Source organism: Gopherus evgoodei, chromosome 4, assembly GCF_007399415.2.
Source record: "Gopherus evgoodei ecotype Sinaloan lineage chromosome 4, rGopEvg1_v1.p, whole genome shotgun sequence".
NCBI lineage: Eukaryota > Metazoa > Chordata > Testudines > Testudinidae > Gopherus > Gopherus evgoodei.
The window spans coordinates 31236540-31472314 of record NC_044325.1 but is presented as its reverse complement, the minus strand read 5'-3'; the positions used below and the strand labels follow the sequence as shown (position 1 = coordinate 31472314).

Here is a 235775-nt window from a genome sequence, read left to right as displayed (position 1 = left end):
ATTCATTAATTTATTTTCACACCACCTATGTTAGATGATGGAGTGGTATTAACCCAGGGTACCTAGTTTGGCATAGCTAGGTCCTGATTTTTCACAGTACTTAGCATTATACAGCACTTTATACGTTCAAAGCACTGCTCCCATTGACTTCAGTTACTGCTTGAGTGCTCACCACTTTTGCAAATCAGACCTCTGGATCTCAGATCAGGCACTCAGAAAATGAGGAACACACAGTTAGTGACAGCCTGTGAAAAATTTGGTTGAAGTGACTTACCCAGTATCACACAGGAACTCTGTGACAAAAGCAGGGATAGAATCCAGTTTCTCAGGCAGCATTCAACTGCCTTAACCATGATACTGTCCTCTTTCTTCCTGTAATCCCCTGTCTCATTCATGTCACACCTTCCAGCTTCTGTAATAAATGAAGCATGAGTCCTATAGACAACAGACTCTTTCACTGCACATCCCTGATTCATCCTCATAACAGGTCTATCCTGTGCACTGAAGGAGGCAGGGGTCCTGTGGAAAAAAATAGTATCTGATCGTGTTATTAAAGAGTGTATCATAATCCACACACACAGGCGGGCCATATGAAGGTTGCCCAGGCATTTCTTAACTTTTGAGTTTGTAATCTTAATAATTATTGACAGCCACATAGTTCATTGGCAGGGTTGAAACCTTTAGATCTCCCACACAAACCTCTGCCACGTGAGCTAATGGAATAACTGATAGCAGCAGTAGGTTGTCATTCTCTGAATGGAGCAGAACTAGTAAGAAATGAGACACTGCCAGTGAGACAGCTGAGGAATGGTGTGACTCATGATTCTTGGATTCCATTTCGGGCTCTGGAGGAGAGTGTACTCTATCTAGCAGGCAGTCTGTTTTACCCATGTCCCACAAGCTTGACCCAGCTACGCTATCTCTTCCACTCTGTTCCTTCCAGTCATAATCTTCCCACCCTGCTCCCTGTATCAGTCTCCTTGTTCATCCAGTCCCAGTTTTCCTCCTCCTGGCTCCATGTTCCATATGTCTCTCTTTTCTCTGCCACCTCCCCATCAATGTTTCCCATCCCCAATGGCTCCCAGTCCCAATCCTCCTTCCTGGAGCTCCTCACTAACATTCTACCTGCCCCCCAATACTCTTTGTCCTACTCTCTTTGTCCATCCAATCCCAGTTCTCCCCTGGCACCCTGACTCCTCATCAGATCTATCTTCCCTCCCACTTCACTTTTTCCCTCACCCCACTGAGTCCCACTCAAAGGCCATATCTACACTACAAAATTGGGTCAGCCTAATTTACATTGACATACAGCCACTGCAGTTATTAAATCACTTGTGTATGCGCACGGTTTTCTCCTTGTGTCGGTGGTGCGCATTCTCACCAGGAGAACTTGTATCGATTGTATTGTCAGTGTGGGGCATTATGGGTCAGCTCCTGAAAGCCAGTAACAGTTAACGCCATAGGCAATGCAGTGTCTATGCTGACACTATGTTGACCTAATTACATTGATCTTGACTTTATGCTGCTTGAGGAGGTGGTATAACTAAACTGGCGTAGAGAGGCACTTATGTTGGCAGGAGCCAAATTTAAGTGAAGACACTCCCACAGCTAGGTCGATGCAAGGCAACTTATGTTGACTAACCGCATAGTGTAGACTATCCATTAACGGTGAGAAAAATATTTTTTATTATTTCTTTAATCTGTTTTAATAATTTATGACTTGATCTGGAGAGGTGCTGAGCACCTTCATGTCTACTTGAAGTCGATTGGAGTTGCAAGTGCTCAGCACATCTTAGGAAATATGGTAACATAGTGGTTGCTTTATGCTCTGCTTTCTTTTGTTAAATGCCTCAGGATAGTATGCCAGAAACCACACAAAGACCTTGGAGTTGAGGCTTTCTCTTCCTACCTTTCAATCTCCTTGCCACACTTGCTGTCCCCAAAAATAACTGCTGGCTACAGAATTAATAGAGTTCTTGTGAAATCCTGTCTAATATTGCAAACACAGTTTTCCAGACAGGGTCGGACATTACACAGCAACCATATCATCTCCTTTGTTTTGTCTGCTTACAGGTTGGGGATTTGTATCCCCATAATCTCTGAATGGAAAAGCAATCCAAACTCTGGCTGTGTAAGCAAATGGAAAAAATTTATCAATATAGCTAACACTTTCACAGTATTGCCAGTCCCAACCATTCAAGAATCAGGAGTCAGGCCCCCAAAATCATGAGATTGGGTTAAAATCATGAGATTTAAAAAGAGAAAATAAATTTGGATTCTTTTTATTTGCGTTCTGGTTTTTGAGCCTTCTGGATACATTTGGGTCACATTTTCTTGTTTTCTTTGCAACCGTAAGAACTAGAAACTTTTCTTGCTATTCACATATATTCATATGAGTTCAGGAGCTGGGGCTTTAAGAAGAACACCACATGTTGCAAGAGATCAAATCATGAGTGCTAACATTGCTTTCACCTCAGGATTTATGGAGCCAAAAATGGGCAAAGTGAATGGTCTTCTACATCAAAATCCTATGTTAAAACCCTAAAAGGCTGTAATATGAATCCCTTACTCGCACTGGTGAGTAGTCACATGAGTAGTCCGATTGTCTTCAGTGGGATTACTCATGGGAACTGCTCATTAATGGGAATAAGGGGCTCATTTTCTGGTCCAAAGTCATTACAATAACAGGCTAGAATGTGCTGCATGGGCACATTGTGAGCTGAGCATTTAGAATGGATAATTACTCTGAGACATTTTTCATATTAATTCCTCTTTTAACACAAGTATCCAGAGACTAGTTAGAAAACAAGTTTCAGACACCAAGCCTAGAGGTAGTAGAGGAGTAGGCAAATATTACAATTGTTAAAGGTGAAAAGTAAGACTATAAGAAAGAAAGCATTCAGTAAAAAATAAAAGGGGGCCTTTCAAGTGTAAGGAAGAATGACTTTTAAATAACAATTGAGAATGAAGCCCTCAGAGTGTGGCCCTGGAGAGATGTCCTTCCTGTAATAATACATGGCTTAACTATAATGTATAAGTACCCTCATGGGAAGAAAATACCAGGCACTAAAATGCTATTTACTAGGATGACCAGATGTCCTGATTTTACAGGGACAGTCCTGATATTTGGAGCTTTTTTTTATATGGGCTCCTATTACCCCCCACCCACCTGTCCTGATTTTTCACACTTGCTATCTGGTCACGCTACTCTTTACTGAAGAAAGGCATAAGAAGCAGCAATGTCTGGAAGCTGAGGCCAGATGAATGCAAATTAGAAATAAGGCAGTGAGGGTCCTTAACCGCTAGGGCAAACTACCAAGGGAACTGGTGCATTCTCCATCTCTTGAGTTTTCAGATCAAGGTTAATAGCTTTTCTGGAAGATATGTTTTCCCAAACACAAATTATTGGGTTCAGTAGAGGGGGAAGTGGGTGAAATTTAATGGCTTGTGATATACAGGGAGGTCAGATTAGATGATCTAATAGTCCCTTCTGTGAATCTATATATCACAATGATGCTGTTTCCCAAGAGTTAATATTTATCTTGTGCCCTTAGACTGTAGTGCAGAGTGATTGTAGGAATAGTATATGGTATCATAGAATATGAGGGTTGGAAGGGACCTCAGGAGGTCATCTAGCCTAACCCTCTGCTCAAACCAGGACTGATCCCCAGACAAATTTTTGCCCCAGATCCCTAAATGGCCCCATCAATAATTGAACTCATGACCCTGGGTTTAATAAGCCAATGCTGAAACCACTGAGCTATCCCTCCTATGATACTTGCATAGCACTTTTCATCATATGGCATTTCAAATAATTTTGCAAACTATAGGGCCAATCCTTCAGCCCATTCTCTGATGAATTATCTCATTATTTCAGTGAGACTGTTCCTCTGCATAAGGGCTCCAAAGATCAGGTAATATGGGTAAATTCTCTAAGATTCCCTGTGGCAGAATTCACTTTCGGTGCTTAGCTCTCCCTGTATGGGTAGAGCTACTGCTATCAATGGGGGATTTGTAGGTAGAGTAGAATACTGAAGTTGTGAAGTGTCATGCAAATACTGAGATGCATTTAGCCCTATGCCTCCACAGGCCAGAGTGCAAGCCCACTGAAGCCAACAAATGGGCTTTAAACCAGGCCCTATATTCAGGGGTCACCTAATCTACCACTGGGGTGGAACATGGCAACTATTTAAGAACAGATGTAAAAATTTTATTTAAGCAAATATTTAAAAAATTATGTAATACATAGGTTGAGAGAAGAGTCTCTGTACTTCTGGGTATAGTGTTTAGATTATCCACAAATAGAAAGCTAGTTTTTAAAAGTCATATGATACATAGAGTACATAATCAGCAGTAACCCAAATTTATGTGAAAAGATTTAACAATACAGTTTAGATATTAGAATACTCGGGTACATCACTCATGAAAAGTTGTACAGAGATTTGGTTGTGGAAAGCAGAATATATCAATGAGTGGAGATTGTCCCCCAGTAATTGAGAATTGGTTGATAAGAACAGATTTAAAATTTTTATTAAAGCTAATGTTAAAAAAATTATATAATACATATTTTGAGAAAAGAGTGCGTCATAACATTTCTTCCCAGATCTGGACCTTAGCGTCCAAAATATGAGTGTTAGCATGAAAACCTCCAAGCTTAGTTACCAGCTTGGACCTGGTATTGCTGCCACCAGCTAGGAATTATACAGCGCCTAGCTCACTCTGGTCTCCCCAAGACCTTCCCTGGGGGACCCCCAGACTCAAATGCCTTGAGTCTTACAACAAAGGGAAATAACCCCCTCCCCTTGTTTCCTTGTTACTTCCTCCCAGGCTCACCTCCCTGGACGACCCTAGGAGATTCCCTGCTTCCAGTCCTGGAAACACAAGTACCAAGAGATCTAATCTCTTTTCCCCCTCACCCAGAGGGTATGCAAAGTCAGGCTTAGTAAATCTAAGGCCACGTCCAGACTAGGTATTAAAATCGATTTTAGATACGCAACTTCAGCTACGGGAATAACGTAGCTGAAGTCGAATTTCTAAAATCGAGGTACTCACCCGTCTGGACGGCGCGGCACCGATGTCCGCGGCTCTCCGTGTCGATTCCGGAACTCCATTCGGGTTGATGGAGTTCCGGAATCGATGTAAGCGCGCTCAGGGATCGATACATCGCGTCGAGACTAGACGCGATATATCGATCCCCGAGCAATCGATTTTAACCTGCCGATGCCGTGGGTTAGTCTGGACGTGGGCTAACACAAAGAGATTTTCCCCCTGACTCCTTCCTCCCACCAATTCCCTGGTGAGCTGCAGACTCAATTCCCTGGAGTCCCCACTAAAGAAAAACTCCAACAGGTCTTAAAAAGAAAGCTTTATATAAAAAGAATGAAAAAAGGACATAAAAAGGGTCTCTGTATCAAGGTGACAATATACAGGGTCAATTGCTTAAAGGAAAAAAATGAATAAACAGCCTTATCCAAAAAGAATACAATTTAAACCATTCCAGCAACTACACACATGTAAATACAAAAGAAAACAATATAAACCTATTGTCTTACTATCCTTGTACTTACAACTTGGAAACAGAACATTAGAAAGCCAGGAGATAGAAAAATCACTCTCAGAGCCAAGAAAAGAACAGACCAAGAACAAAGGACTCACACCCAAAACTTCCCTTCACCCAGATTTGAAAAAGTCTTGTTTCCTGATTGGTCCTCTGGTCAGGTGTTTCAGGTTACTGTTGTTACCCTTTTACAGGTAAAAGAACATTAACCCTTAGCTATCTGTTTATGACAGAGTGTCTGTACATCAGGGTAAAGTGCTTAGATTATTAGTACACATCAACAGTGGCAGATTAGGCCAGAAAATGAGGTTGGATGATGCGATGGGGACTCTTTCTAACTGAAATTGCAAGGAATTTTTAAATATGTTCAGTGTATTTATCCAATCTGCAATTTGATAAGAGCACCAAGACTTGAACTCCTCTTTTTGCAGGAATGCCTTAACATCTTTAATGACTAGGAGCAATCAGGACCAGTTTCAAGTTTCATGTAAAGACAATTTGTTGAACAATCAAACTATGGGCCAGATCCTTAGCTGGTGTAAATTTGCCTAGTATCATTGTCAATGGAAGTATTTCAGTTTACAGCAGCTAGGGATCTAGCCCATCATTTGCTTATTCAACTGATTCTGAGGCAGAAAAACTAATAGTGCCTGGCTCTTTTAATGCTTTTCAGCCATAGATCCCAAGCCACTTTACAAAAGTGGGTAAGTATAATCTCCATTTACAGATGGGGAAAAAGAGTCATAGAGAGGTTATGGCCAACATTTTCAGACTTGGGCACCTAAAGTTAGGTTACTAAGTGCCTGATCCTGCCCCATTGAAATCAATGGAAGTTTTCCCATTGACTGCAATGGGTGCTGGCTCAAGCCCTAATTCCACATATAGGAACCTATATAAAGTGACTTGATTTCCAGAGGTATTGAGCATCCTGGAACTCCCATTGAGTTAGGCATTTTATTATTTATTTGTATTAATTATTATTAATTATTAATTATTATTATTGTAGCACCTAGAGGCTGCAGCTGCGTTGGTGTCTCATTGTGCTATGCTCTGTAGATATATATATAGTAAAGGGAAAACACTAGCCCAACAAATTTACAATCTGCTCAAACACTCTGTAAATCAGAACACTTTTTTGAGATGCTTAAATATGGATTTAGGTGCCTAACTTTAGACACCCATTTTTGAAAAATTTGCAGCTGCCTAAGGTCACAGAACAAGTAGAACCAAAAATAGAAACCAGGGGCTCCACTAAAGCTTCACTTTGCAGCTTTACCCCCCCCCCCCCGCCCCCTGAATGCTTTACCAAAAACTTGGAGGTAAGAGGAATTGAAGTGCTATACTGACTTACACAAGGGGAATTCTGGGGGGACAAAGCAATCATGACATAGGGTAGGATTGGTCTCTGATTGCACCTGGGACTTGACTAGCTCTGAGATGAGTCAGGATTAGTGGAGGAAAGGTGCTACTCAATGGGTCATACTACCTACTGTTTTTATTCCAGTATCTCAGTTGCTCCGTCTGGTGACTATGTGGTCTGGGTTTCCTGAAATGTATCAAATATTAATCAGAAGTGTAACAGAGAATAATTATGGTTCTTAGGCCATGTCTACATCTAAAATTTTGCAGCGCTGGTTGTTACAGCTGTATTAGTACAGCTGTATAGGGCCAGCGCTGCAGAGTGGCCACACTTACAGCAACCAGCGCTGCAAGTGGTGTTAGATGTGGCCACACTGCAGCGCTGTTGGGCGGCTTCAAGGGGGGTTCGGGGAATGCGAGAGCAAACCGGGAAAGGAGACCAGCTTCGCCGCGGTTTGCTCTCGCGTTCCCCGAACCCCCCTGCAAACCGCAGGGAAGGAGACCTGCTTGCTCGGGGGTTCGGGGAACGCGAGAGCAAACCGGGAAAGGAGACCAGCTTCGCCACGGTTTGCTCTCGCGTTCCCGGAACCACCCAGCAAACCTCAGGGAAGGAGACCTGCTTGCTCGGGGTTCGGGGAACGCGAGAGCAAGCCGGGGAAGGAGACCAGCTTGATTACCAGAGGCTTCCTCAGGTATGCTGGGATACCTGCTTATTCCACGGAGGTCAAGAAAAGCGCTGGTAAGTGTCTATACTTGATTACCAGCGCTGGATCACCAGCGCTGGATCCTCTACACCCCAGACAAAACGGGAGTACGGCCAGCGCTGCAAACAGGGAGTTGCAGCGCTGGTGGTGCCCTGCAGATGTGTACACCTCCTAAGTTGCAGCGCTGTAACTCCCTCACCAGCGCTGCAACTTTCTGATGTAGACAAGCCCTTAGTTGTGAACAGATCTTTAATGGTTTTAATCCCACTTGCTTAGTTGTATTAAAATCTCATCTCTGACTCGCACAACAAAACCAAAACATATCATATGCACACTCATACAGACATGGATAAATGTGATTCTGCCTTGTACCACACAACAGTTTAGCACCCCCTGCAGCAAAAGAGGGCTTTTGGAAAGTGGGCAGTGTGTCAGAGCTGTGAATTACAAAGCAAAGCATGACTTTTAAAAATGTAATCATCTCATGTTTTTTAAATGCATTAAAGATATGAGAAAAGGTCGCTAGAAAAATGAAATTACCATCATGTATAACATTTCTAAATTAGCAACAGAAGGGTCTGTGTTGTTTAATATGCTTCATGCTTTTAAAATAATGCTTTACTACAACAGGGATCAGTGCGTTCATCTTTTGAAAGATTTTTTTTTCATTTTTCTTCTTTGTTTCGGGTACTGTCGATCAAACCAGTGTGATTTCCATTACAGCTAAATGACAGAATTAGACAATCCTCTTATCCTCTTCCTAATTTGATCAAAGCAACAGTTTTCCAAGCCTACTCCAGCTCCCACTAAAGTCAATGATAAGATTCACATTGACTTCAGTGGATCAGGCTCAGGGTCCTTGTTAGGTAAGTTCCATTGCTGTAAGTGGTTTTCATTGTCCAGTTTATTCACTCCAATGCTAGAAGCAGAATTTCACAATTCAGAATGCTGTACTATTGACTGATGCACATTAACATTTTATTATCTCAAACATTTCTGCCATGGAAATTCTCTTGCACTTGACTTTCTCCATTATCTTTTCTCTTATGAACTCCCTGCCCTGTAAGTCCAGTCAATGAATCAAAAGATTTGTTCCCAGTTTGATAATCTGGATTACTTCATTCCCTCTTGAACAGTCCTGCTCTGAGCTCTCTAAACCTGGCATCTGTTCAGTGACGTGTGTGTATATCTTAAATATAATTTGGGACAAGTGCAAAGTACTACACTTTGGAAGGAAAAATCAAATGCACAACTACAAAATGGGGACTAACTGGCTAGGCAGTTGTACTGCAGAAAAGGATCTGGGAGTTATAGTGGATCACAAATTGAATATGGGTCAACAGTGTGATGCAGCTGTGAGAGGCTAATATTCTGGAGTGTATGAACAGGAATGTCATATGTAAAACACAAGAGGTAAATATTCTGCTCTACTTGGCACTGCGTCCATTTCTGGGCATCACACTTGGTTTAGGAAACATGACATGTGAGGAAAGATTAAACAAACTGGACATATTTTGCCTTGAAAAAAAGATGTGGGAGGGACCAGATAACAGTCTTCAAATATGTTAAAGACCGTTATAAGGAGGATGTTCTGCATGTGCATTGAAGGTGGGAAAAGAAGTAATGGCTTAATCTACAACAAGGGAGATTTGAATTAGATATTAGGAAAAATTTTTGAACTATAACAATAGTTAAGCACTGGAATAGGCTTCCAAGGGAGGTTGTGGAATCCCCAATCATTGGAGGTTTTTAAGAACAGGTTAGACAAACATCTGTCAGGGATGGACTAGATATACTTGTTTCTGCCTCATAGAATCATAGAATATCAGGAATGGAAGGGACCTCAGGAGGTCATCTAGTCCAACCCCCTGCTCAAAGCAGGACCAATTCCCAACTAAATCATCCCAGCCAGGGCTTTGTCAAGTCTGACCTTAAAAACCTCTAAGGAAGGGGATTCCACCACCTCCCTAGGTAACCCATTCCAGTACTTCACCACCCTCCTAGTGAAAAAGTTTTTCCTAATATCCAACCTAAACCTCCCCCACTGCAACGTGAGACCATTATTCCTTGTTCTGTCGTCAGATCCCACTGAGAACAGTCTAGATCCATCCTCTTTGGAACCCCCTTTCAGGTAGTTGAAAGCAGCTGTCAAATCCCCCCTCATTCTTCTCTTCTGCAGACTAAACAATCCCAGTTCCCTCAGCCTCTCCTCATAAGTCACGTGCTTCAGCCCTCTAATCATTTTTATTGCCCTCCGCTGGGTTTTTGTTGCCCTCCTGCCTCAGTGCAGGACTTCTTGAGGTCCCTTCTAGCCCTACATTTCTGTGTTTCTGTGATATTGAATTAATATATAGACAATTGGATGTGAATTCATCCTAAGCTTTTAGAAGTTGGAGACTATACTCTAAGTCATTCCAAGGACAATTCCCCCCATTTCTGCAGTACCTTGATATCCAGACATGACCCATAACAATGATCTCCATCAAGGGATGTACAGACAGAAACTCCTTTGTTTGCAAGCACAGAGATGTTGTGCAAAATTAAAAGGATTTGAGCGCAAGGGCTGGAGCAGCAGCCCCAGTGCAAGATCTCCCTACTGCTCCCCCCATGCAGACATCAGCACCCCATTGCTATCTTCTTTCTTTCTTCGGCTGCTGCTTCTTTGTATTCCTTCTTGGAATCTTTTGACAGTAGCATATACCTTTGTGGATGGAATTATTGTTCTCTTGTGTCAAAATGGAAGCCTTTATCTTCTGCTGATTTTAATCAAGTGATGTTATTTTTGTAATATTGTGTAATTGAGTAAACAGAGCAGTTACCTGCTTGAATGACACTGGAACCCTAATGGGCCACCTTCTTGCACTCCATTCTGTCCCCCTGTGATTCTCCCATGTTGCAAAGTAGATGGAATGTTGCCTTAACAGGGCATCTGGGAATTCTCAGACAGAAAGGGTGTAAACCCAGGTGGTGTAAAACCAGTATAACCAGCTCTATTTTACCTTTTCCTGGCCCCTGCTAGAATGGGCATTCTGAGGGTGTGCCAGGGTCAGAAACTATGTTGCCTGAGTATCCTGTGCTCTGGTGATCCTGGATCATAAGACCCATTCCAGCTGGCACATATTGGAGTAGTCCACAGAATCCCCCATCTTGTACTGGAAACTGAACTGGTACCATGCTGCCTCCAGGATTGTTGAGGTGCTAAGTTGGCAGAAAGCCCACATCTCTCTCAGGTGCATTGAGCAGAGCTCCAGCATGGCTGAGGATTCAACCCAATGTATAAATACATTGCTATTTATACTTTCCTCAATATCACATGACAAAATCAAGAACAGATCCTCTGCTCACAAGCACACTACATGGAATATGTTTGTTTACGGATTAAACAAAACCAACCTTTTCTCATTTGTATCCATTTTGATTCAATATATACATCAGCCTTTCATTTTGTTAGTTTTGCATTTTGCTAGATCTCTGATGCAAATTTTAAATCTATCGCTTTTTATCTAAAGAGCTGGTAGGTGTGGAGATTCAGACTCAGCCCAGTGCAAAAGGCTTGTCAAAGCCTGTTGTAATAACTGAGGCCTGGCTAATTCTTTGACATTTGCAAAATTAAGTGAATGAAATATGACAACATCAGTTATCTATAACAACAACTGTTGTCAGAAAGGCATATAAATGGAGACGAGGAGACTGGAGACTAGTATATATATATCTACAGTAACTCCTCGCTTAACGTTGTTATGTTCCTGAAAAATGTGACTTTAAGCGAAACGATGTTAAGTGAATCCAATTTCTCCATAAGAATTAATGTAACTAGGGGAGTTAGGTTCCAGGGAAATTTTTTTCACCAGACAAAAAACTATATTATTATATATACACACAGTATAAGTTTTAAACAAACAATTTAATACTGTACACAGCAATGATGATTGTGAAGCTTGGTTTAGGTGGTGAAGTTAGAGGATGGAAGAGGGTGGGATATTTCCCAGGGAATGCCTAACTGCTAAATGATGAACTAGCATTCGGCTGAGCCCTCAAGGGTTAACACGTGGTTGTTAATGTAGTTCACACTCTACAAGGCAGCACAAATGGAGGGAGGGGAGACAGCATGGCACACACCTTGTGTGAGAGAGAGAGATGTGCATTGCCCCTTTAAGTACATTCTAAATACATTGCCTTTAAAAAGATTGGTAAGTTGAGACAGCAGCTATGGCCAGCTCTCTGGTCCTGAGCCCTACTGTGTATCCCCCCTTCTGTATAAGGAGAAGGGAGTAAGCGGGAGAAAGGAGTAGGGGGGAAGGGGATACCCTGACATTAGTCCCCCTCTTTCCCCCTCCCCTGCACAGCAAGCAGGAGGCTCCTGGGAGCAGCTCCAAGGCAGAGGGCAGGAGAAGCACATGGCAGTGGTGGGAGGAACAGCTGAACTGCCAGCAATTGGTAGCCTGCTGGGAGCAGGAAGCTGATGGGGGGCTGCTGGTCCACCCTGGTCCCTAGCCCCTACCAGCTAGCTGCAATGGGCTGCTCTTCCTGCAAGCAATGGACAAAGCAGGTGGCTGCCAAGCAATGTTATAAGGGAGATTGCGCAACGTTAAACGCTCATGTTCCCTAATTGATCAGCAATGTAACAACGAAACAACATTAACCGGATGACTTTAAGTGACGAGTTACTGTATATCTAATTGATGAAAACATGCTAATGAAAATGGTCTTTATGGCCCAGCAAGCCTTATTGGGCTCTTTAGAAAAGAAGTTTTGGAGAGCCTTGGGATTGACTGGGGAGTTTCCCTTGGGAAAGCTAAAAGGTTTCTGATCTATTTTGAGTACTCTTATCTTTATTCATGGACTTTGTGTATACTTAAACATCCAGGTCTCAACACAGCTGGTGAGGACACCAGACCCTCAGTGCTAGATCAACTTGCTCCCAGATTGCCTCCTGGATGTAAGATTTAAGATGTTTTTTTTTTAACTTTCCCTCCCCACATATGTCTCTTTTATTTACCCATTAGTCTCTTCCTCCTTTCCTAACTCCTTCCTGGCTACTATTCAGATCATCTGTGCTATCTACAGCATGGCACAAGCACAACAGAATGAGATATCATTGTCCAGACCTGCAGAGCATAACATGGATCAGCTGGGGGAGACTGGGTTGGGAAGAGACTAACCAAAGACCAGTGGGATGTCATCCCAGGACCTAGACTTGCATCTGTTCATGGCTGAGCTGCCAGCACCAATTCTGTAAGCTTTGGTGACAGAGTCATATTTTCCCCACCTTTCTCTCCTATTCTCCATCCTACTCACATAAGCCTGTGTATCTAAAAAGCAGAGATAACAAGTGACTTGAAGCTAAAGACAAAAATCAGCAGCAAAATTAACCATCCCCTTCTTTTTACTACGAAGGCGTAAAAGAAAAAGAAGCAAGGGATTATAATCAATATCCCCTGTATAAAGAATTTTGCTAAAATTAAAATGACTGTTTTAAATGAATAAACCTTCCATTTTTACTCTTTGTTAAAAGATGTTTTGAGGGCTTTGGGTTTCTTTTGCCTCTTTATTCTTAATACACTTTAAAAATGTACAATATTTGCTTAGTAACTAATCCCTCTGTGTTTAGAAACCCCCCATATTTAACTATTTAACGTGGTAACAATAATAGGAGTGTCATTAACATCTTTGGCTCACTGAGCCTGCTACTTCATTCCTATTAATACAAGGCCCCACTTGTTACTTAAGTGAAACTTAAGTCCCAATAGAGAGATTGAAGTAGTGGATAGAGGTTTGATTGGTCCTGTGCACTAGGGTGTGGACTTCCACCCAAAATGAAGTCATGAATAGCAAAGAGCCAAAGGTGCATATCCAGATCTCGATGATGGTGCAGTCTGCCTGTATCTTTCTCCCCCTAGAATACAGTGTTTAGATATGAGTAGGCTTGGCAGAATTTGTTTTTTTAATATAATTTTGACAGATAATATCAATGTTTATTTTTAAGCATTTTAAAAATAATTTAAATTTAAATAATCACAGTTGTGGGAAATCCCAGGGGGATGGAGTCATGCAATAATGATTTAAAACATAAAAACATAAGAACGGCCATACTGGCTCAGACCAAAGGTCCATCTAGCCCAGTATCCTGTCTTCCAACAGTGGCCAATGCCAAGTGCCCCAGAGGGAATGAACGGAACAGGTAATCATCAAGTGATCCATCCCCTGTTGCTCATTCTCAGCTTCTGGCAAACAGAGGCTAGGGATACCATCTGCCCATCCTGGCTAATAGCGATTGATGGACCTATCCTCCACGAACTTATCTAGTTCTTTTTTGAACCCTGTCTAATGATAGTAGATGTTGAGATTCATAAAGTTAAAGTTACCTGAGTGGTGTCCCACTGCAGTTCCCCTCACGCCAATATTACAACACATTTCATACACATCCAGTGGGACTCTAAAGTTCTCAAACAGCATTTTTCTTACTTTGCCTATCTTTAAATTTTGATCATTATTGATAGAAATATGTATGTACATGGTGAAATCACCATTTATTGACATTTGCCAATAAACATGGAATCCTTCCAAACCTAGATATAGGAGAAGCAGAACTTTTTTGCTGGGCTGCTGTAGGCTTCTGGGGGCAGAGGGAGAATGGTCAGAGGAGCAGGCCAGCTAGAAACCCCAAGAAGATCCTGGCAGTGGAGGGGAAAGAGGTCCTCTGGAACACAAACTCAGAGGAAAGATTTCAGATGATGGCAACAGGTAAGGGAGAAACGGATCCAATTAGTCAGAAATGGGGCTGTATGGGAAAGATAGCTTATATGAGCTGACTAAAGCCCAACCAGACTTCTCTCAGGGTGTGTGTGACACTCTGTACCCCAAAGCATCACCCTGCCACCCCCATATTTACCATGGTGACATGATTATGATATGTTTTGTACAATTAATATTCTGTTAAATTGTATGTGTTATCATTGTATGTGGAGTTATGAAGTTTTGATATGTCTATGTTATTGAAATACGTAAGCTGGAAACACCCACAACCAGCCTTTCAGGTACAACAATGGGACAGCCAGACACTGATGATGGTTCACTGGGGGGAATACACACTCACAAGGGCTACCCCAGGAACTGAATATAATGGAGACCTCTCAGAGAAAGCACATAAACAATGGAAACTGCTTGACTCATATCATAGCAAGAGATCTTTCCAGCAAGCTATAAAGGAGGGGAAGTGCCATTGTGATTTGTCTTCAGACCCCCCCCCCACCACTTGTCACCTGGAAACACGTCTGAAGAACAGTTTGAATGGGGGAGGTGGTCTCAGGCTGGAAAGGAGAATCCGAGCTTGCGTAGTAAGGAACTATACCATCAGGGTGAGCCACTGCTTGATTCAAATCCTGTCTAGTTAATAGAACTCAGATTGCAATTTTATTTTTTATTTCTTAGGTAACAACTTTCGTCTCAGAGTGGTAGCCATGTTAGTGTGTATCAGCAAAAACAATGAGGAATCCTTGTGGCCCCTTAGAGACTAACAAATTTATTTGGGCATAAGCTATTAAGATTCAGTCTTCACCATGCAGAGTTTGGGAACTTCTCGGGGCAGATAATTAAGTTAGAATATATAACATGCCATGAGTGCTTTACCATTGGGCAAAGACAATATCTTCAATTAGTTAGCCATGGATGATAAACTAGTTCCCACTAAATACTTGATCACTAACAGAAATAATATATAGTAACTCCTCACTTAGCGTGGTAGTTATTTTCCTGAAAAATGTGACTTTAAGCTAAACGATGTTAAGCGAATCCAATTTTCCCATAAGAATTAATGTAAATGGGGGGGTTAGGTTCCAGGGAAATTTTTTTCACCACACAAAAAGCTATATATTATATAGCTATACACACTGTATACATTTTAAACAAACAGTTTAATATTGTTCACAGCTATGATGATTGTGAAGCTTGGTTGAGGTGGTGAAGTTAAAGGGTGGAAGAGGGAGAGATATTTCCCAGGGAAAGCTCTACTGCTAAATGATGAACTAGCACTTGGCTGATCCCTCAAGGGTTAACACATTGTTGTTAATGTAGCCTTTCACACAAGGCAGCACGAACATGAGGGAGAGGAGACAGCATAGCAGACAGAGAGAGACACACCTTGTGTGTGGGAGGGAGAGAGAGAGATGCACATTGCCCTTTTAAGTAAGCTGACCCACTCTTAAGTACATTGTCTTTTTAAGTGGATCAGGAAGTTGAGACAGCAGCTGCTGCCCCAAACTCTCTCTGTCTCTCTCCGTCCATCCGTGTCCCCTCCCTGCTCTATATGGAGAAAAGGTAAGCAGGGTGCAGGAGCAAGGGGGAGGGGGACACCCTGATATTAGTCCCTTCCCTTCCCCACTGCACAACAAGCAGGAGTCTCTGGGAACAGCTCCAAGGCAGAGGGCAGGAGCAGCACATGGCAGTGCGGGGAGGGACAGATGAACTGCTGATTGATAGCCTGCTGGGTGGCTGCCGCACAGGGAACTTAGGGGAGCAGGGAGCTGATAGGAGGGCTGCTGGTTCACTCTGGTTACAAGCCCCCACCAGCTAGCTGCAACGGACAATTCTTGCAAGCAATGGACAAAGCAGGAGGCTGCCAAATGATGTTAGAAGGGAGCATTGCACATCATTAAATGAGCATGTTCCATAATTGATCAGCAACATAAGAACAAAATGATAACTGGGACAACTTTAAGTGAGGAGTTACTGTAATTAATATGAAAATAGGTGTTTATACAAAGTGAAATGGTGACTCCATTGTTTACTACGGCTGGTTTCATACTGCTCTTGAACAAGAGATATTTTACTCTTGATTTTCTCCTCTAGGGTTTCTAGTAAACACTCAGGACCTGATTCCCTCCTCACTTACACAAATCAGGAGCAACTCTATTCAATTCAATGGAGTTATGCCCAGGAGAAGCTGGTTGAAAGGAGAATCAGATCCAGAGTCCACCAGATGGCACTGTTTGCACTGAAAAGAAACAACAAGCACCAGTGTGGCAATGGATAGAGGTATAAATATTACACCATGAATTAAAGATACTGGGCCACATTAATCCCTAATATAACTCCGATGGCACCTGCAGAGTTATGCTGGGGCTGAAGTTGGCCCAATCTTTTTGCTCAATTCATAAAAACACTTTAAGCAAAAATATTTGCTTATATTTCCATCCACCTTAATCAAGCAAATACTTACTGGGGGTTGCTGAAAGGAATTCACGTAACTCTTATTAAAACTGTCATCTGGATTATGACAGCCTGCAATTTTAAATGATTATTCATATGTAACATGCAATGTGTGTTATGTACCAGCTAGGGGAAGGGTTACCACTTAAAACATCAACATTTGAGCACAGCTATTACAGGTCTGAAACTCAGAGGAAAAGTCTGGTATCCTTGACATCACAGTGTAGTAATTGCTGGTAAATGTGGACTTTATATTGGCAACCACTGTTACTTTAAACTTTTCATCCTAATAGAATAATAGAATATAGACCTGGAAGGGACCATCTAGTTCAGTCCCCTGTACTCAAGGCTAAGCATTACCACCCCTGACAGGTGTTTGTCTAATCTGATCGAAAAAATCTCCAACAATGGAGATTCCACAACCTCCTAGGCAATATATTTCAATGCTTAACCCCCTGACAGGAAGTTTTTCCTAATGTCCAACCTAAACCTCTCTTGCTGCAATTTAAATCCATTGCTTCACGTCCTATCTTTAAAGGTTAAGGAGAACAATTTTTCTCCCTTCTCCTTGTAATAACCTTTCATATACTTGAAAACTGTTATCATGTCCTCTCTCTATCATCTCTGCTCCAGACTAAACAAACCCAACTTTTTTTCAATCTTCCCTCATAGGCCATGTTTTCTGAACTCTTAATCCACTTGATATGCCATTCCAGCTTGACTGTTAACTACTGATAAATACTCTCTGGGAATGGTTTTCTAACCAGTTATGCACCTAGATTATAGTAGCTCCGTCTATGTTGTATTTCCCTAGTTTGTTTATGAGAAGGTCATGTGAGACAGTATCAAAAGTCTTGCTAACGTCAAGATATGCCACATCTACCACTTTCCCACATCCACGAGGCTTGTTACCCTGGAAACAGGAGCGGTGCCAGGGTTTCTGATGCCCTAGGCGGATAGCCATTTCGCTGCCCCCCACGGGTCCGGTGGACCTACCGCAGTCATGCCAGCGGACCGGTCCGCTGCTGGAAAAGCTCCGGTGGAGCTGCCGCAGTGATGCCAGTGGGTGTCCACTTTCTAAGGCTCCGGTGGACCTGCCACAGCCATGACTGCGGTAGGTCCGCCGGAGCCTTTAGACCAGCGCACTGTCTGCCGAAATGACTGCAGCAGCTCCACTGGAGTCTTTCCAGCAGCGGACCATCCGCTGGCATGACTGTGGTAGGTCCACCGGACCTGCATGCCACCCCCCTGGCAAAATAGCACCCCCCAAAAATTCTAGCGCCCTAGGCCATTGCCTAGGTTGCCTAAATGGTAGCGCCGGCCCTGCCTGGAAAAGAAAGCTATGAGGTTGGTTTGACATGATTTGTTCTTGACAAATCCATGCTGACTGTTACTTATCACTTTTTTATCTTCTAGGTGTTTTCAAATTGATTGCTTAATAATTAGCACCATATTTTAAAATAATAGCTGAACTAAGTCAAGATAACCTGAGATCTCCTTGGGAAACAGAACTGATTTTCTTAAAAACAAAACCTCAACAGAAAAGCCATAGAATTTGAAATTGGCCCGCTTTGCCTTGTTTCATTCACACTACAGTAGACTAAATATGGGGCAGTTTAAAAAAAAACAAACAAAAAATACTGTGGCCAAAATTTCTGAAACTGGATGCCTAAATCCCAGCAGACTTCTTTTGGTGAAACTCCATGGATTTCAATGGAATTATTCCAGATTTACACTGTTGTGAAATCACTGTTTTAGTCCTATGAGCCCGCTATCTCCTTTGAACATATTTTTTGAAGATAGTGATGTCTCCAAATCTAATTAAATCTAACTCTGCACAACTGTCCCATTCTGCAAAAAAGAAAAGAGAATTAGAAATGGATAGTCAAAGATAATCTTCAAGAATATATCTGGGGAGAGTTACTGAATCTAGATGAATCAGAAAGAGGAAAGAAGAGAAAAAGAGATATCAGTTTTGCACAATTTCTGATGGATTTGTAGGTATTTACCACTATTACATTAGAAAAATTGTGCAATTCATTTTTCTTAACATGTTATTAATGTATATATTGCCATTGCAGTCTGCATTATAAGATGAAGATGTACCTACATTCTGACTGATAGATGTCCAAAACTTTTACACATCAAAATAATAATGGCATAAAATCATGCTCCAAAGAAAATGGTTCTTTAAGCCTTTTGATACATAACCAACTCCACTACTGAGCATATCCTAATCAGGAGGGAAAATATAACTGCAGACATGCAGAAGAGAGCTAAAAACAAAACTCATGGACTAATTGTTCTCTTGCCAAAGAATTAGTCAAGTGGATGGTGGTTATTAGATTATGCAATCTAATAAAGTGCACAGATTATTGGAAAACGAGACAAGGTGGGAGTCCAGCTGTACCACATAATGGTGTCAAGTTAGAATTATATCATGATTTTTATATGAAACATTTAAACTTAGAAATGAAGAATGCTCTTGAAAGGACCATCATAAATCTTTTGACTTTTTCCTCCAAATCTAAGGCGCATTTCTTTGACCTTGCCTTCCATAAAATAAACATAGCTGTGTGCACATTTTAATAAAATCCCCCCAAATAAAAAAACAACCAAAATAAAATACCTCACTATAGATACAGATCTCCCTCTGGGGAGAGGAGGCACTAGTGGGAGGCCATCAGATACTATGGTTATAAGGGTGATATAAACCTGTAAAGCATAACATAGAATTTCAAGGGGTTCATAATCCATCCTCACAGCTAAAATGTGAGGAAACTGTACTAGTTACAGTGAACTAGAAGATGGAAAATGTCATCTGTAGGACAGCTCCAAATGAAGCAGCCAAATTGCCGCAATTTATTCCAGTGATGTGACAACCGCTGACCTCTATGCAAAGAATACGGCTGACTAGAAGGATCTATTTCATGATCCTGAAGACCTACCAGTGTGTTCCACTTAGAGGTGGCCTTGAAGGTGAAGCCAGTATAATCTCAGCCATGTAAAGTATGAGCAACCTTGGAAGCAGAGCTCAAAAAGAGAGAGACAAAAAACCAGCCTTGTGGCATTAGAAATGCAGTGAAAAAAATCGCAGAGTGGATCAGCAGTACAGTGGGCAGTGAGAAAGCTAGGTGAGCTGATGATCTGCATTAACCTTAAAGAATGGAGTAGAGTACTATGTCCTCACGCAATCTCCCTGCAACCCATAAAGAATTATTGCTGCAACTAGCCAAAGCAAAAGCTTTTTCAATTCTTCCAACAGTGGCTGGCTGCAAATACTTCAGAGGGAATGAACAGGGTAATTAGCGAGTGATCCATCCTCTGTCATCCAGTCCCAGCATCCTGCAGTCACAGGCTTAGGGACATCCAGAGCATGGAGTTGCATCCCTGGCCAATCTTGGTTAATAGCTATTGATGGACCTATCCTCCATGAACTTATCTAGTTCTTTTTTTAACCCAATTACACTTTTGGCCTTCACAATGTTCCCTGGTGACATGTTCCACACACACTGTCTGTGCACTATGTGAATAAGTACTTCCTTATGTTTGTTTCCTTACTCTGTTGCAGCCTTGCAATTACAAGTTCAGAGCCTTTCTCTATTGCCTCCTGCTGCTGGAGCCTTTCATTTCAAAAGGAAAAGACTCAAGCATGTTGGAGGTCGTGGGACACTGCATTGCAAAAAAAATAGCACTGTAGATGTGGGAGGCAGTGCTTGGGTGTTGTTATAAACTCAGGACAGACAGCTGCAAGGAAGGGGTAGGAATCAGTCCCAGAGGGTTAAAGGCCCTCCTCCTTATCAACTGGCAGGCAACTATAGGACAGTCAGGTTCAGCTGAGAAAGGGTTACCAAGCTAGCAATTAGAATCAGCTGAGGAGGAGCCACCTGAGGTTAATTAGGATCAGCTGATTCCAACTTAGGGCTGCCTGGGACCTTTTTAAACCCTTCCCTGGGAGGAAGGAGGGGGGAGAGCAAAGAGAGAAGGAGCCCTGCTGCCAAGAGTGTAGGAACAGCAAGCCTCACCAGGAGGAGAGGCAGTACTCTCTCCCACAAGGGAGTAAAAATACTCTAAACAGGACTAGTGGAGATAGGGGGAGCAGACTTCCCCTGTGTCCCAAGGAGGCACTGCATTACCCAAGCCTGTCTCAGCAGGGCTAAAAGCAGCAGAGGCTGGGGAGACTGAGAGGGTGCCTTACAGTGTGTAGAGAACTGTGTGGGGTACATACCTTAGGGTTCAGATGTGTAGGGCACAGCACTCTACTCACCTAAGCAGTGTCTCACCCTCTACACTGCTATTTATACCCATGTTAGCTGGATGTGCAGTGTCTGTACTCTACATTGGCACCACAAGTGTAGACATAGCCTAAGAGTACATCAACACGAGCTGGGAGCATGCTTCCCAGCACGAATAGTTAGATGTGCTCTGCTCTAGCTAGCACACTAAAAATAGCAATGTAGCCTGGGAGTAGTAAAGGTGACGGCTCAGGTTAGCCACCAGAGGATGTATCCAGGGGGGTCCTGAGAGGTCTTTATTCAGGCAGTTAGCCCAAGCTTTAGACTGAATTAGCAGACATTGTTACTGAAGGCCCTGAGCCAAGTAAGTGTAAAGTTCCTGGCACAGAAGAACATGCTAAGGAATATGTGAAACTTAGACATAAACACACTTTTCAGAATTCATAAAAAGTTAAACATTCCATGGATCTCATGCAGAGGCAGCTCTGGGTATTTTGCAGCCCCAAGCACAGCAGGCAGGTTGCCTTCGGCGGATTGCCTGCGGGAGGTTTCCGGTCCCATGGATTCGGGTGGCAGCCAGCAGGAGGTCGCGCCGAAACCGTGGGACCAGCGGACCCTCCGCAGGCATGCCACCAAAAGCAGCCTGCCTGCTGCCCTCGTGGCGACTGGCAGAGCCCTCCCAGTGGCTTGCCGCCCCATGCATGTGCTTGCCGTGCTGGTGCCTGGAGCCGCCCCTGATTTCATGTCTGAAAGTCAAAATGTTTTGTATAATTTGGAGAAGCATGAGAAACATTCTGAAAAGGGCAGTTCTCTGGGAAGTGGGTGCAAGACTTTTTACATCCGATTCCTCAGATGTATCAGACTGCTTTTCTGCTCATGTAAATGCCTACAATAGAGGACTTATTTAGTTCAATTTTTTTTCTGTAACAACTACAAACTTTTTCAAAAATTAAAATTTTTGCAAGCAACTTTTCCTTTAGAAGGAAATGTCATTTGATTTAGTGGAAAAAAAAGGAAATTATTTCAGTTGTTGAAATCAAGAAGCTTTGGGTTTTTCAGTTTCTGGTTCCTCTCTTCCTCTTTTTTCTCTCTCTTCCCCCTTTCCCTTCAGTGGCAAAATGGTGGGAAATGAGGACAAAGGAGAGTGCCGAAAGTTAAATACATGTCCAAGTGTTTTGCTGAATCGGGGCCAAAGAAAGAGGTGTTTTCTCTACCTATATTGTGAGTGAGAATCGACCACAATGGCCTGGATTACCACCGCACCCTGTGTAGTCATTTACATCTGTGTAAAGTCAGTGTAAAATGATATCAAGTCTCTAATATCAAGAATGAATATAAGTCAAGAAGTGAAGGAACAGTGAGATCTGGGAATTAATTTCTCAAGTCTCTGCCCTGAGGATGAGGTCATTATTTTCCAAATCTTCCATACAACTGTCTAGTACAGCATGTGCAAAACTCCTGTGGGACCTTTGTAAACTAGCCAGGGCTTATGGCCACATTCCCTTCTATATACAAACAAAATGAAGACTAACAGGGAACAAAAAAGCTCTAGGTATTAGAAAGAGCACAAGTAATTAATAAGCGTTAACAAAAATGAACAGAATCAAAGACATACGGAATAACTTATTAAAATACAAACAAGTCAATGATACCTGCCTCAAATAATGAATGAGGCATTTTCAATGTTAAGGTGACAAACTACATCTAACAGAGTTGCAAAAACTGTAAGGCAAATTTGTTACTGCTCAGTCACGTTGCCTGTATGTGGTTCCCTTGCCCGCTAATCTTTGTCTCCATGCTTGTCTATTTATATGGTTATCTCTTTGATTTTCCTACATGTTTGCAAATTTCCTTGCCCACTTTTGGAGAATAATAACAATAACTCAAGAAACAGTTGCTCTCTGAGATGTTCCAGTACAGGACGTAAAGGACAGATTAGCGTGTGGATCCCATGTATGCATGTACACCTGTCTGCTTCTGGCTTCTTTGTCCACCACAGCAATTTAGAGTAATCTACTCCCAGCATCTCTGGCCATGCCCCTTTCCTTTAGTCATGCTCCTGACATACTTCCTATGACAAGGCTAGAGCTGAAGGGGCCAGCTGTATGTTACCTGGGCATTCCCCCTGCTATGGAAATCTTTTAACTGTCCAGTTAGGCCACTTTACAGCCCCTTTGCACCACTGAACGCAATGATATTTGAGGGAAGAGTGCTGAAGGAAGTATGTTGAATGTCTGAAATAGAGGATAAAAACATTTGGAGGGGGCTGGTTGTTCGTTGAGCAGATACTTTCGTAGGGGAAGATGATGGGCTATTTGTTGTTGTGGACAGATAGGAATTTTAGGGAATATATAATTTTGGGGAGTGATGGTTCATTGGGGGGAGTGATTTCAAGGGCCTAATAGTGATGGGGGACAGATATTTGTGAGGCGATGGGATATTACAGTTTAGGCTCCCTTCCCTTTTATCAGTCTCTCTCAGCTGCAAGGACTGACTCCTCCTGTTCCCTGGGCTCAATAGCTTAAGCAAGCTTGTGGGAGGTGGCTGCAATAATCCAAAGGTCTTTCTTCCCTTTGAAGAGCAGACACAAGCATTCCGGCAGATGCTGAGCCAGAGGCTGCAGTTCCACAGTAGGTTCTGGTTTCCGTTGATTTTTCATGCATGCATCTTAAAAATAAAAGGACTTGGTTGTTGAGCACAAGGACTCCTTACTTCTTCAAGAAGAACTGCACACCCAACACCAAGCTCCTGGCAGTAGGTGAGGAAACAGACCCATCTAGCTCTTCACAGCAATAGTTGCTGCTTGGTCAGGATTCCCCAGCTGTGGCCTCCTCTCTCACCTGGAAAGGACGATGGGCCCTCCTGTGCACCATGGATCCCAACTTCTTTCCAGCTATCTCTTCTGGAGGACTGTCAGCAGGGGCAGCCGCCTCCTTCACAGCCAACCACCCCAGGACAACGTGGGACTAGTGGTGAGTTCCTTTCCTTCATCTACCTGGCTTCAAACCTCACCCACAGCTGGGGGCATCAGTATGTCCCAAGGGTGCTCTTCTTACACCTTCCATATAGAGAGGCCAAAAAATGTTTTCCCACAGGCACTCCTGTCCCCACAGGGTGAAAGGGCAGGCCAGTTTTTCCCCAGAGCTCTCTTTTCTTTCTAGGGGAAGGGGAGTTCCACCCAAAGCTTCCTATTTCCCCGCAGGCTGGAAGGACAGGCTCCTCATCCGTGGGAAAGGGAATCTTCCTCTCACACCAACATAGATACCTAGCAAAATCCTGTTTACCTGACATGCCCTTTTATATGAGTCTTAATTACATTACCCAACAGAAATCACTCAGTAACTGCTCCCAATTATCCTAACACTAGATTGTGAGTCTAAATGACATCCTCCCCCACAAACACCTTACCCAGCAACTCCTCCCTATTGTAGCATCCCCTTTTTTGTCCCACCGTGTTTCATGGATGCACAAGGCGGTCTTGTGTGACTCATTTTGAGGTAAACATCTGTGCAAATGTAGCTCTCAACCAAAATAATATTATTTCTGTATAGATTTTATGGAAAACAGAAAAATACACAGAAAATGCACTGTATTTATAGAAATAGCTGCAAAGCTGATAAACCCTGAGGACACTTTTGAAAGTTCTTTGTGTTTGTAGTGGTCTGAGATTTAAAATCACAGTTTGTTTTTTGGTTGATTTGAAATAATTCTACTAGTGAGTCTCATTTAAATTTGTATAATAATTCTCTGTTGTTTGTTCTTCCTTTAGAATCTATCACATTACTGGGATTAGAGTGGTAGTAATTCAGTAATATATCATTTGGTCGGCAACAGACTGCTTCCTTTGGAAGCGTTCCAACTTTTCTAGCTTCAGTTAACCTTCTTTCCTTTGATTCAGGAGACTGTCATTGGTTTATCAGCATTTTCCCTGGCTGTCCTTGGACCAGCTGGATGGTTCCTGTTCCACCTTCCGAGCTATAAAAAGAAGTAGAAGATGTGCTTTCCTATTTAAGACCTGGCGCCTCAGATCTGCTGTAAATATTCCTTTATGGAGCATCTTTAAAGCAAGAGTGTCAACCTGAAGTCTAATCAACAAAAAAAATAAATGAGTTAAATGCTAGTTTCAGGTTCTATATCAACTATGTTGTTACTGTGTGAAAAACTCACACAAGCAGGGAAAATTACTAATTCAGGTCCCCATCCTGCAATGCCTCATGCAGGTACTCAAGTTTATGCTCTCTGAGGAGTCTCGTTGACTCCAGTGGGCTAAGGTTAAAAGTTAAGCAAATGCATAACTATTTGCAGGAGTGAGGCCTGACCATATATGGAAAACAGTAAAACTGACACAAATTGCCATAGTGTGGCTGATCTAAGTGGGTTCAACTACACTGACTTCAACTGAGTTGCACTGAGCAGACCCAGACTGAGTTTGGCCCAGTGTGCTTTCAAAAGTGTAAGCTAAGCTAACTGAAAAAAATACAAAGAAATCATTATTTTTAAACTCTTTTTCTCCTTTACAAATATTAGGGGTTCATTTTAATAATAGGAATAAATATTGACAGAGAAGGGTGATTTTTAAGTTGATTGTTTCTCTTTAACTCTTTGTGTCTCTTCTGTGTCAATAGAAAAACCTGTGCATTCCCACTAGAATAAATGTATCCTGCAAATTGCTGTTGGCAGAAACATCAATTTGTTTTAAACTTTTATGTTAGATTTATGTGAAGGATTTTGCCATTTTTTATGTTTATAATGGATAGAATGGAAATATTTTAAAATCTAGTCTTCATTTTAAGTAAGTAAAGATAAGGGTTCAATATGTCACACTTACATGGTATTATTCTTGGTTCAAGTCATATCTCTTAATGAGTACATTTCTGGTTTGCAAAAATATAGAGTCCACCCTCTATGATGCTTGATACAAATCATATTCTGCTAGCTGTCCGTCTCCATTAAGGGTAAAACAACTCACTGTAACATGAAAATACAGCTTCTGAAAACATGGATTTCAGTGCAACTTCTTTCTCAGCGAAGTGAAAGTATAAATTCTTAGTATGCTTCTAAAATGTAATTTTCAAAAAAGCTGAACTGTCTGGTTCTTCTCCACCACTTTAAATGCTTTTAGACATTTATGAATTGGAGAGAATGGGGGCTCTTTAATAGCTTATAAATAGTGATGCTGTTTTATTCTTCGCAGAAAAATATAGCCCTGTCACTGTAATTCTACCAGCGTGATTCAACGTTCATTGATGTTTATGGAAGGATTCCCACAGATTTCAATGAGCTTTGGATTGGGGCCTAGATTCTTGATCTCCAGAGAACAAACCATGCCAGTATTGATTAGATGAAAACAGAAAGATAGCTGCAGGAAGACACTGTGGAGCACTGATTTTGTAAACATAAGTAGTCAATGGGACTATTCATCTGTATTAAATTACTCAGTGTGCATATATTCTTGCAGGATCAGGGGCCTAATTTGGTTATTCCTACCTCATTTAATATACAAGAAATAACTTAGTAAGACATGATATATTTTAGTTACTGTATTTGTCCTTCTAAGATATGATAATATCTAGTGAGATTGTCTGTTTAAAACAAAGTAAATAAAGTAAGTCAAAAGCTCATTGAAGCAATTGGAATAGCACTAGATGAAAGTCTGGTAAAAAAATTGTTTAACATTTGGAGACATAAGAACATAGACATATTTATCTTTTAGTAGAAATGCTTCTAGAAATCAGAGCAGTTATCTGGAGAATTGTTTAAAATATAAGCATTTTTCAGAAATAAAAGAACATTCAAATATCCAGCCCATCTTTAGATGTGTTTCTCTTTCTGCAATGGGAATAGGGTTTCACGGTTCATTAACAATATTCCTTAGCTCTGATACAGCACTTGTCACCAGGAGGGCTCAAACTCCTTTACAAAGATAGGTGAGTATCATTGTCCTATAACCCGCATCACAGGGTACGTCTTCATTACCGGCTGTATTGGCGGGTAGCAATCCATTTCTCGGGGATCGATATATTGCGTCTCTCTAGGCACAATATATTGATCCCCGAATGCGCTTCTGTCGACTCCGGAACTCCACCAACGCAAACAGCGGTAGTGGAGTCAACAGGGGGAGCCGCGGACGTCGATCCTGTGCTGTGAGGATGGTAGGTAACTCTATCTAAGATACTTCGACTTCAGCTACGTTATTCACGTAGCTGAAGTTGTGTATCTTAGATCGATCCCCTCCCCTAGTGTAGACCAGCCCACAGATTGGGAAGCTGCAGAAAAGAGTCTTGCCCGAGGTGACATAACAATTTAGGGGTAGAGCTGGGATTAGAACCCAGGGATAAGATTCTGTTCTGTCTCTCTACAGGGCACAGCACAAATCTCATAGCCCAGTGAGGGTGCAATGGTGGCTTTAAACCACCTTTGTGCCCTCCCAATCCTAGGCTACTCTGGGGCAGTGGTTCCCAAACTGGGGTTTGTGAACCCCTGGGGGTTCGTGAAATGTTACAGGGGGTTCTTGGGGAAAAATTCCCTAATGGCAGACAGAGCTGTACCTAGGGATCCTGGGCAGCACAGGACCAGCAGCCCAGAGACCCTGGACTTCCAAGAGCTAAGCAAATCAAAGCAAGCGTATCTATCACATGAAGGAGATTTAAATTTCTAGACTCCTTATAGAAAATGGAAAGGGAGGTGGATATTTTTTGCTGTTTTTAAATTAAATAGGCAGCTAGTATTGTTTTTAAAATTATTATGAAGAACAAGTTTAAGCTTTGTTGTAACATGTGTTGTTTGCCTGGACTGCCCAAGACCTGAATGCTTGTGTAGAAGGAACTCTTTGAGTTGGCTTCTTAAATACCTTCATGCTGTTTCACATCTTATACTCCTTGATGAAACATAGGAGCCTTGTCTTATAACAAGCTTATTCAAACTGATACAAGGTACGAAAGTGAGATGTTGGAAGGGTGTTGCCATTTCATAATACAATAAAAATACTGTAATGATAAATAATAATAAATAGTGTGTAATAAGCATGTCATAAAAACAAATTTCATATTTCCAAGATCACTGCTCTTACAGTTTATACTCGGTTAAAGGAGAAAATCCTGGCAATATTCATTTTTAGGAGAGGGTTCATGAGACTTGACATTTTAATGAAAGGGGTTCACAGGTTGTTAAAGTTTGGGAACCACTCATCTAGGGACTAGTGGGGCCCTTGACAAACTTTAGACAACTGTGGTGCCTGTCCAAATTACAGCAACCTCCTTGGAATGCCATAGGTGCTGCAGTGCCGCCTGGAATTGTTGCAGAACTGTACACAGTGTGTCCCCTTCCTTAGCCCCAGCTCTGGGATACCCCTATGCCAGGAGTTGCTAGGGAGTCCTCAGAAGGCAACATTATGGCTGTCTGCTGCAGTTCCTGTGCCAGCAGAATGCGCTCGGAGCTGGGGCTTTTAGTGGTTCTCTACACCAGGGTGGTGCTTTTACCAGGTGCAAAGGGGCCAGAGCAGGAGTGAAGAGGGTGATTTTTTAAACACTTTCCCTCTCAACTCATAAAATGCACAGGTCTGCTTTTGGTCTACAAATAGTTGGTTTGGCCAATTTTGGGTAAAGAGAGGCATAGAAGAAAGTAAAATGAAATTCATGCTTTGTGGAAAAGTCTTGTGGGTGACATGCATTTGCACAAACATGGCATGGTTAAATGACTGTTCCTAACACTGTGTTCCTTAGGGCTAATCTGTTAATAGTCCAAGTCTATGTTCATCAGGATGGTACTAATTCTCAATGTGGGATGTCACTTACTTCTCTGAACCCCTCTGCCATGGCAACAAACTAAGTATTTTGATTTTTTGATGGCTAAAGAAATTACTCAATAATTAAGAGTATTTACCATAGCTGTTAGGTATTTTTAGCTCACAGATACTGGCATTTCTCCCTGGGTGAAATTCACTCTATGCAGGGAGCCAATATGAGATCTAACCCACTTAAGTCCTATTTCGAGGTCTTAAGTGATGCACAAACATGTGCTGGTCCTCTGCACAGAAGTGAATTTCACTCACTATGATCACTAACAGAATATACTGCTATTGATGCCCAGGCATTCATCTTGCTGATGTCACATTAACCCAGAGATCATGAGCCCAAAGGAACAATTCCTTCCCACAGCTCCTCCTGAGTCAGCACATATACGTGTTGCCCGTTATTCTGGGCTGAGCCTAATGACTCAGTTTAGCCCTACATCACATGGATGTTTTCCTCAGCTGTAAATGATAATACCTATCTACCTCATAGGCATGCAGTGAAGATTAATGCTTATTTAGGATTTAGGGACAAATAAAATCAAACAGGATCTGACCATTGTTGTGTGTTGTGTTGTGTGTGATGAGGTGTACAAACATTGCACCACAAAGGAAGGGGTTAAGGAGCTACTCTGAGTCCAGCTAATCCCTCCCCACTACACCTGCACAGCATGCCTGGGGTGGAGGAGAAGCTTAAAAGGAGAACAAACTAGCTCACTAGCAGTGGAGGATAATAGCCTTGTATTCTGTTAGCTTTTTGTAGTGAGTCCTGTGAGGGTGTTCAGCTGCCTGGGATCTCTGACTCTGTGACTATCATAAACAGATAGTTAAGGGTTAATGTCTCTTTTACCTGAAAAGGGTTAACAAACAGGGACCTAAACAGAGGACCAATCAGGAAACAAGATACTTTCAAATCTAGGTGGAGGGAAGCCGTTTGTGGGTTTTGGGTTTGTGGGTTGTTCTCTCTGGGTCCTGGACGGGACTAGAGGTGCAACCAGGTTTCTGCCAATCTCCCTGATACAGTCTCTTGTCTATTCAGAATAGTGAGTAAGTACAAAGGCGGTTATGGTCTTTTAATTTGTTTTTCTTTATTTGCAGATGTGTACTTGCTGGAAGTAGCTTAAATTGTGTGTCTGCTGGAGAAAGCTTCTTTCTATTGTCTATAAGCTAAAAAACCCTGTATATTTACCATCTTGATTACAGAGACAGTTTTATGTTTTTTCCTTCTTTATTAAAGTTTTCCTCTTTTTTAGAACCTAACTGATTTTTTTGGGGTTATCTTTTGTAAGACTCCAGGGAAGGGAGTCTGCACTCACCAGGGAATTGGTGGGAGAAAGGAAGGGGAGGAGGGAAGAAAAACCTACTCTCTGCATTTATCTCTGTATCTCTCTCTGGGGAAGAAGGGAGGGGGAAGGTAACATTCCTCTCAGGGTGGGGATTCAAGGAATTGAATCACGGTGGTCTCCTAGTGTACCCAGGGCGGGAAAGAGCTGGGAGGAAGAAAGGAGGGGGAAGGGAAATGGTTTATTCCCCTTTGTTTTGAGACTCAAGGAATCTGGGTCTTGGGGGTCCCCAGGGAATGGTTTGGGGGGACCAGAGGGTATCAGGCCCTGGAATTCCTGATTGGTGGCAGCGCTACAGAATCTAAGCTGGTAATTAAGCTTAGGGGAATTCATGCTAGTACCCATATTTGGACGCTAAGGTTCAGATTTGGGAATTATACTATGACATGTTGGCAGCGTGTGGGAAAGTAGAATCCAAAAGCCAGTAATATTATTATTTTTCTTTTTATCTGCTAGCTGCTTGTAGCAGAGAGAGGGTTTTCAAAACTACAGCCAGAGATTTTTTTTTTCCTTGCTCCGTTCTGGCTGTGCATAGAGATTGCCTCAGGCAAAGGCCATTAAGTTTAACAAGGGTCTTTTGTTAGACAATAGAACTCCAGCTGTGAGTCAACTACACCAGCAGAACACACATGCAAATGAAGGTTTCTTTTGTTCTAGTTTTCTCCAGGAAGGCCAGTTAGAAAGGCACTGTTGCTAGGCAACCCAAGAAGTAACAGAAAAGCTGCAGTTCAGGCAATAAACACCAGAGGGCACCCCAAAACAAGAAAGCAGGAACCATGACTACCAAGGATGCCCTGAAACAGGAACGAGTGAGACTGGAGGCAGAGGAACAAATCAAAGACGCAGACCACAGGTGAGACATGGAAAAAAAACTACAAGAGATGGAGCTGAGAAAAACAGAAAGAGAGGCTGCCCACAGGAGAGAGCTGGAAATAAAAGAGAAAGAGTTGGAACTCCAGAGGGAGGCCTACCAGCAGACCCTGGCATTAGAAAAGGCTAAGCAACAGAACCCAGCCAATCCTAACAACCCGTCTCAAGTTGTTGTTTCACATCCCCCAAATTTTCCCACCTACAAGGCAGGTGATGACACTGAGGCCTTCTTAGAAAATTTTGAAAGAGCCTGTCTTGGGTACAGCATCCCTGAAGACCAGTACATGATAGAGCTGAGACCACAGCTCAGTGGACCTTTAGCAGAGGTGGCGGCTGAAATGCTTAAGGAGAAAATGAACGACTACAAACTTTTTCAAACCAAGGCCAGATACTGAATGGGGATCACACCTGAACATGCCCGTCGGCGGTTCAGAGCACTAAAATGGAAACCAGATGTGTCATTCCCCCGACACGCCTACCACATTGCAAAGAATTATGAAGCCTGGATATCAGAAACAAAGGTTAACAATCTGGATGAGCTGCACCTCCTGATACAAATGGAGCAGTTCTTAGATGGTGTTCCTGAGGAAATAGAAAGGTGCATCCTAGATGGAAAGCCAAAAACGGTAATTGAGGTGGGGGAGATTGAAGCCAAATGGATGGAAGTAACAGAAAAGGAAAAAACCTACTGTCAAGGGGAACGAATACCCCAGGGGGCACATCGACAATAAACCCTATAACCGAGGGCAGCCCAAGACCCCACCTACAACCCAAGGAAAGCCACAGATGCCCTATTCTTCCACCTCACCAGTCTCCAGTAACCCACCTCGGCCCAGTGACCAGTCAGCTGGGCGATGCTTTAAATGTAATGAACTGGGACATATAAAGGCCAACTGCCCAAAGAACCCCAACCAAGTGCAGTTCATTACACCACCATCACATCAAAGATCCCCAGGCCCAGATGCCTCTCAAATACACTTGGAGCGAAGGGAAACTTTGAGAGTGGGCGGAAAGAAGGTTACCGCATGGAGAGACACGGGGCACAAGTGTCAGCTATCCACCAATCCTTCGTCGACCCCACATTCATCAACCCAAAGGCCCAAGTAACAATTTACCCCTTCTTGTCACAAGCTGTAGACTTGCCTACAGCTGAACTTCCTGTCCAGTACAAAGGCTTGTCAGGAATGTGGACTTTTGCAGTTTATGACAATTATTCCATCCCCATGCTGCTGGGGGAAGACTTGGCCAACTAGGTGAAGCGGGCCAAGAGAGTGGGAATGGTTACCCGCAGCCAAACCAGGCAAGCTTCCAGACCCATTCCTGTTCCTGAGCCATCCACAGAGGCCTCGTCTGTGTTACCAGAGACCCAGACAGAGGTAGTGGACCCGGATCCCCTGCCAACGGCTAAAACAGCCACAGTGCCTCCAGTCCCAGACCAGGAACTGGAAAAGCAGCCAGCACCAGAACGGTTGCCAGCACTGACGACAGTGCTTGCAAATCCATCTTCAACCCCAACACCAGAGGGCGCCAGCGAGCCTGAACTGGCAGAAGCAGCAGACAACCACACCCAAGAGGCTCAGCCAGAACCTGAAATACCCCCTGGTGCACCAGTGGAGAGCGGCTCACCAGCAACGGAAACAACCCCATCACCTACATCACTTCCAGAGGGACCAAGCCCAAGTCCACAGTCTAAGGAAGAACTGGTATCTCCAGCTTCAAGGAAACAGTTCCAGACTGAGCAGGAAGCAGATGACAGCCTTCAGAAAGCTTGGGCGGCGGCACGGAGCATCCCACTGCCTCTCAGCTCTTCTAATCAATTCCAGTTTGTTGTAGAACAAGGACTTTTGTACAAGGAAACTCTTTCTGGTGGACCCCAGGAAGACTGGCATCCGCAAAAACAGTTGATGGTTCCAACTAAGTACAGGGAAAAGCTCTTAAGCTTAGCCCATTATCATCCCAGTGGCCATGCTGGGGTGAACAGAACCAAAGACAGGTTGGGGAAGTCCTTCCACTGGGAAGGGATGGGCAAGAACGTTGCCAAGTATGTCCGGTCTTGTGAGGTGTGCGAAAGGGTGGGAAAGCCCCAAGACCAGGTCAAGGCCCCTCTCCAGCCACTTCCCATAATTGAGGTCCCATTTCAGTGAGCAGCAGTGGATATTCTGGGTCCTTTCCCAAAAAAGACACCCAGAGGAAAGCAGTACGTACTGACTTTTGTGGACTTTGCTACCCGATGGTCGGAAGCAGTAGCTCTAGGCAACACCAGGGCTAAAGCTGTGTGCCTGGCCCTAACAGACATTTTTGCCAGGGTAGGTTGGCCCTCCGACATCCTTACAGATTCAGGATCTAATTTCCTGGCAGGGACCATGAAAGAACTGTGGGAAACTCATGGGGTGAACCACTTGGTTGCCACCCCGTACCACCATCAAACCAATGGCCTGGTGAAAAGGTTTAATGGAACTTTGGGGGCCATGATACGTAAATTCGTCAGTGAACACTCCAATGACTGGGACCTAGTGTTGCTGCAGTTATTTTTTGCCTACAGGGCTATACCACATCCCAGTTTAGGGTTTTCACCGTTTGAACTTGTGTATGGCCACGAGGTTAAGGGGCCATTACAGTTGGTGAAGCAGCAATGGGAGGGGTTTACGCCTTCTCCAGGGACAAATATTTTGGACTTTGTAAGCAACTTACAAAACACCCTCCGACACTCTTTAGCCCTTGCTAAAGAAAACTTAAAGGATGCTCAGGAAGAGCAAAAGGCCTGGTATGACAGACATACCAGAGAGCGTTCCTTCAAGGTAGGAGACCAGGTTATGGTCTTGAAGGCACAACAGGCCCATAAGATGGAAGCATCATGGGAAGGGTCATTCACAGTCCAAGAGCGCCTGGGAGCTGTTAACTACCTCATAGCATTTCCCAATTCCTCCCTAAAGCCCAAAGTGTACCATGTTAATTCTCTCAAGCCCTTTTATTCCAGAGACTTACAGGTTTGTCAGTTTACAGTCCAGGGAGGAGATGACGCTGAGTGGCCTGAAGGTGTCTACTACGAAGGAAAAAGTGACGGTGGCGTGGAAGAGGTGAACTTCTCCACAACCCTGGAATGTCTGCAGCGGCAACAAATCAAGGAGCTGTGCACTAGCTTCGCCCCATTGTTCTCAGCCACCCCAGGACGGACTGAATGGGCATACCACTCCATTGACACAGGTAATGCTCACCCAATTAGAACACCAACCTACCGGGTGTCTCCTCATGCCCAAGCTGCTATAGAACGGGAGATCCAAAACATGCTACAGATGGGTATAATCCGCTCATCTACCAGTGGATGGGCATCTCCGGTGGTTCTGGTACCCAAACCAAGGGGAAATACGCTTTTGCGTGGACTACCGTAAGCTAAATGCGGTAACTCGTTCAGACAACTATCCAATGCCACGCACCGATGACCTATTGGAGAAGTTGGGACGTGCCCAATTCATATCTATAAGAGACTTAACCAAGGGGTACTGGCAAGTACCACTAGATGAACCTGCCAAGGAAAGGTCAGCATTCATCACCCATGCGGGGGTGTATGAATTTAATGTACTTCCTTTCGGGCTGCGAAATGCACCCGCCACCTTCCAGAGGCTGGTAGATGGTCTACTAGCAGGACTGGGCAAATATGCAGTTGCCTACCTTGATGATGTGGCTATCTTTTCTGACTCCTTGCCCAAACACCTAGAACACCTGGAAAAGGTCTTTGAGCACATCAGGCAGGCCGGACTAACTGTTAAGGCCAAAAAGTGTCAAATAGGCCAAAACAGAGTGACTTACCTGGGACACCAGGTGGGTCGAGGAAATATAAACCCCCTACAGGCCAAGGTGGATGCTATCCAAAAGTGGCCTGTCCCAAAGTCAAAGAAACAGGTCCAATCCTTCTTAGGCTTGGCCGGGTACTACCGGTGATTTGTACCACACTACAGCCAAATCGCTGCCCCACTGATTGACCTGACCAAAAAGACCCAGCCAAATGCAGTTAAGTGGACGGATGAGTGTCAAAAGGCCTTTACCCGACTTAAGGCGACGCTCATGTCTGACCCTGTGTTAAGGGCCCCGGACTTTGACAAACCCTTCCTAGTAACCACCGATGCATCTGAGCGTGGTATAGGAGCAGTTCTCATGCAGAAAGGACCGGATCACAACTTCCACCCTGTCATGTTTCTCACCAAGAAACTGTCTGAGAGGGAAAGCCACTGGTCAGTCAGTGAAAAGGAATGCTACACGATTGTGTACGCCCTGGAAAAGCTACGCCCATACATTTGGGGACGGCGGTTCCAGCTACAAACTGACCATGCTGCGCTAAAGTGGCTTCATACTGCCAAGGGAAACAACAAAAAACTTCTTCGATAGAGTTTAGCTCTCCAAGATTTTGATTTTGAAATTCAACACATTTCAGGAGCTTCTAACAAAGTAGCTGATGCACTCTCCCGTGGAAGTTTCCCAGAATCCACTGGTTAAAAATTGTCCTTAAAATGTAGAACGTCTTGTAGTTTACATACTTAGTAGTATATGTAAAGGTGCATGTGTTGTATTAATCTATTTATTCTAAAGTTCTAGGAAGAAATCACCGTCAGTGAGGTTCCTCACTGTCTACGATTTGGGGGGCGTGTCATAAACAGATAGTTAAGGGTTAATGTCTCTTTTACCTGAAAAGGGTTAACAAACAGGGACCTAAACAGAGGACCAATCAGGAAACAAGATACTTTCAAATCTAGGTGGAGGGAAGCCGTTGTTTGTGGGTTTTGGGTTTGTGGGTTGTTCTCTCTGGGTCCTGGACGGGACTAGAGGTGCAACCAGGTTTCTGCCAATCTCCCTGCTACAGTCTCTTGTCTATTCAGAATATGGAGTAAGTACAAAGACGGTTATAGTCTTTTAATTTGTTTTTCTTTATTTGCAGATGTGTACTTGCTGGAAGTAGCTTAAATTGTGTGTCTGCTGGAGAAAGCTTCTTTCTATTGTCTATAAGCTAAAAAACCCTGTATATTTACCATCTTGATTACAGAGACAGTTTTTATGTTTTTTCCTTCTTTATTAAAGTTTTCCTCTTTTTTAGAACCTAACTGATTTTTATGGGGTTATCTTTTGTAAGACTCCAGGGAAGGGAGTCTGCACTCACCAGGGAATTGGTGGGAGAAAGGAAGGGGAGGAGGGAAGAAAAACCTACTCTCTGCATTGATCTCTGTATCTCTCTCTGGGGAAGAAGGGAGGGGGAAGGTAACATTCCTCTTGGGGTGGGGATTCAAGGAATTGAATCACGGTGGTCTCCTAGTGTACCCAGGGCGGGAAAGAGCTGGGAGGAAGAAAGGAGGGGGAAGGGAAATGATTTTTTTCCCCTTTGTTTTGAGACTCAAGGAATCTGGGTCTTGGGGGTCCCCAGGGAAGGGTTTGGGGGGACCAGAGGGTATCAGGCCCTGGAATTCCTGATTGGTGGCAGCGCTACAGAATCTAAGCTGGTAATTAAGCTTAGGGGAATTCATGCTGGACGCTAAGGTTCAGATTTGGGAATTATACTATGACAGTGACCTACTGAGCAAAGGGATTCTTGACACTCAGAAGGTCTGATATTTCCTTTTGATATATATTGTTTAATGTCTTTGCTTGTGGAGAGAAAGGGATTTGTAGAAAGTAATTCAGGAAAGTAGTAGTACAGCACCTTTGGGTGCTGACTTTGGATGCCTTCCACAGAGCCATGAACTGGAAGCTGGTGGAAAAGGTGGGCCTGGGTTTCCCTACTTACACCTAAGGGGTGCAGAGAGCTGCAAGCCTTCCCTGGCAGGGGAGAATCTGGATGGGCTCCTGAAACCAGAGGAGTAGAGACATTGAGGCATAGATTTGGGGGAGGCCAGGTAACTTCTTGACTGAGCCTATGATCATCCTTTGGCTGGACTGCTTTGTACGTCTTGCATGGAGCAAGGCCCTATGTGACCTGGTTGGAGGGTAGAATGTCACTGAGCCTCTGAAGCTAGTGTCCTGCCTGTGAGCTCCCAATGAGTAACTACAGCCAGACCCATTGTGACCTGATACAAGGGGGTTTTCTGCTGGTGAATTGCCTACTGCATTGTCACATGCAGTATTGCAAACCCCAAGTAAAAAATAATGAGTCAGCTCTACAAAAATCATGAGATTTTTCTCTCTGAGTTCTTTTATTTGCCTCCTTTTGCTGAATCTTTATGGTGTACTGGGGCCTTCAACCATGAGGGTTAGGAATGTACTTTCATTTTTTTTAATGAAAGTTAAGATTCTCATGTAATCCCATGTTTCCAAGAGCTGGAGCTTTGAGGAAAATATCAAAGATTTATGACACTTCAAGGAATTTTCCATACAAGTCAAGGTAAAATGGTCTGATTTGATCTTTTTTGTATTTTTCCATAAGAATTACCTTCCTTAAAGCAGGCTTGCCAGCACAGTGTATTAAAACCAGATAAATAAAACTGCATGTTATGTGGTTGTTCAGAGTTTATTAGCAAGAAGTTGCATCCACTGTAACAGTCAAATAAATACCGAATGTAGCTTTGAAAACCCAGGCCACTTCTTATATCTTATAATGAAATCAAACTTTCCACTGTTATAGCAGAGATAATGTTAAAACAACTATATATGTGGAAAAAGAAACCTATACACACACTAATCAATGGAAAAAAATCTGTGAATTAAATGTGTCTCTTGGGACAGCAAAGTTGAACTTGGCCAGTAACAAATTTGCCTGATAGAGGCAGATTTTGCAGCTCTGTTAATTAATTAATTATACTTCGCACCTTAACATCCAGAAAATTTCACTTCTTATATGAGGCAAGTATCATTTATTCTTTTGCATTTTTAATAAATTGGTCCAAATGTCTTTGCTTCTCTGTTCATTTTTTATTATAAATATGTCTTGTACTAATTACTTATGAACTTTCTAGTACTAAAGCTTTTCCTGTTAATTTTTAGTTTTCACAAAGCAGTAAAAGGCATGTGAAAATAAACCATTAACTGTTTTTTAAGAAGTTTCCAAAGGATGTGGATAACGAGCCTTGTGGATAAGGGAGAAGCGGTGGATGTGATATACCTAGACTTTAGTAAGGCATTTGATACAGTTTCGCATGATATTCTTATAGATAAGCTAGGAAAGTACAATTTAGATGGGGCTACTATAAGGTGGGTGCATAACTGGCTGGATAACCGTACTCAGAGAGTAGTTGTTAATGGCTCCCAATCCTGCTGGAAAGGTATAACAAGTGGGGTTCCGCAGGGGTCTGTTTTGGGACCGGTTCTGTTCAATATCTTCATCAACGATTTAGATGTTGGCATAGAAAGTACGCTTATTAAGTTTGCGGACGATACCAAACTGGGAGGGATTGCAACTGCTCTGGAGGACAGGGTCAAAATTCAAAATGATCTAGACAAATTGGAGAAATGGTCTGAGGTAAACAGGATGAAGTTCAATAAAGATAAATGCAAAGTGCTCCACTTAGGAAGGAACAATCAGTTTCACACATACAGAATGGGAAGAGACTGTCTAGGAAGGAGTAAGGCAGAAAGAGATCTAGGGGTCATAGTGGACCACAAGCTTAATATGAGTGAACAGTGTGATACTGTTGCAAAAAAAGCAAACATGATTCTGGGATGCATTAACAGGTGTGTTGTAAACAAGACACGAGAAGTCATTCTTCCGCTTTACTCTGCGCTGGTTAGGCCTCAACTGGAGTATTGTGTCCAGTTCTGGGCACCGCATTTCAAGAAAGATGTGGAGAAATTGGAGAGGGTCCAGAGAAGAGCAACAAGAATGATTAAAGGTCTTGAGAACATGACCTATGAAGGAAGGCGGAAGGAATTGGGTTTGTTTAGTTTGGAAAAGAGAAGACTGAGAGGGGACCTGATAGCAGTTTTCAGGTATCTAAAAGGGTGTCATCAGGAGGAGGGAGAAAACTTGTTCACCTTGGCCTCCAATGGTAGAACAAGAAGCAATGGGCTTAAACTGCAGCAAGGGAGATTTAGGTTGGACGTTAGGAAAAAGTTCCTAACTGTCAGGGTAGTTAAACACTGGAATAGATTGCCTAGGGAAGTTGTGGAATCTCCATCGCTGGAGATATTTAAGAGTAGGTTAGATAAATGTCTATCAGGGATGGTCTAGACGGTATTTGGTCCTGCCATGAGGGCAGGGGACTGGACTCGATGACCTCTCGAGGTCCCTTCCAGTCCTAGAGTCTATGAGTCTATGAGTCTATGAGTTCTGTGCATCCTATTAGACAAAGTCATGGGGAACTTGCTGGAAAATAATGACCTCTTTTCAGTGGAAAGAGATGAGAAATAAATCCCCAGAGCTCACACTGTTCCTGCAGCTGCTGCCTGCTGATATTAGAGCACAGCTTAAAACATCTGAGTGACCTACTCCCTATAATGACATTAATAAACTAGTCCAACCTAGTTTCATCAAATAACGTGTGATCTGGATTTAGTTGAGATATAGACAGTGTCCAGGCTTGCACAAAAATTATGGGTAGCAAAAACTGTCTTCTGGATACATGATTCACAGGCTGATGGGTGTAAGACCTTGTTCAATCATGTAGAAATAGCTGTAATTTTCCTGCACTCTGTGAGGGAATAATTGTTATGTTAGAAGAGGAACACATGTTTTTCCCACCTGCTCCTGCTCACCTATCTGTCTAGATTTCTATAATGGCCCATCACTATAGTATGTGGATACTATATATATTTAAAGGAAATGCTCAGAATCTGTTTTTCTCTGTCCCATGTGCGCCTCCATGCTCTGGAGTTCATAGTTAGGGCCCTACCAAATTCACAATCCATTTTGGTCAATTTCCCAGTCTTAGGATTTTAAAAATTGCAAATTTCATGAATTCAGCTATTTAAATCTGAAATTTCACAGTATTGTAATTGTAGGAGTCCCAACACAAAAAGGAGTTGGGGGGTGGGGGTGGGGCGTAGAGGTTGCAAGGTTATTGTAGGGGTGGGTTGTGGTACTGCTACTCTTACTTCTGCGCTGCAGCTGGTGGCAGTGCTGCCTCCAGAGCTCGGCAGTTGGAGAGCGGCAGTGCTGGTTGCTGGCTGGGAGCCCAGCTTTGAAAGCAGAGTCACTGTCAGGAGCAGCACAGAAGTCAGGATGGCATGGTATGGTATTGCCACCCTTATTTCTGTGCTGTTGTCTGCAGAGCTGGGCCCTCGTCAGTAGCCACCACTCTCCAGCCATCCAGTTCTGAAGGCAGCATCACAGAAGTGAGGGTGGCATGGTATGCTATTGCCACTCTTACTTCTGCGATGCTGCTGGTGGGGCGCTGCCTTCAGAGCTGGGCACCCAGCCAACAGACGCCGCTCTCGGGATGCCCAGCTCTGAAGGGCAGTGCAGAAGTAAGGGTGGCAAGTGATTTACTGTTATAACAGGCAGGAAACTCACTCTGCAGATGAAAATTGCCTGAGGAGGCCTGCTTCTGTCAGATCTGCAGTGCATCTTTCTATATGTACGGCCACGGAGGGTTGCCAACTTCCCAATTTCTTAAATCCAGACACTACAGAACCCCCACCATCTCCTGCCTCTGCTTGCTCACTCCTCCCCACTCACATGCTCCTCCCTCCAGAACCCAGCAGAGCTAGGTGGGGAGCTGAAGCGGAGTCTACCCACAAAATGCAGGTAGGAGTCAGCTCTGGCTGAGAAGGGGCTGGTGCAGGTTGATGACCCAGCGCCTCTGGTCTCCACGCCCTGGGCCAGGCTGGCAGTGAGGTTTGCAGGCAGCAGTCGTGGAGGGAGCATGAGGTGCTGTCAATCTCTCTGGATGAGCTGGGCCAGGCAGGGGGAAATGCCATTTCCTCCCCGTGCTGTGTGTGCGAGCTGGGTTCCAGACTCCACAATGAGAAGCATGACCTGAGTTTTAAGGGCGCTCCTCCCCCACCCTCCAGGGCTGGGCCAAGCTCTCATCCAAGTGGCATAGGGAGGGAGGCGAAGCGGGAGCTGGTACTGCAAAGTCACTTCTCATAGACTCATAGACTCATAGGTCAGAAGGGACCAATCTGATCATCTAGTCTGACCTCCTGCACAAGGCAGGCCACAGAACCCCACCCATCCAATTTTATAACAACCCCTATCCCAGGACCGAGTTATTGAAATCCTCAAAATTGGTTTGAAGACCTCAAGCTGCAGAGAAACCACCAGCAAGCGACCCGTGCCCCATGCTGCAGGGGAAGGCGAAAAACCTCCAGGGCCCCTGCCAATCCGCCCTGGAGGAAAATTCCTTCCCGACCCCAAATATGGCGATCAGCTAAACCCTGAGCATGTGGGCAAGAGTCACCAGCCAGCACCCAAGAAGGAATTCTCTGCAGTAACTCAGTTCCCATTCCATCCAACATCTCCCCGCAGACCACTGAGCAGACCTATCTGGTGGTAATCCAAGATCAATTGCCCAAATTAACGATCCTATCATAACATCCCCTCCATATACTTATCAAGCTTTGTCTTAAAGCCAGGAAAGTCTTTTGCCCCCACTACTTCCCTCGGAAGGCTGTTCCAGAACTTCACTCCCCTAATGGTTAGAAACCTTCGTCTAATTTCAAGTCTAAACTTCCTAATATCCAGTTTATACCCATTCGTCCTCGTGCCTACATTAGTACTAAACTTAAATAATTCCTCTCCCTCCCTAACGTTAACCCCCCTGATATATTTATATAGAGCAAGCATATCCCCCCGCAGCCTTCTTTTGGCCAGGCTAAACAAGCCAAGCTCTTTGAGTCTCCTTTCATAAGGCAGTTTTTCCATTCCTCGGATCATCCTTGTAGCCCGTCTCTGAACCTGTTCCAGTTTGAATTCATCCTTCTTGAACATGGGACACCAGAATTGCACACAGTATTCCAGATGGGGTCTCACCAACGCCTTGTATAACGGTACTAACACCTCCTTATCCTTGCAGGAAATACCCCGCCTGATGCATCCCAAAATCGCATTTGCTTTTTTAACAGCCGTATCACATTGGCGACTCATAGTCATCCTGCTATCAACCAGTACCCCAAGGTCCTTCTCCTCCTCCGTCGCTTCCAACTGATGCGCCCCCAACGTATATCCAAAATTCTCCCTAGTTGCGTCTCTGGTGCTGGTCATGCATGTCTTGAAGCCCCTGGAATGGCTTCCCAGGAAGATGCGGGGTGGGAGCAGAGCCAGAGAGGAGGGTGGAAAATAGGACGTGATCCAAACGCAATCCCGCAGCATGGATTGGCACCCCCCTGGCTCACAGGGATGCTGCCCCCAGCTCTCTGCAAGTGCCCTGCTATGGTCATACATGCTGCAGTGGGCGGTGCCTTTGCACCCCCTGTTCTGGCTCCCCTGTGGGCAGTAACTGAACTTTTGGTGTCCAGTCAGTATTTCTGACCAGACACTGTACAGGTCCCTTTTCGACTGGACTTTCCATTAGAAAACTGGACACCTGGCAATCCTAACAGCAGGCCCGTCCACTATCAAGGGGTCTGTGTCTAGTGGGGCTGGAAATATCATAGTACCTTAGCAGCTGCCTCCATCCAAAGCTCATTGAAATTAATGGAAAGATTCCCACTGACTTCAATGGGTTTTGGATCACCTCCCAGTAGCCTATTTCTAATAAAAGGCATGAACTTGCAGCATGTGCTTCGCCTCACTGCGCCCACCCCCCAAACCACACCTCTGGGGATATTACAGAGAGCAGGAGAGGGGAATGATGGCAGATGGGAACAAACCTATCCAATGATCATTATTGTGGAAACTAATTCTCAGGACCATTGAAAGCTCTCCTCCCCAACTATGCTCAGGCTTTTCATTTGTCACCCACTCTCATGGAGGTAACTGCTGCTTATTCCGATCCAGTGGCTCTATTGTAAACAGATTCCTCTTCCTGTCAAGGGTGTAAAAGCTGCAAGGACTACGGAAGGAAGAACCTCGCAAGGAGCTGGGGGAAGCTATCAGATAAGGGAGGTGGTGATGGCTGTGGGGGAGGGGAGAATACATTGAGGATTCTAGTGTGGAACTAATTATTTGGGCTGTGAAGTGGGGAAAATGTGGCACATTCAGTATTTTTTAATTGATATGAAAACAAATATAACTAGTTAAAGGCCAATGTATAGATCTGCCTATTTACTGCAGCCCACCAGTGACAAAGGCTCAGATCCTCACAGGTAGTTAGGAACCTCCCCCCCCCACTGAAATTTGAGGATCTGGGCTCAGTTGTTTACTGTTCCCAGTCCTGGGCAGCAGTAAATTGGATACGCTGGACTCTGTGCCATGCTTCTGCTGCAGTGAGCATGGTGGTGCTGACATTTATAGGGCAAGCCCATGTGCTTATGTTTGGAAGTCTTGGGGGAAGCATTGGTGTATTGACTATGCAAATAGGCTGTTCTCAGGCTCCTCTGCTCCTGTTGCACAGCCCTCTTTGGCTTCCATGGCCTCCCTGTTTTCCTGCCTATCAGCTGTTTGGGGGTAGGCTGTTTCCAGCAGGCTTTTTATATGTAACCCACAGCTCCTCCATGTCCTTTGCAGATGGAATCCTTTTGCTCTGTCACATGGATCTTCCCTGTGAAGTTCTCCACAGGAGAGCAGCCTAGAGCCCCTAGAGATGTCCTGGATGGCAGAAATGAAGATATGTCCCTAGTAAGCCCAGAAAGATAATGGGAGAGCACCTGAATTTACAGCTTAGGTGGTGACTGTCCTGGAATAACCCAAGAGATACAGCAAGGCACAGGGATACATTTGCTTTCTGGAACACGTCCTGAACTTTCTTACACTACCCATCCAAACCAGCAGCTTCCCCAGTGCTGGAGGAATATCCCTCACCCACTTTCCTCCTTCCTGCCATATAACTGGCACTCCTAGCTGGGAGGTGGGGGAACACTGCCCCCTACCTCCTGGAACCAGGGCCAGATTAAGGTTATGAGGGGCCTAAGGCTAATGGGAGGGAAGGGCCTAAGTATTAATTGCATATTGCAAAAAAAAATTATGAAGTTATCAAACATTGATTTGCATACATATTTACATATTATTTATTTATGTAAAATTAACAAGTTTATTCTATTCTCACTACACTCAATTCTTTGAACAATTTTTTCCGCTAGCTTAGCAGTGGCAAAGCCATGAATGATGTCATCGTAATTCAAAGACCAGCCAATTGCATTCTCAGTGCTCAAAAGGGACAAAGCGCTGAGATGCTCTTGAGTCATGGTGGATCAGAGGACATTTTTGACCCTTGTTAGAAGACAGGTGGAACATTCTCCACTACAGTTAGTGATCATTAGCAACAAATACAGCCATAAAGCAGTTTCAACATTTGGGAAACATTCTATCACATTGGATTCAGAGATAACTTGGTACATCCAAATAGATTTGCTTTCATCATCTTTTCTCTATATATCTGAGAGTGATGTGAATTCAACAAATTAAAGAAATTCTTTGCAAAATCTGCTGTGAGATCCTCTGGGTACTTCAGACACAGATATTTGATATCCTCACTGACCTTGGAACTTGAAATGTTAGGCAAAAAATTTGTCAGTACACTAAAGGTTTTGTCAATATTTTTGTAAGCTTTGATCCGACGTTCTAATGAAGTCTTCAGTTTGTTGATGATTGTGATGAAGGTATTAACTCTGAAGGCCTCCTTGTCACTGAATGAGTGGGCAGTTGCATCATTTCATTGTCTTCTGTCTTCTGGGGTGTTTGGCTGACTTATACTCATGGTTAGCAGTCCTTGCAGCCTCCTGAATTTCACATTCATCAAAACTATCCTGCATTTGTTGAAGAACAGTTCCAAGACTCCTCATTAGGTTTACAGTAGTGGAAAGATCAATTTGAGCACTTTGCAAGCTTAGACAGCACCTGCTGAATGGCTGAAGTATATCATTCCAGAGCCCACACAAAATGCCAGTTTCCAAAGTGTACATTGCATCACTCAGGATCTTTGCATCTTTTCTTGTTGCTGATTTTTGAGATTCATCATCCTTGATGCTCTCTAGCACTTCAAGGATGTTGGGGTATCCCAGAACAACTGCATTCACAGCTTCAGCGCTGGCACTCCACCATGTCCCTGAGAGTGATTTGGACACTGGGCATCCCTTTGGTAGTGAATCTCTAGGAATCATCCAATGACTGGTTGATGCAGTTAAAAAATTGTACAATTCTGGGACAAATCCAAAAAAAGAATCTGTTTCAACACAACCACCTATGGCAGACTGGCCAACAAGGCTGAGTGAGTGTGCAGCACATGGTATGTAATCAACCAAAACATTGCACTCTTTTATCTTTGCCTGCATCCCTGAATATTTGCACTCATATTACTTGCATTGTCATAGCTTTGGCCACGACAAAGGCTGATGTCAATCCCATTTTCGGTGAGGAAGTCATGTAGGTACGAGGCAAGACTCTCCCCTGTGTGGCTGGTGATGTTTATGAAGGTCATGACATGCTCAACTGGTCTGCTGGGTAGCACATTATGCAAGATGACAGTCAACTGATCTACATGACACATCTAGTGTTGAGTCAATGGACACTGAAAAATATCCCACATCTTTAATCTCATCTACAATGGCTGACAGTGTCTTCTTTGCCAGCAGTGCAATGAATTCGTCACAAATAGTCTTTGATATATATGATGTATGGCCTTTTACACAATTTGCATGTTCATTGATGTGCTGAGCTAAAAAAGGGTCGAACTTAGCGATTAGCTCTAGAATGCCAAGATAATTGCCATTGTGTTTTGATCCCATCTGAGCCACGGAATGGCAGACCATACTCTGCAAGAAAAACTATTGTTTCAACTATGCGTCTGAGAACATTCTTCCAATAAGCACAATCATCCAAAAACTGGTTTTCCATTTAGGTATCAATTCTGCCACTTTCTTTCAGACACAGTAGCTGCTTACTGACAATGTATTCTGCTTACTCATTGCATGATTGGTAATGTATGCAGTATTCTTCCAATCATTGAAGCCTTCACAGAACATTCCCCACTTTTTGGTATCAGAAATCAGGCAGCAATAGAAACAGTACACTTTCTTCTTAGAAGGCGAATAGATGAGCCATTCTCACTTGCCAATCTGTTTGCTAGGCTTCACATATTCAAAAAATGATTTGGTCAGATAACAATTCTGATTGGTGTATTTGCCAATGAAAAATCAGTATCTAGATTCTGGCGTTTCTGTGGGCCCGTCTCAGTCCAGTATGTAATGAGATCTTGAGAAGTCGTGTCCCACTCACCTGGATCATTGGAGAAGGATATTTTTGTATTACTATCACTGGGAAAGTGTTCAGAGGAGTGGGGTGAGACTGCAGTTGGAGAAGTCACAGGAGGCTGCTTCTTTTCATCAGGCACAGGCAGAGCAGGTTCACTTGGGCTGGTATTCATCTGGATCTTCTCACCACCAGACTAGGGTTTGGCTACACTTGCAGGTGTGCAGCGCTGGGAGTTAAGGCTGTCTTCGTACAGCTGTGTAGGGAAAGTGCTGGAGTGTGGCCACACTGACAGCTACCAGCGCTGCAGTGTGGCCACATTTGCAGCATTTGCAGCGCTATTGGGAGTGGTGCATTATAGGCAGCTATCCCACAGAGCACCTCGTCCCATTTTGTCACCATTTTGGCGCCGTGGGTTGTGGCAAGGGGGCGGAGGGTGCAGGTCATTCTGCTTCCTGTCCCAACGCCCTGTGATGCATCACTTCACATCCCAGCAATCCCTGTTATTCCGTCCACGTTTGGCGCCATCTTGACTCTCTCAACGGTTTCTGTGCAGCGCGATTTCTGTGGGAAATGGAGCCCGAACTGCTGAGGAGTATGCTGATGAGTCTCGCCAGCACATCACGTTTGGCAGTTGAGCTATTCCTTAAGATACAAAGTGATGAGGAGTCTGACGATGACAGCGAGTCACCTGACACGTATGACACTAAATTGCTTCTGGCATTCACGGAAATGCTTAGCACCGTGGAACGCTGCTTTTGGGCTCGGAAAACAAGCACTGAATGGTGGGATCACATCATCATGGAAGTCTGGGATGATGAGCAGTGGCTGCAGAACTTTTGGATGAGAAAAGCCACTTTCATGGGACTGTGTGCTGAGTTCGCCCCCACCCTGCAGCGCAAGGACACGAGATTAAGAGCTGCCCTGACAGTGGAGAAGCAGGTGGCTATTGCAATCTGGAAGTTGGCAACTCCAGACAGCTACTGATAGGTCACTAACCAGTTTGGAGTGGGAAAGTCGACCATTGGAATCGTGTTGATGCAAGTTTGCAGGGCCATTAATCGCATCCTGCTAAGAAGAACCGTGACTCTGGGGAATGTGTAGGGCATTGTGGATGGCTTTGCACAAATGGGTTTCCCTAATTGTGGAGGGGCAATAGATAGGACGCATATTCCTATTCTGGCACCACCCCACCTAGCATCCAAGTATGTTAATCGGAAGGGGTATTTCTCTATGGTTCTCCAGGCACTTGTGGATCACCATGGGCGTTTCATTGACATTTACACAGGCTGGCCTGGAAAGGTGCATGATGCAGGCATCTTTCGGAACACTGCCCTGTTCAGGAAGCTGCAGGCAGGGATTCTTTTCCCAGACCGGAAGATCACAGTAGGGGACGTTGAAACACCCATTGTGATCCTTGGCGACCCCGCTTACCCGTTAATGCCTTAGCTCATGAAACCGTATACAGGGAAGCTTGACAGGAGCAAGGACCGGTTCAGCTACAGGCTGAGCCGGTGCCGAATGACTGTGGAGTGTGCTTTTGGCCATTTAAAGGGGCACTGGCGATTTCTGTATGGGAAGCTAGACTTGGGGGAAAGCAGCATCCCCGCGGTTATATCCGCGTGCTGTACCCTCCATAATATTTGTGAAGGGAAGGGTGAAAGATTCAGTCAGGCATGGACCTCCGAGGTTCAACGCCTGGAGGCTGAATTTGCACAGCCAGAGAGCAGGGCTACTAGAGAGGCCCAGCAAAGGCCTTCAAGGATTAGGGATGCCTTGAGGGAGGAATTTGAGGCTGAAAACCAACAGTAATGTTTGGTGCCTTGCACGGAAGTGAAGTGCAGTGGTTACAATGTTAGTAGGAATCTGTTTTTCCTAAGCTGATTTGCAGTGCTTGTTTCTTTCCTGGGCTAAGGTATCTTTGACTTTCTGCAATAATAAAGACTGTTTTCAAAGCCAAGAATTCATTTATTGAAAAGAAAATAACTTTATTGACAGACACACAACATTTTGGGAACCTAAAAGGGCAGGGGGGTGGGGTGGGGAACTGTACAGTCACAGGTTTGAATGTGTCCTGTCTGGAGTGCTGTGCAATGACTGCTGCACTTCAGGATGCCTATACTGCATGGTGATGGGGGTTGAGTGCAGAGGGTAAGGGTCGTAGTTCTCAGGGCTGGTTGGTGAACGTACAGGTTTTGGAGGCAGCTGGTGTTGGTAAGAACTTGGATGCTGGGGAAGGGGGTTTTGATCTGATATTGGGGCACAAGGGAAAGAGCTTTGGGATGGGGGAGGGGTGACATGGTAGTGCTCTGCCTGCATGGATATGAGCGCCTGGATAAAGTCCGCTTGGTGCACCAGGATGCTTATCAGCTGCTTTGTTCTTTTCTTCCTGGCCGCTGTGTTTTTCTGGCAGATCCTGCTTTCCCTTTCCCTCCAGTTCTGCAGTTTTTTATTCTCTCTGGCAGAGTGATCCATAACTGCTTGCAGCAGGTCTTCTTTGCTTTTTCACAGCTTCTTCTGGAGGTTTTGGAGTCTTTGAACTGTTGATAACATGGGCAGCCGGGAACTCAAGGTTGCTTTTGGAAAGGCAAAAAAGGGAACAGTTAACAGAGGCAGCATTGTTTATATCTCAGACAGTTATTCCCACACAGTGAAGGAGTAACATTCTTCACAATAGCATAATTTTTCCATACCAAAGAGAGCGCACATAATCCACAGGAGCCCCGAAATGGTGAGCAAAGGGGACTGATTGCTTCCGGACTGTACTGTCCTCGGGGTTTCTGTGTGTTGGGGAAAGCAAACAGCTGCAGGGGGCACCTACAGTGAACACTCTCCCAGCATTTTCCACAGGAGTTGATCCTGGAAGATATCTCGCTGCTGCGGGTCACCTGGGAAGAGCGGGAAGGTCTCCTACAGCAATGCGGATTCTGCCCTGGCCCCTATGCAGCTTGCCTGTGTGCAGCAATGGTCCCCCCACCCCTCGCTATTCCACATCTAGGCATGCATACATAACCCTCCCTCCTCTCCTGAAAAATTTCCATCCTGAAAATAAAAGCTGCTTACCAGGAACCCGCTCCTCTGTTTGTCCTCCACCAAGTACCGGCTGCTGCGATTGGCTACCTTCCTCCTGGCTTGTCAAGAGCTCCTGGCTGCATGCTCCAGGGACTCCGGGGTGTCTCCCCCCACCCCAGTACCTTCACTCTCGGTTTCCTCCTCCCCCTGCTCCTCCTCCTCCCCCCCCACTCTGAAGTGTCCATTGTGGTCCTCAGATTGGCGGTCAGGTCACCCCCAAGTATCGCGTCCAGCTCTTTGTAAAAACGGCAGGCTGTGGGAGCAGCACCAGAGCAGCGGTTTCCCTCGCGTGCTTTGCAATAGGCACTCCGCAGCTCCTTCACTTTAACCCTGCACTGCAGCGCGTCCCGGTCATGGCTCCTTTCCAGCACGGCCCTTGATATCTGCCCATAGGTATCGTAATTCCTACGGCTGGAGCACAGCTTCCTCCCCCCAAACACTGATGAGGTCCAGCAACTCGCCATTGTTCCATGTTGGGGCTCGTTTGCCACGTGGAGGCATGGTCACCTGGAAAGATTCACTGATCGCACTCCACACCTGGCTGAGCAAACAGGAAGGGGATTTTTAAAATTCCAGGGGCATTTAAAGGGCGGGTCACCTGAGGCCAGGGCAGTAGAGTTCGAACTGATGAGCAGAGTGGCTGAACAGGCATTCTGGGATACCTCCGAATACCTCTGGAGGCCAATAACAGCGCTTTTGGTGGCCACACTGGCGGACCAGTGCTGCGTCACCAGCGCTGCAGTCGTTATTCCCCAGGCCAAGGTGGAGTACAGCCAGTGCTGTAGCCAGGGAGATACAGCGCTGTATATGCCTTGCAAGTGTGGATGGCGAGTGAGTTGCAGTGCTGTAAAGCCACCACCGGTGCTGCAACTCTCCAATGTAGCCAAGCCCTTTGTAGGAGGAAAAAATGTTAGGAGAGAAGGAGTATCTTTCAGCACTACATCTTGTCTTTGCCGTCTTTCTTTGGCCTCTTTCAATTTCTGCCATCCTCCTTTCTTCGACATGGTTTCTATTGTCCAGCATAGGCCTGCTGTGTACAAAGTTCAATACTGCTTGGGCCCATGCTTACTTAGCTGACATAGACAAAATCACAACCACCATAAATTGAATTCACGATCTTGATGGATTAATTTGTACAAAGCACTAACGAGACAAAAAAAATTCGGAATGCCCTGCTACCATGGCTCAGCTGTTACTTCAGTGTGGAATGGACCTAAAAATTAAGGCCTAAAAATAGGAGGGGCTAAGGCTATAGCCTTATTAGTCTATGGGTTAATCCGGCCCTGCCTGGAACTAGTAACTATTGGGGGCGTGGAACACTGATTCATCCACTGAATTAGCCTCTCCCCTGCAAAAAAAAAATGAATGGAAGGGAGATGATACTCATACACCTTGGCCAGCCCACCCATCTCCCCTTGGTCCTGAGCTGAGGAAGATTTGGGGACGCAGAGAGGTTGGAGTGAGGAACTGAGAAGTAGAATGGAAAGCTGGGGGGCTGGCTGGGAGCTGCCGCGTGGGGAAATTATCCACAGTGGGATGTGGATGGGGCTGCAGGGAAGCAGAGGCCTCCACTGCTTAGGGGAGGGGAGCCAGAGCCCTACAGAAATGATAAAACCAATGCACTAAAGAATGAAGGGCCCAGGACTGTTCGACTGGGGCTCCTCTGGCCGGGGGCGGTGGGGCCCGTGGTAGCTCCCGGAAGGGGGGGTGATCACGCACCGCCCATGTCCAGGGGCTCTGCATTTGTACATTATCCGCACTCAGGAGCTGGGGGGGGGGGTCCAGAAAGGCTCTGTAGTCAGGTCCAGAACAAAACTCGGGGTGTGTGTAAAACAGCCGCTGCAAGCCTGGGGGCGGGGGAGGGGGGTGTCTGTTGCAAAACAGCTCTAAAGAGTATGGGGCGCGTTCATTTCCATCTTCTCCGCGCCCCAGTTTAGGGGCTGAGCAGAGCTTCCCCTTTAAGAGGCTGTTCCTTGCGAAGGGAATCGCTGCCCCCCACCCCTCGCTGGTAGCGCTCCCTGTGCAATTCTCCAGGGCCCCCCGGCCACGCCTCCTTCTCCGTTCTCTCTCCGCCCCTCCCGCCAGCAGCGCGGGCGCGTCGGGCTCCCAGCTGCAGGCCGGGCCCCCGGAGGGTTGCTCGGGGCTGGGTTTGCCGCCCCAAGAATGGTAGCGGCAGAGAGGCGGGAGGGACGCAGCTCGGCCGGCCGCGCGCGCCGGGGCAGCAGGGAGGGACCATCGCTCATCGCCGTCTGAGGGGGAGAGAAGAACCCAAAGGCCACCGACATTGGGGCGAACCATTTCCACCCGGACAACATCATGTCCACCAAAGCGGAGCAGTGTAAGTAGCGGGCCCCCGGGGGTCGGTCGCGGCCCCTTCTCTGGGGAAGGAGGGAGCAGCCAGGGCTGGGGGTTCTGTGTGGGTCCCGGTGCGGCGGGGGAGGGGCGCTGCGCTGTCCATGGTCCTGGGAGCCGGGTCACAGGGGCGGATGGCAGGGGGAGGGGGGCGTGTCGGGGGGATCTATTACACTGCGCCTTGCAGTTTGTCAGCTGGCTGCCACTGCGCTCGGAGCTGCGTCGGGGTGTCTGGCTGTCTCTGCAGTGCGATTTGTTTCACTCAGCTGCTGAGAAACCCTGTCAAGGGTGCCCTGTTTGTGCTCTGCATGATATCGGAGTTAAAAACCGGAGGCTTTTCTGTCTTCCTCCAAGACCGGAGGAAGGAGGAGAGAAGGGAAGCCAAGCCCTGGGACCTAGTTCTGGTTAGGGCCTGGTTTTAGGTGTTTGATCCATCTCCTTTGCTGTAAATGGTAGCTGTGGGTTAACGCTTCCCAGCCTTTGTTCAAAGCTGTTCACATCATTTTCAGTGCAGGTCCTCTTCCCTATGTTGGGTGACCAGATGTCCTGATTTTATAGGGACAGTCCTGATATTTGGGGCTGTGTCTTATACAAGCGCCTATTACCCCCCACGTTCTATCCTGATTTTTCACACTTCCTGTCTGGTCACCCCATGAAGTCTTGCACTTGGTGATTTTTCAATCCTCATACTGATACAAACTGCTTTTAATAGCCCTTAAACGTTTCACTTATTGCTTTGCATGCTTACCAATGAGATAATATTTACATGCTCTGTTAAAAGGAAAGGAATATAATTTAGTATTGGGGGCGGGAAGGGGGAGGAATGATTGATTGGCTCGGTTTGGCTTGTGGATTTAGTGATAAAATACAGAGCCTAACAGTTCTGGATCACTAGCCCTGATCAGTGGTGTCCCAAAGTGAACTGACAGCTTCATTGGTTTGTATGAATTGAAGTGAGGGTTTAGTTTAGGTCCTAGGGTCTGTATCAAAAGTCACCCAACTAATTGGTCCAAGAGTCTCAACAGAGAGCCCACAGATTGAACTAACATAGAACGTGATCTGCCCTTCACAGTCTTAGAAGTGATCTACCTATGAAGAAGATCATTGATGGAATAGGGAAGCTGGGCTGCTGCTCTGGCTCATGCCATGCATCTTCTGTGCATATACAGAAGTCATCGTTCTCTTACCTTGTCTACTCTATTGTTTCATACTATTCTGCGCTGCTGCTAAAAAAACACCAGAGGAGCTCCATTGACTTACCCTAGAGTGGATGCTAGCAGTCACTGACATTTTAACCACCATGTTTTCTAGATCTACTCTGCCAGCAAAGTCAGATGATGGTGATAAGAATGCAAGCAGCTGGCCCACATCAGCACTCCCACTATTGTTACTACTGTTAATAACTGGCATATTTGCTAGTGCAATAGTGGGAAATTATAAGAAAAATGCCACTGTAGACCAGCACTGAATCCATATAACCTTTTCTTCTGATGCACTATCTTAATGATGTGTTGGGATTGCTCTGTGATCAAGGGCTTAGAGTGCTTTTGGCTCAGCTGGAATCATTTCACCCGGCATTCTGGATGTTGAAATTCACTTCCCTCTTTGGTCCATGTCTATTGATCTTCAGGTTATAGTACAAAGCCTTTGTGTTTTTACAGGCCTTTGCCTGATTAGGACAAAGGGACATCTTTTTTTTAACTTTTGGAGTTAATCTCTAAATTACAGTAGCTGATATTTTTGTCTTTTAAGTGTTGTGCTGATGGCCTAGGTGCATCCTTTATGTAGGGTGCATTTTTATAAATCAAGGGATGGTGCTCCTAGCCTCTGTTTGCCAGAAGCTGGGAATAGGCAACAGGAGATGAATCACTTGATGATTACCTGTTCTGTTAATTCCCTCTGGGGCACCTGGCATTGGCCACTGCCAGAAGACAGGATACTGGGCTAGATGGACTTTTGGTCTGGACCCAGTATGACAATTCTTATGTTCTTAAAAATGGAAAAAGAAAATTCTGTACTCCCTCTCTGCACGATTGCAATGTTCTGCTCTCGCCCATTGTGACTACTTTTTTCTCTGTCTCTCCCACATTTTCTGAACCTGCTCCTCCTTCTCATGCTACTCTGTGTCTTACTTCTGATTACTTCACATTACTTCCCGGTAAGTCTAACGTCACTACTGGGCAAATTAGTTGAAACAACAGTAAAGAATAAAATTATTAGACACATGGAAGAACATAAATTGTTGGGCAAAGTAACATGGTTTCTGTAAAGGAAAATCATGTTTTACTAATCTATTAGAGTTCTTTGAAGGGGGTCAACAACATGTTGACAAGGGTGTCATGGTATCTTTTCCCAATCTGAACCTTAGAGTCCAAAAAATTGGAGTACCAGCATGAATTCCTCTAAGCTTAATTACCAGCTTAGATCTGATACACTGCCACCACCCAAAAATATATAGTGTTTTGGTCCTTCCAAAAACCTTCCCTGGGGACCCCAAGATCCAAATTCCTTGAGTCTTACAACACAGAGGAATAAACCATTTCCCTCCCTGCTCTTCCCCTCCAGGTGTTCCCTCCTGGGCTCCTGGAGAGAGAGACAGATTCAAGCTCTGTGAATCTAAACAAAGGGATTCCCCCTTCTTCCATCCTTTCCCCTTCCCTGTTAAGTACAGACTCAATTCCCTGAGCCTCAACAAGAGGAAAAATCAAACAGGTCTTAAAAACACAACTTAACTTTTACTTTTTTCTTTCTTTTTTATTATCTCTGTATTTAGATGGTAAAGTTACAGAGTCTGTCAGCTTATAGAAACTGGAGAAAAGCCTCCTCCAGCAGAACTACAATTTAAAATACTTCCAGCAAACTACACCATTTGCAATACAGAAAACAATCAAAAGACTATAACCGCCTTCTATACTAACTACTCACTATTCTGATATGTAAGAGACTGTAGCAGGGAGATTGGCAAGAAACCTGGTTGCACATCTAGCCCCTTCCAAGACCCAGAGAGGAACAAAGCAAAACCAAAAACACAAACAAAGGCTTCCCTCCACCAAGATTTGAAAGTATCTTGTTTCCTGATTGGTCCTCTGGTCATGTGTCCAGTTCATTGTTTTGTTAACCCATTACAGGTAAAGAGACATTAACCCTTAACTATTGTTTTATGACAAAGGGATCAGTGACATAGCGTATTTAGATTTTCAGAAAGCCTTTGACAAGGTCGCTCACCAAAGGCTCTTATGTAAATTAAGTTGTCATGGGATAAGAGGGAAGATCCTTCATGGATTGAGAACTGGTAAAGACAAGGAACAAAGGGTAGGAATAAATGGTACATTTTCGACTGGAGAGAGGTAACTAGTAGTGTTCCCAATGGTCAGTCCTACAGCTGCATCCTATTTAACTTATCCATAATGATCTAGAGAAAGGGGTAACAGTGAGGTGGCAAAGTTTGCAGTTGATACTAAACTGCTCAGGATAGTTAAGGCCAAAGTAGACTGTGAAGAACTTCAAAAGGTTTCACAAAACTAAGTGATTGGGCAACAAAATGGAAAATTAAAATTTAATGTGGATAAATGAAAGTAATGCACATTGGAAAAAATAACCCCAACTATACTACAATATGATGGAGCTAATATAGCTACAACTAATCAGGAAAGAGATCTTGGAGTCATCGTGGATAGTACTTGGAAGAGTCCACGAGTATGCAGTGGCAGTCAAAAAAGTAAACAAGATGTTAGGAATAATTAAAAAAGAGAAAGAGAATAGATGGAGAATATCTTATTGCCCGTATCTAAATCCATGATACGCCCACAACTTGAATACTGTGTACAGATGTGGTCTCCTTATCTCAGAAAAGATATACTGGCATTAGAAAAGTTCAGAGAAGGGCAACTAAAATGGTAGGGGTTTGGAATGGGTCCCATATGAGGAGAGATAAAGAGGCTAGGACTCTTCAGCTTGGAAAAGAGGAGACTAAGCGGGGATATAATAGAATATATAAAATCATGAGTGGTGTGGAGAAAGTGAATAAGGAGAAGTTATTTACTTATTCCAAATATAAGAACTAGGGGCCACCAAATTAATTAATGGGCAGCAGGTTAACACAATAAAGGAAAGTTCTTCTTCACACAGTGCCACAGGCAACCTGTAGAACTCCTTGCCTGAGGAGGTTGTGAAGGATGGACTATAACCGGGTTTAAAAGGGAGCTGGATAAATTCATGGTGGTTAAATCCATACAATGGCTATTAGCCAGGATGGGTAAGGAATGGTGTCCCTAGCCTCTGTTTGTTCAGAGGATGGAGATGCATGGCAGGAGAGAGATCACTTGCTCATTGCCTGTTAGGTTCACTCCTCTGGGGCACCTGGCATGTCACTGTCGGTAGACCGGATACTGGGCTGAATGGACCTTTGGTCTGACCCTGTATGGCTGTTCATGTTCTTATGTTCACATTAATATATGGAGCAGTTCCTTCTGCTTCATCCACCCTCTCCATCAGCACCATTTTTCATGTTTTCCCTTTCTGTTTTCAACCTTCGTGTTCCCTCACCCCTAATATTCTTGGCCTGTTCTACTTTGGGCTTCTTTCACTCACTTTGCTGGCTGCTATTTACTCTCTCTTCCCCCACCCCTTGTGCTGCTCTGGAGCCCTCACACTGGCATTGCCTTCTCCTGTTTCTTTTAGTTTTAAGGACCACCCCCCCTTTTATTTTTATTTTTTTACAGTTTTGGTATGTGCATTGGTTTTAAATGGGATTCACTTGTGGATCCAGATCATGGATTTCTCCTCTGTTCCTGTCCTGAAGCTGGCTTTCTCCTCCACATGATGCTTTAGGTTGGGGATCCAGAAATTCCTAACCGACTGAACTTTTGTTTTATAATATGTTTATCAAGGCTCCTCCTTTGCCTAGTTCTTTATGGCATTGTAAAGTATATTTATTTCCTCTTTGCATAATTCCAATTTTCTTTCACTTGCACTTTTTGACAAATGGTGATGATTTCCAACAAGAATTACACTGGCTTATGCACCATTACCAGGCTATCCCTCAAGCCTCAACTGATGCTGCCACTGCTACTGTCCTGCTAGACTGACAGGCAAGAAACAGATTGTCTCACGTAGGCGTAGCGAGTAATGATGACTCCAGAATTTGCCATGAAACAGCAGAAAAAACTAAAGTGAAAGAATACACTGACCAGATCAGAAGAGCAAAAATTCCAGTCCTAATCATTGGTGGTGTGGAACTCTGCAGGAATACATGGCCAAGTAACAGTTCGTCTCCTACTGCTCTGAGCAATACCAGGTCATCCTAACAAAAGGTATACAGCCAACAGAGGGTCACAGGAGGTCACCTGCCATGCTACTCTTCTTTATCCTCTTCATCCTTCTGGGTACATTCTGAAAAGTAAAGTCAATGATTAGGCCTAACATCACAGCACTCCAGTGGACTTGTTAATTCCCTTTTCCTCCAGTAATTAAAACTGGCATCTGCTCATGGTAAGTAATGTTCTGGGAATGCCAACTCCCCTCCATTTTCCTGTCCAGGACTTTGAAACAAACAAGGAGACCATCTCCAAAGAATCCAACGCAGCTTTTACACTTGTGTCAAAGAGGAATTTCAGAGTTTAGATGCATGTGCAGTGTGGAGATAAACATTGAAGCTAGCAGATATTTATGTCAACATTTTAAAACATGGATAGCTAAAGCAAGGCTCCTAGATCCATATTTAGACATAGCAGTACAAGTGGCCAGATTTTCTAAAGTGCTAAACACGTGCACTTCCTGTTGAAGATATAGGATTTATGCTGCAAGGCTTTTCAAAATCAGTTATTTATAATCCAATGCCTGCACTGGATTTAGGAGCCTATCTGTAGGTACAAAGGTTTGCAATATGATGTAATGCTTTCATTCAAAAAAGCTCTCATTACCTGGGACATGATATAATTACATTTCTATGGGAGGTATGGTCTGATAGCAAAAGAACGTGAAGTGACTCATTTTACAAACAAAATTATTATCTAGCTATTGCATTTATGAATGTTCTTTTATGTTGATTGATTTCATTTGGGCACTAACTCGCTTAATAGAAATAAACAGGTTTCCTACTTTGCACAAAACAGCTCCCGACATGCTTTTCCCTCTCTTGAAAACACGTGGCTGTAAAGATGAAGGAGGCTTTTTAAAATATAGCTTGACTAATATCTTTGGCATCGGTTTTCCTATTTCAGTTATGGACATCTGACTGCGTAGCATGGCACCTGCAATGAACTATAAATCCAGCTGTGAGTTGTACTTTGGTTGGGAAATCTGATTTGTGACCTGATTATTTTACAAATCTACTAGGCTTCATATCCTTTACACCAGGGAGACTGACAACACAAACAACATTAAGTAAATAGAAAAGGCTCTTTCCTAATCTAATTCATGTATTTATACTGTATAACTCTCATTACCATGGAATCTGAGCACCTACGCAAAGGATGTTCAGTAGTCTAGTTGTCTAAAGAGATTTTGGGAACAGGGATCCGTATTCTTACTTATTTGTAAAGGGTCATTTACATCTATAAGGCTGTATCAGTAAACAGTAATAATATACATTATACGCAGGGAGAATACATGGTGTACTAGAAAGCTCTATCCATTTAAATCTGAGGCGACTATTTTGCTCACAAGTGGAGGCCTCAAATGCACCAGTTCTGCTAACCAGAATGTCGTAGATATTATAGTGGAGGGAAAGAAAGCCTTCCTTGCCTTGCGTAATCACTGAATAAGATTTAACACGTTTATTCTGTAGTCATTCAGAACTCAGAACATGATTTTTGCTACTGGATTTTTTAGCCTTCTATTTTGTTGGTCCCACCCATCTGTATATTATTTTGAGTCCACTGAATAGATAGTTGAGGACAAAATATGACTAGTATGACCCACAAGGCCATCAGTACCCAGTTGGATGCACAAATGTAGCTTGTTTATGCAAAAACCTTGCTAGTGCAAAGATACAAACATGAAAATTTGCACACTGGAAAAAAAAGGAGACTTTGAGGGGACTTTTTTTTTAAATTATGAAAGTTATCCATAAAATTAGAGAGACAGCCTCCACCTAAGCTCCCTTTTAGGCATACACAATTTTGTGCAGAGGTCCTTGGAAAAAAATAAATATGATCATGTAATTAAAATCAGTATAATAATGCATACATCCAACAGGGCTGAATTCAGGTTGCATAGGCAACCTTAATTCTGGCATTTCCTAACTTTTGAGTGCTTGACTTTGCAACTTGAATAATTATAGCATAGTTTTTGTATTTAATAAATATATAGGATTGTTCACTGGGGGAGCTGATCAAAGCAAAATGTATACAGTAAATGTGTTCAAGAGATACCTACGTTTAGCTGTAGTCTGGCATGTTGTGATGGATGGCCTTACCTTGTTCCTAAATTGTTTTATGTATCTATAGGGCAGGATTTTCACCAGTGCTAGCACTGCCCAATTCTGCTTCCACTGAAGTCAATGGGATTTTTAACACTGACTTGAATAGGAGCAGAGTCTGGCCAGTTCTGAGTGCGTGGAAAATCCCACCCATAATGTTCCTCATTGCAGAGAGAATAGTGAACATGCACTTTGAAGTTCTCTTGCTTTGTTAAAGAAGAGTTAAAGCATTTAAAATCTTAAGCTGTGCTGACATTTATTATGTCATGTTGTCCACTGTCAGAGAATGACAACAGTAAAGTGACATAAAGAAATAGCATCAGTATTTCATATTAACAAAAGTTTTGACCTTTTTTATAGCTATATTGTATTTGTTTGCTGTGGTATTGTACAGAAAATAGGTGTGCCCTCTAAGCTTAGGCCTATAACTGATTTACATGCTGAGTTTTCTTTGTAATTAACCTTCTTTATAATCAAGGTGACTTCTATGGTCGAAAATAGAAGACCAGCAGTCCATTTGCAGTCCATCATGAATAGGGAAAGGAACTTATTAGAATAAAAATGCTATTCTTCCTAAAGCTACGATTTCGCCTCCTGCACTTCACTGTAGAAAAGCTGCTTTGAACCATCCCTGACACCAACCCACTCTGACCAGGCTGCCTGCTATAGATGTAAATAAACTGTACATAGAGTCTTACACAATTGATTCACTGCATGGCCTAGAGCATACCACTGAGTTTCTCTTTCCCTCAGGTTGTCCATCCATAAATTGACTGTAGTAATACTTACCTATCTCATATGAATGTCGTGTGACTTACTGAATCAATAATTATTGCTTACCATTTTTGACCTGAGTGGCTAGTCAAAATGTGGAGCCCTGTACATGTTCCAGTTGGGAGTAGAAATTGGTGGTAGTCAGGTATTTCTTGGATACAGTTTATTTTGTTTACAAAGAATGTACAAGAAGGAAACAAACAGCTTATTTTGCCCACAGTACCAAGAGCACTCTTTTCAGCCTGAGCCTGTGACCCAAAAACCTCTCCCTAGATTTCTTCCAGGGTGAGCCACATGCCTTCAGCTTCTGCTGCAGGTGATCTCTCTCACTCAGTCTGTTCTTGGCTAACCTTAGTTTCTGTGTGATCTCTCTTCCCTTGTACCCACACACCTACCCAAAACAACCTTCAGACAGGAGCTCCCGGGGTTCACACACACCTTTTGTCTTAGGTGGGGCTTATGCATATAGTTATAGGTCACATCTACCAATCTCAAAGAGGTTTGAACTCAATCTATGACAAGGTTTCATCCAGCTCATAACATTATAAGTGAGGCTTGAGATCCATGAATGGAAAAAACAAGACAGGCACTATGTGTTTGTTTGATCTGTTAGCACAGAGTAGGCCTAAACCAGATTTTAAAATACTGTATACAATTTTTCCTTTTTCTTCCCTCCTTCATCAAAGGATTCAATTCATTCAGCCACTATAAAGATTGGAAAGACTTGTCTCTTAGGTTTAGCTCACTGCATGAATTTTAACAATACAGTAGGAGTAGAAAACTGGTATGGTGTCTTAACCTGAACTAAGCTAAATGAAAGTCTCTGTGTGTGTGTTTTTTTTTAATCCAGTTGCTTCCAAGATCCGCTACCTACAGGAATACCATAACCGCGTTCTTCACAACATTTACCCTGTGCCCTCTGGAACGGACATTGCAAACACTCTGAAATACTTTTCTCAGACTTTATTGAGGTAAGTTTTAAATTATGCTATTCAAGAGAAAAAATGTTAGGTGATAAGTATTGATTTCTTCTTGGTTAATGGATCTTATGGATCAATGCTCAACCAGAAGGAGTCAGAGCTCAATATAATTAAAAGTACGGTATGGTATAAATAAATTAGAGCAGTGGCTGTTGCCCAATTTGCCCAGTTGAGCTGCTTATTGAGTGGCTGATTCTAAACAAAACCTGGTTTGCTTGACTCTGCTATAAGTTAGTGGAGTGCACACATGCTTAAAGTAAAGAAGAGAGAAGGTTGCTATAAAATTTCACAAGTTTGACTGTGACCTCTCTGAGAATCCTAAAGCTGTAGGATCCTACTGCGATGAGCCTGAGCAGCAAAACTAGAAGCTGAGCTGTCCCATAGTTCAATGGGCTTTCACATCTGGATTTTTGTCCAGCCTATTATAGCAACGGGCATAAGCACAAAGTTTGGATCCAGATCTGGATCTGAATGACATTAATGGTTCAGAGTTGCTCTGATCTAGTGATTTGGTTTAGTCCACTCTAGTTGCAATATAAAAACCAATAAGTACTAAGTATGATTAGAGAATAGGTTTAGGTAGGTGATATGACCTTTCAACTTGTTAAAGAGAGCTGTTATAGGTTTGGAACTTCATTAGGAACATTACTTGTATTCCAATTTTCCCACAGTATAATGGATTCATTGACCTGAATTTTCAAAGTGGCCTTCAGATGGCCTTTGATATTGTAGATATAATTTTTGTATGCCTACATTTTTGTGGTTCATTTTTCATATGCAGATAGTTTTGAGTTCACGGTGTATTTTTGTGTATAACTACGTGATTTGCCCCTAGAAAAATATTTACGCTTAGAAAATTGCACCCATACTTTCAGAGGCTGCTTTTGAAGTTAGACCATTTGTATAGTATGGAGAGAAGAAACATTCTCTCTTGCTCTAAAATATGTTAACAAGCAAGTATTAAAGTTGAATGAAAAACTCATTGGGGGAGCCCACATTCAGAGACCATGGAATTCAGAAACACTTCATGTTCTATGTTAACAGGAAAATACATGTAGAAATACACATTACCTGCAGAATCCCATTTGGGCTGCAAACTCTCAGGAGCTGTGTTTATACTTCACATTCCCAGATTTCATGAATAAAATCATTTAACCATCATGAAATGTTTAGCTCACTGAATATTTTAGGGTGCTGAACGCACCTGTGTTAACTTAAAAGGCTCTTTCAGGTCCAACAAATGGAATGATGTTCAATTAATATGTTACATTAATAGCCAAAAAATCTTTATAGGGATATTGAGAGTAGCTAGGAAGTGTGGTTCTTATTCCATGTCAGTGTATTTTCAATTGGCTAATCAAACAATGAAAACATTTGAAAATCAGGCAAACACTGCACACAAGACTCTGTGTGCAGCAAAACAGCCTCAGCATGAGCTGAGTGGACCTCCCAAACTATTCAGCCATGCAAATTGTCCTGGATTCTGGCACGTACTCTCCCTCTCACCTCTCATTAGTGACTTGCTCAAAGGTATACATTAGGATAATCCCCATTTGGGTGGAACTCCATCAGTGGCAGCACCGTTGGAATTTGCAGCATAGAAAAGGTGCAAACATTTTACTGCTGTGTCACCTAACTCTGCACAGAGCAATACATTGCATAGTGTATTCTTGGTGAGAAATTCTTCACACTTTATAAGCATTCAAGTTGCTGGACTGAGTGAAGCAGATAGTTTTATAGGTTACAGAAGCAGAATGTAGAGGTCTGCACAACTCCCTTTTCTATGTGGCTGTTTTAAATCTGCAGAATTGTTAATCCCATATGAAGGGAGCAATTCCATTTAACTTCTTTATTTCATGCTAGAGGTTGGACTGAACCAAAACCCTGGTACTGATTACCCTGAACTTGATAAGGTTTGAGGTGGTACTCACAGTGTATATTCAGATCTGGATATAATTTCTTAGATGGCCTCTTTCTTTATAATGGGCAAATCAAAATGCTGAATCTGAACATCCCCCAAATTAGGGAGAGGGCATTAGAAATCCAGCCCTGGATCCAGACCTGAATTTCATATAGGCCTTTGCCCGTATCCTTAAAATAGGCCAGATCAAATCTCTAATTCAGACCTCCTTTAACTTTGGAGTGTTTGAAATCTGGTTCTGGACCTGGGTGCTGTGGTGTGAGCCCACCACAACTTCATACACATGTTCACACCTAGACAGGGATTAGACAAAACACCTTACCCTACACTGAGTGTGGCAAGTGGAAAGAGAGAAACTCCTGTCCAGCGCACGCAATTCCCTTTTCAGGGACCTTAAGAAGGCTTATCCTAAACAAACATCTCAATACCCTGGGCTTGCTCAGGATTTTGTTCAAGAGTTTCCCTGAATGCCATGCATCCCAAGTCGTCTTTCTGCCTCTCACACTATGAGCGCGTCCACACTCATTATTGCACAACGGAGTATAAAACACAGCCAGATATATCCCATTCAGTTGTTAGCATACTAGGCCTTAGCAGATGTAGCTTTTGCAACTTGTTGTACTTTGACAGTACAGTTACTTTTGAGTTATAACATATTGACTTAGTTCTTCCGAGTGGGGCAGTCCCACTGTTTTGGGTCAGAGTCATGTCTGGTGTAATACCGGTAGCTTCAGTTTAGTTGCAGCAGGGATTAACTTGGTCCTTTGGTTCATATACATTTGACTATGTAACAGGCTCGGGGTAGGGGTGGGAAGAAGTGGCTATGGTTGAAAAAAGTGAGGCATTTACCTTTTATGAATAAACATCACATACAATCACCATACACAATGCATAACATATTGATTCATTTAGCTCCTCCTCAATTTTCTCTTTGGGCAGAAGCATTTCTTTACATTACAGCACATGAATTTAAGTTTCATGCATTACTCATTTCCAGCCTTTCCTCCCTCGCTTGAGGATTGACCTAAAACAACATAAACCTCTTACAGAACATCTGCTTTTTTCTTGTTTTCTTAGGAAAAAACTCCTCAGTGCATTTCTTAACTATAGACAAAATTCTTTATTTAATGAACAGTTATTAATGCACAAGATATTTTTATTGCTTTCTCGAGTGTGGAGAGATGCAATTTGTCTGGCACCATGTCTCAAAGAAACACCTTGGGAAGGTAGTAATTTGGAGAATGGTCTATGTTGTAGCAAGGGAGCCCAAACTTTGACCAATTAAGAGATGCATTGGCAACTCATTTGCATATAGTGGGACAGATTCAGTTTGGAGGTGGCCTGCAGATACTACAGGGCCCAGTGTACAGTGCTCTATATTGAGTAGAAAAGGGAACGAGCTACAGTGGCCAGATCTGAATCTGCAGCAAAACTTTCTCAAAGTTCAGGATTGTTATTGGATCTGGAGTTTTGACTGGTTGCATTATAGAACTTGGCATCAGCTGCATATCCAGATCCAGAGATCCTCTGAGTTTGGGGGTGGTAGGAACTGAGGCTTTGGTAGGGGCACATCCCTAATACCTGAATTGAATAGAAGGCCTCTGTGGTCAAGATGGAGTATTGTATGCTGGGACCTGTAGTCTCCATGGCTCCCACCCCTTCATATTAAGGAGAAGGGAGGTGAATGTTAGCCATCACTGCCTTACAGTTTCCAAAACAAGGATTTATTAATGCTCTAATGTCCCTCCTGGAAGTATTGCTCCCAGGGGGCAGCACTTCTGGGTAGTGATGTGTTGGCAAGTGAAGGAACTGGATTTGGTGGGTAACTGGGTAGAATTTGTTCACAGAGAGGGGTTGACTGTAATTTAATACCTCCACATCTCAAATCAGAAGCTGCAAAATGTATCATATGAAAGTCAAGCAAATTAAAAAAAGCAAATCCAAAAAAGAGGAATCAGCACTCTGATAATTCACTTTTAAAATCCTAATAGAGCCTAATAGATCTTTGTTGGTTTACTGAAATGATTTCATAAAAACTGTCAGAACAATCTTATTACCACTTTTCTTAGACTGGACATTGGGTAACAGAAACCAAAATAATTTACAGGCATCCAAGGCACAATAAGAAAAAAAACAACTACTACTATGCAGTAACTTTTCTTAGGGTAGTTTATATTGTATCTATATAACATCTGTATATTTGAGAGATCAGGCATGCCTGACTGTACTTATAAAAATTTTAATAAAATTTATATGGCAAATAAATCAGGCCCTCTCTTGCAAACACATAAGCATGTGTGAAGCTTCCCCATGTGAATTGTCATACTGACTTCTATGGGACAACATGTGAGTAAAGTTACACATGTGTTTAAGTGTTTGCAAGATTGGGGTGTGAATTCTGTGTAGGGTGGGTGGAATTTTCAAAAGTGCTTTCCATTGACCCAGCTCTGCTCCACTGAAGTCAATGGGTGTTTCAGTGCCCCACCTATACTTTACTAGTTTTAACACTGACTTCAGTGGGAGTAGAGGTACGCCAACACTGGCCACTTTTGGAAGCTCACCCTACGTGTACAGTACATGTAAAGCAAGTTGGTCTGTGGTTTAATATATTAAAATAGTATATGATACTTTTATAGGATCATGAAAAAATTATAGATACCTGTAATGCATATTCATTTTCTATTAGGCTAGCGAAAATATAGCTTTGTTGCTTAAGCAGCAATTTATTCTATTTTAAAAATTATTAATCATTTCAGAACAACTGGACTAACGTTTATAACAATTTTTAAAAGATATAACAAGCTGGTTGATTTTTAGCCTCTATTATGATGCCCACTAATTTTAATTTTAATTTTTGAAATTATCTTTCCTTTAGTTTGTAGTGAGTTTTGTTGAATAATAACGTAAGTACATAGCAGCAGGATGTGCAGTTCTATAACTGGTATTGCTTGCTTAGCCCTTAGATTTGGAAGTGACTATTTACCAAAAGAGTGTTTGTATTCATAAAATAAAATGTTCCCTCCCCAAACATGGGCAAAATTAAAAACACACATAAACAACCATTATCATTAGCTCACAAACATATGCTAAAGATCATCTACTATATATTATTTTATAGCTTCTCCAAATGTAGTTTAGTTAACATTTTAGAAATATATTATTTCTAAATCCATGTGCCTGTTTAAACTTCATTATTTCAAATGATACTGACGGAATGTCATGAAACAGTATCATAAAATACATACAGACATTATTTTAATGCGATAAACATGTGATTTTTAAGACTATCTTAACAAACCCACATGTTTATTCTTTGCTAAAACATGTTTCTGAAAGTGCCACACCTATATTTTACAAGTTTTCACTCCCTTGGTTCAAACAATCTTACTGAAAATGTATTTTTCCCCCAAACCTTCTCAGAAGCAAATTCTCCGGCTATTTGAACACAGCTATTCTTTGCATAGCAAGCAGCTCAATTCCCAAATTTTGCTTAACTGTGAAACATGGGTATGGTACTGAAACATGCATTTTTATATTTTTGCTCCTTATGAACCAGATAACACATGAGATGCAATGGAAATTTTTACAAATGGCAATTTTTAATGTTACTATCTTGAAGCATAGAAGTGAATGGTTGCTAGATTTGCCAACACACTGGTATTGGTAGAAATTGCATCTTATGTGGGGTGTATCTGGTATTTTATTATTTGTTTTATAGTGTCATTTCAATGTAATGTGCTGTTCTTTGTGTCTTTGTTGTCTCTTTTTTTTCTTTGTCCCCCCAACAGCATTTTGTCCCGCACAGGGAAGAAGGAGAATCAAGATGCCTCCAATTTGACAGTGCCCATGACCATGTGTCTTTTTCCTGTGCCATTCCCACTCACCCCATCTCTAAGACCACAGGTCAGTTCCATCAACCCTACTGTTACTCGCTCCCTCCTTTACAGCGTCCTGCGAGATGCTCCATCTGAACGCGGCCAGCACAGTCGTGATGCTCAGTTATCAGACTACCCATCATTGGACTATCAAGGACTTTACGTGACATTGGTGACTCTGCTGGATCTAGTTCCTTTGCTACAGCATGGTCAGCATGGTAAGCAGGCCTTTGAATCCTTACCGTACACGTAGATCCAGTGCTTTGAATCCATGTGTGGTATGTAAGGCCTGGTCTATGCTACACAGTTACGTTGACGTAAGCTGCCTTGTGTCAACCTAGCTGTGGAAGTGTCTACACGTAAATTTGGCTCCTGCCGACAAAAATGCCTCTCTACACCGATTTAGTAGCACCACCTCCCTGAGTGGCATAGTCACGGTCAATGTGATTAGGTTAACACAGTGTCAGTGTAGACGCTGTGTTGCTTAAATTGACTGTTACTGGCTTTCAGGGGCAATCCCACAATGCCCCACACTGACAATTCAATCGATACAAGCGCTCCTGATGAGGAGGTGAACTGCCAACACAAGGACCCAAATGTGCGTGCACACAAGCGATTTAATAAGTGCAGTGACTGTATGCTGATGCAAGTTAGATCAACATATTTTGTAGTGTAGACATGGCCTTAATAATATAACAGAGATGGGCCTAAACCTATTCCAAAAATGGAAGTATTTTTATCTGGCCTTTTTGTTTGACTCCATTGAAGAGTCAGGGCCTATTTGCAAATTGTGGATCTGGCTTTGGGTTTGGATTCTGAAGCCCACTAATGCTCAGGGATGTGCAGATCAGGCCCATCTCTGAGTAAAATGTAAAGTAGATTTGATAAAAGATCTTAACAGCATTTTAAGAATGTAATAGAGCAGTTGTTCCCAAACTTGTTCCGCTGCTTGTGTGGGGAAAGCCCCTGGCAGGCCGGGCTGGTTTGTGTACCTGCCACGTCTGCAGGTTCGGCCAGTCGCGGCTCCCACTGGCTGCGGTTTGCTGCTCTGTGCCAATAGGAGCTGCTGGAAGCAGTGTGGGCTGAGGGACGTACTAACCGCTGATTCCAGCAGTTCCCATTGGCCTGGAGCAGCGAACCATGGCCACTGGGAGATGTGATCGGTGGAACCTGCGGACACGGCAGGTACACAAACCGGCCTGGCCCGCCAGGGGCTTTCTCTGCACAAGTGGCAGAACACGTTTGGTTTAAAATGTCACTGGGTAAAAAGAAAGGATTGTAAGTCTGAATATACAGAAATAGAGGGTTTTGCACAGTGCTTTGAATCATCTCATCACAAAATTTATTAGATTTTGATCACATGTTGCTATTTATATTGTTCTTAGTCAACTCCTTCAGTATGCAATTTTGTAGACTGCGGTTATCTTTACTGAAAGCCTGGGGCCCAGTTCTCCCCATCTCAGAATACCAGTGTCTATCTTGATTTCAATGAGCGTCACTTGTACGCTGAGGTGGAGAGAACTGTGCTCCAGGCTGTTAAGCTTTGGTAAGTATATGAATTAATTTTGCAGGAAAGATTTCCCTGTTGCTTTCAGAATTCCTTTGGATAGATAATGTATTTTGATTCCAGTATAGACGTAGGAAGAGATGATATGATGTCTGTACAGTGGATTAAAATTTGCAATTAAACTTATAATTTATTCCTTCCTTCATTTTAGTAATTTCTTTAATAAAATGTAGTTATCAGAACAACTTAGATCTAGAACAATGCTGTTGTGCCTTCAGCCACTTGTATTTTGATTCTGTCAGATTTCACAAGCTAGGCCACATCTGTACTTAGTACTTTTCGTGAAAGATGCTGAGCATTTATTGCAAGAGAGAGGCACTCTGCATCCTGCAGTATGTGACCCTTGCATGGAGGACCTTTGAAGACACTAAAATGGAATACATTAATGATTGTTAGAACTTATAGAGTGCTTTTCAGTCATAGATCTCTAAGCACTTTACAAAGGTAAGTATAAATATCCCCAGTTTACAGATGGGAAAACAGAGGCACAGGCTGCCTAAGTGACTTAAGGACACACAGTGAGTTAGTCACAGAGCTTGGACTAGAAACCCACTTGCTTCAGTAGGAGGTTTTTGTAATTCGTAGGAACATAGGAATTGCCAGACTTTACATCAGACTCAAGGGTACCTCTAGTCCAGTATTCTCTGTCAGTGGCTGGCACCAGATACTTCAGAGGAAGGCAAATGTGGGAGAATATGCCTCCCTCCCGACAAGTCTGATCCTGATGTCTAAAGATTGGTTTAAGCCCTGAAGCACAAGTTTTAATATCCTTTCCACAATTTTTGGTATAATTAATTGTAACTCTGAATATACTTGATATCCATATAAATATCCAATCTCTTTTTAAATCTTAGTGAGTTCTTGGCGTCAATGACTTACTGTGGTAATGAATTCAGCAGTTTAATCACTTGTAGTATTGAAAATACAGTGACATTCTTCCCTCTGAGTCAGCACAGAACCAGTGCCCCAGTCTGGTGTTCTGGAGACACTTTGCTCTTTGAATGAGATTTAAAACATAGGTTCTGATTTCCTGTGGCTATGACAGCTTCTATGGCACTTTTTGCAAGAATAGGTTGGTTAATATACCAATGTCCTGGCCAAATTCTAACTCTGATAGTGGCATTCTCCCTACCTAAACCCACGCCCCTATCCATGTGTTGGTTTCACAGAGTTCATTTTCCCTCTAGACCTGGGGTGGGCAAACGTTTTGGCCTGAGGGCCACATCAGGGTTCCAAAACTGTATGGCGAGCCGGGTAGGGAAGGCTGTGCCTCCCCAAACAGCCTGGCCCCTGCCTTCTCCCACTTCCTGCCCCCTGACTGCCCCCCTCACAACTCCCAACCCATTCAACATCCCCTGTTCCTTGTCCCCTGACCACCACCTCCTGGAACCCCCTGTCCCTAACTGCTCCCCAGGACCCCACCCCCATCCAATCCTCCCTGTCCCCTGACTGCCCTGACCCTATCCACACCCTCGCCCCCTGACAAGCCTCTGCGACCCCCTGTCCCTTATCCAACCACCCCGCTCCCTGCCCCCTTACCATGCTGCTTAGAGCACCAGAACTGGCAGCCACACCGTCTGACCGGAGCCAGGCATGCCACTGTGCAGTCTAGAGCACCGGGGCAGGCTCGCGGCTCTTGCAGCCACGCTGCCTAGCAGGAGCTTGCAATTCCACTGCCCAGCACAGCTAGCTGAGGCTGTGGGGGAGGAGGAACAGCAGGGGAGGGGTTGGGGGATAGCCTCCCTGGCTGGGAGCTCAAGGGCGGGCAGGACAGTCCTGGGCTGGATGTGGCCTGCCAGCTGTAGTTTGCCAACCTCTGCTCTAAACTGTTGCTATTTGCTGTTAAACAGCTGCCTCCTTCCACCCTAGAAGGAAATTCATTATAATGGTTGGTGAAGTGATTCCGGCGTGTTGTTTAAATATCAACTAAATTTCTAAACAATTTTGGGGAGAAAGGCATAATTTAAGTTTGTTATTATGATCGTTTTGTAAACAGTCCATAAATCAAAAAATACATTTTTTAAAATAAAATATAATGATGCTCTGTTTATTGAATTTTCTTTGACAGATCTTGGACAGTCGATTTTTTACACAACCACATGTTTGCTTCCTTTTCTCAATGATGACATCCTGAGTACTTTGCCTTATACAATGATTTCAACATTAGCCACCTTCCCACCATTTCTGCACAAGGATATTATAGAGTATCTCAGTACCTCTTTTCTGCCTATGGCTATATGTAAGTGGAATTCATTCTAATAATGTTACATTTCAGAAAGTATGTAGGTTTTTTAAATAACATTAGACCATAGTTATCAATGTTTTATTTACCATGTGGATGTGGTTACATATTAATCTACTTGCTTGCTACAAAATGTAATTCAATTTGGCTGCTCCTACCAGAGGAAGAAGTTAGACAGAATGTCTACTTTTTATGTTGTATTACTAGGTTATTTCTTTTCACTTAAAGGGTGAAATAAAACATCTTAAAGTGATATACTGTACTAATTACACAGAGAGCTTCCAATGGTAGCAATGAGAGTCCTGAATACAGAGCAAATGTACAATATGTTCCTGAAAATACGGATGCAACAGCAATATGTATAACATTTACTTCGGGATGCACATGAACAACTACTGCCAATATAACTGATGGACATCCAATAGCAGAATTTGGCTCTATTTATCTTATTGTTTTGTACTAAATATTTATGGGTGCCAATGGAATCTGATAGGTAGTTGATTTTCTGCTTTTCTTGAATGGATATTGAATTACTGCATAAAGTTAAAATCCCTGCAGGCTGTGGATCCAAAGCAGTACTGACTAGCTGTGTTTTGAACAGCCATCTATGTACCTGATAAAAGCTTGCTGACCTTTCTGTAGCTGCTGTAAATACATCTTTTTTTCACATTTCACAAATTTGGGGACTGGGGACGACTTTGGAATCAGTTGCATCATAACCAGCTAAATTCCCCTTTCTTATCAGCCCTATAGATCTTTGTTGTATGCAGTATTGTTGTGTAGCCATGTTGGTCCCAGGATATTAGCATCCTTTATCTGACAGTATGAACTATTTCTGCATTCAGAGCTCCATTAATGCTACTGGGAGTTTTGCACAGCAAATCTCTACAGAATATCGGAAGAAGCATGGTCTAGTGTCCTAAAGCATAGGACTTTGAGGAGGTCTGTTATCTACTATTCCTGGCTCTCCCACAGATTTGCTGTGTGACCCTGGGCAGGCCACTTAACAGTTGTGTACCTCATGTTCCCCATTTGTAAAATGGGAATAATAATACTTCCCTATATCATGAGGGTCTTGTGAGGCTTAATTCTATAATGTTTTCTAAAGTTCTTTGATATTGTGGATGGAAGGTCCTATAGAAATACAAATCAATATGCAATAGTCTCACTGTGGTTTAAAGAATCTTGAACTAAAGCCTTTATCTATCCATTATGCTAGATTGTGAAAAATATATTCAACGTAGAACTTTCTATAGAGTGCTCCTCCAATCCTGTATTTCCTCAAATCTCTGAAACTATTCTCCAGAACAACCTGTTAAGCCTAATTCTCCCTTTAGTTAAATGGATACTAGTCCCGCAGTGGATATTGAACATATGTAACTGAGAGCAGTAGATAGCCAATTGCCTTTTTCTCACACAGCTTTCTCAAATCACTGTATAAATCAATCCAACTCTATATTTTGTTTCTAATACCGCGTGGTACCTTTTCTGTATAGACCATTTTTAAATGCTAGGTCAGAACTGTGGGAGAATACGTATTTCGCAATATAAATTCTCACAAACAGATCGTGCCATAATAATTTGGGGATTATTTTGAACAGCATGTAATTACTGGGCTACTGACGTGGCAGAGAATAGTTCCAGCAGAGCAGTAATTAAATCAGAGGTAATTACACTTGTGGCATGTACACTCAGGGGTATCAATTATATTCATTATCTGAGTGCTATGATCTATGGGTCCGGCCATCTATAGCACATTGCTGAACTGTTTCACAGCTTCTCTTCCACTAACCCCACTTGCTTAAGCAGCTCATAACCCCAGAAACAGGCTCCACTAAACCTTTGCTTTGTAACTCTGTTTCTGCAATCGGTGTCAGTAGATGAATGATGGCAGCCCAATAAATACCCTCAATCTTCAGGTCTTTCCCAGGATCCTAGCTGGTGGTGACCAGTAGCTCAACATTGATCAGCCTACTAGGAGATCAGCAGAAGCTCCAGCTACGGTCTATTAGGTCTTATCCCCTACAGTCAGAATCATAGCACCCATGTTTAAATACTGCTGTTGGTATCAGTGTTCTAGTATAGTTATCCCAGCTAGTGAGGAATGGGATTTATAGTCTGAGAATAGTGTTTAAAATCATGCTGCCTAGGGACTAATCTATACTGTAGACCAGCAACAGCCAGCACCCTATTCCACTTCAGCCCCACCCACCATTCCTCAATACCAGTCCTCTCATCAACCCTGTTACCCCACACAGTAGCTCCCACAAGCTTCCCATTGTTTCTCCCAGGACCTGAATCCTAACAGCAAAGGATTGTGGGATATGGTGTGTTGTGAGCTGATATTTTGGCCATTTTGTAGGTTGCAGACTGAAAACATTTCAGAGCAATGGTTCTGGAGAAGGGTTTTGCTAGCACAGCTCTCAGACAGAAACCTTGCTATTCAGGGGAACTAGGCTAAAACCCTGGGAGCAAACACCACATCTACAATAGTCTTTCTTTTGCCATCAGAGAGCTTTTACCCCATCACGTTTTTTTTTTTAAATACACGCATCCCTATGCATTTTATTTGCATCAGTCAAAATCTACTGGGTGCAGTTTTTTTCTATTTTTCTTGCTGTACACTAGGAGATATTTTTTGCTTCCCTTTAAGTGGGATCTTTGAGGAGAGAAGGAGTGCCTGCACACGTCAATCTATCTGCATCTTCAATGCTAATGATTGCAATGCAGTACACATCAAATCCCGGTATGTATAAATAAATATGCACCATTGTTTGTATCTCTCTGTCCTTGTAAAGGTATGAGTCATGAAATATTACGTCAAAGAAAGTGTTTGAGAACTCAGCTCGCTGGAAGTTCAGACAATTGGAAATGCTGCTCCTCACCATGCTGGAATTGCAAAAATGGATTTAAAAATAGTCCTTTTAGTTAAAACTTGGCATTTCTGAGACTGGTATTTGAAGCAGCAGTGTTTCCAGACAACTAGGCTCGTCAGGATTCCATTTTAATTTTATTTGTTTATAATTTTTATGGATAATGTTGATTACTTGTAAGTAGTCTTTCCTATTTTTATCAAATTAAATGTTCACAGATGTGCAGAATTATGTGTTTTAAGCATATTTTACCAATTTCTATTGATTTAAAGTTCACAGTTGTGGGTATTGGGGGGGGGTCAGAGAACAGGGTCAGGAATCAGACTATAAATATTTAGTGACAGTAGATATCAAGACTGAAAAAAAACTACAGCTTTGTAACCATTAAAATATGAATTGTCAACATCACATGTCAAAACATACAAAGTACATATTCTTAAATCCAACTCTAGTAAGTTCTCAAGCAGTATTTTTCTTAATCGAAATTTACAGATAGGAAGATTATTATCAATGAAAATATTTTTTTCGTTGGTTTGTGCATGTACGGTGAATTTGAGACTTTAAAACAGTCCTGCTTATTCTAGCTTAACATCGGAAAATGGAACATTCTAACATCAGTGCTTAGCAATAATTACTAACCGCTATCAGTCATAATTAAAGGTCTGTAGGATCTGTTATTGTCTCATATACTGGACTCCTGATCTGCTAGAATCACAATTGTTGTCACTTTTTTAGCAAGACAGAGATCGCTGTCTACTGGCTCCAAAATAAACTGTAATGAATTTAATTGTAATTAAAAAGCACCTGAAGGCAAAATCTGCCCTCTCTAACTTTGGCGCAGCCCCAGTGAAGTCAGTGAGATCACACTACTGTCAAGTGAAGATAACACTTGACCCATAGGAATTGTCTCTCTTTGCCATAAACAACTCTCTCCTATTCTATTTATTTATTAAGTGGTGTAGATATTGAAATGCACTGGGCTGTCTGTACCATGAGCATGTGAAGAAGTCTCCCACAATACAAACATAATTAACCAAAGCTTAATAAAAGTAGGCCACAACATAGAAATAAGATATTTTTATGACAAATTTTAAATATGAATGAGATTTTTGTATGAAGTATTTTGCTTTTTGACTCCCAGATCCCACAGCACTGTTACACCAGAGCTGAATTTGGCATCATATATATTCATATACTGCCATAAAAACAAGATCTAAGTAAATAGGCAGATAAATCAGATGTAGGCAAAGGGAACTACTCTATATCTGTGCAAAGAGTAAGTGCCAAAATTTGGTACACTAGTAATTCTCATCATTTACTGCATTCCTCAGCATCAACAAACTACTGATATTTAATTTCTGACTCTCAATTATCTACTCTAACCCCAGGACAATGAGCCCTTAGCAAAGTGTTCACTTTGTAAACACTGAATTAAACAGAATGTAGATTCAATAAACTAAACTAAATGCGACACAAGCCATTTCTTGAACTTGAGTTTCCATTTCAGTGTCATGCTTATATGGTCTTTTTTCTCTCAGTGTATCATTGTCAGTTACTGGAATGCCTCATGAAATATAAGCAAGAAGTATGGAAAGTAAGTTTGTGACCAAATATATCTTATATAGACAATGATGTTTACAATAATGAAAACCAGATGGCTTGAAAACTGTAGTCGCTTTGAGCCAGAAAGTCAGAAGTAGTGATTTTCATATATGATCCTCCTGCTGAATTTGGGGCAAGCATGTGTTGGTTGCTCAGAATTGGAATTTGTAGATGCTGTTCCATCCCTTCAGATCAGGGCCTGTTTTCTGAATACTAGTTAAATGTTGCTCATGTTGGGAAAAATCTTGTAAGAGCAAGAGATCTTACTAATTCATATTGGACTGAATTTTTATGAGGATGGTTTGTGTGTAGTATCATTGAGGCCAGAGGTAATTTAGTCCCATTTAACCTCAAATCTGGATTCTTATCCTTAGCTTGAACCAAATCTGGATCCAGTTATGGATCCAAACTCCACCTTTTTGGTTTGTATCTAGATAGAAGGCTTAATTTGCTTGACGTTATTATATATTATATGCATTGTGGTAGCACCTGAAGGCCCCAGTCAAGATCACAGATCCATTGTGGTAGGTGCTTTACAAACATACTGGTAGAGTTGCGATCTAAGCTCCCCTAAAGAGTTTGCAAAAGGTGATGGGCAGGATGTAAAATGTATACAGTTGATATATGTGTAAGTACGTTTGAAAACATACATAAAGTAATGTTATGAAATGAGTTGTGTTTCATTACCATGCAAACTAAACAGGCTACACATGTTGTTCCTTAGGACTTGCTGTATGTAATAGCTTATGGTCCTTCTCAAGTAAAACCTCCGGCAGTACAAATGCTATTCCACTATTGGCCCAATTTAAAACCGCCAGGGGCCATAAGTGAGTACAGAGGATTGCAGTACACAGGTAAGTGCAAAAATGTTTGTATAAACCCAAATAAATACAATAAACGAGATGGTTTGGTGTGTACTAGTGTTAGCTGTTAACTCCTGTCAGAGGGATCCTAACTACAATATTCTATAGGCAGATATATTAAGTATAGGCAATGTCTATTTCAGTGTGCTTTCAAAAGGTGATGATAACCGGTAGAAGTTATGGGCAGTAGAAGATGGGATCAGATCCAATAAATGTCTATTTCAGTGTGCTTTCAAAAGGTGATGATAACCGGTAGAAGTTATGGGCAGTAGAAGATGGGATCAGATCCAATAAATCCACTGTGTCAGTCCCAACGCTCAGTGGATAACCTCTCCCCATAAACCTACAGTGCAAAGTCCCGAACTGAGATGTAAATGTACCCTGTAGGTACCCAGAAGGAATCCACTTGATGTCCCTTTCTACTCTCATGTTGGATGCTACTGACGTCTCATTTGTTATAGCTGCTGCTGTTGCTATGACTCCTCTTCTAGCTATTACTGTCACTGGAGTCAGGTGCAAACAGAGCTCAGTAGGAAAGTTCCCAGGGCCGGAAAGAAGGATGTGGGAAAGCAGGAAGAGAGAGACAAAGCTGAGTAGGTAGATGGCACGAGGTCTCACGCTCACCTTCCTCTGTGCTGTTTTGCATCTATATAGGTAGGGGACTGTGCTTCTGCTGGGATGGTTCTTAAGGGTGGAAACTTCCTTTTGCTGCTTGTTGGCCTTAACCCCATCTCTCTGCTTTGAAGAATCGTATTTTTAATGTTGTGTTGTCTTTTTGGTTTTTTTTTCCATTTTGGAGTACAGTTGGGCTGGCACCAGAACCCCACACTCAAATGACCCTGAGCTTTGGGACATTCAGAATGTGAATTTGGGTCTGGATCCACTGGAATGCACCTCTAATATTTGATTACTGTCACCTTCTATGTAGCATTCACTTTCCCTTTTTAATGAGGTCAGATTATTGGGATTTAAATGTTGCTCTGGTTTGTATATTACTGATCTCTGACCTTGTTCATTGTATTATTATATTTTAAATTGTTGTGCGGCTCATTTAGGGCTAGATTGTGTCTCTAGGACACAGTATTACCACCCTCAAGAGAGCAAAAATAAAGATTTGAACCCCAACAAATCATGAGATTGCCCCCCCAAATCATGGGCTTTCTAAAATAAAATATTCTCTTCTGTGGTTTTTGGTCTGTCTTCTGGTTTTTGAACTGCTCCTGCCCATCCCCAGTGTATGCATGACAGTGTTGCAGATGATTCGACATTTATTGGGTAAAGTGATTTTTGGCTCCCGCTACAGGTGCTCTCGCCCCTACATTTGCCAGTCCCTCCCTCAGCTTCCCCTCTGCTACTCATGGATTTTCATCTCCCTCTCCCAGGCCTGGAGGACTACAGCAGGGTACCCTCTCCCCCCTTCCAGTCGTGGGGGGCTCCTGCGGAGGAACACTCATGCTATCCTATCCCTCACACTGCTCAGAGGATGGGATGGAGTTGCCCTGAGCAGCTGGTCTGCTTAGCTCCTTCCTTTCCCCTCCCCTCCTGTCAGAACAGTTTTGAATTGCTATGGGGTGGTGGTGGGGAGAGCTTTTCCTGTAGCAGTCCTGATTAGTTACTCAGCCCCAGGAGGCAGGTGAGTGGGGCAGACAGCTGATTACAGGGAGTTTCCCCTCTAGGCATGGTTCAAATTCCCTAGAGGGCTGGAATGTGTGACAAAATCTGAGCATTGAGGACACAGCCCTTAGTAAGGGATTGTGTGTTGCTGAGCTGCCCTAGGAACAGCTCATGAACAGGTCGTGTCTTCCTTTGTATTTGTACAGCAGCTAGCACAATGGGGCGCAGTCTGGATTGGGGCCTCTGGGCACTAGCATAATAGTACCTATGAATAATGTTTTTTGTTTGTTAATCAGCTGTGTTTTGGTTTTGCAGCCTGGAATCCCATCCACTGCCAGCACATTGAATGCCATAATGCAATTAACAAACCAGCTGTGAAGGTACTGTTATTTCCACAGGATCAGAACTTTGCCCAGTTGAGGGCCTTAATGTAAAATTTCTGTAAGCCCATGGGTTGAAGCTAGGGCCCCATTTTGTCTCCGGTCATACACGGAAGTCGGTAAGACTTGTATGTAATCAAGGGCTGAGTCTGGCATGGAAATCGCTTGCAGTTACCCATATCTTTAATGGCCTGCTTTTGCTTCTACTGAAGTCAGTTGCAAAACTCCTATTGACTTCCATAAGATCAGATACAGGAACTAAGATGGCAGCGTGGCCTGTGGAAACTAAAGGGCCTAAGAATACATCTTGATCTAGATGGCCTATGTAGCCTGGCTGCTCAGATGAAGATGGAGTATTTCCTCCATGAGCTATGTCCCCATATTAAATATAAGGATGGTTGCGGGCCACATGTAGGGTTACCAAGTGTCTAGTTTTTGACCAGAACTCCTGGTTGAAAAGGGACCCTGGTGGCTCCGGTCGGCATCACCAACCAGGATATTAAAAGTCCGGTTGGTGGCACAGCGGAGGCCCAGGGCTAAGGTAAACTCCCTGCCTGTCCTAGCTCTTTGCAGCTCCTGGAAGTGGTCATCAGGTCCCTGCAGTCCCTGGGTGCATGAGTAGCCCGGCAGGCTTGGCATGCTGCCCCTCCCCTCTCCCTGAGGCCTAGCTCTGCAGTTCCCATTGGCCAGGAACCGTGACCAATGGGAGCTGTGGGGGCGGTGCCTGTGGGTGTGAGGGCAGTGCACAGAGCCTCCTTGGCTGTGTCTAGGGGCTGCAGGTACCTAGTGGCTGCTTCCTGGGAGCCATGGTAAGTGCCGCCAGGACTGCGCAACCCCTCCCGCATCCCAACCCCCTGCCCCAGCACGGAGTCCCCTCACACACCCAGTCTCCCTCCTGGAGCCTACACCTCACACCCCAAACCCCTACCCCAGCCCAGTGAAAGTGAGTGAGAGTAGGGGAGAGTGAGCGATGGAGGGAGGAGAGATGGAGCAAGCAGAGTGGGGCGGGCCTCAGAGAAGGGGTAGGGCAGGGCCAGGGCCTTGGGGCAGGAGTGGGGAAGGGGTGTTCAGTTTTGTAAGATTAGAAAGTTGGCAACCCTATCCACATGGAAAATCTCTGGAGTGGTCTCTGGCTACCCCAGTGTTATGTTTTCTCAAAAATATTACTAATTATTTTCTCCAAAGTGCTTTAGAAAGGAGATAAATAGCATCATCCCCGTTTTACAGGAAACAGGAATCACAGAGAGGTTAAGTCATTCAGACCCCCGGGTCATTCAGTGGGCAGTAGGAGAGTCAGAAATAGAACCCACATTTTCTGAGTCCAAGTCTGGTGCACACTGCCTGTAGTAAAGCTATTTATTATGGACCTAACCTATATTCCAGGCACCGTATAAACATTAAAACAATTAAACTGATCAAAATGACACGTGATAGATCTCTCTCTCCCAGCAAACTAGTCTCCAGTGTATTATAATGGCAAAAAAAGATGTTCATACTTGACTTCAGAGCTCCCAACATTTCCCACCCAGCATACTTCAACCCCAGCCCCTCATCCAGCCCTTCCCAGTCACCCCTCGTTAGGTCCTCCCATCGCCAGAGAAAGATAACAGGCAGGTGTCACATTGTGACTTAAGGGTCACCCCATTTGAACTCCAGCCATTCAGTGGGGAGAGTAATTCTTAGTGAGATTTACAGTTCTAAGGTTTGTACATGTAAATACTTAATGCTTAAAGAGTCTTGAATAGACTTTCATTTAAACTACTTTTTGCTGTAGAATGAAGATCCGAGCTATGTAGAGATATATGAATTGAGGCCTATTCTCTCTTAGATACATGCCCAAAACTCTTGTTAATAGAGAGAGGGTGGAAGTTACATCCAAAGAAGAATCTACTCTCTGTCATTCACAGCAAGATGAAGCTCTTTGCTAGATTAAGAAACACTTTAGTTTAGAAGTGATACTATGGTATCTGTTAGCGATTGCCTTTTGTCTTTACTGCTCCCTTGTGGTGGAACTGGGTGACACAGCAAGGCTGCTCAGTTTTCATTCTACTCTGATGGATCCCCTCACCATCTAGCCCGCTCATGGGTCCTTTGTCGTGACCCTAGCCCTCCGGCTGCATGGCTGGTAGTCCTTTCCCCTTTCAGGGTGCTAAAGAGTCCAGTGCTTCAGGAGGTCAGTCACCTTAGATGAGAGTCCTACAGTCATTGATCTCTTTGAGTGTGGCCCGCTTGCTCAGGGCATTAGTAAACCCTCCTGATGGGTTTGGTAGGGAAGCCTAAGGCCTGGCCATTTTCTGGGTTCCAGGCTAGGAACCCTGTATAAAGGAGTTTATGTCAATTTCTTTCAACCCTTTACTGTTTCCCTGGTGTGCTTTCTAACATGCTGCTCCTGTAGACTGTTCCTCTAGTTCACATCTTGTGGTCCTCTCCTCTAGAGGGTCTGGTTTCCTAGGTGGCTTCTCATTTGTCTGTTACAGAGACCTCTGTTCTCTGTGGCTCTATAGCCTCTTTGGCACTCCCCAGGCTGTGCTCCAAACTGTCCTTTTGGTTTCCCTTCTGGTTTCCCACATCTAGAGGAGTGTGCCCCCAGCCCTCCTCTTGAAACTAGGTTTGTAGTTCTAGTCATCAGCATGTTTCAGGTTCAGATTAACCAATGTGCACTTGGTTAACTTGCACAAGACCTACCAGAACACAAAACAACACCTTTCCCCACAAATCCCACATTCGATTGGTGCTGCGACCCTGTGTGTCAGGTTGCAATGCTACTCAAATTTGGTCCAGCCACTGTCATGTCCAGGGCCGGCTCCAACCAGTCCAGCAAGCAGATGCTTGGGGTGGCCACGGGGAAGGGGCGGCATGTCCTCCACCAGAAGTCCAGGGGAATGCACCTCCTCGTTTGAGAACCTCTGCTCTAGAGGGTTGGAGCAGGGCAGCAAAATGAGGTTTTGCCTAGAGCAGTGATTGTCCTAGCCACTTACTCCTTTCAGGCCTTGTGTGGCGTGGACACCCCATCACAGGGCCATGCCTTGTGACTGGGGTGGGCTGACCTCTAGGCACCAGTACCCGTAAGAGAAAGATCAACCCGTCAGTATCCATGTGCAGACCTACGACTGTCCTGCTTCTGAGTACTTAAATAGTGTAATGTGTCTGCTCAGATGTGTAATCATGTTGCCATCTAATGGCTAACCTACAAAAAGGATGAAAGCTTCGCCACTAGTGCAAGACAATGGAGTTATTCTTTTAGCTCTGGTAACAGAAGCCTGCATTTTGAGAGTCAGAACTCCTGGGTTCTATCTCTGTTATCACATATGTGCTGTATAGCGAAGAGCCATGTTGCTTGTATACTTGCAGCATATAGATGTTGCAAGTGACACCACTGAGATTGAAAGATCTAGAATTCTACCTTAGCTTGGCCTAAAAATATTAAGCCAAATTCTCCTGTATGAGAGTCTGCCTCTTAAAGACAGAACTGCAATGACCATGAAATATAATATGTGTTTAGTTATAGCAATGTAACAGAAAGACATACCTGTGTTATTGTGTGTAGACCACTCCCATAGGCCCACTTAAAGCAAGAATGCAGAAAACAGGACTGACAATGCTCTCCTTTTACACAGACTGGTTCCCTGTTTTGAGCTTGTCTTTGGCAGAAATCATTTGGGACACAACACTGGCAGGTGCTGGGTGCCTCCTGCAAGATGATGAGTGCCCTCCACAACACTGATGCCAGTGGATGCTCATTACCTTGTAGCTTTGGCCCCTTGGATTGTTATGAAACCAGACCACTTTCTTCCTGTGTGTTTCAGATGTGCATAGAACCTTCCTTGTCTGTGGCTCTGGGTGATAAGCCACCCCCGCTTTACCTGTGTGAAGAATGCAGCCAAAGGATTGCAGGGTGGGTAGACTAAGATTCAGAGATGAACGATGATCACAAATAGTCAGTTAAAAACAACCACATACAATGAGTATACAGCTCCAGATTCTAACACCCTCACTCATCTTGAATAGAATCTTACTCCACAAATAATCCAACTGAAGTTAATAGACCCACCTGTAAAGTAATCTGCTACCCGGTATGAGTAATTGTAGCAGAGTCTGGCCCAAAGTGAACAGCATTTGCTTTTAGTTTGCACATTAGTCTTAAAGATAAGATTTGTGAATGATATGATTTTATGTTATGAATCCACACCCTTTTTGCACAAGAACAATGTCTCTCCCCGCTCCTTACCGTTAAGAGCACTATAGTGAGGTCTCCCTTGCTGAGGCATCATTACATTTATGGAAAATGTACTTCAGAACGTTCTCTAGTGTACATCATGAAGCAACTGCATAAGGAGTTAAAACTAGATCACACTTGTGAAGTACATGCAGAAATACATTCTGACATGATTTATCCTCACATTTTAAGTTTTGTTTGGAAACTGGTTAATTTACAAAATCCACTAATTTGCAATGTGTCCCCAATCATTAGTGCAAATGAGTGGAAGTTCTGCTTAGTTCAGAAGCTGTGCATATTTGTTTTTGGCTGTTGTTTAACTGACACCTCTGTATCATACAGCTGCAGGGAAAAGTATTAAATTTCACAGAAGTCATCTTTGTTTTGAAGTCATCCTTGATTTAAAGCTGCAGGGAAAAGTAATCAAATTTAGTGGCAGCCCATGGCTTCTAAACAGATATACAGTGTATGGAACAGGTACTTTCCTTTTTTCGTGTTTGTCTCACACTGTTCACCATCAGTTTTTAATCTCAGGATATACAGAACACACTGTATTTTCTAAATTGCTAAATTAATGTCTTCAAAGTAATATTTGAAAGTCTTGAACATGGACAAATATCAGCACAGTGGTAATTTGCAATCAATAGGGCATAACCAAGAGAACTGATTTAAAACAGCCTGCTGTTTATGATGTGCTATTTACAGAAAAGCTTTTTTAGAACAGTGTAGATCACTGACATTTCTTTTGTGCAAAAATAAAAAAAAAAAGGGATGTTAATTAAATATTTGAATTATTTTAGGACCACAGTGAATGGTTGGTTGACGTTCTCCTGCCACAAGGTAAGATTTACTTTAAGGATGAATCACAAGTAATTGTGACTTTACAGTCATAGGTATGTTTATTTTTCTCTGTTATCTGAGGTATTTGTATTATACTTTCAAGAAACCACACAGAATCCTAAAAGATATAATTGTTTAGCACTTAAATGCTCCTTAGCATCTTCAGAGTAGTGTGCAAACTTTTCTAGTTGTTATTATGTCTATTATGGTGGTCCGTAAGGGCAAACCAAGAGTGAGGCCCTATTATGCTGGGTGCTGTACAAACAGACTAGCAGATGGTCCCTGCCCCAAAGAGCATCCAATACTAAATAGACAAGACAGACAGAGGCTGAGGGAAGAAGTAGAACACACAAGCGGAATGAACACTGCTAGCAGCAGACATGTTAATTCTGCCATTTGGGATGCGTGTGGATTTACTTGGAGAGGATCAGCTAAATGGAAAGAAGGAAGGGAAGGGAAAGCATGGGTGTAGGCAGGGGAGAAGAGGGTAAGAGGTGCAGGTGTGGAGTGAAGCTGAAGTGAAGAGAATGTGAAGGAGAGGGAGGTGGAGGGGGTAGAGCAAACAGCCAGTCAGCACAGGGCAAGAAGGTCCAGACAAAACTAGAAAGTTCTCTGAATGCCTCGACATACAAAGGACCCTGCTTTGGCTGCTTCTGCTCCCACCAGCTGCAGTCTCTGCTCTGGCTCTGCCTCCTTTCTGTCTTCTCCCAAGCCCATATAGTGTGGGGATGGGAGTCACCACACTGAGGGCATTGGACCTAGGTGGAGTGGCCTCCCTGCGCAGTTCTGGGTGAAGAGGTATGTTGGGGGAAGGATAGCTCTGGGTGGGCCCCATTTGATCCCTTTTCTCCAGTGCAGCAGTCAGTATTGCCAACTTCAAGAGATCAAAAATCATGAGCCGGACTCCCAAAAATCATTGGCCTCAAAATCATGACATTTTAAAAGAAGTTTATACTGTGTTTTTTAGGCCAGTCTTTTTATTTCTGAACTTCCCTTGTACATTCCCAGGGGATGTGCACGTAACAGTGTTGCCCCACTCTCCACATGTAATGGATAAGGTGATTTTTGGCCCTTGCTGTAGGAGCTCTCACCCCCACATCTGCCCTTTCCTGCCCGACAATTAATCCTGTATCCCAGTCCCCCATCAGTTCTCTCCTCACCCAAACCTCCTCAGTACAACTCCTGCCGTCAGTTCAGTCTCCCAGCCCCCATTATCACCACCCCAACAGTTCAGCCCCCTACCCTATCCACCCCTACTGCCCTCAGTTCACCTTCCTGGCACTCACCTCATCTGTTCAAAACGCACCATCAGCCCTCACCCTCCTCACTTCAGCCCCCTCTGCAGCCTCCAGCCTCACCTCTGCTCCTTAAGATTCTTCACCCTCCCCAGACCTAGGGGGCAGCAATGGGGTCCCCTCTTCCACTTCTTAGGCTGGCAGGGGACCAGCCACCCAGGTCTGACAGCTGAAAGCCACAGCTGTGCCTGGGCAACTGACAGGATTTCTAAGTAAAATTAAGCCTCACTTTTAGAACACTCTAATGTCAGGATTTTTTTCAGTTGATGCTTATTTGAGGTTTGGCCCTCCTCCCCTTCTATCAGATGAAGATTCCTTCCTTGCTGGGTAGAGCCGGCCAGCTGTCTCTTGTTAGTTTGATAGCTCTGCTTACCTGATATGTAAATGAATTATCATTGTCTAAGTACTTTTGAATTAACTGCTGGATGGAGAAAACACCTTCCTTTGTTTAGAACGGGGTATCTCCTGTTTGACTGGAAACACATGATTTGTGCCATGGCTGACAAAAAAAAAAAATCCTGACTTTGAGAGGCCTCCTGCAAGGTGGGGGAGGGATAGCTCAGTGGTTTGAGCATTGGCCTGCTAAACCCTAGGTTGTGAGTTCAGTCCTTGAGGGGGCCATCTGGGGATTTAGTTGGGGATTAGTCCTGCTTTGAGCAGGGGGTTGGAATAGATGATGATCTCCTGAGGTCCCTTCCAACCCTAGTAATCTCTGATTCATGAGTGAGGCTTAATTTTACTCAGAAATTGCAACTCTCGCCATCAGTTCACAAGAGTTGGCATGCATGAGCAGTCCTTGCTTCGCCTATTTCAGGACCTACCAGCTCTCGTCTCTTGCACACCCTATAGTTTACAGTATGCAGCTACCTAACTTGGCCGAAACAGCCTGGCACTGGTACTGTACCACACAGTACTGCACTCTTGGGATGACACATCCATGCAGGAGAGAGAGGCAGTTGTGGCTCACGTTTAGATTTCAGTGGTCTGCATTTTATCAGCCCTTGTACCCAGATGTTATGACTTGCTGGTAGAGAGAAAGGGGCACTGGTTTAAATTGTGCTAGTATAGAAAGTGAATGTAATTATGAAGAACTTTCCTTCAAATTACAGGGCCTGACTTTGCAGTCCCTAGGCAGACAAAGCTTCCATTAATTTCACTGGAATTTTCGCTTCTAGAATTTGGCCCATTGGCTGGGTATAGTTGACATCAATCATCTGATGTGTTCCAGATACAAGTAGAGAAACCTACCATATAGCTGGAGGAAAAGGATAATATTTGGAAAGTCAAGTCAAACCCTGGAGGCTCTTTTTACACATATGTTTCTCCTATGATTGCCATGGTAAGGGAGAAAGTGATAGCACTGTGTTGATATTTTGTATACCTTCCCCTTACAGCTGAAATTTCTGCTATATGTCAGAAGAAGGTAAGGCTAAGTTGTTTCTGTGATGGAGCATGATTTGCTGTGTTTGTGCATAACATCATCCCATTACTGTGTGATATATTTGTTGCCATCTGAAGTTTTTTCATTGTGTATCCATTGCCACATTTGTTAAGGGGAAATGAAGGTGATTTAGCAGTGAGATTTGTTTTGGCTCAGATTGCTGCAGTATGACTCTTGATTTTGAGATGTTTCCATTAAAATGATAGCTTAACAAAGCAGTCTTATTGTTCAATTGATCTTACTAGTCTGTGTATAATACTGCTGTAACCATGCGGGACTCACCTCTGCGGCACCTCCTGCTGGTACTTTCTGGGAATTAGCTCTCCAGCCATTGGAGCACCCTCCACAGGCCAGTGTCCTGCTTTCGCCAGGCCCCCATGTCCCTCCCAAATCCAGTGCCCTTTGCACACCGGGGTGCTGCCCTCAGTCTCTGGGTCTCCCTTCCCTGGGGAATCCCCACCCCTGCCTCACCTCAGTATATGGCTACTGCCCAGTCCCCATGTAGCTCCTGTTCACTGGGGCAGACTGCAATATATAAGCCACTCATCACAGGCAACAGGGGTTTGGATCTGCTGCCTCTGCCTACCTTTGGGCTGCCCCCAGCAACCTCAGTACCTATTTGGCCTTACTCTGGGCCTGCAGCCTGCGGGTGGGGGGAGGTTTCCAGGCCGGAGCTTCTGTGGCCCTTTCCAAGCCCTGCTCCTCCTTAGGTACGCTTCCCAGTAGCCAGGCCTCTCCCTCTCAAAGGCTAGAGAGAGAGTGTCTCCTGCTCCTAGCCCACTGCCCTCTTATAAGGGCCAGTGGGCCCTGACTAGGGCATGGCTACAATTGAGACTGCTTCCCCAATCAGCCTGGGCTGCTTGCCTCCAGCCACAGCCCTCTCCTGGGCTGTTTTTAACCCCTCCGGGCAGGAGTGGGGTGATCACTCCGCTACAACTACTTATAAAGAGAAGGAGTATGAACTATTAATTTAAAATCCAAGCATTTATATATTCTGGGCCACAATATTGAGAACTGAATTAGTCCTTAATTAAGCACAACTGCCATTACAGTCAGTGGATTTTGACTTAGGTAAAGACCAACTCAGTCTTCAGTATTGGACCCTACACAGAGTACCAACAAACCAATCTATTTGCAAAACATATTAGCAACATTTTCTTAATAGGATAATATTAAAGGATAGTATCAGAGGGGTAGCCGTGTTAGTCTGGATCTGTAAAAGCAGACTATGCATCCGACGAAGTGGGTATTCACCCATAAAAGCTCGTGATCCAATACTTCTGTTAGTCTGTAAGGTGCCACAGGACTCTTTGCTGCTATTAAAGGATAGGATAATATTAAAGGATAATATTTGGAAAGTCAAGTCAAACCCTGGAGGCTCTTTTTACAAGTATGGATAGACATGTTCAAGGTCTCATGTGCTAGAAAAAGCTTATACATTGAGCCAAAATCTTAGCTGGTGTAGACTGGCATAGCTCAGCTGGTGTAGACTGGCATAGCTCAGTTGAAGTTAATTTATATTTCAGAAATTCTGAAAGTTATCTCGAATGAGTTGGTGTAAATTGGCATATCTCCACTGAAATCAATGAAACTATATGGATTTAAACCAGCTAAGGATCTGGCCCTGTTATGTGTAACTTTCAAAAATTCTGAACTATAACTGAGGAGTGAGAGAATTTTGCAGGACACAAGTATTAAATATTCAGCAAAGCGAACTCCTTTTCCTTTCTGTATTTCTAGTTTGTTTCATAGGCTTGGTCTACACTGGGGGGGATCAATCTAAGATTCGCAACTTCAGCTACGAGAATAGCATTGCTGAAGTCAATGTATCTTAGATCGACTTAGATTGACTTACTTCGCGTCCTTGTGGCGCGGGATCGACAGCCGCCGCTCCCCCGTCGACTCCACTTCCGCCTCTCACTCTGGTGGAGTTCCGGAGTTGACAGGGAGTGCGTTTGGGGATCGATTTATCGCATCTAGACCAGATGCAATACATTGATCCCTGATAGATCGATCACTACCTGCCAATCTGGCGGGTAGTGAAGACATACCCTAAGAATCACACTGCTACGAAGAATGAGGGGAATGCTCTGAATCAGAGTATGGTTTTGCTTAGAAATAAATTGGGTACAGGTGAACTGAAAATCAGATGCTGTTATTACCTTTAGAGATTGGCCCTAGCCAGAAAGCTGAGGCATTGATTTGGCCCATTCCAGAGAAAGGAGACTATCCATGATATTCAGGTCTAGATCTACATGTATCTTTCCTTGAAGTTTGATAATGCTTTGCTCCAGGGGCATGTTTTGGACCCATCTCTAGTGAATTTTAAAAAATGCCAACATGTTAGCTAGCTCTATTATGTTGATTTTCATTCTCGTTTTCAGTTCCACTTATTGCCACATGTGGCATGATAAAATCTGTTTGTTTCCAGAACTGTAGCTCACATGTCAGAAGGGCTGTCGTCACCTGCTTCTCAGCAGGCTGCTGTGGCCGCCATGGTAACAGGCCAGTGCGCTACTGCAAAAGATGCCATTCGAATCATCACAGCAGCGAAGTTGGGGCAGCAGCAGAGACCCACCTTTATCAGACATCTCCTCCCCCAATCAATACGCGGGAGTGTGGGGCTGAGGAACTAGTTTGTACTGTGGAAGCTGTGATCAGGTAATGAGGCAAACAAACACAGGGTCAGATCATTACCCTCACACCTGTACTTGCAAATCCTATGCAAGTCCTAGGGCCAGGTTGTGATCCTAGTTTCACCAGCATAAAGTACACTGACTGCACTGAAATCATCCTGGTGTAGCAAAGATGAGAATCAGGCTGAGGGACTTGTACACATGTGTCTGAGTGTCAGAATTTGACCTTGAAAGCTGGGACTTTATCTTATTTCATTATGTGTTTTACCCTTCAAGGACACTGTGCACAGGGAGAGGAATGAAATCTAGTGCTTTAATTTGTAATAGTCACTGACCAGCTAACTACTTTTAGTGCAGAAAGGCTGAATTACGAGCCACATTCACCTTGTTTTGCAGCTTGCTGAAAGAAGCAGAGTTCCATGCTGAGCAGAGGGAGTATGAACTCAACCGCAGGAGGCAGATGGGCCTCTCCTCTTCCCATCATTCCTTGGACAACACTGACTTTGATAACAAAGATGATGACAAGCATGACCAGCGCATCCTGAGCCAGTTTGGAATCTGGTTCTTAGTAAGTGTTCCTTGCTGTTTCTCCCTCTCCCCTCTTTCTGCAGGGTCATCTGTCCTATCATTGACCTCACTCTTAAATTCATTTAGCTTAATTCAGTCATTTACCAGGACAGGATTGATCTAGTTAAATTGGTGCCATTTTTATCATACAGACAAGCTCTCCGGCCACATGGCAGAGCTGGGAAGAGAATCCAGATTCCCTGACTGAGTTACTTGCTGTAATCATTGGGCTACAAGTGCACTTCTATATGATGTTACATACCGTATCTTTGTAACTGTTCTACATTGATGTGTTTTAACCACTTTTCTAGGTAAAGGCAAAGGTATTCATTTTTTTTCTAGTATGGCTAACTTGTTTGTAGAGTTCAGTCTCTAGAGCTTCTACTTGTCTCAAGAACTTTATGTTTCTGCTGACACATCCCAGACAACAATTTTTTACTATGGTATTATTGCTCCTTTCATTCTGAAGGATGCTGTCCACAGATTTTGTACCTTTATATAAGCGAATACTTTAGGCTCATTATTCTTTTCTCATAATTTTGCATGACTGGATAACAAGAGGAGTTTGTCTTGCTAGTAGAAATGTTTTCACTCTTTCTGCTTTCTACAGTCTACTCCTTTCTTCTGTTTCAGACACGGACATTTTTATTGAAGTGCTCCCAGCACTGTTCACATTCTCTTCTCCTTGTGTAAGAAGGTTTTTCCTTAAGTTTAGTATCCAGAAATTCAGTAGTAGTTTTAGTGACAAACGTTAACAGGAGCACTTTCGTATACACCAGAGTGCGGAAGCACACGATACATATAATTTTAGATACCATTTGATTTTCATTGTTTTTCATTACTTCTCCATTGCTTGATGTCTTGCCACTACACATTTCCCAAATTAATTGTCTTTTTTCTTCACCATCCCCACTCACTTTTAAATCTGTTGAGTCTTGAAAAGATGCTTTCCAGTCTCTGCCCCTGCTTCTACCAAATAAAGCTCTGGGAATGTTTGCAATGCACCCTCACAGTCCATATTAAACTCATCCACTTTAGAGTTTTGTTTGTTACAAATTTGAAATTCAGCCCATGTTAATTCAAGGTTTGCGAAGGTTCATGCACTGCTTACTTGAATCTGTGCTGATAAGCCCCCCAAAGCCAAGTGTATCTGGATCAAAGTAATGGGCATTTGTACTTTAAAAGATTTTTTTTATCTGAAACCAGGTGAAACAGATTTTGATTGAGTTTCACTTTGAATTTTGGTTTGATTAAAACCTGCAGTTCAGAATGAAACTCAGGAGGTACAAATCCATATTGACTAAAGCTGATGAAAAGGTTTGTATTAACTGCTATAACTACTTAGGGTATGTCTGCATAGCAGCTGGGAGTTTGCTTCCCGTGTGATTAGATAGACATATGCTAGCTCTGCTTCAGCTAGTGCACTAAAAATAGCCAAATAGTCGTGAGTTTACCCATGCTGGGAAGCATGCTCCCAGTTGCAGTGTAGACATGCCCTCAGTTTCATACATCTCTACCATCTGGGCCTATACCACCAGTACAAACTTAGCCAAAAGCTCTTTCCTCGTCCCTTGAGGAGTTCTCAAAATTTTCCATAGCATGAACCACATCTTAAAACAGAAATTATCTTGTGGACAACTCCCTTCTTGTTTGCAATCACACAGGCCTCGTCCCTCCCCATGTGGACTGCATAACATCACTGTGACAACTACAGCAATTGCCCATATGGAAAAGTAATATTAAGCAAATATTTAATGTGATTTAAGTGTCTTCTAATGTGGAAATAAGGATGAGGAGACAGCGCCATGTAACCAGCCAGCTGTCTCCTTCTGCTCTAGGCATTTTAGACCAGTAGTTTAACCTATTTTATCTGCAAATTATTTGTAGAGTATGAAGTAAATCTTCCTGCCTCAGAGTTCCTTTTGGAGGAGAGAACAAAGGTGGTGTGTTGATGGTTCCACTCAGCCTGTTGTGTGTGGCTGTAAGAAGTTGCCTAAGGACTCTCTGCTCTTGTCTCCTTTAGCCCTAGCCATGTGTCTGAGTACCCTCCTTCCTCATGCCACACCTGCCTCTGTGCCTTTTTTTCATGCAGCCCTATATGTCTGGTCCCCATTTAAGACTCGGGCCATCATGCCTCCACCCGCTGTACTGTTGAGTCCAGTTCTTCAAGGCTATTGATAAAGTACAGTCTTGAAATATATGCTTCATATAGAACAAAAGAAATTTAAAAATCCTTGTGGGGCCTGATTCATCTTCCACTGACTGTGGTGAAAAACAGGAGTAACTTTATTGAATCAAATGAATACACTGCTTGTAAAATGGGTGTGAAAGGAGAATCCACACCTGCTAACTCTCTGGGTTTTCAGACCCAGCTAGGGGAAAACTCATAGGCTACCAGGAAGTTGCCTCTGATTGGCTGTTCTTTCCCATTTACCCACCTCTTGGGGAAGGAGATCCCAGAGCTGCTGCATAAGCTAAATGGACAGCTCATTCCATTAGCCTGGGTAGCAGGCAGAGGTCACCCCTGGCCTCCCAGCTGGGTAAACAAAAGGGCTGAGCTCTGGTGAACTCCCCAGGCCTTTGATCTCTGAGCATGCTGGGATGCAGCTTCCCCCTGCTGGCTCTGCAGCTCCCCATATGCCTTATCCCCCATGTATTTTTAACCATTTCCCAGCATCCCCATATTCCTCTGCTGCCTTCATCCTCCTCATTTACCTCCAATCCACCATGTACCTCTGACCTCCCATGTTCCTGTGATGCCCCCACCTGATCCCCAGCATGTCTCTGACCCCCTGTTCCTAATAGCAAATCCAGGGGTACCAGTTTCCGCTCTTAATTCAGAGTCTTCTGGGAGGGACCCTGATGGGCTGCCCTCCCCTCCTGGATTCAAGGGGTGCCCAGCTGCCCTTTCCAATCTCTAGCCTTTAGGGGACCATCAGGGGGGAGGTGTCACTATCCTCCAGCCAATCCAGAGAGCACTTGGGGATTGATCACAAGGAGCAGAGGGCAGGGATGGACAGAGTCCTTCACTTGCCTTGCTGTGCTCACAGGCTGAGTCCTGCTGGCCTGGGTGTTGTTCCAAAGGGTGATGAGGATGGTGAGAGGTGTCTCCCTTGGGTGGGTAGGGACGCCTTGCCCAAGAAGTAGACATGCCCCAAGCCTGCAGGGTGGGAACGGGCAGGGCCCAGAGTGTAAGCAGGGCTGGGACCTGCTGGGTGAGGGTAGAGAGAGTATCTCCCAGCCCCTGCTGATTGCTCCTGGGGTGTTCTCTCTCTCTGAATTGCAGGGAGGTAGTGATCACCCTTGGCAGTCCCCCAAAGTCTAGAAATTGAGGGGCAGCAGGACACCGCCTACAGCCAGAAGAGCAGGGCCACCTACTGAGGCCTAAAGATGGGTGCTGTCCCAGGGCACCCCCACATGATCTAGGTGGCCCTGCAGGTACCCTGCCTTAGTTTCCCACTGAGTTCCCAGAATAATCCAGTCAGAACAAAGTCTTTGAAACTATATCACCCCTCTTCTGGAGTCTAACTTATTAAGTAGCATTCAGCTCCCTGAATGACCCCTTTCTGCTCACTCCTCAGGTTTAGGGTCTCACAATCCTTTTTGGGACTGTGTTGCCAGTCCTGGCTTCCCTGGCCTGTAGACTCTCTCTCCTCTGGTTCAGGGATCTCACTGCCTCCCTTCCTGGGGTTGTATCCCAGCTGAGCTCTTCCCCCTAAGCGGCTGTGTGACATCAGCTTGTCCCTTTGACTGGGCTTGGAGCCTCTCTGTCAGCTAATTATACTCTGGGCTTCACCCATGTGGGTCAAAGAACCCCAAACCTTTCCGTGCTGGCTGGGGTTGCAGGGAGTCTTGCCCCAGCCAATCTACAAGGCTCCTGATCTCAGCCCTTAAAGGAGCACTGGTCTGGGAGGGCCCTGTACTATCCCTGTCCCTAGCTACTCCCTGGGACCATCTTCCTCTCCCCCATAACTGCTTCACTTACTTCCCAGGACACGTGGAATGTAGTGACTACCTCCTCGGACCTTAAAGGGCCAGCACCCATTTACAAGGCCTCTTCCAGAAGGCTGAGGAAAGGGGAGGGGAGCTAGGGCCCTGGGATGTGGTATTAGGATATGGTGTAGGAAGGCAGAGACATTTATGGAAATATATGTAAATGAGAACCTATGGCTTTCTGTTTACCAAATGTTGGCAGGTCTGAGAGTAGGAGGTGTTGCACTACTGACTCAAATGACCATGTGACTTTACTGTCTTCATCCTCCTAATATCTCCATGTCTAAACTTTGAGTGTAAGCACTTAGGGACAGAAATTCCAGTCTTGTTTTGTATGTTGTTGTGTCCATCTATGGTGCTTAAAACAGTATTCTTGAAAGCTGAAGGTTGCTTTATATTCACAGGAGGTGTAGCATATGGGCAACAGCAGTACAAGCTTACCTGCTCTGTTCTGTCAGTGTGCCTCATTTCTGACCTTGAGGGAACATCTCTAGATGGCAGAGTGAAAAATCAGCGATTTTACTGAATGCCTGTGCAATCCTACACCTCTCAGAGACTGACAGCAATGGTGCCAGTTAGCATGAAGTGAACACTTTTCCATTAGGAACTGGACAGAGTTCAGCAATTCATTTCAAAGAGACTCTCAGATGATAATACTTTTCAGTTAATACACACCTGAGCTGTATTCATACAAATACTGAGAAATAAGTAGCTCCATTATCGCACTATCAAGATGCAGAGTGGAATCTCAGAGAAGATGAAGAATCGTATAGAAAATGGTACAGTCCTTTCCCACCAGCAGTTACCACAGTATCTTGGGATAAATTGAAAATTAGGTTTGTTTTTACTGTCTTCCAGGTGAGCCTTTGTACTCCCAGTGAGAATACTCCAACAGAGAGCTTAGCTCGCCTGGTTAGTATGGTCTTCCAGTGGTTTCATTCCACAGCTTATATGATGGATGATGAAGTTGGTAGCCTGGTGGAAAAACTCAAACCTCAGTTTGTCACCAAGTGGCTGAAGACAGTTTGTGACGTTCGATTTGATGTCATGGTTATGTGCCTACTTCCTAAACCAATGGAGTTTGCCAGGGTAAGAATATTTTCTGTATTTTGTCTGGAGGTTCTGTGAAAGCCATAAAGCTTGAAGTCTTACTGTGGTATATTTAGAAACTTTAAGGAACAAATTCTGCACTCAGATCAACGTATACAGGCCCAGACCCATAAGGGTATTTAGGCACTTAACTCTCTGAGACAGGGTGCTCTACTCACCACAGGAGGGCACCTCCTCCTGGCCATTTTGGGGATTAGTTTAACATAACCAGCGGTCCTTCTTGTGGTTGCATTCCATCTCTCTGTTGCTTGCGCTTAGTGTGCAATCCTTCTCTGACCCCAGGAGCTGCTGCTGCCTCTTCATGACTCAGCCCTCCAGCTAGGTCATTCAACGTTCCTCCCTTCCGAGGTTGTGTACCAAAGTCCCTGCTCACCAGCAGTTTTAGGCAGTCCTCCCACTCGCTGCCTCAGATCCCAGTCCTTCAATGGCTAATGGGGAACCTGAGCCCACCCTCTACTCCAGGTTCCTGCTGTGGGACCATCTAAACATCAGCCAAGGTGTGGTTCCCTCCTGCACCTTGCTGTCTTTCCCTGGGCCTCTTCCTTATCTCTGGAGGGCTGGATGCAGAAAAGAAGTTAGGCATAGTTATGCTAAGTGTCACAACACCTAACTTTAAGCACCTAGAAAATCACTGTGGTACACAATGCCTGAGTTAGGCACCTAAACTCCTATACAATGAATGTGCAGACGCAGACACCATAGAATGAAATAAAACAAAAGCCCCAGTATGCTAGGCAGGAAGCCAGCTAACCAGTGGGAGGTGCCAACAAGACAGACGTGTGCTAAGCCCCATTGCACTCCCAGAAGTAGGCACCTATCTCTGCTTGCTTTTCTCAACTGTGAACGCTCCTGAAATTAGGCACCTATGCCGTTGGTGGTGGTGGTACCACTACCAGCCCTATAACTTTTAGCCCAGTGATTGGGGCACTCACTTGTGATGTGGGAGACCCAGGTTCAAGTCCCCATCTCTGCCAATGGGGGAGAAAGGATTTGAAGTGAGGTTTCCCACCACCCAGAAGAGGGCTTTATCCACTGAGATATGGGATATTCTGTTGTGGGGCTCCCTCACTCTCTCCTGTATATCACAAAAAAGATATACTGGCATTAGAAAAGGTTAAGAGAAAAGCAACTAAAATTATTAGGGGTTTGGAACGGGTCCCATATGAGGAGAGATTAAAGAGGCTAGGACTTTTCAGCTTGGAAAAGAGGAGACTAAGTGGGGATATGATACAGGTATATAAAATCATGAGTGGTGTGGAGAAAGTGAATAAGGAAAAGTTATTGACATGGTCCCATAATATAAGAACTAGGGGCCACCAAATGAAATTAATGGGAAGCAGGTTTAACACAAATAAAAGGAAGTTCTTCTTCACACAGCGCACAGTCAAGCTGTGGAACTCCTTGCCTGAGCAGGTTGTGAAGGCTAGGACTATAACGGGCTTTAAAAGAGAATTAGATAACTTCGTGGAGGTTAAGTCCATTAATGGCTATTAGCCAGGATGGATAAGTCCCTAGCCACTGTTTGTCAGAGGATGGAGATGGATGGCAAGAGAGCGATCACTTGATCATTGCCTGTTAGGTTCACTCCCTCTGGGGTGCCTGGCATTGATCACTGTCGGCAGACAGGATACTGGCTGGCTGGACCTTTGGTCTGACCCAGTATGGCCATTCTTATGTTTTTATGTTCCTGTTGAAGCTGTTCCACTTTGGATAAATAATGAAAGAGTGACTAAAACAGGTGGACTTGACCTGGTGTCTTCCACCTTCCAGCTAGCTACCCTAACCACCGGACTACAGTTTTTCTCTACTGTGGATAAATACTTATGTAGTCATTAGGCCGGACAGAGAGAACTGCATTTAAATCTTCAGCTGCACTTCAGTTGCCACTGAATCATATGAAAAAAAATATGCAGTCCCCATTGCTGAATCTGAAATATGCACTGAACTATACTACTGATCAGTCATCATGATTTAATGTCTGTAAGGTGCCATGCAAATATATGATGCTATACAAATAACAAATGGAAGAATTATAATAGCAGCTAATAAACACTATTCCTGGAAATGCCCTCAGGTTGGTGGATACTGGGACAAATCATGTAGCACTGTGACACAATTAAAGGAAGGTCTGAATCGCATCCTCTGCCTGATTCCGTACAATGTAATAAACCAGCCTGTGTGGGAATGTATTATGCCAGAATGGCTGGAAGCCATTAGAACAGAAGTGCCTGATAATCAGCTGAAAGAGTTCAGAGAAGTACTAAGGTAGGTAAAGGGGTACTTGAGCTGTAACAATGGTGAGTATATTAATCAACAAGGGTTTTAGCACAAGAAATTGGTGACATTGAATAAAAATGCCTTTCAGAACTGCTGTGTTTATATGCATTATAAGAAATAGTGACTAGATGCAGCTGCATCATTGATAAATTAAAGTTGGACCTTAACTGGAACATTTGATCCAAAGTTCCACAGTATCACTGGATCTGTATCCTGATCCAAAGGTAGGATTAGATTGGCCTTTGCCCTGAGCGGACAACACGTCCAGGGGGTTTGATCACAGTGGAGAGAGCAGCCTCCAGGGGAGTGCTACTCCTCCCTTACAGGTTGGTCTGGAGTGGGTGTGCAGGGGTGGGGAATGGACACAGCTGAGCTGGCACAGAAGCGGATTAGTCTGCTACTGGTCTAGCAAATTACTTCCCCTCTGGAGCAAAGGGGAAGCCAGAGTGTGTGCTCTCAGAATCCCAATGCCTCGTTTCATGCATTCTGGGATAGTGCAGCTACACAGTGCCTCTTAAACTTACAGTCAGTCCTCCGTGGCTGAGGTCTGTCTCCAGCATGAAATGCATGGGGGAAAGGTAAGGAGAGAAATATTTCTATGTGTTGGAGGTAGAGAAAGTCATCACTAACAGATGAAAATATTTCTGCTCACTGATCTTTCCAATCCATCTGCATAGCCTGGCTGAACACACTTTGAAATTTCATTTGAATTGTTATGATGCCTGACAGACCCACCAAACTCTGGAATGACTCCCCGGAGTCAAAATGACAATTGCAGGTGACACACTCCCTGTGTGATGCAAAATGAGCATGCAAGTGATACACTAGTGAGATGTTAGTGTTATTTAGTTGTGATTGGTATTCTATTAATTGTCCGGGTACAGTCTACTATGTACTGCACATAACAGCAAACCAGTGATCATGTATCTTTATCCTTCTTTGCAGCAAAATGTTTGATATTGAGCTTTGCCCACTGCCTTTTTCCATGGAGGAGATGTTTGGCTTCATTAGTTGTCGATTCACGGGCTATCCTTCCTCTGTGCAGGAGCAAGCTTTGCTCTGGCTGCATGTAAGTGACTATTATGGATAGGTCCTGCTGAAGCAGCTTATTGGGGTTGTAATTAGAAATGGGTGAAATGGTTCAGACGTAAAAGAGCTATCTTGAACTTTCACTCATCTCTGAATCAAACCTTTTTTAAGGGTCAGGAAGTCTTTTTCCTCTTCACTTACCCCCCAGTGCAAGCAGATAGGTAGCTCAGTGCCTACAAGGGAGGTTAAATAGCACTCTCCCGTCTCAGGCGATAGGTCTGGCCTTTTGGTGGAAGACTAGAAGCCAGTTTTCCCTTTGGTTGTAGGTTGTGTCTTGAAGGTAGGCCCGGTGCCCCTGCCTCTTCCCCAGCTGTACGCTAGAGTCTGCACCTAATTTGCTTCGTAGACTGCAGAATGACTTCAGAAACACTTAAGCAGTTTTTAAGAGTCCTTTGTTGGGAAGAGCTGGATTGGATTCCTTTTGGAGTCTGTCAAAACCACTTATTGCCTTGTCTTCACGGCTCCTATGTACCAACCCCTGAAGCTGGCCAGCTGGAGTGAAGGTGTACACTGCAACCATGTGTGCTTCCCCTGCATACTGAGCAGCTACTTGGATGAGATTCATCCTGCAGGGTGCAGCTCCCCTTAAAGCCATGTGCATTTTACTATAGTTGGCCTTTTGTGAATAACGCTTATGTCCATTGTTGTTGTTTCTGCCCCGATGAGAGTTATTTGCAGTCAATGCTAGGTGACCTATTTGCAGAGAACAATTTAGTTGATGGCTGTAATAGTTTTGTCTGTTGGCAAATTTTCCACCAACAGATTGTGCCTTTTGCAGATTTGCATATTAACAACTGTTCGATGACTGTTTGAGTGAGCTCAGTTTTGTCTGGTTTATTCATGAAGAGGTCACTGTGAGAATTCCCTCTTGGTGATTTGCTGCATGTGATGGGTCCCTTGAGAAAAGGAAGAGCCTCTGGTCTGTTCACCAATATTTGAAATTGTTTGATGAATCTACTGAGGAATAATGAAAAGAGCTTTTCAGAATGGCCACAGGAATTATTCTGATTGGAGCCTTGGGGCACTACTGCAATACAAATAATAATTAGTACTAGTGGTATCACCTATTCATGCTAGAAGTTGTGTCATTTTTGCTTCACACAAACATCTCGTGAAAATACCTCACAGCGGAATGTTTGTGAGTATCAGCAAAGAGAGTTGTCAGGTTTCAGTTGCAAGCATATTGGAAAGTGCTCTTTGTTGTACTCGGACAGATTTGCTTGGTTCTGATTCAGCCAGGTACTTAGGCATGGGCCTGACTTTAAGCACAAATAGTCCCATTGACTTCAATCAAACTACTCACGTGGTTGAAGTTAGACACACGTTTATGGATCTGTTGAAATAGGGTCACGGTTAAAGTATTTATAAAGGTAGTTAGTATTTTTGGTCCGTGCTGAAAACTCATACTTTTTTATTTTTATCTTTCTTCAGGTGTTATCTGAGTTAGACATTGTGGTTCCTCTTCAGCTACTGATCAGTATGTTTTCCGATGGAGTTAATTCTGTCAAAGAGTTAGCAAATCAAAGAAAATCAAGAGTCAGTGAACTGGCAGGGAATCTTGGAGCTCGAAGGGTATTATCTTTCATCTTGTCTAGTTTTTTCTTTTTCTTCTTAAAATAGTTTCCCTTTTAATTTGCATATGAAGATTTTAAAAACTTGCTGCCAATTACTCTAACCCTTGATGGAAACAAAGTACAGATTTTGGGAGTGATAAAAATCAACACAGCTTGAGTTAATGCCAGCCTCCCATTCGATCAGTTTTAATTTATAAATTAATAATTTAGTAGATGTGTTGTAATTTGGCAGAGTGTAATTGTGAAATCTCTTTCTGAGTGAACTATTTCACTTGGTGTATGGCATCTATATAATAGCTAAGCATTAGTATTTATTTTGTGTTGTTAACTTTTCCAACAATTTTCATTCTCTGTATCTTCTGTCCACTACCATCAACCAGCAATTTTTGATGGACATCTGGTCATCTAGGGTGAGCTTTCATATTCGTGTTGCACATGTTTAGTAGGGTCTAGACACTTATTGGTAGTGATGACTGAGCAGAATTAGTTTCTTTGTCCCTCCATTTTTCCTTGTATTTTACCTAACCTGCCCCTACACTCTTCAATATTTACCTCTGATGGAAGAAGAAGGAAGCAGCTTTCTTGACTTATTGCGAAGAGCTAACGCTTTGTTCAATAGGCAAGCATGCTTAGAGACTTTTTGAGGGGGCCTTTTTGGTGGCAGATGCCTATTCGGTCATTGCAGTTAAATCCAATCCTGTCTCAATTTCTCTCCTCTAGTCATTAAAGTGTTATCTGCTGGTAATTTGTCAGCAGACAACATAGACTCTGAATCGCTAGGCTGTCTGCTGTACAAATCAAATGATTTGGCCAGTTTGCAGCAGCACAAACCCAAACTGGCCAATATTTAACTCATGCGACCAGCAGCAATAGATCAGACATTTGATTGAATGCTTCTCTAACAGCTCCTCCATTTGAAATGGATTCCTCTGTCTGGCTCTGGCTTCCAAAATGAATTCACTAGTCTTAAAAGAGAAAATGTGAAAAATGAAGCAAACATATTTATTGAAACCTGTGCATAAATTCTGAAAATCTGTTAGTACTTCATTTCTAAAACACTGTACTGTTTCCTGTGTAACAAAAACACAAGCAAGTGTCATTAATAATGATCAGTGGAAGCATGCCCTTTTGCTTTAATCAGCCTTATGAATTCTGCCCTTGTGACTCAAAACTATAGAGTTTATCCTCTGATGTTTCATCTTTTAACATCACTTCCTTATCTTTACTTTTTTGCTGCTATTCAGTTATTTTTAGTTGAGTTACAGAAAAACAATGGAAAATCCTGCAGTTACTGGGCATGCGATGTTTATGAAAGCAATGAATGTTTGTTTGCTGGTACTGCAGGTGAGGTGTGGATGTTTCTTTTACATTTTAGCACACCTATATTGGGCCAAATTCTGCAGTAGAGGTGCAGAAATAGATGTAAACTGAAGCCACTTGTTAAAATGTGTTCAGGCTTTAAAATTCCAAATTTGGATTCCGTGGAGCAAAAGAAGATAGGTTGGCGCCCAGAGGCATAGTGAATATTCAGAAGAGAACACGCTAGGAGCCTGACTCATAGAGGCAAACAGGAATACTGCTAAATGACACTACGCACACACAGCGCATGTGAGAGTCAGGCAGCTTAAACTGAGAAGGTCAGATCCCCAGCTCCACTAATGGTACAAAGGGGCTAAAAGCTGCCTATTTCAGACAATAGTTGGCCTAAAAGTAGATAAATGTGCGGTTTGACGCAGACTTCTCTGCACCAGTATGGGATTTTGTGTGTGTTACTGGGAGTGATGTGGGGTGCCTATCATGATGTGGGAGGAAGTTTCCTGTGTCTGTGTTGCTTTATTTTATGTTCTTTTGCTAGTTGCTTTTCAGCTATCTGACATATCTGCGGATCGCCTTACTTGACACTATTTTCTTAATACACCCTCTTTTTTTCATCAGCCACTACCCTGCTTTCAAAGCATTTGTGGGGTTCGATTCCTTTTGCCTACCATAGAATGTGAGATCAGTGTAACTTGGCTGCTTTATCACCTATATTCATTTTCTGGCCAGTTTACACTAGGAGGCCAAATTCCCTTTTGATGTAACTTTACTGAAATCGGTAGAGTTACACCAAGCATTAATTTGACCTCAACTGTCTTGCATACACCAACATGTACATCAGTGCAGAATTTGGCCCATTGTATTTATAATATATTTTAACTTTTAGTGACATTAAGAACCAGTTGAAAATGTACAAGAAACAGCCCTAACAGGGAACAGTAAAGCAGTTTCCCTCATTTCCTTTAGTATCATACTAGCCAATGCCCAAGTGTTTAAAGTTGACTTGTGCATATCCATTTTTTGTTTCTTCAGGTGAGTGTTGCCTCTGACCCTGGACGCAGGGTTCAGCACAATATGCTGAGTCCTTTCCCAAGTCCTTTCCAGAGCCCATTTCGCAGCCCCATGCGCAGTCCTTTCCGCAGCCCATTCAAGAACTTTGGACATCCTGGAGGGAGGACTATAGACTTTGACTGTGATGAAGATGAAATGAATCTGAATTGCTTCATACTGATGTTTGATCTCATCCTGAAGCAGGTGCCAGCAGATAAAGAATGTCTATGTTAAACTGATGCAGAAATATAGTTCTCAATACTACACAGTACTCAGGGGGAGGGATAGCTCAGGGTTTACTCATTGGCCTGCTAAACCAAGGTTGTGAGTTCAATCCGTAAGCGGGCCGTTTAGGGATCTGGGGCAAAAATCTGCCTGGGGATTGGTCCTGCTTTGAGCAGGGGGTTGGACTAGATGACATCCTGAGGTCTCTTCCAACCCTGATATTCTATGAAACCCACCTATGTTTTTTCTGAATGACCTGAAAGGAAATTAACTATTCCCATTTTTAGATGAACACAAAAGACATGAAAAGTATGTGGATCTAAACAGTGTAATCAGGCTGGTCACTTTATTGGGACTTCTTTGTAGAAATCAATTTACAGCTGTCAACCTGCAGAGTTTCATCAATTTAACTGAACGTGCGATTTTAAACTAATTTAGTTAAACTTGTACAAAAGGCACCATGGACACTTGTTTTAATTTAAACCAGATTTATTTTAGTTTGCTTTAAGTCAGTGTCAGCACTTTTCTGTACAAGAAAGTTGCACAGGTTTAATTTAAGGTATAATTTTAAATTGCTTTAGTTAACCTGATGGAAACTCCTTGTGGACAAGTTGTTGAATGGATTAGGCTGAATCAAAATAAGCCACACTTAAACCAGAATAAAAGTGTCCACATAGAGGTTTGTATTGATTTAATTAAGTCACTTTATAAACTGATTTAAGGCCAGATCTACACTAAAAAGTTAGATTGACCCAGCTAAGTTGCTCAGGGGTGTGAAAAAACCACATCCCTGAGTGACGTAGTTATGTTGACCTAACCCCCAGTGTAGGCAGCGCTAGGTTGATGGAAGAAATCTTACCTTGACCTAGCTTCTGCCTCTTGGAGAGGAGGACTGACTGTAGCAACAGGAGAACCCATCCCATTGCTGTAGTGAGTGTCTACACTGGAGTGCTGCAGCAGGGCATCTGCAGTGCTTTTAAGTGTAGACACTTCTGTAGGTAGACCGGTCCTTAAGAACAGAAATAAACAAAACCAAAATAAACCACTTTTCAATTAAAATAACTGTGTGGACACACAGATTTGCACTAGTTTAGTGAGTTATTTTTTATTTAAGCGGCTGCACTAATTGCAAATGTATATGTTAAAAACCCCATAAGGTATATCTTTACTAGAGCCATGTCTACACTACAGAGCTTACAGCAGCGCAACTGTACCAAGGCAGCTGCACTGCTGTAAGATTTCCCATGTAGCTGCTCTATGCCAACAGGAGAGATCTCTCCTGTTGACATAATTAAACCACACCAACGAGTGGCGGTGGCTAAGTCAGCAGGAGAGTGTCTCCTGCCAACATAGCACTGTCCACACCAGTGCTTCTGTCTGTGTAACTTGAGATGTTTTTTCATACCCCTGAGCAATGTAAGGGTACGTCTATACTACCTGCCTGATCGGCGGGTAGTGTTCAATTTATCGGGGATCAATTTATCGCATCTCGTCTGGACGCGATAAATAGATCCGCTAATCGACGCCCGCACTCCACCTCATCAGGAGGAGTAAGCGGCATTGATGGGGGAGCCGCACCAGTCGACTCGTCGCCGTGAGGACGGCCAGGTAAGTCGAACTAAGATACTTCGACTTCAGCTACACGAATAGCGTAGCTGAAGTTGCGTATCTTAGTTTGAACCCCCTCCCCCCCGCTATTGTAGCCCAGGCCTATGTTATACTGACAAAAGTGCTAGTGAAGACATAGCCTAGGAAAAAAGTGTGATTTTAATTTGGGTTATCTAACATGAGGTAAAATCCTAGTGACGGCAGTTTGTGGTTTTCACATGAGTTAGCAAGTCAAGTTAAAGACTGGGGGAGCCTCACTGCTAACTCATGTGAAAACTACAAACTACCTTGTTTTCAGCTAGGCTTTTACCCCATGTTGGTTAGGAATACATCTGTTTTCCTAGTGAAGACATCTCCTTAATGGGGGTACTTAACCAAGTGTTAAATTGGTGTGAAATTCTGAGCTCTGACCTTTGAATATAGAATTTACCAAATGAAGATTAGGAGCAGCAATAAAGATAAAATACAGTCAATGTCTTTCTCATTCTTGTCTTTTTTTATTCTTTGTTGTGTTTTATTTCATTTAAGTCTTTTCCAACTTCTTTTTTAAATGGCCTTTTTTTCAGCTTCAGAATAGCTACTTATTCAGGATGATTAGCTGAAAATGGCCTATCCCAGTGTAGTACTCTCTAGATATAGGTCCAAATATCCAGAAATGGCCTTTGATTTGCAGTGCCTCCATTTTTGGGTGCCACTCCATTAACAGCTGATTTGTAGGTGATCAGTAGCTCTAAAAATCAGGCTCAGATTTCAGATCCCAGCCTCTGCTGAAGTCCCTTTGTACTACTCTAGTGATTCAGAGAGGACATAAAGTTGCCTTGAGTGGACAGATTAGGATGCTCCTGGTTGGAGGAGTCTCAGGGTCACATAGAGTTGTCATAGGTAGCTCTACACAACTTGCTGTCACAACCACTTAGTTAGGTGGCATGGCAAGAGTGTAGGCAGGAAAGAGGATGTGGCCATAGCACTGCTGTGCTCTGATGATCCTCAGCTGGAGTAATGCCCCCTTGGGGCTTTTATCAATTGGGATAAATGAAAGGAGCCCAGATGGTTGGTCTAACTTGTGCTGAGAGCCAAACTGGACCTTACAGACAGGGATCGTGGAAAGCACAAAGTTAGTGTAAAGCCATCTTTGTCTCTCCCCGCAAGTCCTGCACCAAACACATCTCTCTGGACCCAAAGATGGCGCTAGGGCTGAGATTTACAAAGTGGTCTAAGTGATTTAGATACCTATCTTCTATTAAAGTTAATGGGAATTGGACATGCAAATCCCCTATGTGGCTATGAAAATCCCACCCTAGGTGTCTAAAGTTGGGCACCCAGTATCAGGGGCCACTTTTGAAACTGTGAGCCACAGTACATGTCATACTCTTCTCTGTCTAGTTAATTTTAATACTGGCAGTAATGTGAGACCAAGCAGAATAGGAAGAGCACTGATCATTAAATAGTTAATTCCTTACCATTCTATCACTGACTTTCAGATGGAACTCCAAGATGATGGCATCACCTTGGGTTTGGAGAACAGTCTCTCGAAGGACATAATTTCCATCATAAACAATGTGTTTCAGGCCCCTTGGGGTGGCTCTCACACCTGTCAGAAAGATGAAAAAGTAGTAGAATGTAACCTGTGCCAGTCTAGCATTCTCTGTTACCAGCTGGCTTGTGAGCTGCTGGAGCGACTAGCTCCAAAAGAAGAAATCAGGCTGGTGGTAAGTAGTGAAACAAATAGCTTATGTAATTAAATGACAAATTATGAGAGTTCCCCAAAACTCCTGTTTTAATTAGCCTGACATAAGGAAGTGAACTGCATTGATCTTGTGCATAGAGGAATTCTAGAGCAAAATTCCCATTGATTTGTCAGATCTGATAAGCTTGGATGGGAAACCTTCAAAACACACTCGCTGACAATGATATTGATACAGTAGGTGGCACTCTTCCTTCTATATCAACTTTGAACCAGTGATGGCAGGGCTCTGTTGTTGGAGGTCATGTCTTTCAGATTAACAAATATGCTTCTTAGTGCTTTTCATCTTCAGAGTTGTTTATATAACTAGTTAAAACCAAAGGCCAAGATTTTCAAGTGACTAGTGATTTTGGGCGATTCAGTTTTCAAGTGTCCCACTTGGGGTCCCTTAAAGGGGCCTGATTTTTAGAAAGTTAGGTCCCTCGAAGCTGTTTCAGGTTGGGCACCTCACATCACTAGTCATTTTTGAATATCTTAACCAAAATTCCTGGCCACTTGTGATCATTAAAGATCCTTTGTTACTTTTTATGAGACTCACTTAAATGTCCAAGTTTGAGAATGCTGACATTATCACACCCAAATGTACGTGTGTACAGTCCATTCATGCTCAGTTTGGGCCCCATTTATGCATGCAGGGTTTAATTTAAAGATTAGGATTTGGCCTAGTGTACTGAAGGCTGTACATCAAGAAATGAATTGAATTCCTCCGTTTCCCCATCTGTAAAATGAGGATGATGATAAACTGTTTTTGAGGTCTACTGATGAGAAGTGCTTAATAAGAGCTAGGTATAATCATTATTGTGTTCTTATAGGAGCCCACAGACAACCTTGAGGATAGTCTTCTGTATACTAGACCCGAGTTTATTATAGGAACTGAAGGGGAAGAGGAAAATAAATCTGCAACAAAACATGGAGAAAACCCAGGAAATCATAGAGAGACAACAGAAAATGCTGGTAAGATATTTGAACTAGGTTTTAAATGAAGCATTGGTTTGGCTTTATTCCTTAAAAAAATACAAAGATTTAAACTAGTCTTGCAAGTCCAACAGCACGGAATTGGTAGTTTTTCATGCATTTTATACTTTTAAAATGTGTTCATTCTATGGGAAAGTTGCTATCCATTTATACACTTATATAGCAAAATTGTTGGACCAAGAAAAAAAATCATTAAAAACCCCATTCCTTTGATCACACAGAAAAATGTTATGGGTCAAATTAATTCCTAATATAATTCTACTGACTGCAGTAGAGATATAGCTGGCATGCATTTGCCCTTTGCAGCAATTCCACCTTCCCTTGGTTTATTTTCTAGTTTCATTCCCAACCAGCAAAAGAGATGATATATTAATGACTCTAATGTAACTTGATTTTAGCATCAATAAAAAATGACACTGAAAGAAAATTCTGTTACCAGCAACTACCAGTAACCTTGAAGCTCATATACACTATCTTGCAGGTACAGCTGATTACTTTTTAAATATATATATTTGATTTAATGACATCCCTGCTTTGAGAGTAGCATTAATTACATGAATTGCTTGCACAGGAAATGGCTAGATTTGAAGAGCCAGACATTCTTTTTAACATGCTGAACTGTTTGAAGATTCTCTGTCTTCATGGGGAATGTTTGTACATTGCAAGAAAGGACCATCCACAATTCTTGGCTTACATTCAAGATCAGATGCTGATTGCAAGGTATGTTTTTAACCCAGGAATTGTCATTTTTATTTATATTACAGTTAGTGCTTCTAAATTCCAACCAGGATCAGAGGTCCATTGTGCTAGGCATTGTACAAACACACAGTGAGAAGCAGTTGCTACTTCAAAGCTCTTACAGTTTATATAGACAAGATAGACAAAGGATGGGAAGGGAAACAGGGGCACCGAAAAGTGAAGTAACTTGTCCAAGGTCACACAGCAGGTCAGTCCCAGAGCTGAGAACAGAACCCAGGTCTGCTAACTCCCAGTCCAGTGCTCCCTTTGCTAGACCACTAGCCTCCCTGATTGCAGTGCAAATTTGCAATAATGGTTCCAGGAATGCTCATATATTGTCAATGAAACTGATTTCTGGACAATAAAAAACCGTTCAAGGAAAAGCAGATCAGAACTATGTACAGCATGTGAATTGTATTTTTAAATCTTAAGTTTTGTTTTGAGTGCTAAGGGCTTTGCTTGTAGTAGTTTATTTGCAAGGAGTTTGGCCATGTGAACAACAGACTTGTCATATCATCATTTACTAAGAAACTGACATTGTGTAAATCTCATTCCTTTCTTTCCTCCCTTCCCTTTTGTCCATTATTATCTTTCCTTATGTCAAGTCTTATTGCTCTGGGGCCCAATCTGTACCTCTTATTAGCATAAGCAATTCAATCAGCTTTGGAGGGACAACTCATGTGAGTAAGGACTTGCAGGATTCATCTTAGACTGTTAAATCTTCAGAGCTTTCCTGGATTTTTTATTTGTCTGTAAGGCACCACATGCGCTTGTGGTGCAGTATAAATAATGATAATAGTACAAAGGGTTACACAACATCTCTGTTCAGAAAAGTGCATATAGCAATGTTTGTATTTAAACCTTAACTAAAGCTGATAGAAAAACAGGAAATTCTGATATTTTAACATTTTGTTTTTATCTGTACATGCAAAGCGATGCAGTCTAATTTAGTTGTAACCACTCAAGAAAGAGATCTTGGAGTCATCATGGATAGTTCTCTGGAAACATCTGCTGAGTGTGCAGTTGCAGTCAATAAAGCTAATAGAATGTTAGGAACCATTGGAAAAGGGATTGATAATAAGAGAAAATATCATAATGTCATGCCATAAATCCATGGTACGCTCACTCCTTGAATACTGCTTGCAATTCTGGTTACCCCATCTCAAAAAAGATATCTTAGAAATGGAAAAGGAACAGAGAAGGGCAGCAAAAATGATTAAGGGTATGGAACGGATTCCACATTAGGAGAGATTAAAAAGACTCGAACTGTTCAGCTTAGAAAAAATAGATGACTAAGAGGAAACATGATAGACGTCTATAAAATCATAAATGGTATGGAGAAAATGAATAAGGAAGTATTATTTACCCCTAACACACGTAACACAGGAACCAGGCCCATAGGGGAAAAAGGGGGCATGAAGCACTTGAACTACAGCTTCCGTGAGGCACTGCAACTGCCCTGGTGAATGCAGATTAATATTGAACTGACCTGAAACAAAATGTTTAATTCAGTTCAAAAAACCGAAAAGTTTTTTGATTCAGGAACACCCAGTCAGAAATGAAATATTTCATTTAGATTTTCCCAATAAGAAATCAAAAACATTTTGGTAAAATTTAAAATTTTACCAAAGACAACTTAGATTTTCCAGGAACAACATTTTCTATCAGAAAAAAAATTGTTGGAAAATTCCCTGCCACCTCTTAATATTAGCTGAGAAATATGTTGTTTGGCGAGTGTAAAACCAAAGGGGAGTAACCAGCTGTAAGGAGGTGCAAAGCATCACTGTTGGAGAGAGGACATCAGATGAGATCTTCTTTGATCTGATCAGGCCTACCAGTTGCTACATTCCACACACCAATTGTTTTACAATGAGTCAGATGTATGTTTTTCATGTGGAGTAATACATTTCTGTTTCAGTTATGCTGGTGAATGTCTCTGACAGACCGTTTCCAAAAACTGCTAGAACTTATCCCAACAAAATTCATTTAAAATGAATATAAATGCAGGAGTATATGGGACTTCCACATATGTTAACAATTCAATGTTTCTGTGAGTGCTGGATGTAACTCACAAATATACCCCTTTTCTTATGAAGTAAATTCCCCACAGTCCCATAATGTAGACATTTAGTATGAAGGACGTTCTATGAGTAAAAGACAATTTCTGTGATCAGATTTGCTTTTGTTGGTCCTTCTAGTTTATGGAGAGTAGTGAAGTCTGATTTCTCTCAGCTTTCTTCATTGGCTGTTCCACTCCTTCTACATGCTCTGTCGCTTCCTCATGGAGCTGATATTTTCTGGACAATCATAAACAGCAATTTTAACAGCAAAGATTGGAAGATGAGGTTTGAAGCAGGTAGGTCTGAAAAGTGTGTGATATTTGAATGTGGGTTGCTATGGCAGTGAGGAAGGGGTTTTATCACTTGTAGATATTGTAGTTTACATTGGCTGTTTAAAGTAGAGAGGCTATTTTTCTACAGTTTCTTTCCATCTGCTACCCATAAGTGTTTTTTGTTTGTTTCTTTTTAAATTCATTGTGTTCATTGCATGTTCTGGTGGTTGGTTTAATAAAATCAAATATCACATAGATAGAAAAGACCCATTAGATCCTCCACACATAGTCCTTCTACCTCTCACTAATGCAGGATTGTTCCTTATAGTTCCTTGTACTCTGGCTAGCCTAGTTTAAATATCTCCAGTAATGGAGCATTACTTACTGTGTACCCCCTTGTAGTGCTCTTTAAAGACTATTTAACATAGCTCTCCAGTATTGGTGTATATTTGTAACATGATAAAATTCTCTAGTAATCTCCATGCATAGTGTTACCTTTCTGTTATCATTAAAAACAGATCTGTATTACTGCCCATTGGATTGATCTTCTCTGGGCTTGTCAATCAAGGCCCCTGATGCTAGTTCAGGTTTAATGCCAAGAATCAGTGGCTGTTCCCATCTGCTCCTTAAAAGAGGAATTCCTTCAAATCAAAGTGATCCTGATGTTTGAAATAGGGGAATGAAAAGAAAGAAGCAGCTATTACAATCAATGAGCTTTATTTTCCTTTCTTATGCTGGTGTTACACTGGTGTCAATCTGTTGACTTTAGTGGGGTTACTTTTAATTTACACTAGTGTAAGGGAGAGGAGACTCAAGCCCGCTGGATTTTGTTTTGGAATTATTGGCCCACATCCTTGGCTGCAGACAAGTAGTGCACAGTACAGCTTGGGAAAAGGTGTGGGGTATAAAGAGGTCTTTGGCCAGCGGTGCACCAGGACAGTCAATCTAAAAGCTGCTCTAAAGTTCTGCTGTCTGCCTGTGCCCCCGAAGTGCCATTATAGCTGCAATTGCCAGGATGCAGAGAACAGGGTGAAATTTTTTGGCCTGTATTATACGGAAAGTCAGGTTAGATGATCGTAATAGTCCCTTGTGACCTTAAAATCTATGAATCTATGAATTTAGAAGATCCTTCCTATAGCCCTGCCAGATGTAGGCAGATTGGGTGGTGCAGAAGCAGCTGTGCTGGCTCTGTGCCTCCAAAAGATCCTCCTGCACTGGAATGATCCTCCTGTGGCTGGTTGTGCTGGCATTGGAGCTACTTTGCACCAAGGGAATGACACAAAGTACCTGTAGTATAGGGGAGAATCTGGGAAACCTGTAAGTAATTGGGGTAATGAGAAAAATGTGCACTTGTCTCGCAAAGCTGAAAGTGGAAACAAGTTTATGTTTTGATTATTCTTTCTTGTTTTCTATGAGATACAGGCCTGTGTATATTGTTCAAAACATAGGGGAAAAGGTCACTGCTTGAATTAATGTGAATATTTTCTTTGTTTGGGGACTTGTCTGCTGCAGTAGAGAAAGTGGCTGTTTTGTGCAGGTTTCTGGACATTCACTCAGTGACAAAAAATCACCTGCTGAAGTATTCTTTGGCTCATGCATTCTGCTGTTTTTTGACTGCCGTGGAGGATGTCAACCCAGCAGTGGCAACAAGAGCTGGGCTATTACTTGACACCATAAAGAGGCCAGCTTTGCAGGTAGGTTCACCATATGGAACAAAAAATGCACCAAAGCTAGAAAGTGACAAAGACAGGATCTTGACCCATTTTTTTCCCCCAAAGTTCAAAGGTGTTCAGATCCATAGTTTGGAGTTTGGCCCATCACTATAACTTCAGAAAACGCAGCATCTTAAGGTTCTCAGTAGCTAACTCGCACAGAGGCAGCATGCCCTTTACAGATTGTAGAGATGCCAGTCTTCTGGTCCAAAACGCTAGCATCTGATAGGGCCGCCCGGGGGGGGCAAGAGGGGCAATTTGCCCCAGGCTCCGCAGGGGCCCCCACGAGAGTTTTTTGGGGCCCCTGGAGTGGGGTCCTTCACTTGCTCCAGGGGGCCCGGAAAACTCTTGTGGGGCCGGGCCCCAGAGCTTCTTCCGCTCCCGGTCTTTGCTGGCAGGGGGGTCCTTCTGCTCGGGGGGAAGGACCCCCCTGCCAGCGAATTACCGCCAAAGCGGGACCTGCCGCTGAAGTGCAACCCAGTCTTCGGCAGTAATTCAGCGGTGGGGGGCCCTTCCGTTCCGGGACCTGCCGCCGAAGTGCCCCGAAGACCCACGGCAGGGGTGCCCCGCCACCGAATTACCGCCGAAGAGCGGGCTGCACTTCGGCGGCGGGTCCCACTTCGGCGGTAATTCGCCAGCGGAGGGCCCCCGCCACGGGTCTTCGGGGCACTTTGGCTGCAGGTCCTGGAACGGAAGGGCCCCCCACCGCCGAACAGGGCTGGCTCTAGAATTTCGCCGCATGGGGGGCGCCCTGCCACTTGCTGGTCCCGTGGCTCCGGTGGACCTCCCGCAGGCATGCCTGCGGATGCTCCACTGGAGCCGCGGGACCAGTGGACCCTCCGCAGGCACGCCTGCAGGAGGTCCACCGGAGCCGCCTGCCGCCGATGGCCCCAGGCCCCCGGAATCCTCTGGGCGGCCCTAGCATCTGAGCTATTACTTGAAAAAATATAATTATTTTTATAATGGTAAAACAAATTGAGGTGATTTTCTTTTTAATGCTGGAAAAAAATATAGTTCAAAAATCTACTGACTCACAAGTAAGACCCTCTGTTTTCAGTTTTTACTGATTTTTTTTTTAACTGATAAATTCCCAGGTTTTACAAAAGCTATTATTCAGTTTTAATTGATCCAAACTTAGGGTAAAAACCAATCACGTACAGGAAAATACTGATTATATTAAGAAAATCTAATATATTATATGAGGTAAATGTGTTTATGTTAATAATAAATTAGTCTAAGTGCAATTGCTAGGTTGTCTGTTAAAGTAAGGCAAAGTAGTGGAAGATACATGTGCACATGTGCAAATATGTACGAACTGTTAGTGTACATTTTATGAAATAAACCACAGCATTAAACTCCTTTTACTTTCAGTATTTTTACTTTTCTCTATATATTGTTTTTTCTGTTCTCCTATCCCCCAATATTTACCAGAAAATGGTGAAGTTAATTTTTTGCACTGATTTTCACCCATTTTTTATCTTTGTAGTAAACACTGATAAAGTCCTAGGAATTTTTAAACCAAAAAAACCTGTATATGAAGGGCCTTACTCATAGGAAAACAGATAGCAGAAAATTTATGAAAACAAAGCTACCTATTGCCTTGATCTTTGAAAGATTTATACACATGTTTACCTTTAAGCATGTGAGAAGACCCCTGATTGGACTACTCATGTGCTTAAAATTAAGCACATATATAAATCTTAGCAGGATCACGACCTACATTTATAAGCAAGATGAAAACATCTCATTATAAAGTTTAGTGCAATATCTGGTATAAATTATTTCTGGTAGGTAGAACAAAAATGGTATTTAAGTAATAATTCCAGTACAGTTGCCCATAAAATGCAGTTAATAGGTTTGCTATTTTATACGCTATATGAGGCAGATTTTCAAAGCACAGCTCAGGGAATGTGGATTCTGCTGAAGATAGTGGGAGTTGCACAGCTCCAGTCCTGTCTAAATCTTTTCAAATGTGTCCCTAGTGCTTTGACAAATTGATTGCGTATGCCAAAGGCTACAAATAACTGCCTAAGCCAGATTTTTCTTTGTGGTTTGGCCAAAGGTTCTTCTTGTTGAGGAAGACAGACTTCTCCCACGTATGCTGCGCTTGTTAAATATTTAATTCATGTTGTCTTTTTCAAACATGAATGTTGACACCAAGCTCAAAATTCTTGTGCTAATAAAACACAGCAGCATTTGTGTGCCTTTGATACTTTTAACCAGGTAATATATCTTTCTCATTTGGGGCCTGAGCCTGCCTACCTAAAATGCCTACTGAAATCAATGGGAATTTTGGGTACACTGGAAGGTCAGGATCAGACCTATACTTTTTTGATCTACATACAGCTCCACCCCGATATAACGCAACCCAATATAACACGAATTCGGATATAACGTGATAAAGCAGTGCTCTGGGGGTGCGGGGCTGCACACTCAGGTGGATCAAAGCAAGTTTGATGTAACGAAGTTTCAGCTATAACGGTAAGATTTTTGGCTCCCAAGGACAGTGTTATATCGAGGTAGAGGTGTAGTTATTAAAACATTTAAAATAACATTTTTGATTACTTAAAACAGTTGAATCAGTGGAACTGCTGCTAAATTCCCATCCTATTTCATTGATTGAATTAATGGGAGGTAACATACGTTTCTAGTGGTACATGCTTCAATAATCTCCACTCTCCATGAACTGTATTGAACTCCTTGGATTCCTGTTAGCAAGCGAAGTCCTTTGCATTAGCTTTCATTCATTTTATTTTATCAGAATATGGTACATGCTTTCTACTTAAGTGCTCTACCCCAGCGCTACTTTTATGGCTCTGCTGGAAATAAATGGCCAAATTCCCTGAATCCTCCTTGGTTTTGAAGACTCCTTGAAAGCAATGGGTTTACGTGAATGAAAATGAAGGCAGAATTTGGCCCAAGAATTCAGAGGCAAAGGGTTTTGCACGGTATTCACATCTGCATTGCTAATACCTACAGTGTCCTTCTGCCTGATAGGTATGTCATAGCAACAGCGGGGTTTGCATTTGAATCTGTTTCTAGATGCACTGCATTGGTTCCTGTATTCTTTGCTTGTCAGAACTCTGGATTGCTTCCTCCACTTTAAAATGACTTGGGGCCAATACACTGGTATAACTTCACTGAAACCAACAGAGCATCAGGGTATGATCAGGGAGAATTTTGTGTTGCATGTAATAGGGTAAAATTTTGCCCTATACTTACATATTTTTTAAAATTAAAATGAAAAATCCCCCATTCAAAATGACGAGGGCCTAATTCTTCCCTCACTTACATTGGTTTTCCATCAGTTTTAGTAGAGTTATTCCCAACTGACATGTGTGAGAGACCAGAAACAGGCCCTTCTTCTTTACCAGCTGATTAGAGAAGTTGAGAGGTTTGCCTCTCCATTTTAAAGAACACTTGTTATACTCTTTCCATCTGAGTTCTGTTCTTTTTTTCCTCCACAGGGTCTGTGCCTCTGCCTTGATTTCCAGTTTGATACAGTTGTCAAAGACAGACCCACAATTCTCAGCAAGCTTTTGCTCCTTCATTTTCTAAAGCAGGACATTCCGGCTTTGAGCTGGGAGTTCTTTGTGAATCGCTTTGAGACACTCTCTTTGGAAGCACAGCTTCATCTGGACTGCAACAAAGAATTCCCTTTTCCAACAAGTAAGCAGACTCAGAAACACATTACCTTTCACCATTGCTGGAATTCAGCTCCCTGAACTAGGGGAGGAGAGAAGTGAAGGCCCCATCTGCAGTGGGGCTTTAACCAGGTTTACTGAACTGATGTAGTCATTTTAAACTAGAAGTGGATAACCCAGTGTAAACATGCCTAGACCAGATTAGGATACACTACCTTTAAAGGTTTTTGAACACTGTGTTCTGCTTTAGTTAAAACATGGGTCTCAGGCTTTATTGAAACATTATTTGGTTCTGTGAATAGTCAAGGTCAAACTGAGTTAGCCTGAATGTTCTTTAGAACCGGTTCCCCCAAACATTGTTCTTAACCCCAGTGTAGACGGTTTTATAGTTTGCCCTCTTAATAATAATTAATAATTTATTTATTTATTATTATTTATTTATTTTATTTATTATTATTACCAAAGGCCCCAGTCATGTTTAGGCCTCATTCTGCTGGGGGCTGTGTAAAGATAGGTAAAGAGATAATCTCTGGCCCAGAAGCCATACAGTCCAAAAGATACAAATGGATGAATGGGAATGGTGATATTACATGACAGGTATTTGGAGCTCATACAACAGTTAATAACAGTTAATAATTCCCACAGTATCTGTAACAGACTTTTTGTTAACAGAGGTGCTGACGTACCTGGCTTCCTGTTAAGATACCCATTGAGATCCTGTCTTTTTCCATCCTCCAATGGGCTAAGACAAAATAATAATTTCAGTTGTCTTTGTAGGATTATTTTTACATGATTTTATTGTAAAAATTACAAATCAATCAGTAACTTAAAGTGAAAAATATTTAGGAGCATTTAATATGTAACTATGCTGCAGATGTCCACCTTTTGCCTCTTTGCTTCTTGGCTTTCCAAACGTAACCATAAGGTGTTTAGGGAATTTGATTACCTGCTCTTGGATCTCTAATTACTGTAAAAATCCAAGGTCTTCAATGTCTCATGTGCCCAGATCATCAATGACTCCATTAAAGCTAATTGAAGTGTACTGGAAGGGCTGAAAGTAACTTAAGGGACTTATCAGTATGCAGGGCTGGGGTCCTGAGCGTGGGGGAGGGCTCAGGCGGAAGGGGTTAGGCCTTTAAATCCTTGGGCCCTTTAAATTGCTGCCGCTACTCTGGGGCTCTGGTGGCGATTTAAAGGCAGTGGTGGCAGTATTGGGAAAGTGGTGGCAGCTGGGAACCCTGAGCCTTTTAAATCACTGCCGGAGCCCCATGGTAGCTGTAGCTGCGGCGGCGGTGGCCCTGGCACCCAGGGCCGGCTTTATGATCTGTGGGGCCCAACTGGAATGCTTGGCGGTGGTCCGGGGGCTTTGGTGGCACTTCGGCAGCAGGGGGTCTGCTCCGGGTCTTCTGCTGTACTGAAGGACTCCCTGCTGCCGAAATACCGCAGAAGACTGTCGGAGCGGACCCCCCCCCCACCGAAATGCCTCCGAAGACTGTTGGAGCGTACCCTCCACCGCTGAAATGGTGCCGAAGACCCGTGGAGTGGGGTCCCCTTAGGCGCAGGGCCCTCTTCAGCGCGGGACCCGATTCCAGGGAATCGGGGGAATTGGCTTAAAGCCAGCCCTGCATATAAAGACTTGTTGACTTCAGTGGGACTCGGGGTCTGCCTGTATGAGAGACTTTTCAGGATTGCAGTAAATATGCAGTGGAATGAATCCTAACGTGGTCGATTACATTTGTAAAGCTATCACTGCTGTCCGGACAAATGTCGCCAACCTCAGTGATACAGCAATGTGGAAGATCAAGAGGGCTCGTTTTGCACGTAATCGTCAGAAGAGCGTGCGCTCGCTGAGGGACAGCGTGAAGGGACCTGGGGAATCAAAGAGAGCACTCTCCCTTCCAGAAACCTTCACCACCAAAATCCGTTGAGTATCCATTTATATTTTTGTGATAAGCCTGCATCTTCTCCCTTAAGATTGCATCCTGTTGCTGAGTACATAATGGAACTTTCACTATTCATCCAGTGGGGACAGTTTAGCATATCTGGGTTACAGACTGACTCAAACATTATTCTGGTAGTTACAAGTCAGTGAATTTTGCAAATAACATGGACCACATTCCAGTTTTGTGTTATACTTGTTTTATTGATAGAATGAAATGCCCTGAAACAAATTTGTAGATAGGTTTTAACCTGCATAAGGTGGCTAATGTATTGGCTACTTGGACAAGAACTAGAGGAGCTTTTGGAAAATGATTGTTATTTCTGATTATTATTAATGAATATGTTTTTGTCAATTTATACAACACTATACATGTGCTTGGCACTTTTCAAACAACAAGAAATTCTTTGCTGCAGCCATTCCATATTTTCAGATTTCCTTTAGCAGTATAATAATGTGCATACAAAACATTTTTATAACCATCTTACATACGAGGAAATTGATTCTCACAGTCCTTTGGGCTGCATGTGCTGCAAAAATCTCAATGGCTAGAATATTGTTAATATTCTATAGGAAAAACAATTATTAAATCTATTTTTCATTTTTAGGGGACTTTACAAATATTGATTAGTCCTGTACTTAAAAGATACCTCAGCAACACTTAATACCCTCAACCCGTATAATATAATACTTGTTAAAATTAGCCAGAGTCATTGGTGCTAATGAACTGCTAAGATTAATTAGAACTTTTCCCTCTAAAATTAGTAGAGAACAAAATTAAACCCAAAATTATTTTGCTTATAGTTTTCTGTGAATCTTATGTAACTTTTATTGATTAATTCTGGATCCTGCACGAGTCCTTCTTGTTTAATAACTCTTGGACCAGAAAAACTGAGTAATAAAGGAAACTAGAGTTAAGGGATACAGAGTATAAAATCACAACTCCACAAAAATAAATCTTCTAAAATGTTACATTCACTGCATGATAACAATTAATACATGCACTTGAGAATTCTCTTGGATCAAACTCAGCTTAATGCTGAGCATATGTTGAAGTTTAAGTTTTCTCTATTGCTTATTTAAACAGAGTTATTCTTGGTTTTTAGCTGTGAGGTTGACGAGGCATGAGCAGTCTGCTCCTGCACTTGGTGGAACACCAGAGCAAACGCCAGGTGGGTACTTCCTCTGTTGAAGAGAGGGGTGTATAGTGGATACAGGAAGAAGGGAGGGAATGCAATCTCTTTTATCGGATCATGATATAATTTGCATTAGGCACTAGTTTATCAAAAAGGTTCATTCTTAAAATGTTGAGTGCCAGAAGAAGGGATTATTTTGGCCTGCAAGTTGTTATAAGTTATACGCCCTTAGTCTGTCAGTCTGTCTCCACTTCTAGTCTTATGTCTTATACTTACTGTAAACTCCTTCGGGCAGGGACTGTTCTTTTGTTCTGGGTTTGTACAGCACCTAGCACAATGGAGTCCTGTTCAATGACTGGGGCTCCTAAGTGTCACTGCACAATAAATAATAATAGTAATATTATTTGCTGGTCTGTGTAAATCGGTGTGCAGACTCACCGTTAGGGGACAGAAAAATAAAGTTCCAACTACAGGGTCTCTTCATGTCCCTTTCTTCAGGTCTAGCTTTATTTGCTAAAATATAAGCTCAAAACTAGAACAAATCAGTTGAAACTACTGGGTGATAAGCTGCAAGGCCTTCCCAGTTTCAGTGACCTGGAAAGGGCAGGAGCACAATCTTGCTTGATGCTAGCCTCCTTTGAACCAGCACCCCCCTCCTGTCATAGCATCGTGCAGATCAGTCATGTGGCAGGCAGAGACGTATGTCTACACTACCCGCCAGATCGGGAGGTAGTGATCAATCTATTGGGGATCGATGTATTGCATCTTGTCTAGACGAGATACATCGATCCCTGAATGCACTCCTCATTGACTCCAGAACTCCACCAAGGTGAGAGGCGGAAGCAGAGTCAGTGGGGGAGCAGCGGCCATCGATCCCGCATCGTGATGACACAAAGGGAGGGGAGGGATAGCTCCGTGGTTTGAGCATTGGCCTGCTAAACCCAGGGTTGTGAGTTCAATCCTTGAAGGGGCCATTTGGGGATTGGTCCTGCTTTGAGTAGGGGGTTAGATTAGATGATCTACTGAGGTCCTTCCAACCCTAATAATCTATGATTCTATCAATCTAAGATATGTCAACTTCAGCTATGCTATTCTCTTAGCTGAAGTTGTGTATCTTAGATCAATTCCCCCCCCTCCCGTGTAGACCAGTCTTTACATGCCAGAATGCCTTTACACTTTGTCACAATCTGATAAAAGGTGTGATACACAGGAGTGTTGGAAGTGACTATTCTTTATTCCCAGGCCCCAGTCACCTGGCAGAGATCAGGGTTACCAAGGTCAATTCCCTTGTCATATGGGAAGTGTCAGCCTCACATTACCTAACTTACAGTGTTGCCAACTCTCATGATTGTGTCATGAGTCTTGTGATAGTTGATCTTATTCTTAAAGACTCAGCCCCTGGATTCAGGTGATTATGTGAGAATCTCAGCTGTTGTTTTAAAAAAAAAACTCCTGATGGTGAAGAAAAGCCTGAAATCATGACCTGAATACATCCCAAAGGCTTGGAAACCTGCAGGCAAAAAGAGCCCAATGTTTATTATAAAAATCTCATGATTTTTGGAGGGCTGACTCATGAATATGTGCGATTAGTGATACTGAATTTGACTGATTTTTCCAAAGAACCAATACGGATCCAAATACTTTCTGCACATCTGCTATCAAAAAACACTCCTCTTTCTTACACTGAGAAAAGTAAAGATTTGATCCTCATCCCCGTCCACTCCATCATTTTAGGTTTAAACCTTTAGTCCCAACTCAGTCAAAACTCCTGTTGAAATCAGTGGAGGTTCTGTGGGAATCAAGGACACAGCATCAGGCCCTTATTAATTTTTAACTCTGTTCAGCATTCCAAACCACTTTGTCACAGAAGACAGGAATTTCACTGATTGACGTGTACCGAAAGACAAAGAGGTCACGTTTAGTATGAGGCACAGTCTAATCATGGTTTGGTGTTTTATGGTATATTTTGATAGGTCATGAGGTAATTTGAAGGTGAAAGGGACTCAGTTTAGAATAATAGAATCATAGAACTGGAAGGGATCTCAAGAGGTCATCTAGTTCAGGCCCCTGCACTCAAGGCAGGATTAAGTATTATTATGACCATCCCTGACACGTTTGTCCAACCTGCTCTTAAAAATCCCCAATGATGAGGATTCCACAACCTACCTAGGCAATTTATTCCAGTGCTTCACCACTCTGATAGTTAGGAAGTTTTTCCTAATGTCCTACCTAAATCTCCCTTATTGCAATTTAAGCCCATTGCTTCTTGTCTTATCCTCAGAGGTTAAGAAGAACATTTTTTCTCCCTCCTCCTTGTAACAACCTTTAATGTACTTGAAAACTGTTATCATGTCCCCTCTCAGTCTTCTCTTCTCCAGACTAAACAAACCCATTTTTTTCAATCTTCCCTCATAGGTCATGTTTTCTAGACCTTTAATCATTTTTGTTGCTCTTCTCTGGACTTTCTCCAATGTGTCCATGTCATGAACAGATAAGTAAGAGTTAATAGAACAGAAGTACTTCATATCTCTTTTGCCTGGAAAGGGTTAACAAGTCCAGTGAGCCTGGCTGTCACCTGGCCAGAGGACCAATCAGGGGACAGGATACTTTCGAATCTTGAGGAAGGGAAGTTTTTGTGTGTGCTGTTAGTTTTTGGTGGTTGTTCACTCTGGGGTCTCAGAGGGACCAGATGTGCAACCAGGTTTCTCTCCAGTCTCTCTGATACAGGCTCTTATAAGTTCAGAATAGTAAGTATTAGGTAGATAAGGCGAGCTAGGCTTATGTTTGTTTTCTTTATTTGCAAATGTGTATTTGGCTGGGAGGAGTTCAAATGTGTATTTGGCTGGAAGGAGTTCAAATTTGTATTTTGCTGAAAGGATTTTAATTTGTACTTGTATACTTAGGCTGGGAGGGTATTCCCAGTGTCTATAGCTGAAAGACTCTGTACCTATTCCATTTTAAATTTACAAAGATAACTTTTACTTTTTTTCTCTCTTTAATTAAAAGTTTCTTGTTTAAGAACCTGATTGTTTTTTTATTCTGGTGAGACCCCAGGGGACTGGGTCTGGATCCATCAGGGAATTGGTGGGGAGAAAGAAGGGAAGGGGGAGAGAGAGGTTAATTTTCTCTCTGTGTTAGGATTACTTTCTCTCTCAGGGAGAGTCTGGGAGGGGGAGAGAGAAGGAGGGGGGAAGGTGGATTTTCCTCTCTGTTTCAAGATTCAAGGAGTTTGAATCACAGTGATCTTCCAGGGGAAGCCTGGGAGAGGCAACGGTGAGGGAAAGGGTTTACTTTCCTTGTGTTAAGATCCGGAGGGTCTGGGTCTTGGGGTCCCCGGGCAAGGTTTTTGGGGGACCAGAGTGTACCAGGCACTGGAATTCCTGGTTGGTGGCAGCGCTACAGGTTCTAAGCTGGTGATTGAGCTTAGAGGAATTCATGCTGGTACCCCATCTTTTGGGTGCTAAGGTTCAGAGTGGGGAATTATACCATGACAGTCCATCTTTCCTGAAATGTGGCTCCCAGAACTGGACACAGTACTCCGGTTGAGGCCTAATCAGAGTGGAGTAGAGCGGAAGAATTACTTCTCATGTCTTGCTTACAACACTCCTGCTAATACATCCCAGAATGATGTTCACTTTTTTTTGCAACAGTATTACACTGTTAATTCATATTTAGTTTGTGATCCACTATGATCCTCAAATCCCTTTCTGCAGTACTCCTTCCTACGCCATCATTTCCCATTTTGTATGTGTGCAAGAAGTTTAGTTTCCAAATCTGACATACCTTAGAACTGTTACATACTGGTGGGTAATATCGAAATATCTGTATATTGAATAAGATCCGTTGACTCTTACATATTTAAAACAAATAACAGACCAAATACCACTCAAATCTCCCAATAATCATTGTTTATGAATTACCCTGTAATAATGGCTGAAGAAGCACACATCTAGCCAGTAGGAGGAGAACAATGTAACTGACATATGGCAGGGCTGATCCTCAATGGAGCTATGATAATTTATGGCAGCTGAGGACCTGCCATCCTGTTTTCCCTGGAGTAGTTTACAGGGGCATCATAATGGATGCTGATAACAGAGAGAAGTACCAGATATGAGATTTTGCATGCTTGTGAGAGCATAATACTAACTCTGGAGAGTGAAAACTCAGAAAAAGTCCTTGGAAGTATCCATTAACTCATGCCACTACTGTATACCCATTGCAAGACTGAATATTTCCTTATCTTCAAGTTTCTGAAAGACACAGCTCAGTGAGCAAAAGTAAAAAGAATAATTTTATCAGATTAGTTACTCATTTAATTGTATATGGAAATTTTGGGACAGATTTAGATCCACATTAATGACTCATTCAGTTCCATAGTTACATTTTTCTATGTTCAGGAAAAGTCACACAGAATTTAATAGAGATGAAACCAGTAGGGGGCTAAAGAAAAAACTGTAAAATCTTCTGAATGAGACTGATGTCCTTTTTATAGAAAGTATTCAGTAGAATTTAATAGAGAATTGTATCTCTGCTGTGGAATTGTTTGGAAAGGTTATCACTCTCAATTGAGTTCTAAAGGACCAAAAGAAGTCAAGGATGAGAGAGACATAATATGGGTGAGGTAATATCTTTTACTGGACCAACTTCTGTTGGTGCGAGAGACAAACTTTTGAGCTCCCCAGTGCTCTTCCTCAGGTCTGGGGCCAAATTTGAACAAGAGTGGTGCTGAGACCCTGTGTGTCAGGTCACAACGCTTGGAGCCTGGAGCTGGGCCCAGCCTGCAGGACACAGGAGCTGCCACTGCCTGACTTGAGTGCAGGGTGGGTTCACTCTCAATCCCCAGCCCCAGTTCCATGGGACACAGGAGCCATTGCTGCAGCCCTAATTCATACCTGAAAAAAAGAATGGGAATTTGAATTATGCAGCAAGTACTTTATTTTAATTAATATTTAAACAGATTGTGTTGGAATTACAGTACATTGCATTCTCTACCAACACTTCTGCTTTATACTTTCACATATTGTTGTTTGTAAAAAGACCCTAATACTTAGAGATGCTGGGCAGCTGCAGCTCCTATTGACTTCAGCTGGAGTTGTAGGTTCTCAGTACTTCTGATACTTCATCTCTAGTATGAAGGTTCTCAGTAATAAAGACGTACTTATATAGATGGTAAAATGAGGATGATATTTCATGGGCCAGATAAAGGGGCCTTGACAGGTTAAAACAGGGGTGCTCTAACAGTTTGCATATGGGGATGCCGAGAGCCATTGAACCAAATTAAACCTGTATATGATGAAAATCACTTCAAGCTAGGAGGTGCAGCAGCACCCCCTGCACACCTAAGTCTAGCACCTATGCATAGGTGCCGACTTTCTAATATGCAGGGGGGTGCTCCCCCCGGCTCTGCCTCAGGCCCCGCCCCACTCCACCCCTTCCCACAAAGCCCTACCCCTGCCCCGACTTTTCCCGCCCCTTCCCATGGTGTGCCTTGCTTTTGCTTCTTCTCCCTCCCCCAGTGCCTCCTGCACGCCACGGAACAGCATATCACGACGGGTGGGAGGTGATGGGGGAGGTACTGATTGGTGGGGCTGCCGGCAGGTGGGATGCATTGGGAGAGGGGAAGGAACAGGTGTTGATAGGGAGGCTGCAGTGGGTGCCTAGCACCCACCATTTTTTCCCATGGTACTGCAGCCCTAGAGGGAGTCGGCACCCTATGACTTAGAAATCATAAGGGTTAAAAATATTCCTTACTTAAAAATGTTGCTGAAAAGGTTTTAGATTATGAAAATGGAAAGAATGTTATAAATCTAATTTACTGTTTGTTTTTTTTGCTGCTTGTTTCCTTTTTGCATTCATTCAGAATGGGCAATGATGCTCAGTTAGTCAATTTCCCTCTTGTTCAGTTTGTCCTGCATTACTGTTTGGGTTGCATGCACTGCAGGGAAATGATCAAATCCAACTTCTTTCACTGGAAAATCATCATGAGAATATTTGTACTAAAATATTTAATGTTTGTAAAACAATGTATATGATATGATATGATACTATCGTATACTACAGTATAAGCAACAATTTGGCTTAGTCTATCAGACAGCATGCCTTTAACACACTCTGTGTAGATTTTCGGGATTTACTTAGCAGCATTAGATGATAAGTTAGGATCTCTGTGTTCCTTTGGAAGCTGTGGCTTTCCTGGATAAACCTAATATGGCACAATTTAATCAGGTAAATCCACTATTCTTCTGTGTCTGGAGAGGAGTATGCATTATGCACATTAGAAGGTAAATCTTTCATTATCTATTTGATCAAATGCAGGATCTCCCTCTCTCATATCCTCTAAAGCAATGGTAGGCAACTTGCCGCCTGTCAGGGTATCCGCTGGCGGGCCGCGAGACAATTTGTTTACATTGACCGTCCACAGGCACGGCTGTCTGCAGCTCCCAGTGGCTGGAGTTTGCCATTCCCAGGCAATGGGAGCTGTGGGAAGTGCTGGGGCCTGCAGGGACATGTTCCCAGCTACTGGGAGCTGCGGGCGGCTGTGCCTGTGGACAGTCAATGTAAATAAACCGTCTCGCGGCCTGCCAGTGGACTGTCCTGACGGACCGTGTGTGGCCTGTGGGCCGCAGGTTGCCAATCACTGCTCTAAAATTTTATTGGGATTACCCTTAGCTGGAGTAAATTGTGTTCCATTGAAGTCAATGGAGCTATGAAGAATTACACCAACTGAGGCTCTAACCTATAAAATATTATTTTTCTTTTGCTCACAGTAGTGTAAACCAGGAGTAAGGTCACAGAACGTGGTGGAGTTACACTGTTGTGAAAGGAAATCAGAATCAGTCCCATACAGTATGACTGTTCATGAGGATGTTTGAAGAACTGAAAAGCTTTTGATTTCAACAAAATATGGAGTTAATTTCATATACCTAAAGTACCCAAAGGCGAGAGTAGATTACTGCCCTCAGAAATGCATGCACAATTCCTACTGACTTCACATGTGCAGATAGAGTCAGAAGTGGGACAAGTCTCTTGGATAGATGTCTCTGGCCTGATTCTTTATTGCCTTGCATTGCAGTCATTCTCATCAGTGTCTTTCTTGTGCTGGTAGGACAACCATCCCCAGAGAATGACAATACAATAAAGGACCTGCTTCCAGAGGATGCTGGGATTGATCATCAGACCGTCCACCAGCTGATTACTGTGCTAATGAAGTTTATGGCAAAGGATGAGAGTAGTGCTGAGTCAGATATCAGCAGTGCTAAAGCCTTCAACACGGTGAAGCGCCATCTGTACGTCTTGCTTGGCTATGATCAACAGGAAGGATGCTTCATGATTGCGCCTCAGAAAATGCGCATTTCAACTTGTTTTAATGCATTTATTGCTGGAATAGCACAAGTAGGTGTGATTTATTCTCACTGGACATATGTGATCCATTGAGCTGGCACCAAAATACCTCACCCAGCCAGCTACCGTTGTCTGGGGTTCCTGAAATGTCCTGCAAGGCAGTCTTCTTTACAGTATTAAAAATGCTGGTTGAGTGTTCAGTAAACAAAGGGAATACCTTTAGATATACGCTCTCATTGTAATAAGTGGATGAATTTGAGAGTGAGAAGGGCTGTGTTGCTTGTTCACCCTTCAAAAGCTCAGTTCAGACTTGTGAAGTACTTTCCTAGTGCTCAGGGCCAGCTCTACAATTTTCGCTGCCCCAAACAGTGCACTGAATTGCCGCCGCAGGCGGTGGGGTCAGTCCGTGTGCCCTTAGGGTGGCAGGCACGTTTCCATGGCGGCGGCAGTTCGGTGGCAGCTTCTGTGTTTAGCTGTGCCGCTGTGGATAGCTAAATATAGAAGCTGCTGCCGAATTGCTGCCACTGCGGAAACGCACATGCCGCTCTAAGGGCACACGGGCTGCCCCCGCCGTCCGCAGCGGCAATTCAGCGCGCTCCTGGGGGCAAAACAACAGGGACTGCCGCCCCTTGAAGATTGCCGCCCCAAGCACCAGCTTGGAATGCTGGTGCCTGGAGCTGGCCCTGCTAGTGCTATTGCTTTGGAGAAGGAAGGAAAGTGGGTAAAGACAGAGATTACAAGTTAGAATTGATGGGTTCTATGCCCATTTACACCATAGACTTGCCATATAACCCCGAGCAGGTTAGTTTTCCTCTCTGTGCATTACTTTCTTCGTCTGTAAAATGGGGTCCACAATAATTCCCTATCTTGCAAGGGCTTAATTAACTTGTATTAGTAAAGTGATACTTGGTTGAAAGGTGCTACATGGTTGCAGAGTATCATTATTGTTTTTGATGACAAAGTCTTTTCATTGCTGCAATGTTTCCCTGTAGCTCCTTATTAAAACACCCTCATACGTGAACTTTAAGGGAGAAAAATGGTCACTAGTTCAAATAACCGTAAAACATTAAAAATGCCCAATAAAGATGCAAGAATATCACTTTTTTCATCTGCTTTTTTTGTTATACACATTGGAGGAAGCAGTCATTTTTTTCAAAGCAGAGTGCGATGGATGAATCTGCAGAAATTCACATGCAGCCCCAGGCAAAACATGCAGACATTTGTACATGCAGATCAGGTACATATATGTGCATGTGGGCAGTTAGATCAGGATGCATTTGTACAAACTGCATGCCAGATCTATCAAGATGCAATATATTGCTCCTGATTTACCTCTCATTTACTATGGATATATAGTGGTGTATATGAAAGGAGGTTCAGGCCAATTGTGTTGTGTTTAGCTTAAAGGCACAGAAGGTGGAAGATAGACTGTAGAACCATAACCTAAATTTTCCAAAGTAACTAATAATTGGCCTTGCCTCAGTTTTTTGGGTGCCCAACTTGAGACACCTTTGAAAGGCTTGATTTTCAGAAGTGCTGAACACCCTCTCTCTAAAAATCTGGTCTCTTTAAAGTGTCTCAGGTTGGGCTCACAAAAGCACTAATCACTTTTGAACATTTAGATCCGTGGGTGGAATCCACTGAAGTCAATGGGAACTTTGCCATTTACTTTAATGGGGCCAGGATTTTACTCCATGTCTTTAGTGTGAAAATATTAATTTGGAATTTCTTTTGATTTTTTTTTCTTGTGATAAAAGGGAGCATTCTGTAGTATAGGGAATCTCCTTGGCTGTTAGAGTCACGCTCTTTATTGTAGCGCTGGCATTTGCTCACTAGAAGAGGGAACTTTTCTAAAATACAACATTAACATAACACAAAATTTATAAATATTTACTTTCTATCGCCAGTTCTGCAAATGCTGGAACTGGATGAATGTTCTGGTTTATTAGCTTAAACCTAGAAATTTTAGCTCAAGGAAACATTATTTCCAAAGATTATTGTTAATATTCAGCTCCTTAAACGCTAATATTGCTGCTCTGCTATTTGTTTGTAAGATAGAGATCTCTTATTCCTAGCAGCAAACACTGAGATAAGTGTGTGCAAGGTAAAATCATTTTGATGTTATCCCACCAGGTGGTGGTGTTGGACAGTTCTTTTTGGAGGAAAGAATACAGCACAGATGGGCCTTGATAATACTTGGTAAAACTGTGTTTTAAATCCTATGGTTGAGCTATAGTCAGGATATATAATTTTAGACTTCCCAAATCTTAATATAATGTGTATAAAAGTGCCAATGGCTCCAGGGCCTGTCTGCATTACAAAATGTACTGCATTGAGACACCTTGTTATAACACAGTTTGGTCTTACTTGTGAATGATTTGGTCAAAACCTAGTATAATCATGTTACAGAACCATGTTATAGCCTTGTTGCAATCAGATGTCAGGCTATAGAACTATATACAGAGATACACTATACATTCATCTGACAGTTTATGTATATTGGTAGACAGACAAGATGGGTTTCATTAGCTTGACTCAAGGAATGTTAAATGCTAAAGTAAGAGAGAGACAGAGATAGGAGTAGGAAACTCTGCCTAGAATCCACTTGTGCAGGAGCTTGGGTGCTAAATCTTTTGTTTGTATATACACTCTTGTCTTAGGGCTTTGCTACTTTAATCAAAAAATGAATGCAAACCCCAGCAGTGAGTACATTTGGAAAACAGAGAGTGTGTGTGTGGTGTGTGTGTGTGTTTGTGTGTGTGTTCACGCACGTGTAGGGCTGAGAGTGAGGTGATTAGTCCACCCATTTATATGTGAGGTATTGCTAAACCAAAGTATTTAAAAATCATAAGTCAGGCGTACAAATTATATTAGATATAATATAATATATATCTCTCTATATAATATATATTTGATATTAGAACCTTTAGAGCTGACATTTTCAAGCTTTTCTCTGCAGTAATGAGAGCTAGAAACTTACTTTCTCAAAGAGATATGAGAGTCTTGGCTGATCAAATGTCTCCAAGACCTAAGGATTGAAGAAAAACACCTAAAATCAAAAGACTCATGATAAGATCATGAGAGTTGGCAAATGTAGCTGGTTAACTAACATGGGTATAAGTTTGTTTGGTCCTGTTTGTGCATTCATGATCAAACTATGTTATAACACGCAAGTGTCCGAGCATGATATATTTTGTAATATGAACAGGCCGTGTGCACGCTACAGTTCAGACTGTGCTAGACAGAGCTGTTTTTAAATACACCTCCTGCTAACACACTTTCCCCATCTAGCTAAACAGGGTCTCATTACAGGATGAACCATTTTACTTGATTTTACGTCACTGAGCATTTTTGTTTGGAAAGTGGTTTATAAGATAGTTAGGCCTTGGAGAAAATTTTCAAAAGTGCTTAAGTGATTTAGGAGCTTACATGCTTTCTTCAAAAGTGATTCAGGCAGTTAGGAGCGCATTAACATTCAATGCTATAAATGTAAAGTTCTATTGATTGAACAATGTATTAAAAGAGTAAAATGTGCTTGCAACCTTCAGTACTAGGATGGTATTTAAGCAAGAGATGTGCAACATTCAGTTGATTATAGTTCAACCCATTTGCCTGGCTAACTGATTCCCCCCCCCCAATTTTTTTTTGCATTGCCTCACAATATAACACGACATAAAGGCCCAGTTTTTGTCTTAATTTGCTCTTGTGCAAACCTGTTGATAAAAATTATTGTAACTGAAGGCGAAATTTGATTCGCCGAGCTACATTTTATAAACAAGGCTGCACTCATTGGTTGCAAACTGGGCATTTGTGTGCGTGAACATACGTGTTGAGGCACATCCTCAGTTTCTACACATGAAAAAGGTATTTAGAAACCACAGCAGACATTGATATGTATATTGTCTCTGCAACTTAATTGGGGAGGTTTGAAAATGTTGCCAATAGTCTGTTTTGAAATGATAAATAACCTAGTGGCAGTGTTGTAGTAAATGACTCATCATGCTGATACCATGCAAAGAGCTAACAAAATAGCAAACTTCCTGAAAGCTTTCTAGGGGATTGTGGAAACTTCGTGCAGGCCCTTATTTCTCTTCACCTTCCCAGTATTTAAGCTGCTGTTGTAGTATGACAATTGCTAACGCAAATGGAGCTGGTTTTCTTGTCGGTGCACTCAAATCTAAATGAATATTCATTTCAGGTGATGGACTATAACATTAACCTGGGAAAACATCTCCTTCCATTAGTGGTTCAGGTGCTGAAGTATTGCACTTGTCCTCAACTAAGACATTACTTCCAGCAGCCTCCCCGCTGCTCCCTCTGGTCCATCAAACCTCACATTCGGCAGATGTGGTTAAAGGCGTTACTTGTCATCCTTTACAAGGTTTGTTGTCTTGAAGGGGTTCTGTTATCTTAACATTCACATGTCACTCTACCTTTTGTTTCAAGCGGTGCCTAAGCCTACTGAAACCAGAAGAGATTAGACGGAAACATTTTTCTCTCTTCTTTCAGTTTGTTTACTTTGGGTATTTACTTTCAATTTGCGTAAATTAGTTTCACTGTTCACCCTATATAGTCAACGAGCTAGTCAGTTTCCCCCATTGTTGATGTGAATCTTTCACCTAACAGCTAGAGCAAGAAAAATGTTTTTCAATACAGGAAAATGAGTTGTAAAACCACAAAACTGGCAGGTGGACTCAGATTTAATATCTGATGTTACTTAAATTGACTACTTTTTAAGTTAATAGTGTCAATTTAACAACTGGCATTCTTAATTCACATAATGTTTTTATGTGAGTTATAAAGAACATCAGTAAAGTACCTACTGGAGCTGAGATTTGAAGCTTTGACAATAATCTGACATACAGAACACAGTTCTAGTGGTTAGATTTGATGTGCCTGAGAATGGAGAAATTGAAAATCAGTGAAATAGCAAATATTTTGCAAATAGATCTGGTAAGACCTCTTGAGGTATCATTAACAGGCTGCTTTATCATATAAAAATCAAGGAAATCGTATATTAAACTATCCTCCTAGGTAATTCTTCAAAATGTTTTATTTATAGACCAGTTTCTTTTTATAAAGCATTCTTTACAAAGCGGAGGAATATTTCTGCTTTCTAGCATGTATTTAGAAACATAAGATCACAGGAATGCCAAGAGCCACCAGAAGACAATATGCTTGGCCATTCCTATATTATTACCTAAATATTTATCCAAGAGAAGGGCCTACTGTAGACAAATCAAGAGGAAAAGTTAGTTTTTAAGGTAAAATCTTTTTATTTCACTGACTAGTATCCGTACAGAGACTGTGACATCAGCAAGATTGTGCTGCATCTGATCTACATAACAGTCAACACACTCAACGCCCAGTACCACAGCTGCAAGCCACATGCCACAGCCGGTCCTTTGTACAGTGACAACAGTAACATAAGCCGATACAGTGAAAAGGAAAAAGGTATTTTAAATACTTAAATTTCTGTATTAGTCACTGATTTAATTCTTTAAGCAGTGGGTGATGAGGGAGTGTGACCTAGCTGTTAGAGGTAGGACTGAGAGTCAGATTCCTGGATTCTATTCTCAGCTTTTCCTGTCTGCTCTTAAGAAGGTGAGCTAGTTTTTCTGCACCTCAGTTTACCAGTTATGAAATAGGTACGGTAATACAGGGGCATACTTGGAGCTGATTTTCTTGTTGGTGCACTAAAATCTAAATGAATATTCATTTCAGGTGATGGAATATAACATTAGTGTTTGGAAAAGTGGCTTGATATCCCTGGGTGAGAACCTATACAATTGCACATTTTATTATTATAAATCAATTTGATAATTTCTTAGAGGGGTTCTATTGATGATGAAACATAACTGCCTTTTAGGGAATCTGAGGGAATCTGTTATTACCTTCTTAACTGACAAAGACTCTTCCTGGTGTGCAGCAATCTGTTTTTCCTGCATGAGAAAAATACTTACAGAGGGGGCAAATTTACCTTCAGTTTCTAAAACCTTTCTTTTACTGAGTGTGGGCTGGGTATCTAGAGTTTACCAGTTTCACTGTGATTAAAGTCTACTTAAGACTTTTGTGAAAGACTATACCTGCGGGATAAAAGACAAAATGAGTAAAATTAGAATGTGTTTTCTGCCCACTCCGTCATTTTATTTATATCAGTACATTTTCTGCTTTGCTGCATGTTGCTTAGTGCTTGGCATTTTGAAAAGTTGAATTATAAATGTGTCTGTCAAACAGAGGCCCAAATTCTCATTTGCATTAAGGCTACTGTACACCACTCTGCAAGTGTAAAGGGGCCTTCAAATGGTTGTGAATTATATATTTTATATTTACAACAACGTTAAGACACCTTGATGCTGCTGGGGAAGCACAAAGAGACCTTAGTGTTGCTGAGAATCAGGCTCCGAATATTTTGTTTCTTCAGATGACTCTGGACTAATTTCCCCATCTGTTTGTCTTTGCCTTGATTTGTACAAGTAAGCTATAGTGATAGGGAGAACTGGCAATATGCTGGCCTGTAAAATGGAATCAAATTTGAGGGCTGAGATTTAGTAATTCTAAAGGACGTCTTTAAGGTATATTTAGATACATGTGGCATCGTGGTCTAGGAAAATGAGCAGTTTGTAAGGATTGAAGAAACCCTGAATTCTAATCTTGTCTCTGCTATGGGCCTAAACCCACCGTGTGGCCTTGGACCATACTTGGTCTCAGTTTCAAGTAGGGAGAATATTTCTTACCTACTTTGCCAGGCTTTTGGGAAGTGCTTTGCACTGCACAAAGGAAAGGATCTTCATATGGACAAACTGTTACTATATTAGCACAGAGTATTATTATTATTAAACTGAGGGATGAATCTCATCCTGTGCTTACTAGTGTGGAAGAACAGGAAGGGGGTACAGGAAGTTTTTTCCCAAACCCGCAAGAAGTAGGCCAGGATCATTCCATAGTGTTTTGGAAAACTGAAGGGCTGGTCCTTTCCCGCATCCCCAGGGATGTGCGTCTGTGTGGTCGTCTACAGATTAACAGTCATATTTAGCCTCCAATCAGCTAATGCATATGCCACTATCATCAGCAAATGCTAGGCAGGGGTACATTTTGCTCCTGCTCAGAGGACCAGCAATAGGAGTAATCCTAGCTTAGTCAGCACTAGTCCTGATGCAGAGGATGCATTTGCCCAGCATCCACCATCTCTCTCAACATCTTTGCTGTACCTCACTGTACTAATTGTGACAGGTCTGTTGACTTCAATGGAGCTGCACCAATTTATGCCAGCTGAGGATCTCACCATATACTGTGCATGGCGAATGCTACAAGAAGCATTAATTGCTTAGAAAAAAATTCTATTCCTTACTTTTCAGACCTTAATCGTTCAAGCTGTAAAGTGTGTTTTGAATGGTATTACTGTGATACGTGTTTCTTTACAAACCTATAGAATGTTTTGAATTTTCTACTTTAAAAACTGATGTGTAGCAGCTGAGGACTTGGTCCACTGGCTCTGGCTCTTGTGCAAGGCCTGACTCTGAAGAGTAATAATGATTTTCTTTCCCAAGCAGAGGAAGATAGTGTCTTTGATGAATCTGATATTCATGATACTCCAACTGGACCCTGCAGTAAAGAGTCGCAAACATTCTTTGCAAGACTGAAAAGAATTGGTGGCAGCAAAATGGTGAAATATCAACCAGTTGAGATGAATGCCCAGAGAAGTATGAATTTTTTTATCAGAGTTAATTTGTGAATAAATATGATAATCTGCTGCTTGTGTCATACTGAAACCTTAATTTATGTATGCGTTGTCACTATGCATCATTTTAATATTCTCATTCACGCACTCATAGGAGTTTGATTTTCAGAGAATGACTGCTCAGTACTTTCCAGAAATAAGGCCTCTTTAAGGCATCTTAGATTGGGCCACAAAATCAATAGTTTCTTGTTAAAACTTGACACTACAATATAGAGAAAAACTATTTAAAGGTCAGTTTGAGAAGTTTCTAAATTTTTCTCCTTCTACTAATGGCTAAGCTGGTGTTGGTTGAAATTTTCAGTTGAAGCTTCTCTTTTGACTTTTTGATTAAATGGATTTTTTTTGTGGAAATAATGCCAATGTTGTTGAAAATGTTTTGGTTTTCCATTGCTTAAAAAAAAATCAGTTATTGTTTGACCAAACCTGAAAAATGTTCAGTTTTCAGTTATTTGGTTTTTAAATGATCCTTTTTTATGTGGCCAAAAATTAATTTTCTGATAATCTCTAGGCTGAACGTTTGGAGTAATTTTTCCTTATGTTTTTGGTGTTGGGTTTCCAAGGCAGAATGATCTATAGTACTGATAATGACCAGGGCTCCTTGGTACTATAGCAGTGCTACAGCAAAATAAAATATTTCTAAAACCGTTTTCCTCTAACATATATGTCATATATTGACTACAGGGAGGTATGGGGTAAAGGTGATATTGATGTATGTTTGGGATGACCCACATAACTACTGCTTGGCTTGACCACTCATAAGTAATGCAGTCGTCCCAAATGGATGCCAATAAAACCTTTTCACCACCCCATTTTTTATTCAGTATATAGCGCCAAATAGACCCTATCAAGGGCACATCTGGTGGAAGCTAAAAATTTGCTTTTACAATCTAATGGTCTGAGTAAAGTGATCTGGGCAGTGGATTTTTTTGTTGTTGCCTGTGGCAAAATTCTTTGTAGTGTGACTTGGAGATGAAAAGAAATCTCAGATGATTTTGATTGAAGATTAACTGTCATAACACTGGGTTTGTATCTGAAATGTCAGGCGTGTGCTGAACTATGAGGTGATGACATGATTTCTGCCAAAAATCTCCAAGTAAAATATGACTAGCTTTTTCTGTTTTAATCAGGTGAAATAGAACTGGCTGAATATAGAGAAAGTGGGGCGTTACAAGACAGCATTCTACACTGTGTGAGAGAAGAAAGCATTCAGAAAAAAAAACTGCGCTCTCTAAAACAAAAATCTCTTGATATAGGGAATGCAGACTCCTTGTTGTTTTCATTAGATGAACATCGTAGGAAGTCCTGCATAGACCGGTGTGACTTAGATAAACCACCCACCACTGCTGCTTACGCCATGCATAGACAGAATGAGTATGGACGACCTAGACAGAATTCTTCTACAAGGACTGAAAATACAGAGACACAAGAGAATCCTTCTGTCATGGAAAGCTTCCAGGAAATAAGGAGACCTGTCATACCAGAAGTCAGGCTAAACTGCATAGAAACATATGAAGTAAAAGTGGATTCTCCAGTGAAACCTCCTGTTCTTAAAGAGGATTTAGATCTGATAGATTTGTCCTCTGACTCAACATCAGGGCCTGACAAGCATTCAATCCTTTCCACTTCAGACAGTGACTCTCTAGTCTTTGAACCACTTCCTCCCCTGAGAATAGTGGAGAGTGATGAAGAAGAAGAAACAACAAACCAATTAAATGATGGTGTCTCTGGAAAAACTGCTGTGTCATCTCCCTCATCTCCCATCAGTGCCTCTGCCCTCAGCCTCAGTGCAACCCGCCTCGTGCAGTTCAGCATTCTGGATTGCTCCAAAGACTTTACATCTAGGGAAGCGAGCAATAATATTTCATTAGGAAAAAAGGAAATCCCTTCCACAGCTCCCAAAGATCAAAAAGACTTTGAAGAGTTAGCTAAGCCAGAGGAGCTTCAAGATGTCTCCTGCGGGAGCCCACTAACACTTAAGCAAAAGCGAGACCTATTGCAAAAGTCATTTGCACTCCCTGAGACGTCCCTTGATGATAACTCTGAGCTTAGCGTGGGAGAAGTTAAACCTAGTGGACCAGTTCCAAGTTCAAATGTAAAAACTGTCCTTATTAAGGTTCCTGAAGACTCTGAAAACCAAACAGAACCTGATAAGCTTGATGCCAACACAGAATCTGATACAGAACAGAAACAGGAGGAAGAAGCTGAGGAGTCAGAATTTAAGATTCAGATTGTTCCCAGGCAGAGAAAACAGAGAAAGATTGCTGTGAGTGCTATACAGAGAGAATACCTTGACATTTCCTTCAACGTTCTAGACAAGCTGGGAGAACAGAAAGAGACAGGTGAGGACAACCACAAACCAAACCAAAAGCTGTTATTACTTAAGTTCAAACGTGTTGGAATCAATTAGGAATGTACTGTCTACACAAGTATTGTGTATGGGTAATGGCATATCTAAAAGACATGCTCTAATTCAACCACAAGTGTTGTTGGGCTTGATATAGGAATTAGTGAGTGAAATTCTATGGTGTGTGTCAGGAGGTTAGACTAGATGATCACAATCGTTTCTCTTGCCTTAAAATCTATCAGTGTAATCTATGCAACATTCACTCACTGTTCTTAGAACTTATATACTCTGCAGGCTGCAGTCAATAGATAGCAAGAAGATTGTATAGACTAAGACTTTTGGAATCTAATTCCAAGTCCCGTCTTTTGGAACCAGTAGAGGTTTGCTTGAAGTTTGTTCTTCACAAAATGTTCCCATGAAATACTTTTGTTTTTGCTATATCTGGGTATCCATGAGCTTTATTAGTCCATTGTTTGTGGTATATTTCAAGTTCAGCCCCAGTTTATTGGGAGAGATCACATGATATTTCTGCTGTAGCCCTGATTGGTTGAACTGATCTCAACACAAAATATTTTCATTTGGTTTCTCCACAAGACAGAAGTTATATGCTCTGATCCAACTAGCAAAGCCAGAACGAAGACTTTGGAGGCAGTGGCCTAGTACCATCAGTATTTTTCAGTTATTGAGGACTTATTGCTCAGTTGGGGTCACACACAATAATTAATGATATCACAGGTTTAAAAGGTAAAATATCCCTAAGACTAGAGTTATCTTGTTGCATGAGAAGTGAAGTCTAGTTTTTGTGTATGTCTAGCTCCATCTCCTGTAAATAATGAGAACAGTCTCATTATTTTATGTTATAGTTGATGTGATAACTATATTCCAGTTTTGCAAGGGTAAATATGTTTAACTGCGATCAGTGTTGGTGTTCTGTCAGGGCTGAAGCCTAGTCCCACTTGTGGTTCCAGTGAGCCAAAGAGTCAGTGCAACTAGGTGAAAATGAGCCAGCTGATCCTGAACCCTTTGCACAGGTTTGCAAAGGGAAGTGGCCACAGGAAAACTGGGTTTGTTCAGACTCAATCCCCCTTTCACCATTAGAGCCTGCAAATCAATGAGAATCAAGTTTCACATGTACATTCACAAACATCTGTTGAACTGGAATGGTTGGCACAGCTCTGACACATATCAGAGATGTTAGCATCATACCTCACGTCAAAATATTTAGCCACTGAAGAGCAACATGGTTACGCATTTCTGAGTGTATTATTATACAGTCGCATAAAACATTCGCAATGTTCCATTAAATGACCTTGGTTTATAATGCTGTATGTTGCTGGTAGTGACCAGAATGAGTTACATATCTTGTTTCTTTTATCATCCTGCTCAATTTACTAGTTTGTGAATACATTTATTATAGTTTAGGAAAGTAGGCTTGATGTGATTATCATAATTTGCTGGTTACAGTTTCAAGCACCTATTGCAAAATGCTGAAACTTGCATGCTTTAATATCTTTGGAAAGGATTCTGCCATAATTTGTTTCCCAGTGGAATATCCAGACGATCTGTTTCTTCAAATGAGCAATCCCTGGATTCCTGCTTGAGATTTTTTTATAATAATATATAAGTTCACGTTTTCTTAGTTATTTTGCGCTTGCAGAAGACACCTAATAATGCCTGGAGAAACTTTGGGTTTGAGTCTTCCAGTTTTGATAACTTCAGCTGGTCAGAAATCATGAGATTAGCTTAAAAATCATGAGATTTTAAAAAAAATCATATATTGGATTCTTTTCCAGTTTTTTAACCTTTTAGGATGCATATTTTCAAGCTTTTCTCTGCAACTCTGATGGCAATAAACTTTTTTTTTAAAATGAAAGTGGAGATTGTCACACAATCAAATAACTTTAGCAAATGAGGCTTCAAGAATAATACCAAATATTCCAAGAGTTATGGCATTCTGTCATTTACACTGGATTTATACCAGTGTTACTCCATTGACTTCCATTAAGTTAGCCCTGATGTATACTTTGTAACTGAGATCAGTCAGGTGCTTTATGTACATTTATTCATTATAGTATGTACTATATATGAATAGTCTCCAAGAGGCTTATCCACAAATCTCCTTTAAAAAGTGATTTAAAAACAATTCCCTGTGTACCTGTAACATCACCACATGTGTATAGCCACTGGAGGTGCTAGATGGCAAATTTAACATTGAAAAGATGTGAAAATGGCAATCAGAGAAGGAAGCTGATGAAAAAATGTTCTCTGATTTTTAAATAATGCACTCAGAGTTTAAGCACCATTTCCATTTGCAGATCCCACTGCTAAAGGACTTTCAACTCTGGAAATGCCAAGAGAATCATCTTCTGCTCCAACACTTGAAGCAGGTGTGCCAGAGACAAGTAGTCACTCTTCCATATCAAGTAAGTTTTCCCCTATATTGAAGAACAGAAATTCAGTTACTGCATTTGTACATCTAATATGCATCAGCATCTGGAACATTATCTTCCTACAAACTTTACGTGACTGGAAGCATATTTGTGTGGTGCTGCAATTAAGGACTACAAGGTTTATTGTGACATAGCAAACTTCACGGACATTGATTTGCTGCATATGCATTGTACATCCTTAAGCAATAAATGGAATTTTGAGGAGGTGGTTGCTGAATGCAGCCTTTTGCTGAAGTTGTGTGGGCACTTTGAATAAGATGTAGCATTATCTAGTTGTCTGAGCACAGGACCAGGAGACAGAAACTCCCCAGAATTCTATTACTAGCTATGTGGTCTTAGAAAAGCTACTTAACCAATTGTAAAACAGAGGTAATAATAACTATCCTGCAGGAGAGCTGTGAGCATTAATCATTTAAATTAGTCAAGTTCTTTGAAGATTTTGGGCCTGATGCAAATCCGATGGAACTGCACTGGAGCCAATAGCGTTATACTGATGCAAATGGGGTTTAAGTGAGAGGAGAAACTGGCCCATAGGGTGCTATAAAAATGCTGAATATTAATTTATTTAGTGATATCCAAGAACCACTGACTTCAGTGGAAGTAATATCGGGCCTATAAAAAGAAGGATGGTCTTGAGGTAAGGACACCAGTCGAGGACTCAGACAGAGCTGGAATCAGTTCTCCAGCTGCACTACCAACTTCCAGTGTGACCTTGGGCAAGTCCAGAGGGCCAGATTTACAAAGTATTTAGGCAGGTAAAGATGCAGCTAGGCACTTAGAGGGATTTCCAAAAGCACCTAAATTGAGGCAGGTTAGCCACTGAATTCCCACTGAAGTCATTGGATATGAGGCACTTACCCCGCTGAGATGCTTGTGTGAACCCCACTAGGTACCTTTCTGCATCATTAGGCAGACCTCTGTAAATCTCGCTCTTTTGGTCTCTGTGTCTCAGTTTCCATCTGTAAAATGGGGATAAAAATGTTTTTGTCTTTCTTGTCTATTTAGCTTTTGAGCTCTTTGGAGCAGGGGCTGTCTCTTGCTATGGGTTTGTTCAGTGTTCAGTACAGTGGGGCCTTGATCTCTGTTGAGGGCTCTACTCATTATTGTAATACGAATACATAATTATACTTAGGATTGTTTGGCAATGTATGCATTTAGCGTACATTGTCAAACAATCCTGATCATGAAAAGTTCCCATAGAGCCTGTCTTCTCCCATAGGAATTTCCACAGACAGAAAGAAATATAGGGTCAGATCCTCAGCTGATATACATTGTCCTAACTCCAACTGAATTATGACGACAATTTATACCAGCTGAAGATCTGCTCCCTAGACTTTTTCAAGTTATTGGTAGAAAACAGATAATGGAAATAATGTTTCTCTTGGTACAATCATTCTACATGAAATGTTTTTTCAACGTTTGAAATCACAGCTATCCTTCAGAAACCAGGTAAATAACTCTGGAAATACAAACCAGCTCAACACCACTGTGATAATGTTGAATATGCATTAAAAAAACCTTTAATTACTATCATAAAAGCTGGTAAGGAAGTTCAAAGAGATAATTTCCTAGATTTTGACAGTCTTCTGCACTCCAAGCAACATTGTCAGTTCTGAAATTAATTGCTATTCTTTCATTTGGAAATTTAGTCTTTGATAAACTGATAAAGCATCTATTTAAAATCCTTTGTACTGGAAGAGATGGAAATTAGATTTTTCTGCTAATTTGCTGTGAAAGACAGCTGCAAAACAAAACAAAAAAGTTAAATATTGAATGGAATCACAGTTCGGTTCAGTTCCAGAAGCTCATTTATACAAGCTTTGGTTTTCTGCAGAGTTGGATAATTTTGTTGTTGTTGGAGTTTAAATGTGCTTTGATATATTGAAAGGGTATTGCATAAATGGGGGGAAACCTACAACACTTCTCATCCTGATGTGTATGAAATTGTTTCGATGAGCAGATTCCCAGTGGATGTTGTTATAAATTTGATACTGGTACTTATTCTGTTAGAAAGTTCTTTAAATTGTTCTCCTTATGAGATGAGATCAGGGAAAGAAGTAATGGGCTTAAATTACAGCAAAGGGGATTTAGATTAGATATTAGGAAAAACTTCCTAACTGTGAGGGTAGTTAGGCACCAGAACAAATTACCTAGGAAGGTTGTGGAATCTCCGTCACTGGATGTTTTCAAGAACAGGTTTGACAAACATCTGTCAGGGATGATCTAGATAATATGTAGGTCTGCCTCAGTGCTAAGGACTGGACTAAGTGACCTAAAGGGTCCCTTCCAGTCCTACATTATCTATGATTCCATTATTCTATTTAATTTGGGTTTGAATCTTCTTTGTAGTTAGACACTGAGATGGATCTGACTGAAGACCTGGGATTTGAGTGTCTCAACTTTGGGCAAAGTTTGGATCTGAACCTTATGGCTCCAGTTTTGCCTTTTCAGTTAGTGATGTCAAGGACTGTTTGATCTTTTTTAAAAGCTTAGCTGGTTACTGTTTACTGGCACGTGTCATTAATACTATTTTTACCTATGTTAGATTTCTTTTAGTTGCAAATGAAAATGATCATGACAAAGAGGTCTCACATTGATATCATGTAGGCCTGACTTCAAGAAAATATTTAAACTCAGGCTTAAATCTACATGCTTAAAAGCATCCAGAATAGGTATGGATTTAAGCACATGCTCGAGTGCTTTTTGGATTCAGGGCCCAAGAATCAGTTTCAGGCTGTGAGTAATGGTCTTGGTTTCATTGAGGGAAATACATTGCTCAGACAGGTTGATAAAGTAGAGGAGCCATCCTCATCCTCCTTGATGCTTCCTGTTGAAGGGATGGGAAAAGAAGATAGGTTGGGAGCATCCTATCACCTGTTTCTCTGTCCATTTGAGTATTAGGGAAATATGTTACAATACTGGTCTTAATTTCTGGTTATGTTATAGTTTATTCAGGGAGTATTGTCAGCTGGTCATTTTCAATAAAATATACATCAGTGTAGGTTAAAAAGTATAGAAATTGGCAACCCGATAGACCAGCAGAAGTTGGCTACTTAAAGGACGAGGTCTTCTAATAAAAGTGGAGGGGACAAAAGGGCCATTTTGTGCTATTTGGATGCTGGCCTGTCTAGAAGGTGGTATGTCGTCACCTACCCCTGGGGAGCTCCGGAGAGAGATGCAATCCCTCCCTGAGTGGCAGGGTGTTCAGTGAGACTGTAGGATGCACCAGTCACATAATGTGTCTTGTACTCTGCAGGCCAGTGCAAGGGGTGGGGCACAAGGTCATGATCCTTACCCACTTTCTTTTCCACGGGGTCCTAGAGGGAGCAGTGCTCATGCTTTCTCAAGTGCAGAGACTGCACTTTCTACTAAGTGTACAATGGCGTGTGCAAATGAAAGGGGATTGTTGGGGAAGACATCCTCCCCAGAATCAGTCCTGATGTCCCCGCCCCCAGCATGTGCACACACGGACTAGTCACAGTCTAACTCGATGTCTGGCAATACTTTACGGTGGTTTCTTAAGCTTTAGGGATGTCTAATAAAGGTGGCGTCTTGAACACGTTTCACTGTATTTTAGAATAAAGATTACAGGCCAAGGAATTGCTAGTAGACACTATGCGTGAAATCCTGGTTTCACTGAAATCCACAGGATTTTTGCCATGGACTGAAGTGGGGCCGGAATTTCACCATGTACAACTACGTGAATAGAGCAGATTACTTTGAATAAAATTCTGAGAGCAAGCAGCTGGTCTTTGTGGATGATATCAGTACCTCCTTCATGCTGATGGACAAATTCGGGGGAATAAGAGCAGCTTGTGTGATTCTCTGAACTCTTTTCAAATTCTGCTTTGCAGCTCAGTTCAGACAGATGAAAAGGGGCTCACTGGGAGCTCTGACAATGAACCAGCTAATGAAGAGACAGCTGGAACACCAATCTAGTGCACCTCATAATATCAGCACTTGGGACACTGGTAAGTTATGCTTCTCTATTCTTTATTTCCATTCTCTTAAACCAGTTAGTGTCTCTTTCTGTGGTGATCAATTGTTGTGAATATAAGTGAGCCATTACCATTCTGCCGTTGGAGAAAAGTAACCGAGCTCAGGTCTACAGTGGAATTATACCAGATTCTCTTCTGGTGTGAATCAGGATGGCTCCATTGTAGTGGCCATTACCATTTTGTATACAGCTTGTATACAGATTCTGGCCCTATTGAGATCAAATTGAGTATTGCCACTGACTTCAGCAGGGCCAAGATTTCACCCAGTGTGTGTGTGTCATAAACAGATAGCTAAGAGTTAATGTCTTTTACCTGTAAAGAGTTAACACAGGGAACCTGAAACACCTGACCAGAGGACCAATCAGGAAACAAGACTTTTTCAAATCTGGGTGGAGGGAAGTTTTGGGTGTGAGTTCTTTGTTCTTTGTCTTGTGTCTGACCCTCTTGGCTCTGAGTGATTTTTCTATATCCTGGCTTTCTAATCTTTCTAAACTTCTGTTTCCAAGTTGTAAGTACAAAGATAGTAAGACAATAGGTTTATATTGTTTTCTTTTGTATTTACATGTGTGTAGTTGCTGGAATTGTATTCTTTTGGAATAAGGCTGTTTATTCACTTTTTTTTTCTTAAGCAATTGACCCTGTAGATAGTCTCTGTATAAGATGACAATTTTTAATGTATTTTTCTTTCTTTTTATATAAAGCTTTCTTTTTAAGACCTGTTTGTGTTTTTTCACTGGTTAAGGCTAAGGGACGAAGGGAGAGGGAATCTCTTTGTGTTAGATTTACTAGCCTGACTTTGCATACCCTCTGGGTGAAGCGGGCGGGGGGGGGGGAGATTAGACCTCTCGGTACTTGTGTTTCCAGGACTGGAAGCAGGGAATCTCCTAGGGTCGTCCAGGGAGGGGAGCCTGGGAGGAAGTAACCAGGAAACAAGGGGGGAGGGGGTTATTTCCCTTTGTTGTAGGACTCAAGGCATCTGAGTCTGGGGGTCCCCCAGGGAAGGTTTGGGGGAGACCACAGTGAGCTAGGCACTCTATAAATCCCTGGCTGGTGGCAGCTTTACCAGGTCCAAGTTGGTAACTAAGCTTGGAGGTTTTCATGCTAACACCCATATTTTGGACGCTAAGGTCCAAATCTGGGAAAAATGTTATGACAGTGTGAATCATTTTTATAAAGACAAACCTTTTTTTTTTTCCAATCATATTGAGACATCAGGCATTTAAACCTTATGCCAAAGAGACTCCCACTTCCCCATCAGCAGACGCTTGGGAGTCTTTTGCCAGTTCATGCACAACTCATGGGGTTTCTGCTCAGGAATTCATACTGGGTTTCCATGTTTCTCCTTAAGAGCGAAATGCAAAGCAGACAATGAAAACTGAATTAAGTACAGAATGTCCCCACTAACCACCTGAAAATAGTTTTAACCTCTTTTCATTCTTTTTCTCTTGTGTGAAATCTTCTGTAGTTCATTGAATTTGTCACAGGATGATGAATTCTGGCATATGTTTCATTGTGACATAATAGAATGATGCTTCCTAGAATTTCACTAGCAAACCAGGAGGTGATGAGGGAGGGACAGAACTGTAAGACATTGACCTGGAATGTAGCACTTGGTTGAACGTCCCCACTGTAGAGTTAGTGGGGAGACTGGTCTCAAAAATTGTGCTTAATTCAGTTTTCACTTTTAAGTCCCATCAGTCCCTTTCCATCCGTGCCTCTGAGGCAATGGCTTCTCTTGTGACCTCCATCCTCAGAATGACGTGGATTGTCAGTTTCCCTTCCTAACCTTCCCCACATCATCAAGCACAGAATTTGTCATGGGTAGCAGGTCCATGGTAGCCTTCTGACATATCAAGTAAGTTTATCTCACATAGAAACTTCAGTTAGCATAACTTATACAATAACCTGGTTTTCCCATTTAGTATTTCAGAACCATATAGTTTATCATTTACCTCTTATGTGACCTGTTGAACCTGTCTTCCAAGCGGGCAAGTCAATATTCTAATCACTATATCTTTGAGGAGCTCCATCTTAATTCTTGTTGGGAATCCACTAGCATTCTTTTCAACATCTGTCACCTTTCTCTCCAAAAGACCCTCACTTCTAGTCACTTCCTCCAATGACTTGTGACACCAACTGAATTTTTCAAGGGAACTTTTACAATCCTTAATTTCACATCATTTTGTGGCTGCTTTATATTTTCTACCTCTGTCCAGCTAAACTGGGTACCATCCTCTCTTTCTTCATCTCTCATTTCAAACTGCTCTGTCCCAAAATCTTTCTCTGAAAAATAAACTCCTTGTGTGTCTATCCTATGCCAGGACAAGCATGTCCATGAACTACTCATCCCTCGGTGTCCCTGAGCATTAACTTTTACTCTTTCTGTGACTCTTTACATATCCATTTCTTGCTGAATCCTTGCAATTAGCACTATATTTCTTATCAAAAGACCTTGACTTTGAGCTTTCCTAAAAGGCCTCCTTTAATATTGCTAAATCTGGTTCTTGCTTCCTCTATGGAACTATCTTCTACCTTCTTTTCTTCTCTTCTTTTCTGTCTTCATGCTCAGAGATTTAACCCTCTGTCTTCCAGCTGTTGTATATGTGTGTGGTGATGGTGGTGTTTTAATTGTTGGAGTGAATTTGTGGTGTTGGTGAGAGGCGCTGCATTAACAGTACCACAGTCTGAAGTCTTCTATTTATCCACAGAACAGGTACAGCATGGGAAGCGGCCGTGCAATGTCTCAGTTTGCCTAAACCCTGACCTGGAGGGACCACCACTAAGAATAAGAGGTTAGTTCAGTGTCCACGTTCATTCAAACTTGGTCTCTCTGCTGAGACTACCAACAAGGTTGCCAGTTAGTATCAGTTGTGATGGTGGCTTTGTGTTCTGTTCAGCTAGAATGACACCACCAATTCTTTTTACACAGGACATGGATAGTTGATGGATGGTAATGACTTCCTGTCATTACCTAGCTCGTCTGGATGTAACTGATGACTTGGAAGTGAAAGACTGTGTGCGCCCCATTCCCGGTGTCACCAAGTCCCCCTTCTTAGCTATTCAAACACTCATTCCTGACATCCAAACTGCTCAGCCTTCCTTACAGCTTTTTAATGGCACCACAAACTAGCCTTTCTCTAGCTTGAATCACATTCTCTGTCACTTTTCACCACAAGATCAGCACAAGTGTTATTATTATTTGCAGCTTAACTCCCAGTTATGTAGCCATGGTTACATCAACATCCAGCATTTGCATGCTATAGTGTAACCTGTAGCTAGAGATGGCATCAGTTAAGCTTCCAGCATAATGTTAAAAAGGAAGGTAAAGTAAATCAGTTTATGAAGCAAAGACTAACTAACAAACTCTTATTTCTTGCATTCTCGATGGTTTCCTATATCACTGAAGACTCCTCAAGACTCTCTAAATTGTCTGCTGCATCTAGTGCAATCTCAAAGAGACCATTACTCAACATATAGGATAGGGTCTTAGCTTGTATAGAAAATAATTATGTTTCCTTCCAAACTTAGCAGAACAATTGTTTGACACTTCTGTTTTCATTAAAGCAGCACTCAGCACCCTCCCTATCAGTCTAGAATGGAATCTCATATAGATCATTTGGTCTGAGCTTGCCTTTGCAACAGCAGCTATTGGGACCATATCAATAGCAACTCCATTTGTACCAGGCTTAGTCAGACAATCCATCTCTTGTTTCTTTAACCCGTGATGAGGATTACAATAGGCTAGTTTCAATCCTAGCTGTGAATTCTGTTTGTGAGGCCTTCAGATTGCTGTTTGTTTTCTTGCTGGCTTCTTCAAATCACCCTCCAGCCCTTCCATATCTGCAAGGGTCAAACTGAAGGGAAAAAGACATAGGTATTCTTCCAAGCTGTAACCACAAAATGAGCTCCACCCATGTGCAACTTCAAAACGAGATGCCACTCAATGTGGACCATGCAGGTGTGATCACATCTATAATATGAGTTCCACTGGGTTCCTTGAGTTTGGCTCTTCTCAGTGGGTCTTAATTAGCTTGGAGGAAAAAGAAGTGGTGCTGTCCCACAAATGCCACTCATTTGTGTCATCAAAATGAGACATTACTCGATAGTAGGTTGTGCAGATCTATGACCTTTCCTCTTCTTTCTTACCTGAGAAAAGAAATAATTAACAATGTTGACCTTAAAATATCATCAAAGGGCACTTGCATTAACACTTCATTGAGATGAATGGAGCAGTTCACACCTCTCTGTGCTATTGTTCCGGAAGTTTTTTTTTCACAACCATAACATCTTGAGAATTACTCTTAAAAATAAATAAATAAATAAAAATAATAATAAGAAAGAATTACCTTTAAAAATAAAAAGAGAAACAGCCAGCAAGAAAGCTGTGATTCTGGAGAACAAGTTAGCTGTTTCAGAGACATGGTGTCCTATAACATCAATCCAAGAGTCCTGTCTTCCAGGATACTCTACCTATTCAATACCTGTCCTGTGAGGCTCCTTCTGCCTTCAACCCTTCCTGTTAAACAAAGAATCCGCTCCCCTTCCCATCTCCCATGATTTGGGCATAGAAGAGGTACCCCCTGGGCAAGGAAGAGCCACATGTGACTGCACTATTTGTATTCCTCTATGACCAGGTCTATAGGCTGTCAGTTTCTCGTCATCGGTATAGCTTGCCTTTAAAACTTTTCTAACTGAAAATAACACTAATAATACTTTGCACTTCTCAATCATCTTCCATCCAATGATCTCTAAGCCTTTTCAAATCTTGATGAATTAAGCCTCAACATTGTTGTGAGGCATTATCATCTCCATTTCACAGATGGGGGTGACTGAGGCAAAGAGGATGTTAAGTGATTTCCTCCCCCAAGGTCACACAAAATTCTGGGGGGGAGGAATCCAAAGTTCCTAACAGTCTCATACTAACTACAGGACCATCCACTCTACGTAAAGAATGAGGGGATAAAAACTTGACAACTGAACACTAAAGCAGTCATCCACCTTGAATTTGTTTCATTCCTGACCTTTAAAAAATAAAATAAGCACAAGTAATTGGAGTAATTTGACAGAACTAAAGAATGTGTTGTATCTTTCTCCAAAGAGAAATTTTTATTTACATACACTGCAAAAGCTTTTTTTGTTTATCTATGTCCATTCCAGATTTCCATTACCATGCTTCTTTTCTTTAATGGCTTCAAGGTGCCACCAAATCCAGCTTACTGTCAGCACCCAGTATAGTCAGTATGTTTGTACCAGCTCCAGAAGAATTTACCGATGACCAACCTACTATGATGACTGACAAGTAAGCCAGTTTCTATTTCTTTCAAATAATTTGGTAGTTAAAAACCACCGAGTTTCAGAACATATTTAGATGGGCCCTGACTCAGTGAAAGAACATTCTCAAATTTTCTCCTGAGCAGTATAATTTTTTTGTAGCAAGGGAAAATTTTCAAAATGTTGCAAACCGAGTGTGCTGTGAATATACTGGGACATGAGTATGTGTGTGCAAAGTGGTGGCTGGGAGTATTATTATAGTACTGTTTTATTATTTGAGTATTGACAGTTTGCCTTGTATGGTATTTAGAGAAAGGTGTGAAGCCTGATTCTCTACTCACTTTTCCCTGGTGAAAATCCGAATTAATGCTATTAAAGGCAAGGTTGTACGCCAGTGTAAAACTGGTACAAGTAAGATCAAACCCATGGTACCTGTTGCACAGAACTCCTCTAGTTTTAAAGGAACATAAACAGAAAAAAGACTGTATCCTTGGGAAAAAGGAGATCTTTCATTAAAGGGGCTTTTTTAATGCTATAGAGATAAGCCTGGACTGGGACCTGCACTCCAAACCTTTGGATACGAATTCACCGCCATGGTTTTGGATCTGAGTCAGAACCAATGCCTGAAGGAGATCTGATTTAGAAAAGATCCAGACAAAGAAATCTTGTGAGAAAAGCTGACGTCATGAGGTTTCTGAGAACCATTGCCAACTGTGTGGATAGTGGGATGGGAGGAGGCATTCAGGTATTAGAGTTTTTATGGCAGTGATCAGGGAATTCACTAATTCTTCTGCTCCGCTTAATCTCTTGATTGGGTAGAATTTTCTGTAAGCAAGTTTTGGGACTTGGCTGGTTCTAAAAGCTTTTTGCCTTGAAACTGGGAGTGGTTTTTATTTGTTTGGCCTTAATCAAACTCAAAACCCTCGCCTTGACCTAAGATGGATGTGAATCTACACATTGCCTGCATGGCTCATTTTGTTTCTATGGATTTGATCTAGGAAGGGACTTTTATTACATTTGGTTATGTAAATGGATGAAATAATACTGTATCCACAATTAACAAGACTTTAATTCTACAATTGAGCTTTCTCTGTTTTTTACTGTAAGGGCTCATTGTAATCCACTGAAAACTCTAGTTTTTCTCCCTAAAATGAAAGTTATCATGTTTTTGAATTGCTGTGGCTTTTCCATTGCAATGTAAAGCCATGACTGTAAATCAGCACCTTGAATACTACTGTTACCTCCACTACTGCTATTTTGCACTTACATGCTTTTCCTCTACAAGGATCCCCAACATCTTTTACCAACATTAATTCTTTGATCAAAATCCCATTGAGGCACTGTAATTAAATATGATGGTACTCATTTTACAGAGAAGCAGTGAAGTAGCTGGCTTAAAGCCACCCATTGATTCAAAGGTAGAACTGGGAGTAGAACCCCAGAGTTGTGGCTTTCAATCCTGTGCTCTAGACACTAGATGAACTGCCAAGATGCTTACTAGAGAAGGTCAAGGCTGTTGTGTGAGTCTTCAGTGGAACTGGAAGTTAGTTGTTTAAATGCTAAACATTCCAAGAAGGGGCTCATTTCAGGTATCTTCTTTGGCCTTTTTCCAAAAGCTTTGGCCTCAGATGCCAAACCAGACAAGATTGATTTCATAATCTTGCTACATCTTCTTCTCCTGTTGAGACGCAAAGGGAGGGAAATTGCTTGTAGAATCCCATTAAGTTAAAATATCAATCTGTTGGAGTCATTAGCGACTGGTTGATCTAATTAACCAAGCCTCCATATTGGGCTGAGATGTACCAGTTTCCCAGGTTTGTTTATCTTTTTATGTGGTTTTAAAACCCTGCCTCATCTCTCCTGCAGCTGACATCTCCCTTATGATTAGATGTTACAAAGCTATTGCAGAGCTTTCAGAGTCAACTCTCAGCATTGCAGGAGGGGGCAGCAATTCAACAGCAAAACTGGTTTGAAACAGAAAGAGACATCTCTAAAAACAAATGGAATCTTCTTTGGCCTCCTCCCCACATAAAAATCCTATCATTTCCTCTTGCAAGTCTATAACCACAGCAGATTATTGTTTTATTGTTCATCGACACAAAGCACGGATTGGAGTAACTGACCACCTGCCAGAGATCAACATTGCCTGTTGATGGAGCTAGTGAAAAGTGTTTTGCATACAGGGTTTAAAGCACAGTGATCTATTTTCTTAGTCATAAAATGTTCAGTGTAACATGGATTCTCCTAATTAATTTAACAAATATATTAGCTTTTAATACTTTCCTTGCAGATGCCATGATTGTGGGGCTATCCTCGAAGAGTATGATGAGAAACACTAGGTCTGGCCATAGTTGTTCTCTCCACATTCATTCACCTCAGCCCAGATTTGGCTGCTCCTTTGTTGTTGGACATCATGCAGTCTGTAGGAAGGTAACCTTTGGACCGTGCTCGCTCTCTGTCTCTCTCTCTCTCTCTGCGCAACCCCCTCTCTCTTTTATGAGGGAAGGAAGATTTTGTGCCCTTGATTGTGATGAGTTCCCTAAGGAGAACTGAAAGAGATGTCCTGGTGGCATATCAGATAGCTCAAAAGGTAGACCATGTTTGAAGCAGATGGATCTTGGCTCTAGAGCAGTGGTTCCCAAACTTTAACAACTGGTGAACACCTTTCACTAAAATATTAAGTCTCGCACACCCCCTCCTAAAAATGAATGTTTCCAGGGATTTTCTTCTTTACCTGAGTATAAATTATAAAAGCAGTGATCTTGGAAATATAAAATTTGTTTTTATAACATGCTTATTACACACTATTTATTATTAATTATTACATTATGAAAATGGCAACACTCTTCCAACATCTCACTTTCGTAGCTAATATCACTTTGAATAAGCCTGTTATAAGACAAGACTCCTCTGTTTCATCAAGGAGCATCAGATATGAAACAGCATGAAGGTTATTTAAGAGCCAACTCAAAGAGTTCCTCCTACACAAGCATTCAGGTCTTGAGCAGTCCAGCAAACAACACACGTTACAACAAAACTGAAACTTGTTCTTCAATGATAATTTTAAAACAATACTAGCTGCCTATTTAATTTTAAAAACACAAAAATATCCACCTCCTTTCCATTTCTTATAGTACTCTTGAAATTTAAATGTCCTCAGTGTGATAGATACGCTTGCTTTGATCTGCTTATCTCTTGGAAGTCCAGGGTCTCTGGTCTGCTGGCCCTGTGCTGCCTGGGATCCCTAGTACAGCTCTGTCTGCCATTAGGGATTTTCCCCAAGAACCCCCTGTAACAGTTCACGAACCCCAGTTTGGGAACCAATGCTGTAGAGGAAGGGGACAGTGCTTTGTGCACCAATCTAGTATATCAGGCCCTATGCAGTGGTGGATTTGAGGTGATATCTCTTTTTTTTCCTGGTCATTGTTGTATAGCTGAAAAATGGCAGCCCAAAATGAAGGTGAAGTAAAGCATGATAAATTCCGCTATTTCCAATCACATATAATTCAAGAGTGAGAATCTCCATGGCACATACTCTGCCGGATAACAGATGGAAGAAAGCTTATACCCAAAGGCTTTAAAAATGTTAAAATTAAACAACAGCAATGCCCTGCAGAGCTATACTGAGAAGTATAAGTGATTCAGGACATAGAGAGTTGTCTAAAGGCATGTCTACATTGCATGCCACTGGCAGTGGGATGTAGGGTACATTGTAGCTACTGCTGAGTGCAAAGCAGGCTGTGTCCACACTGAGTTTTGTAACTACATGTGGTAGTGAAAGGCTCTGGCAGCAGGAGGCTGTTAGAGTCTTTCCCTGCCACAGGGAATTGCATGTCAGGGATCAGGGCATAGGTGGTCTGGCCAGGTGGTCACAACTGGGCTGGAATCCACACAGCCAGTGAGCAGAGGTCAGAGGAATCATTAGAGCTGGGTTCAATAAGCAAGAGCCAGGGTCAAAGTGACGCCAGGGTCGGAGACTGGAAATCGGAGGTAGTACCTTGCTGGAAACTGAGAAGTAGAATTGGGGTCAGGCTGGGATCAGAGGCTGGAGATCAGGAGAGGTCTGGAATCACAGCAGGCCCAAAAGTCTGTGCTGTTGCTCATATAGCTTTCTGGGGCACCCTCCAGGGCTAAATAGAGTGGTTGGCCAGTCAGAGGGGCCACAAGATACTGTCACTCTTTCCTTCCCTTGGTAGTACTTCCTCTGGGCCCAACTCTCCCCAGTGCTCCCTGGCTGGGGCTCTGGCACAGTGGGAATGTCAGCTATCCCAGGATCTTTGGACCTGGGTTCTAGACCCTGCATCCTTATGCTGCCAGAAGCTTTTCCCTGATGCTTTCCCCTGTTACTGGGGGCCTTCCCTTCCCACAGGTAGTTGCCAGAGCCTTTCCCTGTGTCAGGGAATGTCTCTAGCAGCTCCCTGTGGTGGGAAGGCTGTGCGAGCAGAAAGCTGGGGAGATGGCTTCTGTGCCAACTGCTCTCACACCCCCCAGCATAAGAGGGAAGGAAAGTGTTTGTCAGGGGTATTCCAGGAGTGGTGCCTAAGCAGGATAGTGAAGCAGAGCTCTCTTATATCTGATTCTCCATTGGCATAAGACCCCTGAGAAACCTTATGTCTGTGGCTTAAATTAAAGCTACTCCCCTACAGCTTTAACTTATGCAGGGGCTTGGTGGTCAAGGATTCTGAAACTGCAACTGGCTCCCTACAGCCCTCCCTCTCCACCATGTCTGAACTCCACCTGAAGATAGTGGAAAATCAGCCCTTCATTTCCATTAATTCTGAGGCTGCAGTTTTCCTGCTGTCAGTGTTAATGAACTCCGGAGGTGGTAGAGTTCCAATCTAGACTGATGCCATCCATCCTACTTGTTACTCAAAAATAGAGCACTAATAGGGCCAGTGAGAAGCAGTGACAATTAAACTCCTGAAGATTAGTTTATCAAAGTGTGTGGGGGGGATGTCGTACATTTTCCACTCTGAAGTGGAAATACTGCATCCTCAGTGAGACACATCTGAGTCCATTAGTCAAGCAGGTGGTAAAGAACCTGGGGCATTCCAGTATGGCGAACGTACTTTGTCATTTCCTAGCATTCAGTCCTGGTCACCACCATTTTTTACTAATCAAGGTGCAGTTACAGGCCCATGAAGGAATTGCTTTCAATAGATGCAGAACAAGGCAAATTCCCATAGAAGTAGATATGGCAGTGGTTCTTAAACTTTTGTACTGATTACCCCTTTCACACAGCAAGCCTCTGAGTGTGACCCCCCTTATAAATTAAAAACACTTTTAAATATATTTAACACCATTATAAATGCTGGAGGCAAAGCAGGGTTTGGGGTGGAGGTTGACAGCTCTCAAACCCCCCATGTAATAACCTCGCCGACTCTCTGAGGGGTCCCAGTCCCCAGTTTGAGAACCCCTGAGATATGGAGATAACGCATTCAGGTAGTCTCAGTGTACTTGCTGTTTCATTCTAGTAAACTTTTTTTCTGAAGTTATTTTTGTGCATTGCTTTCTTTTATCCAGTCTATTAACACAGATAATATTTATGCCTGTGCATCACAAGTGAATTACTTGCTCTTTTACTGCTTAGAGAAGATAGTGTTGTCTGATGTTTAGGTCAGAGGACTTGGAGTCAGGAGACTCAAGATCTGGGGTAAAATTTTCAAAGCACTAAAGCAACGTAGGGCCAGATTGTCAAAGGTATTTGGGAGCCTAAAGTTGCAGATAGATGCCTAATGGGATTTTCAGAAGCACCTTAAGGGCCTAACTCCTGTTGATTTCAGTCAGCATACAATTTCTACGCCATCTCTGCAAATTTCTGCTCTCCAAATTGCCCAGGGTGAGTAATTGTTCTTGATTTATGAATACAAGATACTTTCATTATCATTATGGTGATAAGGGAGTGCAATAGAATTTGTTGGAGCTGGCAAATATTTATGACTATATTGCAAGACTGACTTTGATTTTGACTTTTATCCTTTACAAAAATGAATTTAAGAGTCTCCTGTGCATCTGATCAAAGGGTCTCTTGTGACCTTTAAAACATCTTCTCCAAAACGTCTACTTACTAAATTTTACTTACTGGTAATTTTATTGGCTTGATTAAAAAATATTATGAACAGTACTTTTGTTTGATTTGCTGTTTTCCGCTGTTTATTCCAGGTTGGCATCAAGTACCTGTTTTTCTAATCAAGCAGAAAGGTACGGTAACCCCTCACTTTCTCCCAAAAAGTGTGCTAGATGTATAAACAAAGGATCAAATCCTGTGTTTTTTTACATAGGTACAAATATCTCATGTTTCTGGTGATGGGCACTGGACCAAAAAGCCCAAATCCAAACCTCCTTGAACTTTGGAAAAATTCATACTGGATCAGGGATAAAATTGAGGGCCCCGTAAAGTCAGTGACAAAACTCCCATTGATTTTATGGATGCTGGATTTCATTCCACACCTTTGTAGCTCTTTCCCATGGCTCATCGTATGTGTGGTTTTCCCATTATCCTGGTGAATAAAATGTATGGCCCTGGAAAGGGTTTTCATCTGTATGCATTTAACTAAGGCTATATCTACACTACCACTGTATCGACACTGTGTCGATCAATGCGCCAGGGGTCGAAGACCCACCAAATTGACCGCAGAGTGTGTCCCATCGACTTAGCACTGTGTAGACACCGCAGTAAGTCAACATAAGCTACATCAACTCCAGCTACATTACTCACGTAGCTGGAGTTAAGTAACATAGGTTGACTAACCACAGTAGTGTAGACATAACATAAGTCAATCATCCATAATTGTGGAGAACACCTACAGGTGATGTCCCATCATGCAAAGAGACCACTGTCCTTCTGTGGGGACATCACATGGTCTGCATTCATTTTTGGAAATTGTAAAAATATTGTGCTGCTTAATTCATTAATGATTGGAAAGTGCTTTGAAATCTTTGGCTGGGAGGGTGCTAGAGAGGAGTAATGAATGAGCTTTATGGAGCTTGCATCCAAATGTGGAAGTTCTCCAGGAAGCTGATTCTGCATCCCTGAAATCAGTGAGAGTTTTGCCATTGACTTCAGTGAGAGCAGGACTGGGCTTCAAATGCTGAAGACTCAATGGCAAAAACATTCCTGACACTATGTAGAGAATGAGAAAAATTTAAACTAACTGTTGAGGCCAGAATCAAGCCACGGCACTTCAGCACCTGCTTAACTTAAACCATGTGAATAATCCTGCTGAAGTCATGCAAGTTAAGCCTGTGATTACATGGTTTTCTGGATCAAGACCTTTCCCAGAGCACTCAGGAGTACTCAGAAGGCCTGTGTTCTCTTCCTAGCTCTGCCGCTAGCCTGCTTGGTGATCTTGGCAAGTCACTTTACCTCCTTATGCCTCAGTTTCCCTATCTGTAAAATGAGGATAATGATCCTGGCCTCCTTTTGTGGTGTACTAATGAAAAGTGCTTTACAAGAGCTAGGAGTTATTATTATCACCATCTTCTTGTATTCATAACTGAACTTGTCTTTATCTGTTACTAGAAATAATAGGATCTTCTTTACCTTCTCCAATTTTCAGCTTTCGGAAATATTTTTCATCTACTATGAAATTTCTCCCTCTTTTTTCCTTCATTGCAGCATGATGATCCCTGGTAATGCTGCCGGTGTGGCTAAGCAATTTCTCCGTTGCATTTTCCATCAGCTGGCTCCCAATGGTATATTTCCACAGCTGTTCCAGAGCAATATCAAAGGTAATGTGCAATGCCTGAGTGCATTTCTTCCACCATCAATCATCTCAAGCATTTCAACACTTATCAAAAAGATGTGGTTCTGATTTCCAGATGGAAGTTTTTTACGGACCCTGGCTACATCTCTTATGGACTTCAGTGAGCTGAGCTCCGTAGCTGCACTCAGCCAACTATTAGAGGTATGTTCACAATAAGGCTGACTGTATTAGGTACTACCAGGTATATCTTTCCGTCCTCCTCTAACATACTAAGAGCTGGATACTACATTATTAAAGACAATGAGAATTTTTGCATTGACTTACATGGAAGCAGAATCAAGTCATAATATCCTCCACCGTTTTCAGTCAGTCTTGCTCTCACTTTTTCTGCCAGCTATTGGGGTTCTCCTTCTTGATGCATCAGACCATTTCATTCCCTGCACTGTCTCCATTTCTGTTCATGGTTCTTGTCATAGTGCTGTTGCTGCCTGTAAGACCATTTCTCCTCTGTATCTAATGGCAGTTCCTGCTCTGCAATCCTCCTCTGTGGAATCCCTCAAAGTTAAAGTCTAGTCCTCTGCTTGTTCCTTTCTGCTTCTCCTCCCAACTTAGCTTGTCTCTACCTCAAGTCTCACTTCCTAACATACTTTTCAGCACTAACAGGAACCTGGGGATTGCTTCTTTTTCTTTCAGTAGTAGCCCTATAAGCAAAGCTTTTGATGATACTTGAGCAGTGCTTACATCTTTTCAGCTCACCCACTAGAGACCAAAACAACTGTAGTCTGATAAACATTTGCACAAGTCTGGCATTCCTTCCAATACAGGAAAATGATAGGTATGTACAAGACAATTTGTCACACATGGTCTGCTGGGAAGTGCTGGTGGCTGGTTCTTATTGGATGTCTTTCAGTTGCCTAAAGCCGATTCTGAAAATATATGCTGCTTTAATCTTTTCCTGACCACTGTCACTGTTGATGATCTGCCTCATACTTTATCAGAGGTAGATGCTGTAGAGAAGCAATGCACTTTAAATTATTTGTGGGAGAAGATGGAAATTGCACTGTTAGTCTGACCTTGGCGATTGTAAGTGTTTTTAAATATTGTTAGATGCTTATTTCTGATGTTTAATTATTTTCAAATTTCTGCATTTTATTTTCTAGGGTTAAACAACAAAAGAACTTGCCAGCAGGGGGTGCAATGCTACGTTGTTTGGAAACATTGCTACATTTATGGAAGCTTTGCCAATGGATTCTCCTAATAACCTCTGGACCACTATTAGTAACCAGTTTCAGACTTTCTTTACCAAGCTGCCTTGTGTTTGCCACTTAGGTATGATGATGTAATAAAAGTTTTTATTTATAAGGGTAATTTGTAAGTGATCAACAAAAACATCTGACACAAGGGCTGTGCTACTATTGGCTAGGCATGTGCAAACTATTTGAAAGTATATACAAACAGAACATAGTGTGTGATATTTTGTTGTAAATTACGAGATATTTCCAGTAGATCAGGTTGCACTAGAGTGCCTGATCCATCCCTCTGTCTCTACCCTCCATTTAGTAGCCACCATAACTATGGCTGGGGTGAGAATATTTTTCTCCTCCTCACCTTCCACGTCCTCTCTTTGTCAGATTAGGACAATAAATTAGTGATAATCAACATCTTGGCAATAAAAGTTCACTCACTGTTACTGCCTTAAGAAGAATTCAATCCCATAGACAGAAGCTACCTCTAATAATTCCTTAAAATTAATGAATAGATAATAGCCAGCCAGGCAGAGAGGCCTTCAGACAGCAGAAGTTGAACACATCCTGCTTGACTGATCAGGTTATAATCCCATCAGAGGAACCTAATCAGGATATAATTGTAGAGGCCAAGTTCAGCGGCTCTGGGTTCTGCGCTGTGAACACTCATGGGGCCTGCACAGATGCCTTATTTTCCAGTTAACTAAGTTCCAAAGGCCTCATTCAGAGTCCACTGAAGTCAGTGCGACTCTCTCCATTGACTTCCACTGGTTTTGTATCAGTGTTTAAGGGCCAGATTCTGATACATTTACTTATACTGAATAACAAGTTGCTCCATGAGCGGTCCCATCGAAAAACACCACTCAGGCAGTAAAACACCATTCAATATATCTTTCATTGTTGTAGCCATGTTGGTTCCAAGATTTTAGAGAAACAGGGTGAGTGAGGTAATATCTTGTATTGGACCAATTTCTGTTGGTGAGAGAGGCAAGCTTTCAAGTTACACAGAGCTGAAGAAGAGCAGAGAGAGATACTGGGGCCCAGATCAGCTACAGAAACATAGGACGCTAGGCTCCTGTTAATCTACCAGGAACATGTTCCCATACTAACCAAATTCTGTTGGACTAGAAAAGTTGGGCATTTTCTGTTCTACGGAGGGTAATGGCAGCATCCTTGACAGCAATTTGGAGTGACCACAACAAGCCAAGCCTTCTTGGAGATTTCCTTCTCCGTAGGCTTTACTGCTGGAGAGGACAATGCAGTCTATGATATTTATATTGGCAGCATCCTGTTAAAGATAATTTAGAAGTGATGGTTTTTTTACTTCACCTATTGCATGTTTACATCTGACATCATTTAAAAACAAGAGGTGTGCAGAGGAAGACACTAACTTTTCTCTTTCCACAGTGTTCTTTAGATTCCAGTTTAAGAATAATGATTTGCCTGTTGAAGATACCTACCACTAGTGCCACCCGGGTAAGTTCCAGAAATACACAACTCTTCTGCAACAGAGTTCTCCATCCTTCACTGTATTACAGATTTGTTCCTTATCCCCTCGCTAGGGAAGTATTATATGTGAGCATGAAAATTTGCAGTTTAGTATTCTACAGTGAATGACAGGAGCTTCAGAATCTAGGTTACATGAATGTCTGCATGCAAATGTATAGCTTCCTAAAGGTTTGATGTTTTTCTAAAACAACTGTAATGATAAACTTCCCCAGAGTCTGATTCTGCAGTCTACTTACTAGTGCAATTCCTGTTGAGGTCAATAGGAGTTTAGTTTTTGTAAGCACTACCAGTAAGCACTGGTATCAAGTAAGCACTGGATTAAAGATGAAACTCTGTTTTCTATTCCTTTGCTTCTAACTTGTTTTATAAACATGAAAACATATGTCAGAACAACCTTTTGTCTGAAATGGGGTATACCACAGCAACTTATCCTCTTGAGTTAAAAATAAAGGTTTTGTTCCATTAAAGCTTTTCAGAACTTGAATGTAATTTATTTTGCTGAATGATTCAGCTATTGATTTCTCTAAAATCATATTTCATTGCAGAGTCTTCTTGAGCCATTTTCAAAATTATTAAGTTTTGTCATTCAGAATGCTGTCTTCACTCTGGCCTACCTGGTAGAACTGTGCGGCTTATGCTACCGAGCCTTCACTAAGGTAACAATGAGCTGATATTTTCCATTAGGGACAACTGAAAACAAGGAAGAAAAATTACTAGTTCCTTAAGTGGGAAATGCATAGGTAAAAGTTGGAATCAGTGTCATGTCTTAGTCATGTCAGCAGTTTTAATAGAGCTTGACTAATCAGTAGTTTGGTTGTTGCAGTGCCTATTGATAATATTGACTTTCATTTTTCTGGTACAGGCACAAATAAAGGAAACTTCCTGTAGAGGTTGTGAGTACAGGATCCTCAAGATACACCTTTTATGCCTTTTGAAAATTCATTCCTGTATAGTTAATGTCTGAGATTTGGGCATGATTTAAAAATATGTGAGAACATGTAAATCCCATCAAACATCCCCTAGCATGTGTGTTCAACCACACATCGCTGGCAGTCAAAAAATCAAAATATTTTGAAATTTTCCTATGGTTGGTAGCATGTCTTGACAGTAAAGTTCATAGGGAAGCAGTGTGGACTGATAGTTAGAGCAGAGGACTGGGAGTCAAGAGACCTGGGGTGCATTCCCAACTCTACCCCTGTTTGACCTTGTATGAATCACTCAAGCTTTCTGTGCTTCAGTTACTACACATGTAAAAAGGAGATGATAGGTGCCCACCTTTGAAAACTCTTTGAGCTACTTGGATGAAAGTCACTCTATATGTACTGTGACAAAGTTCCTCCTCTACCTTGGTGGGTCCTGCGCTTATTGGCAGATTTGCTCACCTCAGTGATCTTCCCCACAGTCTGGATCAATTCCTCCTGTGTCTGATCAGGAGTTGGGAGGTTTAGGGGAAACCTGGGCCTGCCCTCTACTCCGGATTCCAGCCCAGGACCCTGTGGATTGTAGCTGTCTATAGTGCCTCCTGTAACAGCTGCATGACAGCTACAACTCCCTGGGCTACTTCCCCATGGCCTCCTCCAAACACTTTCTTTTTCCTCACCGCAGGACCTTCCTCCTGGTGTCTGATAACACTGGTACTCCTTAGTCCTCCAGCAGCGTAGCCTCTCACTCTCAGCAACTTGCGCCTCTTGCTCCCAGCTCCTCACACACACGTCCTCTCCTTGGCTTCCCCTCACCTGACTGGAGTGAGCTCCTTTTTAAACCCAGGTGCCCTGATTAGCCTGCCTTGATTGGCTGCAGGTGATCTAATTAGCCTGTCTGCCTTAATTGGTTCTAGCAGGTTCCTGATTACTCTAGTGCAGCCCCTGCTCTGGTCACTCAGGGAACAGAAAACTACTCATCCAGTGACCAGCATATTTGCCCTCTACCAGACTTCTGTACCCCACTGGTCTGGGTCTGTCACAGTACAAATAATAATTAGCCAAATGCATTTTTATATCAGTTATTGACAAGAGGATACACAGTACACAAACAGCAGAAAACAGACAAAACTTGTAGCAGAATTCCATAAAGTCCATCAGCTCAGTTGTTAAAGCAATAAACACAAGCCTTATCCAGCCTTAAAGTAGACTATTTCCCAACATAGTCATTGTTATCATAACAGTAATTAATACCAGGGAGAGCATTTCTTTCATAAGTAACTATATGCTTTACCAATTCAATATTACACACATACACCAGGGATCACATCACCCTTCATCAGAATACAGCTGCCTGTTGAAAGGGGATGCGGCATCCATAATAAAGGTAACATCAGTGCCACTCAGCAGTTTAATGACAAGAAAATAATTAAATCATTTATCAGCTGAAGTGACGGGGGAACTTCAGATAGATGGAATTTGTCAGACATCCAGGTAAACTCTTGCAAAAAGTTGCTATCTCTAGTAACAAGTGGACAGTACCTTGGTTTTATGTGTCATGGAAAAGATAGGATCTCTTCCTTTGTAAAACCTATATCTGGGAAATCCTGTCCAGCCATTAGAAATAATTACTCCAAGGGCTGTAAATGACAGATGGATGGGTCATGTGGAGTAGAGTCAGGAGTGTTGAATTGGTTCCCAGATCTGCCATAGACTTCTTAGTCAAGTCACTTAAAATCTCTGTGCCTCGCTCTGACGGGGTGCGTCTTACCACTGCGGTGCCTCCTGCCAGCTGACATGCGTTTAGGTCTGCTGGCCAGTGCAGCCTATTCTGGTGGTGTCTCGCCGCCATCATGTCTGCTCCAGGACCCATGTCACTCCCAGAACCACAGCGTCCTCTTCATGAAACAACCCCCTGACTGTGCCACACTCTCTGTGCTCCCCCCCCCTTCTGGGGGAACGTACCACAGTCTGACTGTCCAGCCACTTCCTCAGTGATGTGTGGGGGTGAGAGGGAGACCCAGGACCGCTCACTACCCCACATCTCAGCCCAGAGACCCTGTAGATGGCAGCCACGCTCTGCATCCCGTCCAACCTCTCAGCCTACTTCCCGGGACCACTTTCCCGCAGCCCCAGCACCATCTCCGCCCTTATATCAGGGCCTCAGCATGTCAGCAGTCAGCCCAGTGCTGGCTCTCACTCCCCTGGTCCTGCCCAGCACTGCTCTGTCCAAGGTGCTAGCTTTTCTCCTCCTGCAAGGTAGGAGCCTCAAGTTCCAGGAAGCAACTGAACCTGCCCTTCCCAGCAGCTATTCTTATATGGACATCTCCTCTTGGCTGCCTTTCACACAGATTCCCTATGACTCCTTTAACCCTTTTATAGGCCAGTATGGGCCGGACGCCCCATCACTCTCGCTTTTCCAATCTTTACAGTGGAGACAATGATACTTCCCTACCACAGGGAGGTGTTCCGAGGCTGAATTCAGATACTATTAATCTATAGATAGTTTCTCATTTTAAGAAATGGCAGGAATTTATGCTATCTGAAAATATTTATCTGAAAATAATACTTGGCACTGTCAATATAGCACACCTGAATCATTTTGTGTTTGGGCTGTGATAAAAGAATTTATCCAGAGCTACCAAAGCAAATCTTGGAATGTATGAAATAGCCAGGTCCCCTCACATATACCCTATTGCTACCTCAACTTCAGTTATTTCAATAAAGTTCTCTTTCTGGTGTGGATCTTGGTTAGCATTTTTCCCTTACGTTTCTCAGTCACATATTCTAAGAATATATTGACTTATTTCATTACAAACAGGAAGCTTGGATTATATCTATTGGTGAAAATTCCTGCTTGAATTTGTTAATGCAAACTGTTGACCCAGAATGGGATAGTTAGCAAATGTTTCTCTGCAATTTATACTCAGAAAATGCTTCGTTTAATAGAACTTCACACTACGTTATCCTTGTGATTGCTGAATCTTTACTATATGTTTTCATAGAATTAGCAAATTTATGACTGCCCTTAGGAGAAACTTACCAGTTCAGCCCTCTGTGTTTCTTATATTAGAAATCCCTGTATCTAAAGGACTAATTTATCTGACAGAATACCATGCAGGACTGCATGCTGGACAGAATACAATTTGTGAATCCATAAACTACTCAGATTCACTTGTCCATGTCACAACTTAGTTTTGTCTGTTGGAACCAACCATAGCAACAATAGCTTACTCAATCTATGTGTATGCTTTGGGGTATGCAGTGTTATTGTAGCTGTATTGGTCCCAGGATATTAGAGAGAGAAGGTAGGGGGTGAGGTAATATCTTTTATTGGACCAACTTCTTTTGAACTACACCGAGCTCTTCTTCAGGTCAGGGAAAGGTACTCTGAGCATAAGAGCTTTTATCTCAAATGAACTCACACAGGAAAATGATAAAAAACAAAAACAACCTATCACCTGTGGTGAACACCTTTCATAAAACAATCGCTCTATATCTGACAGGTCAGTCCTCATTCTCAAAGGAAACCTGCGCAACACTTAAAAGATGAGCCTGGGAGCTTAAATTCATAGCTTGGCTAGACACTAAAAATCATGGACTAAACAGAGATTGTCTTTCCCACCAACAGAAGTTGGTCCAATAAAAGATATCACTTCACTTACCTTGTCTCTCTTATGCCATGAGCTGGTATTTATCCCTTTCCAAGGAGCAATGTATTCCCCCACAGCACGCATTTTAGAGGTCAAAGTTGTAGAAGTGGGGTCAGCATTTTTTATCCATCATTTTCCTAATCCTCTGTGGGAGAAATATCTCAATTTCTCTTGTCTTTGAGTTTCCTGGAACTCACATCAATCTCATATTTCTTATCTGAGTTAGCAGCAAAGAATCCTGTGGCACCTTATAGACTAACAGACATTTTGGAGCATGAGCTTTCGTGGGTGAATACCCACTTCCTCAGATGCATGTAGTGGAAATTTCCAGGGGCAGGTATATATATGCTAGCAAGCAAGCTAGAGATAAGGAGGTCAGTTCAATCAGGGATGATGAGGCCCTGTTCTAGAAGCTGAGGTGTGAAAACCAAGAGAGGAGAAACTGATTCTGTAGTTGGCAAGCCATTCACAGTCTTTGTTCAATCCTGAGCTGATGATGTCAAATTTGCAGATGAACTGAAGCTCAGCAGTTTCTCTTTGAAGTCTGGTCCTGAAGTTTTTTTGCTGCAGGATGGCCACCTTAAGGTCTGCTATAGTGTGGCCAGGGAGGTTGAAGTGCTCTCCTACAGGTTTTTGTATATTGCCATTCCTAATGTCTGATTTATGTCCATTTATCCTTTTCCGTAGAGACTGTCCAGTTTGGCCGATGTACATAGCAGAGGGGCATTGCTGGCATATGATGGCATATATTACATTGGTGGATGTGCAGGTGAATGAACCAGTGATGGTGTGGCTGATCTGGTTAGGTCCTGTGATGTTGTCGCTGGTGTAGATATGTGGGCAGAGTTGGCATCGAGATTTGTTGCATGGATTGGTTCCTGAGCTAGAGTTATTATGGTGCGGTGTGCAGTTACTGGTGAGAATATGTTTCAGGTTGGCAGGTTGTCTGTGGGCAAGGACTGGCCTGCCACCCAAGGCCTGTGAAAGTGTGGGATCATTGTCCAGGATGGGTTGTAGATCCTTGATGATGCGTTGGAGGGGTTTTAGCTGGGGGCTGTATGTGATGGCCAGTGGAGTCCTGTTGGTTTCTTTCTTGGTTTTGTCTTGCAGTAGGAGGCTTCTGGGTACACGTCTGGCTCTGTTGATCTGTTTCCTTATTTCCTCGTGCGGGTATTGTAGTTTTGAGAATGCTTGGTGGAGATTTTGTAGGTGTTGGTCTCTGTTTGAGGGGTTAGAGCAGATGCGGTTGTACCTCAGTGCTTGGCTGTAGACAATGGATCATGTGATGTGTCTGGGATGGAAGCTGGAGGCATGAAGGTAGGCATAGCGGTCAGTAGGTTTTTGATATAGGGTGGTGTTAATGTGACCATCACTTATTTGCACCGTGGTGTCAAGAAAGTGGACCTCCCATGTAGATTGGTCCAGGCTGAGGTTGATGGTGGGCTGGAAGCTGTTGAAATCGTGGTGGAATTTTTCCAGAGTCTCCTTCCCATGGGTCCAGATGATGAAGATGTCATCAATGTAGCTTAGGTAGAGAAGGGGCCTGAGTGGACGAGAGCTGAGGAAGCGTTGTTCCAGGTCGGCCATAAAGATATTGGCATATTGTGGGGCCATGCGGGTGCCCATAGCAGTGCCACTGATCTGGAGATATATACTGTCATCAAATTTGAAATAGTTGTGTGTAAGTATAAAGGCACAGAGCTCAGCAGCCAGTTGTGCTGTGGCATCATCAGGGATTGTGTTCCTGACAGCTTGTATGCCATCTGTGTGTGGGATGTTTGTGTAGAGAGCCTCTACATCCATGGTGGCTAGGATGGTGTTTTCTGGGAGGTGACCAGTGCATTGTAGTTTCCTCAGGAAATCAGTGGTGCCACGGAGATAGCTGGGAGTCCTGGTGGCATAGGGTCTGAGTAGAGAGTCCATATATCCAGACAGTCCTTCAGTGAGAGTGCCAATGCCTGAGATGATGGGGCGTCCAGGATTTCCGGGTTTGTGGATCTTGAGTAGTAGATAGAATAACCCTGGTCGGGGCTCTAGGGGTATGTTGATTTCTTCTGGTGTTAGTGTAGGGAGTGTCCTGAGTAGATGCTGTAGTTTCTTAGTGTATTCCTCAGTGGGATCTGAGGGAAGTGGCCTGTAGAATTTGGTATTGGAGAGTTATGTGGCGGCCTCCTTTTGGTAGTCAGACCTGTTCATGATGACAACGGCACCTCCTTTATCAGCCTCTTTGATGATAATGTCAGGGTGGTTTCTGAGGCTGTGGATGGCATTGCGTTCTGCACGATTTAGGTTGTGAGGCAAGCGATGTTGTTGTTCCACGATTTCTGCCTGTGCACGCCGGCGGAAGCATTCAATGTATAGGTCCAGACTGTCATTTCGACCCTCAGGAGGAGTCCATGTGGAGTTCTTCTCTTGTGCTGTTGGTGGGAGGGCACCTGTGTATCAGTGCACTGTTCAGTGTTGTCCTGGAAGTATTTAACAGGACTCCACTGGCCATCACATACAGCCCCCAGCTAAAACCCCTCCAACGCATCATCAAGGATCTACAACCCATCCTGGACAATGATCCCACACTTTCACAGGCCTTGGGTGGCAGGCCAGTCCTTGCCCACAGACAACCTGCCAACCTGAAACATATTCTCACCAGTAACTGCACACCGCACCATAATAACTCTAGCTCAGGAACCAATCCATGCAACAAATCTCGATGCCAACTCTGCCCACATATCTACACCAGCGACAACATCACAGGACCTAACCAGATCAGCCACACCATCACTGGTTCATTCACCTGCACATCCACCAATGTAATATATGCCATCATATGCCAGCGATGCCCCTCTGCTATGTACATCGGCCAAACTGGACAGTCTCTACGGAAAAGGATAAATGGACACAAATCAGACATTAGGAATGGCAATATACAAAAACCTGTAGGAGAGCACTTCAACCTCCCTGGCCACACTATAGCAGACCTTAAGGTGGCCATCCTGCAGCAAAAAAAACTTCAGGACCAGACTTCAAAGAGAAACTGCTGAGCTCCAATTCATCTGCAAATTTGACACCATCAGCTCAGGATTGAACAAAGACTGTGAATGGCTTGCCAACTACAGAATCAGTTTCTCCTCTCTTGGTTTTCACACCTCAACTGCTAGAACAGGGCCTCATCCTCCCTGATTGAACTGACCTCCTTATCTCTAGCTTGCTTGCTAGCATAGATATACGTGCCCCTGGAAATTTCCACTGTCACTAGTCTTATTTGTCAATGCCTATGGTACTCTCATGCGAATAGCTTTGCCTCTGAGGATTGTAATCTCAATAGCTTCAATTTCCCTCTCAGTCTCTTCAAGTCTTAAGTGGATGCTTTGTGGATTTCTTATCTCTTGCAGCCACTGAAGTTTGAACCCCAACTTAGCCTTTTATGAACTTTTATAGGCATTGAATTGGAAAATGACATCATCTTGCTATTGAAACTTTATGAACAAATTATAATGTGCCAGATCCTCAAGTGTTGTAATTTGGTATAACTCCATTGAAGTAACAGAAAGATCAAGTTTGCTTTCCTGGCTTGTTTTGTGGGTTATGGACTGTTCTACTCAGGAACTGAATACATTCTGGGGACTTATTTTGGAGTAAGAGTCATTGGAATTAATGATTAGGTAGACCTCCAAAGTTTCCACACCTATGACTCTCCAAGGTCACACTTTCCACACATACCGCTGGCTGGGTTTATATAAGGCTTGCTAAGGAGCCTTTCCATATATAGGCCCACTGCATTTTGTTGAGGGAGTGAGCTTCCATAGATCAAAGTTGAACAAGGCTGAATTCCAATCTCATTTATACCAGTTTTACACTTATGTAACAGCATTGAGCCTTATTCTCTTTTACATGGTGGCCCCTTCACTCCACCTGGCAATGTGTATGTTATTTGTGTAATGTATACCAACAGAGTCGTGTAAAGGGCCTTAGTGAGAAAGAGAATCTGGCCCATGGACTTCAGTGGAGTGACTCCAGACGTAAACTGGAGTAAATGAAAGCAGAATCAGGCCCATTTAGTTTTTAATTCAGATAGCTAAGAACTGTAGCTCTTTAGAGTATCAGTAAATCAGCTGGCATACATTTATTTTGCACTGCTGTGCTCACTTTCTAATATTGGGTATGGGCAGAGGAATTTATTTCAGAAATATACTTTCAAATGATGGAAGTTCTCCAGAGTTTATTTGCCTTGTTTGTGTACCCATGCCTGCTTGGTGTGGTGTGGTGCCTCCTCTAGTGGTATCTAGCCCATCTAAAGATCGATGAGTCTGCTGCAGCCTTGGCTAAGAGCCATGTGGCTTTTAGCTCATGCAGTAGAGGCTCATACACTAAGTGTCAGAGGTACCAGGTTCAATCCCGACAACCGAGGTCTGTTGGTGTTACATTTGCACATCATCCACAGATCTCAAAGTGCTTTATAAACATGGAGGACTAGAGCATGAGATAAAAATCTGCACTGAGTAAAGGGTAGCGCTTTGTTATATTGTCCTTAGAATAGTTTGGCAGGGAGACTGTGATTCACAGAGACTGTGGTTCCCCCACTGCTCCAGGGAGGGAGTAAACTTTACCAGGTCTATATCCAGAGAAGCATACACTGCCTGAAGTGTCTTTGAGAAGCAAGATGGGTGACATTTTTTATTGGACCGACTTCTGTTGGTGAAAGAGAGAAGCTTTTGAGCCACACAAAACACTTCTTCAGGTCTGGGAAAGGTACTCTGCGTGTCACAGCTAAATACAAGATTGAACAGAGAGTTTAGCATAAGTGGTTAGCACATATTCTGAGGGACAATTTAATGTGAAGTGGTCCATAAATACCGCTGCAGTCATAGGACAAAAAGGGGGGATAGTGGTCTACAGTTTGTTGTAATAAGCCATAAATCCAGTGTCTCTATTCTCTCCATGATTGTTAGTGTCTAGCAAAGTACGCTTTGTCTGTCTTTTTATTGTAGAGTTTTATGCTGCTGCTCATTACGTGGGAGGGTGGTGAAGCACTGGAATGGGTTACCTAGGAAGGTGGTGGAATCTCCATCCTTAGAGGTTTTTAAGGCCTGGCTTGACAAAGCTCTGTCTGGCATGATTTAGTTGGGGTTGGCCCTGCTTTGGGCAGGGGGTTGGACTAGATGACCTCCTGAGTTCCCTTCCAACCCTGATATTCTGTGATTCTATGATAACTTGTAGCATCTGAAAGCCTAGCACATAAAATCCGTAGCAGTAGCAAATCCCCTCTAGTCCAGTTTACGGAGTCTCTTGTTCTGCTCCCTTTTCAGGGTAAAAACTCTGGGGTATTTTTTGTTTGTTGATGATAGTTGATTTGTTTTCTACAGTTTTTCTTTCCTTTCCTTTTCTTTTTAAATTGTTTTTATTAGTGATAATGGTTTGGGGGTGGGGCCACTTTTGCAAAGACTAAGGTAACAATGCATAGAGCTGGTCAGAACATTTTCAGTGAAATTTCATATGATCGAAATATGCTGTTTTGTCAAAGCCAAAATGTTTTGGCTTCAACAAGAAAGTTTTTTGGGGTTAAGAGAAGAGGGCTGTTGTGTTCTGTAGCCTGATGTTTAGGGCACTGGTGTGGGAAGCTTTCTGAATCAGAGTGCTCTGGGATGATAAACTCTTCTTTGAATCAGGCAGAGTAGGGAGGTGAACACAGGTCTCCTGTATCCCAGGCCAGCGCCCTACCCACCAGGACAGACAAACACCTCAGACATTTTGACACCTCTTCCCCAATAAAAAACAGACATTTTGGTACAATGGCATTGTTCACTGAAACGTTCAAAAGGTTTTAGATTTGTTCCAATAAGAATGAAAACAGATTTTGAAACCTTGAAAGTTGCTGTGCAATGGAGTTGTCATCCACTGGCCAGCTCTACTGTGGTGAGTGTCATTCTTGCTATACTTGGAAAGGCTTGTTTGAAGAGGAAGAGCTATGCAGCCTGCAGTGTGTGGGGGGGGGGGAGGCAGAGCCAAGACCTTTCCCAGTGCCCAACTCGTTCAGCCGTTTTCCCTCTCAGTTGCACTTACTACCTTGCATGGCTGCTGGTTAATGAAACCTCACAAGACTTATGTGTGGTAGAGGCAAGTATTAATTTTACCCATTTACAGATGTCATACAGAGATTAAAGCCCTGACTCAGTGAACACTTATGCACGTGCTAAATTTTACTAACATGAGCAGTCCTATGGACTGCAGTGGGGTTACTCTTGTACATAAATTAATCATTTGTGTAAGGGCTAGTCTACCCTACTGTGCTATATCGGCACAAGTGCATCAGTGCAGCTGCGCCACTGTAGCGCATCTGATGAAGATGCACTAGGCTGATGAGAGAGCACTCTCATATCTGCATAATTAGTACACCTCAATGAGGGGTGAAAGCCATGTCAATGAGAGAGTGTCTCTCGCTGACAAAGCGCTGATGTGGACGGCGCTTAGGTCAATGTAGCTTGTGTCGTTCAGAAGGGGTGGCTTTTTCATGCTCCTGCATGATGTAAATTTCATTGACTTAATTGGTAGTGTAGATAACCCCCAAATGTTTGTAGGATCAAGGATTCAGTGACATCAAGGACTGGTGAATCAGCAGTGGAGCTAGAGATAGGACTCCCTCATTCAAATTGCACAGTAGTGATCAAACCCCCTTGAATTGCTAGTTTCAATAACAATTTACAAATTGGTTCCACTTATCCTATCTCTTAAAGTCAGAAAATATCAGATTGAGATTTGTAATGTCTTCGGCTAATCTCATCATCTGTCCCATCTCCAGAACTTGTGTTCTTGGCCTACATCTTCTAATCTCCATCTCCTAATCTTCCCTCATGTGCTTTAAAATGAGTTTCTGTTGCACTAGCTGTAGCTAAGAGGGTTTTACTGTGGAAGTGGAAAAATACTGCTTGGCTGATTAAGTCAGTGTAGATGTCTGAGCTGGTTTAACAGAGACACTCATTTTGTGCAGAAAACAGAAGAATTCATGATCAAATTTGCAGGTTTTATGATAGGCTTAGTGAAAGACTTATGCTACATGAGTCTAGTGCTAATTTTGTTCTGATTCAGACCTAGCTATTGACGTCCATATTCTTTTTTACTTTATAAGGTAGATTTAACCATGTAACTTTATATGTGCATAGATATATCATTTAATCTATCTATACTTTACATATAAAATATACAAACACTCATACAGGGCCTGATGCAAAATCCACTGAAGACAATAGGAGTATTTCCATTGACTTCAGTGGCCTTGGATCTGGCCCATAGTATTATACAAATGAATGATGCGTTATTTGAATGCTTTCTGGGATTCAAGGCCAAAGGTATGCACCTCCATCTTTCTTTTCTCTTAACTCATTTTTTTTAAAGTTCTCAATTAAAAACAAATGAAAAACAAATTGAGGCTATGGGGAGCGTTGTGGTGCAATATTTGGTATCAATGCATTTTAGGTGAATTTCTAGACACCTTCACTTATTTTATTTTTTCCTTCTGTTTAGGAAAGGGATAAGTTCTACTTGTCCCGCAGCGTCATCTTAGAATTACTGCAGGCCCTGAAGTTAAAGTCACCCTTACCAGATACGAACCTGCTGCTGTTGGTACAGGTACAGTAGATATGCCTTTAAAACTATTTAATGCTATTCAAATATTGGGAGTGCTCAGACCTCAGTTCAGCAAAGCACAGAAGTAGTGATTCAGTCCTTCACCATTCCAAATAAAAGCTAAGTATGTGACGTTAAGCATGTGCTTGTCCGAATCAGGTCCTTCAGAACTAAGGATGACATCTGAAAACATGGATGCCTAAATTAGAACACCTAAATTCATATTTATGCACCTAAACAAGTGGCCTGATTGTCAAAGGTGGTGTTGACCCACAGCACTTTTGCTAATGCGCTGGCCTGCACATCCCATCTCAAAGGAATCTCAGTCTGCAGGGTTCATATCATAGCTCCACAGCTGGCCAGGTGATAGACTGTGATTAGCAAGGCATACTAATGAGCGAAGATTCAATTTGTTCCTGCTTAGAGGAGCAGCAAAGTTGTCTCCGCAGCATGTCTGTCCAGTCCATTAAGGATCCTGCCCTAGTTGAAAGCATTCTTCTAACTTTGTAATGTAGACCAAGCCTAGGAAACATTTCTTCTCCTTGCTATTCTGCTGGCTCAAGACAGGATTTAGGCTGGGATTTTCAAAGGGATCTAAGGGAATTAGGCACTCAAATATCATTGAAAGTCTATGGGGGTTGGGTGCCTAACTCCCAGAGACTCCTTTGAAAACTCCAACTTTAATCAAAGAACTCTTCATCTATCCTAGCTACCTATGTGACTAAATTAGAGGTGAGCCTGAGTTGTGAAATGCAGACTTGGATCCAGACTTCTTTCAGGTTCAAGAGTGTGAGAAAGATCCAGTGTCCTACTTCGGATCCCACTTGAACTGAAAATGAATTTTAAGGACTCCTGTGGAAGCAAACTGAAAAAACAAGCCATCCAGCAAATACCATCTACTGAGGACCAGCAGTTTTGAACACAACCAGCTGGCAGTAGCTGTCCTCTGCTGTACAATGGACTGGCCAATGTTTGCATTAAATAGCTTTAAAATGACAAGGAGTCAGGATTGAAGTGACACAAATGGCCCAAAGCAGGATTTTGTGCTCTGTAGATGCCCTCTTTGGGTCATTCACAATGTCCCGCTCATCACAATGTTTCCCCTTTTATCTGGCCAATCGCGCACAGCGCATATATTACCTCTCCTGAGTCACACTGGAGTATTAGTTGTAGAAAATAAACAGTTGCTTATTGACAGAACAGTAAAATCAACAGCTTAAATTACAGAGCCATTAGAACAACTCTGAAAACAACTATATACAACTAAAATAACAGCAGTATTGAAAAAACAGAGGTTTCTTTTTGTGTGAGGAAAAGTGATTTTATCCACTTTAATTAAAAATCAGAAATGTGCTTTTTAAACAGGGACTTCAGGTAATGTTAGCCAAAAACACAAAGTAATTCAAAAGGAGGAGACTGGATGGCTCAGAGAATTGTTAGTGTTCTTCAAAACACTGATCCAAATCCAGCCCGGAGTGGTAGTGACCAGAGTTACGATCTGATGGCTATTCAGTGCTTAGGACAGGCAAATTTTTTGGCCTGAGGGCCGCATCAGGTTTCAGAAATTGTATGGAGGGCTGGTTAGGGGAGGCTGTGCCTCCCTAAAAAGCCTCCACCCCCTGCTTCTCGCCCCCTGATGCCTCCCCCCACTCCCTGTCCCTTAACTGCCCCTGGAACCCCCATCTCTAACTGCTCCCCACTGCCCCATCCAACCTGTCCTCTCATTCCTGACTGTCCCCACCGGGACCCCTGCCCCATCCAACCACCCTTTCTCCCTGACCGCCCCCTGAACCCCTGCCCCTGACTGTCCCCCGCCACCCTATCCAACCCACCTCTCCTTCCTGACTGCCCCCGGCACCCCTGCACCCATTCAAACCCCCTGTTCCTTGCCCTCTGACCACCCCAACCCCTATCCACACCCCTGACCACCACCGCGAACTCCTCTGCTGTCTATCCAATCCCACCTGCTCCCTACCGCCTTAACGTGCTGCCTGGAGCACCAGTGGTTGGCGGTGCTACAGCCACGCCATCCGACTGGAGCCAGCCATGCCACCACGCAGCACAGAGCACTGGATCAGGCCGGGCTCTGCAGCTGTGCTGCCCAGAGCATTGTGCTGGTGGGGCGGGGCAGCGTGCTGATGCTGTGGGGGAGGGGGAACAGCAGGGGAGGGCTGTGGGCGAGCCTCCCGGAGCAGGAGCTCAGGGGCTGGGCAGGAGGGTCCTGTGGGCCGGATGTGGTCCGCAGGCCGTAGTTTGCCCATCTCTGGCTTAGGACCTGCTCCACTGAGGTTCCGCTGCAGCTGTCCTGTTGTAAGACCTCCTGGGTAGCCGCTCTGTGCTGACGGGAGAGAGGTCTCCCATCGGCATAATTAAACTACACCCAATGAGCGGCGGTGGCACTTTTGTTGAAGTGAAACTTATGTTGGGCAGGAGGGTGTTTTTTCACACCCCTGGCTGACACACGTTTTACCGATAAAAGTGCCAATGTAGACATAGCCTGACTGCCACTGCATCGCAGGCTAACCAGTTCCAACTTTTCCACATTACTGTATCTATGCACTTCAGTCCTGGGGCTACCTTGACCGGTGACAAGATAGTTTCATCTCCATAGCCGATTCAAGCTGGAGTTCCTCTGTTGAGACTGCCGGAAAGGGTGTCAATTAATAACCGTTTTGGTGGTTTAATGATGTCATGACTTGTCCGCTAGGAACTGGACAGCCTATCTTGTGTAAGGTGCAACCACCTATTCAAGTGCCGGATCCAGGTAGGGTCTGAGTGCTTTCTAAGGGCTGGGAAGAGGACCCAGAGCTGCTGACTCAGTCCCATGATCCAGCTGCTAAACAAAACTCCCTCTCGTCTACCTGTAAATATAGAACTACAATTGCTGCCAACCCAGCACTTTCTCCATACACTAAATTCACAGGAACACCCTTGAAAGTAATCTGCTAGTAACATCACATTTATTAATTTTTAATAAATGTAATTAAAATTTTAGATTTACTTCAATATCCTTGAAATGAGGAGATGTCTCATTTCACCACTTCAGTGCAGAGAAGTCTGTAGAAAATTCATATTAATTGTATTATCTTATGTTAATCAAACCTGTGGCAGGGGTAGCATGAAATGAACACAAAGACAGTTTTCATTTTCACAAAGGTTCCTGCAGACCCCCCCCCCCGCCACCTATTAATATGTATATACACCGCTCCATGTGTGATGCATAGAGTACACTGGGATTCACTCCAGATGATCGAGATAACGTGGGGGCTCGGAACACTTTATTTTAATGATAGAGCAAGCGTGGGCTGAATAACAAAGGAATTACTGGAATGTACATTCAACACCCACATTAATTTCAGATTACTCACTGCCATCAGCATTACTGATGACATACATACTAAATGTGATGAGAATCATTTTTTCACACTTTACTAGGAGAGTGATAAACACTTTGGCCAAATTATGCCTGGCTGGGGCACAGGTGTCCTGAGTAGGTTGGAAGAGGTACGGGGAGTCTCTTCCTCCAAGCAGCCCTTGCAAGGGATATAAAGCTATAATGCGTCTGCTTGTCCTCTCCAGCAGTATGCAAAATAAACACCATTTTAGAAAGCAAATACGCACTTCACCTTGCTGATTTAATTGACAAGTAGAGCTTAGTTTGAATGATTCCTTACAGCACTTTGTAAAGGGTGTTCAGCCTAGTACTGTTGTCCAGCTGCTGTGTGCTGCATAGGGATAGACACCACCAACCCCACGCTACAATGCTCCCTTTGGCTTGTGCAGCTCTGCCAGCTCCCCCTGCACTCAGGGCAGGGCTGACATTCACCCCTAGTGTGGGGCACTTTTAACTCGTCTGTCACACGGAGCACCCCCTCATGGCCATGTGTGGCTCTGCAATGCCTTGCTCTTGTTTTCCCCTTCAGGGCTCCTTAAACAATAGTCGCACAATCTTGCTCAATCGCAGCACTACCTGGGGTCTGATTTTTTTTTTTATTAAACTAACAAAGTTCCCAGAAAGAAACATTTTAAAATGTTCTCCTCCTCCCTGACATACTGTCCCTTCCTTGGGGACCATTGCAGGAGGCTCTCTTTCCCTGCAGCTTCACTCTGCAGTCCCCATCTAGCTCTGCTTTTCCTTTGAGCTTTCTTTACTCTCACACACAGGCTTTATCTGCCTAACTCCCCCCACCAGTCTCCTAAGTTTCCCCAGGTGACTGGCACCTGCCTCTGGCAGTCTCAGCTAATCTGTCATCCACACCCCTTTCCCCTATCCCCTTCTTCTGTTTTATGGTGAAGCAGACTCACTTGCTGAATCTAAGACTGCCAAACATTGGACACTATAAATAATTCAAGAATTAAAGTCTTTTTCACCTTTCCCCTATTCTTAAAGAATTGCAATGCTGCTTTTTTTAACTAGGGCCCCATTTTCCTGATGCTATTACTAAGCATTACAGTGAAAATTTTAAGGCCTCTAAATTTTTCATATAAACACCTCCTTTTGATGGTAAACTCTTGGTGTTCCCAAAGGAGATGATCAGCTGTTTCCTGGACCTTGCATCTTTGTTTGTTTGTTTGTTAGAAACAAATGACTGTTTAAGCCACAATGGCCAGTTAAAATTATAAATGGCATCACTTTACTCTTTCTCTCAAGGCCTTGGAATAGATCAGCATTTTTGACTCTTGGGTGTATTTCACGGAATCTTTTCCCCTTTGCTTCTTGTGCCTATATTTCCTGCCATTCCTCTCTTAACTCATTTTTAATTAGATTATTAAACTTCAGTTTACTTAAGGGGATTTCTAAACCAACTTGCTTGTGTTTGACAGCAGTTTTTGCCACTTCATCTGCCTGCTCAATACCCACCACCCCTGCATGCGCTGGGATCCATGCTGTTACTATGATTACACCCATGTCAATTCTGCTAACAGTAATAATTCATTAAGCATATTATTTCTGCTATCTGAAGTGCCATTTCTGATTGCCAGGAATCAGACAGGATGACCATGGTGGCTGGGTGCTCAGCTATGACCCAATTTAATGCCAGCATTATCCATGCCAGGTTAGCTGTCAAAGTGGTTACAGAATTTGATAGCCATACAGCTTTTTGTGTGAAGGGCCACAGAATGCTGCCCTCACTCTTCCTGTTCTTACATCTTTGGAGCCATCAGTATACATTAGGCATTAGCATCCCCACTTATCACAAATGAATTGATTTGCTGTATCCTGCATATTTAACACTCCTTTTCCTCTTTGAAATTCATTATACTGTTTTGTATCTACCTCAGGAGGTGTAATTCTCCAGTTAGAATCATAGATTATTAGGGTTGGAAGGGACCTCAGGAGATCATCTAGTCCAACCCCCTGCTTAAAGCAGGACCAATCCTCAAGTGGCCCCCTCAAGGATTGAACTCACAACTGTGGGTTGGGCAGACTAATGCTGAAACCACTGAGCTATCCCTCACCTCAGTTGTAATGCATTTCCCCAAAACTATAGATTTTAACCTCTTTTAGGTCTTTGTTTTCACTAATTCTTTTGTCCACTCTTTAACCCTACTGAGATGAGGCATTTTGAGTTTTTGCCCTATCTGTCGACTCCTTAACACCCAGCATGCATCATATATTAGCTTAGTGTTTCCGTCTTCACTGTTTCCAATGACTTTAGCCCAAAAAGTTAAGTCTCAAACCTTCCCTCTAAACGTTAAGAGGTATTTCACCTGCAGCTTTCTGCAGTACATGCAGCGGCACTGTGATGAAGGCACCACAAGCAATTTGCAACACTTGAGCTTGAATTGAGTCAAGCTTTCTCAAATTTGTTTTTGATGCTGCATGGGATGCCTTGCACCCATACTCAATAACTGCCCCCTCACACCTTCAGCTTCCTGTAGCCTTTTACATTGGAATGACCAAACACTTCTCAGCTGGGGCTCATCTCATAATCAGGCTTAGCCCCAATCTCTCCAACCTGTGGGCAAGCCACTCTGTTACATTCTCATTGATTTTAATAGAAACTGAGGGGAGAGAACCCTTCTCAGGAGTCACTCAGCACCTCTGGGCCTTAGTTTCTTCAGTTGTTGTTCTGCATTATGTTAAGCAGAGATTTGTTTACCTGAAAGGTCCAGTAATTCAGAAAGAACAAATCTGTACTGCTGTAATTCTGCTGTTGTTACTCTTAGAAAAGTTGAAGGTTTGACTTTGGCCTAGAATTTAGTCATTAACTGAATGTGAAACATGCTTATCTACTGTAGTGTATTATTACTTTCATTTTGTTACTGGTCAAGTGAAGAGTTTGGCAGGTAGTTGTGGTCATATTAACATTTCACAAATGATTGTTTGCAGACTCAGAAACTGTTGGTTTAGACTCTCTGATAACGTAGTTTCCCAAATTCTCTGGGTTCCTCAGTATTATATTCTCTTCCCTCTGTTTTTTTGTTTTACATGTTGATCAACATTTATATCCAAATATTCAAATTAATTAGTGAAACTTTCCATTAGGGTTAATTGTATTCTGAAAATTGATAGTTACAAGATCAGTATAAGCATCTATTTAAGCACGGTTTTTACATTTTGATGATTTATTTATTGCAAGGTTTCTTGGTGGTTGTTGGTTTTTTTGCCTAGCATCCAAATTTTGTTCAACCGAGGATAACACTGAAATCTTGCCAGGAGCCAATGGCCATGCCTGGTTTGCAGCCCTCACCCTATATCTTCTTTATGGAGGTGTGGCCCAGGCAGATTGTATAGGAACTACTGCTTCTACTAGTAGTTTAAATCCCAAGGGCTTGATTCTGTCCTCCTTGCAATAGTGTAAACCTGCATTACTTCTGTGGAAGTCAGTGCAATTAAAGCAGTGCAAGAGAGCACAGAATCAGGCCTCATGTTTCATTTCTTTTTAACTTACATGTTTTATTATTTCCCCTTTTTTAACAACAAGACCCATGAGATAGCACCCATTCTGGGCCAGACCGTAAACTGATGTATATCGGTGTAGCTCTGTTGACTTCAGTGGAACCATGCTGATATACATCAGTTGAGGATCTAGTCCTCAGAATTTAATCATAAAGCATAGCTGACTGAAATGATCAAAGATGAAGGTCACATGTTAAGATATTTCTTGCAAATATTTTTTTAGAACTCTGAGCATGAACAGATGGATATTTACCCACCCAAATTCAGCAGACATGTCCATTTATCCATTACCCAACCACTTTATCTCAATTAGCAGACAATGTTAGGAAGAGGTCCAATATATATTTCCCATCCTTTTGCAATGTGACCCTACGTATGACTGGTACTAAATCCATTGCCAGTGGCATCTTGATGCCTCCTAGTACACCTCTACCTTGATATAACGCTGTCCTCGGGAGCCAAAAAATCTTATCGTGTTATAGGTGAAACTGCGTTATATTGAACTAGATTTGATCCACAGGAGTGCGCAGCCCTGCCCTCCCGGAGTGCTGCTTTATCGCATTATATCCGAATTAGTGTTATATCGGATGGTGTTATAATGGAGTAGAGGTGTATTTGTAGGGAGTTAATATGAATGTCAGTGAGTTGAACTGGAAATAAGAAATTTTAGTACTGAGCATTGGTTTAGTTTATCCAGCCCTTCTTCGCTGCAGTTTAGCTCTGGAAGGATCCTTGCAGCTGCAGGCCAGATGGTAACCAAAATTATAAACTAAAGAGGACCTAATTGGATATTACAAACTTTATGGATTGTGTTAGCCATTGTTCATGTTTATATTAATCTTTGTGCATAACCCACCGCATTGAATACTTTGCATTTAGTATGTTAACAGGATGCTAATAAGGCTTTTTTGTTTTAAGGGAAAATAATATTTAAAATCAATAATGTTTCACTTTAGCAGATGTTCTCAGTTGACTTGAAATTACTGAATATTGACACAATATTTTACCTATAGCAATGCACATAACCTACCATAATGTGTTAGAAATACCAGGCCAGATTCTCTAGTGAGTGCAAAAGGACCATAATACAGCAGGAAATGTTCAGCAGATAATTCCTCTGGCATAGGAGAACTTCCTACTGGCATATCTTCTCAGAGTAGGGGATGTGCCAAGGGTGTGTTGGGGGGGCATGTCAGGAGTATGCCTGTCTCCACTGGTATAGGGTCTCTTAAGGTTCCTCCATCTCTTGCATAATTTAGAGCAGCCTAACAGCTACTCTAAATACCACTGCGGCTGGTGCATACCATAACTGCTCCCAGAGGCCGCCTTCTTCCCTCCCTGTACCAAATAGAGCTCTGCAACAGAATAGATTCTGACCAAACATGACTGAAATGGTATGGGTCACATCATGATCTCTCTTCAATATAAATTGGAACCACTGTCTTTACTCTGGTGTGAAACTAGAGTAAAGGGGATCAGAATCATGCCATGTATATGGGGAAGACCCTGTCTGAATGTTACGCTACACATATCTTTTTCTCTTTGTGGCATTTATCCCCAAAGAACAGATTGATGTCAAAGATCTAAGTTTACTGGTTGAGTGTTTCCAAGTCTTGGTATATAATACGAATGTTCTAATTAAAATACATTGCAAAAGATATAGGTCATGGGAGATTGACTGGAAATGCAGCTTTGGGCACTGTAGGGGACATCTGGGGCCAAGATTGAGGACAATCAGTGGTGACAATGGTGCCAGACTTGTGTGTCAAACAGTTAATAGATATATTATGTAGTCTGAAGCTGCCCAAATCAGTGAAACCACAACATACACGGAGGAAGTCCAGGTTGACACCTCAGCTTGGGAACCTTGCTTCTGTGTCTGCTCTTTGGGGGATGACATACTGCATCTCTATGGACAGAAACTACAAGAATTGCTCAAGTGCAAGGACAATGTTTGTTAGGATAGTAAAAACTCTCTTGGGCTGGGATCTCATCATCTTGTCTGAAAAGTGTCTAGCACAGTGTTGGAGATATATAAAGAATAAACAACAACATTAAAAGGCCTGGTGTATGAATATTGTGGACATCAGTGGTTTTGGGGCCAGGGGAATTAAAAGTAAATGGAAGTGTGCAAATGGAATCAAGAAAAACAAGAAAAAATTAAGCATGATGTTCAATGACAGCTGCTGTAGATTAACAAGAATTTATTGGGTTTGATTCAGGGATCAGTGGGTGAAATTCTGTGGCCTGTGTTATGCAAGAGGTCAGACTAGATGATCATAATGGTCCATTCTGAATTTAAAATCTCTTAATATAATTCATTCTTAGTGTAACTCCAGTGATAGAGTTCTCCAATAGAGATTCATGAAAGTTGAATATTGCTCATTGATCCATCCACATTAAGAAGAGCCCATTGAGGTTTTTTGGAGAAATGCAGAAGTGTCCTGTTGATTACAAATATATTTAGGTTTGATTGAAAATTTCCTATTTTATCTTATATTTTTCTTCAAACCATTAGTGCACAAATCAGCATATATATGTCAATTCATATACTTTAAGTCAGTTTTTCTATCTGATGAATTAACTTGTTTATAACTGACAAACTAGCTTTTTAATAATGGCAGGAGCTCTTTTGTAGCCAAAAGCAAGTTGCCACAAAAGTCAGCAAAAAGAGATCTGAGCTGAGTTTAATAAAATCATAAATTACTTTTTAATGTCTTCAGGCTCCTACAAATATAATTCATCTTTAATTTCTTATTAGTTTGTTTGTGCAGATGCTGGAACAAAACTAGCCGAGTCAACAATCTTGCATAAACAGATGATTGCATCTATGCCTGGAGTAAGTACTGAACCACACTCCATCTCTTTGTTTCTGCTTTTTTTAGAATGATGTCTCACACAGTTCTGATGTTCAGATGGTTTCATGGAAATGTCCTTTCTCTTACCTTTGTTTCTCTTCTGGCTTACCAGGGCATTGAAGACAAGAAGCTTGGATGATTCATTTTTATAGAATGTTGAGAAAAATTTAGAGTAACACAACATAATCCTGCAGCCTCTACTTTATATGAGTAGTTGTCATAAACAGATAGTTAAGGGTTAATGTCTCTTTTACCTGTAAAGGGTTAACAAACAGGGAACCAAACACCTGACCAGGGGACCAATCAGGAGACAAGATACTTTCAAATCTCGGTGGAGGGAAGCCTTTGTTTGTATTTTTTGGGTTTAGCTTTGTTCTCTCTGGGATCTGATAGTGACTGGACGTACCACAGGCTCTAATTTTCTATTCAAGTAGTAAGTGCAAGTAGAAAGGCGATTTAGTCTTTTTAATTGGTTTTCTTTATTTGCAAATGTGTATTTGGCTGGAAGTATTTTAAATTGTATTTCTGCTGGAGGAGGCTTTTTCTCCAGTTTCTAGAAGCTGACAGACCCTGTAATATTCCATCTTGAATTTACAGTGATTTTCTTTATTCTTTTTTTTTTTATTAAAAGTTTTGCTTTTAAGACCTGTCTGATCTTTTCCCCTTGTTGAGGCTCAAGGGAATTGAGTCTGTACTTAACAGGGAGGGAGAAGGGTGGAATCCCTTTGTTTTAGATTCACAGAGCTTGAATCTGTATATCTCTCCAGGAGCCCAGGGAGGGAACACCTGGAGGGGAGGAGAAGGGAAGGGAAATGGTTTATTCCCCTGTATTGTAAGACTCAAGGAATTTGGGTCTTGGGGTCCCCAGGGAAGGTTTTGGGGTGACCAGAGTGTATCAGGCACTGGAATTCCTGATTAGTGGCAGCTTATCAGATCTAAGCAGGTAATTAAGCTTAGAGGAATTCATGCTAGTACCCCAACTTTTGGACTCTAAGGTTCAGATTGGGGAAAGATACTATGATAGTAGTCCTTACTCACATGACAAGTCCCATTGACGTCAGTGGGGCTTCTCACTCAAGCAGGGGTTACCTTGCTAGTCTCCAGAAAACTGAATTGGAGAGCAGACCAACTGAATGCCCCAAAAGATGTCATAGGGGAGGGAGAGTTCAGACAATTGCCCCAACTTTCCCAAAAGAAAGACACAGGTAAAGAAGGAAGTTAAATAATCCTGTAAGATATTCAGATTTATCATGCTGGATGTAGCACAAATTCCAGTAGATAGATAGGGTCTTGGGCATGTCCTTAGTCATCCCAAGTCTGCTCCAGGATTTGCAGACTGCTTTTCTATGTGCAAGTCTCACCAGCTCTATAGATGTCCGAACAGGTCTTTTCTGTATCTAACTTCTGTGATTCTATTACTTTTAACTCCAAGCCACAATGATAATTAACACCTCTCCTAACAGAAACTTTTAATTGTATTTTGATCAAAGTAGCCAGATTGCTGTCGATATAACAAGACATGGCATAAATTGTTCACTTTAGAAGAACTAACAGAAGAGAAAGTTGTTCTGCTGTTTGAATGCAACGTATCTCCCAAGAGAAACTGAATAAATAGTAGCAGAGAAGTCTCTTGCAATAGAGGTTTATTATTCAGGAGGTTTGAGCACAATGCCTTTTAGAATTCCATCACTCAGTTTAAAGAACCAATGTGGAATCCTTAGTCCACAGAAACTGGATGGAGGACACTCGGACAGGGCTGCCAGTGACCTTCTTTTGCTGTTTGTTGTCCTGTCAAGAGAATTGACAGGCTTAGCATTTGAACAGGCAGGAAGTGTCATAGTTCAGCACTATGTAGATTTATATTAACATAGAAAAATGAGAAATACTTTGGTCAGCTGCTTAAATATAGCATTTGAGCAGATTCTCAAATTTCAGCAACTAAAACTCACAGCTGAATAATTTTATGAACAAAAACAACACTGGCTGTTACTCATGCTCAGTAAAGGGTGATCAGTTCATAGATCATAGAATATCAGGGTTGGAAGAGACCTCAGGAGGTCATCTAGTCCAACCCCCTGCTCAAAACAGGACCAACCCCAACTCAATAATGTTTAGGATGTAGACCATTTACTAGAGGGGTCAAAGAGGAATATTCTTTCCCAACGTACAGTATTGCATTACAGGCCAGGTGCATTACGACTTTTTGTCTTCTTTTAAAGCTATAGGTGGCTATTGGCCACTCTTGGAAGCAAGATATGAGATTTGATAAAACGATGTCATGTAGTGCTGTAAGTGTATTGGACCCAGCATAATCTTGAATTTATAGAAGTTTGATTTTCAGAGATGCTGAGCAGCCACAGCTCCTACAGACTTCAGCTGAAATTGTGGGTGCTCACCATTCCTGAAAATCAACCCCTTGGATTTAGAGGATTCTGCCTTTGGAGTAAGGTGAATGTTGTATGCACCTTCTCACAAAGCTTTTATGAAGAGCTCTCTGGTATGACCTATGTCTAGCATGGTCATTTAATTCACTGCATTGTTCGCATGTGCCTTGCAGATCTTTTACTAACTGACGGCTAGACTGGCACCTGGCAGTGTGCCCTGAGTAAGGGACCATGCACAACTGCACTTCCCAGGAACAGAGCCCAGGCCAAATTGTGACTCCATTACATCCCAGTTTGGTCCCTGCTCCCCGTTTGCTCTATGGGGGAGGTAATGGAAGCTAGCCATTTTCCTGGCACAGATTACTTCTCCCTGTATGCTGGCACAGCTGATTACCCACCTGTGACTGAAATGCAGCTAGCTCATGCAAGAGGATAGGGAGATGTTTTATACCCCCTAATTCCCCAGTGCTGCTGGTGTGTAGGCTGGCTCATGATTGAGCCCAGTGTGCCATCTGTTCTCTCCATTTAAATAGGAGTTGAAGGAAAGAAACTGTCTTTATTGTGTCTATTTCCCTAAGGCTATTTGTAATTATGGAGTGGGGTTTGTTGCAGTTTCTTAAAAAAAAATCTTACACAGTTTGGGCTCCCAGAATTTTGCATGTTCCCAAAGTGGTGTGAAAACAGCACTTTTGTTGCTACTCTGAAAACACTTACATTTTTTAAACCCTACCTGTTGTGAAGTGAAAACTATTGTGATCTAGATTTAGCATGTTTTTAATTTTTTTTAAGTACATTTGAAATGGCAGCAAAGTGCTGATCTTTTGAGTACTGTGTCAATGAAAATATTCCACTAAGCTCTGCTTTCAAAAATTGTGGTGCACACATTCATCTCTGTTAACAAGTGAAAAGCATGAGAACAGTGATTAAAAATAAATTTTTCTGGTACCATTTTCACTGGGAATTTGTGAGCAAGGAAGAATGACCGTGTTCTTTACATAAGCTTCCTGAACTGGACTCGTTCATATGAACACAGAGCGTCCGTGCCTGTGGTTCTATTTCAATTTCTTAGGGCTCAGCCCACCAATTTGCCTCAGAGGAGAGCTCAGCTGCTTGAAAAGTTGTGGGACTAGGGGTCTTATCCAGTGCCCATTGAAGCTGATAAAAAGGCTTCCATTGACATCAGTGGACTTTGATTCAGGCCCCATGAAACGTTCAAGGAGTACACTCTACTAATATTCTTAAAGGTCTTCACTTCACTTTTTATTATAGTCACTGATGAGAAATTCTGTGATGGATGAAGTAAGTACTGAGATTGGCTGCTTTTTGTGTAATGGGGCAAACTACACTGCAAACAAGACTCCCACGGAATATTTCAGATTAAACAGTACACCATGGAAGCAGCCAAGAAAGAGGCAAATCCAGAACCTGAATATGTCAAAAACCAGATGACTGAATTCAGTTATTTTGTACTTTTTTTTTAGTGTGGAACAGCAGCAATGGAGTGCATGAGGCAGTACATTAATGACGTGCTGGATTTTATTGCCGATATGCATACCTTAACCAAATTAAAGGTGAGTACGTTACAGGAATATGTTGACCCAAATTGTATTTGCTAATTATGACTTTCATCTTTTCTGTAAATAGCACAGTTGGAGGCACCTATATGAAAATGACCAACAGAGAGATTTCTGTTTTAAAGCTAGTGTTATCATAGGTTAGTCACTTCCTCAGGGAAAAACAAGAACAAGCTATGGAAAGGGCTGAAGTTAGGGCTGGATTTGAATATGCATAGCACACAAATGAAAACGCAGGTTTCATTTTTTGAAATGTGGCTGCTGATAAAATAATATCATACAAAGATTGCTTTGGAAGGGACAGTCAGGTTAGACAATCATATACAGAAATATTAAGTTCCGTATCCATGTTACTAATTCTGCTTTCATGAACCAATCCTGCATCCCTTATACACACACACACAGACATTACTTGTCTTTGTTAGGGAAGTATGATTTAACCATGTGTTATTAAAATTGTAGTAATTTTAAAATTCCAGTTTTCTTTTCCTCATGGATGATGATGCATTTCACTCAATTTGGACAATGGAAATAAACTAGTTAGTTTCTCTTTGGTTTCTAGTCAGTGTTATTTTCGAATTCTTATACATTAATGCTGATGCTGCAAACATGTTTGGGCTGCAAACATGTTTGGGCTGCAAACATGCCAGAGAAATGTTTACATCAAAATACAATATTTTAATTTTAAAAAGCCCATAAAAACATTTATACTATTAAGTTTTGTAAAATAAGTCATAATAGTTTAATTTATTAAACCACTAATTTAATTTTGTTTATACAACTTAAATTGTAACATTGTCCCTCTAAACAAGTGTGAGTATAGTTTAGAGCTGAAAATACATGCGCAGTGGTTGAAATTCACCTCTGAGCAGAGGAGAAGCACAGGTATATCAATAACACTGCTTAAATACTTCCTACATCCTCAAAAAAGGTGTTCAGTGGGATTGAAATGGTCTGTTGATCTAGTGCTGCTTCCCTGCACAGGAGTGGATTTCATCCAATTAGCACATAAAGTAATGCAGGAGGGGATGTAAGCAGGTCTTGCTACTTGTAACCCATACAAAGCTTGCAAGACAAATTGATGGTTTGGGAGTATGGAAGAGAGGTCATTCCAACGTACAAAAGAGAGTCCAAAAGCTGTAAAAGATGCAGCCAATGCTAAAATCTGGCAAAAGGCCATTAGTGTTTGAACAACAGGAACTCACTGATCCAAGGGGAAGTCCATGAGCAGAATCAGAGGTCACTCCATCACTGAACACAGACAAATCAAACAGTTGCCAAATTGTATTTTTGTGATCTAAAGCTCAGTTAACAGATATAGTACAGCTAATGTTGCCTAATTCTAACTAGCAAGAAAACATATTCCCGTCATTCACACATTGCATCCTGGGCTCTGACATACACATAGTTCTAGGGAGGCTCTGCTACTAATCTCCCACATTCACTTCTAGCCTGTGGCTAAAGAGCTGTGGATTTGCTCCAGTGCATTTTGCAGCACAGGTCAGTCTGTAGGGGATACTGAAAGGCTGCACAGCAAACACCGGCTCCCCTAGAGAGGAGTGTGCTGCTGCTTTTATAGGCCAAGCTTTGGAATGTATCAGTCTTTTTCTGAAAAGTAGTGGCAGTGCAACTAGATCGCCTTGTGCTACCAGTTCATCTTTTGTCTTCACACGAACATCTTGCAGGGAGAGTGTGTCAGCCACATAAATGAGGAGGAATCACGCGTAAAACCTGAAAAAATGCTTCTGTTGAAACCCACAAGAAATTTTTTTAAGAGAGAAAAATCTCTGCTTCCAGTGCCTGCCCTATTGAATGTCTGTCTTGAGCCCTATTCAGAAATGCTCCAGTAGGGGAAGCTGTTTTTTTTCCTCTTTCACACTGGAGTAGTAATCCACTCTAAAGCGTGAACTAATTCATCATTTTCAACTGAACTGAATTCCCAGCCCACTCTTAATTTTTCCCTGTTAAAAAAATTATTCACACATTCTAAATTACTTTCCAAATATACTAAAAAATGAATCAGTGGTGAAACTAAGAGACTCATCCTGTACACTTATCCCACAGAAAACATGAATTTGATTGAAACCATATCTTTGTAAATATATTCAGATGACCTCTGTCATCTGTGAAATATTCCTAAAAAGAGCTCTTTCTTGCATACTTTTTTTTAATTCCCCCTTCTTCCCTTTTCTTTTCCCATTTTACTAAATTGTTTCTATCTCTTTAAGGCTCCAATCCTGCAACAGCTCACACTTGGTAAGGCAACTCCCGTCCTTCCATGTATTTATACCTGCTCCTGTATTTTCCACTCCATGCATCCGATGAAGTGGGTTCTAGCCCACGAAAGCTTATGCCCAAATAAATATGTTAGTCTCTAAGGTGCCACAAGGACTCCTTGTTGTTCTTGAAAATGCATCACTCCAGGGCTGGAGCAGCCAGGGAAAAAAACTAGTGGGTGCTTAGCACCCACCAGCAGCCGGCTCCCGCTCTCCCAGCCAGTACCTCCTGTCCTCTGGCGACCCTGCCGATCCACTCCTTCCCCTCACTCCCAGTGCCTTCTGCCTGCCTTGATCAGTTGTTCTGCCGCGTGCAGGAAGTGCTGGGGGAGGGGTGAGAGGTGCGAAGATGGGGCGGAACTGGGCAGGAAGAAACAGGGTGGGGGTGGAGGTTTTGGAGAAAGGGGTCAGGTGGGGATGAGGCCTGGGGCGGAGCAGGAGTTTGAGCACCTGGGGCCTGGAGGAAGCTGGTGCCTGCGGTTGTGTTGGTCCCAGGATATTAGAGGGACAAGGTGGGTGAGGTAAAAGGTCCAATAAAACACCCAGCTTGTCTCTCTAATATCCTGGGACTAATATGGCTACAACAACACTGCAAACAACATGGAAGATATGGAATTTTTCCATCTGAAATTGAAACTCCACTACATGAAGAAAAAGTTAATGCAAGGAACAAAACATCTTTCCCAGAGGTCTCACTATCTATAGCCCTCTGACCACTACATATAACAGAAGTTGGTTCAGTAAAAGATATTACCACCTCATGCACCCTGACTTGCTTAAATTACACAGCTGCATAAGTCTTTGCAGAATCTAAAAGTTCTTCATGTTTATTGTTAGTCTTTGTATAGCAAGCGATGGACCTGAACTAAGCCCCCTGCTCTGTTCTTCATATATCTTTCATGGGGCAAAATTAAACCAGGGAGCAGAGTTCTAAGCTTTGTGATTTGGGGTTGAAATCTGGATCAGAATCAAAGCATGAGATATGGGTCAGACTACTTGAAGGAATACAGTAGAAAGCCAACTAATATGATCATTATTTTAGTTAATGGTTTATTGAAGTTCTGGTTCAGTTTGGAAAATGTAAAGGCAAATATATATTTAGTCTGGAATGTTTGTATGTGGAAAAGCTGTAGCCTCTTCCTTTTTAGATTTACCTTTTTAAAGGATGCAGACAGAAACACACTGCATGTCTCCAGTATGGGTAAATACTGGAAAAACTAAACCGTACCAAACCAAAAACCCTACAAATGTTCAGTCAGATTTTTAAACAAGTCCACATCATCCATGTTCATGCCCATTCATACTCATTTTACATGAATGTTCATATTGACTGGGTTTCACTAATGCAAATATCCCTGGAAAGTGGATTTTAAATTTGTCCACATTGTATATTTGCTTTCTGGAAGTATTGCCTCCAGAGGCCTGTTGGTCAGAGTTACACTAACCAATCCAGGTGATGGGAACAATATCATGTGACTTATATGACCAATCACAACCTAGGAGCACAACTTGATTTGGGATTTCAAATTGTGAATAACAAGGCTTTGAGTTCAAAAAGGGGGAAATTGTTCATCAGCTAATGAATAAATCTAAGGAAAGCACTGTTTGCAGAAATTCAATGAACAGAAAAAGAGGAAAAGTTTGCTGAATAAATATTTAGTTAAAAGTTTAGTTTAGCTGTAATAAAGTGTTTTATTAGACAGTAATTGTGTATTTCTTTCTCAACCCTGTATTAGTAACTAGTGCATTATATTAGACTTGCACAATCTTATTCAATTTATTCATAAATGATCTAGAGAAAGGGGTAAACAGTGAGGTGGCAAAATTTGCAGATGATACTAAACTGCTCAAGATAGTTAAGACCAAAGCAGACTGCGAAGAACTTCAGAAAGATCTCACAAAACTAAGTGATTGGGCAACAAAATGGCAAATGAAATTTAATGTGGATAAATGTAAAGTCATGCACATTGGAAAAAATAACCCCAACTATACATACAATACGATGGGGGCTAATTTAGCTGCAACGAGTCAGGAAAAAGATCTTGGAGTCATCGTGGACAGTTCTCTGAAGATGTCCATGCAGAGGCACTTAAAAAAGCAGACAGGATATTAGGAATAATTAAAAAGGGGATAGAAATAAGACTGAGAATATGTTATTGCCCTTATATAAATCCATGGTACGCCCACATCTCGAATACTGTGTACAGATGTGGTCTCCTCACCTCAAAAAAGATACACTGGCACTAGAAAAGGTTCAGAAAAGGGCAACTAAAATGATTAGGGGGTTGAAGAGGGTCCCATATGAGGAGAGATTAAAGAGGCTAGGACTTTTCAGCTTGGAAAAGAGGAAACTAAGGGGGGATATGATAGAGGTATATAAAATCATGAGTGATGTTGAGAAAGTGGATAAGGAAAAGTTATTTACTTATTCCCATCATACAAGAACTAGGGGATACCAAATGAAATTAATAGGCAGCAGGTTTAAAACAAACAAAAGGAAGTTCTTCTTCACGCAGCGCACAATCAACTTGTAGAACTCCTTACCTGAGGAGGTTGTGAAGGCTGGGACTATAACAATGTTTAAAAGAGAACTGGATAAATTCATGGTGGTGAAGTCCATAAATGACTATTAGCCAGGATGGGTAAGGAATGGTGTCCCTACCCTCTGTTTGTCAGAGGATGGAGATGAATGGTGGGAGAGAGATCACTTAATCATTGCCTGTTAGGTTCACTCCTTCTGGGGCACCTGGCATTGGCCACTGCCGGTAGACAGATACTGGGCTAGATGGACCTTTGGTGTGACCCGGTATGGCCGTTCTTATGATAACTTCTCAGCATAGCCATAGTCTCATTTATTGTCTGTGTTCAGTTATTTGTGGTCTTTGTTTTCTCTTGGAATAAGATGTAAATTTCTAGAAAGTCAGGAAAGCTGAATTTTATTAATTTCACTCTCTGTACATAAGCAAAAGATCTATCTATCTATCTATCTAATCATTGGTGCTGGAAGATTTTGCACTTTTGAAACAGGAGTTCAGTTAAATGATTTTCATTTGGTAGAACTAAAATTACTGGGGCCAGATCCTCAGCTGATGAAAATCAGCATAGGTCCATTGACTTTCATGCCATTATAGCAATTTATTCCATCTGATGACGTGGCCTCTATTGTGCAAAGGACAGTTTGGCGGTTTAAGCAAACCATACAGCAATTGGCACTGTCATCATCTGCAATAGCAGCAGACAATTCAGAGTTAGCACATTTGGGAACATGCAGGAATCTCAAGAAGCACCAATTAAGCATGACAGCTCACAACAGTGTTTTATAAAATATGTTTTCAGGGATAAGCATATGCCACGCAATAGATACAACACTGCCCTTAGATTTTCAGGGCCTAAATGTCCTCACAATAAATGAGCCATGCAAAATTGTCCCTCACCCACCGAAGAGGCGAAATATTGTATTTTTATTTGCCTGGGTAAAGCTGGTAATTTCTTGTGCAGATTGTATTACCGTGTGAAAAGATTGAGTCCTTTGATGTGCAGTTAAATAAATTGAGTATGCAGAAGCTAGTTTGCATATATAGTTACAGGGATTGCTGATAGAAAGGATGCCTGCACATGTTGCCTAACTCTCTCTTTGTGTGGGTGATTGAAGGTGAACAGACAATATGTGAGAATTTGCATAAAGTGGATCTAGTGCAATACCCTACTGGATAGAAGATCAGATCTTTACTTTGCAGAGTCACATGAAGACGTGTTCTCAGCCGCTGCATGAAGACACATTTGGTGGACATCTCAAAGTTGGTTTAGCTCAGATTGCAGCTATGGAAATTACACGAGGAAATCACAGAGATAATAAAGCTGTGATTCGTTACTTGCCATGGCTGTATCATCCTCCTTCTGCGATGCAACAGGGGTAAGAGCACTTTTGTCCCCAAAAGAAGAGCAGTGAGGCAGAAATTCCCACAATAATTCTGGGGTTCTTGCCAGATTAAAGGGAATGCAGTTAGTGATGGCAGTGGGTGTGATTTGATGATGGAAGTTGAAACAAAGATAATTCAAGGTTAAATGTTTGAACAACCTCAACTTTATGACTCAGTAGTGTTGCATCATGGTCTCAGATGGATCCATGATGTAACTCCATTGGCTTCAGTGAGGTTACATGAGGGATGAATTTGAATAAGGATTTTAGAATATGAGTTCACAGTAAAACAGAATGAAAGTGTTAGATCAGTTCTGGTTGTAAACCTAGCTATATAGGGCCAACTCCTAACTACTTACTCATTGCAGTTTGCTTGGGTAAGGAGTGAATGTAAATGAGTAGGGGCTCCAGGACTGGGTCCATTCTGAAGGTGATCTGTTAAAAAAAGACTTCACAATATGAGAGGTTTGTTGGATTTAATCTTTGAAGCTGTGCATATACTTTAATTTAAATACATGCTTAACCCTCCCCAGTCAAGGTAAACATGAGAGATCCTGACCTATAGCATTTCTGTGTAGCTGCAGGTTGTGTAGGATAATGGGAAATGATGGCGGTGCAGGTGAAGAGAACTAAGCCTTGTTTTACAATTATTTTTCATAGAGAGAAAGGATGGCTGTGTGGTTAAGACACTGGCCATAGCCTCAGCAGATCTGGATTCAATTCGTGGCTCTAGTACAGATTTCCTATGGGAGCTCAGCAAGTCACTTTGGGCCTGATTTTTCAAGTTATTTAGGTCCTTAAGGTGCAGATAGGCACCTAGTAGGAGTTAAGCACCTAGGCGTTTGAGAATCGCACTAGGCACCTATCTGCATCTTTAGACACCTAATACCTTGAAAAATCTGGCCCCCAGCCCCTAGTCCTGCGACCACTTATGTATATGTGCTTAATATTAAGCATGTGTATGTGTGTTTGCAGCATCAGGATTATCATCTCCCTGGGCTTCAGTTAGCCACATGTAAAATGAGGCTAATATGTCCTGAGGTGAGGATAATTAATGTTTGTGAAGTCCCAGGTCCTGGGTGCTGAACACCATAGAAAAGCCAATGAATAAAATAAATGTATTATCATTATGTCTCCTTGGTATTTTGAATCACTGATGATGTTAAATTAATAATGAAAAATGGCAGTGAGAGATCTGCTAAGCAATAGCTTTTTGACCTGAAATCAGTTTCTTCTCAGTGCCTATGAATTCAGATGAGTAGGTAATCTAAATTCCAGGCTTTGTGAAAGCCAGGGGATCTTGGATTGAGATGAAACCAATGGAAATTATTGTTACTCTTGTGTTACACTAACACTTAGATGCTCCAGCAAAGATCAGGATCTCATTGTGCTAGGTGTAGTATGATCTTTCAATTAGAGACAGTCCCTGCCCCAAAGAACTTACAAACTAAATGGACAAAGACAGACAAAGGGTGGGAGAAAGGAAGTGTGATTAACCTTATTTTACTGATGGGGAAGTGAGATCCCGAGAGATCCAGTGACTTGCCCGTGGTCACACAGGAAGTCTCTGGCAGAGCTGGGAACTGAATCAGGATCTCATGAATCACTGCCCAGTGCCATAACCACAGTCTTTAATATACAGAGGAATCATGATATAAAGCTCCTTTGATAATTTATATCCAAATAATCACTGTGTGTGGCTCTGAGTTTGCCACATCAGCCTTATGCAGAATCTCAGCTTTGCAAGGACAGAACAAATGCTGCTCAGCCAATCTACACGCGGCTCTTCCTGGCATTCCCACAAGCTATCCGAATGATTTAGACTCTAGCAAGCACAGGCAGCATTTTGCAAACATGTGGGATTTTCAGTTAATGAGAGATAGCAAAGTTTACATGCATTGTAAAAATCAATTGTTCTCTGACAGGCCCAAAGAATTCATCGAATGTGTATCTCATATTCGTTTACTCTCTTGGCTACTTCTGGGGTCTCTGACACACAATGTCATCTGTCCGAATTTTCCCTCGTCTTGCATGCCAATTCCTCTGGATGCTGGCTCCCACATTGCAGACCACCTTATTGTTATCCTGATTGGGTTTCCAGAGCAATCAAAGGTAAGGGATTCCATGGGTTTAAGATGATACACCTTATGCAACGCCATTAGTATTGCAAACACTTAACCAGTTGTGTTTTTTTTCAGGGAGGTGAAATGCATCTTACGGCTTTTCCTTCTCTGGATATTATAAAAGCAACTTCATGTTAATGCCTTATTTAAAGTGCTTTAAACTCCCAGATGGTACCCTTGTACAAGTAAAATATTCCAGCAGTATTGTTTGAATGTTTTAAAATTACACTGCCCACTTTCTTGTTCAATAATGGTCCCACCATACTAAAACGAAAACTGCCCAAACTTAGCAGGCTGCTGTATTCATAAGATATAGGAAATTGGAAACATAGTAAAAAACTTATGATTATAATTAAGAAAAGAAACCCCAAACCTGCCCAGTCTTTCTTAAGGTAACTGCCCCAATAAACACAGAAAACCAGTGATAAATTCACTAAAAATCAGCTTGCTAGAGATGTTTTATTGTCCGAGAGCATCACTGTCTAGTGTTCTGAGCACAGGAGTGGGAGATGGGAATTCCTGAATCCTAAGCCTACCTCTTTCAGCTCGACATTGACTCTCCCTGTACAAGTGACTATTTTATTCTAGTCAAATAAGACTTGCTAACCTCCATCACAGAGGTAGTATGAGGATTAAAAAAGACTTAATATTTGCAAACAGAGATGGGCTCAAGCACAGCTTGATTTGTCAAGTGCTTTGAAGATGAACAGTGCACATTGTTGCAAATCATACATGACAATAATTAACATAGATGCAGCAGGCGCTATATGTTTATTTAATAAATAATAAATAGGAGTTTATTAACTACAGAAGTAGAATGATCACATGCTTGTCTAGTATTGGCCTCCCCTCACCCATTCAAGACTGATGCTTCCCATTAATTCCTTCTAGCTCTTTTTGCTCTTTCAAATACCTCCCTCCAGTTACCAAGCAACCCTGGCAGTGTTTGGTGCAGTCATACTGGCATTGGCCATGAATCACTGTTGCGCTTTTAAACTGAGAAAACATCTATGACCTGAATTACAGTAGAACATTCCTTTTATAATGAACTAGTGACATGTCTAGGAGTGGTGACAGTTCTTTGGTGTGTCTGTCAGAAATCACTACACCTAACATTTATTGTTAAAGAGTCATGCTCAGGTGCATCTGTAAAATTACACAGTGAGCCTTGCAAAGTTCCCATTATGGGGCTGTACCATGGAGGTGTTTTAGGGCAATTATATTCTGGTAAGATGCAACCAGGTTGCAGATCAAAAGAAGTTGATGTAAAATGATTTATTTTGTGTGGATACATGTTTCCTTGGGACACTCTCACTCCCACTGACTTGGGTAGTAGCATGTTCAAGGTCATGAGTCATAAGGCCCTTCTCCTACAGGCCTCTCATTGATGGCAATGGGAGTTTTACCTCAGTGAGGTCAGCAGGATTGGTTCCCAAGGACAAAGTGGTCTTCATGCTCTGACCTTTACTTTAATACCCCTTAGTGCATCTGCACAGGTAAGGGCCTGTATGTGCAGATCTGTTTGCAGGATCGGGCTCCTAGGCTGTAAATATAAACATGTTCTTTCAACATGCATGAGCTGATATCAGATGCCTTTCACTTACTGCAGCCTAACGAGAGCAACACTTTGATAGTTGTGGATTTGATCAGGGAGTACCTGATGGGGGAGAATTCCTTGGAGGATTTAATTTGATGGAGGTTTATGTTAATGGGGGATACTTTGATGGGGAATGTACTTTATACTATTTCAAGAAAACCCTTTTTCTTCTTGTTACTCTTTCCACAGACATCAGTGCTGCACATGTGTTCCCTCTTCCATGCATTTATATTTGCTCAGCTCTGGACAGTGTATTGTGAACAAACAGCAGTAGCTCCTACGGTCCAAAATCAAATCGAGTTTAGCTTTACGGCCATCCTTACAGCTCTGGAGTTCTGGAGCCGAGTGACACCTAGTATCATACAGCTTATGGCACATAACAAAGTGGTGAGTCAGACACTGTATACAGATTTGTTTATTACAGATTTATATAAAGCCAAACCTTCTAGGTTTAAAGTTTAAAACTGAATACATGGGACTATGCATAATTTTGTGAAGCAGTTGTGCTATTTTTGGAAGTGCAGTATATGTTACCTTTGACAGTTCAAAGGGGAAGATAACTAGTAATAATTTTACCCTGTGGGGATCTGAACAAGGATCTTAGTGCTAGTCAGTTCTATTGGATCCTAGTGCTGTTCAGTGTTAGAGCGCCTGACTTTGCATAGCAAAAATGATCACATACTTCAGAAGGGTTTTGTAAATATTTGTTTGAGTTTTTACCCTGTGATCTATGTGTTCAGTCAAAACAGCTCAGATGATCAATACTGAACTCTCACAGTTAACTGGTTGCAAAGAAGTTATTGAGCAAGCATAATCCACAGAGATCATTCAGCAAATAGTTTTGAGTAATGAATGATTTGAGAAGACCGCAGTCTGTTCATAAACATTTCACAAACAGAAAATGAGCCAAATTTGTTCAGTTAATTATTTGTTACGAATTATTAATCCAGTTCCACTGCTTAGTGTGCAGGATGTAGGTGCAGTTCACTAAGGACCCAGTGCTATGCAAATTGCCCAGTGCCTCCTGATGTGTGCCGAGTGCTCTAAACTCCCATTGACTTCCATTGCTGAGTGCCTCAGAGGTTCAGGCCCTAAAGCATGCACAGTGCTAGAATAATAGCTTTCTCTGTTTGCATGCTCAGGGTTGACAGCTTGCTTAAGATGGGCAAGGTACATAGGGGTCTTGTCTCTCACTTGCCAGACTCGTCATGAGCTTCTGGTTCTACTAATGTGATCGATATTCTCCATTAGCTGAAATGGTAATTGTTGGCTTTGGCTCTGAAGGTTCTGATTCTAGGCCCAAGACAAAGAGTCCTCACATATAGCCAGGTCCTCCAAGCATGTGGCTCTCAACATTTTCTAGAATGTAGGCCACCTATTTATGCAGAGACTGCTTTGTGGAGCACCTCCCTGCTCATGTATGATCATGTAGACCACCTCCCATTCCCCCTATGTTTGGGCATTTTCCATTTCATTTGCAGTCACATGGATTGCAGTTGGAATATTTTTGTGCCAACTACAGCAATTGTTTACATTAAAGTCACATTAGGCAAGTACTTAATATATGTATAGCTGTCCTTTAATGTGATTTTAACCTCTGGAAATGTGGAGAAGCCTGGGTGACCAGCCTGTGTCAATGGACTATTAGTTAAGTGCTCTGTGACCCACTTGTAGTCCACTGAACACAGTTTGGGAACTGCTGCTGTAAGCCTGGAACTCCTAGTGAAGTCAACTGGAATTCTGCGCGACCTCTATCTCTGACTAGCCTCAATCTTAAGGGGAAAGGTGTGGGACTGGGAACCCCCGAGTTTTAATCTCATTTCTAACAATGACTCGTTATGTGGCCCTTGGCACAAGTTATTAAACTCTTTGCCTTGACTACCTGCTCTGTAAAATGTGGATTATACTTATTCTCACAGGGGTATTTTGAAGTTCAATTAGTGAGTGTTTGTAAAGCTCTTCGAAGAAGACAAACAATACTGAAAAGCTAAATTTATTGTTATATAGGGGAATCCATGCATAGTTCAGACAGGCATTGCAAATACCCACTGCCATCTCAAGAGATTTGTCTTGTACCTGTGCATTTACAGAACATAAAACATAAAATGCTGTTTACTACCAAAAAGCTAATATTTGCATATGCTGTATTTCATGCTATAAAATCGAAGAATTATATATTCATGGCCCCCTGCCAATTCAGAACAATAAATCACCTTCAGATGGAAAAAATAAAATCTGATCTTTAATTTTAAAAGGAATTCAGTAAATAAAAATACCAATTTCTGACTCAGTGATTGATGAGGATGACCCAACAGGGACATGTAGAAGGAACAATGACTGAGAGAAAGAAAACTGAAGACAGTTGGTCTTGGAGTGCAATAGGAGATAAACAAAATATATAGAGCACTCTAACAGATAGGTGCTGCTGCATCAGAGAAAGACTTAGTAAACAGAAACGTCATCATGTGATATTTAACCTGAAGTGTCAGTGGTTACAAAACATACAGCTTATGTCCTAGTGCAGCTGCCAAGAAAATGGAGTAAGCCTATCCCTAGGGACTGTTGGCTGTGTGTGGGGCCATGCATCCGACGAAGTGGGTATTCACCCAGGAAAGCTCATGCTCCGATACATCTGTTCGTCTATAAGGTGCCACAGGACTCTTTGCTGTGTTCACAATATTATTACACTGGATATTTATTTAATAGTTTTTCTTTCAGATGGTGGAAATGGTGTGTCTACATGTGATTAGTTTAATGGAGGCTTTACAAGAATGCAATTCCACTATCTTTGTCAAGGTATGTGAATCACATGCTGTGAATATTTCTTTAAGGGTTCGTAGGGACCTTTTTTTCCACCAGATTTCCTAGAAGGGGAAACTAGAAGGGGCTGAGGTTAAAGGTCAGTGTGGGAATATAGCCCTTTACAACATTAAAAGAGTAAAATCCCTAACATAGAGGCACAGACGAAAACGCTGAGCCCAAACTGCCCTTGTATTTTGACTTTGTATCTTATTTACTCCTAGTTTCTAGAACAGAATGAACCCAAAGTCTGCATTCAGATACCCCTGAACTTTGCAAGGAGCAGGATTCAAAATCTGGATTTTAAGTTTCCATTTTGGACCAATCTCTAATTCCTAACAATGTTGGTGTCACACAGCTTCCTTTGCAGATCACAGTTATGTCCTGGCACTCAAATTCTTTCAGGGTGATAACACAAGACTTGTGCCTGAATAACGTCTGGTTTTATTAAATGCCTATGTGTGTGTGTTTCTTACTTAATATAATTAGATGGTGAATCCTATTCTTTTAGGGAAGCACAATAGGCTATTCACCAGTCCAGGGCCAAGTCCTTCTTGCCTTGCTTGTACAAAACTCCTTTGGAAATCAGTGGGCTGCAGCATTTGGTCCAAAATTTAAATAAAGTAGTATTTTCCCCCTTGTGGATGACCACATTGTTCCCTGCATTGATCTGAGTAAAACCAAACCAAACCAAAGAAGAAATGAAAAGAACTGGGGTGGTCACACAGGATAAGTCAAGTCTTATAGCATTATAGATGCTTTCCCACTTTGTCCTCTGGATAGCTGTTTTTCAGATGAAATAACAGCAAGCAAAGCAGTCTTTAGTCCTATGAGTCTAGATGAATTGTGTTCCTTTGTATTTTGAGCTGTTGCATTACATTTGAACAAGCCACTGTGTGTTATTCTTTTCTAGCCTCTTAGGGTATGTCTACATTGCAACGTAAGCGCAAGGTTAATGGGACTCTAGTCATCTGACCCGTTTTAGGGAACCCTGGGCTTGACCTTACGTTAAGACTTTTCTAACCTGTGTTGAAACCTAGAGCTCTGGTGTCCATATTGCAGTGCACAGACCCAAGTGAAAGTAACCATATCCCAGACTCCCTAGCATCCCCTCCCATCCACCCAAAATGTGGCTGCTCTAGCACTAGGACCATGATGCACTGTGGGAAAACTTTACTGCCCTCCCTGCACATTACCAGAAAGCAGCTCGCTTTGCCAAAGACTTGATCTGTTCGCTCTCCATTGCAAATCCAAGGGGCTCTCTGAATGTGTGCTTGCAGATTGGTGATCATGAGAGACTAGGTTAACGCTGAGCTGCTGCCATTTACAAAGGGGGCATGGCTTCCATTTTCAATACAGTGGATTGCGGATTGTTGGGATAGAGAGTACTACGGCCATGGTCCCATGGAATTGTAGGATATGTCTGGCCAACTCCCAGGTCCTGAGTCAAGCATGGCTGCATCTACACTGCAAAGCAACAGGGCTCAGAGCCTGGGTCCTGGCTTAACTTGAGCTTGGACCCTCCAACCATCCAGGATCCTGGGACCGTAGGTCCAAAACCTGGGTTAGCACAATTGCAGTGTAGATGCAAGAGGGGGTTAGGCTTGAGCCCGGGTTCAAGCACAGACTTATGTTGCAGTGTAGACATACCATTAGTGTCCAGCAGTAACACAATAGCTAAAATTGAAAGGCAATCCCCCTGTTACCATGCCTTCTTTAAAATTAATGGCTGAGAAGAATTATACTGTTGTAGTATTGTGGAGAGCTACTTAAACATTCCCTGCACAAGGCTATCAATCAAAGAATGAAATTTCTGAAAAAAATTCAGACATACTCTCTCACTGCCTCACTTCATGTATTTCCCTTCAGTAAATAGGGTGTTTTGACCTTTTCTAGGTGGGGGTGACATTTGAATGAGATAGCATTTCACTTCCTAATGGATGACTGAGCATGAGGCAGATTGGTTTGAAAAGATTCAGGTTCTATTAGCAAATGTTAAAATTCAGATTTATAATAAGGTAAAGAGCTCAGTTCAGTACCTCAGCTCTGCAGGCCGGGGCCCTAAAAGTGGGCAAGGCTGTCCCAGGATGGAACATGGACAGGGTTCCCAAGACATGGACTGATTCAGCACCTATGAATCAGGATCTTATGAAGCCCAGGGTGGATTTTAAAGCTGCCTTCCCACCCAAAGAAAAGGTGAACCTAGCACAAATTCTGCAGTAAATTCCCAAGCAAAAAGTATGTACAATGAAGTTAAGATTGAGAGTATGTGTCAGTAATTTATAGTAAAATACACTAAGGGATGTTGTAATTATTGCAAAAAAAAAGAATGATAAATCTAGGAAATTTCAGATAAGCTTAAAAGAAATCCAAGTATGTTAAGGTTTGGAAATGCATAGGGCAACCAGACAACCTTAACTCTCCCCTGCAGTGACATCATGCATTAACCATATGTTTATAATTAAAGCTTTTTCGTGTTTAAAGTTCCAGATTAGTTTAAATCGATTTGTAGAAACACAGTATTTTGCATTGTGTTAGTGTTCAATCTCTACTTTAAAAGTAAGTTCTGTAATTGTGGGGAGGATATGCTGTATTTTAAAAACATTCCAAAGAGACTGAATCCCTGCTTTAAGTTCAGAGCTCAGCTTTAACTATGGAGCCATGACTTGCACCTCCATAATTTATAGCAGTGGTTTTCAAGCTGTGGGCCGCAGACCCTTGAGGGTCTGCTGACCATGTCTAAGATTTGCAAAGGAGGCCACACCTCCATTTGAAATTTTTTAGGGGTCCACAAATGAAAAATGGTTGAAAACCATTGAGTTACAAACAAGAAATTTACCCCAAATCAGCTTTGAAACTGTCTTATTTTCAAGGGTTGTAGAGAAGACTTGAATCTTCATGGCCCTAACCTACATGAAGAGGCTGCAAAGATAACAGCTCTCTGATTGTTGGCTGATTGTTGTTTTTTATTATGTTTCAGACAGTTTAGAAAATCTTGTATTGCCGCGACCTTGTTGGTAATTAAGTGTAGGGGACAGAATATATTTTATATTTCAAAGCACCTATCCTTTATGTAGATGTAAGCCTTTCAAACAAAAATAAGTTATCACTAAAGAATGGTGAGGAGGGGAGAGTGGAGTGAAAAATAATTTTTTTATTCAGTTTCAGCACATTCTTAATATCCTTTTCTTGAGCTTTCTGCATTGTGCAAATCAAATCATCACCACCACCAACCCCACCCCTTCTTAACACAGTGGTTGCCACTAATCCCTGCACACTTACCGTCTTCATTAATTAACTTTAATTCTTATTCTAAATAGGGAATCAGATGTGATTAAAATGTTCAAGAAGGCCCCTGTACAACTTCATCACAGCAGACACAGGAAAAATGTGTAATTGTAATGATCACAACAGGGAGTCAAGAGGGTCATACATTGCCAGGTGGATTATGGGAAGTGTGTTTACTTGGATGCTGACGTGGTGGGGAACCTTATTAGGAATGAGATGCTGAGAGGGTAAAGCCAGGGAAAGTAGAGCAAGATAGGGGACTGCAGATCCTCCTAAACTAAAAGCAGAGGAGGAGTTTTCTTTCATCTCACTGGCAAGGAGCAGCACTTTATCTCAGCTCCCCTTCCTCTTTGATTGGTAGGGTGAGAGTTCCACCTCCTGATTTCATCTACTTTTAGCCATTGGTGTTCCCCACCCACTTGTGCTGTGTATGCTTCCCCCTGGGGTAGAGCTGCTCCCTTTTACTGCCAGATAGCACATTTTGGCTGGATTTTTAAGCCATATTCCTCCTTTTGGAGAAAAGCCTGACTGGGAGATGAAAGAAAAAAAATCCAAGAGTTCCAACTCAATTGCTTCCTCCTCCACCCAGCTAGGTGACAGTGCGGGGAGTGGGAGGATTTACTCTCCTCTAACACCCACACCCACCAAGGCAGAGGGTTCAGTCCTCCTAAATCTTGTGTGGATCTTGGGGTACATAAGAGATCCTGTGTTTCTGCACAGCTTTCCGCCCAGCTTCCCTTCCTTTTTAGCAGGAAACATTCTGCCCCTGGCTAGTTCCATAGGAGCAGCATGAACCCCTTATCAGATTTCCACTGGTAAGTCTGTGAGGTTAGCAGGGGGAGCACGCCATGGAATGTGGGCGCTCTTTTAGCTGTCCTATTTCTGCTTCTCAAAAACCCCACATAGACCTGAGTAATCAGAACTCCAGTGGAGGAACTTCTGCAAGGTCCCAGGGAAGGAGATTACAGAGCTAATGCTCCCCTATTCTCTGGCTGGGATCCATCTGTTTTGGCATCCATCTGCCTGCAGAAGCAGAGGATTGAATATGGTTCTTTATTTGGTGGACCAAGTAATCAGTACTGACAGAGCTGCATATGATACACTAGCAAAACAGCACTGAAATTTATGTTATGTAGCCAGACAAACAATTAGCATTCTTTAAACAGGGGAAATGGTGCTTTATCTAATGCTGTCAATACTGATTAGGTTTAACCTACAACTCTCAGTAGCATAATTGGTAAATTGCAAATTCTGATGCCATTTGGAGAAGCATTTCAGAACAATATGCCCAGTGGTTAAATTAATATTGGAGAACATGGATAGAAATGCTTTCCGTAGGCTTGTCATGTAAAGTTACTCTCAAATAAAAGTTCTGTTAAGAGATATAGCCAGAAACAAATATCAGCTCTTGGATTATGGATTCCCAGATCCCTTTTTGCCTCCCCTACTTTGTTGGTGTCTGGAGTATGACCACACGAAGCCCTGATCCTGCCATTGCTCTGCAAATAGAGTGCCCGGGGAAGTCAATGGGAGTTCTGAGTGCTGATTGATGATGTGCTGTCCTGGAGAAAATAAATCCAGGCGTAGATCAGAGCCTAAGAGTTACTTTTTCATCCTGATGAGTGAGCCTTCTATCTCTTGGGAGTAGGGTGCACGGAGGGCTCCTTTTAGGACAATGCACAGAGGTCAGTTGGAGATGAGGGATTAGGACATGGCAAGGCAAGGGTGAGGCTGGAAGATTCACTCTTACATGGGTTCACCCATCGCTCCCATGGAGGGCTGCAGTAAGAGCTGCATAGCAACTCCACAGCCGCTTGGCATTGAAGGGAAAATTCCTTTTCCATTGCCCCAGCACTAAGATACCCAACTCACTGTTTGCAGTACGTGCTATATGGTGAAAGGAGGTCTTGGGCCTAAATTAGATGTGTGAGTATAGCATGGATGTCTGCGATTGTTGACCTGTAAAACAGTGGTCAGTGATCAGAATATAAAATGTTCTGCATCATCATGAACTTCTGCCTCAATCCTTTTCACTCTTCAACATCTGCAGCAATGTACACCTTTGCCTTAAATAGTACCAAGAATTGCTCTTTATTGTAAAATAGGATACAAATGATCAAAGCTGGCTTCTTAACCTCTGAATGTCACATGTCCAGCATGCCCATCTTTTACAGAGACATTTCCATATTTATGGATGAGTCCTTTCAGCATGTGTAACCATCCATTCAAAGTGCTCAATGAGTTAGACATTCCCTGCTCTGACTCACTGTAACTGGAACAGATTCATAGACCCATATAGTAAACTAACAAAACATCTGTTGTCTCTTCGTACAGCTAATACCCATGTGGTTGCCAATGATTCAGTCAAATCTAAAGGTAAGTTATTTTCTCTTGTTCTTTCATGCTTGTTGGTATTTCTGTTCTGTGCTTTGTCTGAATGTACTCTAGAAATAAGACTCACACTCCCAACATTCTGACAATGCATCATAAAAACTCCATATTATTTTTTCAACATACATCTTGTTATAATATGCAAACTGCTTGGTATTTGGGGATAATCAGTGGCTCAGCATTGAATATGCCAAATTTGAATGGGCAGAGGCATCATTTAGGACAGTAGTTCTCAACCTTTTCTGTACTGAGACACTGTGCCACCCATGACTTACATATAACTAACTAGGATCTAAATGGGAAGCCCTCCCCACTCCCATCTAACTAGCTAAGCAAAGCAGGGTGGTCCCTAACCCCCTGACATCGATCCACAGGTTGAGAACCCCTGATTCAGGGGGTGCCTTTCAGTTCTGCAGCACCTGATGTTGACCTGCTGTGGTCTGCTGGTTGGACGATAATAGTGCTAAGTGGCCTTGTTTGTGACAGAAATGAGGATGAGGTGTACCAATGGGTCCTGTCAGTCAAGAGTGGATGGGAATAAAGGCTATGCAGAAAGCTCCACTATAAAGTTGCTGTTGAGAACGTAGTGATTTGGGGGATGGTGGCCTGAAATCAATGCCCCTTATGACAACATCTTTGTCAGTGATTGGAGATGAGGTAGAATGAGACCTGAGATGGAGGGGCGTGGGGCATGCATGGGAAATCCTCCCCTCCCAAGATCAGCTCCTGGCAAAAAGTCTTACATAATCCTGATTTAATGTATGTATTGAATAAAAGAGAGAAACTCAACCTTCTGCTGGTTTTAATAGCATTTATCTGCTGGACTCCAACTGCGCCTTCAAGCCATTCAGAATAACGTGAACCACCACAGCCTGAGGATGTTACAGGGGTCAGGACAAATGAACAATAGCTCATCTGCACTCCGCAAATGGCTACAGTGTACCCAGTTTAAAATGGCTCAAGTGGAAATTCAGTCATCTGAAGCTGCATCTCAGTTTTATCCTCTATGAATGATGTAAATTGTTCCACATCCTCACTTTTGGTCTAGCAATAAAAGGGTTAAAGCTATAAGATAAAAGCTCATTTTTGTATATATTAGTACTTTATCTATGCTTTGTAGCCTAGGACAATTGTGCAAAAGCTTAAGCAGGGCAAAGCTAAGAGCCTGATCCTGCCAATCCGTAATCACACACACAAATTATTGCTTACATGAGCAGGCCCAGTGAAGTCATTGAGATTGCTCTCAAGAGTGTTTGCAGGGTCGGGCTCTATCTTTCATGCTAAACATATCTCTAATCATTGAAATATTTGATTCTGAAATGGTTATTTATATTATTTTTGAAACAAAAACAACTCATTTTTCTTTAACTTCTTTTTTTTAAAACTAGACTAGTGCATATTCACCGACGTGTGAAAGTACTATGTTGCTATTTTGGCTGATAACCAAAAAAAAAAGGGTGGTAGTGCTTTTGGATCCTTTCTACAGCTTTTTCTTTAAACTCACAGCTGGCAATGCAATAAAATTTGTCACTGTAAAACAGTGATGTTACAATGAGGCTTTTTGTCATTATGTTCTGGAAAAACAGCAGCTTGGGAGGAGCATTATTACAAAGCACACTTAGAAATGAGGTTGTTAAACTGTGGCAGTTCATCTTTTTGTTTAATGTTTACCACACCTATCAAGTATGGTTTATTATTTTTTGAAAAAATTACTTTTCAGTTCATTGATTTTGTGCTGTACTTTCCTGTGAGCTTCATGGAAACCTCTTTAGTTTTGTGAATACTTTATTTTAGTCTTATGTGAATATTTGTATACAGTGCAATTAAAAATGTACAGCCCAATTCTGCTCTTTGTCATGTCTAGGGAAGTTTTACCATAAAGTTCAGTAGGAGCAGGTTTGGTCCTGAACTTTTGCATTATGATGATAACAAATTACAGCTATGGCATAAAATTGCATAGAAAGTTTGTTTAATAACAAATTAATTTTAACAGCATTAAAGGACTGATCCAAAGCCCATTTAAGTCAATGGAAAGACTTTCACTGTCTTCAGTGGCTTTTGGTGAATTCCTAAAAAGATCAGAATTTATCACCTCGTGTAATTAATATTTAATTCTGTTCATTCATAAATTATATCTCTCATATTTATTACTGTAATGCACTGACTAGAATACTAATAAATAAACATGTAAGCTGTATATTAAAATCCTATTAAAAACATGCCCTTTACTACCACTCTCAGCATTAATGTGTTTTTCCCCAGCTCCTTTGGAGGGGGAGAGAGGTCCTGAAAATAATTGCTTGAGTAAAGATTTTATTTCTTTTTCTCCTATTAGCCTTGCAGAACCAACACAGCTGAGAGAGAGATCTAGATTCTGTTCCCTCATAGAGTTTAAGACCAGAAGGGACAAGGATATCATCTAGTCTGATCTCCTGTATATCACAGGCCATTACATTTCACCCCCCGTAACTTGTGTTTGGGTAAAGACTATCTTCCAGAAAGGTATCCAGTGTTGATTTTCAAACATCAAGAGATGGTAGACTGTTCCAGTGGTTAATCAACCCAGTGTTGAAAATGTGTACCTTATTTCTAATCTGAATTTGAGCAGTTTCATGCCTAACCATTGGTTCTTGTTATGCCTTTTCCCTCTATGTTAAAGAGCCCTTTAGTACCCAGGATTTTCACCCCATGATGGTACTTACACACTGTAATCAAGTCACCTCTCAATCTTTTTTCTTTGATAAACTAAACACAATAAGCTCTTTAAATCTCTCATTATATGGCATTTTCTCCAATCCTCGACTCTTCCACCCTCTCCAACTTTTCAACATCCTTTTAAAAATGTGGACACCAGAATTGTATGCACTATTCTAGTATCAGATTCACAATGCCATATACCGAGGTAAAATCACCACCCTGCTCCTACTCACTACTTCCCTGTTCATATACCCAAGGACTGCATTAGCCCTTTTTACTGTATCACAGAACTGAGATATTATATTGAGTTATTTATCCACAATTACCTGCTAAATCCTTTTCAGAGTCACCACTTTCCCAGCTAGAGTCCCCCATTCTTGCATTCCTTGTTCCTAGATGTATAACTTTACATCTGGCTGTATTAAAATGCATTCCCTGTGGTGCATTATCAACAGCATAGTTTATACCTTTGTAATCCCATTGAAGATAATGGGTGTAATGAGGGAGGCTTGGAAGACATCTCCTGCCCCAACTTTCATACGGGGGGGAAGGGGAGGAACAGCAATGCCTTCCTCCAACTTTTGGCAGACTATGAAAGGGAGGGAGGGAAAGGGATTCTGAGGTGGCTTAGTGCAGCTGGGCTTGGCATCCTATTTCTCCCCCCTCCCCTTTTCCTCTTGCAGGGTGCTGATCAGTTGTTACAAGCTCTAGGAGCAGGAGAACAGGGCTGCCATCCTCTTGCAGGATAGACAGGAACCAGCTGTGGTCTGGTGCTGAAATGGGCTCCTTAGGGTCCATCCCAGGCCGCAGCTGCTGTAGAGCCGGAGGGGCCTGGATGTGCAGCAATCATTCCCTCAGGGGACAGGCAGGGAGGAGCTGTGAGGGGCAGGCAGGCACCTGGGGAGGACAGCTGGAATGGGCACTAGGGGACACCTCTGGGGGGCAGGCACTATGGGCTGACATGGGCACTAGAGGGAACCTTTGGAAGGGCAGGCATTAGGGGTGACATGAGCACTAGGGGACACCTGGGGGGCAGACACTTGGGGTACCTTTGGGAGAGTGGTCACTGGGGGGGACCTCTGGGTTGACATGGACACTAGGGGGTAACATGGGCACTAGTGGCACCTCTGGGGGGTGAGTACTGTGGGGGCAAGATGGATGCTAGGGGACACCACTTGGGAGGCAGGCGGGTAACATAGGCACTAAGGGGAAGTTATGGAGGGACGGGCACCAGAAGTAGGGTTGCTAAGGGCTTGGTTTTCAACTGGAAAGTCCAGTTGAAGGGGAACTTCTAGGATGTCTGGTCAGAAGTACTGACCGGACACCAAATCTGGTTACCGCCTGCAGGGATGCTGGAATGAGGTGGAAGTTGCTGCCTGCAAATGCCACTGCCAGCCTGGCCCTGGATATGGGGCTGGGGAGGGGCCGGAGTGGGACCATGTGATCAACCTGTGCCAGCCCCTTCTCAGCTGGGGCCGCCTCCTACCTGTATCTTCTGGGCAGGCAGGCTCTGCATCAGCTCCCAGCCCAGTTCTGTAGGCGGCAGGTGAGTCCTGGGGAAGGGGGAGTGAACGAGTGACCAGCAGGGAGGAGCTGTTTTAAGAAATCTGGAAGTTGGGAACTGTAACCAGGAGACAGCTGTGAAGTCTGAGGCACACAGGGGAAAGAGTCTAAGGGGTAGCTCTCGGTGGAATTGGGAAAGAAAGAAGATGATGGCAGGATATAGAAGAGGCTGAGTTTGGGAAAGTGATGCGGTGGGCAAGTATGAGGGGGATCTTGGAAAAGAGACTGGGTGTGATTTGGGGGATGAGCATCTCAGAAGCAAAAGGAGAGAGAAGTGGCTTAGAAGAGGAGGAGGACGACACATGGTGGGAGTTTGTGTGAAACAGGTGAGTGAGAAGATTTCACACAGACAAATCTGTAGGGGAGAGGGGAGACAAAGTAGGTAGCAGAGTGGGAGAGTTGAAACTCAGCTTAGCACCTAGAGCTTGCTACCACACAGGACAGGAACAATCAAAGGCAGCACCAGAGGAAGACCGGTAGGAGCAGAGCAAAGTAAACACTGTGAGAGGAGGGCATCTTTGTTTTTTGTTTAAAGGAACGTGAGTGAAAGGCACTTGTGTTGGAACTCTTTCAGTGGGTTGCAGTGCAGGGGGGATTTCATGACCAGGGGGGAGGGGAAGTGTCTCTGCCCCTCCCCCTGCAACCTTTTGGAGATAATTACTCCGCTGTGCACAGGTGTGACTGAGGGCAGAATGTAGGTTGCAGAACCTGTATTACTGGTGATAATGGGCAAGATAGAAAGTTTCTCAGTTTGACTTAAATTCCCTGGTGAGTTTGTGATTTGGACAGCTAGGAAAAACCCTACAAGTTTACTTGGAAAGGGAATATATTTGATCTGGAGTCATTGAAAGACAACCATTGAGCTCCACAGTGTTACTTGTACAGAGTTACCTTCCAGAGCAGAACCACATTTGCTCAATCATTATCATTTCTGTTGTGCGGTAAGTGTAGGCAGCACTGTGCATAACCTGCCCCAGAGGCCTAACCACCCAGAGTTACAGTACAGAACAATGTAATGCAAAATGTGCTGGTGGACAGTCCATAACATTAGAAATGGATCAAAGCTGCAGAGTTTTCATCCAGATTCACATCCAGACTCTTCCAAAGTTTGGGGGAGTTTGGATACAGTTTTGGCTCAGTGCCCTAGAAAGGTAAGATCTGAATGTCAGTATCTTAAGGCTTTGGAATTGGTCCATCTTTAACTATAATCAAAATGCATCATGGAACAAATGGGTCTTTTTGAAGCAGGGAAGTGAGGACTGAATATATTAATTGGAAAGCTATATTCATTCCAGCATAAGGGACAGCTTGGAAGAAGGCATAAAATCAAAATGAACAAATAACCCCAAGGGGGATGACAGAAGTGACAGATTATTCGGGATATTTTTAATAATGCCGGCTAATACTGATAGTTCATACATTTGACTTGGCTAGAGGTGTGCTTTAACATGTAGAGTTTACAAGGTGCAATTTTTTAGTGTAATATAAATCTCTGGAAACAATATAGGCAGCCTTAAGAAGAAGAGAATGATCTACTTTAATTGTGTTTAAAGAGTTTAAAATATATCTTTAGGCTACTTGACGGTAATGTGCTCAAGCGAGTCATTCATATTATCTCTGAAATAGCTCAGAGTAGCAAATTTTTGTATTTTGCAGGCAGATTAGGAAGTAAATAGCATTTGGTGTTCAATAAAAATGCTACCAAATAACACAAACTAATCTTCTTGCTCTGTTATGCTCCCAGAATTCGTATCTCTTTGTGTGTGTGTCAGGAAGTCAGTTTGGATTGCTTTGGTCTCTCTTCTGGGTACTCTTAAAGAGCTGGAGCTTAGAAATAGCATTTGGTCATATGTTGTGATAAGCTTCTTAAATCACTGGCTGTTACCACAGCTGACCTAGTAAAAGAATCAATTTATTTTGCACTGAACTGTGAAATTTTAAAACACAAGACAAGGCACTTGGGATCAAATGACTGTTAAAAACCACAATGTAGGCAGCACAACTGGCAAATTACGTAACACTGTGTCCTGCATGGCAAGGTTATCGGATGCACTGAACACCTTGAGTTACTTAATTTTCTGCACAAGTGTCTTTAAACACCTCACAGTTTTATTCACATCAAAAAATACACTTCAGCTAAAATGGTGTCTCAGTTGATTTTAATTTATATTCTGACAGCATATCTGGCCCATTCAGTGACATCTAATTACAGACTTGTCACTGGTTATAAATCCTAACCAGGGGCCATAGTATGTCATCATTTTTTCAGTTCTGCTTAAAACATGATGATGCAATATGGCCTGATGTGCCAGGGGAGTGATAAACCTGTTGTGGGGCCAAATGCTTCTCTAAACTACAGCCTGTGCAGCCCCATTAAAGTTGAGAAGGTCACAAGAGCCCAGGGATTGCAGTTCTTCCAGGCCCTTTTTCAGGATGTGCCAGGGTGGGGCAGGAAGGCTATTTTCACTTTGCTCTTCCATTGTGCACCCCTATAAAGTCCCAAGAAATCTGACCCACAGTAGTGGGCTCTCCAGTTAGGCTCGGATTGTCAAAGGGGCCAAAGGGCATTCCATACCCAACCCCCATTGACTTTCCCTTAAACCCCTTTAAAAATCCCAGCTTTGGTGAACAGAGTGGATCTTCAACTTGGTGTTAGGCCTAAAACTAGGTTAGGACACTGTCAAGCAGGGGCGCTGAACAATTTGTATAGTGGAGATGCTGAGAGCCATGGAACCAATCTGTAAAGTAAACCCTGTCTCTGATGGACACCACATCAAGCCAGGGGGTGCTCCTGCTAGTTCCGGCACCTATGCTGTCAAGACTATGGCCCACAATGTCACATGTTTAGAATGTGGGGGACAGGTCCCTGCTTAGATGGAGAGGTTGTGTGTGCATGTTTAGGAGGAAAGGCTGGGGGGAGACACTTCTTCCAGCTACAGTGATATACATCTAGAATTACTCTGTTCACTTCTGGTGAAAGAGTTTGGGTCTGAAAAAGGATGTAAGATGGAAGCAGAGGGAGATGACATGGGCAAGGTGTATGACTGGCAGGTGTAGGCTGGGATAGACAGGAAGCAGAACAGCAAGTGATGGTGTGTAAAGTTAAGAGAAAAGAGTTCTGACATTATCCTAGGCTGAAGAGTGCCTGGTGCTCCCCCAGTTCCAGCTGCAGCTGCTGCTCCCTGTTGTGGTTGCTTCTGGGAGGTTAGAGACTGGTGTCAGAAATGCATTTGGTCAGGTGGTGCGGGACCAAGTGGGAGGAAGGAAGGTCTGCTGGAACCAACTAGCTCTAAGGGGTTCAGTTCCAGTCCAGTAGGAACCAGGGTGTGGGGAAGAAGTGCTTAGTATTTTTTCAGTAGTGAATAAGCCATATTTATTGCCCTCTATGTACCAAATAGTAAAGACAAAAATACTATTTTCGTAAGTGACTGGTTTTTCACTCACTGCTAAGGAAACTTAACATAAAAAAAAATCTGTGATCCAAATGGTGGAAAATTATTCAATTCATTGCCAATATTTTGCTGCATTTGATAAATGTTACTAATATACTAATTCACTATTGAGCGATCTGTGAGCTGCACCGGCTAACATTACACTCTGGTATTGTATTTAACCAGTTGCCCATCAAACCTGACAAACCATGACTGTGGGCTGGGAAGCTCTAAGTTTGATGGACGTAGTGTAACTCTAGGTCAGTGTTGTCTATGTATAATTCAGTAGTGGGGCAAACACAAACGGTTAGGCTGTTTGATATTTTAGATCCTTTCAAAAAGGTACAACAGCGTGTCTGTAAAGCTTTACACGCACAGTAAAAATGTCATAGGTAGGTCTTTCTTTGGGCAGGTTTGCTTTTCTGACAGCTCTATGGCTTTCCTGTGAAATCAAATTACTGGCAGTCAGGTTCTTTACAAAAGCTTTTCCGAACCTGAGAATTTTTGGCTCATAGGAAAATGTCAATAAAGCTGACTATAAATAACTCATATTTAAAAAATTGTTATTATTAATTGAAAACTTTATCTGTGTTATGCTGCTGGACTCGAGGAAATTATGTATAAATGCTGACAAAGGGTTAGATCTTCAGCTGGTGTAAATCAATGAAGCTATCCAGATTTACACCAGCTGTGGATCTGACCCAGTACTTTTAGCTTGTGAGGGATAAGGACTGTCACAGTGAGGATGTGATGTAGGCAAATGATATCAGAGCATATATAGGTTCTAGCATTAGCCTATTATATATGTACATTATATTGAATGCTGTTTAACAAATGCTACCATGCCTTAGTCTTCCTCATGCAGATGTGTTTGTTAAAGCCGAGACCGTGCCATTAAGGAACAGGACAGTGCTGGGGATGATGCAGTGCTCCTAAGGGCATAGGATCAGCCCTGTCAACATTAGGAAGGGGTAGCATGCCCCCATGCATCCTGCCTCCTTCACTTCTTCTGTGCACCGCACCGTACATGGCCCTGCCTCCTCCTTATTCCGTGGGGGGGTGGGGAGTATCCCTGGATGGCCAGCAGTCTTGAGCTATGAAGAACATGGGATCTATAACTAAACCTGACTACTGAATAGAAGTGCAATGGGAGCCAATTGCGGCTGGCCCTGTGTGGGTGTATGAGATAGAGGACAAAGCAGAGGGGAAACCCCTTTCCTCCAGGGCACCCATGCTGGAGCCAAAGCACCCACACAAAGGGGTGGGGTTGGCCAGTGCTATGGTGCACACTTACAGGGTGTAGGTGGGAGGAAAAGCCAGGTCTGTGCCCCCCCCATGTGCCCATGCTAGCACTTGATGCCTGCCACTGCAGGGAATGTGCTTTGAAATTTTCAGGAGGTGTACGAAGAGCCATTGTTGGGTACATTGCTCTCAGCAGCCCCAGCCATTAGGTGACCAGGCTGCTGAGCCGCTGAACTTTCTAGGACTGTCTTTATCTGTACTAAATACTGTATCACTTAATCCAAGTGCTTCTTAGGGATTTTCAAAGCATTTATAGAAAGTGCTCCGGGGGCAGCTACGTTATTATGCCAGCTGATTTCCGAGTGACAGCTTTCAAACTTTGTAACATTCTTCTTATCCTTCCTTCCTGTGCCCGTCCACATCTCTGCTCCAGCAAACACTATAGCTTTCTGGACTCTGATCAGAACCTTATACCTCAGTCCCATCGCTAATGAGTGGTTATGATCCAGTGAGAGCTGCACAAACCTAGAGCAAAAACCTGCTCCAAGAGTTCTATAAATCTTCAGTGATTTGAACCCCAGAGCTTAAGAAGAGCAACTTCTATCTGACAGTTCCCATCCCCAAACCTTTTCAGCCACAATCTTTTTAGATATAATATTTTTTAACATTCCGGTCAAAAGTGAATTGCGTGTGATTCACCTAATAGATACTAATTTGCACATTCATTATATTACCTAAGGTATGCTTAATTGATCTGTATTGTCCAATTATTCATTCGATTCGCCCATCTACATACTGAACAAACAGCCCTAGTGGGGTTCCTCTTGAATTACAGGACAGCTTCTGATTTTCCCCATTTGTGATGCTGAGATCAAACGTTAAGCTGCTGAAGATGCTTTGCTTCAAATGAGGACATTAGGAGTAGGGAATTTAATAAAATTGCCTAAAGTGTCACAAAGCTGAGTGGAATGATGTGGCTGGGAAACTAAATCCACAGCAACACAACATGGCTCTGTTTGGCCCAAAGCTAATCCTCTGTTTACCGTGTTACGCCTCGGGCTCAACTGTGGCTGAGTGCTGGTTAGAATATACAGTGAAACCCCGCTATAACGCGATGTTTGAGGTCCAAAAACTTCCATTGTGCTAAATGTGGGGTCACGGTATAGCAGGGTTTCAAGCCAGTCAGTTTGTCAGTGGTCCCCAATGTGGTGCATTGATGTGCGCCACCTAGTGCCCAGCAGGGGAGAGGAGCCGCGGCCCCCCGCCTGCCGGGGACAGAGAGCACCAGCGTCCGCAGCCTCGGAGTTCTCTGTCCCCGGCAGGTGGGGAGCCGCTGCTCCTCTGGAAGCGGGAGAGAAGCCGCAGCCCCGCACCTGCTGGGGACAGAGAGCACAAGCGCCCACAGCCCCAGAGTTCTCTATCCCTGACAGGCGGGGAGCCGTGGCTCCTCCTGAAGCGGGAGAGAAGCCGCGGCCCCGCACCTGCTGGGGACAGAGAGCACCAGTGCCCGCAGCCCCGGAGTTCTCTGTCCCTGGCAGGTGCAGGGCTGCAGCTTCTCTCCCCTGCCATGGTGTTGGGGACCACTGGTACAATACTGTATTATGCCTTAAACGGGAGCCAACGTATTATCGTGTTATATGCAATTTCGCGTTATGGCGGGGCACGTTATTGCGAGGTTTGACTGTACCTGGAGCCAGTGCCCCTCTGTCATAAACAGATAGCTAAGGGTTAATGTCTCTTTCACCTGAAACACCTGAACAGAGAACCAATCAGGAAACCGGATTTTTTCAACTTTGGGTGGAGGGAAGTGTGTCTCTGAGTCTTTTGTCAGTCTTCCTGCTGTCTCTGAGCTTTGGAGAAGTACTTTCTACTTTCTAGTCTTCTGTTTCTAAGTGTAAGGACAAAGAGATCAGATAGTAAGTTCTATGGTTTCTTTTCTTTGGTATTTGCATGAATATAAGTGCTGGAAATGCTTTGATTTGTATTCTTTTTGAATAAGGCTGTTTATTCAATATTCTTTTAAGCAATTGACCCTGTGTTGTATCATCTTAATACAGAGAGAACATTTGTATTTTTTTTTCTTTTTTATATAAAGTTTTTTTTTTAAGACCTGTTGGAGTTTTTCTTTACTTCAGGGAAATTAAGTCTGTACTCACCAGGGAATTGGTGGGAGGAAGAAATCAGGGGAAAGGTGTGTGTTGGATTGCTAGCCTGATTTTGCATTTCCTCTGGGTGAAGAGGAAAGTGCTTTTGTTCCAGGATTGGGAACGGCGAGGGGGACTCACTCTGCGTAGTTTCACAGAGCTTGTGTCTGTGTCTCTCTCCAGGAGCACCTGGAGGGGGGAAGGGAATCAGGATTATTTCCCTTTGTTGTGAGACTCAAGGGATTTGGGTCTTGTGGTCCCCAGGGAAGGTTTTTCAGGGGGACCAGAGTGCCCCAAAACACTCTAATTTTTTGGGTGGTGGCAGCAGGTACCAGGTCCAAGCTGGTAACTAAGCTTGGAGGTTTTCATGCTAACCCCCATATTTTGGACGCTAAGGTCCAAATCTGGGAATAAGGTTATGTCATGAGTGGCAGCGGCGGGATATAGACAGAATCCAGCAATTGACCCTGTGTTGTATCATCTTAATACAGAGAGAACATTTGTATTTTTTCTTTCTTTTTATATAAAGAGCTTTATATAAAAAAGAAAGAAAAAATACAAATGTTCTCTCTGTATTAAGATGATACAACACAGGGTCAATTGCTTAAAAGAATATTGAATAAACAGCCTTATTCAAAAAGAATACAAATCAAGCATTTCCAGCACTTATATTCATGCAAATACCAAAGAAAAGAAACCATAGAACTTACTATCTGATCTCTTTGTCCTTACACTTAGAAACAGAAGACTAGAAAGTAGAAAGTACTTCTCCAAAGCTCAGAGACAGCAGGAAAACTGACAAAAGACTCAGAGACACACTTCCCTCCACCCAAAGTTGAAAAAATCCGGTTTCCTGATTGGTTCTCTGTTCAGGTGTTTCAGGTGAAAGAGACATTAACCCTTAGCTATCTGTTTATGACACCCTCTGCCCCCTGTTTATGGGCCAAACACAACTGGAGTCATCATACTAACACTCTAAAAGCAGGGTGCGGTGGAAAAGGCAGGGAGACCCTGGCTTTGCCCTCCCCTGTCCCTCACAGCTGCATGGCCAAGGAGGGGCCAACATCTGTATGCTTGTGAAGAGTGGTGCCATTCTTGTGCCTCACAGGATCTCTGGAAGCTTTGTGTCTGCTTGCGATACAATAGTTCCTGGAGATCCATGTGAGGTGGGGCACTGCCATTAGTTCCAGCTAGAGCCTTAATGGAATTGTTAATTTTTAAGGTTTCTAGCCAATTGTTAGTTTTTGGAGGAGGGTAGGTAATGTTTCAAACCACAGTCAGGTAAGGTTCCAACGTAGGTTTGTTTAACGTAACCACAATATCGTTCCAAAGACTTGAGATGAAAGCATTGGAAAGAAAGACACCTGGGTTAGCCAACCTTGTGCCATTTTTGCAGGTAAGTATTGCTCCTTGTAAGGAAATGGCATTTGAAGTTGCTGGGAATCCTAATGTAGCTCTGGATCAGATTGATGTTCATAGGCCCATGTCTTCATGTCATTGCCTTACGCAATGGTCTGTGGACCTCTGCATGGGAATGCTCAAAGCACTGGGGGCTGTACTTTTTAGCTTTGGTTCCATCAAAGGGAAAATTCCAGTGATAGAGGAGAAACAGGAGCATGCTGAACTGGTAGCAGCTTTCCAGGAACAGTGTGTCCAGTCCTGCAATCCTTCTTTGGGCAAAACTCCTTTATGAAGGCAACAGGTTGTTTTGCCTGAGTAAGGACTGCAAGATTTAGACCTTTGCACACTTGTGCTGATTTTACCACTCCCTCAGGGTGCTTACTTTACAGCTTTATAGAAGCTTTATAATTGCTTTATAGAAGCAATTACCCTCTGTCACCAGGAATGTACCTGCTAGCAAATGAAGATACTCTGACTGTGATCTATGTTCCCTGGGTGCCCTCTGAAAAGGAACGCAATGATTCTGACTCTAATTTTAATTTTGTTGTTTAAGGGGATGGGCTGGTGATTTCCAGGGGAAAAAACTGACTAGAGGGAAGATTAAATCAGCTGAGCTCCTCACTTCTCTGTTCAGATTTCAGCAGGTGAAAACTGTAAGGTTTGCACAGTTCTGACCTCCAGAGAAGGATTTGGCAAGCACTGAGCCTGACAGTGACTCACTCCCCTCAGTAATGGAAAGTTTTGGAGACTAGGGACTGACCTTTCACAAAGCTTTGATCATGGAATGTTTACATTCCTATTAACCCTTGCACACTGTGTAACAGAGGGGCTAGCAGGCTCAGTTCTCTGTGTTAAGACATACTGCTCACTCTCTTTATTCAAAGCTTTGGCTTGAAAGGGATACAGCTGCTGATACAAACAGCAGAGAAGAGCCAAAACTGGAACCTCCAATCCAAAACCCTTTGAATTTTAATAGGTTTCATATTTGACTCTCCAGATCCAATTTATCCCTGTGGTTTTTGGTTGCAGGCTGGATCTAAAATTGGAGGGAGTCTACTTTTTGGTTCCCATTTGGATGCAGAGAACAGCTGAGCTTGTGAAATTTCCACTATTCAAAAGTAACTCACAAGATTCTGCTAGAATTATATTTGAAAGCTAGTGCTGTTTAAACTTAATACTTCTAAATTGATAACATTTAATCTGAACCTTATTTTCAGTCCAATATGGACCTTGATCCTACACAGCCTCCTTGGTCCACCCATATTAATATCAATAAGGTATTAATGGTACTCACAATACCGCTGTCATAAGAAAAAAAATTGCCATTGAAACATATTAATTTTCCAGTGAAAATTTAAGTCTCATGGGTTGGGGAGCTGGATAGCTTACAGGATTGTATAATATACTGGGGAGCGTGCACGAACCACTGCTGCTTACTGGAGAGAATGTCAGGCCACATGTGTATGATGATGCTTCCTTTTGGCTGGATCTCAGGGGATAAAGGCCCTAAAATTATAAACAGATAATCAAGAGTCTCCTTTTGAACAACTGGTCTGACCTATGCTTTTGGAGCAATTGGCTGGGAATGGAGGGAAGCAGAGTGTGAAAGTAGAGTTGTTCCCCCTTCCTTTTAGGAAGATGGAGATTTCATCTCAAAATTGTGCTAACATTTAAATCGTCACCATTAGGTTTCAAAGTTAACTATTGCATTGCTGATAAAGCATACAAGATTATCCTTTTCAAAGCTGCACAATTTGAGGGGAGGGGTTGAGACTGGAAGGGATTGTCATTTTTTTGACCCCTGGTTTGGATTAAAAGTTAATAGGAGTACAGAGGTCAGTTGATCTGAAACTGACTAGCAACTAATTTGGTAAAAACAGATAAAAGCTAATAATTTCAGTTCTGACTATTTCAGCAGAAGCTTCTCTTATTAAAAGTTATAGCTAGATATCTAGTTGCAAGACTTACCTTGCCAGAAAAAACTCTTATTGGCTGATCATTCTCTGAAGGCATGACCTTGTAGCTAGCAACTTGTGGCCATATATGAAGTAATCATCCCCTAGATATCACATGGAATGGAGCGTGGGAAAGGTAAGCTTGCTGACATCTCATGGGGAAAGGGCAAACAAGTGGGAGATTGTTTTCCTCTAGTTAAGGCACAAAGGGAAAGTTAGATATTCAATTTTAATGAAAAAAAAAGAACAGCTGGAGTTGGGCATCTAATTCCCCCATATGCTTCTGTAAGGGCAATATCCCGTCTGTAGGTGCACTAATCTAAAATGGGTGATATTTAAAGTATTGCACAAAGATAAACATAGTTCCAGCATGGAGAGGATTTTCAAGGCCGAAAGGAAATTTCAAGTCTTTTAATTGGTTCTGTGCCTCAGTGTGGATAACTGATAGAACTTCCGAAAAGCTCCGAGGGCCAATACAAGTGTCCAAATAGTCTGAATTGCAAAGCACACTTTTTTGCACTCAAGGGACATGAAATTACAGCAGAAGTGTTTGGCATTTTAAAACAACTTTTAATTAAAGCAATGAAACATGGCACCCACCGCAGATTCAAGTGGTCTCCCCTTTGTCTTCTGAACAGTAGCTGTAATTTCAGTTACTTTAAGACCACTTATAATAAACAAGAATCAGAAAGCAATCAAGCCTAAAGTACCACAGAAATCAGATTAATACAATCAATGTGGCCGCAGGGAGATTTATTTTTTGTGCTGCTTCTTGATAGACAAAAATAGGGGACATAAATGCCGAGTAGGTCCCATATGTCGTATTGCTTCTTGTTTCACACCAGTAAATGTTTTGGAAGCAATGTTCGGTAGCTTCAGCTATTACAGACAAACCTTAGATGAATGTGCCTGTCAAAAGCTAAACGAAATCCTATATCACTTTACTTATGTTTTTTTTCCCCATTCTAAATGAAATTATGGAGAATTAAATTTCTGAAGCATGACCACTGCACAAGAAATTATTCAGAGAAGCTCTGGCCACCTGCATGAGATTCTTTCCCCCTAGCTTGTTTGTTCATTTTCTCTGTTACTAATTAGGTTTCTGACTTAAACTTAGTTTGCAGATGATGGATTTTAAAGATTATTATAATGGACAGGACATCAAGGTCAATTTTTTGAGCTGGCAGTGGAGAAACTTTCAGAATGCTTATGCTTTATGATATCCTGGGAAAAGGAAGGGCTGCCATGTCTGCTAAGCTGATATTCTTGTTAGGGATTTAAAAAAAACAAACAAACAAACCCCACAATATGCAGCAAATAACATTGGCACAACAATTATGGATGATAAAAGTATTATAATTCATTTACAGCAGTGACCACTATATGTGAGCCACTTTGTAAACATTAAGGATTTCAAAGGGTTTTAATGGTATAACTATTTCACTGAAAACTCACACCCCTAACTGACATACTAATACCAGTGCAAATTCTTCCTGTGCGTAGACCCAGCCTTTACTTTGTGTATTGCTCCACTGAGACTTCTAGGAGAGTAAGGGGCTACTCAGGCCTGGTCTACACACAGTTTTTGGACTGGTATAACTATAATTTAGGGGTGTGATTTTTTTTTTAAACCAAAATAGTTAAATCAGTGCAAACCCAAGTGTGGATACAGTTATATGCATATAAAACTGCCTTTTACTGATGATGCTTATTCTCTTTCCCATTGCTCTTTCCCATTGTGGTGGGGTACTCTGTTTTATCTAACCACCAAGGTGAGTGTATCTTTGCGATAGCTAGTTCCTTATACCAAGAATCACAGCAATATTCAGTTTACTCCAAGTCCCAAAGGACCAGTCACTTACCCCAAGTCAATTTCACCTTCGATCTCACACTGAAGACAATGCTCCTTGACAATCCTATAATAAACTATACAAAGATTTATTAAGTTAAAAAAAGTTAGTTACAAGATTAAAGTGGTAAACATGATGAGGTGTACCAGGCTCAGCCACCCCTTGCTGGAGGCATTTCAGAAAGGAGCAAAGGAGTTGAGTCCTCCAAGCAGCCAAGAGAGGCTGCATGGGGAGCAGTCAGTTGGAGAAAGGCAGGGTCCAGGAGGGCCATATAAAAGGAGCTTCAAAGCTAGCAACGGCTAGTGGTTGGAGACACAGGAGTGCAGATGGTGCTCCTGGATAGTCCAAGGAAGCTATAATACCATAAACAAGGACTGTGGGAAAAAGAAGGAGATTTTGGCTGGATGCTGGGACTGAGTACAAGACTTCAGTCCTATGATAAGGGTGAAGTATATGTGAGTGAAGGTGCTGTGGCTTTGGGGAAGTGGTCCAGGGAACTGTAGTAGCATTGTGAGTGGTCAAAAGAACACAATGGCATGTGATTGTTATTCATAGGGTCCCTGGGCTGGGACCTGAAGTAGTGGGTGGGGTCTGGGTCTGGGTGTCCCCCACTGGCTGCAGGTGGAGTGGATCTACTTCCTGAGAAGGGAGTTGAACCTAACCCCAGAGAGGGGACTGAAGCTCCTGAAGAGGGTCAGCAATTTACTGAATATTGAACTAAGCTATGTCTCTGGAAGGGGAACTGAACTGCTTAATGGCTCAGCTAGAGAGCTGAGGCCAGAAGGACCCAGAGAGGGTGAAAACATTGCCTCCAGGGAGGAAGCCCTGGGAGTATGGCTTGATATCAGGGCTGGGACTGTGTGAAGACTGAAACTACTTGAAGACAGGTATTGTCACAGACCTCTGTTAGACTGTTTACTCTGGAAGGGATCTGCTTTGTTTGTGTTTCACATGGACTCTGTGTGAGTCAGCCAAAGGGCTGAGTTAGCAGAACTGCTGATGGGGTCACCATAAATTGTGAGAGGTGCAGCTGTACACCTGAACAAGGGTGAAGTGAGTGCCACCCTGTTACATGATAGATACACAAATAAGTTACTCTTAAATTTCAAAAGGTAAACGAAGCTTCTATAATCTTCAAGCTCTACATCTTCTTTAGGGCTGGCCCAGGCTAAGCAGCTGGGATCTTATGCTTTGAAATAATTTGTGCCCCAGGGTCCAAGCAGCATAGAAATAATCAGTTTCTTCTTGTTAGAGGTTTTATTCTCCTCTTCCCACATGCTTTTGGCTGCAAAGCTCAGCTGATGGGAGGAGTCACTTGCATGACTCCTCTTCATGGGGAGGAGGCAGAATAACAAGTCTCACAGTCACAAAGGCTCACAATACAACCTCTCTAATGCTACCTTACAACATGGGATATAGATGTTAGGGGTGAGATCAATGTATACAGCGGCTCACAAGCATTTAATGAACTCTATATACCTAAACAAATTCTTATAATTCTAATACCCATATTAACAATACTAACACCTCAGCAAGCAAGACTTCTGAACATTGACAAATACATAGTTTGAAGTTAAGATATGGGGATCTTGGCATGAGCTGGCACCTGGCCTGGCAGAATCACAGGTGAGTCCTGAAACGAGGCCAGGTTCCAGGGAGACGGTGCTAGGCCCAGTGTTCTGGAAGAGGAATAGGGAACTGACAAGGAGCCCACAAGAGATGGGGAGCCCAAGCCTGGGGAGGGGCAAAAGATGCTTTGGTAGTCTTTAATTTTGTATGTGGTTTTGAGTTCTGCTGAGGGGCCTGGGGAGAAGCTGGCTTCTCCCGGAAAGAAGAGTGTGATTCTTGTTTGATGGGGTAGGACTTTACTGCAGGTCTAGTGGGGAGCTGGGTGAAGGGTCTCTGCAGAGACCAGATGGGAGAAGCCAGCTTGGGGCCTGATCAGTTACAGCTGGACTTAGGTACCCTGAAAGGGGACTTGACTTGGCCAGCCAAGTCAATGAACCAAACCCCCACAGGGTCTGAATAGCCACTGGGAGAAGACAGTCAAGAGAGGCCCAGCATCCCCACATCTAGTCATGAGATTTGTTGGCTGTAGAATCATTTGTATGCATGTGGGGCTTGCTCTGAGGTAGGACCCTACAAAGACAGTATAAAACTCATTTATATCTTTATCTCCTTTAGCTGGGTTGTACTGCATTAATTACACTGGTATAGCAACGTGATATGACTTTCTAGTATAGACAAATCCTAGTATGACCACGAATTGCAGAACCTGGCCATTAATGATTGATCTCCTGAACCCACTTTATAATCACCATCTTCAGAAATCTCTCATACCCTGGATGCTATTAAATTGGTGCATTAAGGCACTAAAGAATACAGCTTTTTACTAGGTGCCAACTGTATGGCTTCTTGCTGCCCTTGGCAAATGGGAATATTTTTCCCTTTTCACAGCTCCGAGTCACTCACACAAACAGCCAAGATAGATCTTGCTTTCCCAATTCTTTTGCTCCTTTAGGCAATGGCAGTGGAGTGTGATAGAACTGAACAGGTTCAGCAGATCGCTGTGAACAACACCTCTGCAGTTCATACCATATGCAATGGCAGAGTTGTTTCAGGCAATGTTATAACAACAAGTAATGTCTGGAGGAGGCACTGCTCCTGCATTGTGAACTTGTGACGGGGTATCTGGAATTCATCAAGGCCATTTTGTCAGCACCGTGTACTGTAACAGAAATAGAGAACAGTGGACCACATCTGTGAAGACTGGTGGCTGATCTGAATTTCCCCATCATTGAACCTGGGATTTGGGACCTATCTCTAATAAAGAGGGGGGATGTATTTGTCATGACTAATTTTAAGACTTCATATGCGGAAATAGTACCAAGGGTGAAAACCCAATACCAGCTTCACATCACTTCCAATTGATTTACTAAGTGTTTTATTAATTCATCCAACACTGACAGCACAACCCAGTCATCTCAGGCCATTATTCTTCTGTAGCTTGTTGAGATTGCTTGGTGTTTAAATATGCAAAGCCTCATTTTCTCATACCAGGATCAAGTGTTAGGACTCACTAATTTCAATCAGTTTCACATTTGTAGTAATTTAGCTCACTGCAGCATGTTGATTAGATTCATTGGCTAAGACAGCTGCAGAATATCCTGTGGCAGGAAAGAATTACTCTTTGCAAAGCACTCATGTTGATGGAAGAGATTATGATGGGTAATGCCAACAATAGAATGATTTATCCCTAGAGGTTAAAACATGATTGTGGATAGCCTGGTGGGAAAGAGGGAAGGGTTTGGGGATAGTGGGTTTTTGTTTTTTAAATGATTGGAGAGTATTGGATTTGTTGAGTTAAAATCCCTTGTAAGTTAATGCTCAGGAACAAAAAAATTGGGAATAAAAGAAATAATACTGATTTGTTAAACTGATTTGTTCCCAAATTCTTTGATCTCCTTTATCATGGACAGCCCCATTTTTAAAAATGTGTATACTTGATAGGATTTCTAAATCCTGCCTATAGATACTTAAATTGACCCTTAGGCACTGAAAGTACCATTTTATGAGAGTCACTCTGAATTCCAGGACTTAGATGTGCCCTTTGAAAAATAGGCCCAGTATGTGATAACTTTAAATGAACAATCTTTTTTCCATTTGGGTAAGTATTCATTGAGAAAGGTACCATAGTTACACGGATTTGAGTAACTATTGGCAGCCTGGGTGAGACGTCTTGTAGCTAACTCACATGGCTGAATTAGAAGAGCGGAAATAGGGCTGATTCCTGCCTCTGCTCTAAATTCTCTGTGACCTGAAGCAAATCATCTGTGTTCCAATTTTTTCATCTGTAAAATGAAGATAATGAACTTTCTATAGTGGAGGGAGGAGGGAGAGTTCCCACTGGTACTAAATGGGTTAACTCAGCGGTCCCCAATGCGGTGCCCTGGCATCCTGGCCAGCGGTCGAGCATCTGCCGAAATACTGCCAAATTTCGGCAGCATTTAGGCATCACTGCCTCTTGCTGATGCTGCTTGCTGCTGACAAGCAGCGTCATCGAGAGGCGTCGCAAATTCAGCGCCGTTTTGGCGGATGCTCAACCGCTGCCTTGGTCCTTCGTCTGGCGCCCGCCAGACAAAGGATGGGGACTGCTGGGTTAACTAAAGCTGGCTAAGGTATCTGGTTGCACCTGGACGGTGGCTCAGGCCCAACTGAAGATGCAGCCCAGTTGAGGGTAGTGAGCATAAAGGAGGAAGCCCAGATGAGAAGGTGGCTGCAGGGAAAGAGTTTGGAAGCCTCTGGTTTCCAAAGTGTGAAGGAAGAGCCTAGAGGAAGAATTGCAGTAGCCCAGGAAAGGGCTGTAGGAAAGGGCTTGAAGGAGACGAATGTAGCAAGGAGTCTGAGGGAGCAGACATTAGTTGTTTGTCACAAGGTCCCTGTACTGGAAACTAGAGAAGAGAGGGTCTGGATTCCCCTACTGGCCATTGGAAAAAAGTGGTGCAGAAACACCCTGCTACAAGGAGAAGGACAATTGAGTTTGGAACTAGTAATCACTGGACAAAGCCTTATGAGATGCCATTCTGCATAAGAGAAGGAGGATGACTGTGCTGCTGCAGGAAGGGGTGGAAGGATTGGAGGAGTGAGCCTGGGAAGGGGTGAAGTTATGGGTGCTTGAATTTAGTTTATTGGATGCCATGTTTATGCCAGAAGGGGAGAAACTCTACAGTGCTCTGGCCAGAAGGCTGAATCCTGAAGAGACCACTGCAGAGCGACTGTCAGCAGAGAGTGTTAGATGAGGAAAGGGGTGCTATGTCATGCCTAGCCATGAGGGGGCATGCCAATGGTGAGCCAGCTCTTTTCTACTTATTCCTCATAGTGGTTTTGTGAGGCTAATAGTCATTTTTGCAAAGCACACTGACCACTCCAAAAAGGAATGCCCTGCAGAAATATACAATAAGTATTGGCCCTTGGGCAGTGCAGTAGATGTTCAAAGCACTCTACAGTCATCCCTTCATTCACTCTCTAGTAATCAAGCAGGAAAACTTAAAACTTTAACTAATTCACTTAAACTGGAATGTTTTGGTGAGTGAACTGGTAATGGGCTTGCTGAAAGCCCTTGTGTTGGGTATAATGTTCCCCCCCCCTTTTAAAATCTCTCTGCTGTGGCACATGACAGAGTTTAGTCTCTTCAGGACTTTGAGATAAATATAAATAGAGTTAAATCTCTGATAGGAAAGATACAAAATCACTTAAGGAAGACATTTACTGGTACTAAATTGATATATAGGCGTATATAATAGTTTACTTAACCCTTGAAACAGTTGTGAATACTGTCAATAACTTGCATGTGGTACATGAAATGAGCCCATGTGCAATACAGGATCTGTAGGAAAATTACAGGAACTTCCATTTTCCTTCACAGCCATCAGTGAAGATGGATGCACGTTCTGCCTCAGTTTCCATAGTAGTTTCCATTTTTTTTTATTTCAGTGCATATTTCTGATCTTCAGTTATCTCTGAATAGTGAGGGAGAGCAAACTGCTGTTGAGACTCTGTTTAGTTTCTAACCAATGGGATGCGAAGGGGCTTAGGGGACCCTGCTGCAGTTGCTCCCCACCCTCACAGCCCTGGGAAGTGGGGGCTGAAGGACCCCTAGACGTACAGGCAGAGCAGATGCAGGGTGAGGGGCATAGTTGCTGTGGGAGTTGGGTGTGTGCATAATTTATAGCTGGGCTGGGGAATGGTCAGATGTGGGGGAAACACATTATTAGAAACTTGTGGGCCGGAGGGGTGAAGCTGGAAGCTTTTACTGTGTAACTTGATTTCTGGGAGTCTTCCACTGAATGCCAAAATCACCTTACGCTAAATTTGGGAGAGATGGCAACACACACTGGGATGGGCCAGGGGAGTTTAAATATCAACACAGACCCAAAACACTTAAAAAAAAAAATTTAATACATTGAGTTGTGGGGTCTGACTTACGGTTTTTCTTGGAAGGGAGAAATGGTTGGCAGTACTGCTGGAGTAAGATACTACTGAAATTGAATAAAGATAGCAGAATCTGGAACAAAGATGTTACTATGATCCAGGATATGTTTTTCAGGCTAAATGGGAGTAAATGGTGCCGTGTGGTTTTTTTTGTTTGTTTTGTTTGTTTTTGGGGCAAAACGAACTTTACTCAAATGCTTTAAAATTAATGTAGCTGACAAGATTAGTAAATCTTGTGGTGGGGTTTTTTTGGTAACAATTTTTCCAAGCCTACAGTATTATCAAGTACATACCTGCTCAGCCAGCAAACTTTTCCAGGTCAAATCCAGTTTCTTCCTCCTCTTTAGCAGATGAACTTGGGCCTTGACATTTTATTATGAGGCAAGGACAGATTAGCTCAACAAACATCAAAACCCCAAACACTTGCAAACTACCGTTGAGTAGCAATTCTGAAGCAATTAAAATCTAAAACAGTCACTTTGTGCTCAATGCCAAAATACTTGCAGAACATTAAATTGTCGAAAGCAAGGTCTGCTGGTTCATTTCTGTAATGGCTTCAATAAAGCAGGATAAATGAAAGAAAACAACCTCCCCTTTTGGAGGCTTTTGGAAACATTCATTTTCCTTCCTGCCTCTTGTTTGTTCATGTCCCTTCCACATGAACTCCTGGAGGCTGTAAGGCCTGCACTGGAACTTTACCAGAAGCTTCATGCAGCTCACTTGGGAGAGAAGCTGTGGGCTGGATATTAGCAACTGTCTTTCCTAGTCTAGTGCTTAGAGACACAAAAAATTGTACTCTTCTGTGATCATGTAGAGCAGTGGTGGGCAGCCTGTGGGCTGCAGGTGGCCTGGCAGGTCACCAGGCCACTTGTTTATATTTGCACAGTCACTCGCAACTCCCAGTGGCTGTGATTCACCGTTCCTGGCCAATGGGAGCTGAGGGAAGCAGCGCAGGCCTGGCTATCGCTTCCTGTGGCTCCCATTGGCCAGGAATGGCAAACTGCAGCCACTGGGAGCTGCAAGTGGCTGTGCAAATGTAAACAAACAGTCTGGTGGCCCACCAGCAGCTTGCCCTGATAGGCAACCAGCAGCGTGCAGGTGGCCCACCACTGATGTAGAAGGGTCAGGAAACATCACTAATGTGATCACAGACAGCTTCCTTGGGGGAGGCACGGGGATTTGGCTGAAGAGGTAGTGGGTACAACTTACAGCATCACTAGGTTCTGTGGGGCAGGGAACACAGGGTCAGGCTTCCACACTGTTGATCAGGCTCCACCTCACCTGGTTGTGTAGTGTAATCTAGGCATGACTCATAGGAGTACTAGTATGTTTATTTCCTGGCCACTTTCTATAACACGAATCAGTGTTACCAAAGATTATAACCTAGCCACATGGCAAGGGCCACTCTCCAGCAGCTATAGCTACATGGGAAGGGGGCAAGGAGAGGAGAAATCCTGAAGGAGCCATGGTACCATTGCAAGGCATAAAACTTCATGCCCTTAGTGAACATGGGCAAAGAGGCTCATGTTATGTTTCTCCAGTTGTCTGTTTTCTGTGACATGACTTGTACTTGTTATAGAAAGTGTCTGATTTTAATATTTGAGTATAGAGTTATGCTACATTTAAAGCCATACTTCCATTTTCACTGTAATGAGCAGAAAAACTATGTGGGGAATGAGACATTTCATTAATATTTTGGAGACTTTTTTGAATAAACTTTTGCTGCTTCCACATTAGCACTGCCCACTCAGGCATATTGCAAAAAGGGAATGAAAAGTTTTTTGTTCATGTGAATGTTTGTAGGAAGCGCTCTTTGGACCCAAAGCAGACACTTGGTAGTGCTTGGAGGCCTCTCCAACTGAGATCTTGGTCCTTGGTTAATAAGAACTAGGTACCTTTTAGAGCATGCCAGCAGTGGCAGATTAATGCATGGGGCCTGTGCCCATGGGCCCTGTCCAATTTGGGGACCCCCGCAGGACCACCAGAACCTGTGGCAGTAGGGGGCCACCAGCACCAGGACTATGGCCCTGGCTGGGCTGGTGTAAGAGCTGCTCAGGGAGCCTGGGCCACTGTGGGGAGCCCTGGACTCTCTACCTGCCCTGAGTGGGGTGCCTGAGAGCAGGTGGGGACATGGGCTGCTCAGGACACGCCACCCAGGACAGGTGGCAGGTCCAGAGCTCCTCACAGCAGCCCAGGCTCCCTGAGCGGTTCTTACACTGGCCTGACTCTGACTGCTAGGGGCTGGGGCCTTGGGGGGAGGGGGAGTGGAGGAGTTGGGAAGAGGCCCCCTCTGGCAAGGGAGCGGGCTAGGGCCCACCTTAGCCCCTCACTTATTAGATCCCCTTCCGCAAAGTGCAATCCCTGCTGCTCCATGCCTGCCCCAGGTTACTATGCCCATGTTAAAAAGTGGACAGGCATGGCCCCCCTGACCCTCTGGTTCCAGCACCCCTGGGCCTGCAGTATGGGGGACCCAAATGTTCTTTGAGACCAGGGTACCAGTAAATCTTAATCTGCCTCTGCTGCCATTAGGCTTCATGCAGGGCAGTGAAAGTGCAACACATTTAGAGTACTCTACAAATCTCTCCCCTCTAGAGCACTTTGCCACAATGTAAAGGCAAATCCCAAGGGCACACCAGAAGTCTGTGATGGATTGGGAATTAAATTAAGCTGTCCCAACCACCAAAGGATCTGAATTACTTCTAGGGGCAGAGGAAGTAAGATGCATAGAGTTTCTTTTGGATCTGCAGTGATGAACTACTGGTTGAATTTAATTTTTTGGACCAATCAGGTTCTTAATACCTGAAATCCTCTACTGAATTGTTTGTACAAAACAGATGAGCATTATCTAATACATGAAATGCAATAATACTTTTATTCCACTCAGGACTATGAAGGCATAAAGGCTTTTGCTGGGCCTCTTGAATAAAATTACCACTTGACCTTTCTCTGCTATGGGATCTGATATACACCAAATAGGTTTGATAATCTCTAGATTATCTCTAGATTATTTGATAATCTCTAGATTATTCTCTGAGGCACCTCTCTCTCATTTTAGGAGTTTTCTCCTCATTTACTAATTAACAGGAGCCTTCTAGCTCTGACTTGCTCAAATTACCACAGTGAACCATTGATGTTGAAAGTGATCACAAGAAGCCACTAACAAATGTAACCTCTTTTCTTCAGGAGAGACAGCAAGTAACTGAGTACCTGCTTTAATCAGTAGAGGGGGATTATACATTGAGCTACATGCAAGCTGTTTTTTGTTCCTCCTTCCCCCACCCTCCCCAAAAAGAGTAAGATGGAAAAGGAGAATGAGAAGGGACGTAACCTATTATCACATAAGGATGGAGGAAGATTGATTCAGGCACTGGACTGGGACCAAGAGATATGGGTTCATTTCCTGGCCGTTCTACAGATTCCCTGTGACACCTTGAACAAGACACTTATTTATCTGTGCCTCTGTTTTCACAGTTGTAAAATGGGGATAAAATTTCTTCTTTTCTCTCAGCCTGGTCTGGTCAGCTTTATAGAACAGGAACTGTCTTTTATGTGTATGTGATAAATGAGGGGTGGGGAGAGGGTAGCTCCCTTTTATGGACAGCCAGCTAGCCAGCTATAAAAGCACTGTTAGTAGCTGTTCTCTACTTGCTTTAACCCTTTACAGGTAAAGTCCATAGGTAAAAGGAAGGGAGTTGGCACCTGACCAAAAGAGCCAATGGGAAGGGTAGAACTTTTTTAGAACTGGTGGGGTGGGGAAGAACTTCCCCCTTGTCCATTGTTCTCCAGAGAGAGGGGACGGGGCTGGAACTATGCTATAAAAAGCTTTGGGCCAGGTATGGAAAATCACCAGATCGTGCCTAGAAACTACTCACTGGAAACCCCAGATATGTAAGTAGATCACAAAATGTCTAGGAAGACATGGCTAGGTTTATCCCTTATTTCTTTACGCTTGTGAACTCCTCTGTTAACCCTAAGTGCTTTTGTCTTGTTTGTAGCCTTTAAGCTGGATCTCAAGAGCAGGGCTGCCTCCAGGCACCAGTGCACCAAGCACGTGCCTGAGGCGACAAGCCACGGGGGGCGCCTGCTGGTTGCTGTGAGGGCGGTAGTCAGGCTGCCTTTGGTGGCATGCCTGCGGGAGGTCCGCTGGTCCCATGGCTGCGGTGGCAATTTGGCAGCAGGTACGCCGAAGGTATGGGACCGGCGGACCTCCCGCAGGCATGCCACTGAATCCGCGTTACCAGCAGACCTCCCACAGGCATGCCACTGAATCCGCGTTACCAGCAGACCTCCCGCAGGCATGCCACTGAATCCGCGTTACCAGCAGACCTCCCGAAGGCATGCCGCCAAAGGTTGCATGACTGCTGTGCTTGGGACGGCAAAATACATAGAGCTGCCGCTGCTCAAGAGAGCTATTTTGCTGCTTAATCCTTGTAATCGGTAGTTGTCATAGTATAATTCCCAAATCTGGACCATAGCGTCCAGAATATGGGTACTAGCATAAAGTCCTATAAGCTTAATTACCAGCTTAGATTCTGTAGCGCTGCCACCAATCAGGAATTTTTAGGGCCTGATACCCTCTGGTCCTCCCAAAACCTTCCCAGGGGACCCTAAGACCCAGATTCTTTGAGTCTCACAACAAAGGGAAATAAACCATTCCCTCCCACCTCTTTACCTCCTCCCAGATCTTTCCAGCCTGGGTACACTAGGAGATACTGTGAATCAATTCCTTGAAACACAACACAGAGAGATCAAGTTTCTCTCTCCCCTTCTCCCAGAGGCAATACAGATTCAAGTTCTGTGAATCTAACACAAAGAGGAAATTTATCCTTCCCTTCTCCCCACCAATTCCCTGGTATATACAGACTCAATTTCTTTGAGCCTTAATTAGGAGAGAAAAATCAACAGATCTTAAAAGCAAAACTTTTAATAAAAAAGAAAGAAAAAAGTAAAAGGTTTATCTCTGCACTTTAGATGGTAAAAAGTTACAGGGTTGTTCAACTTATAAACAATAGAAAGAAACTTTCTCCAGCAGAAACACAATTTAAGCTACTTCCAGCAAGTACACATATGTAAATGGAAAAAAAAAACAAATTAAAAGACTATGACCGCCTTTTCTTACTTACAATTCTGAATAGATAAGAGACTGTAGCAGGGAGATTGGCAGAAACCTGGTTGCACCTCTAGCCTCGTCCAGGACCCAGAGAGAACAAAGCCAAACCCCAAACCCACAAACAAAGGCTTCCCTCCACACGAGATTTGAAAGTATCTTGACTTCTGATTGGTCCTCTGGTCAGGTGTTCGGGTCCCTGTTGGTTAACCCTTTACAGGTAAAAGAGACATTAACCCTTAACTATCTGTTTATGACAGTAGTTTTTTTTTAAACCTAGCAAAAAGCCTAAGTTCCAGATGTATTCTTTCTTTTTGTTTTTAATAAAATTTACCTTTTTTAAGAACAGGATTGAATTTGTGTCCCTAAGAGGTTTGTGGATGTTTAATTAGCTAGTGGCAACAGCTGATTTCCTTTGTTTTCTTTCTCAGCTCTTCCCTGGAGGGGGAGGTGAAAGGGCTTGAGGGTACCCCAGAGGAAGGAATTCCCAGGTGTACCGTTCTGGGTTCCAAAAGGGGTTTTTGCACTTGGGTGGTGGCAGCATCTACCAATCCAAGCTCAGAGAAAAGCTGTAATCTTGGGAGTTTAATACAAGCCTGGAGTGGCCAGTATTTTTAAAATCCTTGCGGGCCCTCACTTTCTGCACTCGATGTGCCAGAGTGGGGAATCAGCCTTGAAACTGTATGTACAGCACCTAGCATAATAGGACCTTGATATTGGTTTGCAGTGTAGGTGTCCTAGTAATAAAAATAAAATATCAACGTCCAAAAGGAGGATGCAGAGTATAGTGTTATAAAGAAGCTTGCCTGTGGATCAAAAGAACAACTAACATAGATTATCGTTGTAGCTAGGAGGATTTTTTAATGAAAAATGGTGGCATTGAAGTTTACTGTTAAGCAGCAACTCCCATTAATTTTTACTCTCCAAAAATATTGACCACCTCCACTTCTTAAGGATCTGGGTAATGTAGTCCTACTCTAAAAAGTATACCAACTAGAACTACTACAGGAGGCCGTTCCAAATGTTATTTACACGTGACTACATTACAAGATTAAATGTTTGAAAGGCTTTCCCTCAGTGTGTGAAATTTAGGACTGTATTTCAGAGGTCCTATCTGTCCTGTTTCTCTTAACTCTGGAAATTAAAAGAAATAATCTTTTTTTTTTTTAAAGGCCTTGAACATGCACAAAATTAGTTGTCACAGGACTTGTGTACTATAATGTGGGTTTATGGGTTTAAATTTGTTGAGTTCAATGGTTCTCAACTTATTTACCATTGTGAGCCGCATATGCAGCTCTGTGTTATATGGGCCCCATCTTGTGTGTGTGTGTGTGTGTGTGTGTGTGTGTGTGTGTGTGTGTGTGTGTGTGTGTGTGTGTGTGTGTGTGTGTGTGAGAGAGAGAGAGAGAGAGAGAAATACCTGGTGGGATTTGCACAACTGGAATGTTAAAATAAATGCTTATAAAGTATTTAGGAAAGATCCTCCCCCTCCCAGCACCTGTTGCCTAACAGCTGTTTGGCAGGGCTTAGGACTTTCTGTGAGGGAGGGGGAGAAGTGGGGATGTGGTGTGCTCAGGGGAAGAGGTGGAGAAAAGGCAGGGGTGGGGACTTGGCGGAAGGGGGGGTCGAATGGGGGTGAGGCAACGGCAGTGCAGGGGTGGGACCAGGGTTGGGGGAGGTCAAGCACCCTCCACGCAGAAGGAGAAGTCGGCATCTATGCCAAGCTCCATCCTTTTGGGAACCCCACTAGTTGAAGGCTAACAAATCCCCTATCACTCTTCTCTGCTGTAGACTAAACAAGCCTAGTTCCCTCAATCTCTCCTCATAAGTCATGTGCCCCAACCCCCTTATCATTTTTGTTGCCCTCTGCTGGACGCTCTCCAATTTGTCCACATCCTTTCGGTAACGGGGGGCCCAAAACTGGGACTGTAATCATGACTTGATTACATTTATAATGTGCAAGCTGAATAAAGTCCCGACCAGTAATGTGTGTATACTAGGTGCTATAACAGCCATTTTCATGAAGCTGAACATAATTATGAGCCAAATCAGCTGGGATGAAGAATTTAAAAAAAAAATTGGGAATCATTTAAGAACACCTTATTAGATGCCCCAAAAGCCATAATCCCACAACTGAAGTAGAAAGATGTAGATTTTTTTTAAAGTTTGATTTAAAGGGGAAGTGATGGCAACTGTTAAAAATAAATATATAAGAAATGGAGGAAAGAGGAAGTTGATACTATAAAGCAGAAGTTAAGAATTGTAGAAAACAGATAAGGGAAGCCAAAAGACAGAAAAATCTATAGCTAGTAGAGTTAAGGATAAGCCTGTTTGCCTGACATCAATCCCAGGCAAGATAATGGAGCAGCTGATATGAGAATTGATTAAGAACGAACTAAAGGAAGGTAATTAAAATCAGCGTAAGTTTATGCGGGCAAGTTAAAGAAGTATGGGCTGGATGGATGGACTATAAGATGGATAGAAAGCTGGCAAGATCATCGGGCTCAGTGGGTAGTGGTCAATGGCTCCATGTCTAGTTGGCAGCTGGTATCAAGCGGAGTGCCCCAAGGGTCGTTCCTGGGGCTGGTTTAGTTCAATATCTTTATGAATGATCTGGAGGATGGCGTGGACTGCACCCTCAGCAAGTTTGCAGATGACACTAAACTGGGAGGGAGTGGTAGATATACTGGAGGGTAGGGATAGGATACAGAGGGACCTAGACAAATGAGAGGATTGGACCAAAAGAAACCTGATGAGGTTCAACAAGGACAGTGCAGAGTCCTGCACTTAGGACGGAAGAATCCCATGCACTGCTACAAACTATGGACCAAATGGCTAAGCAGCTGTTCTGCAGAGAAGGACCTAGGGGTTACAGTGGATGAGAAGCTGGATATGAGTCGACAGTGTGCCCTTGTTACCAGGAAGGCTAATGACATTTTGGGTTGTATAAGTAGGGGCATTGCCAGCAGATGGAGGGATGTGATCATTCCCCTCAATTCGACATTGATGAGGCCTCATCTGGAGTGCTGTGTCCAGTTTTGGGCCCCATGCTGCAAGAAGGATGTGGGAAAAATTGGAAAGAGTCCAGCAGAGGGCAACAAAAGTGATTAGCTTACAGTGGGGCTGACCTTTGCCCAAAGTGCTATATAAGTGCTCAGTATACTTATTAATAATCTGTCAGACAGTTCCCAGACAGATTAATCCAATTTTCTTTCTGCAATAGCTCTGGTCTTATTTTATTCAGCACATTCATTTTATTCTCTACTAATTAAATGTGATTTTTTTTTCTCAGCAGAAGCCCTTTTTATTTGAATTTTTGACTCAGCAAAGCTGAATAACAGGCCTCCCATTCTCAGTTAGCATTCCATCTCTGTCTCACAGCGAGCACTGTGTGCAATGTGCTGCCAGCCTCCAAGAAAGTCAGAGCTCTGTAAATTCACTGGAGGGAAGATCTGTCATGTTTCTACGAGCCCTACAGCACAGATAATGTCCTCATGTCTGGATTTATAATCAAATGATAGTCACAAAGACAGACTGCGCATCCTTAACATCACTTTTAGAGAATCAGTCTTACAAATGTGATAAATGCAGGAGGTTACTGGATCTTTGAAAATACAAAGAGAAAAATCTAGGAGGATTCTGTTTGCTTTTTCTTTATCTTGCAAATCCCAACTATCTTCAGGCACTATCCTTGTAATTTTTTTTTCCTAGTAAGTCTCCCTTATCTGTATTCTGGAGGACCCAGCCTTTTTAGAATGAAGGGCTTGATTTTTATCTCTTTGTAAACTGCTGGCTTCCTGAGACATCTGGGAAAGCAAAACAATAGTGCCTAATTATTCAGGTTATTATTCACAAAGGCTGGATTGCAGCAAGTGCCCCATTCATTTGAGTTAGTGCTTCTGAGTTACTCATCATATGTGTAAAACAGCCTGGATCCATTAAGCCAATCACCTCTGGCTCCTTAAACGGGATATTTAAAAATAAACTAAAATGGCAAGTGGCAAGATGACTTCATAATAAAAATAAAACAAAGCAGTGAAACGTAACTGAATGGGCTCGAATGAAGAGGATGGTACATCTAGTACTGTGTAGCATGCAAATTCCATTATCTACAGAACTTAAATTAGTCAGTGATTGATTTTTAAGGAGGAGTTGAATCCAGTGGATAAAGGGTTATTATTGCATTAATGTTGATAAAGTGGCGCCCTGGAACCTGTCTAGAGAAGTGCTCTGCCTTTGTTTAAATAATGGAGATAAGGTAATAAAATGCTTAGGGAGCTGGGAGAACAATCTCAAGCTGTACAGGGAAGGCACAGTGCTGTGAAAAACACACATTTCTACACTTCCAGCACTGAGAGTAGCAAGGGCCCAAACCTGTCTCAGCTGAGAGCCAGATGAGCAACTTGATGAACCAAGGCCTCAGATAGTGAATTTCACTCATTTGCACTATGTTAATTTACACTGAGGTTCTCATGCAATTTGTAGAAAAGGGAGCAGATTGTTAGAGCTACTTTCATCATTATTAAAGGAATGAAGCCCCATGGGAATGAAAGATCCCAGCATGTGATGAGCCATCTGAGAAATCTGGGGTAAAATGGAGCATTGCTCACCCGCTGTATTATAACAACTTCACCAGCTAACCATAGGCCACATGTTGAGCACCCCATGTTTGGTACACGAATTGTAGCAGCAAGGAGGATGTGGTGGAAAGGAAGAAATGCAAAGAGAAATGGGGCACTAGAGAGAGAATCAATTAGTAAATATTTAATGCTCTGAATGAAACTGTTTTTGGAGTAGGATGCCAAATTTCCCATTATGTCTTCTGTCCAATGAAATGTGTGACTTGGAAATGGGATAAAAATAATGGCTTCTCTATTTTATGTGTTTATAATATGCCCATCACTGTAATGTCTTGATACCAATGATGTTCTCTATGTTTGGCAGAGCAGAAGGCTCTAACCTCAGAGCTACTTTGACCAAATGGGAGATGTTCAATGGGTATTGAAACACTTATTTTGCCTGTGTGTATCAAAACAGCTATTCCACGTGAATAAAACCTTCTGATACTGGTAAGTGTTGGGTGAGTCCTGAACTAATTGCCACAAATTAACTGCCTGAGGTTACCCTAACTATAAGGCGAAGTCCACTGAAGCTGGTATAGGGAGATGTCCGTTACAGATACTACTAATGCTGGATGGGCAGGAAGTAGGTTTTATAAAAGAATCATAGGACTGGAAGGGATGTCAAGAGATCATCTAGTCCAGTCCCCTGCACTCATGGCAGGACAAGTATTATCTTGACTGTCCCTGACAGGTATTTATCCATCATCATCATGTTCCTATTATTCCTCTGGCATTTAGGGCAGTGATGAAGCTCCTCCACTCCTGTCTGTTTCTGGTAAGTCTTTCAATGGTTCCCCAGCTGTACCCCAGGCTCTTCAGGTCAGCTTCCACAGTCAACAGTGTGATACTGTTGCAAAAAAAGCAAACGTGATTCAGGGATGCATTAACAGGTGTGTCGTAAACAAGACATGAGAAGTCATTCTTCCGCTTTACTCTGCGCTGGTTAGGCCTCAGCTGGAGTATTGTGTCCAGTTCTGGGCACCGCATTTCAAGAAAGATGTGGAGAAATTGGAGAGGGTCCAGAGAAGAGCAATGAGAATGATTAAAGGTCTTGAGAACATGACCTATGAAGGAAGGCTGAAGGAATTGGGTTTGTTTAGTTTGGAAAAGAGAAGACTGAGAGGGGACATGATAGCAGTTTTCAGGTATCTAAAAGGGTGTCAACAGGAGGAGGGAGAAAACTTGTTCACCTTAGCCTCCAATGATAGAACAAGAAGCAATGGGCTTAAACTGCAGCAAGGGAGATTTAGGTTGGACATTAGGAAAAAGTTTCTAACTGTCAGGGTAGTTAAACACTGGAATAGATTGCCTAGGGAAGTTGTGGAATCTCCATCTCTGGAGATATTTAAGAGTAGGTTAGATAAATGTCTATTAGGGATGGTCTAGACAGTATTTGGTCCTGCCATGAGGGCAGGGGACTGGACTCGATGACCTCTCAAGGTCCCTTCCAGTCCTAGAGTCTATGAGTTTATGAGCTCTTCGCTATGTTTTCAGGTGGCCTCATTTTTGCTTGCCTTCAGGTGTCCATCTTATTGCTACTCTGGTGATGGAATCAGTTTCCATCTGAAGCACATGACTGATCCATCTCCAACACCCTCTGGCAATGATGGTGCTCAGATCCTCTTGGCTGCACTGTGTCAATAGATCTTGGTTTGAGATTGTTCTGGGCCAAAAGATGCAGAGGATTTTTCTGAGGCAGGTTGTATGGTATTTGTATAACCTGCTCTTAAATCTCCAACAATGGAGATTCCAAAACCTCCCTAAGCAATTTATTCCAGTGCTTAACCACCCTGACAATTAGGAAGTTTTTCCTATTGTCCAACCTAAACTGCGCTTGTTGCAATTTAAGCCCATTGCTTCTTGTCCTATCCTCAGAGGTTGAAGAGAACAATTTTTCTTCTTCCCCCTTGTAACAATCTTTTATGTACTTGAAACCTGTTATGTCCCCTCTGTCTTCTCTTCTCCTAACTAAACCCAATTTTTTGTCTTCCCTCATGGGTCATGTTGTCTACACCTTTAATTTTGATTGCTCTTCTCTGGACTTTTTCCAGTTTGTTCACATCTTTCCTGAAATGTGTCCAGTTTTGGGTGCCTCAATACTCCCAGTTGAGGCCTAATCAATGCAGAGTAGAGCAGAAGAATTACTTCTCAGGTCATGCTCACAACACTCCTGCTAATATATCCCCAAACGATGGTTGCTTTTTTGCTGTTGACTGACTCATTTTAGTTTGTGTTCCACATGACTCCCAGATCCCTGTCTTCAATAATCCTTCCCAGACAGTCATTTCACAGTGTAACTGCTCTTTCCTTAGTACAGTACTTTGCATTTGTCCTTTATTGAATTTCATCCAATTTGCTTCAGCTTTTTTTGAACTTTAATCCTATCTTCCAAAGCACTTGCAACCCCTCCCAGCTTGGTATCATACACAAACTTCATAAGAGTCCTCTCTACGCCATTATCTAAATCACTGATGAAGATATTGACCAGAACTGGATACAACTGATCCCTACAGGATCTCCACTCCATATGCCCTTTCAGCTTGACACTGAACCACTGATGACTACTCTCTGGGAACTGTTTTCAAACCAGTTTATAGTACCCACCT

At 42.5% G+C, this 235775-nt stretch overlaps 1 protein-coding gene and 1 long non-coding RNA gene across 2 annotated transcripts; both read left to right on the top strand.

Annotated features, from left to right (window-relative positions):
• Positions 1-22919: 22919 nt before the first annotated feature.
• On the top strand, positions 22920-26863 carry LOC115651360. Its single transcript, XR_004000336.1, has 2 exons — positions 22920-24034; positions 24961-26863. It is a non-coding gene; the product is annotated as an uncharacterized LOC115651360 (long non-coding RNA).
• Positions 26864-51548: 24685 nt separating this feature from the next.
• Positions 51549-203378, top strand: UNC79 (unc-79 homolog, NALCN channel complex subunit). Its single transcript, XM_030558858.1, is given in 54 exon segments — positions 51549-51676; positions 60735-60855; positions 66574-66878; positions 70296-70466; positions 73123-73215; positions 74881-74936; positions 75669-75798; positions 77737-77801; positions 81608-81696; positions 82817-82857; positions 85547-85575; positions 88025-88254; positions 88626-88797; positions 93648-93878; positions 95974-96164; positions 97122-97245; positions 98697-98837; positions 101189-101410; positions 104521-104748; positions 105596-105737; positions 106157-106239; positions 106330-106478; positions 108695-108852; positions 110341-110522; positions 114008-114209; positions 115928-116107; positions 117230-117295; positions 124365-124651; positions 128799-128981; positions 129892-130054; positions 132154-132303; positions 133469-134680; positions 137001-137108; positions 140990-141106; positions 143842-143925; positions 146330-146432; positions 148695-148729; positions 148732-148834; positions 152567-152605; positions 154023-154135; positions 154226-154312; positions 155270-155320; positions 155323-155426; positions 156738-156830; positions 157409-157519; positions 168952-169056; positions 178719-178796; positions 182681-182770; positions 188787-188962; positions 190894-191080; positions 192878-193075; positions 195407-195484; positions 201110-201151; positions 201976-203378. Coding segments are annotated over 54 exon segments (8121 nt in total). The 5' UTR covers positions 51549-51654; the 3' UTR covers positions 202177-203378.
• Positions 203379-235775: the final 32397 nt, after the last annotated feature.